At 35.3% G+C, this 288,358-nt stretch overlaps 1 protein-coding gene across 2 annotated transcripts; it reads right to left on the bottom strand.

Moving 5' to 3' along the window:
* Positions 1-65,312: 65,312 nt before the first annotated feature.
* Positions 65,313-287,741, bottom strand: LOC150099371 (uncharacterized). Of its 2 annotated transcripts, XM_090403581.1 has the most exons (14): positions 287,545-287,741; positions 271,226-271,316; positions 254,386-254,556; positions 233,681-233,793; positions 184,314-184,539; positions 170,786-172,367; positions 158,291-158,405; positions 143,665-143,814; positions 134,670-134,760; positions 107,281-108,450; positions 98,911-99,054; positions 81,256-82,268; positions 72,224-72,247; positions 65,313-66,617 (listed from the first exon to the last, which is right to left on the bottom strand). In XM_090403581.1, the coding sequence occupies exons 2-14, from the start codon at positions 271,266-271,268 to the stop codon at positions 66,555-66,557; spliced, it is 4,905 nt and encodes a 1,634-aa protein (XP_090259707.1). In that variant the 5' UTR covers positions 271,269-271,316; positions 287,545-287,741; the 3' UTR covers positions 65,313-66,554. The 2 variants fall into 2 exon arrangements, with proteins under 2 accessions (XP_090259707.1, XP_090259708.1); XM_090403582.1 differs by lacking the exons at positions 233,681-233,793; positions 254,386-254,556; positions 271,226-271,316; positions 287,545-287,741 and having other exon boundaries at positions 184,280-184,398.
* Between the last annotated feature and the right edge of the window lie 617 nt (positions 287,742-288,358).

Genomic DNA, 288,358 nt, shown 5'->3' with positions numbered 1-288,358 from the left:
CCCCGTTTCTTCTTAACTTCTGACATTTTCAGAGGCCTTTAGCAATAAAATAACTATTATGAGCAGTCACCAAAAAATAAAATCATAAAATATAGCAGTTTAATAAGGCCCATCAACAAATTTACTAGGCCTTATTAATTGCCGCGAACTAGATTACATCACATCTATTTTCACGTAAAATATGAATTTAAATCAATTAAAACATTTTTTATCAGAAAACTGAATGTTGAAAGAAAAATTTAAATATAAAAACAACGCAAAAAGAACAATATTTTTAATTAAAACTTACGAATTATTGCGGCTTAATATTATTAAACGGGAAGACACAACCACCTCCCACAAAAGTCTAGGTCAAACTGACAAATACAGTCGCTAGACTATATGCCGCCACTGATTTGCCATTGCTTATTGTCCTCTGTGTGTGTGTGTGTGTGTGTAAGAAACCAAACCGGCACAACTTAACCGTAAATGTGATTTTTTAAAAACGGGCTTTATTAGACACGGGGCCTTATTTGCCTCAGGTACCTTAGAATTCGGTACGCGGTTTATCGATATACAGTACATGCGTACCGAATAAATAAACCGTATTTATGAAAACGATTCTGAATCACTTGTATATTAATTTCCGTAGTTTTTTCCACCGTGCACATGTCGAAGATGGGAGGGGGGTTGTGCATTCGTCAGGAAGTGCAGGTCAGTATCCCAATGCGATCCGCTATGAGTAATACTACCATCCAATAAAGATTGATTGCTTTATTTCTACAAGTAGAGAAGTCATTTTTGTTACGCAAATACTGCTGGGTCAGAGTCACACTGCTTTTCATTTGTTACGCTTCGATTCGGAGAATAAAGGGGGGGGAAAGGGGGGCATGACTCGCACTTTCGAAACTGAAAACAACCAAGAGACGCTGCATTGACAGCGAACCTCCCCAAGGCTTTGCCTTCTCAACACTTCCTCTCTCTCCATCATGGTATCTTCTTTTTTTTTTTTGTTTGTAGCGCGAGCCCAACCGCAGAACGCTATGACTTAATATGTTGCCATTGCATATGGATGAGGTTCCTGTTCATGAGGACTACGGTCGTCGGCAGTGGATCGGAATACAGAGAGAAGCTGACCTTTTGCCCCGGAAGTAATGATGACTCCTCGGAGACCTCTTATGGAAATAATTTCTTGGGGAAGGGATGTGCAAGAGGGGAGAGAGAGAGAGAGAGTGGGAGAACTCTCTCGACCTATGAAATGGAACTTGTGCTGTGTGCCTGATCAGACGAACATCTGAACCGCCTCGTTGTTTGGTTTATGCCTTGATTAAGCATCATACAGGGAACGAGGAGGGGTGATTCTGCGGCCTAATACCTGTTTCGTGTATCCGATACGTTACCGCTTCTGATTAGGAAGGAGTGGGCGAGCAGATAGCCATCTATTCCTCCTCTTCCGTGGAAACTGGGATTTGATGTGTCCTGTGGGGAAAGTCGAACACGATCGCTTCGCTGGCTATTTGCTTCTGGACACTGTTATACCCGCAAACTTACACCCACATCACGTTCGGTTGACTTCTGCCTTCATTACTATTCCATCCTATTCTTTGCTCGCATTGAGCTGATAACCGTCACGCACATGGCAGATTTATCTTTGGAAACGATGCATAGTCCTCGACTTGGCTAATTGTGGCTCAACTTTTGTGACTCTCATTTATGCAGGTGATTTATGAGCGACAACTGTAGAAGCGCCAAACGCGTCTCTCTGTATCAGAATGATGACGCGATTGCTGCTCAGATTTTTCAGAATAAAAATGTTTGGGGTGGTGAATCGCTGCATAGCAGACATTCGAGTACACACGTAGGCGAATATATTGAAGCTTAGCTTTCTTAGCGTAGGATGAGGAGAGTTCTCATTATCTTAGACTGTTCTTTGATGTTAATTCTCTAACATTTCATTGAAAGGCTATTCAAGCCTATTAGTTTTCGTTTTTTATAAGAGTAACAATCAGCTCATTCTGGTGGCTTTTGAGGAAGTCCGCGCTGTCAGTTTAAAACAGCGTTTACTTCCATGGTGATTAAGTGCGTTATGCACTGATGTATTTCTGGAAGACCTCGCAAGTCAAAACAAAAACAAAGTTTTTATTTTCTTTCTTTCTTTCTTTCTTTCAGGGTACTACATTTACATTCCACATCATACGTTATCTTAATAATAAAGAGTTACTGGTGGAATGTGATAAAGGATGCGACCAAACTTTTCCCAAACCCTATCCGAATGCAATAAGTGACCACGCATTAGGATTCCGCATCGGGGATTGAGAGAAGGGGGGGGGGGGGAAACAGAAGGTGAAAGTTAATATCATGTGGGGATTCAGCATAGTGTGGTAGCAGATGTTGTTACGGCGGTCAACCGAGCCAACCCACCTGACAGCTGCAGCGGGCACATCCGACAACGGCAGTCATACACAGGATTCAATAACGCACCCTCTACCAAACGCTAACTTCTTCATTATGCGTTAGATACGCCCCCCCCCCCTCGTCCCTCCAACGAAAGGCAAGCATCATTGCGGAAGGTATATGGCAAGCCAGGCTCGTGAACAAGTGATCACCATCCACTCTACTCCAGTGCCTTCTCTTCCCCCCCCCACCCCCATCGCACAGTTCCCTTCCCTCTTGGAGGTGTCGATTGCACGCGCGGGTTCGTAAGCGTCACGTGGCCATCTGAGTCGCCGTATCCCTGTTCGGGTAACAGACGCGGAAGATGGATCGAAATTAAATTTCGGCTGCTGGCTTTCGCGCCCTCTCTCCTACTAGAAAATTCGCATTTCAAATATACCTTCTAATATGATATTAATTTCTTTCCTTTCCCAGTTCTGTACCCACTTCCTTTCCCCCTCCCCCTCTCATCCACCCTACCAAACGCGAACGTGCTACAAACCCCCGTGTTGCGGTGCTGTTCTGAATACCGAATAGAGAGGTCGCCTGCCTGTGTTAAAAAAAAAAAAAAAAAAAAAAGGAAAAAAAAAATGCCGATACGTCAATGGCCAGCGATCAGGCTCTCCAAGAATGCAAGCGATTTATCGTTTTGAAAACCGACGGAATTTTCCACATCAGACTGCTCTCTGTCAGTCACACAGACGTGGGCATCTTGGCGTGGCTCGCACAGCCCAACGAAATGCACCAAGCAAAGTTATGAAGCCGCAGAGATTGAAGGTATGCTGGAAATATGGAAGAGATAATGAGTTTTTGATTACTCCGACTTTTACGGCTCCTGCAACTTATCATTCTCTGCAGAACTTTCCGTTTGTGTTTGACAGAGACGCCATTCTCATACTAGTTTGAACTCTCCCTTTTCTTTTTTTTTTTATCCTCTTGCTTTTTCTCTTTTGGAAGAAACGTGCAGAAGTGTTGAAAAAAAAAAAGAATGAATGTAACTCCTTAAATGATTTTTTTGTATTTTTAAAACACCTCAAAGAAAGTTTGTTTTTCGAATTAGTTATTTCCTCATCTTCCCCGACATTCCTTTATTGGGAATTCCAATACAATTACGTCTTTCGTTTGATAAATAATTACCACCACTACCAAAATTTCTTTTTTTTCTTTTTTTTATTTAAAGATGGCGCTGAGTTGGAGATCTGAACATTGAAGTTCAGCAAAGCCGTGCAAATGATCATTATAAAGAGATTAGTACTTTATATAGCGAGTTTTATTTCATTCCTTTCATTCTCTGACTTGAAATAAGGAAAATGCCACATCTAGATTACTTTTTGATATTTTTATGTTCGGAAGTTGACAATTTCTTGCTGATAGCTCTCCAGTTTTAATTGGAACCACCGATTATTCGCATAGCAACTTTTGAGGATGCGCTGTGTGAATCTAATTCTTGGTATATTTTCTAATATTTCGTGGAGGGGGAAAGTAAAAAGATTAACCCGAAGCCAAGCTTTATCGTTGAACTATAGCGTAATGGGAGACGTTTTTTTTTTACAGTCAGCGTGAATGTTTTGCTGTCAATCGCTGGTTTGTTCCACTCGTTATTATCGGTATTTATTACTATTATTGGAAGATTTCGTGCTATGCAACCATTTAAATTCTTATTTTATTTAAACTAGACAAAAAACAAATCAGCATTGAACTAAAGGAGGCCCTAACAGTTATTGTACAAACTGGAAGAATAATAAACTGCTTCATCTAATTCGAAATAATTTGACTTCGGTTGTTTCTAATTAAAGAATTCCTGGTATATTACCTGTTCTCTTGGGATTTCTTAAAACATTCTCAAAACATAGGTTATTTCTTCCCCCCCCCTTCACCCTGCATAAATACCTTATAGTAGGTATTTACCTGCCTGCCTGGTTGGCCGAGTGGTTACCGTACCCGGTTCGAATCTCGTCATGGACATGGATGTTTGTGATTTTCCTTAAGTGGGAGATGCGAGACCACTGACCGACAGTACTTATTGGACGCCTGAAATGACTTGAAAAAGTTCCATGCTTGGTCTCAAAAGCAGGGGGCCGGATTATGTACATAAAAATGCGAAAAATATATTCAGATTTATAAAAATCTTTATCCCACCTATGTATGCTGATTTAGGTTTGCAACATTACGTAGGCAGGAATCACATAAAAATATACATATACAAGCTAAACACAGTTTGTATGAATTAGTACGTGACATAAGATGTATAAAAATTTCGGGACAGTATATATATATATATATATATATATATATATATATATATATTAGGATAACCAAGTAATTTTATAAACTTGATATTTTAACTCCTAATCCCAAGTATGCAAACAATTAAGTTTGCGCCTGAAACAAAGTTCAAGTCTAAAGATAGTACAACACCACGGCAACTCATTGTAAAGGTGGGTAAAGATCTGATCACTATTCTTAGTATTTTCCCATAATGTAAAGCACATCTCACTACAAGATGTATACTGCAATGCATTATGGGTGGGGTCACTACCCAGACTAGATAGACACTAGACCAGACTAAAACCTTGGTATTTAGGGTCTAGCTACTCACTGAGGAGACCTCAAAAAAAGGTTAAACCGGTCTGGGTAGTTACCCCGCCCATAATGCATTGCAGTATACATCTTCTAGTGATATGTGCTTTACATTATGGGAAAATACTAAGAATAGTGATCAGAGCTTTACCCACCTTTACAATGAGTTGCCCTGGTGTTGTAACATCTCTTTAGACTTGAACTTTGTTTCAGATGCAAACTGAATTGTTTGCATACTTGGGATTAGGAGTTAAAATAACCAAGTTTATAAAATTACTTGGTTATCCTAATATACAATATCCCCAAGTTAAAAAAATTTATTATATATATATATATATATATATATATATATATATATATATATATCATTTGCTTCTGTGTTTTTGGCTTGAAACCTATTTTGTCATCGTGGTTTGGCTACTGCCTCGATTTTATTGAGCATTTACTTCTTGTCCAGCCTCTGTATTATAATCCTAGTCAGATATTTAGGAGATTTTGTATCGCATTTACGCCAGTTATACTTGTAAGAATCTCTTTGTGAATGTTGTTTTTGTATTTACTATATTTTCTATGCATATTATCTTTACATATTTTGTATTCTTTCTGACAAGAATGTAAAAATATAGATTTGTTTATATGATTAACTAGGAGTAGTTTATATCAGCTATGAGTGATTAACCAGGTTTTACTGGTATATATTCAGTTAATCAATAAATGATCTACCAGTCAAACCTAGTTAATCATTTTATAGTTAAAAATGTAGATTATAAAAGCACATCTTCTCGGAATGAATAAAAGCATCGCTAAGCAGAAAATATTGACTATACCTGTTTATAACTGTGTCATCTATTTATTATACAACTCTCAGAACAACAGTCTTTATTGAGATAGTAGTTACCTTACTTACCTCAAGAAGCGGTCATATTATCTCATCATGCAATAGTCTACAAAATTGACATTGTGGATGGGCGTCGCCAGTGATGTTAACAAAAAGCTGCATAAATGAGCTCTTCCAAGATCGCTTACAAAATTCTCTGCCAAAACGTGTGTGGGTTCTGTGCACTCACCCACAAAAGTCGAAGTTTTATTTTATTATTATTTTTTTTTTCTATGCGATGTCTTGCCAGTCTCTTTGAGTAGACCGCAGTAACTGATTTAATAATTTCGTAAATTCTGGGATTAATTGTAGAGAGCAATGTTTTTCAGTTCAAACTGCACTGGACGTAGACAATTATAATATCCTGGTTTTAATGGATTCATTTACAGTGATTGGGAAAATTTAGACGACTTTTCTCTATCTTCAAACAAATCCTAATTCCTCCTAGGCTGCTACATCAACAATCACACCTATCGAATTAATATTACACTTTTCTTCGGTGCACATAAAACAAAAAGATTCACGTGAAATTTGTACGTTCGAGAAAGGTTGGGCGATCTTTTACTAAAAAAATAAATTGGGTTCACATTTTGGAATGAAAAATACGAGTAATGAGAAAGTAAATATTAAGGTATATCATTGTTCACTAGTTTATTTCTACGATTGATAATGATGAATAATATCGGTGCTTCCAACAGGATGGAGGGACCGTGCTCCCCCCTTCTTCGCGTTCGACAGTGGTTTTACTAACGGTTGTATTATTTTAGCCGCGGTCGTCAAGTTCGCCAGACATTTGGACCAAACCTAGATCCTAATAAATTGAAGCAAATGTCAGCAAAATAAACACACTCTTTGCAGAATAGTAAAATAATGTTATTGAATATCTGTATATTCGTTACTGTATAATGTGTGGTTTAAAACTATGCAACGTTATATAATTAATGCAGTTGCGTCACTGTGTGAGTTGCATTTTAACTGAATATCTTTGAATTTGAACCAGAAGAAATTTGGTCCACGTGATATGCAAGTAAAATACAAAAGTTGATGTGCTATGTGGAACATATCCGAAATTCATTGACATGCAGATGAACCCACACCGCATTAGTTTATTAAACTTCTTTAATAGTACCAGAGAATAAAAACATTCCTCTCCCCCAATAGCTAAGCCGTTGATCAGTCGTAACACATCTTCTACAATGCCTGATGCGTTTTTGTATTCATCTTTTGATATAACGCGAGTAGCAGGCTATTAATACGTTTTTCTTGTTGAGCGACGGTGAATATAAAAAAAGGCAAATAAGTTAAATTTGTTTACGCCAACAATAGATCATACTTGAGTCGCCTAATACAGCAGATTTTGTGACCTTGACTGTGCAGTAGATTACAAAGCCAATGCAGTTTATCACTCTTGTCAGTACGACACTACAACTTTTCACTCTTACGTAATTTAATCCAGGAGCAAGTAATGGATAAATAGGATATTGAAACGGTGTCTCTCCATCTTCCTATTACTCTTAAGTCGCAATAAAAAAAAAAAAATGCTCTGCTTCTCCGAGCAACTGGAAACCTGTTGCTCGTGTACAAGGGATCTCACGAATTCCCTGGAAGGCCAAATTAAAAGCAATTACCAAGCCATTTACATGTTTCAAGTGTCTGTTGCTTAAACAGACCTTCTTGGTATTCCTCCCGCGGTGAACAGCTCTAAATGGGCCGCACAGTGACTTAATTACTGAAGGCCTATGAATATTTCATGTATGCCTTGAAAAACCTGTGTGTGTGCGTGGCGCCACCACTGGTAGTAGTGTCTTTTGCTCTGGGTGTGTGTGTGTGCTGAGAGCATAAAGTGTTGATCCCTTAAGATGCGACATTGTCTATAACCACCAGTAACTTTCTTCATATGTATATTATGCCTGTCATTCATGTTTTTCAATGAGCTTATTGCACTTCTGACATTTTAACCGAATAAAGCTATTAATTCCCTTTTTTTTTTTTTTTTTTTCTCGCTTAGTTCGAATTCATTTCACAAAACTGTTGCGAGAAATAAGGAACTTGTTATTCAATTACAGAGCGGAATAAACATCCTATTTTCTTTGGTCGAGGAGCCAATAGGAAAATAGAGGAAAGGTGGAGTGCAGAAGAATAACGAGGTGAACGCTGTATTTGTTGCCGTCACAAAGAAGGTTTTGTTAAGTAGTAATGATAATTTTCGGGACGTAACGTTGATTGTTCTTTATAAAGATTGAAGAAAGATCAGTGCGTCGGAGTTAGAAAAGGAACATTTTTAGGTTTAGAGCTTTGTTTGTTTTATTTTATTTTCTCTTTTCACCCGACCACACGATTTTCGTGGTGAAGTGAACTGCAACGCAAAGTCAACTCAACTTTTACCGAAAACCTGGAAAGATCGATTAAAAAAGTTAGCGATGTAGTTGGACTTTAAATGATAGTCGAACTGAGAGTTTCTCCTTTGGAAAAGCTTTTCAGACTTCCCAAGGCAGCGGAAAGAAAATGCTGGTTCAGCCACCATTTTCTTTTGTAGAAGTAAAGATTTTAGGGTGAAATGTGACAGACAAAATATGTTTCATTTCTAGCAACGATTCTGCAAAAATATACAGAGTATATGCAAGAATGCGTATACTATGTATAGGGGGATTGAACCCTCCTATACATAGTTCAACCCCCCCCCCCCAACGAGAGATAGCGTATATATATATTTTATGACTGTAAATCCGTGTGTTCACGGGGCCGGTTTTCTTGTTCTGAGGGGCGTAAAATCCCTCTACCTCCGTATGAGACCGGCTACTTATCTTTAATCAAAAGAGACCAGATAAAGGTTCCTCACGTCATGGACGGGAATCGAACCCAGGTCTTCCCGATCAAAGGGCTTCGTCTATACCGACTGAGCTACGGAGCTCCTACAAAAGGCGATAGAAAATGAGTGCTCTGTTGATTTAATAGGGAGGGAAAGAATAGAAAACATAACTGAAATCAATTAATTATGTATTTAACATATGTACAGTTCAATTTTACAAGATTTTATTTATGCAATGTTGTTCAATCTATACATTAATGACCAGGCAAGGTGTAATCAGATGTGCAATTGTTTGCCGATGATGCGAAGATAGGCAGGGCAATCAGAGATGCTACTGATATCCAGCAATTCCATCTTATTCAAGAACAGTTTTTTGAATAAGATGGAAATTTTGGCATACGAAAATGGCTGTCAGTTTAATATTAGTAAGTGTGCACTTTGGCGTGATTACAGTTCCAGCGGCATATTATATTAGCAGGGTTATGCTACAAGAAACTGACGAGGCTAGGGATCTTGGCATATTGGTGGATAGGAATTTAAGGTTCAAAGGTCACATAGCAAATGTTGCAAATACAACTCAGAGGATAATTGCGATGTTGAAGCGAACATTGACATGTAAGGATAAGGAAGTCATTTTGCCTCTTTATAAGGTCTTCATAAGACCACACCTGCGTTACTGTGTGCGGATTTAGTTTCCCAGGTTCCAAACCGGGAGACCAAATAAAGAAGCTGTTAAAAGGATGCAAAGAAGAGTTACAAAGATTGTATTGGGATTATGGGATTTAAATTATGAGGACAGATTGCGAGTATGTGGATTATAGACTGGTTCTCTATCTATTTCTGTCTGGATCTAGACAGAATCCGAATCCAGGCCTTTCCAACCGGAAGGTATCGTCTTTTGCAGTGTGGAACGAAATGAAAGAACAGTTTCTATTGCACATTCAGTGCATTATGCTGCAGAATAAAATATGAAAATCAGAAAAATCATTGAATAAAATACGTTTCATGAGTTTCCTCGGTATCGCTACTTAAGAAATGATCCTGAGGCAAACCAGTATTTCCCCTTTCGTATGTGCTCTTTAAAACTTTACTGATCGATAGCCTCCGTTGTTTTAGTATCTTTTCGTTTAGACAAATGCATTCCAGAATATTTAACAGAATTTCTCTCTCTTTCTCTCTAGTAGTCGAAATATTCCTAATTATATTATTTGGGCGCCGAGTCTGAGCCATTGTAACTAAATATTTTGGAAAAGAAGGATTAAAATTTAGTTTTTTTAAGCTTCTTCTTTTTGTTTATGATGTTTGGCTTTGTGTTCATTTGCTTATTTTGAGAATCTTTTCTTTAACACACTGCCCAATTGTAAGAGCGATTCATTTATTTTTTTTTAAACAAAAACTAAAAAGTCGATCTTCAAGAAGGTTCTTTGGTATCATTTTCAAAACGGTTGAGCTGTTTCTTGAACACCGTTCATTGCATTCATATTCAAGTCGTTCACTTTTTTCTTTCCATATCTCAAGTGCTGCAATTATTTTCACTTTAGTGTCGCAGACAAAAAAAAAAAAAAAACCCTCAAGACTGTTACAAATATTTTGATAAGAAATTGATTCGCACGTATGCAGATTCGTTTTTTTTACTTGAAGAGTAGCCTTTTCAACGTTTCCTATATTAGCATTCCTGTCTTTTAGGAGAAGATCCAATGAGGATTGAAACGTCCACTGTTAATTCTCACTATATTGAAGAATTAGGTTATACATTAATCAAACGTAATTGTTTCTTGATCTCGCTATAATTATGAAACCATTCTGCAAATTCGTCCTTTAAAAATGTAATCTAAGTAGAGAACATGCGGAAACGTAAGAACAAACAATGACATCAAATATTTTGATCGTGACCCTGATTTATTAAAAACAAAACTAATGATGACGAATAACCCCTAATATTAAAACTTTTGGAATATATTTTCTTGTATTATCCTTATTTACGGGTTTATTTTTGAACTATTTCATTAAGCGAACGGTCGACCGCCACTCAAATGGCAATTAAAAATTTCAAATTCATAAATAATTATCACCACGAGACACAAAACAAATAGGTAGTTTTTTTTTTTCTCAGTGTGAAACAAAAACAAATAAATATAAATCTTGTAGCACGTTTTCGACCCCAAAGCGATCAAGTCTTTTGCAAGTCTCCATTTTCGTCATCATCTGTAGTTGAAGTTCGTTTCTACGTTTCGGTGATGAAAGTACGGCAGACAGTTGCTGGTGTCATTGTGTGTGTGTGTGTAGAACACTTCTCGAGGAAGGTAAGTTACCCTCCCACACGAAGGTGGAAGGGATTTTCCTCCCACAGAACAGAAAATCCTACCGAAGAACACAGACAATTGATAAATATAACAGATTTGTCTTGGCATTATTTTTTCCAGCTTAATCTTAACTAATCCCATAAAATACCGTATTGTGGCTAATCAATAACCAATCATTTTAGAGAGGGGGATTTTCTATTGTGTGCATTTTCTATAGATGCTTCTATGGATCCAAAACTTGCAAAACATGAGCAGTACTGGGCTGGATGTGTATACAGCCGAGCCAGCTTTCCTTCTTTTTCTTTATAACAGCTGAAAACAACCCACCTTCTTCAGTATTCTCCACGGATTACAAAACTATTCAAAGCAACTGACAATTGCTTGGCTTTATCTAATTTGTAACCCATTAACCGTACTTAATGCAGAATATATTTTATAACTTTTTTGCGTGTGAGATTCGCATAAAATAAAAATCGGAGAATTACTTAGCAGATAATGGAAACAAGGTGATCTTGAATATTCACGAATGTATTATTTTAGAATTTCTTCGTTAATATATTTTCGCGCTGTAAGTAGTGATAGATGGACATTTTCTGCCATACAATTTCTTTAAGGTCTTCAAATAATTGGTATGATCAAAAAATTTCCGGACCATCTTCTAGATGACACTACTGCAATTAGTAGCTCCTCCTTCAGTACAATATAGTGGATCATTAGCTATTTATTTCAACATTGTCGCTTAAATGACTGAGAAGCAATGCTTTATCTGTGTCCATGTGCCGTTTGTGATTTCTGTTCAGTCAACAAAATGGCATAATTAAAAAAAATTACGTGTTGAATTAGGTTCTGCTTTCACCCAAAGAAAATGCTACTAAACGTGGTTTTAATAGTCTTAATTTTGAAGAAGGCAGCCTATCAACGAAATAGTCGACTTTTTTTTTTGCATCGGGGTACTTAAGGATGATCTCTTATAATTCATTTATTCAAACAGCTTGTACTAACTTTCAGAAACTTTTGATATTGAGATTGATCGCTTCTAACGGTTAGTGGTTAGAACAAACACAAAATGTTTCATTTATTAATTTAAATCACATTTAAATTAATGTGTTTTAACGGATTTGCATTTAATCTTTCCCATTTAACTTTAGTTTATAAAGTTCAAAATTTCTCTATCATCTCGTCTGCTTACTTTATTTACTTTTTTTTTAATAATCAGCAGTAATTTTCGAATAATATCCACCTTTTGATAGGTTTATAAAGACTTTTTTAAAAGATAAAGAGATATATCTTAGCCACCACTGACACAAATACACTGTAGTCCTGTCCTCGCTGCAAATCATGAAGAGAATTAAAGCGCACAATTTTCATAGTCAAATAAATATTCCACGTGAAATTTTATTTTACTTTTTTATGGACTTTCTTTTTTTAAATGGAAACACGAAAGGTTATAGAGCCCATTTCAAGCTAGTATCATGAATGACTACGTTATGGGCCTACTTTAGCAGTCATTCCGCGTACTGAGTACGTCATCATAGTCTTTGGAAGTTTGACGCACGCTGAGAGCATTGCACGAGTCAGTATGTTGGAGCCGAAATGTAATAAATGTGAGAGAATTTGAAGGCGATTGTTATAGTAGCCAAGCATTTTAAATTTACAGTGCCATAGTGTAAGACTTTGAGCTAAATTTTCTTTTGTACTTCTTCATTCATTAGTTGGAAATTATTTCCAAGAACGCCAGCACAGCATGCGATATATGTTCTGACAAAATGGTTGTTCTATTTATTAGATAGTGCTTTGACCAACGTTTGAATTGAGAATCTCTGGGAAAGATAAACGGAGAAACGTTTCGAATTAGTTGAATTCATTGTTTGTCCGATGGATTCTACACGCTAGTGAGAAGTTAAAGCAAGGGGACAAAAAAAAAATTAGCTACAGAAATGTCTGTCTCTGTGCTTGTCCTGTGAGTCAGTTATGTTTCAAGGCCTAAAAGTTGTGCCCAGCAATTAGCTGTTTCCTCCATCTTCGGCGCTTCCCTACCAGAAGGAACGAACTCCAACAACGAAGCAAGAAAACAGGAAGGGGGGGGGGGAGGTCTTCTTTATTAGACACCACAATAAACAGACGCTATCGGAGAATTCTACCGGTGCCTGCCCGTAGAAAAAGGGCCACGTGGGAGCTAAAGAAGCGCGCGCGGCACGAGTGGAAGTAGAGCAAGTCCTCGCTATTTACATAGAGTTCCCATTTTCACAGTGGCGAGGTCATCAGCAGCCGATGATTTGCATTAGAAAAGCCTTCCTGCTCCTTCCTTGCTTCGCCCTCCGCTTGCACGCTCAAGGTCTGCTGCTTATCGGCTGCTTGCTGATTTGGAGGCTGAGCGACGGGATGCAAAATAATTTAGAGGGCGTACAGGAGTTGACACTGGAAAAGGGGACGGGAGGGGACGAGAAGAGATGAGAGAATTGGAAGGGAGTCGGTGGTCGGCAATTTGCAAACGAAAAATTTCCGTCCCTAGCGATGTGTGCCTTTGTGTGTCACTTTGAGTGCATGATTTCTCTGGAGCCCTCTGTTTCTGTCAAGAATTTTAAAAAGTGCAGAAAAGCATTAATCCAGGAGTCATTTGAAATGGAAATCAGTTGTCGCATTATCATACTAAAAAGAGCCGAGCGCCCGACGCAATTCACAGTTGCCTGTTGTTCTGGCACGAGGAGCGAGATCACGTTGACACATTTAGGTGCAATGGATGTCAGAGAACAAAAGTGCTGACGTCCAATGGGGACTTGGCCGTTATGATAGATGCACAATTCATATGCTGCAGGCTGGGAATTGCCTTCCGAAACCATTCAGGACTACTACGTCGTACTGGGGGGAGGGGAGAGGTTCACCTCCCCCCCGTTTCTCCACCCCTTCTCTTGTGCACGAGGTTGGTAATATTGAATCTTGGAGGCGTCATTTGCAGCGTACAATGCAGGCACAAGTTCGCTCTGCTGTCTTATCTTGTTCACCTTAATGAATACGATACTCTGACTAAGTGGCACCAGTGGCGCCACCACTCGTCTCTTCGGGAAGATAGATGACAGCAGTTCCCCGAGAACGTCGACATATTATTATTATAATGTGTCACATGAACGCTTCACTTCACCACACGCGCGAGCAAAAGGAACAATAAAAGCGAGAATATAACTGATGAACCAATGTTGGGGAATTTTACGAAATCATTGCCGAAAGATTGACCTAGGATTCATTTTCTAATGACACGAAAAATCCATTCGTTTCAAACTAAATTTCACTTTGAAATAATAGGGGAAAAGAACTCCACGTTGGGTTTCTTTGGACTAGGATTGACAACTTTGAAAAAAATTCGAAAGAAGACCCCGAAATTGTAATGATGGTTTTGATTGAATATTATTGTTCATAAAGCATTTTCTAATTTATGGTCTTAGCATGCTGTTGTCCATTCTAATCAAATAACGATGTTGCTTTTAAGAAAAAGTATTGATCGGGTGAGACTGATAATAAGCTGCGAAGCTCTGTATTTTTTTAAAGACAAAATCTAATCAGATATTACAGAACTGTAAAATGTATTGCGTCTTTTGCAACTACGGCACAATATGTAGCCATCGGTGCTTGCCAGCAAGCTTCACTAACAAAAATATGAAAATATTACAAGAAAAAATATTAAAATATTAATATTTACAAAGGATTAATAAAATACATTATATTATAAGTGCTCAATTATATGTATGAATTCGAAAACAGTGAGTATGAGGCATCCGGCGAATTGCTTTTCTCAAACATACTTAAATATCATAAACACGAAGATAAAGAAATTGAATTATTGTCTGTTGGATTAAATGCAATTTCTAAAAAAAAGTTTACGCATTAATAATCACATTGTCAAATGTGATTATTAATAAATCAAATGTGATTATTAATCATATTAATAATCACATTTATAATATACACAGTTTTGGTGCTAAAAATATAATAATAATCCTCAAATGTGTTTTCATTCTTCAAAGGGAAAAGGGCACTCTTTTTGTGAGAACACACACGCGCGTGCAAAAACGTACTATTAGTAGGCAGTAAATGGCATAGTGTATGGATGGTGTATTAAATAGTGTAGATCAGTGTTTCCCAACCTGTGGTCCACGAACCCCCGGGGGTCCGTGAGTAATTCAAAGGGGGTCCACGGAATAGTTTATTTTCATTAAACTTTATTTTATCATGTTGTTCACACCTGGTCTAACTGATATGTTCATATTCTTCCGAATATCTCCATTTATAACAGTATTGCATTGTCATAAATGACACGTTTAGAGTTGTAAAATTGCAATTTATTACTTCAACTTTATGATATGTAAAATATCATAAAGATGATATTTTACATAAAATCCAAAATGGAAAAAAAAATTCCATTTTGGATTTTATGGGGGTCGCGGTGAATTAATTCGCTACAGGGGGTTCGCGAAATATTAACATTCGCTGCAGGGGGTTCGCGACATATTAGCATTAGCTACAAGGGAGGTCTGCGACTTCAAAAAGGAAACACTGGTGTAGACAATGTGTGGTTTGCAGTGCCTTCTCGCGTTAAGTCCTTGGACTCCATGGAGGTAACACGTAATAATAATAAGTTGAAAAAAAGCTTCGAAAAAACTTCCTCTATTCGCTAGAATCGAACTTACCATATGACACTACATCCACTGTCGGTGCCAGGTTATTTTACGCCCTAGGCAAAGTTTACAAGTGCTCCCCTTATTTCATAAACTAAAATGTTTCTAATTGACATTAAACAAAATAAAATTGTCTTTCAGGTTAAATTAACAGGGCTTTTTTATTTTCTTTTTTTAATTAATTTGAAAATTCTCTGTTATAATTCATTTACAAAAAAAAAGTTATGAAATACCGAAATTTAATATTTAAAATGTTAACGTTGTAAAATATTTATCTTAACTGAATTTTAAATAGCGGTAAGTTCAAATCATTTAGGTAAGGAACAAAAAAGAACCAAGAGTTAAATAGTAAAATAGTGTGATGTGTGAGGGATAAGGAAAAATAATCGATACCTGATTCATATATCACTTTAATTTTGATATTTTAGTAAAGTATGAATAAAGCATAGCTTGAAGTTTTGCGCCCCTCCATGGCTTGCGCCCTAGGTGGTTGCCTAAATGGTAGCGTCGGCCCTGACTACATTACACAACATACCGTCTTACACTACGTAATTCTCCATTCCACATTCTCTCTATCCACTGTGTACACAGTACGCCATCTATCGTCCACGAATAGTATTTTTTTCTATTAACTGCATGTTTGGACCTCCATAGCTCAGCTTGTTTCTGCGATGCCCTTTGGTTGGAAAGACCTGGTTTCCAATCCAGTCTAGGATATGAACTTTTATCAGGGGCTTCTCAATTGAAGGTGACTTAGACGGTCTCATACAAAGGTGGAGGATTTTATTCGGTTTTGATTTTATCCCGTAAAACAGAAAAATTGGCCAGGAGAACACACAAAATATCGTCGTATTCCGTCGGATTTGGTTTCGAAAGCTTGCATAATAGGAAATAGGAAAGAAGGAACTACGTGTGTTCTCTGGCCAATTTGCCTATATGCTGGGTGAAAAACCAGTTTCCAGACGGGAAAAAACCCTTGCTTTTAACCTTCTTATGAAATAGGGTAACTGACCTTCAGTTGAAAGTGCTCATATAATAATGAAGATGGCTCTTCTCCTGCGTTTTTCTCTAGCATCGTGGAATGATCACGGGGTTACATACGCATGCGAAGTAAACATACGTTCGATAAAATATAAAGTACGGAATTATATGTAGCTTGCTTGCTTCCTGCACAGGTTTTGACCTTTTTAAAATTACTCTTCTGTTGAAATAAGTGTGGCCCACAAAAGCCCATGAATATGTGACCAAGTTTTTTTTTTTTTTAATGAATTCATCTCAACATGCTGTGTGTGTAATTTACATATTTATGGCAAACATTTCGAGAGTGTACTGCATTTAATGTATACGTTTCGTGTTTTCGTAAACACGTTAAATACCTTATTTAAGTTAAAGGGATATTACATCCCATATTGTTTCTTAGCCGAATAAGAAACTCAAAGTTTCATGCCGAATATAGAAACTATATAAAGTTCGGCGATTCCAAGCGTAAGCAAATACCTGGATACTGCAGCAACTGACCTTTAGGTAGTGCAAGCTGAGGCAACTCATATCAAAGGTGGAGCAAGTTCCGATCACTATTCTTGATATTTACCCATAATGTGAACTTAGCTCCTAGGAGCTGTATTATTGTTCTACGTTATGAGAGAAGGTCACTACCCAGAAGGGATGTAAGTTCTGTTCGCTACAAACTTGGTATTATTAATTAGGTCTACCTACTCACTGATGAGACCTCAATAAAGGTTGAAACCGGTCTGGGTAGTGACCTTCTCTCATAATGTAGAACAATAATACAGCTCCTAGGAGCTAAGTTCACATTATGGGTAAATATCAAGAATAGTGATCGGATCTTGCTCCACCTTTGATATGAGTTGCCTCAGCTTGCACTACCTAAAGGGTCAGTTGCTGCAGTATCCAGGTATTTGCTTACGCTTGGAATCGCCGAACTTTATATAGTTTCTACTATATTCGGCATGAAACTCTTTGAGTTTCTTATTCGGCTAAGAAACAATATGGGATGTAATATCCCTTTAACTTAAATAAGTTATGTCGCCGAATTGAAGCCTTTGGTTCTTCATATAATTAGTAATGTTAAATACCTTTTTTAAGATATTTTTACCATGCGTTTTTAACTTAGTAATCATATACATATTAAAGCATTTTAATTATAATATACTACCTAATTTAAGATATGAAAGAAATGGAATGAAGAGATAATGGTTTGTGTGCTTATATACTAAACTACTTTCGGATAATAGTATCCAATGAAGTCAATCCATAACCTGTTTCTGCCAGTAACTTATAAAGATGGCAGTTCATTATTTTAGCAGATGACTACATCACTTGCTTAAGTAAACCTCGCATGTCACATTTTTTTTTTTCATTGTAAAATTATATCAGTTAAAATTAAGTCATTGAGGAAAAATTCATTATATGATTGACACGTAGATAGAATAAAACACTGAGGTGCCAATGCAGAATCCACCAATCAGTGTTGATTCAGATGGGAATCATGATAGGAGGATGTAGTTTTTACACACGCACACACCCACACACGCACGCACACACACAGACACACACACACACACATGTGGTAACATGGAGAGTACCAAATTGTGAATTTTTTAGTGAAATTGATTATAACATGGAAATGGAATTTTGTTGTTGTCAGTCACTTTAATAGTGATCTTAGACTAGTGAGAGCAAGGATAAAAATAATCGTCAATAAGAAAGATTAGAAATGGTAATCTAAAGGTTCACAATAGAAGATGAAGATAGTAAACCCTAAAGCAAAGTCTGAAAAAATAATGGAAAGTAGAGGAAGAAGTATGAATAAATCAGTCTTATCTGAGAGAATGAAGGAAATAATTTAAACAATAATAAAAGTCACTGAGCATTTAAGAAAATCTTTAATAGCAAACAGATTATTAAGAGAAAAACTTATTGTACACGCAATTTAATAAAAAAAAAAGAGAAAATAATTAAGGAAAATTAAACAGAGAAGCAGTAGCACAGACAATTAGAATTTGTAGAAATGTGAATGCTGATTAGAAAAAAATCAGAAATTGCATCAGGAAATATAAGAACAGTACAAAATGGTAAACACAAATCACTGAAAAGGAGACCAAAAAATCACAAATGAAAAAAAAAAAAAAGCAATGGAAATATTCAGTGATTTTTATAGCGATCTGTACAAAGGCAGAGGAACAAATACAAATCCTTTACAAAAATTTAAACTTGATGGTTACTGACCCACCAATCATAATAGGAGAATTATGGGAAGTCTTCAAATCAGCCAAGGCCAATAAAAGTCCGGGGGGGGGGGAATCCGCTAACGCCTTTATTCCCCTAAAGGCCGTAAGCGACGTGGTTTATACTTTGATTTTAACTTCTTTTTTTTGCGTCAACTATCAAACGTTACTGACTGCTGGCTCAAGAATATCAATGATCCTAAGGCATACAGGAAGGAGAGTACGACAAGACCACTGCTGCCATCTCGTGATATTCAAATAAATTCGTAATAACGCTTAATCAGGAAATCATAGAAGTTAATAGTTTTAATTACCTAGGAGCATACTTGACTTCAAATTTAAATGCCATAGCAAGAACAAAACAGACTCTCCATAGCATGGTCAATGATAAATAAACTTAATAAAATTCCTACAAGTCTAAAAATAAAATTATACTACCAACAGCTTTCTACGAGGAAGGCACTTGGACGTTAAAAAAGAAGCAGAGGAAAATGTTGGCTTTTGAAATGAAATTTTTCAGCAAAATAAACAGAATTCATTGAACATAATATAAGACTAATGCACAAGTCCTGAAAGATTTGAATATCCCTAATTCAATAATTCTTAACTGTTAAAAGGCATCAACCCCGATGGTTTGGCCACAATGACAGACATCCTCGCGTGGTGTTTCAGGATACTATGGAAAGTATAACCCAGGGGAAGACCAAAATTAACATTGAAGAACAGATCAAGTTCTATGGTTGATTTTTGTTGAGAGATTAAAAAACCCCGAATTTTCCACAAGAAAAATCCTACATGCCAATCAGTTTATCACAGATAAAAAAAATAAATAAATAAAAAATCCTGCACTATTTTTAAATAGAATCGCAAGCTTTTTATGGCTTCGAGCAAGATCATATCCGCACGATTACTTCTAATAGAAAAAATAAATGAATAGCATCTTCCTGTCCTGCATAGCATAGTTACTATTTGTAGATTTTGAGAAAGTCTTTGATTCTTCATGTCAACAGAAATAGCAAACAGCTTAAACAACAGGGCGGACAGTAAACTATATACGATTATTATAAATTATATAACTATAGACGAGTATATGCGATTATTATTGGAACTCAACGGCCAGTATAAAGTTAGAACATGAGGGAAAAGAATTAATCATTGAGGGAAGAGTGACTGATATCACTGAGATTGTTTCCTGCCGCATTTGAAAAAGTCTTTAGGAATGCAATATGAGAAAACTATGGAATTAGCATAAACGAAGTCGAAATCATTCCATGGATTGCAGATGTTTTGTTAGCAAAAGATAAAAAAACAGCCTAAGAAAATGCTATGTGACCTTGACAGAGAATGCAGAAAAAAGTTTTAAGATTAACATAATTAAAACAAAATTTGCGATAAATTCAAAACAAAAACTAAAATTAGCAGATAATGCCATTGATATTGTGGAGGAGTATTTTGACTTCGTTCATTACCTCGTTTCATTCAACAAAGAAAACCAGACTTCCATAAGGAACCTTGCACTTTAAAAGAAGTTGAAGAAGCTGTAAAAACACTCAGAAAAGGGAAAGCCCAAATACCAAGCGAACTACTCGCATGTTGGACCAATAGGAATAGAAATCATCAGAAAAATGTGTAATAAAATCTGAGAGACAAAAGATTGGTTTTTTTTGCCAGCCTGGTTGGCCGAGTGGTTAGCGTATCCGCTCTACAGTCAAAAGGCTGCGGGTTCGAATCTCACCGTAGGCACGGATGTTTGTGATTGTCTGTGAAAATAATAGTGGTGATGGTGAACAGTAGATGGCGTTGGTGTAGATGAGGCGGTTTGTGGATGAAGTTGAGTGGTGGAGACGGAGAGTTGTAAAGTAGGTGCCCTCCCTCGATGAGTCTTAGGACTCCCAGGAGGTGTCAAATAATAATAAAAAAATCCATTTTTATGCCAATACACAAAAAAGGAATGCCAACGAATGCAATAATTATAGAACTATAGCCTGAATCTCACGTGCAAGCAAAATTCTTCTCTATATTATTAAAGAAAGACTTAATATGTCGAGCGAAAACTATCTGCAGAACATGCAGGTTTTAAAAAAGGACATGGAACCAGAGATCAAATTTCTAATCTAAGGCAATAAGCCTTAGATTAGAGTTCTTATTGCCTTTTCACTTGGTTGGAAAGACTCAAGAATTTAATATTCCCTTGCATGTGCTTCATTGATTATGCTCAAGTATTTGACTGCATCAGGTGGCAGGGCTTGTGGAAAATACTAAATAAAATGGGCATCCCTGAACATTTGAAAAAAAAAAAAAACTTTTAAAACAACTCTATGAGAGGAATCAGGCTGCAGTGAAGATGGATGGAAAAATATCTCATTGGTTCAACTCCAGAAAGGTGTGAAACAGGGATGCATACTCTCCCCTGATCTATACAATCTTTATGGAGAATAACATTATGAGAAAGGCACTTAACAGTCTTAGGTATGCTGTCGACATCGTTCTTATTGCCAACAGCAAAGGAGAACTGGATTCCCTCATTAAGAGTTGAATGGGAAAGCCTTAAATATGTTTTAAGAATTAATCGTCATAAAACAAATTACATGGCCATAGATGTAAATGAAAATTTCGCCCACAACATTGACTTCGAGAAGGTGGATGAGTTCATTTACCTTGGAGCTCTAATAAGCACCAAGAGCAGATGCCAACCAGAAATTAAAAGAATTACCATGGCGAGGTCAGCAATGGTGCAATTGCAGAAAATATGAAAGACAGAAACATTTCTATCACCACTAAATTAAGACTGGTCAACTGCTTGTTTTCGATTTTAATTTATGGTGTTGAATCTTGGACATTTAGCAAAAAAGATATGGTCAAGTGTCTCCGTAGCGCAATTGGAAGAACGATGGTACGTTGCGCCCTTCGATTGGACAAGGCTTAAGTTCGATTCTCGTCGTGACGGGAGGAATCTTTATATGGACTTTTTCAATCGAAGGTGAGTTAGCCGATCTCATAGAGAAGTAGCAGGTTTTTTCTCCTGGAAATTCGGGTTTTTCATCCTGCATACAGAAAAATCGGCCCTTCAGAACATATGCAATTTACAGATAGATAATACTAGTTGAATTGGTCGGTAGATGGCGTTGATGTAGATTGGTAGTAGAGGTTTGGTGTATTGGTGAAAACAGAGTTGTAGGTGTCCTCCTGCAAAGAGTCTGTGGACACTTTGGAGGTATCACGAATAATAAATAGTTTTGAGATGTGGTGCTGGAGAAGGATGTTGAGTCTCATGGATGTACAAAATCCTAATGACAGTATAAATAGTCTACTAAAAATATATAATTAAATATAAAAAGTAGCCTGTGTAACCCAGTGGATGTGGCGTTTGCACACCACAGTGCTTGATTGCATGAAGGTAGCCTTTGTTTCGAATCTAGTCAGCGACTAGAAGAAATTTTTCTAAGCCCTTTTTTCGATCGGTTCCCGAATTAGTCGATCTCTGGCATGAGCAAGTGGGTTTTTTTCCCCGAAACTCGGGTTTTTCGTCCCGTAAGCTTAAGAAAATAGACCGTAGAGCCCACATTATTTAGACATTAAATATATTGTGTTATGGACCATGAGATGGCAGCACTTGTTGAGCCATCTCTCTTCACTGTGTGCTACTTAAATAGTGATAGCCTTGGGCCAGCTATCTCTGATTGGGTACCAGTGGAGATTGAATTGCCCACTCAGTTCCAAAAGTTAGATAGGGCTGAAACGGCCTCACCTACTCCCTATACGGGAATAAAAAGGCGTTAGCTGTTTTTTTTTTTTTTTTTTTTTAATAATATATATGTAGAAAGTTTTTTTTACTTTGGGTATGTTATATATTAAAGATACCAAGCAATTTTAAATAAAACTTGGTTTTAATCCTATTTCCCAAGTAAGCAAACAGACAAGTCAAGTTTGTGCCTGCACGTAGTGCAAGTCCAGGCAACTCATGGTAAAGGTGGAATAAGCTTTGATCACTATTCTTGGTATTTACCCTTAATGCAAAGCATCAAGCATCCCTTAGCGGAGATGTATGATGCTATACATTAAAGGCAAGGGCCACTACCCAGACCAGTTTCGATCTTTATTGAGGTCTCCTCAGTGGGAGCCAGGCTTAAGAAATGCCAAGGTTTGTCATACAGAGCTTATAAAGTTTTCCTAAACAAGTTGCCACAAGGTGCTTTGACCTTATTAATTAAAAATCTCAGGATGAGCGATAGATGTAGAATCAAGTTTTATTTAAAATCTTTAATATATAACATACCCAAGGTAAAAAACTTTCTACATCTATCTCTCATCCTGAGATTTTTAATTAATAAGGTCAAAGCACCTTGTGGCAACTTGTTTAGGAAAACTTTATAAGCTCTGTATTACTTAATTAACCTTGGCATTTCTTAAGTCTGGCTCCCACTGATGAGACCTCAATAAAGGTCGAAACCAGTCTGGTAGTGGCCCTTGCCTTTAATGTATAGCATCATACATCTCCGCTAGGGGATGTGCTTTGCATTAAGGGTAAATACCAAGGATAGTGATTAAAGCTTATTCCACCTTTACCACGAGTTGCCTGGACTTGCACTATGTGCGGAGTCACCCTGACCTGCACTACGTGCAGGTGCAAACTTAACTTGTCTGTTTGCTTACTTGGGAAATAGGATTAAAACCAAATTTTATTTTATTTTATTAATGGGAAATCACTGGATATGACTAAATTTCCCCAACTATATGACTACTCTGATCGAAACCATTTATGGAGACCAGTGAATGATGCAGTGGGGAACCTTTCCCAAATAATAAGCAATACTGGAATAGCCCAAAGCACTCATAAATATAACAGTAATCCTCTTTTCCTCTATATAGGAACATTTAATTATCGAACACTTAAGGAAGAGGAAGACCTTACCATCTTATAGCAATAACTATCATCATCATCAAATTCCTGCAATGTACCCTCAAGGGGTGTACAGGATATGATAGTACTACATGAAAAATGTACATCATTACTAACTTCCTATCTACAATTTTCCTCCAAATCAGTCTGCAAGAACTAAAACATATTAAATGGGACATCATAGGTTTAAGTGAAGTTCACAGGCAGGATGAACATTTAATAAACTATAAAATGGAGACTACCTATACTATTATGGGAAAACTAAAGGACAATACGGAGTGGATTTCTAATTAAGAAAACAATTACGCACACCTTATAGAAGAATTTAATTATACAGATGAAAGAATAATTGAAATTACACTTAAAATAAACTCTAAACTTAAAATCAGGATCATCCAAATATATGCTCCCACCTCATCTCACTCTGATGAAGAGATAGATGCATTTTATGACTCACTGCAGCACACTCTAGATAAAAAAAGAAATAGCAATCAAAACTTGACTATAGTAATGGGCAATTTTAATGCCAATGTAGGTCATCCCATTCACTAAATAGATACAATAGGGCCATACATATATGGTACGAGCAGCAACTCAGGAATGGCTCTTACAGAATTCTCTATCAGTAACAAGCTTTATGTTATGAATACATTTTTTAAGAAAGCCCTCAAAAGAAAATGGACATGGAGAAGTCCAAACGAAGAAATAAAAAATGAAATAGATTATATACTGTGTAATAATAAAGAAATAGTTCAAGATACTTTAGTACTAAATCAAGTAAAAACAGGAAGTGACCACAGACTGGTCAGAGCCAAAATTAAAATAAACCCCAAATTGGAAAGAATAAAATGGCTAAACAACAAAAAATCAAGAAGTTTAAACTTAAACACTATCGAAAACAAGAAGGATTATGAAGAAAAAATCAATCAAAAACTAGACTTAATAAATATATTTGAAGAAGACATAAGTAAAATAAGCAAAAACCTAACGGAAGTAATAATCTCAACAGCCAACGAATTCAAAAACAACAAACAACAAAAAGACCATAAACTTTCAGAGGAAACCCTACAACTACTAAAAAAAAAAGACGAAATATGAAACAAGACAAAAACTTAATTTCTAAAATAGAATATGCAGAACTATGCAAAACAATAAGGAAAAAGATAAGAAATGAAATAAGATCTTATAACACTAAAAAATAAAAGAAACGATTGAAAACAATAAAAATATGAAAATATTTATCAGTTGGCAAAAGTCAAATAACTGCAATAAAAGATAGGAATGGAACTACCATAAGGAACCAAGAACAAATCCTACACAGGCTAGAAGAATTTTATAAAGAACTCTATAGTGATCCTTCAACAGATAAATCCTCTCCATCGTATATGGAATTCATCCCCTCATTCACTTCAGATGAAATAAAACAAGCATTAAAACAAATGAAAAATAGAAAATGTCCCGATGAAGACCTAATTCACATAGAATTAATTAAATGGAAACAATACAATTCACCATGTCACAAACTTACTAAATTTATGCCTAGAAGAGGGGAAGATACCAGAAAATTGGAGAAATGCTACTCTGATACTGTTGTTAAAAAAGGGGACAAAGAAGAAGTAAAGAACTATAGACCAATTAGTATTCTCTCTAATCTGTACAAAATTCTCACAAAAGTAATAACAAACAGGTTAACACCTCTTCTAGACTCAAATCAACCAGGATTCCGTAAAGGCTTCAACACAGCTGATCATATTCATGCAGTAAAACAAACAATAGAAAAAGCAGAAAAAACTAATTGCCTCTCTGTTTAGCCTTCATTGATTATGAAAAAGCATTTGATTCCATCAAAACTAATGCAATAATCAATGCACTCCAGAATCAGGGAGTTCCTGGAGAATATATGGACCTCCTCCAGGCAATATACCTCACTGTAACAGCAACAATCCAACTTCACATGAGTAGCAATAAAATATCAATTGAAAAAGGTGTCCGACAAGGAGACTCTCTATCTATCACCCAAAATCTTTACAGCAGTCCTTCAAGAAATATTTAATAATATAAACTGGACAAACCTTGGTATAAAAATTAATAACAGAAACTTAACACATCTAAGATATGCAGATGATATAATTTTTGCAAACACTCCAAAAGACCTTAATATAATGCTAGAAGACCTATATCATGAAAGCAGAAAAGTCGGTCTAAAGATAAATAGAGAAAAAACTAAAATCATGTTTAATCGTTTAGTAACACCAAAAAACATAATAATAGAAAACAATTTTTTGGAAAGAGTCTCTTCATATACATACTTAGGTCATCTCATTGACCTAAACTGTGGACTCCAAAAGGAAATAAATAGGAGAGTTCAACTTGCCTGGAGTGCATTCAGAAAATTGAAAAACATTTTTCAAATCCACAAATTATTCTCCAGCTGTGGTTGGATAATTGAGAGATTACTGTACGTACCCAATGATACATTCATTTTATTACATAATACCAATAAGTATTATGTATACAGACTTATTACTAGATTTGATTTACATTGTTATGATGTGATATCATGATTATTTGATAAACAAAAAAGATAAGTACCATGCATAACAATAAATAAGTCTAAGAATTTCAGGCAGTGCAAAGCATTTTCTTATCTTCTTCATTGCACTTTATATGTTGTTGCACTATTATGTGATATACACTACCTTACAAAAAGTCAAGGGAGATGTTTAAATATAAACAAAGCATCTTTTCATTATTGGCAAAAATTGATGTTTAAAAATGACTAAAAAAAAAGGTATATATTAAGCTATCTTTTGTGTACAGTACACAATAGAAAATTCCAATACATCACATTGAAAGTGTGCTATAAGTAATATTTATCTTATTATGTACAGTCACGAGGGTACCAGGAAATAATGATAACTACTGTTTATAGCATGTAGTTTTGTTAAATCTTGAATAGAAGGAATTTTAGTAATATAATACCTATTGTTCAGATTTAACAAGTATCAAAAATCCTGCTAAAATACTTATCTGTTAATAAGAGAAATTGAGTGTAAATGAAATAAAGTTAATATCTTTTCCTTTAAAATTTTGAATATTGTATTATCGAGTGTTTTGTATGAGAAAAATAGAAATTGTATAAGAGGATTAATTAGTGACCTGAGGCTAACACGAATGCAAAGGTCAACGTTGTGTAGGGCTTTCCCATGGAAATGCAACGACAAACAACAGTATTGGGTGCAGAGTGGACAAAGACGTAAGATCAGGAAGGTCATCGGAGCCGGATATATAGAGGTTTACGACACCAGAAAGAGGCTTTTTTCCCTGTTGTTTCCGGAGAGTCGATGTTTCAGTACAGTCTGGAGTGGAGTGTCTGAGTGCAGTTATGTGGTCAAGTAGAATTCCAACGTGAGATTTAGGACTCCGTACAGCAATGAAGTCAATGTAACCCGAGCAGATTATGCGGAAATACGAGGTCAGACAACAGCAGCTTCGCTTCGCAAGGATCATAGGCAATGAATCGTGACCATATTTCCAGACCTACATACAAGAAGCAAAGGCCAGAGGAATGTAGCAGCAAAAGAAACTCGTCTAGGAAGAAACTGATGTGAAATTACAAGCCACAGGAATTCAAAAGATGTTAGCAAGAAAATGCCAGAGAGATCCCGATTTCGCTACCAAGTAAAAATTTTCGAATTTTGTCTAATAGGAAGAAAATTAGTAAAATTTTATGACAGTGAATAAAATTTTAACTGGAATTGTACTTTATGTAATGCAGGACTTTTGGAACTATACCATTAGATGAGATCAATTACTCTGTGTTAGAGATCATAGCTAAGTCATAGAGTGTAATATCTGATGTTAATAGATAATTCCTGAACCTGAGTTATATGTGATGATAATCTAAAATTAGCTAAAGTTTTACGAGGTAAGTTTCTAGGCATGTGGTCCCTGAAAAGTTCAAGACTAGTTAAGGGACAGGAGTGTATATATTATATGGAGTTGCTTAATAGAATCTATATGTTTGACTCAGTTGAATTAATTGAATGACAATTGCATATCTCTTTTTCTTAGTAAAGAATAAATTCTTTTCTTGTCAAACAAATAACTTGCCTGATCATTAAATTCAATGCACTGCTCATAAACTGAACCTATGCGTATGTATTTTGATATAGTCACGACTGCAAAGTGGGAAATATATATGATTATAGTATAGGAATAAGATAGGGGATTAAGGATTGGGTGCCATACTGAGTGTTTTAATCTTGGATAAAGAAAATTCTCTTATCCTGTAAATTTTGGTGGCGTAGATTAAACAAATAAATTTCCAAAGTTTTTAATCAGATTGAGCACTAGTAATCTAACAAAGAATTTGGCTCTGGTCTGAGGCACTGTCTTTGTTATCAGAGGTTCACACACTCGAGGAATATATTAATAGCGGCCATAAGTTTGAAGTACTACCAAGGATTAAGATTAGACAAGGGGCAAAACATAACATATAAGTAAATAACAAAATTAGCAGATTTTTCAAAGACGAAGCCCAACAAGAATCAATTATAAGATATAATCGATAACATAAAAATAAAATAACCAACGATATATTCATATTTTACAGTTTCAATGTATTGTATTTGAATTTTCTATTTATTTATTGACCAAATAAATTTGTATGAAGACACAGACCAAAATATTTGTATGAAGAAGGTATTGTGGAGGCAGCACAAGATGAACAATAGTAACAATTAACTGCATGAGGAGTACAGGTATCCCTCGATTAACGCGGTTAATTAATCCCTCGATGTTACCACGTATATCAAAATCGCGTTAATCAAATCTAATAATCAATGGTAAAAATTAGAATTCGTCCATGATCAATTACTGTATTAATAATTCGTTTTATATGGTACTCTTTTAGGAAAGATAAAAAATGAATGCAAAGTAAATCTTTAATAAATACTTGTACCTACATTAGTTACGGCAATTTTTTTATCAAAAGAAGTTATCAAGAGTCGTTTGAACAGTTTTAATTTTTTTTTCTTATCGGCATAAATTCTACAATAACAAGCAAAATGACTCTCCAGATCTTGGCAAACAAGCAATAAAACAAAAAAAAAACACTGCAAATATAGTACATAATGGTACAAATTAAGCGGATATTGAATCCAACATTATTTCATAGCCGAATATAGAAACTACAAGAGTTTCGTGCCGAATATATAGAAACTAAAAGTTTCAGTGGATGCAAGCATAAAAGGTGGACTAAGCTCCAGATCACTTTCCTTAGTATTTTCCATAATGTAAAGCACATCTCCTAGAGGACATGTATGATAAATAAGCCTTTGGCTCTCTATTTCAGTAATACATGATGGTTTATTTATTTTCAGGTACAATCTAGAAATTATTGAATGAAGAATAAAAAAAAAAAAAAAAACTAAACCATACTATACTGACATTGGAGGTCACAGTGTCTCTCAGATACAATTTACTGTCAAATATCACAAACCTTTACATTACATTACACATGTTAAACCAAACTGACAGCAAAAAACAGTGCGGAATATCACTCGTAACATATGAATGCACAGCTACTCATGACCTCCAAGCTATACACTGAATTGTGTAAAATATTTATATTAAACATTTTGCATGTGTCTGTCAGATCAGCTGCAAGCTCCACAAGGTTAAAGGCGCATTAATCAATACTCTTGCCGTATATATCAAGGGATTGCAGCGATTAATTTTGCCACATTAATCAAATCACGCATTAAACAAGGGATACCTGTATAAAGAGCAAGTCAGAAGATGTCTCAGTTGGTCACAACAGCAAAAGGGCAGTATCAGCATGAATTAACAAATCAGGCCAAGAAAAATCCTAGTTTTCTGATATGTGGCAAGTAGAAGGAAGAATGATTATTGTAAGATGATGTGAATGGATGAAGATGGTAGAATAACTTCTGCAGAGGACATAGTTGAGGTATTCAGTGAACAATTAATAAGAGTATTTTATCCTCCCCATTGTGAAATCAGAAGCTCAAGTGTAGAGGAAATAGGAGTGAACTTAATTGTGAGCAGGAGGTCTTAAGGGAGTGGAAAGAAGGTAAAATTGTTCTACTGTCAGTATGGATTTGTTAAAGAGAATTCATGTATTTTTAATTTGCTTATGTACTATAACAAGATGATAAATTCAATGGACAAGGAAGATGCATATAAGTGGTATACTTAGATTTTGCAAAGGCTTTTGATAGACTGCCACACAACAAGCTGGTAACTAAACTGAAATGAATGGGATTGGATAACAAACACTAATGAGTTGGATAGGCAACTGGCTGTCAGATAAGTATCAGCAAGCTGTATAAAGAAGGTGCAATATTCCAAAGAGGAAAATCTCACAGGTGGTGTGCCACAAGAGTGTCATGGAGCCATTGTCGTTCAGCTTATATACGGCATAGTGAAAAGAAAAAAAAAACAGTACTGAACTTCGGCACCTTTAACATATATCATTGCAGTTATTCAGTACTGTTTTTTTTTTCTTTTTTTGTGCCATACTGTATTAATAACATTGGGATGGGTTCTACAGATATGCAACTATTTGCAGATGATGCAAAACTGAGGAGTTGAGCAGATGGAGTGGCCTTACAACCTGTCAATGGACTGTACAAGTGAGCAAGTGAGTGGAATTATCTGTTTAATGTTGCAAAGTGCAAGGTTCTGAAATTTGGTAGGCAAAGATGAAATGCAAGGTATACACTTGGTGGGGAAATTTTGAAGGAGGTAGAGGAGATGGAATATCTGAGAGTCAATCATATCACATAGAGATGTCTCTAACCTTAGCATAGAGAAATATAGAGGTTATGGTTCCACTGTATAATGCCTTGATCAAGCTTCATGTGGATTACTGTGCATTTTTTTTTCTCACCTGGTTTTCATGGTGATGAAGCTATATTAGAGTATGTTCAAATAAAACTGACTAACATTTCTGGTTTAGATGACTGTAGGTGGTGGGCACATTGTTTATATTTTGTTTAGGCCTTGGATGTTAGTGAAGTGGATGTGGAAACTTTTTTTTTTTTTGGTTAGAATTAATGTTGGTGGGTTGTTTGGATTTCTGTTGTTTTTTAAGATTTTTTTTCATTTGGATTTTAATGTTTTTTATGAGTTTTTTTAGAATTATTTTTTTTGTGGGAGAATTTGAGATCCGCAGTAAAATCGCATTTCTTTGGATTGTGGTCCATTGTATTTGGTGAGGAAGAGATAAAGAGGATGTGGGGCATGCAGTGAGAAGTGAAAGACTGGTAAACATACCACCCACACAGAGGGAACTTGGTCTCCTGTCCATACAGTTTCCCCTGAAGCAACGTTATTTAGTCTTCCTCCAGTCACAAATTGGCAAAATACGTGGCTGCAGGATTTGATGCTAGCTGATCAGGAAACCTCCAGATTCGTTACTAACTAGTTCAGTCCCATGTACTAACCAGCAGCTGGCTGCAGAACCACTTTATTTCTGTGCCCTCGAATGTAGGAGAGTTCAGGCACCTTACAGTGAGATTGGTATGTCATCACTCTCATTGCATGTAGGAAGTGTGTGTGTGTGTGGGGGGGGCTAAAACCAGAACCCTTGCTCTAGTGTAGTATAGCTACAGTATTCATCAACATGGTTACAGCCACTTCAGGTCTCTGATAAGCAACATGGTGGTGGTGGTGGTGTTTCACTAGGTAATGAAAGACATCTATCCCACTATACAACAGATATTTTGCCCATACATGGATGGCATCAGTTTGCTATAGGCACTGCAACCTCTCATGTATGGGATATGATGTGATATATAAAAAAAAGTACTGTTTATCTTAAAATATACTTTTTATGTGAAATATACCAATTATTAATACTTAATAATTGGTATATTTATTATTAGTTTTGTCTACAGCAGATATAAAATTTTCTCTTATAGTTATTTGTGTGCATGTAGAAGTCAATATATTCATGACACGTCTACTTCATGCAGCCAGCAAGATGCTGGATTGCACTGCACAAATAACAAGTCAAAGTAATTTAAGAAAAGAGGGAATAGCTACAGTATTCAACAGTAAAGATGAGGATAATATTCTTGAATGGCAGGTAATATCAAATAGAGTATCACAGAAGGTTCTAAGGAAGAAATTTTTTTGAGGCATTAGAAAAGGCAGCTGACAGGAAAAGGAAAAGAGAGTCCTTGTTGGAGATCTAAACAGCAGAGTAGGAAATGATTACCAGACAGATATGTTTTGAGAAAATTCAGAGAAAAGAACAAAGCTAATAATAATGGTAAGTGCCAGCTGGATTTCTGTTTGAGACATGGACTAGTCATTACTAATACCATGTTCCAACATAAAAATGTGCACTAATTCACACTGAGAGAAGATGCAAGAAATAAGAAAGTCTCATTGACTATGTTATAGTTGAAAGTGATGTTTTTCCACTACTTCAGGACACAAGAAAATACAGATGATTTGACATAGGAAGTGATTAATATTTAGTTTTGAACAGGATAAAATTTGTTCATATTGAAAAGAAGAGTGTGTAAGGGTTAGATCGAGGGTTTGCATTGTAGATTCAAATGCACAAACATCATCCAAACCTTGGAGATTCAATGGCAAACTCTGAAGAAAACAACTGATTGATTCGGCCAAAGAGGCATGTGGTGAGGTTGTTGTCTGTAAGGATAGAAAAATCAGACTCCATAATAGATTCATGAAGTTAACACCCCTACCGGCCTGGACATATATATATACGTCCAGATAAATCTGGATAAGAAGTGCAAGTTGGTCTCACTATTTCATCCACCTTGGCCAGTAGAGAGGTTAAAGAGGCAGTCAAGGAAAAGAATGAAGCATATCGAAAGTTCCTGGCAAGCAAGTCAGCTTGTGCACTTAGAGAAAACAGAGAAAAATGTAAGAAAGCAAAACACTGTGTAAAATTAGCTAAAGAAATATTATGGGAAAACTTGGGTAATCAGAAAGATGGCAAAATATTTTGGAGGCGATTGAAAAAGATTACAAATGGAAGTATATTGTAAAATGAATCAGAGATGATAAAGGTGACATGAAAAAGATAAAGATATTTTAGATGTGTGGAGTAATTACTTTAAAAGATTGCTAAATAAAACATAATGTTAGCACAGTAGGAAAACTCCCAACAGGAATGCAGTCAGGAATACATATCCAGACTTGAAAAAGTAGAAAAAGTCACCAAAAACCTGAAATGTGGAAAGGCAGCTGGAGTAGATGAAATTCGACCAGAAATGCTCAAACATTTTATAGTGGCTACACTGCATAATTCAGAAGCCCTAGTCAGAGGGTCGAATTCCAGATGATTGGAGGCGAGCTCTCATAGTACCCATCTATAAAAAGGGAAATAAAACAATGTGAGAATTGCAGAGGAATTTCCCCACCAAACATTCCTGATAAGATTTATGCAAGTATACTGGAGAAATTGAAAAAAAAAGTGAAGTATACTTGAAAACACATTGGTCTAATAATTTAACAGATAAATAGTTCATTATTTATCAACCCTAAACATATGTTTTCTCCTCTAAACAACATGAAATATCTGTCAGTTAGCATATTACAATATACCGAGTTTTAACGTTCAATGGATGAAAAATGAGGGATAATTTGAATCTTAATTCTATTCATTACAAATTAATGAGATTTTCCAGTTTTGATGTTTTTTATTGTAAAATGAATTTTTATCGATTTTTATTCTATAAAAAATCATAATTCTATGAATTTTTTTAATGGATCAAGTGACAAAGATGCCAACACTTACAAGACTTGTGATATAAAAAAAAAAAACTAAAACCAAAATAACTAGTAGAATTAAAGAAATTAATATTTATCCACATATTATATAAATAAATGATCAGTATTGTTTTAGGTCTCTCTGGAATCACAGGACCAAACACCATCACAGGATATTCATTCTAAGCAATATCATAGCATAACCATGATTTTTGCTTTTCTTCCACCATCACATGGCTCTGATGGACCTACTGACTCCTGCTTGGCATTCTGAGCCCCCCCCCCCCCCCCCAACTGTATGCTGTAGTTTTACCACTGTCTTCAAAATACATTCTCCTGCTTCCACGACACTCAATTAAAAAAAAAAAAAATCCTTTTCCTCTTACTCACAGCAGCCATATTAATTCCCAAGGATGTTTCCTCATTCATTTCTTGTTCCACCTGTCACAATGTGAAAATTTTCTTCTACATTTGATTGCTAAGATACTCCTGTATCTTAATCATATCCTTTCTTTTCTTTCTACAGTATCTGATTTATGATCCAATAATATAAATAAAAATTATTTATTATAAGAAAATAGAAAAAAAAAATGCCACCTTCTAGCTTCATGTGCTGCAAGGTATATGAAATAGTTGCTGTAGTGACATGCTATAGATGGCATACCTGTGATATGCCATCTTTTCCAATAGGGTTTTGTGCAGATGCTAAATGAATGCACAATTATGTTATTATTATTATTATTATCATTACAGGGATATTTCCATGGAGTCAAAAGACTTATTGTGGGAGATCCATAATAACCTTCATACACACACAATACCTATCATATGTCTCCTTAAACTCGTTCACTGTTGGGGCACTCACAACTACCTCTGGAAATACATTCTACTCATTCACCACTCTTCAAGCAAAAAAAATCAAGTCTGTACTCCCTTACTAACCAGTCTTATAGACTTTCAAGGGGTGAGCCTTAGTTTTTTTTTTTTTCTCATGTCATGTATTAAAAAATTTACTTTGTATCAATCTTATAGAACCCCCTTTAATGTCCTCTTTTATCTGCCTATCAACTTACACTTTACAATCCACACAGATTCAACCTATCCTCATGAGGTGCATGCCACAGACCTGTCCAGCTGGTCTGAGTTCTTTCCACCACCTCCTGATTACCAAGAAACCCAAATGACTAAATCTATGCATAGTAGTCAAGATGCAGCTGAATCATAGCCTTATAAAGAGGGATAATAACCTCCCTATCTTTACTGTTAGTGTGTTTTTCAGCATCTAAATAATCCTTTGAGCTATTTTACCATATTTTGCAATATGCCATCTGAATTTCAATTCTGTCCACTATTAATCCAAAGTCATCAGCCCCCATTAAAGATTACATATTGATATATCATAGTATGATAGTATATAATCTTTTCAACCAGAAGTGCATAACTTTACATTTTGCAACATTAACCTAAGAATCATTATCATTTACTCACATTGCCAATTTATTAAAACAATTCCTTTAGGATATCTACATTGGCTTTATGAACTCTTACCCTCCGAAGTTTTACACCATCAGCAAACAACTGAATATCATCCCTTAGATCATTAATATAGAGACTGGGTATGCAGTCTGATACTGCTTCTGTCAAACAATATTTGCCCACTTCCCATGCACTACTGCCATTCTTTCCTTGTAGCTTCTTATAACATGGCACTACTCCAAGCTGACTGACTCCCAAGTTTGTCATAGTCACCAGTTTTGAAGTTCCACATAAACCCTTTCTTGATTGAGAATTCCACATGTTTAGTAGCTTCCCAGATAAGACTGCATGGTCATCTAACCAATTGGAGGCATAGTGTCTACTTTGGCTATGGATACATTTTCTGATGCTACTACCAGATCTAGCATTCTTAATCCTTAGTCCCCTCCATGACATGCTGATTCAGGTAGTTATCCCTTAGCAACTATATAAATTCCACTTCCATCTTGCTATGCCTCCCCCCCCCCCACTTCCTCTCTCCAATATATGTCCTCATAGTTGAAGTCCCCTCTCATAATAATTGCTTGTCTGCACTCATTGTGCTAATTTACCAATGTATATGGCATAGACATCTTTCTCTGACTCCCTGGTCTATAGCAGCAACCAACAATATATTTTGTCCTAGTGGCCTCTATCTTGCATCACATAGCTTTAAATGAACTATTTCCCCCAGACCTAAAATCCTCTTTAACTTCTAATTTTGTTGGTCAAGTTTCTTCAGCCATCATTAACAATATCCTACCTCCTGTATCATTTATATCCTATTCCTGTAACTACAACCTTTCTGTCAACCAGATCTCATTGATGCCTATAATTTTTGCCCAAGTCAAGGTGACAAATGCAAAAATATTATTTCTGATACTTCTGCCATTTATATACATGCATTTCAACACTCTCCTTCCCCCTCGGATTCACAGGTAACCTTGTGTAATATCATTACCTAACCATTCAGAAAACTGCACCCATGAAACTGCATTCAGCATGGCATAATCATTTCTGCACACACACTTATTTATCACTGGGGTGGCTGAACCCACTCTAGACTGTCCCTGCCCCAAACACTTCCGGTTTCCCTGATTTTGCACTTCTCACTGAACAAAACTCTCACTAAACATCTAACCCCAAAACCACTTATATATTAATGCTGTCAATTATCAATTAGTGTTACTAGATCAAAGCTAACAAAATGTTTAGATCCTGCACATGCAAATGCAGATAAAAAAAAAAAATTATATGGCATATACTTACCTTGACTACTAAACAATCCTTTGTTGAGAGTTTCACATTGATATTTAATGTATGTAAAAAGATTTATAGAGTAAGCAGTTTGAAAACGAATCTGGCTTGCATTGTATAATATATCATGACTTTCAGATCAAACTGTTCAGGAGAGTCACTGGAAGTAAACTAAAGTCATTCACAAAAGCAATACATTCAAAATACCCTGTTAGGAACCTACAGAGGCCATGAAAATTCACCTAATCATAATACAAATTTCAAAATATGCATTGAATAGCAACTTAGTATGAACATCTCCAAACTGGATGTTACTAACTTTTCTGGTATATTATATTACTATGGTGTAAAAAAAAAAAAACTGCACAAATACTGAACTATTATTTACAAGTTATGTCTGAATGAAGAACACCAAACAGGGCCGAGTTTTAAATAATACTGATACCTGCTTTTCAGATTTCAAACATGGTATGATTGTGAGGATCAGAAAAGTATTATTATGCAGGTACCAGTATTATACAAACATCAATTTTGTTTTGTTCATGAATTATAGCATCAAGAATTTGCATAGCAGAGAACAAAACAATTAGGCAGAGCAGTGATGTGGCTGGAAAACAAATGATGTTTGTTTAATGCCAGAGGAGGGTGAGAATGACTGTACAACTGAACACATGACACAGTGGCCAAAATAATATTTCAGTACACTTGCAACTGACAACACAATGTACAAGACTGGAATGTATGTTGAAGAAGTCTTATTTGCTAGAACTAGGAACATAGAGAACCCAAATATGCATTACTCTTACTACAACACAGAAAACTGGTTACTTGAATATTTGTCAAAGGTCCTTGATCTGATAAATTCAGATTTCATCAATTTTCAGGGCTGATGACTGGTATGGAGAAAGTAGCAAAAGGTCATGGACATATCACATGTAATGAGTAGTACATAATCTTTTGTAAACATTATAACAGACTTTATTTGCTTATCTTGCGAGGGCTACTTTCAGCAAGATAATGTGCCATGCTACAGGAAACCAAATATTCGGTATGAATAATTTGGAATGTGAGAGTAAAGTGGAGAAAGTGCTGTTCAGTGAGAGTGAGGAAGTGCAAAGTCAGGGAAACTAGAGCTATTGATGGAGAAGGGACGCAGGATCATGAGGTGAGTGCATGCAAGATTGACCAAAAACATACTGAATGCAGTCTCTCACATTCATTAGAATGTGAATGGGATAGTCAAGATAAGTAAAGGTATTGTGGGTCCAAGGAGGATACTGCAGATTTTATATAATAATGGCAGAAGCATCAGGAATAAGAGGGAAGGAGCCTTTGATATTAGTTAGTGAAACCTGGCCATAAGTTATAAGCATTAGTAAGACGTAGTTGATGGAAGACAATGTAGTTATACATATAAAATGGGAGGATGCAGTGTTTTCAGGGAAACTAGAGCACAAAGGATGGGGCAAGGAATATTGCTGATAAATTGCAGCTCAAAAAAGTAGAGGTCATCAGGAGATAGCACATACAGAAGGCAGTGTACTTAAGGTTATCTGGTGTGAGACAGAGGCCAACAGGACAAAGTACACAGAAATATGCAGAAGTGGTACAAAAAAGGGCCCCTACTGATATGTTTCTTGAGCTACTAGAAGTTCTAATCATTGGCAAAAAGTGAGAAAAGCTGTTTTAAGTATTTTTAGGAAGGTTTTTGGAACATTTTCCCAAATATGTGAGAGCAGTAATACAAGGCTGAGTAGATTTGATGAAATTTAAGTAGAGTTATCAGTCCATAATATTTATATTATGTTATTGTCAAGTAGTATATAAATCTGAAGAGCAGAAAAAGACATCAAACTGTTTGAAAGGAAAGGCTAGAGCTCAAGAAGAGAAAGTTAATCTTGTCTGGAGATCTCATTATTATCAAAAGTAAGGGGAAGTGAGATCTTTCTTGGGAGAAATAGGACTGTGTTTTGGTAGTGTTGAGGTTCATAAAATTGTCATAATCTCACTAGAGAATAAGGGGACCAATGTTTAAAGCATTTGTTATAAAAGAACTTGAAGCTTGGTTCATTTGGGCACTACAAGGTTTGTCGAACCCATGGATATAAGGTTAGTGGAAGAAAGTTATTTATGGAAGTTTTTCTACTTGGTTTAATCCTTTATCCAAGTGTAAGCAAACAAAGTTTGCAATTGAAGTATTTTCAGAACTGAGACAACTTGTATATAGAAGCTAATGATTTCACATCACTAGCCTTAGTATTCCATAATGCAAAGCACATATCCTTGCAGACATGTATAATGCTATGCATTATGGGAAGAGTAACTACTGGGTCTGGCTCCCACTGATGAAACCTCAATAAAGGTCGAAACCAGTCTGGGTTGCAGACCTTTCCCATAATGCATAACATTATACATATCTGCAAGGATATGTGCTTTGCATTATGGGATACCAAGGCAAGTGATGTGAAGTCATTAGCTTTTATATACACGAGTTTCCCCAGTCCTGAAAATACTTCAGGTGCAAACTTCATTTGCTTACACTTGGATAAAGAATTAAACCAAGTATATAATTTCTTGGTATCTTTAATTTAAAGTTATTTATGCACAGGATGAAGAATGGGGGCTAAGTACAGAACCCTGGGAGTAAACCTGCATTGGTGAAGAGATCCGAAAAGAGGAAGCCATTCACCATAACATGTAGTAACTGACAAGTTCCCTGATGCATTATCATCAGGTTTGGCCAGCCTAAAGAAAACCACTACTTTACTATTGTACTCTTCAAGGGCATGTCCTTGAAGGATATCACTACTCATACCATGAAAAAAGAAAGAAGAGGAAGACATAAAAGCTAGAACTTCGGTCTGGAAACCCACCATGACATCAGACAATTTTAAGGTAAGAGATGTTTCTTCATAATAATAATAATGACAATACAGCCTCTGCAACTCAGTCAGTATCAATGATACCTTTTGGCTGGCAAGTCTATTCAAATTCTGTCTAGCATGCAAACTTTTTTCAGGGTTTTTTTTTCAGCTGAAGATGAGTAAGCTGGTCTTATATGGAGATAGCAAGGTTTTTTCCTGCCAGAAAATCTGATTTCATCATGTAAAACAGGTAAACTAGCTGAAGGAATATACCAAGTTGACAGACATAGCAAACAGGATTAACCTGGTCACCTTGTCATAAGCAATAATCATGTTTCTAAGATGTGAAGTTTTACTTTTAATCTGTGACAGGTCACTGAGCTTAACACAAAATGGGTTGGAATGACAAAAAAAAAAAAAAAAAAAAAAAAAAAAAAAAAAAAAAAACTTATTTTCCTTTACAGACATCCTAAAACGGTGGTGTCAGGGTGATATAGCAGGCCCTGCGGTATCGCCAGTCCATGACTGCTATAAAGAAACTCGACGCAGAAACTAATAAAAATATTATCCATATAATCAAACAATCAGATAGAATAATGGCAATTCTAGTGAAATCTAAACCTAGAGATATGCTGATCATTCAAATATATGCTCCTACAGAACAGAATGAGGGAGCATAAATAGATATCATGTATGATGAAATAGAATGGTGTATAAAGAAAGTTGGAGGCAAGAAAGATCGAGTTATTTGTGCTATGGGTGACTGGAACACAAAAGTTGGATCAGAGAGAACACCTACACATATGGGTCCATTTGGACTAGGAATGAGAGAGGGCAAAAGCTGATTGATTGATTTCTGTAACAAGCACAATCTCATCATAACTAACATTTATTTTGAGCAAACACCAACAGCAAGATACACATGGGAATCAGAATACGTAACTCAAAGGTGATGCCAAGTGCTGACTGTGGATCTGATAATAGACTGGTCTTAATGAAGATGAATATTCGTCTGAAAACAATAAAATTTAAAAGAAGTACCCCTAAAATGGGATCGGCAAATGGTATAAAATCTGATAATAAAATCAAAATTTAATGAAAATATTTCAGAACTGTTGTCTGCACAGTTGCAAAACGAAAATGAGCCCTCTCAGTGGAATAGACTACAAGCAGCTATCATAACATATGCTAAAAACCACATCAATAAACAAGAAAGAAAGAAAAAACCATGGATAACTCAAGAGGTAATCAATCTTATTGATGAAAGAAGAACATGGAAAAGAGGAACAAATGAAGACAAAAGGTTAAGATATAAAACTTTGGATAAAAGAATCAAACAGTTATGTAAAAGATTGAAAGAAAACTGGATAAATAGGCAGTGCACTGAGATAGAAGAATTACAAAATAGGAACAAAACCAGAGAAGCATTCCTGAAAGTGAAAGAACTTAATGGAAAAACAAAACGTATACGGTCTAATAACATCAAGGACAACGATGGAAACATACTCATTGATAAGGAAAAGATAAATGGAAGATGGGTGGAGTACTTATCAGATCTCTATGATGATGATAATGGTAACATGTTAGATGATTCACGACACCTTAAGTTAAACGTAACAACAGATACCACTTTACCCACAAGAAAGGAGGTAGAACATATAATTAAGAATCTTCCTAATAATAAATCCCCTGGGTGTGATAATATTCTGGCTGAGCTGCTGAAAGTTTTGACTGGCAATAATAACAACTATTTAGTGGATTGCATTCAGGACATCTATAAAACAATACAATTACCTGAAGTTTTTACATCTATCTGCATACCAATTCCAAAGAAACATAATGCACAAAATTGTGAGGATTACAGAACTGTGAGCCTAATATCCCATGCATCTAAAATTATTTTAACCATCGTTAACAAACAAATTGAAAGAGCTATAAGCGGTGAATTGAGTGAACAACAGAAAGGCTTCGGAAGAGGAATGGGAACCATTAATGCTATCCTGGAACTAAAAATACTAATAGAAAGATCACTTGAAAGAAATAGGAACATTTACATGTGCTTCATAGACTTTCAGAAGGCTTTTGACCGGGTAAAACATAATAAAATGTTCAATATATTAGATAAATTAGACATAGAAGATCATGTACTTAAGATTATAAAAATGATTTACAACAAACAGAAAATGCAGCTGTTTAACTCTGAGACTTCTGAAGTGAAAATAAAAAGAGGAGTTAGGTTGTATCCTTTCACCAAATCTATTTAATATCTATAGTGAGACAGTGATGAAAAAGATTGAGAAACAAAAAACAGGAATTAGTATCAATGGTATAAAATACAATAATCTTAGATATGCTGATGATACCATTCTAATAGCAGAAAACAGAAACAAATTAATCAAATTACTGCAGCTACTAATTGAAGACGGTCAAGAATTTGGATTAGATATTAATGCAAAAAAAAAAAATTATGAAAATCTCAAAAGAAAGCGGATCCGAGCCAGAAATATTCATAAACAATATGAAAATTGAACATACAACAGAATACTAATATTTAGGCACCTACTTTACTGCAGATGGAAAGTAAGATAAAGAAATAAAAATAAGAACAGCCATAGCTAAAGCTGCATTCTGGAAAAATAAAGATCTGCTCAGAAGTTCTGTGAGTATCGAGACAAAGAAAAGAATGATAAGAACATTAGTGTGGCCAATTTTCACATATGGAAGTGAGACCTGGATATTCAAGGAGAGAGAGAAAGGTAACAGATGATGGCATTTGAAATGTGGTACTATAGGAGAGCTTTGAAAATCCCATAGACAGAACATGTGACAAATACAGATGTCCTACAGAGAATGAGAACACAGAGATCTTTATTACAGGAAATGATCCAGAGAAAGATGAGATTGGCAGGACATGTACTGAGAGGTTCAAGCAGGACAGAGGATACTAACAGTTTTAGAAGGAAAAATTATGGGAAAAGGATCAAGAGGCAAAATACGAAGGAAATGGCTTGAAGATATAAGATCATGGACAGGATCACATGGCTATGCAGAAACAAAAAGGAAAGCCACCAACAGAGAGAACTAGAAGGACATGGTGCTGCACCCTCTCACTGAGGAAGCTACACGAAGAAGAAGAAAACTCTATGAGCTGAACTGATTCATTTTAGGAAGTCATCTGAGATAGATGCTTCATTTACCTTTTTTTTTATGCGTCTAGGAGCTCAAGACATGATACTAAGGAAAATAACACTTTTTTGAAACATTTTAAAGAACACTGATATTGGAAAAGCAAGTTGTCATGTCAAGTGAATTAGAAAATAATCCTAACAGTTGTATACAATACCAGAAGACTGGGATAAACATTACATAAATATTACATTACATTACTGCACTGTACCAAAGTCAGTACATTCACTCAATACTGTCAAGTATTGAGGAAACTGCCAACTTATCTTTAAGTAACAGATATCGCAATTGTGAGCCATATGCTTTAAACAAAACTCTTAAGTACACAATACTGATCAGACTTGGAGTTCAAAGCCGGCTCATATTGTTTAGATTTTGCAAAAGATATAGTAATGTTATTTCATTGGAAATTACTCTAATGAAATGTCATAATTAAAAATAATATTTTAAAAAGTGCTGGCCTGGTTGGCTGAATAGTTAATGTATCTGCTCTCTGGCAAAAGACTGCAGGTTTGAATTCAGCCTTAGGCATGGATGTTTGGGCTGTCCTTCCTTCATGCATTCATTCATATATATACAATACATGCATTCTCCCAAGATGGATTGTATCACTATGGGAGAGGTAGATCCAATCCCCTTCTCCCATTAGGGGTTGGGCCTTCCTCAGCAATGAGAGAGAGCAGAGGCTGAATACCAATTCTAAGCAGTTACAGTGACATTAATACTTGATTGTATTTCATATTTTCTTACTACATCTGCTAACTTTTTTCAGAGTAAAAAAAAAAATGTGCTGTAGATATATATTTCCTTCATGTGACTCAATTTGTTATGTATGAATCATAAACTTTCAAAATCAATAAAAGATGCTAGCTAAGCAATGCTTGGTTTATAGTCCAGAAATCTAAAAATACTTCTTTAATAATAAGGGGTGGGTGGATATGTGTTTGCATTTATGAATTTAATTACAGAACCATCCACTAGAAAGAAAACAGCAACAAAGAAAACTTTATGTAGTTTATTCTATAAAAATGCAAATAACCAATATGGTTTTTCACAATCAGTATATTACATTATATACAATATCATATTTAATGCAATAAATTATACAAACATGAGAAAACTAAATTCTAACCATACTCTCTCTCTTTCTCACACCTATTTGCATTCTATCCAAATCATATTTCATTGACTTTATCATCCTTATTTCTATATATGTTTCTTCAAACACAAAATGAAAATAAGAAAGCTTAATATTAATCATATTCAGTGACATTTTCCTTTTATTTAACAATGATATGCAGTAAATTATAAACTGCAAAGTGCTACCAACTTTTATAAACTGATGTTATTTTTTCATTTAAAAATTAATTTCCATATTCATTATTGCCCATTTATGTAACAAATACTGAAAACATTGTATAACTAAATTTAAACCTTGAAATTATTCTAGCTGCTGAAGGCAGATAACTTGAATGGATTTCATTTTTCAGCAAACCCAGTGTGATTTTTATAGAACAATTTAAAGAAGGTAGCAGCATGATTTCTACAATTAGCACATACTGAATGGTAAGAATTTGATTCAGCCAAACCCTCCTGAAAAACTACATGTTGACAATGGTTAACATTACTGTTTGAAGGTAGTGAAATAATAATAATAATCAGCATCTACTTTTTTTTTTTAGCATAATAATCCCATATACAGAAAGTGGAAGAATCTATAGCACATTGGCCCATGTGTGGGGTACAGAATACAGGTGAGGATTGAGGAAGAAGATTAAACATTTTTCTGGAAGAGTTGGAGGTTGTAGTTGTTTTGGAAATAATTCATGATGTAAGATGTTCCAGAGAACTGAGGCAGATGGAATAAATGAAGAAGCAGGTTCAGTGTATTTACAGTTGCACTGAAAAGGGATATTGGGCAACTGCTGCTCTTGTTTTTAACAGGCCCAGCAGAAAGCGGAGGAGTGACCATAAAAGTATTTGTTAGAAAAAAACAAAGCTGAAACATTGCATCTATGAGATAGGTTGAAAAGAGTCTGTGAAGAAGGGATCATCTATGAGCCAAATTTCTCTCCTCTGGACAGCATCAAGAATTTTTAGAGAGGTTTCAGATGCACTACCCCAAACAATGTGAATAGTATTTGAAGGATGGGCAGATTTAGGATTTGTATAGTCAGTGGCTTGGTGGCTGAAAAACAGCATTTTGAGTGGAAAATATTTTTTAGAAGCTAAGGAAGCTATTGATGTAATGTACTTATGTCAGAAGAGACTGAAGATGAATGTCAGTCCAAGGAGGGAGGGAGAGATATCTGATTCTGTTTGGTAATTTGTGCACTGCTGAGGGTAATGGAAAGGGAACTGAGAGCATTTTTTGAGAGAAAAGGCAAGCCTACATTTTGGTCGTATTGATGTCTAGTTGGTATGGAGATCAGTGTTAAAGGCACAGATGATCATGAGGTTTGGGATGTCCGAATAATATATAGTTTGTTGAATGAGTAGGATGAACAAAGTGTACTATCATCAACTGTAGATAAGATTAGTAATGACTGAAAATAGGTCATTTATATATAGGTAATAGAGTACTGAGGCACTCCTACATTAGTAGCAAAGCTCTCAAAGAGAGGAAGCCATCCATCATATGTAGTGGATGACTAGCAAAAGCTGGCTACTCAATTACAGATGAAGGATGGCAATTTGCTTAGCAGGGCTTGACATACGTGATCAAAAGCTATGGAAATGTCAAGAGTGAGAGCATGTTTCTCAGAACTTTTCCACAGCATGTGTCCAGTGGTGGGTGATGTAGGCTCTAGATCCATTCCGTGGCTGACCATGGATCTAGATTAGTCAAATTCATATTGGTGGTTGCTGATTAACTGGTAGGTCTCTAGGCAGTGGAGAGCTTCTTTATTGATGACTTTCTCCATTATTTTGGAGAGGATTAAGGTGGTGGTAGACTTTTATCTCCCCTTTTTGGAATAGGGTGAATACATATGCTTGCTTCCATGCTTTAGAATTTGCTGTTGTATGTTTTCTTGAAAAGACTAAAGGATCCTTGAGCAGATACTTACCTTTTGACTATTGGCAGGTATAGTTTCCTTGAGTTAAGGATGATTTGTGGACACTATTCTTCTTTTACCACATAGTTGTAAGTATTTGGGGTGAGAGGGAGGAAAATTCTGTTGAGTCTCATTCTTCAATTATTGTTAACAAACCTCCAACAGACTCTCATCATAGAATATCTCACCAAACAAACAAACATCTGTCCTTTGTATGTCACTTGTATGTTCAATTCATTCACCGTTCTGATTCATACAAGACATTTTTCAGCAATGCATTTCATTCACCTACCACTCTTCATATAAAAATCTACAATACAATCTTTTGCTCACCAAAGTCCTACACAATTTTCCAGGAATGGACTCTTGTTCTTCCTCTATTACAGAACCTCTCATCTTAGTTTTGTAGATATTTCCCAATGGTTCTGGTTAGCCATTTGTGAGGTGAAGAGGGAGGCTATCCAAATCTTGGAAGTTTATGGCAGCTATTCTTGTGAGTGTTAAGCTGCTTTCTGGCCACTTCCTTGAATTTATACTGAAGCCAATATTCATTCTGCAGATTATCTGGAAGCTCTTTTCTAGTCATTCATGCAGTCACTCTCTAAAACATGTGAGTCACAATCTGAAACTTAATACCATATGAGATTATATATTTTTGGTGTTCTTGTTTTCTCATGATAATTATACAGCATGTTTTATCAAATTAAAGTAATTTTTACACATAGTAATCATGCATGTAAAAACTGATTTAATTTGAAAAAACACGCTGTTATAGTTATCATTAAAAAACAAGAACATCAAAAATATATAACTTCATACAGTATACTTAAGTTTGAAATCATAAATTGCAGGCCTTGGATTACTATGCCTCTGGGTGCTCTATTGGAGAGATTCTTATTAAGAATCACTAACATGAAATATACAGTATCACATGCATGTAAAAACTGACTGACTTTAGAAAAACAGGCTGCATGGCTATCATTAACTCTCCTAAAGAAGAGTTAAGCAGCTGACATAGTTAACTTTTCTAAAGAAAGTTTAACACCATCAGCAGTTTTTTGGAAAGGATTGAAGTTATTCTGTAGGTTGTATCTTTTTAAGGTTTTGTTAATTTTTTTCAGTAATGCTTCTTCTGTGGAATTGTTTAGCTTTTTTCATAGTTAACAATTTGGTGTGGGGATGAAATAATATTGACTTGATCTTGTTTTTACTTTCTCCATTTTGGACAATTTTGAGAATGGAATATTGGACAAATAAGATTTATATATGGTATCTAAGGTCCTACAAAAGATTCTAGCAATTTTTCAACTTAAAGAGGACAATGGCATAATAAAATCTGAATTTTGTTGGAGATCCAAACAACAGAGAAGGAAATGAATCTTAGATGTATTGAAATGCTTTAATAAAATTGGGGGGGGGGGGGGGGGTAATAATTATAAATACCTGCTGGATATATGTGCAGGACATGGCTTAGATATATAGCAATTCCTCGATTAATGTGTCTCTGATCAGTGCATCGTTTTTTTTCTAAACCCAAATGCAATTATTATGCCTCTAAAATTCGATTAGTGTGCCTATATGCACTTAAAAATAAATGTTACAGATTTTAAAAATTTTCTATCCATACATATATATATATATGTAGAAAGTATTTTACTTTGGGTATAATAAATGTTAAAAATACCAAGCAATTTTAAACCTGGTTTTACTCCATTTCCCAAGTAAGCAAACAGAAAACAAGTCAAGTTTGCACCTGCAAGTGATGCAAGTCTAGCTGATCCTACAGGTAGTGCAAGACCAAGGCAACTCGTGGTAAAGGTGGCATAATATATATATATATATATTTATTATTATTACTACCCCAAAACCTCATGGAGTCAAAGACTCATCTGGGAGGTCTTTTTATCACACACACACAGCTCATCATACTGTGTCTTAAACACACTTACAGACACCACACTCTCAGGCAAGGCATTCCAATCATTTACAACTCTACACAAAAAAAACCTGCCTCTCACTCCTCTACTCACACCCTCTTTATACAGTTTCCACAGATGACCTCTGGTTCTCCCCTGATCTCCCGCTATTTTCTGTAGAACTTCTCTGGCATTGATCCTATAACAACCCCTTACCAACTTGTAGGTCTCTATCATATCTCTCCTTCTCCTCCTGTCCACCAGACTCTGCAAATTACATCTTCTCAATCTTTCCTCATACTCGACATTCCAGAGGTCAGAAACTACCTTAGTCAGTCGCCTTAGGACCCTTTCCAACATCTCTTCATCCTTCTGAAAACCAGGTGACCAAATCTGCACAGAATAGTCCATGTGTAGCCTAATCAAAGTCTTATACAATAGAACAAGAATCTCCCTACTTCTACACGTCAGTGTCCTCTGCATCATTCCCAGAAGCCTTTGAGTTGTCTTCACAATTTTGGCTATGTGTCCCCTAAATTTTAGATCTTTATCTGCTATCACCCCAAGATCTCTTATTTCCTCCACCTCCAACAATATATCCTCACCAAGCATAAATTCTGCATCCCATCTTTGTTTTCCAAATTTTAAAACCTCACATTTTGCAACATTGAATTCACAACCCCATTTCCATGCCCAATCACTCAATTTATTCAAGTCTTCTTGTAAGGCCACAACATCATCTTCACTACTCTTCATGGTTCGTCCCAACTTTGCATCATCTGCAAACAACTGAATATCTCCATCCAAATCTTCACCAATATCACTAATATACAAATGAAACAGTAATGGCCCTAAAACAGACCCCTGAGGCATTCCACTAGTGACTTTCCTTTTCCTGGATATCGCCCCCCCCCCCCCATACACAACTTGTTGATACCTATCAGATAGCCAGTCTCCAATCAAATACACTAATCTAATATCCAACCCCATCTGCTCTAGTTTGACTGTCAGCTTATCATGAGGTACTCTATCAAAAGCCTTCGCGAAATCCAAGTACATTACTGTGTATCCTTCTCTTATGGCTAACTATTTTAAAAAAATCACTCACCAGGATGAAATAATTTAGTTACTGATTTAAAACATTTTACAAAGTTATTTTTTAATGGCATATTATACTATTTCCATGTACATACTGTTCCAAATTTACAACCAAAATTTATGTCATCTGCTAATTACATAGCATTTTGCTGATCATATCTTGTGCCTCCTTTGCAATTGTTTTCCTTTCTTTTTTATTTTAAAGTATTTTCTCAACATTTAATCATGAGTAAAAGAATTAGTGAGAAAAAAAGTGAAAGTGTGAAAATTATTCGAAAGGTAATCTCACTGGAAGAAAAACTTGAAATAATAAAGAAAAATGAACAAGTCCCGAGCAAAGATAGGACAAGAATACAAAATGGGTTAATCAACTATAAGAGCAATTTTAAGCTAAGCTGCTGAAACATAGAGAAAGGTAAGACTGCTTCAAGTTCATCATGCATGCAGACCACTAGAAATTAAAGTATTATAATGATTGAATCAGAGAGGCTTCTTTCTATATGGATCAAAGATTGTAACCAAAAACGGATCCCACTAAGCACTGACTTTATTAAATCAAAAGCATTAAGTCTCTTTGCAACCTTGAAAGAAAGGGCTATCAATGATGGGAAAGAAGAAGAATTCCATCCTAGTGCTGGGTGGTTTGAGCATTTCAAAAAGAGAAATAGCCTACATAAATTAGCCTACAAATTATCCAGAGATTTTGAAGCAAATTGTGGAAGATGGGGCTATTGTGACCAATAAATATTTAATGGCGATGAAACTGGCCTTTTTTTGGAAGCAAATGCCTTCCAAGACTTTTCTGGCCAAATAAGAGAAATCTCAGCCCTAGTTATAAAGTTGCAAAGTCGAATGAAATTACTGCTAGCAATATGCAAACCATTTGGAAGCACATTCTTCTACATTGTGTAAATGATTTTAGAGGCTTTTCAATTAAATGGATAATGTTGTTAAGGAAATTACCAACACTGGGCATGAACTGGGTTTTGATGGGATTGACAATGATAACGCCCAAGAGTTAATTAAATCTCATTATGAGGAACTGAGTGATTCTGACCTGCTAAATTTAGATGTACAGTGAGAAGATCCTGAAGAAAACCCACTGACAGTCAACCAAAAGAGATTTTACAGAAACAATTTGAAAATATTTTTTGTACAATTGAAGTTTTTAAGCAAAATACTTAGAGGCTGACCCTGATGAAGAGAGAAACAGTAAAATTTGCAGAAGAGGCAACAGGGCCATACCATCAGTTATATGAAAAAAAGAAACAATGCCCACCAAATTATGTTAGCTCAATTCTTTGTTAAGAAGTAGAATAATAAATACATTCTTTATTATATGTTTTATTGTCTTTCAGCTTAATGTTCCTTTAACTAGGCCCTGAGACATACCCCCAATTCTTTTTTTAAAAAAAATTAAGGGCAAAAAAAGACATTTGAGAAACAAATTATACTTTTCCCATAGGCTATTATATTCAATTAGTGCGTTTTCAATTAATACTCCTGTTTTAAAGACCGGATTAGGCACATTAATCATGGGATCGTTGTACATAAATATACGGAGAGAACATAGAAGAAAAGTCTCACTGACTATTTTTGTTAGTGACTAAGTCCAGGATACAAGAATATACAGAGGATGTGAAATAGGAAGTCATTGCCATTAGTTTTGAGCAGGATAAGAATAACTACTACAATCAGCAACAGACTGGCAAACAAAATAGACCCAGGAATTTAGACCCATTTACAAATCAGCCCACTGGAAAATTCAGGAATGGACTGCCAAGCCAGCCCGTTCCTGACCATAATGAAAAGAAAAATATGTATGAAAGTTTTAAAAAGACTCAACGTCAAACAGTTTTTGTAGGTGAACTGCACACTCAAATACATAAATATTACTGAGAATCAAAAAGTGAAGGAGAGAGAGAGAGAGAGAGAGACAGAAAAGCAAGAGAGTTTGAAAATAAGAACCAAACTTTAGAATGCAGAATCTGAAAAAAATGTTGATTGATTTGTCCAATGAAGCATGTGGTGGAGTTGTTTGGCATGTAACTTCATGGAAGTGAAGGTACACGAGAGAGAGAGAGAGAAAAAACTCCTCCCACATTCTGTATCAGATGACTGATATCTGTATGTTAGTGTGGACATGGCAAATGCCACATTCACACTAACATACAGAAAAGATGTATTAATATTATGCATTTTTCTGCTTGTAAATTTTTAAAATTACCATTTTAGCTGGCAGATGAATTTCATCCACTCAGTGTGAGTTCACCATCTTATGTACTGAAGCCTGAACTGACTTGAAAAATACCATATTTGGTATCGAGAATTAGGTTTCCAGATGATCTAATCATTAGCCCACCGACAGTACTAACACTAATGTGTAATGGGCTAAACGGACCATAATAACAATATATTATTGTTATTATGGTCCGTACGGTTAGCCTAGTGGCTGTGCACTTCGCAACCATATGCCTGGGGAAGGAGTGTCCTAGATTCGATTCCCGTTGGAGACGTGAGGAGCTAAAGGATCTTCCTCAGCCATAGCCAAGTTAGCCGGTCTTGGGCATGGACAGTAGCGTTTTCCCCCTAGTTTATCCTGGGGTTTTTCATCCCACAAAGCAGGCAAACTGGCCTTGAGAACTCAACACTATGGACATAGGATACACCGGGGCATAGGGCTGACCACCTTATCCTGTGAATGGTTTGATGTCCGTTGATTAATAAACCCTCGACACAGCAAGGTAAAAGAAAGATGAGATGAGATTATTATTATTATTATTATCATCATTATTTGACACCTCCAGGGAGTCCAAAGACTCATCGAGGGAGAGAGTGCCAACAGCATTGAACGATTGAACCCCGGGGTTCCAACTACTAACCGTGCTCAAACTAACTTAACTTTTTGCGAGCCATTAGTAGCAGAGGCTCTACCAATTGACCAACCTTTGCTGGCATATATATATATATATATAATGAATGATTTTCAGACACTTAGTTTTAAGATGCTTGTTTATACATGAGATCAGGCACTTCATTTGTTTGTGCCTCTTGATTAATATAAGAAATCCTTTTAAGTACTTAAAAGAAATTTTAGAAAACTCAAGAAAAGTTTTTTTTTTTTTGAAAATAACTTGGGAATGAGTATGAATCTATATTTCACAGTTTTTTTTTAAATTTTGTAGAGAACAACAAACTAAATAATTAAGACTATTACACTTTTTTATAAAATCTTTATCAAGTAGCTTTATTTTTATCCTCCTACATGTTTCGCCAATCTGTTTCTATTGGCATCCTCAGGGAATACAAATCAGTAAGCACAAAATGAAGGTTACAGACTAGGTTATAACCGATGGTTCTAAATCATACAAAAAATTGGTATTGTGCGTGTCTCGTTAACGTGATTTATTCGTGATGACTCATGATGTAATTGTTATGAAAGTTCATTTCTTTGATATTTAATGATCTGATAAAAGTTTTCCAAATTTCTGGTAAAATTAGACCTTGATTCTTGTTTAGGTTTTCAGTTTTACGGGCGACTGTAGCTGCTTCTTTAAAGGTTCTTGAATGGTAGTTATCTTCTATGTATGGCATAAGGCTCTTATCCCACTCAATGTGATGGTTAGTAGAGGCAAAGTGGCATGAAAGGCCTGAAATGTCTTGTCTGTTATTTCTGACATATCCTATGTGTTCTTTCTTTCTTGTTTCGAAGCTTCTAGATGTCTGACCTACGTAACTAATACCACATGAGCAAGGAATATTATATACTCCAGAGTATTTGTAGAATGGGTGAGGATCTTTCGGTGATCTTAAAAATTTCCGAATAGTATTGATTGGTTTGAATGCCACTCTGATCTTGTATGGTTTTAAAAGGTTAGCTAATTTTTTGGAAAGGTTGTTGACAAAAGGAATTGTAATTGTACTGATGTATTGGACGTCATCACGTTGTCGATGTGGTATATCAGTAAATAGAATCTTGTTATAGAGTCTTTTAGGGTAACCATTTAAAGAAAGTTCTCTGGATATTGTGGTTAATTCCGTTAGTAGGTCATCCTTGTCTGTCGTATACTGTATAGCTCTTTTCTTGAGACTATGGATAATGCTAAGTTTCTGAGCTATGTGATGAGCTGAGTTGAAATAGAGGTAACGTCCAGTATTTGTAGGTTTTCTGTATACAGATAGGTTGATACTATTATTGGATTGTTTCTTTATTAAAATGTCAAGGAATGGCAGTTTTTTATCTTTTTCCATTTCTAAAAATTTTTTAGAAATGGAAAAATGGCATTTATTCATCACGAATAAATCACGTTAACGAGACACGCACAATACCAATTTTTTGTATGATTTAGAACCATCGGTTATAACCCAGTCTGTAACCTTCATTTTGTGCTTACTGATTTGTATTCCCTGAAGATGCCAATAGAAACAGATTGGTGAAACATGTAGGAGGATAAAAATAAAGCTACTTGATAAAGATTTTATAAAAAAGTGTAATAGTCTTATGAATAATTGTCAAGAAAAAATTCAACATTACAAAACTAAATAATTATCTTGCTTATAGTATAGTACTGTATTATATTTTAATAGAAAATGTTAAAAAAACTTGCAAAGGATTTTTCCCCCCCTGAATGAATAGGCAATAAAGCAAACAGTAAAGTGAGTGGTGTCACTTACTTAATAATATTCTCTTTATGAAAATAGTGCTCAATTATCCAAAAATCACACCAAATATCTGAAAATACTTTCATGTTTGCACTGTGTGACAGTTAAGTATAATGTACATTTTTATCTTATATCTCTTCTGTCTCTCTCTCTTTCCTCCAGTCAGCTGGTTAAAATAAATGATTTCTCAGTCCATTAGGCTGTTTACTTGTAAACAATTGGACAACCTTGTCCAAAATGCTCCACTTCAATGGCAGGGAGGTGGGGAAGTGAAACTGCTCAAATGCTGAACTTAGTCTTGGGCATGTTTTTTTTTTATTTTTTTAAATCTTATCTACCTCAGGTCATTTCCACTTGAACTGGCTATAGATTTCATACATGTGGAAAGATCATACAAAATTTATAACCATCCAATGACACCCAAAGTACACTTTATATTCTCAAAAAATAAATCAGCAATAATTCCATTTGTAATAATTAATTTTTATAGTAATAATATGATGCCAAATAACATCACAAATGCTATATTTTAAAGCACACTATAACATAATGGCAAACATATAATATGGCAAAAAATGATGACATCTTAATAGACATCATCAGTGTACTATATAATCCTCAGTTATCTCCTGGTAAGGATATAATACTAGGAAATGAATGTTTTCCATTTATTAAGAAGTAAAATTTTTCTCAATTGTTTTTTAAACAAATTTAAACTATTAATGCTATTGCATATAGTAATAAATCTAACATGCAGTTGATGACAGAAGCAAGGCACTGAAAAATTCAGTTTGGGGTAAAGGAGAGTAAATCAAAAACATTTTTCCAATATTTTTTATTCTACATACTGTAACATTATAAACATTTTTAGATACAAACCAAATATGAATTCTTAGTGTATTTTTTGTAAAGCACATTAAAGATTCATCTTTGTTCTGAAAGGAGGCAAAATTGCATAGGATGTTATTGGCATTCCAAGTGTAGTCTCTCCTACCCATTAGAGGAACAACAAAGAACTGTGCGATTTTTGTGGTCCCAGAATGGTTACATCAAGTGACAGTTATAACTCCCCTCTGGGGATAAATGTTTGTCAATACCAGAATGTTTGGTTAGCTGAGAACATTGTTGCCATGGATATTGCCACTCAAAGCAACAAGCTAATGGGAATCAAGGACACTGTGAAAGAGTCATCACATTTAACACAGAACTATTTACAACAGCATCCATGACTGCGTGCATGACAAGATGATGGCATCATGATAAGTGCTGATGACTTTATGGGCAGCTGGTGTTATATTTGCGAATTTTAGGATAGAGCCATTAAAAAACACATGATGGAAGAAATGTTTCAAAAATGTTTGAAGGTTACGTTGAAAAACAGTTTAAGGACTTTTTTTGTATATTTCAAAACTCTAATTTACTTTCATATAAAATGGATATTTATCATTAATAGAATGTTATCATTCTTTTGCATACCTTCTGAAAAATTTCCTTGTGTTGTTCTCAATGGATGAACCTTTTTAAATAAAGGTTCTTCATCTTATAAAGGCACCATTTCTTTGTTATAAAGAGTAAATTTTAACACACGTAAATAGCTAAACACTGACAATTAACACTGCTTTATAAGTCATATACACCCACGAGTGAAATTTATTTGGTTTGTTCACTAAAAGCAAATGTCTTTTAGCTGAAAAAGACTGACTTTAGTATATTAAGCATTTTCCTCAACTGTTCCACATAGCTGCATAAAGTGAAAAAGGTATTATAATCTATTTCCACATTTGAGGTAATTTGTAGTGTTAATTTTTCATATTTTTAATTATATTATTATCATATAAGATTTACAATGGACATTTTCATTTGACATCAGTGTATAAGAACTGGTCACAAATGACTAATGGAAAGCTTCTATAGAGATAAAAGAAACCATTGCATTCATTCATTTACGTGAAACTAAACATGGATGCAAAGTGTCCATTAAAATTGCAATATCACTGATATTCCATTGAAATAACATGGATACAAAGTATACAATGGCTGATATATTTCATCCATATGGATTGAGTGGTTAAAGGTGATTCTTGCTTTTCAAATTATGTTATGTCAAATCAAGGAATGTTGCTTTAGTGCTCTTGAATTATGATTACTTCAGGTGTAGAGAGTTAGGTACCTGCAAATATTCACATTAATTTTTTAGTGATACTGAACTACAACACCACAAAAACAATGTAAATATGGGAATTTATTAAGTGGTTGATATTTTGCTTCATTTCATTCAGAGTACAAAAACCACTTGTTACAGAATATAAGGTACTTAACAATCATGAAATAATTCAATATTATTGTGCTGGATTGTTAAAATTTTTGCAAACTCATGAAGCCATACTTGATGAGGCTTGCAGAAAGTGCTTCATCATGAAAAAAATTCAGACACTGTGTGATTGGTTTTAATATTACATCTCTGTTTCTTAATATAACACTAAAAGAGATCCTAGACTATATAAGTCCCACTTATCTCCCTGACATTTTTGAACTCTTCAAATTTCTTGTTCGTGCCAATTATGTTTAAATGGAAAGAAAAGATATCCAGACAACTAAATGCAACAGCAAGGCCCCCCCCCCCAATCATTTCTACATGGAGGAACAATTTAAAAATACAAGGAGTTCCTTAACATAGCTACCTTAACTTTCACTAAAAATGTATTTAACACATCTAGGTTAAATAGCATATTTAAACAGTCAGCTTGCTAAAATACACTTCAACATAGAAAATAATTGTCTTGAATTGTTTCTACATTTACTTGTTTTTTAGTGCCTTATAGCCTGTAAGAAGTGTTTTTGCCATGAGGATGCTGGTTTAAAATCCCGCAAAATATCAGTCACTAAAAATTATTGTGTTTATTTCGTTTTTATGGTATTAAGAGTCGGTATCATTAAAAAGTTAATATGGATTATTTTAGTTATGTGCCACATAGAAAATTTATTTCTTTACTCAAATATTTCATTATCACATGATTATCATTATCAAATGTACTGTAATATAATAAAAATATCTTTTTCTTTAACTGAATGTAATATTTTCTTATTATATTGAAAAGAAAACTTTGTTATGGCAAGCATATTTCATCACAAGAAATCAAAACTATGTGCATATAATACTTAATACAGAGAAAAGTTCTCACTTCCATACCATTTCTATTTTATTTACAGGTATTTTTTGCAAAAGAAAAAGCAACTGCTCATGTGACAGATGAAGTAGTATACTACTGCCAGATGGGAAGCATTTGTGTCTGAACAGCTAGTTTAATCATGCTGGATGTTGCCATTGTGTGATAAAAATAATACCCTGTGTTTACTGTGATGAAATGCTAAACAGATGTTATCACAAAACCACCCGATCAGGATATAGTGTTGAAGTGAAAGTGACTTCTTAATAGGAAAAAAAAAGTTTATCACTTCTACTTAAGGTCTTTAGGAAACTAGTAGAAAAAAATTACTGCAAATAAAAGAACCTGCCAAATTTGTTGAAAGAAACTATAAACTGAATTTATTTTAGCCTTATAAATAATGAACTTGAATAAATATGCTGGACCTTATTACTAGGGAATGTACTGTAGTATACCAACTGGGATCAGAGTACACGATAAATCCAAGATAAACTCTTGATGTAGCCGCCACCAAAAGGGGGATGAATTAGCAAATGATAGGTCTTTTAAAAATATTAAATTAGCTTGATACTCTGTATAATAACTGACTGTGTCAGTTATTATACAGAGTTGTAAAATAAATTTTACAATGGTTGTAAAATAAATGACTGTGTCACAGTTCCATATTAGAATGACAATTTGCCCACTAGATATAATTTTCTTTGTTATTTTTGCAAATCTAAGGAATAGATATAACTGTCTTTTATATGAAATACAATACAATCTCATATATATCTGCATACAGAACTTTTTCCCATACATGGAAACATATTCAATCCAAATGAAAATTCTTAAAAGCTAATTCTTGTAGATAAGCTTACATGTTGGTTATACATAGCTTTTAATTTTTCAAGAAATGACAAAGGTATCTACCTTATCTACCTTCTCAACCATATTGCTTGCAACAACATCAGACTGGATGTAGCCAATGTTCTTACAAAAGCTAAACCACCAAAAAAAAAAAAACCTATCGAAAAAAAAAAAAAGAATTTGAGACTCTGCAAGAGATAAAAAGCAACAACAGAATAATAATTACCAAAGCTGTTGGAAAGCAGATAAGGGAAATGCCACTGGTCTTAATCCAATCAGACTACTCAGGTAAGCTTGCCTCTTTACAGATCATTCTACTTACCTCCCTATAGACTATGATCCCACCACACAGATCAGAACACATAGGTTCCTTAAAAACGTTACCTCTTCGCCTGTGGATGCAAACAGATTAAAACCTATAATTCTAGACCCCCCCCCCCTCCCCCCGATATATGGACTACCAAAAATCCATAAACAGAATGTGCCATTATGTCCCATTGTGAATGGCACTGATTCACCTGCATACAAATTATCTGAACATTTAGCGAAAGTGCTCACACAGCATACTGGTACCATACCTTCACACATAAAAAAAACACTTCAAAGCCAGTATAGAAAACCTCACACTCCAACATGCTGACATAATGGTCAGTTTTGATGTATCTTCCTTATTCACCAATGTCCCACTCAAAGATACAGATATATTAGCCTCATCGAAAGCATATTTCCTCTTGACATCTCAGTTCACTATGTACTCAGGCTATTTCGTTTGGCAAGGAAAATTCTACAAACAGATAGAGGGGCTGTCATGGGTTCTCCATTCTCTCCACCCCTGGCCAACATCTTTATGGAGACCTTTGAAGAAAAAGCCTTAAATTCTGCCCCACAAAAACCCGCTGTCTGGCTATGCTAAGTGGATGATGTGTTGTCCATTTGGCTGCATGGCCTAGATACACTCCATAATTTCTTAACACACCTAAACAATCAACACCCCCAGGATCCAGTTTACCTTTGAAAAGGAAAACAAGAACAGTTTCCCATTCCTAGATACTCTGATTACACACCAGCCTGAAGGATCCCCGGCATTCTCCGTTTACAAGTATGAAAGACTATTTGATGAATAGTCTTTCATACTTGTAAAGTTTTTTAAAGCCCCAGCTTTAAAAACTTTCCAGATCTCAACAAATTTGGATGACTACCCCATATCCAGGAAACATACATTTTAAGAATGTCAGCCCAATGAAGACAACCCAATTTAGCCCACTAGGGGCACTGTTTAGGACTCTAGGCCCGACTTCTGTTGCCTTTATTCAGCCTCATTTGCTCAGTGTGCCTGCGTGCACATATCATTGTTTTTTTGTGATCCCTGATGATGGCAATGTAACATTGCCAAAGTAGTAAGAGGAAAGTATTAATTAAAGTTTTTATAATTAATATTCTAGTATACATTATCATTTCCTGAAAAATTAAAAACTAGCTTTCTTAAAAGGTAAATGTCTGAATTTCTGACTAGTATAGAAAAATAGTGAAGTAAATAATAAATCGTAATAATAAATAATAAATAGTGAGAGTATTAGAGTGCAAAAACAGAGGGTGAAAGAATTAATAATTGTGGCGGGTACGAATGAATTGAAAGGTGATAAATTTTTTATGAGAGAGGACTTGAAAGTATTGTTAAAGGTAGCGAAAGAAAAGAGTGACAGAGTTAGAATGGTGAGTCTGTTACCGCGGTATGACAGAGAGGAGTTTAGAAGGAGGGCCATAATCGCAAATGACATTATGCACAGGTTATGCGGACGGTGTGGTGTGGAATTCATGGACGTGTGGAATGAGTTTGATGGGCGAAAGGACTTATACAAGATGAATGGCCTGCATTTGAATGGACTTGGTGTGCGGAGACTGGAAAAAGTGTTGCTGAATGAAGTGAAAATGGATGTGCAGAACCAGAGAAACTAGAACTACCAAGGAGGGGGGGGAAGTGGATATCCAGACATCAGTGAGACAGTTGAGTGTAAAAATGTATATAATGTACCTGAGCCAGCACTAAAGACAAAAAATGGGAATGGGACATTTAGAATAACGCATCAAGATAGGGGTGGGACAAAGGGATCACTTCAATTCATGTATACTAATGCCAGGAGTATTAGGAACAAGAAGGAAGAATTTTTGGCCTTGATTGGCTCTTCCTGGCCACAGGTTATTGGCATTAGTGAAACATGGCTGACGGAAGATGATATAGTTAGTGGGATAGAATGTGTAGGTTATAGTATGTTTAGGAGGGACAGAGAGAATAAAATTGGGGGAGGGGTGTTATTGATGATAGCTGATGAACTGCAGCCAAGGAGAATTGAAGTATTGCAGGATAGTGAAAGGAGCTCATTTGAGGCTATTTGGTGTGAGATTGACACTGGCAGAATAAAATATACAGTTGGGTGCTGCTATAAACCAGGTGATGTAATATAGATGGTGGAGATGGTATGCATAAACAAATTGATGAAATGAGTGGAAGGAGGGTAATTATTATGGGGGATTTCAACTATGGTAACATTGATTGGAAGGAGGAGAGGACACATGTGAGGAAGGAAATGGATTTTATTCAATTATTAAGGGATAACTATCTGAAACAGCATGTAATTGAAAATACTAGGGGTGTGAGAGTGCTTGACCTGGTAATTGCATCTCAAAATTTGACTGTAATGAATATGACCATGTTGCCACCTATTGGTGAGAGTGATCATAAGGTCTTGACCTGGGAGGTGGCTAAAGGTGTGCAATTTGTGATTAAGACAGGGTATATGTGGAATTACCGTGCTGGCAAGTATGACAAGCTTAGGAGATTGCTTGGATCAGTGCCATGGCATGTACAACTGCAAGGGCTGGACGTCGATAGAGCATGGGAAGTGATCAAAGAGCATTTACAGGAGGTTATGGCTGATTGTATACCTAAGGTCCGAATAGTGAAACAAGTAGGGGTTAAATGGATGAATAACACCATTAAGCTTGAGCTGCAAAAAAAGAAACAACTATGGAGGGAATTTAAAGAAAGGGGTGACCTGCAGGCACACGAACGGTATAAAGTGCAGGCTAGAAGGGTAACGAGTGTGGTAAAAACAGCAAAAGCCGATTATGAAAGGAAACTAGCTATGCAAGCAAAAGAGAATCCCAAACAGTTCTTTCAATATGCTGTAAGCAAGAAAAAAACTGTACATGGCAAAATGATTTTAAGGAATGACGATGGTAAAGAGTTCACTGAACCAGTCGATATAGTGGAGTTACTGAGCAAGCACTTTGCAAAAGTATATCATCCAGGTGGTGACGTTGAAAAAATGAAGGAACCATTAGTTTATACGGGAATTGTGATGAATGAAGTGGAGGTGAATAGTCTATTACAGAACCTTAATGTGAATACATCTGTGGGATTGGATGGTATACCGGCACGGGTCTTGCATGAAGCGGCTAAGGAATTATCAGTGCCCTTGACCATGTTGTTTAATCTGAGTCTTGGGTTTGGCTTGGTCCCGAAGGCGTGGAAAGAGGGGAAAATAGTTTCACTGCATAAAGGAGGATCCAAGACTATGGTTGCAAATTACCGACCGATCAGCATATCAGGAGTCGTTGTCAAGGTCTTGGAGAAAGTAGTCAAGGGAAAAATACAGGAATGGATTGATGAAAATGAGATACTGTACAGAGGACAGCATGGCTTTGTGAAGGGTAGATCATGCCTCAGTAACTTGCTCAAGTTTTATAACAAAGTGACGGCTGAACTGGATAAGGGAAATGGGTTTACAGTGATACTGCTGGACCTGGCAAAGGCGTTTGACAGGATACCACATGGAATTCTAATCCGTAAACTGCAACATATGGGAATGGATATAGGGTTGGTGAGATGGATAGCTGGGTGGTTGATGGAGAGATATCAGAGTAGTTTATTCAGGAGTAGAGTCCAAAAAACGGCCTGTGACTAGTGGTGTGCTACAGGGTTCTGTTCTTGGACCACTGCTGTTTAATCTGTTCATTAACGATATAGGGAAAGGTCTAATTGGGACAGTTCATTTGTTCGCTGATGATGCAAAGTTGGGTAGGGCGATAGTGAATGCAGAAGATGTCAAAGTCTTGCAAGATGACTTAGATAGATTGGAGTTCTGGATTAAGGAGAATGGATGTCAATTTAATGTGACAAAATGTAAGGTTATGCATTTCAGAGTGAAAAGATTAGCATCAGTATACCACATTGGTGGAACTGTACTCCAAGAGATTGATGAGGCCAGGGACTTGGGAGTGTTGGTGGATAGGGAGATGAAGTTTAGGGGGCACATTGCGAAAGTAGCTAAATCAGCTCATCAACTCACTTGGTTGTTGAAAAATACCTTGATGAGCAGAGACAAGCAAGTTATTGTACCTCTGTACCGAGCCCTGATAAGACCTCATCTCGACTACTGTGCCCAGATTTGGTCACCTCGGTTCCTTCTTGATGGGGAGGAGGTGGAGAGGATCCAGAGGCGAGTGACTAAGATGATAGCAGGTCTATGGAATGAACCATATGAGAACAGGTTGAAGATTTGTGGGTTGCAGAAACTAGTTGATAGGCAGAAAAGGGGAGAAATGATTGAGACATTCAAATTGCTAAAAGGATTCTATAGGATTAATTCAGAGGATATTTTTGAGATCAGGACTGGTGGTGGTGGGAGAACTAGGGGACACCCATGGAAGCTGGGCAAGAGCATGGTTAGCAGGGGTGTTAGAGCTGGGTTCTTTACTTTTAGAGTGGTAAATGAGTGGAATAAGCTGCCAGAGTCTGTTGTGGGTGCTATGACAGTGAGTGAGTTCAAGGCAAGGTATGATAGATACTGTGAGAATGTTGAACAGTTGTGTGAACATGATGTTTAGGGCTTCCCTCGATAATGAAAGTCAATTATTTTTAACATGAAAAGTATGCGAGCAAATAAGAGGAACAAATTCCCTCCAAATAAAAATTATTAAAAGGTAAATATCTGAATTTCTGAGTAGTATAAGAAAATAATGAAATAAATCGTAAATCAATCGTTTTTAATAGTTGTAAGTTGGCACAAATGATTTGACTGGTAACAAGAAGAAGAATGGAAGGAGGGATGCCATGAGCCTGCTAAGGGGAGTGAAAGATAACAGTGTGGTAGAAAAGGTAGTCAGCATGTTCCTCTGGTATGATGATGAGTTGAGAAGGCGAGTGAAGATTATGAATGGTATGCTAGCAGAGTTGTGTAAGGAGAAAGGAGTTCATTTTGTGAATGTGTGGGATGAATTTGAGGGGTGGACAGAACTATATAGAAGAGATTGGCTACATCTGAATGGATTTGGTGTTAGTCAGTTGGTGATACAAAAGAAAATGACTGATGTGAATGTAAGATCTGAGGAAGCAAAAGGTGTTGTGGAAGATCAGGAGAGTAAGGAAGGCAAGTTTGTGAATGGAGAGATGAGTGGTATATACAGATTTGGTTGCATAGTTTTCAAAAGGATGATGAGATGTTGTAGAGGGTTCAGAGATAATTAAGTTGGTTTCTGGTCCCTGGAATGTGGAATATGAGGACAGATTGAGAGAATGCAATTACAGAGCCTAGTGGATTGAAGGAAGAGGGGGAGACATGATCAAGACATAAGTTGGTAATGGGTAATTACCAGATTAATGTGGATGAGATTTTTGATAGAATATCTGGAGAAAAAGGAGAATGAGGCCATCTCTGGAAGCTTTATAAGGTGGGTGTGAGCAAAAGGGTTGAGAAGTAGATTTTTTGCATGGAGAGTGGTGGGTGGGTGATTGGAATGCATTGCCTGAGAGTGTGACCTCCCACGATGAATCTCTTGACTCCATGGAGGTCTGTTGATAACAATGATAATAATAAAATACAATTAGGGATGACTGAACAATGGTCCTTTTGTAATATATAATCTTGTATTGAATGTTAACAACCCTCTTGCACAAAATTCACTCTAATCAAAATAAACAAGCATGGCAATGTATTGAGAATGTTGTAATTTATTATATTTAGTGGTATATCCAAAAATTTAATGGAATAAATTTTAGCACAAACTGTCACTGCTCCATCTTATTCACTACTGACTGGGCATTTTGGGTTATTTATTGAAGATCATGTATATCTGTTGTGAAACTGCCACTTTTTTCATGTTACTTATTCATTCATTGCAAGTTTCCTGCTTGTTATAAAACAAGTGACTAGTTTAATCACTAAGACTGGTTATTCTGATTTCCTTATTAGAATATTCTCTGAGAAGCAGTTCTGTATTAAAAATTACATGGGCAAAATATGTACATAATATGTATGTATGTAACTAAAATATATAAAATACAGTTTTGCATAATTTTGTGGACAGTTATAAAGTTTTATTATCGATTATTATAAAAATAAAATAATTTACAGTGGATTAATTAGGACATAAGGATATTTTGATCTCTGAGATTAAAGCTTATTAAAATTATTCATAATATCACAGCCTAAATTATTTGAACTCTATAATATTATATATAACATTAGTTAATAATATAATAATTTGAAATAGTTCAAATAATTATTTGATCAAACAATTCAGTCATGAATAATTTTTAATGAACTTTATTTTTAGATCACAACATGCTTATGTCTTAATCAATCCGCCATGAATTATTATTTTCATTTTTTATAATGATAATAAAAATATATAATGTTTTATATATATTAACTGTTTATGGGATGAATAAATATATTATCACATGTATGCATACTCCTTGCTCTTATGCATAAGAGAGAGAAGCCTTAGATTTAACTATCTGAAAGGGGAAAAAAACCATGAGGCAGAAATCCCATTAACACAGAATTCTATTAATTATATGCTATTTGAATGACTATTTCAGATGCCAAGTAAGACTAACTTGTGTACATGCAGTAAAAAAAAAAGTATGTTTGTAGCGAAAATCAGGTAGTGCCCACAAATATAATTTTTTTAAGCAGCTTTATCATCACATAATATGAAATCACTTTAGAACTTCATATTATGTGAAAACTCTAGGGGAAAAAAACTTTTCATTTGTTTACAAGATTCAATTCAACACCACTTTCTTTTAGTAAGTATAAGTTGCTACCAGGAAAAGTTAAATAAAGATACTCCATCATGTGGAGATAAAACTTGCTCACACAGAATGCATGCACAGTCAACACATTTTTACTTTAGAATTGTACAATAAAATATGTAACTGTCTTTGCAGTGTAAATTGCCATACAAAAAAATAAAAACATGAAGTTATTTTAACAATTATTACACACACTTAGCAAGAATAAAGAATAAAAAAATATTCCTTATTCTTGTGAATTAGTGTGTTTAATAATCATCACTATATTACAAGTGACATTAAAAACTCATGAAGTTATTTTTACAAATTTAAAGGTGGTGAAGATGTCACTTAAATAAATATCCTAATTAATAGAGATTATTGAAATGATCCAAGACAATAATGAAAAGATAAGTTTTGCAATACTGATATATCATTCATTATCATACTGTGGTAATGATTAACTGCCTACATTCTGAACTCATGTTATAAGTTTGCAACTTCTAGTGTGTAAGTTACACACACTTAGATCCATTTTTAATTATTATATACTGTACTGCAGACAGTTTATTTATTATCATTATGTCTTCTGTGACACATATTTTTTATATCGTTTTGCACTAAAAATGATTTACTTTAAATCAAAACTAAGATGGCAAATTTTAGCTGGAAATCCTGTATATTGCATTTCGATGAATTCATTTCATCAGCCAGAGCAGAGTTTTTTGTATCATTACAAAACATAAATGTTGTTGAAATGATGCAAAATTTTGACAAATTTTAGGAGAGACCATAAATGAGACATTCATGATATTCTGCCAGGTTAAACTGGAATAATAATATGTGCATGAATACATAGGAATGAAAGTTCACTTGCAGCACCAGTGGAAGTGGAAATATGGATAATAACAAAGAAAAGAAGCAATTTTTCTAATAATATACTTGTAATTGTTAAGAATGGAATACTGCAATTAACTGCAGTGTTGTGTCAAACTGTTCTTTTCATCACTTATTTAATTAGCTGAAGAAAAGTAAAAGTAAAGAAAAACTAAAATATTAATAACAAAAAATAACAGTAATGCATTGAGTGAAATGCGAGTTAATAATTATAATGTGCAAAGTTTATTACACACAAAGAAGTAATATAATAACTATACTCAGTAGCAAAGGCTATAACAATTCTCTTAAAAATACACAATTAAAAGTCAGAAAAATTTAGATTAATTTTTTAATGTGCAACTGCTATATGAAACTGAAATTGTTTTGAACTTCAATTAAAATGCAAATCTTATGATGAATAAAGATTTATTACATATTAATATCACGGATTAAAATGAAATATAAAGGAGAGCATAATAACCTCTCACGGAAATGTTTGGAACGATTAATTTATAAAATCACATTTAGTCACATTAACTTCATTCAGCTTTAATTTCTGTAAATATTTAAGATATAAAACCTGAAAAAAAATCTAGATAACAAGATGCTCTAATGATTAAATAATAGAAATATAAATGCAATGTAAAATATCATTTTAAGCTTTTTTTGTGTGTGTGTGTTGAGATGAAAGGAGTGGAGTTATGTAATATAGGCTAAGAATTTTTTTTCCCTACAACTGTTTCAATAACAGTGGAAAGAAATCTATTAAAAACATACAATGACAGATTCCTTTCCACTTTCCCACACATCTTGCAACTTAAAATTTGATAAAAGAAAATTTATAATAGTGGCATTTACAATGGCACATGATCTACTCATTCTTTCTTAATAAGTGTTATCAAAAACACTTATAACCAAGTTTATTCACAAGAGCAAATATGATCTATCAAAAGAAAAAGAAAAATCAAACATGCTGCATGCAAGTATTTCTGATTAGAAATAAAAAAATAAAAATAAAATCTAATCAGAAATTTGCTTATTGTTCATAACTCAAAGTAGAAAATCTGATGGAAAATGGTCTAAATGAGAACAGCTTATTATAATTAATTATTCAAGTTAATGTGATACAGAAAATAATAATACTTTATAAATGGAACACACTTTAAAACATTCAACGGTTAATAAATAATCAAATCTTATACAGTATTTAAAAGGAGTTGAACAATATATCATCTTCTCTGCTTATATATATATATATATATATATATATATTTTTTAAAATTCAAACTGCTTCACACATTTCATTTCTCTGAAATCTGTCTTCTGGTTTGTAATAAAACACTAACGGAATATGTACAAATATACATAACATGAAGTTCTTTTATATGCCAGAAAATCCAAGAGTATGTTTCTTTACTTTACAAAAAATAAATCTGTTCATATAAAACTTTTTATTCACCATAGTGTATCTTGGCAAGAAATTTGTCGACATCCATCACTTTGAGTAGTTTTGACTGTAATGAAAACAAAAGAAAATTATAATTTACAAAGTAGAGTATTGTAACAGAAAAAGAAACATCACCTCTTCATTAATTTACTCTTAAGTTTTATATTTAACAATACTGTCTAGATTTCATTCTGTAACAGGAGATGCAAATGACATATATACTACATTTGGCACGAACATTAGCAATTGCTAATACTAATATTAGTATTAGTAATTTTTTTTAATATTACACTGACAAGTGTACTTTATTTCTTGACTGGTCAATGCATTCTTTGATCAGAAAGGACTTGAGTTTGATCTCAATTCTTTATCATAATTGAGAAGTCTTGAATTTTTGTGGAATCAATTGAAGGTGAGTTAGAAAATCTTACACAGAGGTAACAGGGTTTTATGCCTACTAATGGTATTTTTGTCTGTTAAATGCATGTGTAACAAACAAAAATACCATTAGTGGACAGCAGATCATGTCATATGAATAGTGGATTAAGTAGTAGTAGTAGAGATGGAGGGTTCTGTCCCTGCACTTATCTGCTGATCAGTTTACTTACCTGTTTATATGAAAGGAAACCCAAGTTTCTGGAAAAGTCTGGAAAAGGAAAAGCTCTGCCACCTCCATATGACCCTTGCAAAATCAGCTGAATAACAAGTTTACTTCTGAGATAAAGCAGTATATGTTTGGTGTGCTGGTAAGGAGCATAGTATAATTAATTTTTTATTTATTTTATTTTTTGAAGAGCTGTAGGTTGTAGCTTTTGGGGAATATTTCATGGTAAAGACTATTCAAGAGAACAGAGATAGATGTAGATGGAATGAAAGATAAATGGAAGTAGCAGTTCAACTGTAAATGGGCATTGGGTAGCTGTGCTTGTGTTATTGTAGGTTTAGCAAAAATGGGGAAAAGGATGAATGCCAGTTCTGCTGAACAGCACCTAGAGAAATATATGTAGAAAACACATAATACAGAAACTGACCATCTTTGAAAGGTGTTTTCCTCAGGGCTCTGTTATTTCATCCATCCTCTTCTCATCTGCATACTATCCTTTAATGGTACAAAAACAACCAGTTAACTTTCATGCTTTCAAATCGTTTTTTTTTTTTCCTTTGGGGAAAAAAAATAAAAGAAAAAACAAGAGTTCTCTCCTTGCCTTTGATACCACACACTTCAAACCAGCACCAGCTTCATGAACTGACACTTCCTCTTACCCTTTCTTTGCAGGGAAGATATCACATCACTCACTTCTATATCAAGCTCAGCTTTCAAAAAAAAAAAAATTGCCATTCTTTTTACACTCAATGCAAAACTTTTCATATATCCATATCTCATTACACCAAAATTTGCAGCAGTAACTAAAAAATGTATGCATTGTTTGGGTGGATACAGAAATCATTTATCTAGCAAAACATATCTAATGCTATTTTTTGAGTTTGTAAATATTTTTGTGAATATAAAATAATGAAAAAGTGCACTATTTAATTGTCAAAATGTAACTTGCAAACATCCAAATTTTATTTCTAAATTAAGCATTTTTAAAAGTATATCTTGAAATTTAAAACTCTATTCAAAGTTAAATAAAAAAATAACATTACAAAAAAGCCGTGTACTTTTGTGAACATTCTTATTTTTGATGTGTAAATTACTTTCTAGGCAATTAAAATCACTTAGCTTTCATAAAGCTATTGGCAGGCATTTGAAGGTCATCTTCAAAGAATGGAAGCAGCATGATTTGTATTATATACAGTTTTATTCTCATAATCGAATTCCTAATATTACATTTGAATTATTAATAACTTGCTAGTGAAAATTTTCTTTCACATATTGTTTATTCATCCTGATATCAAACACCTATTCTGTAACTTTTCCTCTCCCATTCTTCTGTTTAAGTGGCCATACCCTTTAGATTAGCTATGCTCTGATATCTGTTAAGCTTAATTAATGCTCTAGACCTCTTTCTCACCAGTGATCCCTCCAAATATACTGTAAAGGATGTATCTCTCTTAGGTAACACTCAGACCACAGCCAATGTGCTCACCCCCCCCCCCAAAACCAAGCAACATCTACATAGTAATTTTCAACCAAGAGTTGTTTGGCATTATAAGAACACTAAGTGGGATAACCCCTGAGATATCTATACCTCGTTCCTTTGGTTGCGTTACTGCTTTCCAACCAGAGCATATGCACTGAATGCATCACTGAAGTAATCCTCTCTGAAATGAAAGCATATATTTCATGCTAAATTCTCATCCCCAAAGTAAGCCTTGGTTTTTCAAAAGATGCACCAAGGCTGTACACATGAAGAACCATGCATAATGCAACTGGCTATCATCAAGAACACCACCTCGACTCACTGCTTACATCAAAGCCTGAAACAACTGAAAACAGGGTGTAGGGTAATTGCCAGTAGGGACCAACTCTGAAGCACAATTTTTGGAAGAGAGTCATCAGAGCCAGATGATTTTGGTAAATGTTCCTCTCCCACCGCCAACTGTTTCGAACATCCAACACTCAATGCCCACACTGACCTTTCACCAGGAAGTGATCAGAAAAATCCTTTCCAAATTAGATACCAAAAATTCCTCTGGCTCTGATGACTCTCTTCCAAAAATTGTGCTTCAGAGTTGGTCCCTACTGGCAATTACCCTACACCCTGGAAATAAGCTTATGTCCAACCTATTCCCAAGAAGGGTGACAGATCCTCACCATCAAATATTGCCCAGTCACTCTCATTTCAGTCCTCTCCAGAGTAATGGAGAAAACCATTAATCAACACCCAATTATTACACTGCCTTGAAGGTATTCAACTCATAAGCAACCACCAATATGGATTCTGCCAATGGCATTCGATAGGGGGATCTGCTCACCTGTGCCACACACCTCTGGATAACTCTCATTGTAAAGTTTGGCAAATCACAAGTGGTTGCAGTTGACCACTAATCCAATACACAGCTTTGCCAATGACAGTACACTACAGTTCTTCTCATTTGACAAACCTTGCACCAAAACAACCACAGCTCACAGAGCAACAACTTCTGCAAACTTAAATTTTGATCTCCAAACCATTCTTTGATGGGGCTCGGATAACCATGTCAATTTAAATACCTGCAAAATACAGTTCTGTCCTATTTCCCACAAAAAAAGAACCATATTCTCTCAGCCTTACCTTTGAAAACACCCAAATCTCTAGGCAACATAAGATTTCTCTCCTTGGGATTACCTTAACATCAAGGCATAAGCACATTACACTTATTGCCTCTTTGGCATCCAAAATTAGGATTCTTCCTTCACTCAAGGCATTATTTTATCTCCAAACAGCTATTAACTATGCACACATCTGCCCATCCTTTGAGTACTGCTTGCACATCTGGAGAGGTGTCCCCAAATGTGTAAAAATATGTGACACAATACAGAAGAGAGCAATGAGATTGATTAATGACTCATTTCTTATTGACTCACTCCAACCACTCTCACACACACAGAGATAGAGTCAATAATTTCCCTACCAAGTCCATTGAAATGTGCAGCTACCACCAAACATCCCTTCACATCCCAATTCCTACTTCTTGAACAAGTTTACCTTCTTCTTCCCCATTCGTTCTTACTGCTGCTATATTCTGGAACAGCCACCCTTCCCATGTGTTTACCAAGAAATAGAATGCAGAGGTGTTCAAATCTAATGTGAACATGTTCCTTCTTTCCCAAATCTATTCCCATACATGGTGTTATAGGCCATTTACTACTATTTATTCAGTTAGGCCCATACATGAGAGTGTATGGGCCCAATGAATAAATTTATGTGGAATAAGAGAGAAATTAGTCAAAACACTAAATGAGCTGTATACAAGACAGTGTTCAAACCAATTTTAATTTATGGATCTGAGAGCTGGGCGAGAAATAAAATACTTGATCAAATACTGGAGACCACAGATATGAAAGTTCTGAGAAAGGTTAGGTGAATGAACAGATGGCATCAATGGCAGTATCATGCTAAAAATGAGGATATCAGGAAAGAGCTTGACATTGTTAGTATTCAGAAACGTGGTAGCAGAGCTAATCTCAGGTCTGTCTTATGGCCACTTAAACAGAATGAGAAAGGAAGGGTTAGCAAAACAAGTGTTCTTTGCCAGGATGGCAGGAAAAAGATCTAGAGGAAGTTTAAGATCTAGGTGGATTGATACAGTAAGAAGCCTTAGAAGACAGAAATACAAGATCTAATAACAGATTAATTTGGAGGAAAACTGTCGATAGGAAGCTAGCAATGATGTAACTTTTTCATGTAGTAGTAGTATCATAATATCCAGGATCCCTGAGGATACATCAGGAATCTGATGATGATGAATTTTCATCAGTTCTTCAGGGTACACTTAAACAGAATATAATTAAACTTTTTTTCTTTTTAAATTTCAAGAACAGAACATCAAACAAATATTAGAAACATTTCATGTTAAAAATTGAATACACACTATTAAAGAATAATTTTTTTAAACAAGCTCTAAAGCAGAATGCAACCTTGATCAACATGTTTCAAGTACCTATGTGCGTACCATGTAATCTGATTAAAGGCTATCAATATTGTTGTCTGTTATGCAATAAGTAAACCACTGATTTTGATGGCCATAAAGAAGAAAATAAAATTAATCAAATATAATTTTGTGTTTAAACAATTAAACTTTTGTGTTTAAACACCTAATATATCAACATCCTTCCTGTTACAGAATTAGTAGAATAAACCCTGTTGAAAAAAGTCTCATCTGACTGCTAAATAACATAGATAAATGTTTGTTTAGTAACATGTGAACCATAGGTTTCTTTTCAAATCACTCAATATGCTCTGATGATTACAAACGTTCATAAAGTGAATTGCTCGTAAACTGAGATAAAATTATAATGTATTTAAATGAGATTTCCCAAATGACTATTTTCCACCAGCTTCTTCATTTATTTCATTAAATGAAGTAAATGAAGAAGCTGGTTTACTGCTTCTTCATTTACTTGTCAATGTTTACTGCTTGAGTTATAGGAATGTTTTGATTCATCTTGTCAATCCACAGTATTAATAATTTTTTCCTTCTCCCCATTAATTCACTCCTTGAATATGATATTCTCAACACTTTCATATTAATAATTTCTGCATGTGAACGTTTATCTTATCTGTATTGGTTAATATTGTTGAAACTAGAGAGCATTAACTTTAATGCTTTACACACATCATAACATCACACACCTCACCTGATTTGATGCATTGAATCACTTCAATTTTTTCTTCAACGGACTTTTTTAGCTGAGGAAGACATTAGTAAAATTCTCACTTTTTAGCAGCCTTTGCATGATTCACGGTGGGCCAAAATATAAACAGTTTTATAATCTTTACCTGCACCATAGAATATAAAACAAAAGACAATCGCAAATGCTGCATTTATGTTTTTGTCTTTTTTCGCTTTGCTTATGTTTTTGTTTTTTGGAATTTTTGTTGTTGATTTTGAAATTTTCATTGATTTGAATCTTTTCAAATAGAGGAAAAGCAAAATTGAGGCCTTGCTGTATTTTATTATTATCTACAACAAAAGTACTGGTGGGAGAAAAACAATGTATTAAAAAAAACACTTGATAAAACTCACCTGTGATTTTTTCTTTTTCCTTGTCTGAAAAGAAATACAATATTAAATAGTTTAGCAGCAAGTTATTTATTTATTTATTTTTATTAATTATTATTCAACTAATTAAAAATTAGTCTGGAAGAACAATTGCAAATTATGGCTTATACATTCAATGCAAGACATGTTTGTATAATCTGAAAACTGTATAATATTATACAATACTCAAAAAATGTTTCTATTAGAAACTAAATGCAAAAGATTCTCCAATAAAATTACTTTTAGAGTAATCTCACTAATATATATATAATATATAATATTATTATTATTGATTAAATACATGCAAACCATCCATTACTGAACTAGAATGCACACACACTTTTCTTTCTTTCTTCTCTCCCCCCCTTTTTTTTTGAAAGCAAAGTTTCTCATTTAGCTCAAGAAATAATAAAACAAAAAAACAAAAAAAACCCTGAGATATATTAATTAAAAATATTCTGAATATAAGTTGCTTTCTATCAAAGAGAAAAAAAAACAGTCCTAACATAGAGTCAAGAAGTAACTTCATATTTCAGATAGCATTTTGAAGGTGTGAATTTACTAACAATATTGTGAAATCAATACCTGCTGATTTCCAGGGTGCAGTTTACTATGAGAATTCTAGGACTCATTGCAGGAATATGCATGTTTATGCACATTTGTAGCTGTGTCCATCAGAATCAAAGAAACCATTTTGTAAAAGCATTCTTGTATGTTGACATTACTCCTTTTTATAACAATTGAACCTGGAGTTTTTTTTTTTTTTAAATGTATGTACTATATGTACTAATTTATGTTCATTTTAACATAACAATAATTTTAATCATTTTGCTATAAATAAATAAAATAAAATAAAATACTGTTTAAACCAAAACTGAGATAACAAATTTTAGTGTAGATAGTCACTAAATTTTATCCAGCAAGAAAGGAGCTATTACGTTGGTATCATTTACTGTTTTACCACAAAAATCATCTGATGAAACCAAAACTAAGATAATAAACTTTTAGTAATGAACCAAAATTTCATTCAAATCTATCCAATAAATGGAGCTGTTATATATGCTTATTTACATTGTGAAATGCATCTAAAAATGAGTAGCTGTTTGATTAAATTTTTTATAAACAACCTTTACTACCCTTTCTTTGCTAAAAACCTTTCATTCCATTTTTTTTTTTTTTACTAGTCTCAATGGCCTACAATAAAAAAAAATTAAGCATATGTGTTTTACCAATTCACAACATGTTTTGGATTTGAGACATCACTAAGACATCTATGGTGATCTCAGTGCACACATCTTCCCTTTTGTATTAGACTCAATGGCCTGTCATGGGTAACTTAGCTTCTTATAAACCTAGGTACTGCTATGATAGGAAAAGTAATCCTGTATACATTGTTTGCTGCAGCTGGAAACTGCATGTATTCTTTAGGTTGAAGTAACCTAAAGTAACCTAAAGATGAGACTAGCTAACTTGCCTTCAGTGAGAAGCCGCCTGATAAATGTTCCTCACATCCTACATTGGATCTGAAACTGAATCTTTTCCAACCAAAGGGATTCGTCTATACTGACTGAACTACAGAGACTACTCTGTCAAGGGTTGCTTCTCAGATGGAAGTTATTTTGGGCAACTAAATTTTTTTAAACATATACATATGCTATTGATACATTTTGCAATGACCTAAGTAAACACAAAACAGCACTGAAGAAAGTTGATAATTGTTTAAAGTTCCAATTCTTATTTGACAAAAAAACTTTCAAAATCAGAACAAAAAAAAAATTATGATTTCAATTTTAATATATTTACAAAGATTTCCTTCAATTGAAGAGAGTGAGGCATAAAAAACTTTTACATTTTTATATATTAGCAAATAGAACATAATGACATTGATACCTCGGTTGTTTATGCTAAGGGTATGATAAGCTAGCAACATTTTGTTGCTTATCATACTCAGAAACATTAATATTCCAACCAGTTTAGAGATCATTTTGGTTTACTAGTATACTGTGTGCATCTGGAACAGATTAGAAATCCTCAAGTTCAAAAATAGAAGTTTCAGTCAAATAAAACAATTTGCTTAAAAAAAAATATATATATATATATATATATGAAATATATATATTTCAATGATAAATCTTTAACTCATAAAATGGTTGGCAAAGAACTGAACATTCTTCAGTTATCTTGCTAAAAATATGTTCATGAAATCTTTCAAGGTGTCATCCTTACAAAATGCAACAATAAAATCAGAAATTTGGCTCTAGCATGTTGACAAGAGTTTTACAGTTGATGGAGAGATATAGGTTACTCATCACCCATCATCACTCAGCTGTCATAGGATCTACAGCTGAGGTAATGTAATTCAAGAGATCAGAAATAAAACATATTAACTAGTTCAAGGTTAGTCTATTAATATAAGTCTTATTTTGGATCTCTGGAATTATATTATCTCAACTCTAGACCCTCAACTTTCCAATATAGTTCTCATGTGGCTAAACACTATGCAACATTCATCTAATAAACAACTGACATTTCGATAGTAAATTCAATGGCCTTGTCACTAAGCCAAAAGCACCTCATAACTATTTCAGAAAATTGGGTAGTAAATATCACTGGATGCCCTTTAACTGAAAGTGAAATCCTTTCTTTCAAAAGGACATAATTTCTCCATAGCTTCTAAAAGGATAGCTTATTTAGATTTCCTTTTCATTAAATGAACTTATTCACTTTATCTAGTGAATAAGTGAGAATGCTAATAAACTTTATTTGGAAATTTCATCCATTCTATTGAAATTCAAGATTCCACCTACAAGCATCTCTTTAGATAAAATGAAAGCATTACAATCCTTAAGATGCAGTAGTAATCTCATTATTACTAAGTGTGACAGGGGGGAAGCTATAGTTGTCATGGATTCTGTCAATTATAAAAGAAAAATTGCTCTTTTATAACATGATTGATCAATGTACCAAGAACTAGATTACAATCTCACTAACAGACAACTCAGAAAACTGAACTCATTACCAGATGAAGTTGTAAGCCTCAATGGAGACACCATAGAAAAGCTAATTTCTAAAACCCCTAGGTGCTATGATTTACCAAAAATTTGTCCAATTGTTGACTGCATAGATTCACCTACTTACTGAATAGCCAAATTTTTAGCATACCTATTGAAAGCTCAGATTGCTAATTCTTACTCATTCATAAAAAATTCTTCTGGTTTTCTAGATAAAGCAAAAAATGTTTGTCTACAGCCTATTGATATAATGGTTAACTCTGATAAAGAATCTCTCTTCACAAATATTCCTCTTGAGGATAAACTACATATACTTTCAGAAGCATTTAATTAGAATATAGCAAAATTATTTGACTTTGTTATGCACTCCAGATATTTTATTTGTTCAAAATAAGTTTTTCAGTCAAGTTGAAGAACCTGCAATGGGAAGTTCACTCTCATTTGCTATCCTTTATTCAGAACATTTAGAAGACAACCTTTTCTCGTTCATACACCCCAGCCTTCATTTTGAGTTTGTTATATAGAAAATTTGCTATCTTGTCTTTTTGCTATCTGGCCCCATAATGAAGAAACATGCCTACTTTTTTCTTTTTTTTTTTTATCTCATATAAACAATCTACATCCACGAATTAAATTTATTATAGAAATGGAAAAATACAACAACAAATTATCCTTTTTAGATATTCTACTCCTTCACTCATCATTAGTTTAAAAAAAAAAAAAAAAAAAATCAGCTAACGCCTTTTTATTCCTGTATACGGGAGTAGGCGAGGCCATTTAGCCCTATCTAACTTTTGGAGACTGAGTGGGCAGTTCAATCTCCACTGGTACCCAATCAGAGATAGATGGCCCAAGGCTATCACTAATTAAGTGGTGCGCAGTGAAGAGAGACGGCTCAAATGTGCCGCCATCTCATGGTCCCTAACACAATATATTTAATGTCTGAAAAAATAATGTGGATTCCACGGTCGATTTTCTTGAGTTTACAGGATGAAAAACCCGAGTTTCAGGGAGGAAAAACCCGCTTGTCCATGCCAGAGGTCGACTAACTTGGGAACTGGTCGAAAAAAGGCTTAGAAAAATTTCCTCTAGTCGCCGACCAGACTCGAAACCAAGTCTTCCTTCGTGCAGCCAAGCGCCGTGGTGTGCAAACTCCACATCCACTGAGCTACACAGGCTCATCATTAATTGAATTAATTATTCAGTTTATCAAAAACCTACTTTCACTGGACATTACATTCAACAGCAATCAGATCAGCATTTATCACAGACGACTGGAATTATAAAAACTTATGGCGACGTGCTCATACTATTACAGTAGGAACTCTTAAACATCAAATAACATATGCAACTCAATGGCTACTCAGAAGAACCAACCAATAGCTTTTTTAATTACTATAATCCTAGCTCAAATAACAAGGAAATGATACATAGAGATCCAATACTATACATTTCTGACATATCAGAACCCATTTCCAGAATTCTTAAGAAATACAATTTATTGGCTCCTTTTCTTTCTATCAACAAATTATCAGTATAGTTTCCATCTTTCAAAGATAAATGGCCCCTTCTAGTTTTCTATTTTCATTGTCTTTGTCTTGTTATTGCTGACCTTCATACCATATCTATTACAACAGTTATTCAATTTAGTCAGGAAATCCCGCATACTTCTACCAGATTTATTTAGAAGGATAACGACATCTGCATAAAGTAAAGAGCTGAGATTAACATCTCCAATTTTGATATCAGGCTTAATACCACTTTCCTTCATAATGTGATCCATATAGATAACGAATAACAGAGGAGATAATGTACATCCTTGTCTGACACTAGATTTAACATTAAAAAATCTTCCTGTACTTTCTTCAATTCTAATTGCTGACTTACAACTCAAATAAAGACTAAGCATTGCTTGATATAATGCCCCACTGACACTATATAACTGTAGCGTATTGAATAGCTTCTCTCTTGGCACCTTGTCATATGCCTTTTCCAGATCTACAAAACTTAAATACAGATCTTTGTTATATTTTCACGATTTCTTAACTATCTGTCTTAAAGTGAAAATCTGATCGTGACCTTCTATTTGCCCATAATCCAGTTGTTCTTCACCAGGCTGCCCTTCCACATTCCTTAACCATTTCTCAAGTATACTTGCATAAATCTTACCAGGAACACTCAGTAGGGAAATACCTCTGTAATTCTCACAATCAGTTTTATTTCCCTTTTATATATGGGTACTATGAGAGCTCTACTCCAATCATCTGGAATTCATCTCTCTGTCCAGGCCTTCTGAACTATGCAGTGCAGCCACTGTAAGACTTTTACACTTCCACACTTGAGCATTTGTGGTCAAATATCATCTACTCCAGCTGCCTTTCCACACTTCAGACTTTTGATGACCTTTTTCCACCTCAAGTATGGATATGTATTTCCTGTCTACATCCTGTTGAGCATTTTTTGCCACTGTGCTGTCACTGATTGTTTCATTTAGCACTTTTTTAAAGTAATTACTAAATACATCAAGAATATCTTTTTCAGTTTTCATGTCACCTTTATCATCTCTAACTCCTTTTACAGCACTCTTTCCTCCATTCCTAAGCTTCTTCAACAACCTCCAAGATATCTTGCTACCTTCTTGATATTATTTTCTATGTTTTTACCAAAAGTCTTCCCATGACTTTTGTTTAGCTAGTTTTACACAGTGTTTAGCTATCTTACATTTGTTTCTGTATTCTCTAAGAGCACAAGCTGACTTATTTGCCAGGAACTTTTGATATGCTTTCTTCTTTTCCTTCACTGCCTCTTTAACTTCCTATGGAACACCATGGAGTTCTAATTTTTCTATTCTTGCAGACAACCTCACCACATGCCTCTCTGATTGAATCAATGAACATTTTTTTTAAATAACTTTCCATGGTTTGGTCCTTGTTTTCAAACTCTTTTATGTTTTCTCTAATAATATTTCTATATGAGTTGACAGTTCACCCATCTAAAAGCTGCTCTCCTTTGATTCTTTTTAAAAACTTCTTTCATATTTTTGTTTTCAATATAATATTTCATTTTATTCTACTCAAAACTAAATGGTGGTCACACTTCCTATTTCAAATCTCCTGTATTTTGTTCTCTCCATGTAAATTTGTGCACATTTGTATGCTGGTGCTTGTTATTAGTAATGATGGGTGCATGTCCTGGGAGAAATCCAATAGGAACTTTCCATTATTATTAGCTTTGTTCTTTTCTCCATATTTTACCAAACCATGTCTGATATTCATTTCCTACTTTGATGTTTAGATCGCCAACAAGGACCAACTTTCCCATTTTCTTTACATTAGATGCCTTCTCTAGTGACTCAAAAAATTCTTCCACTTTTTCCTTAGTAGAACCTTCTATGGAACAAATAATTCTTGTTGTCTAATTCTCCATTTTTTTAAAATTTTTTTATATTTGCCATAACACTCTACTTGATATTGTCTGCCACAATGAAGAACAGTATCCTCTTGTCTAGTATTGAATGCTACAGCTACTCCTTTTCTCTGACCATTATTGCCTGAATATATTATACAGTTTATTATTGTTAGTATGTTAACAGTGGAACAAAATAAATTGCAATAAAAGAATTAATTTTAAAAGCAAAAACACTACAGTGCAAATAGGACAGCAGATAGCCAGTAAATTCCTAATTTAAAATAATGATTAAAATAAAATAAAAAATAAATTAATATAATAGGGTAATAATAAGGACTTTACATAGACTGATACAGTAATATTTTATTTAAAGAGGATAACCGAAGGCCATCAGATCTGTTTAAAGTTTGGTTGATGTGGAAAGGCCTCACAGCACTCCTTGTATAACCATTCTGTAAGGAATCTATTTTTATGTAAGAGTTTAATTTTCTTTCAAAGATGGCATGTTCTGCTAGACTAGACTGCTCAAGTTCAAAATATTAGATATATGATTTATGCTCCTCATGATGGATGGCTGCAGATCTGCCAGACTACCCAAAGAGCAGGAGATCTTGTAGAAACTTAGAAAGTTGAGTGGAGAAAGCTTGTTGTTAGGTAAGGAAAGGAAGGTAGAAATCTTCCTGACAGGACAAAAAGATACTGCAATATTAAGAGGTTACTTCAATAATATGTTCAGAAATTCCTTTCATATACAGGGGTAGAATCCAAGACATATTTTCAGGAGATCTTGAGACTGGTGACATAAAGGATAGCTGTGAGGCCTTTCTGCACTGACCAAACTGAAAAAGATCTGATGGCTTTTGGCTATCTCCTTTATGGGAAATATTATTGTATCACTCTTATGTAAATTCCTGATTATTATCTTATTATGTTAATTTATTTTTATTTAACTTTAATTTTTTTTTTTTTAAATTAAGAATTTAAAAAAGCTTTAAAAATTTAAAGCCCTACCGGTCTTAATGTATGGAAGCGAAATCTGGACAATAAAACAAAAAGACAAACAAAGATTAACAACAGCAGAAATGAAGTTTATGAGAAAAACTGCAAAGTATACCCTGTTTGATCACAAAAGAAACGAAGATATTATGAAAGAATTAAACCAAGAACCAGTAATTGAAAAAATTAAAAAATATAAACATAAATGGATGGAACACATTCAAAGAATGAAAACAGAAAGATTACCAAAACAAGCCTTAAAGTACAAGCCATTAGGAAAAAGAAAACCAGGACGTCCTCTTAAATGATTCAACGATGACTTCTAAGGCCGGAACAGGCCATACTAGGCCTAAATCCTTGATACGTATGATGATGATGATGATATCTCCTTTATGGGAAATATTATTGTATCACTCTTATGTAAATTCCTGATTATTATCTTATTATGTTAATTTATTTTTATTTAACTTTAATTTTTTTTTTTTAAATTAAGAATTTACTGACCATCTGCTGTCATACTTGAGCTGGAGTGGCACTTTTAAAATTAATTCTTTTATTGTATTTTATTTTGTGTTCCATTGTTCATCATCATCATCATCATACGTATCAAGGATTTAGGCCTAGTATGGCCTGTTCCGGCCTTAGAAGTCATCGTTGAATCATTTAAGAGGACGTCCTGGTTTTCTTTTTCCTAATGGCTTGTACTTTAAGGCTTGTTTTGGTAATCTTTCTGTTTTCATTCTTTGAATGTGTTCCATCCATTTATGTTTATATTTTTTAATTTTTTCAATTACTGGTTCTTGGTTTAATTCTTTCATAATATCTTCGTTTCTTTTGTGATCAAACAGGGTATACTTTGCAGTTTTTCTCATAAACTTCATTTCTGCTGTTGTTAATCTTTGTTTGTCTTTTTGTTTTATTGTCCAGATTTCGCTTCCATACATTAAGATCGGTAGGGCTAATGTATTGTATACTTTTAGCCTGGTTTGTTTTTGAACTAGGTTTGGTTTAAATATAGAGTTCATTACTCCTGTTATTTTTAAATATTTTGCAATTTTTATGTTTATATCTTTTTCATTTTCATAAGTGATCATACATCCTAGGTAGTTAAATGAATTCACCTGTTCTAAGATCTTGTTATCTAATACTATTTTAGTTCTTGCTGGGTCTTGTCCTTTAAAGGCCATAGTTTTTGATTTTTCCATTGTTCCATTGTTAACATACTGAAAATGCTTTGATACTTGGGTCAAAATTTACATCTAATAAATTTACTTTCACTTGAGTTTCTGTTTATTATTATCATCAATTATTCCTTACTATTACCCATAAAGGTCCATATGGATGAAATTATATCAATTAATTTATACTTTCTATTCATATTATTTAGATGGTATTTAAATGTTCTTTCAATTAGCATTTTGCATCCACTTAATTGCTGACATGTAAAATATATCAAGGTTAATAAGAGGATCAATACTGGTAATATTCTAGTACATTTAAGTAAAAAATAAATTTAGATAATAAGAAATTTCACTTATAAATAAAAAGTACTTACTTTATATTTAAATATCACTCTGCCTGGTGACAAATAAAATAACTCACCTGAATATCACCTTCTGCTTTCCTTTTCCTACTACTGTCATTTGACGAAGAATCTTTTGAACTTTCTTGTACATCACTAATTTCTTGAACTGGTGCACAAGGAGACTGTCCATCAACTACAGTTTCACTTTCCTTCTGATTACAAACATTTTCATTTTCTATTTTTTCATTATCACAAACACTTGGAATGCTACTGGCCAGAGAAACCAATGTTTCTGCTATTTCATTGTCATTTGCAATACCAGGTGAGGATTTCCTACCAATAATAGAAACTTTTGTCGTTGATAATGTTATCGCACAAGAATTACCAAGAGTAGAGGAATTATAACATATCGCGTGATCTGATGTTGAGGTAGATTCAACTGTCTGAGAAATCTCACCATTCACTTTTGGCATAATGGGACCATTTTTAATTGCTATATGTGAAGTGCTATTATTTGTAGCTTTATTACAACACTGAAAACACTGTGGTTTACACTTTCTATTTCTATTTCCTTTCTTAATTTCTATGTTCTGCTTTAAAGTGGTGCCAACTTTTTCTCGTCCATCATCATTTTCTTGACTTTCACATGAAGATGGATTTTGATTATCTGATGATACTACTTTCTTTTTTGTTTCTATAACATCAATATGTGCATCTTGCCCAAAGTCTAAAACACGAACATGACTCCTTTCTACTCTATTTTTGCCAACTAACAGGTGTGCAGTATTAATTAAGGATTTAAGCTGAGGACTATGACTACTATTTGATTCTTTGAATGTAATTAACTGTACTGTAGAAGCATTACTGTGTTCACTACTAACGGATTTCACCATCTCATGTAAACGAACTTCATTAGGCACTGAAGAAGAGACATGATTCTGGGCTGAAAGTGGTACATGAAGATTTCTCTCTCTTATATTTCTTATTGCAGCTCTTCTTGATCGTCGTTTTGGTCTGGGAACTTTCATTGCTTGTGCGTTTCTTCCCTTTGTCGATGTTGTTTGATTTGTCATCTGGAGTGCCTTGTCAACTTAAAAAAAAGAATGCAAATCAGTAACAGTGTAAGCTAAAGGTATACTACTTTAAAGAAAGTAACTAGCATTTCACAATTTTGTCTGTATTAAAAAAAAAAAAAAAGGATGATGTGAGGAGTAAAACTAGAATATGAACCACTAATTTAGGACTTATTGCTTAATGTCCAGTTACTGTTCTTCTTACAGGGTGTCATTAATAAAATATTTGGATGCTGAATAAATGGAATAAGCCTTATCTGGAAATGATGACCAAATATTTTATGCTGATTAAAATCTGATTATTAACTATTGGCACAATATAATTAAAAATCATCTATCATTTATTTTAATTAAAAATTACATTGTACTAATGCTAAATGTATGTGATTATATGTAATTATACAACCAGATGGCCTGGTTGGCCAAGTGGTTAGCATATCCACTCTCCAGCCAAAAGGCTGCAGGCTCAAATCCTGCCATGGGCATGGATGTTTATGATTGTGTGTGAAAATACTAGTGGAAGTGGTGGGCAGTAAATGGCGTTGGTATAGATGACGCGGTGGAGATGGAGAGTTGTAGAGCAAGTGCCCTCCCTTGACAAGTCTTTGGACTCCCCTGGAGGTGTAACGTGATAATATTATTCAATATGTTTCTTTCTCTCATACTACATTCATAAACAGCTGCACCATAGTGGCATTCAATCTCACAGCCTATATGTTGGAAATCTTTCTTATTGAACGTGTTTCCTGATTGGATGAAAAATGTTGCTACTTTCAAGACCAGTTATTTCCCTTTTACTTAAAAAGCAATTATAAATGTTTTTTTTTTTCATAATACAAAGGCAACTGAAAACACAGCCCCCCCCCAAAAAAAGTGAGATACTGTCGAAAGAATATTGGTGTTGATACCAAGAGCCCTATACTATACTCAAGCAGAGCAATTATTATTACTATCATCATTATTTTTGTTCCTGGAGAAAGGCACTAAGTTAATAATAACACTCAATGGTCAAAATATTAGAGATAACCCTGTTCCAAATAAAATCTGGTAGTAACTAACTGCCTTAAAGTGATTTTACATGGCAGGTGTTTTTTGTCGCTCAATAATGGAAGCCAGCAGTGGTTTGAAAAAATAGTTTCATGTTTGATCTCCAGAAGAGAGTTTCTAGATTTCAATTGTCTGAAGAGTGCAACCAGACAGGATTGCAAATGAGTGTATCTGAATGCTGTATATTATTAGACCAGTGCTGAATGCTATATATTATTAGAGGCAGTGGAATGATAATCAAGCATATTTTTTCTGACACGCTTAGGTCCCTTCAATAGTAGTATAGCAGAGGAAGATAAAGTTGTGTTATATCATAACTGCATGACCATTACCTTAATGGACCGTCTCTCTTTCCCCAGTTTGAGCATCACTAGGATGTTGTGGAACAAGATATTAATGACAGGGACTCACTGATGGAACCGCAAGACTTCATCATGTTTGTGGAATGTTTCTGAAACCTCATAGGAATGAGGGTCTAGTGTATCAGCACTTCTGAAGGATCCATCCATATGTTCACTGGGCAACCACAGATGCTATATGGTCACTCTGATGCTTAATGATGTGCCACACCAGGTCTCGCCATGTAGTCCTGTTGTATGCTTTTCTGGAGGCTTCAGCTCTCTGAAGATCAGTCATTCCACACACCACCCATCCATCTCATTGACAGTCTACCTCTTCCTCTTTTTCCAGAAACTTTACTTTCTATTACTGTTCTGAGAAGTCCCCCCCTTCCATTCTTTCAATGTGTCCAAATATTTTGACTTTCTTTTGTCAACATCCTTAAGGAGCCTTAAAGTTCTACTGATCTTTTCTAACACCCATTCATTTGTATGCCTTTCAGTATATGATATCCTCAACAGCCTTCGGTAACACCACATCTCAAAAGCAGCTATCCTTTTCTCATCTGACTTCTTTAGGTTCCAAGTCTCACATCCATAAGTCGCTGTCGGAAAAACAACTGCATCCAAAATCCTCAACTTTGTTCCATTGGAAACAGATCCATCCTTCCAGATTTTAGACAAGTCTCTGACTGCTGTTTTAGCCATTCCTAATATTCTTCTGAACAGCAATGCTTCACATTAATAATGTATCCCAGGTACTCAAACTTGCTGACTTCCTCAATTCTTTCTCCATTAAGGTAGTACACTTGTTTCTCAAAAGCTTCCCTGTTTGTATTTCCTTTGAGAACCATAATCTTTGTCTTGCTTGGATTGAGTTGAAGTCCTCTGTTATTACTAATCTTGTTAACATTGTCAAGAATTTGTCCTAGTTCTTCCCTGTCATTACAAAGGAGTACTGTATCATCAGTATACCTCAGATTACTGATCAATCTACCTCCTATCCTAATTCCTGTCTTGAGCTTATCCAATGCTTCACACACAATGTCCTCTGCATATATACTAAACAAGTGAGGAGACAGTAAACATCCTTGCCTAACTCCTTTTCCAATGAAAGCCAATCAGTCAATCTAACACCTGTTCTCACCGTGGCTTCTTGCTCCCTATACAAGTTGGCTATCAACCTTATAATGTATTGAGGAAAACCCATTCTTTTCATTACTTTCCACAGTTTCACATGCTGAACACAGTCAAAAGCTTTAGAGTAGTCTAAGAAACACATTACTCCAGAGAGAGTCAGAATTCTTTATATTTTCTATGATCTGTCTAAGGCAAAGGATCTGATCTCTGGGGCCCTTATCTTTCCTAAAACCTGCTTGTTCCTCGGGCATCTCTGTCTCAACTTTAGCCTCAGTCCTATTTAGCATGATCTTCAATAAAATTTTGTTTGCATGAGATATTAAACTAATAGTTCTATAGTTCTTGCAAGCCTTCATATCTCACCTCTTATGTAGTAGTGGTATGAAAATCGGTTTCTTCCGATCTCTAAGCCATGATCCTATTTCCCATATCCTTGTAATCAATCTATGAAACACTCTTATCCCTCTATCCCCTGTGGCCGTAATTAACTCTGCTGGGATTCCATCTGCACCTGGGGCCTTATTACTGCTAAGCTGCTTAACTGCTCTTTCAACTTCATGCCTAAGTGGAGGAGGTTATAAATCAGAATCTTCCTGGTGAGAGGGCTCCTCCAAATTTTCTTTATCCACTGTACTGTACAGTTCCTCACAGTATTCTTTCCATCCATATTTGATTTCCAATTCTTCTGTTAGTAATGCTCCATTCCCATCTGTGATAACGTTTAATCTGTGCTTAAACTAGTGCTTTAGGTCACAAACTAAATAAAACATCCTTTTATAATTGTGTCTTCTCATCTGGAACTCTATCTCTTCACATTTATTAGTATAGAACTTTTCATTGTCCTGACTGATGGCTCTTCTGACTTCTCTATGTAATCTCTTATATTCTTCAGTCCCTGTGTCTCTTTGTTTTTCCAATTAGTTCCCATGTTGAATCTGATATACATGGGTCTCTTGGTCTTCTTATTGGGCTGAAATACTTCTTGGCTGTAGCCTGTATTATCACCTTGACTCCTTCCCAAAGCATTTCTGGTGAGTTCTCCTCACTGGTCTCCAAAAAATCATACAATTGAGTTGATGTTTCTTCTGTGAATCCACTAGGAATCTCTCTAATATCCAATCTAGTGGGATGTGCCTGACCTGGAAGCTTTCGGAGCTTTAGTCTTACTTTGGCTCTTACTAGCTGATGGTCTGTACCACAATCTGCTCCAGGACAAGTATTCACATCAGAGATGCTTGTCGTCCACCTCTGGAGAGACTGGATGTAATCAATGGTGCCTTGACCAATCAATGTTAGATATCCAAGTCTGTCATGGGTGTTTCTGAAAGCAGGTAATGGTAATAATCTGTTAGCATGGGCAAATTCCAAGTCTTTCACCATGGGTGTTACGTTCACCCAGACCAAACATGCCACACTGTGGCCTTACTTTCATACTGTTTCCCACTTTTGCATTTAGTAGACAGTCCAAAGCAGTCTGTAAGTTTTCATAGAATTCCTCACTCTCTTCTTCAGGCCTGTCCATGTGAGGTGCATAAACTATCATGATTGACGCATTGGTAGGGCTGAGCCTTAAGTCTAAAGAAAGTATCCTATCATTAATGGGGTTATAACCAAGAAAGCTTTTCATCCATTTCATCTGGTCTCTGTAATTCCCAGGATGTCAAATTTATACCTATCCATCTCTTTACAGACAATCTCAAGAGTACCCATCTGTAGACCCTGAACATTCCATGTGTCTATGTAAAATCCCCTTCTAAGATTAATCTACCTTACTGTGTTGCTTATTCACAATATCACTGACTTCTGTTGGAGACTGTAATATACTTCTTGAACAGGACCCTCTGCCTAAGCTCTGCAGCATTATAATATCATAATATTACGATGCTGCATAATATTAACATCATAATATCATCACTTTACCAGTGATGATAATGTCATCACTGGCAAAGCTGTACACTGCACAAGATTATTATTATTACATGGATATTTTCATGACACCTGAAGACTAATCATGGAAAGCCTACACTAACCATTACTCATACAATGCTGATCATACTTCTCTTAAAACTATTGGGTTGGCAAATAAGTTCGTTCGGTTTTTCAGATTGGAATGAAACACATTTAATATATATAATGCATACTAGTCAGTTATATACTGACCCTCTTTATCAATGACCTCTTGCCATTTGTCCACCAACTTCATTATGCCGTGTTCATAAAACTCCCAAGGTTTACTGGCAAAAAACTGATCCAGGTGTCTTTTGACAGCCTCCTCATTAGCGAAGGTTTTCCAGTTCAGAGAATTCTGCAATGATCGGAATAAGTGGTAATCGGAAGTTCTGGTAAATATGGAGGATGCTGCAAAACATCCCAGCCAAGACATAACAATTTACTCCGAGTTGTTAACAATGTGTGGGGTCTGGCATTGTCGTGGTGAAAGACAACTCCTTTCCAATTTGCCAATTCAAGAAGTTTTGTGCTAATTGCACGGGCCAGTCGTGTTAACTGTGAGCAATAGACAGTCGAATCAATCGCTCTGCCTGACGGTAACACCTCGTAGTGGACAACACCTTTATAATCCCACCACACACAGAGAGCATGATCTTCTTTGGGTGCAATCCCGCTTTTGAGGTTGTTTGCTGAGGTTCGCTCTTGTGCCCCCCATGATCTTTTACATACCACATTATCATACACGACCCATTTTTCATCTCCCGTAATCATCCGCTTCAAAAATGGGTCGTTTTCTTGGCGACATTGCAGCGAATCACAGATGGATATGTGAGCAGTCATATTGGCCTCAGTCAATTCATGCGGCACCCAAACATTGAGTTTTGAAACATATCCCAACTTGTGCAAATGGTTTTCAATAATTGTATGGGATGTGTTCAGTACTGCAGCAATCTTCCGCACTGTTTGTGATGGATTTTTGTCAACAATATCCTTCACAACACTCGAATCAACCTCGGTCGAGCGACCGGCACATCACTGACGTCAAAATCTCCAGAACAGGAATTTGGCAAACCACTTTTGCCATACGCATTCTGTTAAGGCACCATCCCCATATATACACTGCATATTTTTTATGGGCCTCTGCAGCTCGTTTGCCTTTTTTGAAATAAAAAAGCAAAATATGCTGGTAATGTACGTTATTTCCTTCCATTCCTAATATGTTACACACACGCAACTGAAGTAGGCCGAACGAAAATTCACTGAGAGGTTACGTGAAATGTCGCCTTTCAACTGCGCAATAGTGTTGCGTGGTAGTGCAACAATAGTGACAGGCGAAGCGGCGTAAACTTGTACTGACACATAAACCGAACAAACTTATTTGCCAACCCAATAGTTCACTAACAACAAGGCACTGTCACCATTCCATTCATTTACCACTCTCTTAGCAAAAAATTTAGTCCTTATGTCCTTGCTAATCACCATACTCATACACAACTTCCAAAGTTTTTTCCCTCTCTCATCCAGTCATGAAATATTTCTTTGGCATTTCCTCCTCTCGGTACTTGATTTGTCCACCCTTCATCTGGCAGTCTACCAACGTGGCCAACCCATCTCTACTTACATGCTTTACAACACTTCACAATATCATCTACTCCAGTCATCTCTCCAATTCTAGTATTTTTTTATTATTATTATTTTGGTAACACTCATCATAAGAGGCCCACTCAACCAGCAACGTGTCTATTATAATGAGCCTTGAAGTTATGCACACTACCTGCATTCACAATATACACTCCAGCCATGCATCAAATTCCACTCACTAAGAACTCTCCATGTAAAAAGTCTACTCCTCACACACCCTTCTTCCCCACATTTTTATTGGAGCATTCTTTTCTCCAAGGCTTTTTGGCCACGTGCAACCTGTCTTCCTGTTTTTTAGTTGTCACCTATGTCTTACTTCCATACATAAACACTGGAATAATGCATATATTAAAGAATTTTCTTTTTAGACATATAGATAAATCTCCTAACAAGTAATTTTTATATAATCAAAACGCTTTTTTTTTGTATGATTCTTCTACTTATTTCTTTATCTTGTTTTTCCTTAAAACTAACTAGCTGACCAAGGTAAATATCATCCTCCACAATTTCAATATGATTATCTGTTAATTTTAGTTTGGTATGGTCTGAATATGTCATTAGCTTGGTTTCAGTTAGAATAATCTTTAAACCCCCCCCCCCTGCTTTCTCTATCAAGGTCATTTATCATTTTCCAAGCTTCTTTAGTTTTTGCTAAAAGAACAATGTTATTTCCAAAATGTAAGTGATTGAGATTTTTTCCACTGATGCTAATTCCATAGTTTTCCCACGAGACATTTTTAAAGACTTCTAATGTAGCAGAAAACAATTTGGGTGATACAAAATCTCCTTGCCTTATTCCTCTTCCAGTTCCCCTGATATTCTAGTTTTATACTGGCTGTTGAGTTTTGATATACAGTTTTTAATAATCAGATATACTTTGTTGGGATGGCTTATTGTTTCAAGCTACTTATTATTTCTGAATGATATAAAGAATAAGGCTCTTTCAAAATCTACGAACACTAAATATGCAGGAAGATTATATTCATTTGCTTTTTCTATTACTTGGTTAATAGTGTGGCTATGATCAATTGTAAAGAATCTTGCGTGTTCATAATCACCATATAAAAACTATTAATGCTAAAGAAATCTAAGAAGAGACATTACAAACACAGAAACATCTAGATGACACTTCCTACTTGGGTTCATGAAGATCTGGTATTACTATTATCACTAACAATCTTCTACAGTATTCTATGTATGCAAGTTATTACTTTAGAAATCACTCTATTACAAGCTTTTTTGCATATATCTCGAAAATGTATGTGATAGGTTATAGGAAACTTGCTGATTTCTTTGATGTTTCTTATTCATGACTCATAATAGATCAATCACACTAAGGAAATCCCAAGTCAATGTTTGATGCTATCTCGAAGAGTGAGTGCACTTAATGTATGTTCTGTCTTTTACAGACTCATGGCACTCACTTTCTTACAGGCATTCTGTTTCTGCATTAGGCCGTTTTTATAGGTTTTTCATAAGTGCTGGTCCATCATCAAACTAGCCACCATCACATCTCAACTTCCCTGTAAACATATGCAAACACAAACAGCTGCTAGTCAACATTCATACATAGTCTGAACCTCTAACCTTGGTTGTAAACTACTCAAATCAAAATTTCTCTTCCTCTACCTCTTTCTTTCTATCTTTGCTGTCTGCATGGTCACAAGGAGTGATTTCCAGCTGTTCAAGAAACACATCGACATACACCTTTTTCTTCTAACCAGTTGCCCAGTTAACCATTTGCAACCTCTAACTTTGGCAATTTGGGGATGAGAGGAAATGGAAAAGGGAAACCAGTTTGAAATGCATATATTAAAATTTTCAAGGATATCTGGATAGTTGGACTGCAGAAAAATCAAATTTTACAGATAAATTCAAAGAGGTTGGAGTGATGATCATAATTTGCATAGTCATAAGCACGCTAAATGAAAGAACAAAATGGACAAAAAAATTTTGAACAAGAAATCAAAAAATAAAGAGGAAATGTACTTTTGATATTCTCTGGCACTGAACATGAAATTTCAAATGCAAAAGTACCACCCTTCTGATGGGAGGAATCATGCCAAGTCCACCTCAGATATCTGAACTACAAGTGTAGTTCAGATATCTGAGGTGGACAGTGGCTGGTAGATGAGGTTCTGTTAGAAACTAGATGTTGGTAAGTATTGGTGCAGTGGAAGTGTTTACTTTCTAATGAATTTTTTTCTCCCCTGTTTTTTGGTATTGTGAGTAAGTGAGTTTCTGATCAGCAATGATACTGTAATGTGGAGTACTTGGTGACTTTCATTCGGATACATCACATTTTATTATTATAAGTTGGCTTATATGGCTTATGTATTAAACAATTAAAAAAAAAACAGGAAAGAAATTGGGATAATTAAATGTATTATATTTCTTACTCCTCCCACATTTCATATTCTGATGTGAAATTTAATTTATCACTAAAATTAAAATCATGTCTTTATCACCACAAAGAGAATAAAGAATTATGTTAATAAATCATTTTGTAAAATGTTATTATTATTAAGCCAGTTTATAACTTTAGTTTATGTTACAAAGTATCACTAAACTTTGGCAATACTTCATAATAATTAATTAAACAGCAGAAGTATGGAGAAAGAAGACATCCTAACTTCCAAACAAAGTATGTGCAAAATTTCTTCCTCTATTAATCTGCATATATTTACTTTTAAAATACACTTATAATACCCTAAGAATTCTTGAGTAAAGAGCCAATGTATTTAAAATAAGGGACACTCCTAAACTAAGACAGGCAAAAAATAGCCATAAAAATAATAATTAATTAAACAATTAATTAGCTAGTTAATTAAATAATGTTTCTTTTGTATTATATTTCTCTTGTTATTTTTTTTAAAATAAATCTAAGATAAGTGAATGCAATACATGAGATTTTAAAAGTCTAGAGAAACCAGAATTGTTTTCAAATAGATAAATATATTGGAAAGGAATTAGAAATATTTAAATAATACTCATGATATGAGTCTTTCTTGTAGATAAGCTTATGTTGGATGGACATATGTTGGATAGACATAGCTTCTAATTTTTTTTTAGGAAATGATAACATAAACTAGATTATTAATTATAAACAGTTTAATTAATAACTACCTATATTTTGTCAATGTTACATTGCCATCATCAGGGATCACAAAACAATGATACAATGCATGCAGAAACTCATACTAAGTAAATGAGGCTGAAGAAAGGCAACAGAAGTCGGTCCTAGAGTCCTAAATGGTGTTCCTAATGGGTTAAATTGGGTTGTCTTGGCTGTTGGACTGATGATCTTAGAATGCATGTTTCCCAAACTTGGGGCAGTCTCATGCACCCAAATTTGTTGAGGTTTGGAAAGTTTTTCAGAGCTGAGGAAGATTCAAGGAATGGTCTTTCGTACTTGTTGCATTGTAATAAAGTGGCATTCTTCCAGCATATCCTGTGGAGGTTATGCAAATCATGGTCAGCAAGTCTTTGGAGCAAGTGGGTGGCTGTATTGGTAGAACCGGATGTAGTCCTTGTTCGAATATTCTGATATTGGCTGTTCTTCCTGTTTGACCTTAGTAGGGCAGTTTGCACCAGCAAGGGACCTGGTATACTCCAAGTAGGTCAATGGGAAGTCATCATCATCAAATTCCTGCCATGTACCCTCAAGGGGTGTACAGGATATGATAGTACTACATGAAAAAAATTACATCATTACTAACTTCCTATCTACAATTTTCCTCCAAATCAGTCTGTTACTTGTCAAGACTCCAACATTATCAGATCTTATATTTCTATTGTCTAAGGCACTTTGTACCGTATCAATCCACCTATATCTTGGTCTTCCTCTGGGTCGTTTTGCTGCCAACCTGGCAGAGAACACTTGTTTTGCTAATCTTTCTTCGCCCATTCTGTTTAAGTGACCATACCACCTGAGATTAGCTCTGCTAACGCATTCTTGGATGCTGACAATGTCAAGTTCTTTCCTAATATCCTCGTTTTTAATAAGATACTGCCATTGATGCCATCTGTTCACGCCTATAATCTTTCTCAGGACTCTCATATCTGCGGTCTTTAGTCTTTGGTCAAGTGTTTTACTTCTGACCCAGTTCTCAGATCCATAAGTTAAAATTGGTTTGAACACCGTGTTGTATACAGTTAATTTAATGTTCCGACTAATTTTTCTCTGATTCCATATGAATTTATTCAATTGACTTCCCACCATAATAGCTTTGCTGATTCTGTTGTCTATTTCTATATTTAATTTACCATCTTTAGTAAAAATCGTGCCTAAGTAGTTGAAATGTTTTACTTGTTCCACAGGTTCTCCATTCACAACACAGTTGACATTTTCAACGATTCTACCTATTTTCATTGTCTTTGTCTTTTTATTGCTGACCTTCATACCAAATCTAATACAACAGCTATTTGATTTAGTCAGAGAATCTTGCAGACTTGTAGCGCATTTATTTAGAAGTATAACATCATCTGCATAAAGCAGAGCTGACATTAACTTCTCCAATTTTGATATCATGTTTAATACCACTTTCCTTCATAATGTGATCCATATAGATAATGAATAACAGAGGGGATAATGTACATCCTTGTCTCACACCAGATTTAACATTAAACCATCTTCCTTCAATTCTAACTGCTGACTTACAACTCAAATACAGACTAAGTATTGCTTGATATATGCCCCATTGACACCATATAACTGTAGCGTATTGAATAGCTTCTCTCTTGGCACCTCGTCATATGCCTTTTCTAGATCGACAAAACTTAAATACAGATCTTTGTTATATTCCCATGCTTTCTTGACTATTTGTTGTAAAGTGAAGATCTGATCCTGACAGCCTCTATTTGGCCTGAATCCAGCTTGTTCTTCACCAAGCTTTTCTTCCACAATTCTTCTCAACTGTTTCTCAAGTATACTTGCATAGATCTTGCCAGGAACATTCAGTAGGGAAATACCTCTGTAATTCTCACATTCAGTTTTATTTCCCTTTTTATATATGGGTACTATGAGAGCTCTACTCCAATCATCGGGAATTCATCCCTCTGTCAAGGCTTTCTGAACTATGCAGTGCAGCCACTGTAAGACTCTTATACCACCATACTTCAGCATTTATGGTCGAATATCATCTACTCCTGCTGCCTTTCCACATTTCAAGCCTTTGATGGCTTTTTCTACTTCAAGTATGGATATGTATTCCTGACTGCATGCCTGGTCAGTGTTTTTTTTACCACTGTGCTGTCATTACTGCTTGTTTCATTTAGCAGTTTTTCAAAGTAATTACTCCATACTTCAAGGATATCTTTTTCTCCTGTTTTCATGTCACCTTTATCATCTCTAACTCCTTTTACAGCACTCTTTCCTCCATTCCTAAGCTTCTTCAACAACCTCCAGAATATTATGTGACGTTCTTGATATTCATTTTCTATATTCTTGCCAAAGTCTTCCCATGACTTTTGTTTAGCTAGTTTTACACAGTGTTTAGCATTCTTGCATTTGTTTCTATATTCTCTAAGAGCAAAAGCTGACTTATTTGACAGGAACTTTTGATATGCTTTCTTCTTTTCCTTCACTGCTTCTTTAACTTCCTGTGTCCACCAGGGAGGTCTGATTTTTTTATCCTTGCAGACAACCTCACCACATGCCTCTCTGGCAGAATCAATCAATGTTTTTTTCAGAGTTTGCCACTGAATCTCCAAGGTTTGATTCCTGTTCTCAAACTCTCTCATTTTTTCTTCAATAATCTTTATGTATTTTAGTCTACAGTTCACATCGGAGAGCTGCTCAACTTTTATTCGCTTTAAAACTTTCTTACATGTTATTCTTTTCAATATGAAATTCAATTTTATCCTGCTCAAGACTAAATAGTGATCACTTCCAATTTCAAATCCTCTGTACCCTCTGGTGTCTCCTGCACCAGGGAGAAAACATCACTATCAACAATAACATAGTCAATGAGACTTTTCTTATTCCTAGCCTCTTCTCTCCATGTGAATTTGTGCACATTTTTATGTTGGAACATGGTGTTAGTAATAACCAGTCCATGTCATGAGCAGAAATCCAACAGATACTTGCCATTATTATTAGCTTTGCTCTTTTCTCCAAATTTTCCCAAAATATTTTTGTATGTCTCACAATCATTTCCTACTCTGCTATTTAGATCCCCAACAAGGACCAACTTTTCCTTTTTCATTGTGTCAGTTACTTTTTCTAAAGCCTCAAAAAATTCCTCCACTTCTACCTTAGTAGAACCTTCTGTGGGACCATAGGCACAAATAAGGCTCATTGTCCAGTTCCCCATTCTCATATTTGCCCACATTACTCTACTTGAGACTGACTGCCATTCAAGAAGATTAACCTCATATTTTGTGTTGAATACTATGGCTACTCCTTCTTTTCCTTGATTGTCATTGCCTGAATATAACATTTTGTATTTATTGCTCAGAAAGATCTCACCAGTTTTGGTCTTTTTTTGTTTCAGTCACCCCTATTATGTTGATCTGGTACTTATCTAATTCCTCAGTCTAATCTGTGTTTTTAGGTGTGGGAAACATATACACACTGTATATAAGTATATATTTTTTTATATTCTTCACATTCTTTCACAGTAAGCATGTAATATTTCTTATTATTACTTTGACAGCTGGTGATGGAGAAATGCTAGTTAAAAAGTGAAGGATGTACCAGGCACTTTTGACAAGATCAAGATAAGATAAGGAATCGTGACGTGATTGGTTGATGACGTCATTGTGTGTGACGTCATGGGTCTGGAATGTTTGGAATTTCCCTGTGGGCATATGTGTCAATGGCTTCAGTTCTTGTGTTTTGGTTTGCGTATGGCATTATAGGTGATGATAGAGATAAGGATTCGTGTTGTGATTGGTGGGACACTTTGAACCAGATGAAGATCAAGATAAGATAAGGAATTGTGACGTGAATGTTTGTTGTTATAGAGAATGGAACATTCGGAATTTTCCTGGGGGTATATGTGTCAATGGCTTCAGTTCTTGTGTTTTGGTTCGCATAAGGAATTATGGGTGATAGTTGAGATAAGGAATCGTGTCGTGATTGGTGGGACACTTCTGACAAGATCAAGATCAAGATAAGATAAGGAATCGTGACGTGAATGTTTGTTGTTATGAGATGTAGATAAGTGACGTCATTTGTTAGATGTAAATAAGTGATGTTATTGTTTTGAAGACATCGCCGACACAATAAACAAAGCTCTCGACAAAAACAAGTACGCCATCCTTATACTGCTGGACCTAACCAAAGCATTTGACACACTTGAACATGACATACTACTAACCAAACTATACTCAATAGGTATAAGAGGAATACTGCATAGATGGTTCAAGAACTACCTCTCAAACAGAACACAAGTAACAAAAATAGGTACATGTCACAGTTGGAGTATACAAGTAAAACACGGTGTACCTCAAGGTGCCATATTATCACCCACTCTATTCAACATATACATTAACGATGTTCATAACATATCCATAAAAAGTCAAATATTTCAATATGCAGATGACACTGCACTACTAGCAATCTACACAGACTTAACACAGCTCTCTGCAAAGCACAAAAAGACCTAAAAGAAATCACAACATACTTCCACCAAAACGCAATTCTAATCAACGGCACCAAAACACAGATGTTGATAATACACAACCCAAGAATCATACGTCCCGCATCACTATCGATACATTGTCACACATACTGCTGCATTAACAACCTGCCAATGTTCCGAAATCAAACCTGTAACACACGCAAAATACCTCGGTCTCTATATAGATTCCCACATTAAATGGACAAAACATATAGAATACCTACACACCCAACTCCGGATCATCGCAGCAAAACTCTTCCAAGTTAAAGACATTATTCCACCCAACATAAAAAAACTCCTATATCACAGTATCTGCGGATCCCTACTCAGATACGTAATAACAGTCTATGCAAATACATCAAACAGCCACCTAACAAAATTAGAAACACTACACAGGAAAATCGTATCAACAGTGATCTGGACACCTTACACACAGCAACCAATATCCGACAAGCACATGGCGATACACAGAATTCTGAGCATTAAAAAAATTGAAACACTACATGACATTAACAAAGAATTACTTCGACATCACCTATCGAAACAACAGAGAAACATATTGTATAACACGACCTACAACAACTCTCTACATTCCCACACCCTTCAACAACTCATACGGTTCTTTTGTGAGATCACATCAGATACCCACGCAACTCAAAAACCTACCAAGAAATTTAAAACACGTAGATAACTACAGAACATTAAAAAACCATTAACACTAATATACACATCGCAAATCACCGGCATCCAATGCCTACATCCCATACATAAACAGTAGCAACAACACAAATAGTGAAGGCTAAATCCCACTCTCTTCATAAAATCTAACCCACACTTCGAAGTAGGTGGGATTAACTTGCCTCACTCATCTACAAGTAATCCTTATAAGCAAATGCAGAAATTTGTATGTATAATCACTCTTTCTCAAACTTAAAAAAAAATAATAATAAATAAAAATAAAATTAAAATTAAACCAAAAATTCTGTATAATCTTCATTGTTAATATTAGAAGAACATGTGTTGTAAATACATAATATAAAGGCAAAAAATTATTATTAAAAAGTTTAATTGAAATCCAATGTAGGAATTGCAGCACTTGGTGCTGCAATTCCTCTGTAAAATTATAAGGTGCAATGTCACACAAGATGTTTATTGTATGTATAAATATTTTAGCAATAAAAAAATTATTATTATGCAATTAAAACACAGTGTCCCACAAGGCGTTATATTATCACCTACTCTATTCAAGCTATACATTAACAACATTCATAACCTGGCCGCACGAAGTCAAATATTTCAGTACGCAGATGACATCGCGCTACTAGCAGTTTACACAGGCATTAACGTGGCTCGACGTGAACATGTTTCCCTGTACATGAGAATACCTAGTTGTCTGCTCATAGTTTGACTTCAACAGTGTTTCCTCACCCACTGTATATCATTAATTACAGTGATATATTAAGCTACAAAAGGAATAAATGAATGAGAAAGATGAATATGAAAGTTGGAAATAGCAAGAGAATATTTTAAAAAAGAGAGAGAGAGAAGTTCGAGTTGGGGGCTGGTGAAAGCTAGGATACAGAAGTGGGTTGATAGCGACAGTATTCTCTGTGTTGGTCAGTATGGATATGTAAAAGGGAGGTCATGTTTTATCAATTTACTTATGTACTACAAAAAGGTGATGAATGTAATGAACAAGGGTGATGCATATACAGTGGTGTAATTAGATTTTGCAAAGGCTTTTGATATATTGCCACATGACAAGTTGATAACTAAATTGAAACAAATTGGATCAGATACAAGAATAGATGGTAAGTGATTGTTAGATAAATATCAGCAAGCTGTGTATGGGATATGATATCCTGAAAGAAAAAAATCACTAGTGGTGCACCACAGGGGTCTGCTTTGGGCCACTGTTGTTTAACTTGTATATTAATGATATTAGGATGGGTTTAATTGGAGATATGCAATTATTTATTGATGAGCAAAACTGGGGAGAATGATGTCAAATAGATGCTGTGGGCTTACAGGCTGTGAATAGATGGTATGAGTGGGCAAGTAAGTGTAATTATCAGTTCAATGTTGCAAAGTATAAGGTTCTTAAATTTGGTAGGTAAGGATGGGATGCAAAGTCACTTGGTAGGGAAATTTTGAAGGAGGTAGAAGAGATGAGAGAGAGAGAAATCTGGGAGTGGTTAACAGGAGTCTGCACAAGTTGGGAGATCATCACATCAGATTATGGCAATGATACAGAAGACCCTGATGTACAGCAATAGAGGTTACAGTTGTTCTATTCATTGTATAAGCCTTTGATCAAATCTCAAATGAATTACTGTTATAGATTTGGTTACCTTATTTCATAGTGATGAAGATATATTAGAAAGGAACCAAAGAAGATTGATTAAGCTGGTAACTGGGCTTTGGAATGTAAGACACGAAGAGAGTTTTGAGAGAATGCAATTTGGAGCCTCATGAATGGAGGAGGAGAGGGATATGATTGAGACATATAAATTGGAAAGAAACAATGACAATGTGAAATATATGTTTTTATAGAATGGGAGATCAATGGAACAAGAAGCCACCCCCTGGGGACTGTACAAGGAGGGTGTGATCATGAGGGTAAAGAGCAGATTCTCTAAATGGAAAGTAGTTGTGAGGAATGCATCATCTGAGTAAAGTGAATGCATTTAAAGCATGGTTTGATGAGCTTTGTGTGCGTGTGTGTGTGTTAATAATAAAGCTTAGCTAGAGCCTTTGTATAATTTAGTTTTCCTATCTTAGAAATCTTCTTAGCAAAACATGTACTAATTAAATCAAAACCTGATAAATTTATGGACATATAATGTAATTTTAATAGTAACACAATCTTGCATTTTTTATTTTTCATGAATACAGAATGTTACTTGCTGCATACTTACCAGTAACACTGTTCACGGTAGTAGCAGTAGCAGCAGTAGTGATGATAGTGCTACAAGCTGAGTTCAATGGTTTCGGAAGAATAGGAGGAAAACCAAACGTTTTTGGCTCAAGGGTTATCATTGTTGGAACTCCATATGCCTGGCCTATAATGATTATCATTAAAATGTATTACTTGGGTATTAAATGATAAACTTAAAATATTCCTAGTATATTTCCTAATTTACATTTTGTGCTATACATGCTAGATCTTATGTAAAAATATAGCAGAAGTCTCCAGACTGTGGAAATAAAACTTTGCCGATGAATTTCTAAAATCTAAATGATGGTGGGTACTCATCTCTGTTTCTGAAATACTGTCAAACTTTCCATAGCAAACTCACTCATTATAACAGAGTACTGAAAAGTAATTAAAAACTTGACAACAACCATAGCATCAATATTATGTTAAAGAATATTCACTATGGCAAAACTTCCACTATAGCACCTATTCCTTTTCATAGAATAGGTGGTTATGTGTAATATATGAAATTTTATAATAAGTGCTAAGTAACATTAGTTAAACGTGTGGACAGACTTATGTGTTCGTCGAACATGTTGTTTATTATTTTAACGGTATAATAGAACACAGAAACTAAGTAAATAATTAATTTATTAACTTGATGCTGATATTTCGCTGGTATTATAACCAGCATCTTCAGAGCACAAAAACACCGTTTGTCACAATACGCGAGACTAAAACAACATGGTGTACTTAAACAAAATTGTAGCAGCAACACAAAGACTAAAGTCCTGATTTTGGCACCCTCTATCTGGAAAAAAAAAAAAAAAAAAAAACTATCATATATTACTATAGTCCTAGAAAAGTGCTAGTTTTTTCTTAATATGACTGTCTCCCAGATCTTCGGCAAGTTAATACAGCCATATTTGTTGAGATTTGGAGTGTGTTTTAGGGCTTCTGTCGCCTCTAAGAACAATCTCTCTGATTTATACGGTTTCTGTGTAGTACTTTTGTGTTTTTCCAGTTGATCCTGTGTGCAGGGGTATCCAGAGCATGGTCTGCTAGGCCCGACTTCCCATAATGATAATTCCGGGCATATCGTTTATGTTCGCTGATGCGGATATTCACAGTTCTTCCTGTTTGACCGTAGTAGGCTTGATTGCATGAGCAGGGTACTTGGTAGACTCCTGGATGTGATAAAGGAGGAATGCTGTCCTTGGGTGAGCGGATGAGGGTGGCTAATTTGCTACATGGTCTGAATGTAGTGCGTAGTTTATGTTTATTGAGAATTCTTGAGATCTTTTCGGATGTGCCTTTAATGTAAGGGATGGTGACTGTTTTGTTGTAGTTCTCTGTAGTGGATGGTGGGAGGGGTTTCTTAGGAGTGTTTAGTATTTTGTTTATTTTATGTGGATTGTAGCCGTTGGCCAAGAAGGTGTGGCGTCAGTGAGTCAGTTCAGCAGTAAGAGCCTTGTCATTGGAACAGATTGCTCTCGCTCTATGGGTTAGCATTTTTAATATGCCATATTGTTGAGAAGGATGATGGTGTGATTGTTTGTGTAAGTATCTGCCTGTATGTGTGGGTTTTCTAAAAACTGAAAATGATAAGGAACCATCTGGGAGACGTGTGATGAGTGTATCCAGGAAGGGCAGACAGTTGTTGGCTTCCAGTTCCATAGTAAAGTGGATTTTTGGATGTTGGTTATTTAAATGTGCTAAGAATGTTTTCAATGTCTCAGGGCCATGTGGCCAAATAGCAAGCACATCATCAACCTAATAAACAAAAATAAACAAAATACTAAACACTCCTAAATACGAAATACGAAACCCCTCCCACCATCCACCACAGAGAACTACAACAAAACAGTCACCATCCCTTACATTAAAGGCACATCCGAAAAGATCTCAAGAATTCTCAATAAACATAAACTATGCACTACATTCAGACCATGTAGCAAATTAGCCACCTTCATCCGCTCACCCAAGGACAGCATTCCTCCTTTATCACATCCAGGAGTCTACCAAGTACCCTGCTCATGCAATCAAGCCTACTACGGTCAAACAGGAAGAACTGTGAATATCCGCATCAGCGAACATAAACGATACGTCCGGAATTATCATTATGGGAAGTCGGGCCTAGCAGACCATGCTCTGGATACCCCCCGCACACAGGATCAACTGGAAAAACACAAAAGTACTACACAGAAACCCGTATAAATCAGAGAGATTGTTCTTAGAGGCGACAGAAGCCCTAAAACACACTCCAAATCTCAACAAATATGGCTGTATTAACTTGCCGAAGATCTGGGAGACAGTCATATTAAGAAAAAATTAGCACTTTTCTAGGACTCTAGTAATATATGATAGCTTTTTTTTTTTTTTTTTCAGATAGAGGGCGCCAAAATCAGGACTCTAGTCTTTGTGTTGCTGCTACAATTTTGTTTAAGTACACCATGTTGTTTTAGTCTCGCGTATTGTGACAAACAGTGTTTTTGTGCTCTGAAGATGCTGGTTATAACACCAGCGAAATATCAGCATCAAGTTAATAAATTAATTATTTACTTAGTTTCTGTGTTCTATTATACCGTTAAAATAATAAACAACAATAACATTAGTTACTTAACACTTACTGGTTTATCAACTGAACCATACCTTTCTCATTATTCAGAAATCATGCATTATACTTGTATTTAAAATAACATGTGTAAATAATATATTTATTACACACACACACATATATATATGTATTCCTAAGCTTCTATTCGGTTGTAATGGTACATTTTAAAGAATAAATATTTAATGACTTAACCCAAGATAAAATATGAAGTTTTAATGAAAATGATACAACTAGTTTCAGCCTTTTACTGCCTTCTTCAGGTATCCACTAAAGGTAGAACACAGTAATAAAAATTGAAGTTACAAAAAACTGAGAATTACAGGCAAAAAATGCAATACATAATTGACACAAAAACATTGTATTTTTCAAGTTGTTCTATCTAATGCGCTATTGTTTGCTGCATGCGAGCTTGCAAGTTCTCATGAACGCTGGTATTGAACAATTGCAGCATGGCAATCAGGGATGTTATAACTCAAATTGTTGTTCAAATGTTCAGGATTAAGGAGGATTCCCCTGGACTCCATGATTTTCCTTTCAAACTCATCACTGCAGCGAAAAATGTTTTCGGATTTATCCCAGCAAACTGAGTGACTCTGTAGATCATTATGAGGATTGTTTGAGAAAAGAACATGACTGGAGAGGGCAGATGCATGTGATCTTTTATAGGAGATGTCTCTCTTATGCTCCTCTATACGAAGTTCAACAGATTTGTTAGTCTGTCCAAAATAAGGAATATTACAATCGCTCCACAACTTGTAAACACCTGGATATTTCAGGTTGTGATGAATAGGCTCGGATGGCTTATAAGAGAATGGACTTTAGGGAGTGTAGTGAAAAACGTCCCGATGTCGTATTTTTTAATGACTTAAGCCAATTTATTGGAGACTGAACTAATGTAAGGTATTGAGATGCTACCTTTAAAATCAGTAGTTTCCGTAGTACACTGACTAGGAGGATCCAGAAGAAATTTCTTAATCGTTTTTTCAGAATATCCATTTTGCTTAAAGATAAGAGAAAGGTGATTAATTTCTTTTTTGAGCTCATCTGGTACATTTAAAAGAGAGCATGCTCTGTGTCCTAAGGTAGAAATAGTTCCGAGCTTTTGTGGTGGAAATTGATGAGATTGACAGTGCAGATATCTGTTGGTATGAGTGGGTTTTCTGTATATAGAGATTTTAAATCTATCAGAGCATCATGTAAGAAATACATCCAGGAATGGAAGGCAGTTATTTCGTTCTAGTTCGGCAGTGAATTTTATATTAGAATGCTGGTTATTAAGATGATGAAGAAAATCGATGAGAGATGTGTGTCTGTCACTCCATATAATGAAAATGTTGTCAACATAACGTCTCCAAAGTTTCGGCTTAAGTGAGTCACGGACATACATCTCTCATGGATCTCTAAAATATTTTGCAATATTTTATGCAACAGGACCCCTATATGCCCAATCAAAAAATCTAGTGAAGAATCATAGAAAAAGAGGCGAGCAATTGATCTTGAAACAAAGTTGCAAGTTATAAAGCAACATGAAGCTGGTAAGCCCATCAATGTGATCGCACATGACTGTGGATGGTCTCATTCTACAGTGACAACTATTTTGAAAAATAAGGATAAAATTGTAGAGGCTGTGAAAGGATCTGCTTTCATTAAATCAATAATAGACAAGGTCCTATTGGTGATATGGAAAAGCTACTTGCATCATGGATAGAGGACCTGAACCAAAAGCACATACCCCTTAGCACTATGATCATAAGCACTAAGTCTCTTCAACATATTGGAGGAGAAAGCAGGACCCGATTATGACTATAAATTCAATGCTTCTTCCGGTTGATTCATGAGGCTCAAGCAGCATTTTGCACTACAGAATGTGAAAATATATGGTGAATCTGCAAGTGCCAATGAGAAGGCTGCCAAGGAGTTTGTGGAGAAATTGGATAAAAATTATAAACCAAATTAAATATTTGCCACAGCAAATATTTAATATGGATGAGACCTCCTTGTTAAAAAAAAAAAAAAAAGCACAAGCAGACGTTCATCCATAAAAAGCTAAAATCTATGCCTGGTTTCAAAGCTCTTAAAGTCTGTATTACGATTCTGTTAGATAGCAATGTGGCTGGATATAACCTGAAACCATTTGTGATATGGTACAGTGAGAATCCATGAGCTGGATTCTCACTGTACTCTAAAGGTTCTCTCTTGAGAATGCAGCTGAAGATTTTGTGTTCCTGCTTATTTTTATAATTTTGGTCTTTTTACTGCTGGTTTTCATTACAAATTTGTTAAAGCTGTCATTCAATTTAATTAGGCAATTCTGGAGACACATTGGATGTGTTTAGAAGTACAACATCTTCTGCATAAAGCAAGGAGTTTTAATGCCAGTTTCTTTCATCATTCAATCTATATAGATGACGAATAAGAGTAGAGATTGTATGCACTCATTTTATACCTGATTTTACATTTTCCTGTATTTCTTTCAATTCTAACTACTGACTTACAACTTAAATATAAGTTGTAAGTCAGTAGTTACTCTCTGGGCACTTTGTCATATACCTTTTCCAGATCTACAAAACTTAAGTACAAATCCTTGTTATATTCCCATGATTTCTTGATATTTATCACAAGTGAAAACCTGAATAAAATGGGTAAAAGGAAATGGATGTCAGTTCAATGCATTTTGGGATTAAAAGATTGCCAGCTGTGTACTACATTGATGGAGCGGTCTCCAAGAGATTGATGAGGCTAGGGACTTAGGGGTGGTTGGTGGATAGGTAGATGAAATTCAGGGGACACATTGCTAAGGTGTCCAAGATTGCACATAGGATTACTTGGCTATTGAGGGACACACTAACATCCAGAGATAAATAGGTTATTATTTCCCTTTATAAAGCGTTGATACTTCCACATTTGGATTACTGTGCTCAGTAATTACTGTGGTCACTTGGATTCCTTGGATATGAGGAAGTTGTGGAAAGGGTTCAGACGAGAGTGACTAAGTTGGTGAGTGATGTAAAAAATGCTCCCTACATTGATAGATTGAGAGCTTGTGGATTGCAAAGGTTGGTTGATAGTCGGAGAAGAGGGGATATGATAGAAACATTTAAATTACTAAAAGGCTTTTATAAGATTGATGCAGGGGAAATGTTTCAGCTGTGTGATAGTGATGGAAGAACAAGAGGTCATTCCTGTAAATTAAGGAAAAGTGTGGTTAACAAGGGTGTGAGAACGAGGTTTTTCACCTGGAGGGTGGTGAATGGGTGAAATGCACTGCCTGACTCAGTTGTGAGTTCTTCGTCTGTAAATGAATTCAAGAACAGATATGATAGATATTGTTTTGATAGTTTGGGTCTCCTGCAATGAGTCTACTGACACCAAGGAGATACCAGTAATAATAATCTTGACAACCTTTATTTGGCCTGAACCCAGCTTGTTCTTCTCCAAATTTCTCTTCCACAATCATTCTCAACCTCTTTTCAAGTATGCTTGCATAAATCTTACCTGAAACACTTAGTAGAGAAATTCTTCTGTAATTCTCACATTCAGCTTTATTCCCTTTTTAAAAGATGGGAACTATGAAAGCTCTATTCCAATCATCTGGAATTTGACCTTCTGATCAGGCCCTCTGATTATGCAGTGTAGCCACTGCAGATCATTTATAATTCTATATTTAAGCATTTGTGGTTGAATAACATCTACTCCAGTTGCCTTTCCACATTTCAAGCTTCTGATAGCTCTTGCTCCTAAAGCATTGATATGTACTCCTGTCTTCACTCCTCTTTCAGTCACCTTTATAATCTTTGATTATAAAGGTGACTGAAATCTGAAGATAAAGACATCCAAGACATCTGGAGTAATTACTTTGAAAGACTGTTAAACAAAACAAGCAATGACAGAACAGTCTTTCAAAGAAATTACTCCAGATGTCTTTATCTTCAGATTTCAGTCACCTTTATAATCTTTGATTCCTTTTATAGTACTCTTTCTTCTATTTCTACACTTTTCAATACCCTACAGAACATTTCCCATGACTTTTATTTATTTACTTCTATACATAACTTAGCTCTTGTGCATTTTTCTCTGTATTCTTTTAGGGCATTTGCCAACTTATTTGCTAGGAATTCTTGGTATGCTTTCTTCTTTTCTTGGACTGTTTCTTTAACTTATGTCCACCATGGTGTTTTTATTTTTCTATCCTTGCACACAATTCATCACCTACCTCTGAAGGTGAAAATCAATTAGTATTGTCTTCAGAGTTCGTCACTGAGACTCGAAGGTTTGGTTCTTGTTTTTGAAATGTTTCCTTAACCTTTAGGTAAAAATCCTTTCATAGGTTTCCTCCCACATGACCAAGTAGGCCAAAGTATGATCTGGCAAGATTCTAAGCTTCTTATGAAAATTTCTCCATTTTATTCTCCATGATGAGAAAAAAGAAGAATCAAATGGAGAAATTTTCATAAGAAGCTTAGAATCTTGCCAGATCATACTTTGGCCTACTTGGTCATGGGGGAAATATATTTTATAATGATTATTTTCTATTTTCTATACATTCCAAAAAATGATATCTGCACAAGCTGTATCCTGAGTCTATTCTAATCCTCTACCTTGTAGACTTATTTTTTCATGAGACTTCTATTTGTCTACATTTCCCAATTCAAAAACATGTTATTTTCTCCACTGGCAGCAAACTTAACTATTTACAATCACGTCCTCATTTTCTATTGCCAATTCAAAAAATTCCAGACCAACATGTTTTCTCCTCCACATGCTGTTTCAGGTAAGTTATATCCGAGTAATTCTAAAGGCTTACTCTCCTTTTTTTCTGCATATTGATTCCTCCATACAGTCTATTCTGCTATATTTGTAATCTTTCATAGTGATTATCTTCCTAGTTTAACAAGTAGTTTACCAACTTGCTAAACCAATCTGCTCAATCACTGTCATTTTCTTATATATTTCCACTCTGTAGCAAACTCTATTAAATATCTCATCGTGCTTACCATTACTTCATACCATATGTTCTCGAACTAAATACTACCATCCTCTCTACTGCTAAAGAGCCATAACTCTTCTGTCATTTACAACCCCCCCCCATCCCATCCTTCATATTCTCTTGGAATATGCACTATCCATCCATTTCTATTTCAGCCAGCCAACAAACTTTGGACTAAGTGACTTTGTCAATGGCACAGCTTTTTCTCCTTATTCCTAATACTTAAGTATTAGTATAACAAGACAGCATATCCCCAGACTGAAATAGTCCTACTCCATTACTGCACCCAATCAACAATTTTCACTTCTACTCTACAATGTTCTATTCAACTTTCTGCCTCATAGCTACACAATCCTTCATCTGGGTTCATCCTATCTTTCATTTATCCTAGTTATCCTAGTTTTTCACATGGTGGCAGGTTATCAAATATCATTATACTACAAACTTGACTTGTTAATCATGCTACCCATGAATCGCTAGGAATGATATTATAAAACACTGTTTTCTTTAAACAATCCTCAAACATCATGGGGTATTTTTGAGCATTTTTGTACCTGCTCTGAGTATTAGTTCACGAAACATTATGCATATTTCAATTTAAATAAAAATAAATACAAACTAACCTACCTGATGATAATATCAAAAATAATTTGCATATTTTAATTTAAATAAAAATTATTATGAATACAAATTAACCTATTTGGTGATAATGTCAAAACTAATTTGAACATTTTAATATAAATAAAACTGAATGCAAGTTAACCTACTTGGTGATAATGTCAAAAACTGGAGGTCAGGAATTGCTATTTTTACAGGAGTATATGAAGTTACATAAAAAGAATTGCTGGAAGGAGGTATTTCTTCAGCTACAGAAATAGCCACATCTTCAGAATTATGTGCTACTGGTTGCAAGGACTGCAACAGAGCATGTCCAGGACCAAGGCTATTAAGTAGTGAATAAACATCATTGTTCAAAGAAAGATCAGGAAGAATCTCTGATATGGTCTCAGCAGGCAATGTTGAAGTTACATTGGAAGTATTGATTTGTTCTGATGTATCTGTTCTGAGAAAAAATACTGTAGATGAAATACTATTATTAGACTCATTAGCAATGTTAGATTCAGATGATGCAGGAATTATCATGACTGTTGAAGAATTTTTATCTTCCCCATGAACAGGATTTAATGACTGTGGGTTATGAGAATGTATATTATCTTTTAATGCAGAAGTACCATGGGAATGATTATCACTACCATTGGTTTCTTGATTTTTCTGAATAACTACATCTGATTTGACACTGTTCTGATCCATTATGTTAGAATTTAAGCAGACATTTGTTTCAATATGAACAATTTTGGCTGAATTTTCAGTTACAGCATTAGCCCTGACTGTTACCTGATTCTCATCAGAATGCTGTTCATTTTTTTTATCGTGCATATGTATATTTGATTTACATATTAAATTAGCATCATTAGTCTGAATAAGATGCTCATGTGTTGCAGAAAGTTTGGGCATAATACAAGAATTTGTTTTTACTTTATTTCCTTTCACTGAATGTTTGGTTTCTAATGGAACACTTTCAGTAATTGTCTTCTTCTTGAAAACTGACTGTTGACACCCACTTAATTTTAAAGATGTGACACTTTCAGTTGCTGGCATATTGTTTGCTGCTGGTTCTTTTCTACTTGCCATTACTACTTCAACTTCCTCAGAGGTGGTTGAGGTGTACCTTGTGGTACTTTTAACTAACGTAGCATTAGACCCTATACCAACACCAGATGATTCACAAGAAATTGAAGTAAACTGCTCTTCTGCCATATGAGGTTCTGCTTCCATAAAATCTTGATCAGTGCCTTTAAACTGTTGACTAGAAGGACTAAAGCTGGTCTCATGACATAAACTAGGTTCTGTTCCATCATGACTAGAATCATATTTATCTGCAAGAAAGCAATGATGAAAGCTATACATTTAGATTTGCTTTTTTTTGTTTCTTTCTTAAACAGTAATCAAATATTCTTTATGCAGAATGACTTAAATATATTTACATAAAACATGAAATTTCTGTGAATGTTTAATAAAAGCAGCACTGTAAACATATAACCAAAATTAAAACCATATAATAAGAATGAAGAAACCCTATTATATATTCTATTTTGATTTGTTATTAAAATTCTCAAAAGAAATGAGTTATCAAAATAAATTACTTATTAGTTTAATCATGCATATTCAAGGTGATAAAGATTTATGGATATCAGCAGACACATTAGAAAATTACATCATTTTCTTTAACAGTATTTTCAATATTTTCTTCTAATGAAAATTGTATCATCATGGAGTTATTACTTTTGATGTTTTCATAACTTTCCTAATACAACACAACATAAGTAGAAAGAAAATGCAAAATGTGTGTTGCACTTGCACATTTTGCTGAAAATATGGCAGTCAATTACAACATAACAATTGTTATATACAGATACTGATTACATATATGTGAATTATATTACTGTTTTCTGAACATGATTTATTAAGGGGGATGTTAACAGTCAAAGAGCCACACTCCAGTACAAAACCTATTTGTTCAATCATTGAATTCTTTGACCCAGAACTCAGATATCCTCACCATACATTTTTGGTCAATGCTACAGCTCCTACAAAATAGATAAAATAGTACATGCACTCCTACCTCCCACTCTCCAAACACATAAGAATAAAGCACTATTATTCCTATCTCATATATATATCTAGGATACATCTAAAAAGACAGCTGAGGTACTAAAAAAATACAAACTTCACACCACATTCAAATTAGCAACCCTAATCTTCTCACCTAATCATGAACTCTATTCTCTGACACATTATGGAGTGTATGAAGTGGCCTGTGATTGTAACATGACCTACTATCAACAGACAGGAAGATCTGTTAACATCCACCTAGGGAACCATAAGAAATACATTTGTTACCATTATTACAAGTCAGGACTGGCACACACTCCATGCTTTCATCATCCTTTCACACAGGATTAGATGGAATAAAACCAATGTGCTGTATGGAAGTTACAAGTCAGAGAGACTATTTTTCATGTCGGCAATGGCTATGATGCACTCTCTCTAAACCTTAACAATTATGGCTGTATTAATCTGCCAAAAAAATGAAAGATGACGATTTTAAGATAAACTTCAACCCAACAACTGTAAAAACTTCTAATACATTAGAGAGAACCAAATTAGGATTTTAGATCTTTTGTCTATTATAATTTGAAATGCTTTACTCATTTTGCATGTGTGTGTTATAACAAGTTCTTGTGCTCTGAAGATGCTATTTGAAATTGAGTGAAATACAAACCAGTTAATAAATTTCCTTGTATGATTTGTTGTTTTTGTGTTGTAATTCCATGAAATAAGATGATGGATAATGTCCAATGCCTAAGCCTACCTGCAAAGATTTCTGGAAGCTATTAAAAATGTGTAGAAATGGAGAAAAGAGAACTGTAAAAGGAATCAAAGATGATAAAGAGGACATGAAAACTGAAGATATTCTAGATATCTGGGATAATTATTTCAAATGATTGCTAAATGAAACAAGCAATGACAGCACAGTGGTAGAAAACATTCATAAGGAATGCAACCAGAAGTACATATCAATACTTGAGGTAGAAAAAGCCATCAAAATGTGGAAAGGTAGGCTAGAGTAGATGACAAACAAATAGAAATGCTCAAATAAGGAGGTATAAAAGTATTACAGTGACTGTACTGCATAATTAAGAAGGCCTAATCACAGGGTAGAATTCCAAATGATTGGAGTTGGGAAATAAAAATGAATGTGAGAATTACAGAGGAATTTCCCTACTGAGTGTTCCTGGTAAGATTTTATGCAAGCATATTTGAGAAATGGCTAAGAAAATTGTAAAGGGAAACCCAGCTAGGTTATGGTCAAATAAGGGTTGTCAGGATAAGATTTTCACTTTATGACAAACAACTGAGAAATCATGAGAATATAACAAGGATCTGTATTTAAGTTTGGTAGATCCAGAAAAGGCACATGACAAGGTGCAAAAAGAAAAGTTGTTCAAAATACTACAATTATATGGTGTAAATTAAACATCATTTCAAGATACATCTTTGTTTGAGTTGTAAGTCAGCAATTAGAATCGAAGGAGGTACGGAAAAATGTTAATTCAGGTGTGAGACAAGGGTGCACATTATCTCTACTGTTATTCTCATCTATATGGATCAGATTATGAAGGAGAGTGGCATTAATTATTATTTTTTTTAAATGTAGCCCTGAGAGATTTATTTATCTCATTCCCAAAAGGTTTATTTGTGAACATATAGAACATTTGTACCATGGGTAGGTGTTAAGGATTTTTTCTATTTTTATTGATTTATATATATATACTAGGGGCTCTTCCCCCTGGCACCCCCCCCGTGGATTCTGATGACTCGAATTTTGAAAACTCGAAAAGGGGGGGTTCCACCCCCTTTGCACCTACGCCACCCATCCCCCCGAGTTCCGGACTGGTAGGCCGGTTCTCCCCCCCTGAGTTTCAAAACGTTTCAAATAACTCTAAAAAAAAAACGTGACACAAAAAGGCTTATCATTTTATATATACAGGGTAGATATAGTCTTTTTTTTAAATTTATTTTTTTACCTGGTCTGGAAAGCCTACTCAAGATACTAAACATGGAACAAACCAAAATTGGAGATGCAATCTTGGCTTTTAACTTTATGCAGATGATATTATACTTCTAACTGTTGTAATTACTTTGATATGAAAATCAGCAATTAAAAGACTATGACAATAGGCAGGAACACTGAAAACATAAACTGCATTTTGAATGGTGAACCAATACAACAAGTAAACATGTCAATTATTTAGGCACAATTTTCAGCTATTTTTAGTGAAGATTAAACCAAATATGGAAATAGACAATAAAAAACAGAGGTTTTTAGAATATCTCTGAAGGTTGATTTTCTACAGTTTAATTATACAAACAGCAAGATATCCTCCTCTGAGATATTGTTCATATATCAAACTGATTTCCTTCTCCAATTTCAAGATCATTCTACAAAGGATGCTGAAGTATTTGCTGTTATTAATGGCCTAACAAAAAGTATCCATTTACCAACCAGTACAGTGGATAATTCTCACCATCTTCTCCATACACTGGTCCTTTTATTAACTAGTTCTTCCTCCAAATATATCATAGATCTCAGTTTTCCTATAATAACTCCAACCACATTGACCTCATCCACATTTCTCTTTCTATAATGAGTATTCACCTTAATCTCCGTTTCATATCATCTACCATATCTAAACCAATGAGATGATATCTCTAATTTCTGTCTCTTTTGCATGGGCAGATTACATGTTTCTGCAGTCCTGCTCCAACACATAATAACTGAAATAATTCTTGCTCAAATAACAACTTTAATTTCCCACTCCACACAAAATCCCTGCCCACAATCCAAATCTTAGTTCTCCAACAAGTGTCAAAACTCAATGAAAAAAAAAAAAAAATCTGCATATTACTTATGACTAAGTTTAAAACCACCAATTCATACTCACCCTACTAGATCTGGAAAAAACAGACTCAGAAAGATCCAAATGCAACCCCTTCCCCTGTTCATTACATTTTGGTTCTTTGTTAATGGTACTGGGTGCAACCGTCTACTTTTCCTTCCATTTCGTCTTAATCACTGAAAGATAAGGCTGACCTCTTGGCTTCTCTTCCAACTGTTGTATAGATAATCAAGGACACTCACCTCCCACCATATCACAAACATACCACATGCATGCCATTTTTGATCTTTCATGAGAAATATTATAAATATCCTCATTAGTCTGGATACTAATAAGTCTCATGATCCACATGGTATATGGAATTAATACTGCTCCTATATCCACTATACAGGTTGCATTTTTCTGGCATCTACCAAATAACACAGAAGCAAATACAACATATAGCACATACAGCCCACTGCTAAAAAGAGATAAAATCAGTCATATAACTATCGCCCCATTGCTCTCACCTCAATCCACTCCAAAATAATGGAGATGGTCATCAACAGTGAACTTCTTCAATATCTGGAGGCCCACCAATTAATTAATTATCATCAATATGGATTTCATTATTATCATTCCATAGTATATCTCTTAGTTCAACTTACTCAGCCTTGAAAAAAAAAAAAAAAAAGTCACTTTTTGGAGAAACTCATGCAATTGCTCTTAACATTTCCAGGATATCTGATTGGGTTTGGCATAAGCACTCCTCACCAAACTACCATCTTATGGTCTGTTTTTTGCCCATTGTGATTGGATCATCAGTTTCCTCTCTTGTCATTCAAACTACTTAGAATATCCAATGTCTTAAATAATGATCTTCATACCATTCTCCAGTATGAGGAGCCCTGTTGTAGTGAATTTCAATGTTATCAAAACAAAATTGTCTTATTTCTTGCAAAAAAATCTTACTTCACCCCCTGCTCCCCACTGCTTTCATTAATAATTTTCAGAACTCCATTCAAGATCAGATTTCTCTTCTTGACTTACACCTCTATACTTTTTTTTTTTTTTTTGGCAAAACCACATCACCAGCATTTTCTTGAACAGAATCTTCTTCTGTTTCAAGAAAATGAAATTTCAAGAAAATGCCAAATAATTCTGTTCTGTATGACTTCTGACACTATATAAAACCCAAATCTGCTCTCTCTTAGAATAGTGATTTCATTTTTTTGCTGGGGGGGGGGGGAACAAAAAATTCCCTAAGGATGCTTGATATTATCCAGAAGGGGATAAATTCATTTAGTATTTGCCCCCCCCCTCACAGACTTCCTACAATCAAATTCTCATAGATGCTCTGTTTCTGCATCATGCCTTTTCTATAGAAATTTTCATAGGTGCTACTCCATTGAAATGACTACTTCTACGATCCATTCCACCTACCTCTGTTCACACATCAACTAATTCTTCTCCCCCCCCTCCCTCACTAATCACCTGCACACACACACACACATGGTACTGTTTTGATATAGGTTTTGTGATCTTTCACTTTCATGTGTATGGGGTGACACACACACACACACACACACACACACACACACACACACACACACACACACACACACACACACACACACACTGGGGGGGGCTGTTCTCCCCCTGGCACCTACAGTGCCAAACCCCCATGTTCCAGACTGGTAGGCCAGTTCTCCTTGAATTCTGATGACTGATGACTGGAAAGGGGAGTCCGCCCCCTGGCACCACTGAGTTCTGGACTGGGAGGTCAGTTCTCCTTGAATTCTAATGATTCGAATTTTGAAGACTCGACGCTCAGGGTAGCCCCTGACTTTCAAAACATTTCAAAAAATGTGACATAAAAAGGCTTATCATTATATATATATATATATTGGGTAGATGTATCCCTCAATTTATGCGATTAATTAATCCCATGATGTTATCAAGTATATCAAAATTGCGTTAATCAAATATGATAATCAATGGTAAAAATTCGTTTTATATGGTACTCTTTTAGGAAAGATAAAAAAATGAATGCAAAGTAAATGTTTAATAAATGCTTGTACCTACATTAGTTACTGCAATTTTTTTATCAAAAAAAAGTTATCAAGAGTCATTTGAACAGTTTTATTCTTTCTTATCAGCATAAATTCTATGATAAAAAGCAAACAGACTCTATACCTTGGTAAACAAGCATTCTTTGATTAACATCTGGATCCATATCCATTACTTGCTGCTTAAGCAATTCTAAACTGTGAAATATTCCATCCAGTTTTTTGAATGTTATCTCCTTTGGAACTTCATCTTCACATTTCATTTGTTTGTTGTCATCATATGCACGTTGTCGTTCAATTTCAAGATCGTTGTCACTGAAATCTTTTGAATTTGAATCCAATAATTCTTTAACATCTTCTGCATCAACACCATCAAAACCAACGTCTTCGCCAATTGCAACAATTTCTTCGACCACGTTGTTCACAGAATTTTGAAAACCACCTAACTCATTAGCACATTCTGACAAAGGGTTTTTCCAAACAGCTCTCATGTAGCTAGAAGACACTTGCTCCCATGAGTCATGAATGTTTTCAACTGCATGTTTAATGTTAAAATTTTTCCAAAATTCTTGGAGCGTAATCAAATTTCTGCCATTATTGTTTCTACTGCCTTTGCGAATGTTTTTTAAGAAAATAGGCTTTGAAAGTTGCAATGAGCCTGTGTTCATGGGTTGTAGCAATAATGTCGTATTTGGTGGAAAAAATAAAACTTTCCCATTCTCACACAGAGCATTAAGAGAATTTGGATGACCAGGTCAGTATTTAAAAGCAAAAGAGCTTTGAAAGCTGTTATTTCTCTTGCAATAAGCTTCAACTGCTGGACAAAAACCAATCTTCGAATAGGCTTCGGGTAACCCAAGCCTTCTGATTCGCCCACCAAATTACAGGTAAAGAGTTCTTGTTACATCCTTTTAAAGCCCTTGGGTTCTGAGTTCAATAGACAAGCAGTGGCTTCAATTTGAATTCCAAGTATAACAGTTAAGCGATCTTTTGAAACTTTATAGCCAGGCTGCATCACTTCTTTTTTTGATATAAAAGTTCCCGATGGCATTTTTTTCCAATAGAGGCTAGTTTCATCTACATTGAAAATTTGGTGGTAATCATAATAATTTCCTTTGATAATTTTCTGCACCTGAGCAGAAATGTAGATGCAGCACCTTTACCTGCTATTTTCACATTCCTTAATCCAGCTGTAGATTTAAAATTTTCAAGCCAGACTTTGATACCTGTGAATTTTGAATTGTCGTCTTTATATTTAGTCTCTTTAAGTCTTGAAAAGAGGCTTGGAGCTTTGGCCGTGATATTATAGGCGCTAATTGGAATTCTCTTTTGGTTGCAGTCTTCCAGCCAAATAATCAACAGATATCCATTTCAACCATTATAGCACTTTGGTTATGTGTGTATTGCATACTTGTAGATGAAGATGCAACTTTACCTTGCTTGCAATACTCATCAGCTTTGGATAAAATAATTATTGTAGACTCGTTAAAACCAAATTCACTTGCAATCTTACTTTTACTTTCACCATGTTTAATTCTTTTAATTATACAAGGGATGTCCAGAAAGTAAGTTCTGTTTTTAAATATTTTCACTGCAGCGCTGCACATGCGTGCTGAGTTTGTTGACTCCTTAGCAAGGCATTGGTGCCATTTTCAGACATTCTCGCAGTGTGCACGCTTCTTGGACACATGTTTATAATGTCTAAGAAAATCGAATCGCCTGCCGCATTTGAAATCAGGTCAGTTATCCGCTTCTTGAATGCGAGGAACGTTAAAGCAGTTGAAATTCATCGGCAAATTATTGAGATTTATGGAGAACATGCAATGAGTGATTCAATGGTACGAAGATGGGTAAGACTTTTTAATGAAGGAAGGACATGTGTGCACGATGATGAACGAAGTGGGAGACCATCTTTAGTGACTATACAAATAAATAACGGAAAAACTCACGTAGAAATATTATTTAATAGTATAATTTTCACCTGTGTGTCACAGGCATCTTCAGTACAATTAGGCACAAAAATTAAACACTAACTGACAATTCCAAAAAGCGCCACCTAAGTAGCTGGTGTAAGATAACTAAAAAGGTCAATAACTTTCCTAAAAAAAAAAAAAAAAAAAAAAAAAAATTTAATACAATAAAAAGTTAGGAAAGATTAGCTGATTTGTAAAGTACTATCTCCCATAAAGGGGATAGACGTAAGCCGTCGGATCTGTTTAAGTTAGGAGAATGAAGTAGAGTTTCACATGCTTCTTTATAAAGGCGTTCCATGAGAAACTGACTTTTGTGAAGAACTCTTGTCTTTCTCCAATGAGAAAGAGTTCTTCACAAAAGTCAGTTTCTCATGGAACGCCTTTATAAAGAAGCATGTGAAACTCTACTTCATTCTCCTAACTTAAACAGATCCGACGGCTTACGTCTATCCCCTTTATGGGAGATAGTACTTTACAAATCAGCTAATCTTTCCTAACTTTTTATTGTATTAAATTTTTTTTTTTTTTTTTTTTTTTTTTTTTTTTTTTTTTTTTTAGGAAAGTTATTGACCTTTTTAGTTATCTTACACCAACTACTTAGGTGGCGCTTTTTGGAATTGTCAGTTAGTGTTTAATTTTTGTGCCTAATTGTACTGAAGATGCCTGTGACACACAGGCGAAAATTATACTATTAAATAATATTTCTACGTGAGTTTTTCCGTTATTTATTTGTATAGTTATGTCTACTCATGGTTTACCTCTTTTAAAACTTATCTTTAGTGACTGATGATTTGGTGTGTTCAGTTGAAGAGATCTGACAGAATAGGGGATTCACTATGACACCACTCTCGCTGCAATTTCCAGAAGTTTCACATTCATGCATTCATGAAATTGTGTCAGAGAAACTGAATTATCGGAAATTGTGTGCATGCTGGGTGCCAAATTTGCTTACAGAACAATACAAAGTGAATCAGCTGGGCAGTACATTGGAATTCTTTACACGCTGCCTTGAGGATGGCAATGCTTTCTTGAGCAGACTTGTCACAGGGAACGAGACTTGGGTGTCGCATGCAACCCTGAATCCAAACAACAGTCCATGGAGTGGAGGCACACCTCATCACCAGTCAAGACAAAATCAAAGACAATGGTTTCCACTCGGAAAATCATGTGTACTGTGTTTTAGGACAGACAAGTAATTTTGCCTGGATGGGTCAAGGCTCCACAATCAACATGAGCATGTACTGTCAAACCATCATGCTCATGACTTTTTTTCTCTCAGCCAGGAAACACTCCTCAAAGCTTGCATGTTTTTGCACAGTAAATTTAAAGGCGCATTAATTAAAACTCCTGCTGCATATATAAAGGGATTGTCACAATTAATTTTGCTGCGTTAATTAAATCCCACATTAAGCAAGGGATACTTATATGTATGTATGCATATATATATATATATATATGTAGAAAGTTTTTTACCTTGGGTATATACTATGTTAAAGATACCAAGCAATTTTATAAGCTAGGTTTTAATCCTTTTCCCAAAGTAAGCAAACAGACAAGTAAGTCAAGTTTGCGCCTGCATGTAGTGCAAGTTGAGGCAACTCGTGGTAAAGGTGGAGTAAGCTCTGATCACTTTCCTTAGTATTTTCCCTTAATGCAAAGCACATCCCCTTGTGGAGATGTATGATTCTATGCATTAAAGGCAAGGGCCACTACCCAGACCAGTTTCAACCTTTATTGAGGTCCGTCAGTGGGAGCCAGACCTACAAATGCCAAGGTTGAAGTAATGCAGAGCTTATAAATTTTAGCTAAACAAGTTGCCACAAGGTGCTTTGACCTTATTAAATAAAAATCTCAGAAATCACTGACGAGACCTCAATAAAGGTCGAAATCGGTCTGGGTAGTGGCCCTTGCCTTTAATGCATAGCATCATACATCTCCGTAAGGGGATGTGCTTTGCATTAAGGGAAAATACTAAGGAAAGTGATCGGAACTTATTCCACCTTTACAACGAGTTGCCTCAGACTTGCACTACGTGCAGGCACAAACTTGACTTACTTGTCTGTTTGCTTACTTGGGAAAAAGGATTAAAACCTAGCTTATAAAATTGCTTGGTATCTTTAACATATATATATAAAATCTTCTAGCTGTTTTTATTTTTTTAGTGTGAATTCCGTTTATGAAAGGTTGGAAATCTATAGCATATTAGTTCCATGGGTGGATGGATCAAGGACTAGATAATTCTCTCCTTTTCTTCTTCTAGAGATCTAGAAGAGGAAAATAGTCTAGTTTTTAGCTACTTCAGGACTCCAAAAGGTAGGGATGATATACAGAGTGAAGCAATTCACCTACCACATAAAGACGTTCACAAACATTCGGAGTGGGATTCAAATCTACAGCCTGTTGATTGGAGTATAGGATATCTGCTATTTAGAAATATCAGATTATCTTATATATATATATATATATATATATATAATGATAAATGCATTATTTCCTGTAATTAGAAACTTTTATTAATGATTTACATAAAAGAAATCTTTGTATAGTTATGGCCTGTTGCAAATTTATTAGTTTTAATTATATAACATAAAAAAACTTGAGAGAAGATCATGTTTAACTTTTTGGTGAGCTAGTAAAAAACTATAGATCTGTGCCAAGCAGTAGTGTACTTGTGCAAAGTTTGTATTTCCAAATAGGAAATTGATATAGTGAGAGATGTTTATAATAAGACATGAATATTTCTTAAGTGAAAAAAGCTGGGAAAAAAAAGAATATTATGAGAGAAACAAACAGTTCTCCCAAAATTAACAGATCAATTTCTTTCAAAGGAAACTAAGCTGGAGCGTAGATAAAAATAATAAGAATTATAAGTTTCTCCTGAAGTAACGAGCAGTTCCTTTTGATACAATGAGCAACAAACTTGTTCTAGTTAATGCTTTAAACATGAAACAGATTAATGTTTTCTTGTGCTCAAGGTTAAGGAAAATGTTTCTAGAAGGAAAAAAGAGAACCTTAAAATTATCTTTGTACTTCAAAGAAAGAAACAGAAAAAAGGAAATGATATGTTAAAGATATTATCTTACTCAAGAAAGGTCATGCATAAATTATATTTTTGTTCTCAAAGAAAAACAGGTATATGATTCATTATATTTTAACATGTTCATTGCCAAGCTGAAAATTGGAATTTCGTGTGGTGGCCAAATTTTTTTTACTTGATAGCGACGTCCACACGATAACACGTGATCAGCCGTTTGGTGAGAACTTGCATCACACGATATCCCGTGACTGGCAATGAACGTGTTAATGCCCACTTCTGAGAGAGTAAGAAAATGCTTGTTAAGTTTCAAGTAACTGCTTTTGTTTGTTTGTTCTCAACAAATATTGTGTGATGTTTATGTTCTTGTCAAATGTTAAGTTTGCGAACTCTTCCCTCATTATAATGCAGTTTTATATACATAGCTTACAAAACACAATTTACATCCAGTTACACCCATGCAATACCATACTTTATACTAATATTGTTTGCTTTCGTAAATAAAGACATTAATTTTGAATTTCCTATGTCTCTCACTCAATCTTTTTAATTCTTAAGTTAGCTTATTTTTAAAATAATATCCTTGATCCAAATCTGTGTTATTAACTGAAAACCACTTTAGTATATCACAGGGAGGAGAACTGATATGCCATCCACTGAGTCAATTAACACTGCCTGTTTGCAGGATGACAAACCCGAGTTTCTGAAAGGGGAAGAAACAAGCAACTTTCACATAAGATTGTCTAGCACTTCTTTAACTACAAGGATCTTATTAAGGAAGAATTCTTTGCATCCTAGAAAGGGTAGTAGATTGTATGAGTTAGTAATGGCCTAGTCACATTGTTGGAATTCAAACCTGATTTTCACCATCTAAACAAATATACAAGGTATTATCAGAAAGCTCTTGTGGCTGTTTAATACTTGAAGTAAATATTCAGTAAATCCACATGCATAAAAATATTTTTTTTCGTTAATTCAATTCAGCTAGTCAAAAGCAAACTTCTTCTTCTTCTACAGCTTCTCCCACTTAAGTGGGGTCACTGTTTGTTATGAGTCTCCTCCACACCTTCCTGTCTTGGGCTGTCACCACATCCAAGTTCTTCATCTTCAAGTCCTCTTCTACCAGCTCCCTCCATCTCTTCTTTGGCCGCCCACGCTTCCGCCTTCCTTGCACATCCATCTGCATGACACTTCTTCCCACATATTTGTCCTCCCTCCTCATCACATGACCAAACCATCTCAACCTTGCCTCCTGTATTTTCGCTCCTAAGTTCATAACTTTCACTGTTCCCCTGACATAGTCATTTCTCAGATGATCCTTTCTGGTCACACCGCACATCCACCTAAGCATTCTCATCTCTGCTACTTCCATCCTGCTGATGTTATTTTTCCTCAGGGCCACAGTTTCTATAGCATATGTCAAAGCTGGCCTCACTACTGTCCTATAAATTTTGCCTTTCAGATTGATCGGCACCCTCTTATTGCATAACACTCCAGCCATCTCCCTCCAGTTCCTCCAACCTGCTTGTATCCTGCATCCCACTTCCTTCTCAGCTCCTCCATCTTCTTCCACTGTTGAACCTAAGTATCTAAAGTCTCTCACCTTCCTGATGACATTTCCTTCCAGCTCCAGATCTGTCTCCTGGCCACCGCCCACTGCGCAACACATATACTCTGTCTTACTTCTGCTCAGTCTCATACCTCTCTCTTCCAGTACTTTTCTCCATCTTTCCAGTTTAGTTTCCGCTTCTTCTCTTGAATCTACACACAGCAAGATGTCATCTGTATACAACATTGTCCAAGGTGCATCTTCTCTCACCTCCTCTGTTACCACCTCCATCACAATATTAAACAGAAACAGACTTAATGCTGACCCTTGATGCAAGCCAACTGTTACTTGAAAACTTTCTGTCTGTCCCAAACAGGTCCGAACACTTGTCTTCACATTTCTGTACATTTCCCGCACCAACCTAACATATTTCTCTGGCACCTTCTTCTCCCTCAGACACCTCCAGACTTCTTGCCTTGGCACTCTATCGTATGCTTTCTCCAGATCAATAAATACCAGATGTAGCTCCCTTTGTTTCTCTCGATATTTTTCCATCATCTGTCGTAACCCAAAGATAGCATCTGTTGTTGATCTACCAGGCATTAAGCCAAATTGTTCCTTTGCAATCTCCACCTCCTCCCTCAATCTACCATCAAGAACCCTTTCTAGGATCTTCATTGTGAGGACATCAACTTTATTCCTCTGTAATTTTTACAGTCTTGTGCATCCCCTTTACCCTTGTAGATGGGAACAAGAGTACTCTCCCTCCATTCCTCGGGTATATTTTCCTGTTGGCAAACTTTCATGAACAGGTCCCACAGCAGGTCAATTCCCTCTTCCCCCAGTGCCTTCCATGCCTCCACTGGAATTCTGTCGGGGCCCACCGCTTTTTCATTCCTCATCCTCTTCATAGCCTCCGTCACTTCCATTCTACTGATGTTCTGCACCATCCCCTCAGAAGGCTGCCCATCTCCTCTGTGAGTCCTTGCATTTTCCTCATTCAAAAGTCCCTCAAAGTATATTTTCCATCTGTTTCTTATGTCCACATCCCTCCATAATACTCTTCCTTCAGCATCTTTGATCTGCCTCACATGTAAGATGTCCTTAGCTGCTTTATTTCTACATTTCGCTAGTTGGTAAATTTTTCTCTGTCCTTCCTTTGTTTCTAATTGATCATACAGATCTTGATATGCCATGGCCTTCGCCTGTGCCACAACTCTCTTGGCTTCTTGCTTTCTCTCTTTGTACACCTCTCTGTCCTCTTCCACTCTTGACTCATCCCACTTCTGCTTTGCCTTCCTCTTAGCTGTCACTGCCACTTGTACATCATTATTCCACCACCAACCCTCCTTCTGCTCTCTAATCTTTTCAGATGTCTCACCAAGCACCTCGATTGCACAGCTCAGGATTACTTTTGAATTATGTTTCCACCAATCTTGTACACTTTCCAGTCCATCCGAAATCCTCTCTAACACTCTCTCCCTAAAACGATTCCTCACACTCTCCTCTTTTAAGTGAAACCACTTAATTGTCTTCATCCCATGGCAACCAGAAGTTCTTATCTTCGATCTTATTTTATTAAAGTATGCGCACAGCAGTCGGTGTTGTTGTGCTACTTGATCTGTTGGAATTACTTTACAATTTCAAACTTAGGATGTTTTCTTCTAGTCAAAATGTAGTCAATTTGTGAGCTGTTGTTACCACTTCTAAATGTTATCAAATGTTCTTCCCTCTTGAAGAAAAACGAGTTCACAATTGCCAGATCAAACGCTACTGCAAAGTCCACAACCCTCTCTCCTTCCTGGTTCATCATTCCTACTCCGTGGCCACCATGCACCCTTTCACAGTCTCTATTCTGTCTTCCTATGTGCCCGTTCAAGTCTCCTCCAACAATCACCATCTCATTTTCTTCCAACTCCCTCATTTCTTCATCTAACACGTTCCAGAACTCATCTTTTTCCTCTGCTGTACAACCAACTTGCGGGGCATATACACATAATACGACCACCCGCTCTTCTCCAAGACCCAATTTCATTCGCATGATCCTGTCGTTCTTTCTACCCACGTCCAGTACTTCACCCTTCATTCTGCCACACACCACAATTCCTACACCATTTCTTCCCTCGTTATTCGTTCCAGAGTAGAACAATTTATATCCATCTCCCAGTTCCTTTGCCTTTCCCCCTTTCCACCTTGTCTCCTGCACACATAAAATGTCCAACTTCCTCATCATGTCTGCCACCTCTCTTCCCCTTCCAGTCATGCTTCCAATATTCAGTGTTCCCACTCGCAACATCCTCTCCACCTGCTGGGCTTGCTTCTTTAACCGCACCCGCCCTTGATGCGGTAGCCCTCGTCCACTTCTCACAGCTGTAGGGCGATGTGGCTGCGCGTCGCTTAAGGGGTACGCCCTAGCCCTTATATCATTTTCTCTTCGACTCATAATCATAGTTTGAGTTGGCACTGAAGTTTTCCGACCGGATGCCCTTCCTGACATCAACCCTTGCATTTATCCGGGCTTGGGACCGGCACCTATTGAGGCTAGCTTGCCTCCTTCGGTGGCTGCATAAGACGAAATGACTTAGCAAGATAGGAAAGACTCACCCCTAGCCCTCGAATACTCTAATAGCATCAGGGGGAAGGAGCAAGGAGAGGAGAAAGAAGCAAAGAAAGAAGAGGAGGGACCAGTCTACAGAATAATATAACAGATATATATTACATGAAGTAAGACATGGTCCAGCATCATTCAAAAGCAAACTAAATCTCACAAAGGTAAAAAAAAAAAAAAAAAAAAAAAAAAAAAAAAAAAAAAAAATCAGCAGTAGACATCATGGATCATCTCTGAGGTTTTCTTAAATTAATGAGTGTAACCATTAATTCAATGTATGGTCATTTTTGTTTACTGCTACACAACTTCAAATACTTCATTTGTGCAGAAAACATGTATGCTACCCCCCCCCATTATGTCTTTTATATGTTCTCTCATGCAGATCTACCTATGCAACTCATCTGTAATTGTAAAAATGGACATATCAGATAGGCAGTATACCGTAAAAGGAATCAAAGATGATAAAGAGGATATGTAAACTGAAAATGTTCTATGAACATTTTCAATGAATATGTGGAATAATTACTTTGAAAGATTGCTAAATGTGATAGCCAATAAAGGTGATGTAGATATCTTACAGGAAGATTTAAATAAATTCACAGTGTGGGTGAAGGAAAATGGTTATCAAATATAAGGTTATGCACACTGGATTGAAAAGGTTACATACTGTGCATCACATTGATGGTATTGGATTGGAAATTGATGAGAGATGAAGTTCAGAGGGCATTTTGAAAAAAGTTGATAAAGTAGCTCAAAGGATTACTTTGTTGAAAAACACACAAGTAAAGATTAGGAAGCTTATTATCTCTCTTTTTCAAGGCATGATTTGGTTGCATCTTGACTACTGTGCACAGATTTGATCACTTGGGTTTCTCGGAAATTAGGTGGTGGTGGAGAGGATCCAGAGACCAGTGATGAAGCTAGTGACAGGTCTGTGGAATGCTCCCTATGAAGACAGCTTGTTAGTGTTGGCTATACTGAAAAACACTGAACATTCAGCATTGAATGTTCTTGTTTTGTTTATACTCTGCAGTTCTCATGCAAGTGCATTAGTGATTGTACTGAATGATAATTTGTGTAAAAAAAATCTGAAAGTGGAAGACTTGCCTGACTTTGAAAGAGGGCAAATCATTGGTGAGCATTTAGCTGGACCATCAGCAACAAAAGCTGCTATATTATTAGTTGTATCATAATCAACAGTTTCAAAGGTTATGTTTGGCATAGAGAGATCATGGCAGGACATCATCATCAAAGAGTGGGCCAAAATCAAATACGACAAAAGAGATTGTCAGACATTTAGAAGGAATTGTTTCAAAAATTCACAGAACTACTGCAGCACAGGTAGCAGCAGAACTGAATATTCATCTTGCAGAACCTATTTCCACAAAAACTGTCTGACGTGAGCTTCATAAATCTCATATTCACAGTAGAGTTGCAATTGCTAAACCTCTGATTACTGAAAAGAATGCTCAGATGCATAAACGATGGTGTTATGACCATCGAACCTGGACATTAGAAAAATGGAAATGTGATATGGCCAGACGAGTTTATGTTTGTAGACCAATGAAGAAAGTATTTAAAACATTTTATTATTTGTAAAAAGTTTAATTTATTATTTATTTATTTAATCCTGTACTGGATTGCATCATTGTGAGTAAGTTTTAAAACTATTAAATATTGTCTATTGTGCCTATCATAAAAATAGTTTGCAAGTGGTATTAGATTTCTATACTGAAATCTAAGCACACAAGTAAGATCCTAGATATATGTAATTTTGCTATGATAATTGTCTATTATTCTCAAAATTCAATTTTAACTTCAACAATAATTAAGTAAATTGAGTTTTCACTACTCTACATATATTTAAAAAAAAAAAAAAGAATAGTTTAATAATATTAAGATACATTAAAAAAAATATATATATACAATATTTTGTACTTTACTTCAATAACAGAAACCTGTTTTAAAATCTAAAAAGACAAACAAACAAATCACATCTTATCTGGTTTTTGGGCCCAAAATATACCAGCTAAAAAGAACATTGTCTCTTAACTGCATTTGGACTTCTCTTGAAAGAAATGAATTCTTTATTTCTTTGGCAGAAACAGTTCTTCTGTTGAAAACCACTTTATCTTGGAAATAACTATAATTTCCTATTCTTACAGATACAAAAAAGTTCAGACTTGTCAATAAAAGCTTCAAATTCAAACACTGTCTATTGTTCCTCCTTTAATGGCTTCTAAAAAATTGCACATAAGCATTGATTCTTTCCTCTTTATTCTTCACAGTCACAATCTTTTTCCTTTTTCTGCATGAACCATTCCCAAGGAAAAATGACTGAACATTTAAAAATCAATTCACTGTATCCTCTAAAACAGTTGTCCAAACATTACTGCACTAATGGAACCTTTAATAATCCAATAATCATTTCTCTTCCTATATGAGAAAAAACTTACTTTATCAAGTTCCAATAACTATCTTCAACAACTGTTATTCCAGTTACTTTTGTAACGTAATAGCTAAATAACTTTTAAAACACCATTTTTTCTTTCTGAAAGACTGCTACTAACAGAACTTTTTCTCAGTTCTATGTAGCTGTTTACTTGGTACTGTGTTTCACCCATGCTCCAGCGATACTTCCAAATCTGCTTCAGTTGTGAAGTAAGGGGTCACCATCACACATTATCTTCACAGTGCTTTGCTTTGCTTGAAAGTGGTAAAAACTCCCATTTTCAGTCAACTTAAGTCTTTTCAATTTATATATATGTGGTATGGCACACATACACAAAAAAACAGTACTGAACTTTATTCACAGCATATATCGTTGCAGTTATTCATTATTTATTATTTATTTTTTTTTTGCACCATACTGTATTTTAAACATTAGTATTAGTATTATAGTTTAATGTACACAAACATTAAACTATAATACTAATTTTAGCCAGACTAAAATTATCAATTTTAGTCTGGCTAAATTAAACTTATCTAAACTACTGTGTGCAGATCTGGTCTCCTGGTTTCTGTGGTGATGCAGATACATTCGAGAGGGTGCAAAGGAGAGGGTTAAAGATTATATATTGGGACTGTGGAATATAGATTATGAGGACAGATTGAGAATTTGTGGATCAGACATTGGCAGATAAGAGATAGAGGAGTGGTATAATAGAGACCTACAAACTCATGAAAAGGTCATACAGGATATCAGCAGATAGAATTTTTTCATTTTATGAAGGATCAGTAGAGGATGTTCATAAAAGTTGAGAATGAATGCAGTCAAGAAAGGGGTAAGAGCTAGATTTTTCTTCCATAAAGCAGTGAATGACCGGAATAGCTTGCCTCTGGAAGTTGTGAGTGTAGATAGTATGAAAGAATTCCAGAGAAGGTATGACATGAGGTGTGAGTGATATGGGCTTCCCTAGATGACTCCCTGAAGTTCTATTGTAATAATATTAATAATAATAATATTTAAAAAAATATGACAAGGTGACAAGAGAAAATTGTTCAAAACACTATAATTATATGGATAAATAGGAAGTTATATTGAGCAATATGTAGTCTATGTCCAAGCTTAAGTCAGCAGTTAGAATTGATAGAAATACAGAAAGATAGCTTGATACAAAATCAGGTGCATGACAGTTGTTCACTTTTATTCATCATCCATACAGACCACATTATGAAGGAAAGTGGCATTAAACCTGATATTAAAATTGAGGATGCTAATCTCAGCCATTTAATTTATGCAGATGATGTTATACTACTAAATAAATCCAGCACAAGTCTGCAGGATTCTGTAACTAAATTGAATAATTGCTGTGATAAATTTAGTATGAAAATCATCAATAAAAACAAGACAAAGACAATGAAAATAGGCAGAAATATTGAAAACATCAGTTATATCTTGAATGCCAATCCATCCTATAGAACAAGTAAAACATTTCAGCTATTTAGACACAATATTTAGCAAAGATAGAAAATTAAATATGGAAATAAACAATAGAATAAGCAAAGCTGGTATGCTGGGAAGCCAACTGAATAAATTTATGTGGAATAAGAGAGAAAAATGCCAAATACCAAAGTACCAGTTTAAAGACACTGTGAAATCCAATTTTAACTTATGATCTGAAAGATGAATCAGAAATAAAGCAATTGGTCAAAGAATGAAGACTAGAGATATGAGCATTCTGAAAACAATTAGGGGATTGAACAGATGATAACAATAGCAGAATAATATTAAAAGTGAAGATATTAAATATTAAATAATATAATAAATAATATTAAAAGTGAAGAAACTTGATGTTGTTCTCAAGTGGAATGGTCACATTTAAACAGAATGGGAAAGGAAAGGTTAGCAAAATGGGTGTTTGATGCCAGGAAAAATATCCAGACTGAGGTGGAATGATGTACTTAGAAGACCAAATTATAAAATCTATAAAACTTACTGATGGAAGTTTTTTCACTTGGCTATGCTACCAATTATATATTTTTGGCTTAATCCTTTATCCAAGTATAAGTAAACAAAGTTTGTACCTTAAGTATTTTCAGGACTAGAGCAACTCATAGTAAAGGTGGTATAATGCATTATGGGATACTAAGGCAAGTGATGAGAAGTTATACCACCTTTACCACGAGTTACCCCAGTTCTGAAAATACTTCAGGTGCAAACTTTGTTTGCTTACTTGGATAAAAGGATTAAACCAAAAATATATAATTGCTATATAATTTACCTTAAACAGCCAACAAATCACTAAAATCACTTCACATTAGAAAAATAATCAAATAACTGTTTGCCTTTTACTGACATATTAGTCACCTGCCTTTCAGATGGTTCACTATCTTTTTTCCATTTATAGAAAGTACATGCATACACACACACACAGGAAGATATCTACATAAACAATCACATCATCATCTAGCCTAATAGTATGGTATTCTAAAAATACTTATACAGAGAGCTAGGGCTATTTCTTCTAATGATTTAGCCCTTTCCACAGAACTCAACTATCTTTGCATAATATTCTCTTGGCAATGGCTATAGCTCTCACAACAGATAAAATACTACAAGTCCCTCCAAATGCACAAGAATAAAACACAACTATTCCTATTCCATATATCTGAAAAGATAGCCAAAATGCTAATAAAATATACCCTTAATACTATAATCAAACCACTTGTCAAATTGGTAACTTGGATCCACTCCCTTAAGGACAAACTCCATCTTCCAGGAAATCCTGGAGTGTATGAAGTTCCCTGAGACTGTGATTTAGCCTACTTATGAACAAACAGGAAGATCTGTTAACATTTGCCTTGGAGAATATGAGAAAGGCATTTACTACCATTATTATGGGAAATCAGGACTGGCAGATCACACTTTGGACATCCCCTTCATACAGGATTAGATGCAAGAAAACCAATGTGTTATATAGAAATCTTTATAGGTCAGAAAGCCTACTTTTAGTCATTAATGAGCTATGAAGCATTCTCACTGGAACAAGAATGGCTACATTAATCTGCCAAAAATTTTGGATATTCATCATAAGATCAACTCCTACACAACTGTAGTACTACTTTTATGCAACATTAGAGGGTATCAAATTAGATCTTGAAATCTTTTGCTGATTGCAATCTGAATTATGATCGAGCAAAATATAAGCCATTTAATAAACATCCTTTTATAATTTAATTTTGTTTGGTGCTGTAATACTGTTAAAATAAGTAATGAATATCATTCAACACCTAGAATGCCTCTCATCTAGATAAGTTAGCAAGTCTTTATTAATTTGACAACTTAATGAGGAGAAAAAAGTCTACAGCCTTTATAAACAGAGATATCTGGTCTATTCATGACAAATTGGTCTTAAAATTGTCTTCAGAGTTGTTTAATGTTAGAACATGCATTCCTGCAGATTCTTCCAGAAAAAGTTTTTGCTGCTATTCATGATAATATGCTGAAATTTAAACATTTTTCTTAGCCACTGCTAGTCATCCTTTATCCAAATAATATTCTTTTTAGGAATAAACCTTCACTGTCAGATTTGTCTTATTCAGAACTTCAAGTGTTACTTTCTGTGAAGAAGAATATTAGCTTCACATTACCTGCAAATATTTGAATATCTCCCTACAATCCAGTGACAGTATCACTGACTTAAAGGCAGAATAGTAATGGCCAGAGTTCTCCCTAATATTTCTTATTCATACACAATGTTTTGGTATCTATTATTATTATTATTATTATTCGTGACACCTCCAAGGAGTCCGAAGACGCATTGCGAGAGGACACCTAAAACTTCTCAACCACTACACCGAACCTCTACTACAATCATCTCCATCAACGCCACTACCGCCCACCTCCACCACTATCACACTAGTATTTTTGTCTGTAAATTGCGTGTGTTCTAAAAGTCTATGGAACAGCTAATTCTCAATCCTCTATACTAACCTGACAACTAACTCATTGCAACTTAAACATTCACTTGTCATGTAACAACCTGTCAAATACTATTTGCAAAATACAAAAAAATTACAGCATTGGCATTTCACTCATCATTACTTATTTCATAAGATGACCTAATTTTGTTAAACGAGCTCCCTGACAACCACCTTAGTAAAGGAAATTATATTCTATATTGTTTGGAAAAAAATTTGAAATCAGAGGAAATACACCTAATCATGCTAGTAGCTGAAGCAATAGATTCTTTTTAGGTCTAAACCTCCACCTTCAGATTTGTCTTATCCAGAACCAATGTTATTTTCCATGAAGACTACAAACTTTATTATTACAAAGGCTGAAGCTATTGTAATTCCAGACAGGAAACACTATAGAAACTTACCTCAATCATGCATGACTACACTACTTATCATCCCTTTTCTGATAATCCTACCTCTAGTCAAATAAACACATTGAATTTGCTCATCGATAGTGTCTCCTGTTGGAATGACAAAATAAAAAAGGGCTAAAAACCTGTTAATGCTACCCTCCTATCTTGTATGGACTTCCTCTGGAAGTCCACATAAGTAAGGAGTGAAATCCTTTCCTTCCTCAGTTATCTTCCTTTGAAAGATGACTGAGGTCCTACACAAAAGTTGTTTTCTCATAGAGCATTTCTATGAAAGTTCACAAGGCAAATGTTGCATTATGAACTGTCATCGACTGTATACTGGTTCACCTTGCTATAAATAACTGCAAAACGCTTTTCTAACTTCAGAACACACGCAATTTACAGACAAAAAATACTAGTTGTGGTGGCCGGTAGATGGCATTGATGGAGATTATTCGTAGTAGAGGTTCGGTGTAGTGGTTGAGACAGCTGTAGGTGTTCTCCCGCGATGAGTCTTCAGACTCCTTGGAGGTGTCAGGAATAATAATAATAATAATAATTTAGTCTCAGCCTTTTCAGATAAATCCACATTCATCATTAAAAATAGTTGGCACTTCAAAGAAAAAAATTCACACTGGTGATGTCTTATCAGCCAGGATATTGTATCTCTTTCTTCACAAATATTCTAGAGGAATATTTGTGAAAATGAAACATCAGAATTGCTTTGATAAATCTTTTCTACAAATATTCATTTCCTCAATTTTGTCATCCATTTGTATATTTCACTTGTATATGTTTATTTACAAGCAAGCAGAAGGTGTCACCATAAGTAGCTCTCCTTCTTCTACCCTCAGGAACTGCTTTGTGGAACAATGTGAAGCAACTGATTGATAGCTTCTATCCTAGGCTTCTCTTATGGTACATGTGGATGAATAGATTCCATGAGCTAAACAATCTGGACTTGAGGAACATGCATCTCAACTAAACACTGGATCCTTTGGCTGAGGTTCTACACAAAAGCTGTTTTCTCATGGAGCATTTCTATATATAAAAAATCTGCAAGATCTTTCTTTATCATCTCAGTTTGAATAGAAATGATGGACTTAAGTTATTTCCCTTATGGGAAGAATTGTTCTTTTTCATATGACAGCTGTAGTAGAAAATGCAGAAAATTGCCAAGACAGACAACTAAGCCTAACACAAAAGGAATGAGGGAATGGAATGTATAACATGTTCAAAAAATTGTTGCTAGGACCTATATGTACTACAGAACATGCTTCTCTATGTCATTTACACGTAGCTCTCACATTCTCATTGCTAAATCTTAATTTTGTGTTTAATCCAAATTTCATACCAAAGATGCCTTTGACATGTGGACAAAAATTTTATGGAAAGAAAATTCTCATGTAAGTTAACCAACTGTAATTATTATATCTAATTCACGTATACCTATGTCCCTATTTCTCAATCAGATTTATATGATAGGAACTTTCAATATGCTTTCTTCTTTTCCAGGAAAAGAAGTACTTAAGTCCACCATGATGTTCACATTATATATATATATATACATTAGCAAACTATATATATATATAGTTTGCTAATGGGTCTCTAAGGTGTTATTCTTTTTTTAAAACTCTTTAATTGTTTTCGTGAATAATGTTTGTATATTTGAGTCTACAGTTGACTTCTGCAAGCTACTTAACTTTGATTCTTTTTAAACTTTTGTATGTGTTTTCTTTTTTTTTCCTTCACAATTAAATATTCATATCCATCCCGATCAAAACAAAATGGTGATTACTTCCTATGTAATCCCTGTATAGTTTTGTATCCTAGATCAGCATGAAAATTTCACTATCAACAATAGCATAGTCAATTAGACATTTCTTATTTCTTACATCTTTTCTCTCTCTCTCCCTCCACATACATTATTATTAGACACCTCCAGGGAGTCCAAAGACTCATCGAGGGAGGACACCTGCTCTACAACTCTGCCTCCATTCTCAATCCACCAACATTTCTGCATATCTTTGTGTTAGAACATTAGTATTAATAATAACTAGCCCCTCCTAACAGAAATCCAGCAGGTACTTACATTATTAACAGCTTTACTCTTTTCTCCAAAATTTACCAACTATTTCTGATTATATCTGTTATTCATTTCCTATTCAGCTATAAGATCTTCAACAAGGATCAGATTTTCCTTTTATGTGATTTCTCTGACTCAAAAAAATTCCTTCCTTCTTTATTGAATCTTATGTAGGACAATAAGAACAAATAAGTCTCACTGTCAAATTCCCCAGTTTGCTGCTTTCCTATACCACTCTATTTGAAATTGTCTTTAATTGAATAGTGATCAAGAAAATAGTAGTACAGTCATACCCCGAAGTTACGTGGTAGGTGGGACCTACAAAAAGCGCGCAAATCGAATTCGCGTAACTTGGGGTATAATTTTGCATGTAATTTATATATACAAACATACAAAATATTAGTTAATTGGGACCAAAGGTTTACAAAAACACCTATTTTTTTTTTTAAGAAATATAATCATAATTGTAGTTTTCCATACATAAAAAAAAGAAAGTTATTTCTATGTCGATCGTTTCATAAAATCTAATAGATTTTCTGATGGCATAATGTCTTTTTCTTGTCATGCAAAATTTCTTCATAGCAAGACAATTTTTTTATTCCTTGCCTTGTGACTACAATTCATTCCCCATCAGAATCTATGTCCTCCAAAATCTGTAAACCTTTCTTTTATGATTGTTCTTACTGTGGATTTGTGTAGACCGAACTTCTTTGCTAGCTCACAAATTTTCATTCCGCCTTCAAAATCCTTAATAATGTTGAGTTTTGTTTCCAAAGTCGATGTTTTTCTTTTCTTGTTAGTTATATCAGAATTGGGCTTGCTTCTTTTGGACGACATTATTATTTTTTATGTGATAAAATTTGTATCAAGAACATGACATTAAACAATCGCAAGGTTTGTAGACTATAAAAATTGTGTATGAATGGAGAACACACGAAACACGTCAGTGCTTGTTCACAGCATGTGCAACACTGGCGAATGCGGCCGGTGCCAGAAACATACAACTAGTGGTGAAGCGGAACGGGAATACGTACATATAAGAAACCGCGTAACTCCGGATTCGCGTAAGTCGGGGTATATCTGTATTCAATCAGTTATCTTCATATTTAGTCTTGAATGCTATATCTGCTTTTCCTTTCATTGATCACTATTGCCAGAATGTAACATATAGTTATTATTTAACAGAATCTTACCTGTTTTTGCCTTCTTTCTTCTGGTAACACCAATTATGTTGATGGGTACTTCCCTAATTTTTCTGCCAGTTCCACTTCTTTTCTATTGATACTTTGTACATCTATGATACCTATCTTCAATTTTGCTGATGTTGACTATGTCCAGGAGCTGACTTTTCACTGTTGCCCTTCATGACAATTCACCACATTACACCATAATTTTCTTTTGGCTTAAGCCAATACAGAATACATTTTGATCAGCTAAGTTTAGTGCATACATACTAATGCAGTTATTAAAGGGTTAGGGACCATGAAATGGCGGCACATTTGAGCCGTCTCTCTTCACTGTGTACCACTTAATTAGTGATATATACATCTTGGGCCATCTATCTCTGATTGGTACCAGTGGAGATTGAACTGCTCACTCAGTCTCCAAAAGTTAGATAGGGCTAAATGGCCTCGCCTACTCCCGTATACGGGAATAAAAAGCGTTAGCTGATACTAATGCAGTACACCACAAGAAGGCGAGTTTGGATAAACATCTTCTACAATTTGCAGCAGTGTGATGTATGCACTGTGCTTGGACAAGTTACCGTTTGTATAGACAAGACCATATCTCACTGTACTGCTTTAGTTATGCATGGTTAACACTGAAAATCAGTGTAATTAGTATACAATATATTTTGTGATCTTTCAAAGCAAAAATAATGTATGTTCATTAAGTTTTGTTAAAAATCAGTAAGGTGGAAATGAAAACACTAAACAGCATTCAGTCATGAAACAATGCATCATGCAAAAATTATTAAGCTGGTTCTGTTATAAACAAGCACCTATCATCAATCAAAAGTGATGAGTAATATTATGGATCGCTCACTTTTTTTTTCAAATATTAATCCGATCCAGAAAAGACCAGAAACTTATAACACATCAGTACCATAAGTGGATTAGGCTTATATTATAATCAGGGACCAAACACAGAACCTTTTCAAGCATTTTTCAAAGCCTTCAATAAACTGAGTTCATAAACACCTGTGCTACAGGTGAATTTAAAACCATGGCCTATAGGCTGAGAAGATCAGAGATATATCCATTCAACTAACTAGGCAGGCAAGTTAAGATTTTTAAGAAATACTGAAAACCATGTTCTGAAAAACACCACTAGTAGTGGCAGAAATAATGGAACAAGTGCATATGCATAAGGAACATACTCGGGATTAAGACATTAACCCCTAATAGCCTCTGTAAGCACAATATTTTGGTTTGTAGCCTCACTATCTAATTTTATTATTCTTTGTATACTATGCATTCTAAATGATAAAAAAAATATAAAACACATTACATAAACTTACCACACAGCAAATTGAACACCTCATCGAATATAGGATCAGATGCAGTTCTGATAAGAATATCTTTGATAAGATTATCTGGTATATGCATTTCCTGGAAAAATTATGTCAATGCAAATAAAAATGTAATAATATCAACAATTTTTGATTTACAAAAATGCTTCATATTCTTATAGTGAGTAAGCCTTCAAAAGTTAACATAAAGAACAGAGCCCACTAATTGTGGTGGTGGTCTGTGAAAGACTATATCATGTTTTGGATATTTGGGTCAAAAGGTTAATAAAAAATGGACCAAATAACCACAGAGGCTAACTGATAAGGCTGACGCTTTCGTTATACTGTTGAATTGTAAATGTTCTGCTTAAAGTTAGCAATTTCTTATATCAGCTATATCAAATGAACTCCCTATACTTTCTAGTATATTAGCAGTAAGAACTGCAAGTGGTAGAGGATCATGGTATGATGTAAAATCAGGTGTAAGACAAGGGCATATACCATCTTTACTTCATCATCTATATGGATCACATTATGAAGGAAAATGACATTTGAATAACTTGATATATAAATTGGAGATATTAAACTCAATTCTTTATACTATATATAGATGATGTTATCCTCCTCAATAATTAAATTACAATTCTATAAGACTCCAGAACTAAATTGAATAACTGCTGTAACAAATTCTGTATACAAAATTCAGTAATAAAAAAAAAATAATAATAAAATAATAAAAAGAGGCAGGACATGGCAAATATCAATTGTATCCTCAATGGAGAACCTGCAGAACAAATAAAACTTATCAGCATTTAGTGAAGATGGTATATTATGAAAATATATAACAGAATAAATACAGCTAATATAGTGGGGGAGTCATTTGGATAAATTTACATGGAATAAGAGGAAGGTTAGTTCAAACTACTAAGCAAGTGGTAAACAAGACAGAGTTCAAATAAATTTTAATCTACAAATCTGAGAGCTGGGTTAGAAATCAATTAGTCATTCAAAAACAAGAGGCCACATGTCTCAGATTCCCATACAGAAAAATCCTCACTTCATTCTTCTGTTTGAATTATTATAGTAATAACAGCAAAAGTATGAACGCGTGGATAGCAAAAGTATGAGTTTTATAGCAAAGTTCAATCTCTCTCTTTCTTCCTTCACTTCTAACCCATTCTGCATTTTCTCCTGTTTTACAAAATTATCACCATTTCCTAATCTGAGTTGGGAATTAGTAAAAGATGCACAAATCAATTATCCAATATATCATTGAATTTATATCTCTTTCCTTGCTTCTGAAGGGTATTAATTTAAATATGCACAGGTTTTAACATTTTTTTGCAAGCTGAGATACATATACTTTCCATGTCAGCAATAGCCTTCTATAAAAATTAAAACTAACTTTTCATTACTAGAGTATTTCCACCATCATACAGGTGCTTTATTAATTTTATCAAAGTACATTTAAATCAAAACGAGTAAGGAAATAACTGCAGTGATATCACTATACAATAGCATTCTTTGCATGGTAATAACATTTAATATAACAACAACTGAACCTAGAGATGTTTGAGGAATATAGGTATAATTCTGTGGTGCCTAATTCTGCAATTAAAATGGTTCAAATGAAACAACAAATTTTACTAGTGGAATGCCAAGTTTTGAAACTCCATTAAGCCAGGAAAGAATTCCAATAAAACTGTCCAATCACAGCAAAAAAAGATATGTGATTGTCATTATAAAAGATATACAATCATCATCATCATCATCATCAAATTCCTGCCATGTACCCTCAAGGGGTGTACAGGATATGACAGTACTACATGAAAAAATTACATCATTACTAACTTCCTATCTACAATTTTCCTCCAAATCAGTCTGTTACTTGTCAAGACTCCAACATTATCAGATCTTATATTTCTATCGTCTAAGGCACTTTGTACCATATCAATCCACCTATATCTTGGTCTTCCTCTGGGTCGTTTTCCTGCCAACCTGGCAGAGAACACTTGTTTTGCTAATCTTTCCTCTCCCATTCTATTTAAGTGACCATACCATCTGAGATTAGCTCTGCTAACGCATTCCTGGATGCTGACAATGTCAAGTTCTTTCCTAATATCCTCATTTTTAATATGATATTGCCATTGATGCCATCTGTTCACGCCTCTAATCTTTCTCAGGACTCTCATATCTGCGGTCTCTAGTCTTTGGTCAAGTGTTTTACTTCTGACCCAGCTCTCAGATCCATAAGTTAAAATTGGTTTGAACACAGTCTTGTATACAGCTAATTTAGTGTTCCGACTAATTTCTTTCTTATTCCATATGAATTTATTCAATTGACTTCCCACGATACCAGCTTTGCTGATTCTGTTGTCTATTTTTATATTTAGTTTACCATCTTCAGTAAAAATTGTGCCTAAGTAGCTGAAATGTTTTACTTGTTCCACAGGTTCTCCATTCACAACACAGTTGACATTTTCAATGATTCTGCCTATTTTATTGTCTTTGTCTTTTTATTGCTGACCTTCATACCGTATCTATTACACCAGCTATTCAATTTAGTCAGAGAATCTTGCAGACTTGTAGCGGATTTATTTAGAAGTATAACATCATCCGCATAAAGCAAAGAGCTGACATTAACATCTCCAATTTTGATATCAGGTTTAATACCACATTCCTTCATAATGTGATCCATATAGATAATGAATAACAGAGGGGATAATGTACATCCTTGTCTCACACCAGATTTAACATTAAACCATCTTCCTGTACTTCCTTCAATTCTAACTGCTGACTCACAACTCAAATAAAGACTAAGTATTGCTTGATATAATGCCCCATTGACACCATATAACTGCAGCGTATTGAATAGCTTCTCTCTTGGCACCTTGTCATATGCCTTTTCCAAATCGACAAAACTTAAATACAGATCTTTGTTATATTCCCATGCTTTCTCGACTATTTGTCGTAAAGTGAAGATCTGATCCTGACAGCCTCTATTTGGCCTGAATCCAGCTTGTTCTTCACCAAGCTTTTCTTTCACAATTCTTCTCAACCGTTTCTCAAGTATACTTGCATAGATCTTGCCAGGAACACTCAGTAGGGAAATACCTCTGTAATTCTCACATTCAGTTTTATTTCCCTTTTTATATATGGGTACTATGAGAGCTCTACTCCAATCATCGGGAATTCGTCCCTCTGTCCAGGCTTCCTGAACTATGCAGTGCAGCCACTGTAAGACTCTTATACCACCATACTTCAGCATTTCTGGTCGAATATCATCTACTCCGGCTGCCTTTCCACATTTCAAGCCTTTGATGGCTTTTTCTACTTCAAGTATGGATATGTATTCCTGACTGCATGCCTGGTCAGTGTTTTTTATCACTGTGCTGTCATCACTGCTTGTTTCATTTAGCAGTTTTTCAAAGTAATTACTCCATACTTCAAGGATATCTTTTTCTCCTGTTTTCATTTCACCTTTATCATCTCTAATTCCTTTTACAGCACTCTTTCCTCCATTCCTAAGCTTCTTCAACAACCTCCAGAATATTTTGCCACCTTCTTGATATTTATTTTCTATATTCTTGCTAAAGTCCTCCCATGACTTTTGTTTAGCTAGTTTTACACACTGTTTAGCTTTCTTACATTTGTCTCTGTATTCTGTAAGAGTAAAAGCTGACTTATTTGCCAGGAACTTTTGATATGCTTTCTTCTTTTCCTTCACTGCCTCTTTAACTTCCTGTGTCCACCAGGGAGTTCTGATTTTTTTATCTTTGCACACAACCTCACCACATGCCTCTCTGGCAGAATCAATCAATGTTTCCTTCAGAGTTTGCCACTGAATCTCCAAGGTTTGATTCCTGTTCTCAAACTCTTTCATTTTCTTTTCAATAATATTTCTGTATTTTAGTCTACAGTTTACATCTGAGAGCTGCTCAACTTTTATTTGCTTTAAAACTTTCTTACATGTTATTCTTTTCAATATGAAATTCAATTTTATCCTGCTCAAGACTAAATAGTGATCACTTCCAATTTCAAATCCTCTGTACACTCTGGTGTCCTGCACCAGGGAGAAAACATCACTATCAACAATAACATAGTCAATGAGACTTTTCTTATTCCTAGCCTCTTCTCTCCATGTGAATTTGTGCACATTTTTATGTTGGAACATGGTGTTAATAATAACCAGTCCATGTCCTGAGCAGAAATCCAACAGATATTTGCCATTATTATTAGCTTTGCTCTTTTCTCCAAATTTTCCCAAAATATTTTTGTATGTCTCCCAATCATTTCCTACTCTACTATTTAGATCCCGAACAAGGACCAACTTTTCCTTTTTCATTGTGTCAGTTGCTTTTTCTAAAGCCTCAAAAAATTCCTCCACTTCTACCTTAGTAGAACCTTCTGTGGGACCATAGGCACAAATAAGTCTCATTGTCCAGTTCCCCATTCTCATATTTGCCCACATTACTCTACTTGAGACTGACTGCCATTCAAGATTAGCCTCGTATTTTGTGTTGAATACTATGGCTACTCCTTCTTTTCCTTGATTGTTATTGCCTGAATATAACATTTTGTATTTATTGCTCAGAAAAATCTCACCAGTTTTGGTCTTTTTTGTTTCAGTCACCCCTATTATGTCGATCTGGTACTTATCTAATTCCTCAGCTAGCTCCATTTCTTTGCCATTCAGGCTTCTTACGTTGATAGTACCGATCTTTAACTCTGGTGATGTTGAGTTGGGGTTTGTTTTCAGATTTGTTCCAGTAGCTGACTTTTCGCTGTTCGCCCTGGTTCCCTGGCGAAAACAACGGGGGCCTTGTTTAACCGGGCGACGCCCCAGCCGGCATGAAATTTTGTCATGTTGTACCATCATTTTTTATTTTGGTTTAACCAATAAGAATACAATTTGGTCGGCTAAATCCCAAATTGCCAGCCCATCCTCGTTCGTTCAGTATCAAAGTAGATACCCAACAGGGTGCACCACGAGAATGTGAGGATTGGACATTAGGTCAGAAGCCCTGGTCGGTTCTCCGCATTCCTTTAAAGGCTATGTGGAGGTCTCCTCTCAGTTATACAGCTTTGACCCTTAAGCACCCCTTGATATATAAAAGATATACAAAGATTTTTTAACTGGCATGGAGCTGCCTTTATTTATTCAAAGGTAAGCTACATGTTAAAAGGTTTACAGAATATAACATATCTGAATTTTTTGAAGAAAGGATGATGCTACATTTCATACTGAATTTGAAAACTACACTGAAAATAGAATCAGAGGGGAAATGATCCATAAGGATTCTTGTATTGATTGGATGCACAATTCTACCTCTGTGATATATCTAGTGCATAAACTTCTATTATCCTAAGTTCAATTTGATTCTTGATTTAACATTTATAACAGCTTGCAGAATTCTAACATACTCCAAATTATTGCTGGAAACGATACAGAAATCACATTGATTACAATCAATGCCATCTTTATTTCAAGATGCTGTTAATTGATCATCCCTTGTTTTTAACCATTCGCATATACGCTGAATCAAATAATTAGCATAATATAGAATAAAACATACTTCACATATACATGCTGCATAAAGTAAAACTGTCTATAAATATATGCTTTGTATAAATATTTAAACATATTTCTTTGAAAATAAGCAAAATTCTATAGTTTGATTTTCAGAGGTTATGAAAATGCAAGCCATTATATCTAATCTCTCTCTTCTCATTAATCATAATAAATGAGAAGAGACTGATGTGAAATCATATCTTCCAAATCAGTGGCTTTCATATGCAACCTCTCTCTTTCTTGCTTTGCTACTCGAACTCTATGCTTTCCTTTACCTTTTCTAAATCTTTCACTGAAAACATTAATATGCCAACCAAGAAGATAATTACATTTTGCAATTGCTTCAGAATGGACTACTGAAAAGCTATAATCCATTTTCGTATAGATGCTCAATTGGAGTGAGATATAGTGACTGAACAGATGAATGAAGTGTCGCAGGTTCTTCACATGTTCATGAAACCATTCCAAATAATCTGTGATTAGTGACATGCATGACTGTGCAACAAGGAAGTGATATTAATTTTTTTTAGAATTTTGATGGATAAAGTATAGTATGAAAGAATGTATTATGTCAGCAACTATGTTCAAGCAGACTGTAGTATTCAGACATTGCTTTAGTGTGATAAGAAAACCTAACGTTTTCCAAGAAAACACGCTCCACATCATTATATCATCACCTGTCACCAACTTACAGTGATACCATGTGCCACAATGGATCCATTGATTTATGCTGCTATATGCTGCTGTTTCAGCATGGGATAACTGAAACAACTAGGATTTGTTGCATGGAAAGATTAACCCCCCCACACACACACACTCCTCGAATACTCAGTGTTCCTTCCCAACATACCTATAACTGCTTGTTTTTAAATGGAAAGAATGGGAACTCAGTAAGGCTGTTTGTTACTATACTCCATTCTGTGAGGTCTGATTCACTGTGTTGCTATTCCATTAATTATAGTGTTCAATTTGTTAGACTCAATTTGTGTCTAGCTGGGGACTATTGTAGGCTGGTTGTGTTTTGAGCATGTTTTGCACTGGCTATCATACAATGCTCAAAAGTCAATAAGATTGTGCAGCCAATAGTGACTTTGAACATGCTGCAAGCTGTCATGGTTATAGAAATTCAAATGGAAACTCAAATTTACTTGGAAGTAATTTTAATCAATGTAAAATTTTTGCCTATGTATTAAAAGCATCCTCAGTATGATAACAATGGAACACCAAATAAAATGCAATAAAAGAATTTGCAATAAAGAGAGGAAGACCGGCTACAAGATGGAAAGACCAGTGAAGCCAGATCAGACAAATGCCTAATCCTTGACAGGGCAGATGGTCAGTAAATCCCTAATTTAAATACAATAAAATAAATTTAAAATAATAAATATATTAAGATAATAATAACCAAAGGCTATCAAATCTGTTTAAATTTTGGTTGGTGTAGAAAGGCCTCACAGCTCTCTTTGTATAACTGTTCTACAAGGAATCTACTTTTACATAAAAGCTAAGTTTTCTTTCAAAGAATCCTATATTCCTCATGATGGACAGCTGCACATCTACCAGACTGACCTGTATAACTTAGATACAGGTTCTCCGTTATCACAGCTTTACGGAGAACCTGTATAACTTAGATACAGGTTCTCCGTAAAGCTGTGATAACTGTTTTAAATAGGTATGCAAGCTATTGCATCTATAGAAACTAAAGATGGAAATCCAAACTTATGTGAAAGTAATTTTAAGAGTCACAAATTTCTAATTTAAAAAAAATATATATTAATATAATACTTAGGAATTTATAGAAGACTGATGAAGAAGATGTTCCAATGAAGACCTTTTACAGCAGGAATTGAATCATATCAAATCTGCCTTTATAAAAAATAGCTTTAATGAGTCCTTTATCAAGAAAGCCTTGAACAATTTCAGGCCACCAATCTCTAGATCTCTTGAAGATATTTCTCAGATTCTACTTAAGTATATTAAAGAAATTTCTGAATGTATGCTAAAATTTGTCTATTAGATCCTTTGCTCCTGTATTTGTCTTACTTTGGGCAGTCTAGCCGATCTGAAGCCATCTGTGTGAGGAACATAAATCATATATCCAGATCTTGAATCTGAGCAGTCTGGCCTAACAGAACATGCCATCGTAACTAAACACAACATTCTTTGTAAGAAAACTAAACTCTTATATAAAAGTGGATTCCTTATATAGTGGCCATACAAAAGTTGTGAGGTATTTCTACAATGCCTGAATTTAATCAGATCTGATGGCCTCTGGTTATCTCCTTTATGGGAAATATCATCACCATCATCAAATTCCTGATATGTGCTTTGGGGGAAAAGACGTAATTACAATAGTGCTACATGAAAAAAAAATAGTTCATTACTAACTTCCTATCAACAATTTTCCTCCAAATTAATCTGTTATCTGTCAAGACTCCAATATTATCACATCTTATATTTCTGTCTTCTAAGGTTCTTTTGATTTATCAATCCACTTAGACCTTAGTCTTCCCTTAGGTCTTTTCCCTGCCAACTTGGCAAAGAACACCCCTTTTATTAATCTTTCCTCTCCCATTCTGTTTAAGGGACCATAATGCCTGAGATTAGCTGTTAACACATTTCTGAATGCTAACCAAGTCAAGTTATTTTCTCATTTTTAATATGATACTGCCAGTGATTTTTCCTATTGATGTCCTAACCTTTCTCAGCATTGTCATATCTGTATACTCAACTATTAATTATAGAAACTTTAATTAATAATTTACTATATTTTGGCAATGTTAAATTGCCATCATTAGGATCAAAAAACAATGATATATGGACGCAGCACTAACACTGGGCAAATAAGGTTGAAGAAAGGCAACCAAAGTCAGGCCTAGAGTCCTAAATGGTGCACACTAGTGGGCTGAATTGGATAGTACTGACTGTTGGGCTGAAGATCTCAGGATGTATGCTTCCCAAGTTTGTTGAGGTTTGGAAAGTTTTTCAGGGCTGAGGTAGATTCGAGGAATAGCCTTTCATACTTGTATTTGCTGCAGTGTAATACAGTGGTCTTCTTCCAATGTATCCTGTGGTGAGTGTCCAAAGCATGGTCAGCAAGTCCTGAGTGGCTGTACTGGTGGAACCAGGTGCAGTCCTTGTGTTCAGAAATTCTGATATTGGCTGTCTTGCCTGTTTGGCCATAATAGGACAGTTTGCAACTGCAAGGGACCCGGTAGGTCTAGGGAATTATCGATAAACTCACCATTCAAAGTTGATGTGGGCATAATAAGACTGTATACCACTGTAGAATTGATAGCATTGCATATAAGTTGCAATTCTGGTATTTGCTTATACTCCATGCTTACAGTTTTGAGTATAAGCAAAATAATCTAAAATTGGGGAAAATGTTTATATCATTTATGCACATCATTTTTATTATATTATAGTTACCTGTAATGAGGCTGCATTTTCAGCAGCAGTTCCAGGTACATCAAGAAGCTGGATATCTTCCACAGGATATTCAGTGTTGACCACTTTATTAATATTTTCAGCTATCTTTTCATGTAATTGTGGATAATTAATTAATTCTTCCAGAAAAACCTAGTATTACAAAATTTATGCTATAAGCTACATTTCTAAAAAAACAAGTATAGTTTTGTTTAGAAATTATTACTTACAATGAATAAAAGAGCAAGTTTAAAGTAAATCTAAAAGGATAATTTTGTTTTGTTTTTTTAATTACTGACTTCTGGTTTGCTTAAGAAGACAGCCTAGTACTGCATGATTAAGATTAAGTTTACTGCTAATTACTAACAATTAAATGAAAAGTGACATATGTTGCTAGTACCTTTCATAAAACATTCAAGAAAAAAAAAAATTATACTGTATGCCCTGGTGGCTCTGAATAATATTATTTCAATAATATTATTTGAATAATATTATTGAAAGGCATTATAATATTTATAATGCCTTTCAATGATTAGAATATTGAACCAGAATATGAAGTTGAAAAAAGAGTTTTGGACCAGAAATACTGGATGAATATGGTAGGAACAAATGAAATAAATACTGTCTGAAATTTTAAAAAATCTTGGAGATGCAACATTTAATGTGATTAGGTTGATCCATCAAGAGAGACAGAAAGTATATGATTTTTCTATGAAAGTTTGATGCTAATAATACCCAAGAAAGAGAATGCAACAGGCTGTAAAAATTATCAAGCATTAATTGTATGCAATTATGCCTCAAAGATTATATTAAATATAGTGAAATATAGAATAAAACAAAAACTGAATGTTATTTAAATGAAGATCAGTTTGGATTCCAGAATGGTAAGGGAACAATGGAAGCAATATTATTATTATTATTAAGAGAGAGATCTCCAGGGAGTCAGAGACGCATCGAGGGAGGCCATATACTACACGTCAGCTGTCATACTTATTCTTGAAGTCATTCACACTGCTTGCACTCACAACATCCAAAGGCAATCCATTCCAATTATGCACCAGCATCTGAGAGAAAAATCTAGCCCTCACACCTTTCTTGGCAGCCTTCATTCTCAGCTTCCAAGGATACCCTCTTGTCCTTTCTCCACCCTCCATAAATTGAAATCCTGTATGACCCTTTCAGAAGTTTGTAAATCTCATCATATCACCCCTCTTTCTCCTGTTTGCTAGTGTCTGCAGTCTACAAATTCTCAATCTATCTTTATAATCAGTATTCCACAATCCTGATATCATTTTTAACACTCTCCTTTGTACTCTCTCCAATATATCAGAATCACAATGGAAACCAGGAGACCAGACCTGCACACAATAGTATCAAGTGAGGTCTTATTATATTAGCTTTAAGAACAATAATAGATTGAAGAAGAACTGAAGTAAATAAAACTACATACATAAATACATACATTGCCTTTATAAATTTGGAAAATGCATTTTGATAATGTACGGTGGAGCAAGCTTTTTTCCGAATAATAAAGAAAATTGGAATTGACTGGAGAGATAGAAGGCTAATTAAGAAATGTATGCAAATCAGAAAATAAAGATATGAATACAGGAAAATGAAGCAACTGTAGAAGTAAGGTAATGTGTAACGCAAGGATGTGCATTATCACCCTTACTTTTCAACTTGTATACAGAAAAAAGCAATGAAAGTAATAAAGGAAGGAATGAAGGAGTTAACATGGAATGCAGATACATATGATATGCTTTCACTGTTTAGAATTAATACAGATAAAAACATAAGAAAGCAGCACTTGACGTTTTGGCCCCTATATCAATGTCATTATCAGGAAAACATACATATGAACAAGACACTACACAAAAGTGAAATAAATCTAACTGAATTGTTAATCATTTATGCTAGCCTGGCTTCTGATGAAAAAAAAAATTTTTTTTATACATAATAACTATAATAACACAGATTAATTAAAAAAATGACAATGGAATTACATCAAGTGCATCTTTATGTTTGTTTGCATGTTTTATTTGCCTGCCATCATGTTCCCATCTTTGTTCATCATATAGGATCCAAACCTTAAGAACAATAGGACTGTAAAGATGCACTTGATGTAGTTACACTGTAATTTTTTAAAATCATCTGTATGTTATTATACTTATATTTATTTATTGATTATTGATTTTTATTAATGTATTTAGTGATTTTTATTAATTTATTTTGTATTTTTTTTTTGTTTCCCCAAAGATCAGGTGGCATAAGTGATTAAAAAAGCAGTTAAATTTAACTTACTTTTGTGCAGTGTTATGTAACTTGTGTCTTGTTCATATGTATGGTTTCCTGATGGTGATCTTGATATAGAGGCTGATGTATCGAGTGCTAATTTCTTAATTATAAGTAAAGTAATTGCTCTAACACGAGTGTTCTTGTCTCCATAAATTCTACACAATGAATGCTGACTACCATCTAACCTTGAAAGAAAGAATATGATATGCTTTACTGATAATATAACTGTATTAGCTGAGAATGAACAGTATTTAAAACAGATCTAAGATGGATTATGTACTCAAGATAAATGTGCATAGCAAAAACTAAAATAATGGTAACAGGTTCAAAAGAACAAAACAAGAATAGATAAAATAATGATTAGAAATAAAAATATTGAACAAGAACATTCAAAAAGATGGCAAAGGTACATTGGAAATATGAAGTATTGCCATGGCAAAAGAAGTATTAAAGGAAAAAAAAAGATTAATATGCATAAGATAAGTAAAGACACTCAGAAAAGATTTATGAAAACAATTGTTTGGAGTGTATTCTTATAAGGTTGTGTGACTTGAACTATTACAGCAGAGGACTGGAAAAGGATCGAAACTTTGAAATGTACTATTGAAGAGTATTACTAAGAGCAAACTGCCAAAAAAGAAAAACCAATGAAGTCTTGCATGAAATTAAAGACAACAATCATAGGAAGAAAGACGAAATTCTTGGGACACATATGGAGACATAACAAATGGATTATAAAGATAATAAAACTGAGGATACCAGGGAAAGGGAGAAGAGGATGTCAGAAATATACATTTACAGGTGGTTCAGATTAACAGAAAGAGGTTATGAACTACTAAAGAAGAAAGCTGAAACCAGGTATGGGTGTCATGTCCAAGAGTCTACTCCTCTCACTACACATCCTCCTTGCTCTATTCTTTAATCTAACCCAGAACCAAATCAGATTTCAGGGATATGGACATTCCAGGTTTCTTAATAACATAAAAATCAGTGTACAGATATTAGGAAGCAGTATTTTATCGTAGCAGTTGAATACAGGTGGTATGGTAACATGACGTGAACTCAGTGACTTTGAGAGGTGTCATCGTGGGCTGTCATTGGTAACATGTCCATACATCCCTACATTGCCGCTCAACCTCAACTGGAGCATCCAAAATCAACGGTTGGTGATGTAATCAACAAATGGAGACGTTTTGGCATCACTTGTGCAGGAAAACATCCAGGGTGGCTGCTGAAAATGACTGACAGGAGGGTATTAAAACAGGTGGTGTGCAAAAACCAGCTATAATCAGCACAGACCATCCATGATGAGTTACAGACCACCAGTAACGCCATGGTGATAACTAATACTGTAGAAAAAGAACTCCATTTACTGGGTTTCCATGGAAGAGCAGCGGCACACAAGCCGAACATCACAACAACGAATAAGGTGGCTGGTCTGGCCTGATGAAAAGAGCATGTGAACCAGACAATTGACATTGACCAGTGGAAAACATTACTCTGGAGCGACAAATCAAGGTTCACCTGTTTCCAGTCTGATGGCAGGGTGTGGAGGCAGCCTGGTAAATGCTTGTTACCACAGTGTGTTGTACCCACAGTAAAGTTTGGTGGTGGAGGAGTAATGGTGTGGGGTGCATTCAGCTGGTTTGGAGGGGGGGGGACCACTGGTCATTGTCTGTGGTTCCATGAAGGCAGCTCAGTACTTTGATATTATGGATAATCAGGCGCTGCCTACACTGTGGAGTTTTTATGGAATGGATCCGTGTTACTATCAAGATGACAAGCCCCCATGCCCAGGGCCGGTTTTATCATTAGGCGAACCTAGGCCTAGGGGTGCTAAGACTTTGGGGCACCAGATTTTGCTACATAGTTCGGGGAAAAATGACAACCTTCGAAAAAATTAGTAAAACCTTGATTAATAATAAAAAACTGAAATAAGTCAAACCGTCCTGGTGCTCTCTGTTGATCCTACATTATTTTGGCCTTTCTCTATTTCTTCTACTCCCCTGCTCTTTGTATACTTAACCTCAAGTGCAGAGATTTTTCCTCCTTCTGGCATCTGTCCCAAGATGAGCGGGGAAGTACTGGGGTATCCCTCAAACTAGCAATTAGTGACCATGACTAACCAACTGTTCTCACTTCTTATCTTCATTCCCTATAGACTTAATTCTGTTGATTTTTAGATTAAACCAACCCTGTTTTTGCAAGCTTTCTGAGGTCTGAGAAGTTGGGATTACATTATTCATTTTCTCACAGAATCATCTTGTTAATTCAGTTCAGCTTATTCTAAATCAGTATAAGAATGCTGTGGGAATTTTCATAGAATTGTAGTGGCAGGGATTCTGATTGTTAATATTCATGAAATAAGACCGCCGATTGGTCTTTTTCTTTGCTCCCTTTACTTGTCATCATCCCCATTCTGACATTCTTCTACTGATTTCAGATTAGTTCGGTCAAGCTTTTTCGTAGGTGACAGTTGAGTCCAATCAGGGCCAAGCGCCAACCCAAGGGTGCAAGGGGTGCACCGCACCCAGGTGGCAACATTGATAGGGCAGCATTTTATGTAGCTAATATCCAAATTGGGTTATACAATGCAGTATTAGGGGTGGCTGATAACAGTTTGCACCCGGGTGGCAAATACCCTTGGCATGTCCCTGAGTCCGATAGCTAATAGTTTTGGTACTGTGTATCTAACATTCTTACAGTGGCTGAAGAACATTTGTGGCCAAAATAGCCAGTGTTCTCCATAGAGCAGTATTTCTGTAAGTAATATCTGTGTAGGTGTACGTGTGCTTGTATGAGTATGACAAAATATATATAGAGAGAGACAATGTATAGGGGTGCCTAAATTTTCTTTGCCTAGGGGCTTCAGATAATCTCTGACCGGCCAGGCCCTGCCCTTGCCACAAAGCTGCAGCTGTTATGGAATGCTATGAAGAGATGGGTGTTAAACGACTTCCCTGGCCTGTGCAGAGTTCTGACCTCAGCACCATCGAACACCTGTGGGACGAATTGGAGCAGTGACTGAGGTCCAGAACAGCATGTCCTCGATCTGTCGCAGAACTCAGTGCTGCATTGATGGAGGAATAGGGACAAATTCCACCTGATGCCTGCCACACATTGGTGGGAAGCCTCCCACCAAAGAGTGCAGGAGTTGATCAAAGCCAAAGCTAGATATACCTGATATTAGGGTTTACGTGCTGGTATCAATTATAAATTGCTAAAGTGTCCAAACAATTATTGGTATATAGTGTATAAGCCAAAGTACAATATACAAAATATGCCAAAATCCCTACAAAAATAAAAACACATTCACATCTGTTTTATCAATATCCATGGCATAAATGCCAAGATACATAGTGTGCTCATTAAATAATGGGATCGATTTTTTTTTACAAAGATAATGGTAAATAGAATTGAACAAAACAGTACATCATTTTAACTGACAGAGTGCACTCTTTGCAATGAGCATATGTGTATTATAATAGCATCATTAGTTCTCTGTCATCACTCTCATGCTGTTTGAGTGGGACACTGTTAGCGCCATGTGTTAAAAATTTGAAAATGAAACAATAGGAACAACCAAGATCATACCATTTTAGAAAGAATCATGACTAGTGATGAATCATGCTTCCAATACAATTTGGAAACAAAATGGCAATGCATGGAATGGTAATTACCAATGTCTCCAAGACCACAAAAGGTTCAACTACAGAAGTCTCGAGTCAAAACAATGCTGATTGTTTTCTTCAACACTTGTGGAACTGTTCATAAGGAATTTGTCTAGAGGACCAAACAGTTAACAGCCAGTATTCTCTCAGTGTTATAGAATGTCTGAATCAGTGCACGAGATGAGTGTGAGGAAGAGCTAGGACTATTGCATTCAGCATGCATCTTCCACTTAAAGCAACATAACAGTTACATTAAGTTACAGAATTTATCAAACAACATGAGTTTTGGAATACCAGTATGTCATCTAAGTGAAGTAGTTTTTCTGAAAAAAATCCTACAAGACACATCCAGAACCAAAGTTCTGATTATCTGTAAATGAATAAAATTACAACATTTTTAATATTACTTTATTAGTTTACACGTATTGTCAGCTACATTGAGACATTTGTCATATCAGGTCAGGGCACAAGTTATTTTACCCAAAGTTTTAATCCAATCCTTCTCAGCTGTTTTCATGTCATCATCAGCATTTAATTGTTGAGCTGCTAAAAATTGCTTCAGGTGGAGAAAAGATGAAAGTCACCAGGTGCAAGATTGGGTTATAGGGTGGGTGTTGGAAGACGTCACAACAAACAGTTGGCATGTTTGACAGCAGTATGGGACTGTGTGTTGTCCAAAATCCAAACAGACCTCATCTTTTGTTTTGAATAGACTGCCACAATTTTTTTTAGTTTCATGGCAAACATCTGCATTTACTGTTGTTCCTTGAGTGATAGTCCCAAAACATGGTACACATGATCTTCTTGGAGAAAAGCATCTGCTTGAATTTCTTTGCCTTTGAAGATCCACTATGCTGCCATTGCTACCTACTCTATGGCACTGTGTAAGAAATGCAGGTTTCATTTCCTATCATGTGGTTCAAAAATATCATATCAAAAAAGTTCAATGTCATATCAAAAAAGTTCAGTGCTGTCAACTATGCCTTTTGTGTTGTGATCATCAGTGACAATTTTTGGAACCCATCTTGCACACAATTTGCAACACTGTAAGTGCTTCATGACAATTTTGTGAAATAATGAATGACAAATGCATAATAAAATGTGTACTCAACTCAAAAATGATGAATCTTCTGTTTTTTTAAACATCTCATTCACCTGGTCAAGTAGATGAGCAGTGATCAGTGACAGGCAGCCAGTTCAGTCTTCACTATGCACATTTGTCCTCTCTTCACTGAACATCCTACACAATCTTCTCACCATACCACTCACTCATGGCATTTCACTAACTTGTTGATAAATTTCAATCAGGTGAAAATTTGCAACATTCAAAAATATTACCACTGACTATGTAAAAATTCATCTGAAGGTTTTCAATTATCAACAGCAGAATTCTTACAAACGCATTCTTTAGCATACAAAATTATGCACTAAGAAATGGATGAAAATATTAAACACGTGACTTCATTTTACCTTCAGCCTCTGTCTTCACATAAGATACACTGAATGTTGTGTTGGATGAAACCAAGTTTAAGTCATTTGAAATTGAATAATAGTTCTAAAGGGCTGTGTAGCTCAGTGGAAGTGGCACTTATATCCTCTGTGCTAGGCTGGTTCAAATCTAGTTGTCGGCTGGAGGAATTTATTCTAAACCTTTCTTTGACTGGTTCTTGAGTTAGTTGATCTCTGGCACAGGCAAGTAGTTTTTTGTCCTGTAAACTCAAGAAAATCGACCACAGAACCCACATTATTTCAGACAAAAACATATCCAGTTAGGGTTAGGTACCAAGAGATGGCAGCATTTGTTTGCCTCTCTCTTTATTGGCTGCCACTTATAATTAGTGATAGTCTTCAGCCAGCTATCTTTGATTGGCTACTAGTGGAGAATGAACTGCCCTTGGTCTCCAAATGTTAGATAGGGTTAAAAGGCCTCACCTACTCTCTATAAGGGAATAAAAAAGTCATTCTGTTAAGCATTTTGAAACTCTGGTAACTGTTAATTTATGTATTGCATATATAAGGTGTTAATATTAAATTATGTTATTGTTTAGCAGAACTGAGTCTTTTTTGAAGTCTGACCAATAAGTTACACTCTCATCATACTATTTGTCTTTAAAGAAAATCTCTTTTTTTTTATCAACCAGAAGACAAATCTTTTTAACTACTCAGCTCAAACCAAGTTTATAACTCCCACGACCAGGTTGAAACACCATACCTCACAACTGTTGGGATTTTTAATTTTCTTACTAATTTTATGACATGATGGCAAACCTATAAAAGCAGACTGAGAACTGTTAATATTGCTGCCAAGAGAAAATGGATTGTTGTATGAGAGTGGCAGTGGAGAGAAAGTGTGTTGTAGATGTTTTACAATCCAGAAATGCAGGACTTGTTAGAAGTGAGAGAATCACGTAGCTGAAGTTAGCACTGAAAGCCATGAAACCAAAAGTACTGGAATGAATGGAGTTCTGAGTTTAAACGCTGGTGAAAGGAATGTGAAAGAGAGTATAAATGAGGTCTAAAAGTAGCAGTAAAACTGCGTATGCTAAAGTTGCAGTTGCAGAAGATCAGGAGAAAAAAGAAAACCTGAATAAATAAATAAATAGCTTGCTTGCATATAGGTTTCAAAGGGCAGTGCAAGACTGAAAGGCTGCAGAAACAGCAAGAGGAGATACGTCTTGTTTCCCCTATGTAGGAAAGATTGCAAGTGCACTGAATTTTGAAACCCCTGGATGGGCAAGGTTGGGAAACGATCTTTGGATGGCCTTAGTATTATTTTTAATTTTTAAGGAGGTTTGCAAGTTGCCTTAATGTTATACTTATGTAGTGTTCTATCTATTTTTTTCTAATATTGCCCTAATATATGGTATGGTTATGGCATTCTTGTAATTTCTTTTTGCTTTTCCTATTATTATTTAGGAGGATCTTGTGAACAGCTCTCAGATGTGAACTGTAGACTAAAATACACACAGATTATTGAAAAAAAAATGAAAGAGTTTGAGAACAGGAATCAAACCTTGGAGATTCAGTGGCAAACTCGGAAGAAAACATTGATTGATTCTGCCAGAGAGGCATGTGGTGAAGTTGTCTGCAAGGATAAAAAAATCAGAACTCCCTGGTGGACACAGGAAATTAAAGAGGCAGTGAAGGAAAAGAAGAAAGCATATCAAAAGTTGCTGTCAAATAAGTCAGCTTGTGCTCTTAGAGAATATAGAGACAAATGCAAGAATGCTAAACACTGTGTAAAACTAGCTAAACAAAAGTCATGGGAGGACTTTGGCAAGAATATAGAAAATAAATATCAAGAACGTGACAAAATATTCTGGAGGTAGTTGAAGAAACTTAGGAATGGAGGAAAGAGTGCTGTAAAAGGAGTTAGAGATGATAAAGGTGACATGAAAACAGGAGAAAAAGATATCCTTGAAGTATGGAGTAATTACTTTGAAAAACTGCTAAATGAAACAAGCAGTAATGACAGCACATTGGTAAAAAAAACACTGACCAGGCATGCAGTCAGGAATACATATCCATACTTGAAGTAGAAAAAGCCATCAAAGGCTTGAAATGTGTGGAAAGGCAGCAGGAGTAGCTGATATTCGACCAGAAATGCTGAAGTATGGTGGTATAAGAGTCTTACAGTGGCTGCACTGCATAGTTCAGAAAGCCTGGACAGAGGGACGAATTCCCGATGATTGGAGTAGAGCTCTCATAGTACCCATATATAAAAAGGGAAATAAAACTGCATGTGAGAATTACAGAGGTATTTCCCTACTGAGTGTTCCTGGCAAGATCTATGCAAGTATACTTGAGAAACAGTTGAGAAGAATTGTGGAAGAAAAGCTTGGTGAAGAACAAGCTGGATTCAGGCCAAATAGAGGCTGTCAGAATAAGATCTTCACTTTACGACAAATAGTTGAGAAAGCATGGGAATATAACAAAGATCTGTATTTAAGTTTTGTCGATTTGGAAAAGGCATATGACAAGGTGCCAAGAGAGAAGCTATTCAATACACTGCAGTTATATGGTGTCAAAGGGGCATTATATCAAGCAATACTTAGTCTTTATTTGAGTTGTAAGTCAGCAGTCAGAATTGAAGGAAGTACAGGAAGATGGTTTAATGTTAAATCTGGTGTGAGACAAGGATGTACATTATCCCCCTCTGTTATTCATTATGTATATGGATCACATCATGAAGGAAAGTGGTATTAAACATGATATCAGAATTGGAGATGTTAATGTCAGCTCTTTACTTTATGCAGACGATGTTATACTTCTAAAGAAATCTGCTACAAGTTTGCAGGATTCCCTGATTAAATTGAATAACTGTTGTAATAGATATGGTGTGAAGGTCAGCATTAAAAAGACAAAGACAATGAAAATAGGTAGAATCATTGAAAATGTCAACTGTGTTGTGAATGAAGAACCTGTGGAACAAGTAAAACATTACAGCTATTTAGGCACGATTTTTACTGAATCATGCCTAAATATTTTACTGAAGATGGTAAATTAAATATAGAAATAGACAACAGAATTAGCAAAGCTGATAAGGTGGGAAGTCAATTGAATAAATTCATATGGAATAAGAGAGAAATTAGTTGGAACACTAAATTAGCTGTATACAAGACAGTGTTCAAACCAGTTTTAACTTATGGATCTAAGAGCTGGGTCAGAAGTAAAACACTTGACCAAAGACTAGAGACCACAGATATGAGAGTCCTGAGAAAGATTATAGGCGTGAACAGATGGCATCAAGCAATATCATATTAAAAATGAGGATATCAGGAAAGAACTTGACATTGTCAGCATCCAGGAATGCGTTAGCAGAGCTAATCTCAGGTGGTATGGTCACTTAAACAGAATGGGCGAGGAAAGATTAGCAAAACAAGTGTTCTCTGCCAGGTTGGCAGCAAAACGACCCAGAGGAAGACCAAGATATAGGTGGATTGATATGGTACAAAGTGCCTTAGACGATAGAAATATAAGATCTGATAATGTTGGAGTCTTGACAAGTAACAGACTGATTTGGAGGAAAATTGTAGATGGGAAATTAATAATGATGTAATTTTTTTTCATGTAGTACTATCATATCCTGTACACCCCTTGAGGGTACATGGCAGGAATTTGATGATGATGATGATCTTGTGAACTGTTTTTTGTTATAGCCATTTTTTATGTGTTTGGCTAATAATTTCAAATCTCTTCTTCAGTGCCTGGTCAATTGAGCAAATTGTTAGGTCTCTATGTTTAAGGGTGCTGATGATGCCTTAATTTTTATGTTGGATGGTGATATGAATTTTTGTGTATGTATTGCCCTGCATTCATGTGTAGGTATGCACTAGACCGTGAAGGAAAGGCGGGCTGAGGGAAGATGTGTGACAAGTGTGTCTAGAACAGAGTTATTGTTTTCAATCTTGATGGTATATTGGATATGTTTGTGTTCTTTGTTCAGGTTTTGCAGGTAGATATTATTTTGCGACACAAAACACCTGAAGCAAAGTGCATAGGCAAAGAGGGCATTGATATTGGGTGGAAATATGTTCTGTCTAAGAAGAATAGTATCACTGATCAAGACATTAGTGAAAAGGGCAGTTACATCAAAGCTGACTAATAGATCTTCATTGGTGAGTGTAAAAAAATTATTTTATTTGTTAATTAAATAAGCCTCAGGAGCTCACTTTAGGGAGTATGGGCGTGGCAAACCCGAGGTACCTGATGCTGGACCATGCCTTACCTCATGTAATATACATCTGTTATATTATCTGTAGACTGGTCCCTCCTCTTCCTCCCTTGCTGCTTTCTTTCTTCTCTTCTTGCTCCTTCCCCCGAATGCTATTAGAAAAATGTTCATACTGCATTGTCCTTCGCACGGGTTACCAAGGGACGCTTTCGGGTTTTAGGCAGAGGGACCCATTCGAAAAATATGTTACAGTCTCCCTTAGACACCACTCTGCTAGAGGAAACTCCATCAATGGGCCCGCTACCCGTTTGGGGAGGTGTTTAGGGGCAGCACAAAGAAATGGTTCTACAAAAGGACGGAAATGGCAACGACACGGCCCCACATTATGGCTTTAGGCAACTGGAACATCTTCTCTCTGACAGAGAAGGAGTTCGAACTGGTCGAGGAAGCCAAGCGCTACTGGATAGACTTAGTCGGGCTTTCTTTGACCAAGAGGAGAGGCTCTGGAACTGTCGACCTGGATAAGAGGTGGAAGCTCTACTACTCTGGTGTGAGCCCGACAATGTCTGCTCAGGCGGGTGTGGGGATACTCACAAGCCCCCAGCTGTCAGACTGTGTTGCTGAGTGGATCCTATTGGGGGGGACGGGTATGTGTGTTAAGGCTTCAGATGAAAAACCATGATTTGGCTGTGGTGCAAGCCTATGCACCTAATCTGGAGTCAGAATACTCTGCCTTCCTAGAGGAAGTGGATGCTGCTTTTACAGGGTGGCAGACATGGAATCAGTCCTGCTAATGGGTGACTTCAATGCACATGTTGGAACAGATGACCAGACATGGAAGGGTGTGGCTGGGAGGAACAGCACCCCTGACATTAACGCGAATGGGTTGAAATTATTGGACTTCTGCTGTACTAACAGCTTGTCCATAATGAATACCTTCTTCCAGCACTGAGAAGTCTATAAGGTACAGTGATACACTAGAACAAAGGTCTCTCAGTGACTTCTTTATAGTCTCAGCAGACCTATTTTCCTCAATCAATTGACCACCACCTTGTTATGTGAACTCTACGGCTTCAGAAACCAGATGCTACCATCAACGCTGGTAGGCCTAAGCAGCTATACCGCGTGAAATGGGAGGCATTGGAAAATGAGGTTGTGAGGAAGAATTTCACAGATGACATGTCCTCCAGGTTCAAAGAGATTCCCAAGCATAGTGCAGATGTTGAGGAGGAGTGGAAGCTGTTCAGAACAGCTGTCACTACCTCTGCACTCTCATGCTGTGGCAGAAAACGGCTTGGCGTGGCAATAGGCAGTGAGAAAAGGACACCTTGGTGGAACCAAGAAGTCCAAAAAACTGTCCGGGCAAAAAAGGAGTCCTACCTAACATGGTTAAGGATCAAGTCACCTGAGATTCGTTTGCGGTATGCTGAGGCAGTAAAGACAGCAAAGCAGAAGGCTTGGGAATCCTTTGGAGAAAGATTAGACTCATCCTATGCAAATGCAAACAAAGTATTCTGGCAGACCATCCACTGCCTTCGAGGGAGGAAATCGTGCACAGCAAGGGCAATTAAGGCCTCTGATTGTGCACTTTTAATAACCGAGAAGGATATCCTCCACAGATGGAGGGAATACTTTGAGAACCTTCTTAACCCAGGTGGCCCAGCAGTTGTGGATATCCAAGAGGTGTAGATTTAAATACCTTGGGTCCATATTCACGAATGATGGAAAATTGGACATAGAGCTATATACTCGAATTGGTGTAGCAAGCTCAATATTGCGGGAGCTTGGCCATTTGGTAGTATTGAAGCAGGAGTTAAGCCAGAAGGCAAAACTGGCTGTCTTCAATACTACCTAACATGAGAGTTGGGTAATGACCGAAAGAATGCGGACACAAATCCAAGCGGCTGAAATGAGGTTCCTTCGAGGGGTTGCGGGGCTGACAAGACTCGACAGAGTCAGAAGCTTTGCAATTCAGGAAATCCTCAATACTCAACTGCTGCTTCTCTGTGTTGAGAGATCACAGTTACGTTGGTACAGCCACTTGTTGGTACATTCAGCAGGCCCTCTTTTCCAAGCCAGAGGGTGGGAGGCCACGTGGAAGGCCAAGGACTCGCTGGATAGATTATATCCAAAACCTTGGGTGAACACGTTTGGGAATCCCACCAGAACACTTGAGCTTGGTGGCAGAGGATCGTGACCATTGGAAGTTCCTCTTGCAGCTGTTGCCCCCACAACCCAATTCGAAAAGGTGGATCTTGAAAATGTATGTATGTATTAATTAAATAAGTAATTATATATATATATATTTATTTTATTTTATTTTTTCACCAGAGGTCAGACTAGTGTAAATGATTAACAAAGCATTTAGATTTAGCTTACTTTTGTGTAGTGTCATATAGTTTGTGTCCTGTGCATATGCATGTTTTCTTGATGATGACCTCGATATAGAGGTTGAAACGTTGAGTGTTATTTTATTCTTAATTATTATCTTCTTAATTGTAAGTAAAGTAATCACTCCAACGTGAGTGTTTTTGTCTTCATAAATTTGAGACAATGAATGTTTATCACATAGTTATAACCAAGCATTTTCATACAAAATTGCATATATTTTTCTGATATTTGAATCCAAAAATGTCTGTCATAACTGAGATCCATTATGATAAAAAATGTACAGTGTATATTAACGTTATACTATAAAACATCAATTTTATATTCTGGAGACCAAGATTTGTCACATATACGAAACAGATAACTGTTAAAGCATATGTCTAAAACCTCTGTGATTATAGAAGGTACACCACATAAAATCAGAAGCAGTACAGATTACTATGTGAATCAAAGAAGTCAGTATGCTGAATGCGGCAAACCACAGGTTTCTATTGCTTCTTGTTTTGCTGTAATTAACTGATAAGCTGTGTTTATTTTAAGGAACTGGAAGCATTTAAGGCTTCCAAAAAATATAATATATAAAGTAACAAATACTTACGCCATAATCAACTGATTCCTCTGAATGTAGTGGTACTTCACTTTCAATTGCTGATGAGCCGGGCTGTTTTACAATTGGTGAGATATATGAAAGCAATCTACGCTTTGGCAACTGACTATGGAAGTAACAAAGTTTAAAAATGTATTAAAATGTTAACAAAGTTTTATCAAGGCATTTTATTTTCATTAGAAATTAAAAGAATATTAAGGGTAACGAAGGTAAAAAAAAAAATAGAAATGATATAGAAAAAACTTGGTCTCAATCTGTTTTCTAACACTGTTTTAAGCAAAGATCAAATATTATTATAATAGCTAAAAAAGGTATGTTGAATCAAATGGTACAAATAATTTCTCATTTCACAAATGGTTCCCATTAGGATATTCTCCTATTCTAATCATTAGAATAACCTCCTGTAAATGCTCCTTGACCACTTCCCATGCTCTATCCACATCCAGCCCTTGCAGTTGTACGTGCCATAGCACAGATCCAAGCAATATCCTAAGCTTGTCATACTTGCCAGCACAGTAATTCCGCATATACCCTGTCTTAATTGAAAATTCCACACCTTTAGCACCTCTCAGGTGCTATTCTCAGATGCTATTACCAGGTCAAGCACTCTCTGACCCCTAGTATTTTTCATTACATGCTGTCGCAGATAGTTATCCCTTAATAACCGCATAAAATCCAAGTCCTTCCTCCCATGTGTCCTATCCTCCTTCCAATCAATGTTACCATAGTTGAAATCTCCCATAATAATTACCCTCCTTCCACTGATTTCTTCTATTTGCTTATGCATACTATCTCCATCATCTATTCCATCACCTAGTCTATTTCAGCACCCAACTGTATATTTTGTTCTGCTAGCCTCAATCTCACACCAAATAGCCTCAAATATGCTCTTTTCTTTATCCTGCAGTTCCACTTCTATTCTCCTTGGCCGTAGCTCATCAGCTATCATCAATAACACTCTTCCCCCCATTTTATTCTCCCTGTCACTCCTGAACACACCATACCCCTCACAATCAATCCCACCAGCTATATCATTTTCTGTCAGCCATGTTTCACTAATGTCAATAACCTGTGGCCTGGAAGTGGCAACCAAGGCCAAAAATTCTTTCTTCTTGTTCCTAATACTTCTGGCATTAGTATACATGAATTGCAGAAGCCGATTTGTCCCATCCCTATTTTGATGCCTTATACTAACTATCCCATTGGCACACCCAGGGAGGGGGCCAAGGGGCCCTGGTCCCCTCCAAAAGAAAAAGGAAAAAACACTAGAAAAATAAATACAAGCTAAAATACTAACAATAGATCGCTAAAAATAGAACACGCCATGTGATGTTATATCACTAAGTATGAAACAGAATATTATGAAGTAGAGACATGATTGAAAAAAAAAAAGATTAATGAGTAATCTTGATTAGACTTGCCCAGATTTTTGATATAGAAATACAGTCATAATGATTCAGGTTGGGACGATGGAGCAAGGCCTCTATGCTTTCCTTGAAAAATGTTCAAACCTATAATGGGATCTACGCAAGAGGCGAGTCCTGGACCAAAAGATGCTGTGGTGAGTTTCAATCCCGTGTTGAGCCAATCCAGACTTTTCAGGTTTGTTGTGAAGAATGGAAGATAGATGTTCTTGGATTCTCTTGAAATTGACGTTCTCTTGAAAAAAGAATCCAAGAACATCAATCTTCCATTCTTCACAACAAACCTGAAAAGTCTGGATCAGCTCAACATGGGATTGAAACTCACCACAGCATCTTTTGGTTCAGGACTCGCCTCTTGCATAGATCCTGTTATAGGTTTGAACGTTTGTTCAAGGAAAGCGTAGAGGCCTTGCTCCATCGTCCCAACCTGAATCGTAATGACTGTATTTCTATATCAAAAATCTGGGAAAGTCTAATCAAGATTACTCATTAATTTTTATTTATTTATTTATTTTTTTTTTTCAATCATGTCTCTACTTCATAATATTCCGTTTCATACTTAGTGATATAACATCACGTGGCATGTTCTATTTTTAATGATCTACTGTTAGTATTCTAGCTTGTATTTATTTTTTAAAACTGTTCTTGTAGTACCACTGAGGATGGTCTACTATTTCCAGACCAAAATATTTGGTTAATTAAATATCTTTCTTGTGTTTATGTGCATATATCATTCAGTTCTAATTTTTATAATATTCTCATACTTATGCAAGCACACTTTTTCGTATAAAATTGTACATATTTAAATTCAACAACAAATCAAATGATAATCTTTACGGTATATCAAAAGCTGGTGCATCATCTGTATGATAACAATATCCTGGAAGAGGAGATTCACCTAGTGAGTGCCCAAGGGTATGTTTTGGTGTTATTGCTATTTAATCAGCATTTTAATAATACTAGCAAAGAATTGAATGGGAACATTCAGTTGTTTGAATATGATACAAATTTGGGAAGAATTATAAAAAGCAGTGTGGATGTTGTAGTTTAAGAGGATTTCAATAAGATTGAATGAGCAAGAGAGTTAGTTGCCAAGCCAACGTGGCAAAGTGCAAAGATTTGATATTTGGGAAGCAAAGATGGGATGCAGTATACAATTGGTGGGGATATCTTAGGTGAGGTGAAGGAGATAAGGGAACTAGGGTGATAGCAGACAAGGACCAAAAATTTACGAGACAACTAAAATTGTGAGGACAGTTTTTAGTGAAGATCACAAATTAAGTTTGGAAAGAGACAATAGAATTAGTAATGCTGGTATTGTGGAAAGTGAACTAAATAAATTTATATGGAATAAGAAAGAAATTAGAATTAAACTAGTAGTGTAAAAGATAGTGCTCAAGCCAGTTCAAACTTTTGGATATGAGAGATGAGTTAAAATAAAAACAGTTGATCAGTGACTGGAGACCACAGATATATGAGCACTAAGAAAAATTTGGGGAGTGAACAGATGGGGTCAATGGCAGAATGATATTTAAAATGAAAAGATATTAGGAAGGAACTTGACATTGTTAGCATTCAGGAATGTGTGAGTTGAACTAATATTAGGTCATATGGTTATGTAAAGAGAATGTGAGAGGAAGATTAGTAAAATAAATGTGTGATGCCAAGATGACAGGGGAAATACCCTGAGGAAAACCAAGATGTAGACGGATCGATGCAGTTAGATCTGCTTTAGAAGACTGAAATATAAGAGCTGTCCGTGCAGTTAGTCTAGTGGCTTTGCGCTTCACAACTATATGCCTGGGTTCGATTCCCATCAACGACATGAGAAGCTTAAGGATCTTCCTCAGCCATAGCCAAGTTGGCCGATCTTGGGCGTGGACAGTAGGGTTTCCCCCTCAGTTTATCTGGGGTTTTTCATCCCGCAAGCAGGAAAACCGGCCCCGTGAACGCACACGGATTGCAGTCAGGAATACTTAAGAACCAGCCATGGGCCTGATTTATCAGCTATGCCAGTCCCCAGCCTGGATAAAATTTGGGGGATTGAGATGGTGCTGTACCTTCCCATAAAGGGACTCGCAGCAGTTGTATCATCATATGAAACAAAAAAATATATAAGAGCTGACAATATTGCACTCCTAGCCAATGGAGAATAATTTGGAGGAAAGTTGTCAATGGGAAGTTAGTAATAATGTACACTTTTCATGTAGTACTATCATGGTATCCTGAAAAATACCTCTTGAGAGTACATGTCATAAATTTAATGATGATGATTATAGTTACTCCTTCCTTTCTCCTAATTATTAGTGCTTAAATAATCATCTTATACTATTGCTCATCTTGGTTCCTTGACAGAACAGAGCATTAATTTTTATATTAGCATATATACTGGAATTTCTAACCCTTTAATAATGAATAAAAATGAACAAAATTTGTTCTGTGAATTTGGAGTTGAACAGTGAAAATACAAGTGGTGTAACAGATTTAGAGAAGAGTGAAAGGATTATTAATACCAATTCTGATGAATAACCAAGGAAAACTGAATATCTATGTGAAAGATAGTGTCATAAAGTGGTTTGAAATAGGTCATTAATCAACTTAACTGCTCTCTCTCTCTCTCTCTCTCTCTCTCCTGAACTGGAACCTGAAAGATGAGCTGTGTACTCAACAATGAGTTGTATGGATTTGTGATCTGTATTGAGTTAATTCACTGGATTCCATAAATTAAGCAACAAAATAACTCAAAAAGCAATAGCATGAATTTTTATGCAATTCGATAAAAAGCAGTATGACATGAGATGTGAAAACATTCACAAAAATTATAAATTAATACTTTAATTCAGTATCAAATGGGCACATGAAAGCAATGGTCAAAAACAAAAGGTAAAAATGAGATTGCAAAGTGCTTCAGTAAGAATGTGGTCACCACTCACAGCAATACGAGGGCTGTTTGAAAAGTTTGGTAAAAAATCCCTAACCCTAAAACACATTTTTAGGGTTAGGGACCGCGAGATGGCGACACATTTGAGCTGTCTCTCTTCACTGTGTACCGCTTAATTAGTGATAGCTTTGGGCCATCTATCTCTGATTGGTACCAGTGGAGATTGAACTGCCACTCAGTCTCCAAAAGTTAGATAGGACTAAATGGCCTCGCCTACTCCCCGTATACGGGAATAAAAAGGCGTTAGCTGATTTTTTTTTCTTTTTCATTTTTTTTGGAAAAAAATCACCTTTATTTCTCAACATAGTCTTCATCGAGGTCTACACATTTGGTCCAGTGAGTTTCCAATTTTTTCATTCCATCTAAAAAGTAGGATTTGTCAAATTGTGCAAAACAGTCATTGACAGCCTTGATGACATCCTCGTTCGAAGAAAATGTTTTCCCACCGAGCAAAATTTTTAAGTTTGGGAAGAAGAAGTAGTCACATGGGGCCAAGTCTGGAGAATATGGTGGATGTGGAACCAATTCAAACCTCAATTCGTGCAATTTTGCCATTGCGACAGCCGATGTGTGGAACAGTGCATTATCTTGATGAAAGAGCACTTTTGTGTACCAATCTTGGCTGTTTTTTTCTTCACTTCTTCTTTTAAACTGTCCAACAATGACACATAATAGACTCCTGTTATTGTCTTACCCTTTTCCAAATAGCCTATCATGATAATTCCTTGGCAATTCCAAAAAACAGTGGCCATCACCTTCCCAGCTGACAAAACGGTCTTTGCTTTTTTCAGTGCTCATTCACTGGGCATTGTCCACTGTGTTGACTGCTGCTCGGACTTGCAGTGGTAGATCCAAGTTTTGTCTATAGTCACGAATCGATGCAAAAAATCCTGCAAATTGCAATTAAACATTGCCAAACACTGTGTTGAAATGGCTTTTCTAATGCGTTTTTGATCGACAGTAAATAATCACGGCAAAAACAGCTTTTTCATGTGCAATTTTTCGTGCTGGATATTATACACCCATTCAGTTGAGATGCCTACAATCTCAGCAATCTCACGCACTTTCACTCAGCAGTCTTCCATAATGATGTCATGGATTTTGTGAATAATTTCCTTCATAGTGACCTCAGTCAGGTGTCCGGAGCATGCTTCATCTTCGATGGACTTACGACCACGTTTAAACTCACTTATCCAAAAATAAAGTCTTTAATGCTGGTGCAGAATCCTCATGAACTGCATTTAACTCGGCTTTGATCTGCGTGGCTGTCCACTTCTTCAAATAAAAGTGTTTTATCACTGCCATTAAATGTTTGCCAACCAAGAACTACGATTTATACATGGCTAAAATTTTGCCAGGGGTCATGAAAAAGATGATACATACCGACACTGGTATGAACGAATGAATTGCTTTGCCCTCTACTGGAAACTTACAAAACGTTTCAAATAACCATCGTATAGTGCTCATAATGATGCTTTATATTTGTTTATATTTATATTTATGGCATCCAGAGGCTCAGTTGGAAATAACAATCACTGCTCTTTCAAAGCTCTACTAATTCCCTCAAGGTTTTGGGGAGAGGTTGAGAGCAGCAACACACACACATCTACATACATCTACCTGAAGCATCCCAGACATCCTCAATAGGATTAATGTCTGGGGACCTGGCTGGCCAGTTTATACATACGATAATCTCTTCTTGAAGAAATTGGTCACAAGTTTCGCTAGATGAGGATAAGCATTATTGTCTTGTAGGCTAAATGTTTCCCTTATTGCACTTACAAATGAACAATTATAGGGGTCCAAGACCCTATCTCTATAAGTTGCAGCATTAATGGCAATTTGGTTGGTGTGTCAACCTAACAAGATGTCTCTCCAAACCATCACACTACCTTCAACCAATTTCCATTGGTCTTGGATCCAATTGATGTGGAGCCTGAACACATTTCAAACATTCCCTTCTGTGGCATCAGGATGGAGCATGCAGACTATCACGTGCGTAGCCTACACACGACATTCATGAAGCTTTCTGCACACAATGGAAGCAGATATTAATGTTCCTGTAGCCAACACAAGTTCAAATCATAGCTGATTTGGAATGGCACTCCTGTTTCAGTGAGCAGATAATCAGAGATACTCATCACCCAGTGTGGTTATAACTTGTGGCTTTTCTTCTGTATCTCAGGAATGCTGTTTGTGACTGTTGGAATTAGTTCCACAGTCTGTGAACTGCAAAACAACTCACATGAACCATCTGGTTACCTCCATCTGACTTTGACCAGCTTCTAGTCTTGAGATGGCTTGAAACTTGAATTCATTGATTAAATTGTGTCTTGCAGCCACCATATCCAAGAACTTTGCTATCCTGGTCTTGTTCTCACTCAAAATGAAATGGAAAGATATTAAAAAAAAAAAAAAAAAATCAGGTACTTTGTACCTGATTTTCATGTCCTCTAGCTATTGCAATTTTTCTCTTTGTTCTTTTATTTATGAAATCCAGTGTGTTGTTCAGAAATTTCAAAGTAATGCCTGCAGTGAAAGGGAATAAAATATCCTGAATTCTTGAATATTTAAGAGGCTATAGTTATAATATGTTCATGCCAAGAAAACTGGCAATCTGAATTACCTCAAGAAAATATATCTTTTTTAAATAATTACAAGTAATTTATATCAATTAGAATGATTAACCAGGTTTGACTCGTAGACCTTCACAATTAATCTATCCAAGGTCTACAAAACTCAAGCTTGGTTAATCATTCATAGTTGATATCTTATCTTGTTGTCTAGAAATTTGGGCTGTCAAAACCAACATAGGTAGAAAAGGGGTCAAGTTGGGTTGTCAAAAATCTAGTGAAGAATGGTTTAGAGATCAATATTTTGGACTGCAGAAATACATAATCTAGAAGTTTTGGTGTTGTGGAACAGGATTTCTCATATGAGAAAGAGCAATGCACTTTCATCAGCAAAACACAGAAAAGGAATTAACATTTGGTATGCAGTGTTAATAAGACTTTTCTGATCTTTTTTGAGTGAAAAATCAAAGGAGGTATTGAATGTGAAAATATTCTATAAGAGAAGATATGAAAGTTATTGAAAATAATAATAAAAAAAAAACGAGAGCATTATAATAATTGTGAATATATCAGCTCACTATTATAAAATGATTAAAAGAACTCGACTGTTTAACACAAGTCACAACACAATTTTGCCCTCAGCTGTGGTAAAGTCCTAAGGGACTTTATACCACAGCTGAGGGCAAAATACTTTCTTTGCATAAAGGCGGTGCGAAGAGTGCAGTAGCAAATTATAGCCCAATCTTTATCGCAGAAGTGGTAATAAAGTATTGGAAAAGTTGGTCAAACAGTTCCAGGAAGGAGTGCATAAGAATAGGATACTATATGGTGAGGGAGGAGGTGAGCAGCATGGCTTTGTGAAAGGTTGTTCTTGACTTAGTAAAAAGGAAATGGCTACATGATGATACTGCTGGATTTTGCAAAGGTGTTTGACAGAATACCACATGGAACCGTAATTATGCAAATTAGAATATATGGTAATGTAAAACAATTTTTTTTTTTTTGTTATTTTATTTCCTTCAAAATCTATGTCGGCCCTTTTGTATTATTCTTACTCTTTTGTCTTTATCCTCCCTATGTCTACTTTACTTCTACTCTGTTAAATCTTTCTGTTCAGTACTCTTTGCCTTGTTCTAATTTAAGCCGATTAATTTAGTCCCTGCTTGTACTTATATACTTCCTACAAGTGTTAGTGAAAGGTCTTTGAATTAGGCATTTCACAGTTAACTATCTTCCACACTATGTAATTCAGGGAAAATTTATATTGTTTTTGACTGCGCCACCCTGAATTAATTTTATAGCATGAGAAGATTTAGTTATAACACTTATAGAAAATATCAGTTTCTAAAATAATTCCTTAAAAAGTCAGTCATGGCAATTTCTCTCATTTCAGCACACAGATTCAGTTATTTGTGAGACAGTGCATTGGTCAAAAATCAGGCAATATTTTTAAGCAACAAAACATGTTTATTTTACTGTAGGCAACTTTACAAAATGATACACAATTAAACAATTTCTCTCTAATGCCTAATTTAAGCTCAATTCACAACCTTACAATATAGACCAGCTATTCATAATACTTGATTAACTTGCTCTACAAAATCTATCAATTACTGGCTGTTACAAGCTATATCTTTGGCTAACATTCTTCTCAATATATATACTAGCTAATTCTCAGCCTCAATTATTTTTTATAGCGACTTATACAACTATTTTAACAAAGCTATGTTCAGCGGACATGAAATTCTTAATCGCTACCTCAGCGTTAATACAATAGGATTTACTCACAAATTTGTAGAAACATATACAGTCCTACCAGCTTTGAAGATTTGTGGCAGTCCTGTTGACTGCTGTCCTATATGCTATCCTTCGCTGAACAGCTTTTCTTCTTGGTCGTCCTGGCGTAGTCCTCTTCCGAAAATTGCGGTATAGCTCACCATCGGTTTTGAATCTACTGTAGATGTTATGTATCTGGTTGCACGTGGCGTGTTCTGTTACTAAAAATACATCTCTGTAGAATGATCTGTCTCTCCTGGTTTTCCCTGTGCCTAATAGTCACGATCTCACGAAATACGCAAGTCTGAGCGGGCCAACGAACTGCAGCAAGACAAAAAACTCCCTTTTTGAGGTTCTCAAGACCTCCGAATCTTCTGTAAATAACTGACCTCCCTGTTGTCTTGACCTTCAGTTTTGGGGGCAAAATCTTCACATCTGAATGACTTTCAATATCTTTGTTCACTATCAAGTCGTCAACATAATCTTGTCTAATCCTCTTAACTTGGGGAAGAAATACTTTTACATTCTGTTACCCTTACAGCTCCACATCAGAACTTTATCAAACCAACTTAATGTATAATTCTAACCTTTACAATATTGTATAATTTATGAACAATTCTTTTTCATTCTTTAGTCAGTTACCTTTACAAGTTTACAATCAGTATTTCACAGTTAATATAAAGTAATGTGCAATTTTGTTCCTTTCACATGATTTGTCATCATCATCATCATACGTATCAAGGATTTAGGCCTAGAATGGCCTGTTCCGGCCTTAGAAGTCATCGTTGAATCGTTTAAGAGGACGTCCTGGTTTTCTTTTTCCTAATGGCTTGTACTTTAAGGCTTGTTTTGGTAATCTTTCTGTTTTCATTCTTTGAATGTGTTCCATCCATTTATGTTTATATTTTTTAATTTTTTCTATTACTGGTTCTTGGTTTAATTCTTTCATAATATCTTCGTTTCATTTGTGATCAAATAGGGTATACTTTGCAGTTTTTTCTCATAAACTTCATTTCTGCTGTTGTTAATCTTTGTTTGTCTTTTTGTTTTATTGTCCAGATTTCGCTTCCATACATTAAGACCAGTAGGGCTAATGTATTGTATACTTTTAGCCTGGTTTGTTTTTGAACTAGGTTTGGTTTAAATATAGAGTTAATTACACCTGTTATTTTTAAATATTTTGCAATTTTTATGTTTATATCTTTTTCATTTTCATATGTGATCATACATCCTAGGTAGTTAAATGAATTCACCTGTTCTAAGATCTTGTTATCTATTACTATTTTAGTTCTTGCTGGATCTTGTCCTTTAAAGGACATAGTTTTTGATTTTTCCATTGATATTATCATACCATAATCTTTGGATATCTCATTTAGATTTAAAATAGCTTTCTGTAAGTTATCTTCAGAATTTGTAAGTATTATTTGGTCGTTGGCAAAGAGGAGAGTGTTTAAGTTAACTGTAGGTGAAAGTTTAATTCCTTGATTAAATTTTTACTCCATTTTATTATTATTTCATTTAAGTAGATATTAAAAAGAGATGCTGAGAGGGGACATCCCTGTCGGACCCCTTGGTTTATCTCGCTTGTATATGATAGCTCGTGATTTAATCTTATTTGTATTTGATTATTTTCATATATACTTGTGATAGCTTTTAGGATATTATTTGGTATTTGTCTTTCTTTTAATATGTTAAATAATATGTTTCTTTTAACTTTGTCAAATGCTTTTTCAAAGTCAATAAATGCAATCTGTGTTTCTAAATTATATTCTCTTCTTTTCTCTATTATTAATTTTAGGCAAAAGGCTGGGTCTATACATGATCATCCTTTTCTAAATCCATTCTGTACTTCTAGAATAAAGTTTTCGGAATATTTCATTAGTTTGTTATTTAAGATTCTGCTATATATTTTGTAACAGGAATTCAGTATACTGATACCTCTATAGTTTTTAGGGTCATCTCTATTACCTTTCTTAAAGATAGGAATCACAATTGCTTTTTTCCATTCTATTGGGGGGGATACCAGTTGAGTAAATTTTATTTAAAAATAATAAGAGTCTTTCTTTGAATCTTGTTCCTGTGTATTTATATAGTTCTGAACCTAGCTTATCTTCTCCAGGTGATTTTCCGTTTCTTGTTTCTTTCAGGCTGATTTCTAATTCTTCTTCAGTTATTTCCTTTTCATTTTTGTTAATTGTTTGCCTATTATCATTTGAAAAATATTTGTCTGTCCACAGTTCTGTGTAGTAATTTAGAAATTCTTCTAATTTCAATTCAGTGTTTAATTTTATGTTTTCTTTGGTATCTGCATTTAAGTGATTCAAAATCTTATATACATTGGGTCTTATTTTATATAAATTATGTTCTAAATTAGAAACAAATTTATTCCATGATTCTCTATGTCTTTTTCTGACTTCTCTTTTAGCTATGGCTCTTATTCTTTTATATTCTATTTCATCTTCTAATCTTTTACTGCTTAACCATTTGTGATAGGCTTCTTTTTTCTTTTTGATTATTTCTTTGATTGTATCATCCCAGATCTTCAGTTTTTTTCTTTTATTGAATTTTTTGGTCTTTCCTAAGCTTTCATTTGCTGCTGCATTTAGTATCATTTTTATATTAAGCCATTCTATTTCTTCATTTTGTTTTATTTTATCTAGATATTGGTTAATTCTTTGTTCATATAGCCATTGTACATTTGTGTCATTCAATAGTCTAGTTTTATAAACAAATGTTTCAATTTTTCTTTCTGTTCTTGTTACTTGTAGCCATTTAGGTGGTAATCTTAATTTTATTTTAACAAGGAAGTGGTCACTGCTTATTTCACATCCTCTGTGAACTCTAACATCTAGTGAAAATTTTGATGTCTTTTCATTTAATATGAAGTAATCTAATATTGATTTCCATCCTCTTGCTGCCCAAGTATATTTATGTATGTCTTTATGTTTATAGAAGGAATTCATTATTTTTAGGTTATTATAAACTACAAAGTCAATCAATTTTTTACCATTTCTGTTTAGAGTGTGTTCTCCATGTATTCCTATATTGTTATTAATTTTTGTGTTTTCAATTCTTGCATTTAAGTCTCCTGCTAAAATTATGTAATCATTTTTATTTATTTTATTATATATGTTTTGTAGCTGATTATAAAAATCAATATTATCCTGTTCTCTTCCTTCTTCTGGGGCATATAAACCAATTATTGTTAAATAGCCTCTATCTATTTTTATTCTAGCTTCTATTATTCTTTCATTCCATAATTTATAATGTTTTAACTGTTTTGAAAGGGAGTTATGAATCCAAATCATGACTTCTGCTTGTGCTCTTTGGTCTCTGCCAACTCCACTGTATATCACATTAAAATTTTCAGTTCTTATAGTTCCTTTTAATTTCTTTTTTGTTTCAGTGATTACGTTGATATTTTAAAATTTCTTTCATTTAATAACTGGTCTAATTCTATTTCTTTATATGCTATTCCTCTTACATTCCAGTTTGCTATGTGTATTATATTTTGTCGTTTCCATTTTTGTTTTACCTTTTCCATTCTAGGGTCGTTTCCCATAGATTCAACATGATTTCTGACCTCTGTAAAATCGATGTCGGAAATTTTAAATAAAATTTCACTGCATTTCACTATATAAAAGCTTTGCTACTGCTGAGATAACATTAAATCTCAACAAACTCAATTACAAAATATCTATTTGGTAAATTGCATTTAAAAGTCAAAAGTACATCAAAATTTAATTTCTTCTTACAAGTTATCTAAACTTACCTTTTTCGCTTGGGAGATCGAAAATCATCATCCAGGCCAAAATCTTTTACAGGTGTTGTAAGAGATGGAAGAAGTGCTCTTTGTTGTGCTAAGATGAAACGAGGGGAGGAAACATCAGGACGCCGTGAAGGCAGTGGAGGACAGTCACGTTTTGGTGGTGTAACCAAGAAAGAGCTAAGATCATAATGTGCAATACCATGCCCTTGAAGTTCATGTGCATTATCATTACCCACTGGCAGCATTGCTGGTTTATATAAATCAGAATTACTTGATGCAGGTACTGAAATAGGAGAAGCCATTATATCAGAAAAGGAAATAGACACAGGTAGACTATGAAAGGGTCTTTCTTCTTGGCATTCACTATGCCCAAAAATTACTTTTTCCACAGATGATGAACTAATAACTTCAAGCGTAACTGAAGGTTTAATTATATCTAAATCACACCTTTCACTGATTAAAGAAGAAGAAGAAGAGCAAGAGGAATGCAAAATATTATTAGGATTGCTATTAACTCGATTCTGAATAGCAGTAGCATCAGCAATAACTGTAGGAGATGTTGTAACAGTAGTAGCAGCAGCAGAAGAGGTCACAACAGCAACACAAGAGGCATTAGTAGAAACAGCTGGAGTAACTTCAATATTGTTTCTAACATTATTCCCATGGCATTTATTACTTGAATCTGGAGAGGAAGATAAATTTGCATACTGTGAAGACACTTTATTTTCTTGATATACAGCTGTCTTTTTTGTGCATTTGTCTAATTCAGCTGAGTTCTTTGGTGCTACAGATGAACTCATAACAAAAGAATTTAAAATCTGTTTATTTTTAGGAACAACAGAGCTACAAGAAGTACTGGTCGGTAATGAGAAATGGGTGGACCTTGAAGTTTCAACTATTGAATCTGATGAATTTGAATGATACACTGATGAAGTGGAAGAATTACATTCATATGGTACTAAACTAGAAGTAGCAGCTATAAAATTATCAGATGAAGTCATTTCTAAAATATCAGATTCAGTAGAGGGGATGGATGGTATAGGATGTCGAAAAACAGAAGTCACACTTGTTGAACATGCTTTCTGAGGGGACACATTAACACATCTAGGCGATGTGCTAGTAGTAACTGTTTGCACTGTAGATACTGGGAACTGAGATAAATGAGCATTTGTTTGTGAAGTATGTGATAAGTGGCACTGACTAAAAGCAATCTGTGATTTATTTAATTTACAGGTTTGCTTTACATTGAAGGGAAGAATGGTAGTAGGACATTTATTTTTCTTTTGTTCAATGTCATGATTCAAATCTCGTAACAAATAAGTAAACTGTGAAGGAGTGCTTAGAGGCATTTCTGTACAAGTGTAAGGGATGTTCTTTTCAGCTTGAAAAGTACAGTTCTGGAAGACTCGGCTGCTTATTTTAGAGCAATCACTTGTACTTGAATGGTGATGTAGATTTTTCTCAGAAGACTGCTCAGAAACAGTCATGGACACACAGTTCTGAGAATACACATTATTGGAAAGTTTTGAGATGTTACTGCTAGCAGTAGGAATTGCAGTATGCTTTTCAGCTACAGACTGTGCTCCTAAGGAATTTTAAAAAAACAAGCAATAAACAAATGAAGTACTAAATGTTTGGTATAAATCTTTATCTAAAAATAAATCTAAATAAATGTAGAGGTGATAAATAAAAATAAAGGAATAGCATAACCATAACAATGAATTTATAAGACATAACTTATATTTATGTCATATGCTAAGCACAGTGATCTCAGAATACAATAAATGATTAATTACACTATATTTTTTATTGTACACTATCAACAATGATGGTAAGTGACACAATTTTTAGTAAACAGCATTGTTTTGTTTACAATTATATCCAAACAGAAATGCTACCTCTCTGACATAGTACTCGTGCTTATTTGTATTTGCTATGAAGAGTGTACTACCTTCTTTCCTTCCACCCCCCCCCCATTGTCTGTCTGTAAAATACATGTTGGAAAACATGAATTGTTTTCATGTTTGCCAACATGTATTTCAAAAAATCAATTGTTTGGCCTTAATCTTGGAAAAAATCCATGCTCCCTGAATTAGACAAAGCTGCTACTATGGAATCTACCATTATAATGAATAATTAATCATGACTATATTATATGTTTTGACCTTCCCCACTTCCTGAGCATGGCAGATGTTACAAGGACATTGCAACATACCTACTTTAATTGGAAGAACTTGGGTTTGAATCTTGTCTAGCATGTGGGGAACCTTTATAAGATCTATTACAGCTGAAGATGAGTTAGCCAGTGTTATATGGGGGAGGGAGGGAATAGCAGGGTTTTCCACTCAGAAACTTGAGTGGTCTTTCTACAAAACCAGTCAAAGGGCATATGCAAGTAATAGACATAAAATAATGGCCTCACAGATTTTTTGACTTGGTCATAATTCAAACTAAATAGATCCCACTCTTCTCAGTAAACTTTCAAATAAATGTATATAAATCAATACAGATATGCCAATATATTCTTCCACGAAAATAACAATCAAATTCTGAAGTAAAGTTAGACATCCTGATCCTGATGTCAGCTGTGGAGACATTCTAACTCTCCTCAAAGGTGTTAACACATTATTTCGGTCAGAACTCTAAGCTAGCTAATCTAACCTCTACATTTTATTTCCTAAAAATATGTTATCATAGCCCTTGCAGCTCAATGTGATTATTTCTATATATAGAAGTAACCCAGTGTAGACAACACAAAACTGTACAGAATGTTGACATGCTATTCAGTGTCTATTTTTTTTTTTTTCAGGAACTATAAACAAGGGGACTTAGTCCAATCAAGAGAGGCATTTACACCATAAAACCACATCACCACATTTGACATAATAATATTGCCATGTATTACTACTACTACTACTACACTACAGGGTGTTTCAAAAAAGAATGTCCCAATTTGAAAATTGTATATCTCTGCAACCATGGACCACAAATGAATGCAACTTGTACCATGTGAATGGCCTTGGTCCAGAGTTTGATATGACGACCGCTAGACGCCACTACTAGCGCCCAAATAGCTGCTACACTAATGAGAAGATGGCATCTAGTCAACAGAAGGCGTTTTGTGTTCTTGAATTTAGCAAGACTGAGTCCGTGATTATGGTGCAGCGTGCGTTTAGACGATGTTACGGAATTGATCCACCACTGGATAAAAACATTCGTCGTTGGCATTGACAATTTCAAGAAACAGGGTGTTTATGTAAGGGAAAGAGTCCTGGACGCACCTCAGAGGGGAATGTGCAACGAATTCAAGAGGCTTTTCAGTGAAGCAGTGCAAGTCCACTCGTCGTGCTAGCTGAGAACTTACCACCCCTCATGTGACTGTTTGGTGTGTTATGATGACGTTTGCTTATGAAGCCATACAGATCGCAACTGGTGAAGCTCTTCGTGTAGGTGACAAAAAAAAAAAAAAACGAACAGATTTTTGTGCTAATCTGTTAGAGGACATGGAGGACGACACCTCCTTCCTACAAAGGCTGATTTTAGTGATGAAGCAACCTTTCATCTAAGCCGTAAAGTTTCGTGCCACAATGTTTGCATATGGGGACTTGAGAATCCACATGAAATTGTAAAACATGAACGTGATTCACCAAAACTTAATGTTTTTTGTGCGGTTTCTGTTAGAAAGGTTTATGGTCCTTTCATTTTTGAGGAAAACACTGTTACAGGAAACTCCTATCTTGAAATGCTGCAGGACTGGCTACTTCACAGCTGAATGAAGAATCTGAAGATTATATTTTTCAGCAAGACGGAGCACCGCCACATTGGAACCTTCAAGTTCGTTGGTTTCTAAATGAAACATTGCCTCAGCGTTGGATTGGACGCATGGGATCCCACTACTTGGCACTACACTCTTGGCCTCCAAGATCTCCAGACATACGTAAAAGACTGTGTTTATGTTCCTCCATTACCCGCTGACTTGGATGAGCTCAGAACCAGAATCACAGGTGGGTAAATTCTGTGACAGAAGACACTCTGAGACGCATTTGGGATGAATTCAGCTATCGGCTTGATGTTGTCTGTGCAGCAGGTGGAGGGCACATTGCGCATTTGTAATGGTGGTGAGTGAAACTTTAGGCCTTACTTCATACTTGGCAATTTATTTTGTAACTGTACCACATTTTCATTATTAAATATAATTATTTGAAATTGGGTCATTCTTTTTGAAACACCCTGCATACTCCACAGACCAGTCACCATTTTAATCAATCATCTGATAATCTCCCCCCCCCAAGAAACCCAGGTGACCAAATCTGTGCACAGTAGTCCAGATGTGGCTATATATCAAAGCTTTAAAAAGTGGAACGGTACCCTTCTTTCCTTGTATTTTCTTCCACAACCAATCCTTTGAGCTATTTTGCTTACTTTTGTAATATGTCATCTGAACTTTAACTTCCTGTTCACCACTCCCAAATCCCTGGCGTCATTAATTTCTTGCAATCTCACCAACATAATACAGCTTGCAATCTGCTCAGCAAAAAGATCAGTACACTTTTAGCCATTGTCCTCTGCCCACACTCAGTCTATTTAAATCATCCTGAAGGATCTCTATCACCACCTTTACTAATTATTGCTCTTCACAGTTTAGCATTATTGCCAAACAACTGAATAATCCCGCAAAAAATTATTCTTTTATCATTAATGTACTAAACAGCAATCTACAGTGTAGAATTCTGTGGCATACCATTTATCACCTATTCACGTGGATTATACACTGCTATGACTCACTGAAGCCTGTCGATCAGCTACTCTCTTATCCATGTCACTAGCTTCATACCATCATCATTTGCACTAATTTGTGTATGTAATTTGTACAATTTCCATGCAGTGGCCTGTCAAATGCTTTTGCAAAGATTCAGAGTACCATATTATACAGCAATTCCTTTATCCAACCAAAATGTCCCTTTATTATAGAAAGTCAATAATAATTTTGTATTGTATTTCTTTCCACCCATTCCTGAACAATCTGCTCAACAAACTTTTCTAATGGCTTAACAACCTCATATGAATGTGGCAGGCTTTTTCCTTCAGGAAACTCTGGCTTTTCACCCTGCAAAACAGATAAACGAGCCAGAACAACACATTCCATTTACAGATATAATATATTGGCCTCATAGCCAATTTGAGCAGGTTGTGGATAGAGGGGTACTATCTCGAAAGAGAAAAGTCACTAATGGTGTGCCACAGGTCACTTTTGGGACCATTATTATTTAATTTGTATATTAATGATACTGGGATAGGGTTAACTGGTGATACATAACTGTTTGCTGATGATGCAAAAATGAGGAGAGTGATGAGGAATCAAGCAGATGTTGTGGCCTTACAGGAAGACTTGAATAGATTGTTTGAGTGGGCATCAGTATGGAATTGTCAACAAATTTCAGTTTCTGAAATTTGTTGAGGAGATAACAGACCTTGGAGTGGTGGTGGAAAAGGATTGAAGTTCAGAGGTTACATTGGACAAGTTGTGAAGACATCACATCAGATCATGGCAATGACACAGAGGACCTTAACTTGTAGAAATAAAAAGGTTCTAATACCATTGTATAAGGCCTTGATCAGGCCTCACATGGATTACTGTGCACAGATTTGGTTCTCTGGTTTTCATGGTGATGAGGTTATGTTGGAATGGGTCCAGAGAAGACTAAGGTTGTAACTGGTCTTTGGGATGTGGGATATGAGGACAGTTTGAGGGAATGTAGTTTGCAAAGACTTTTTTAAAATTTTTTTTGTAGAATTAATGGGGTAGAACAAGGGGACATACTTGGAAGTTGTATAAGGAGGGTATGAGCAGGGGCACAAAGAATAGGTTCTTTGCATGGAGAGTGGTTGGTCAGTGGAATGCTTTGTCTGACATTGTGGTGAATGCAAATACATTGAATGAGTTTAAAGCATTTTATGTATGTAATAATGTTTGCCTCCTGTGATGAGTCTTTAGACTCCATGGAGATCTGGTGATGATGATAATAATAACTTTGCCATATTTACATGCTTTGTATCTTTTTCCATCTGCACTTTCTATAAAGTGCAGATGGAAAAAACAAAAAGGTGAAAGTGAAGAAATTATATTCCTATTTAAATCTTTATCCCAAGTGAAAGCAAACAAAGTTTGCATGTAAAGTATCTTCATGATTAGGCTACTCATATATAGAAGCAGTGATATACTATGTCTATATACATACAAGTTCTGCAAACCTCGGTATCTTACTAGATCTGGATCCCACTGATGACACCTTGGAATTTTGGAAAGATTAGTAGTTAGATTTTTTTTTTTCCTTTGATATTCTAATGTTATTTTGCTAATGCTAATGGTGTATTTCCCACTAGTACGGTATTATTTAAATAAATACAAGTAATTCTTGATATATGTGTTTTGGTTATCTGCATTTTTGCATATATGCAGTTTCATTTCACACATCATTCAAAAATTTTTACATTTTACATAAAGGACTCGCTAACCATGAACTATGCAGAGAGCAGCCCAAGAATGAAATAGATGAGATCCATAGTAGCCAACCTCCTAGATTGAGATGATACTTGACAGGACAGGTTTCATTTCAGTACATAATTACTATTGCTGTTTCCTATCCAAGATCATGGAAGCTTCCAGAAATGCATGTATGGGAATGTAATAACATCTACTATCCCATTTTACATGTTTTGATATACATGCTGATTCTCAAGAACTCAACCCTATAAATCTTGTTATAGGGTTGTGTTCTCAAAATATTATGAGATTTATCTGTATTAATAAGATTGCTGGTAGTGAAGTTAATATCAGAACTAAGGATTACTTTTGGCTGACATGCAATAAGGCTATCATAATATTACAGTACCTCAGCTAAAGCATTTATTAGTGGTGTAGAAGTGCTTCTATATCATGAGATTATTTTATTTTCAGCCTTACAACTGAAAGGTTTTCCTTATAATTAAATGCAGAGTTTTTGTTGTTTTTTCTGAGATACCAATTCCTCCAAAGGTGTTAACTCTAGCAATGGAAATTATATTATGTAAAAAGATGAGACAAGTGACTAAGGTTTTAAAAGCAATAGTAGGGACTAGTAAGATTTAATCTTTCATGCCAGTGGAGGGAAGTATTTAGGTGTAGTTAAAGATATGGAAACAATAATTCCGGTAATGGTAGGAAGCCAGGTTAGAACAGTAAAATTTGATATATAAAAAACAGTGATGACCAAACTTTCTCAAAATGAGGTAAAATCAGTAACATGAAAAAGTTATATCTCAAGTGAAGATCTCAACTGGTTTTCTGGTGAGGTCACCTTCACAATGGACATGATGCCGGTACCAAATTTTGTCAACATTGGTACAACTTGAGTTGTACCAATGTTGATAAAAAAGTAACATTGGTACAACTTGAGTTATGATAAACTATCCTGGGGTGCAGAGACAGTGCCTGCATTGCAGTTCATACTATCTCTTGGGTGGTAACTGTCCTAAGGGTAAATGCTTTAACTGTCTAGAGCAGGAGTCGGGAACCGACAGCTCCGGAGCCACATGCGGCTCTTGGCTAAACAAAGTGCAGCTCTTTTATATTAAATTAAAAGATACATAATTAATGCAAACAATTAAATATTTTTTTTTATAGCGCCACGAACAGGCGCTAGATACTATGCATGTGATGTGTGTTACGCATGAAATTTTATGACATGAACAACTGACAACTACATTACATTTGAAATACCGCTAAATGTTAACTCTGCCTAAGGTAACTAGCGCCATGATGAAAATTTGAACTAACTGATCAGATGTACTGTCAAACACCACGTTTTTAGATACATACGGATTTTAACTAGCAAAATAAATATTCTGTTAGTTAACTTATTTATTGTAGTACTAAACTGGTGTTTAATTTAGTATCAGGTAATGTTATGCACAAATTAATTTTTATTATGTTATTATGTTGAATTTGTGTTTTTACTTGCACGTAAATTTGTGATAATAACCCTCCTAATATGAGTTCAAGAAAAAGAAAAATAATCGAAGAAAACAGAGGATTCAATAAAATGTGGATAGAGAAATTTGCATTTATAGAAGTAAATGGAAATCCCCATGTTTAATTTGCCATCTTACTTCGAAATAACAAATCAAGTAATTGCAGGCATAGACTTCTGTGGCTAATTGGTTCAAAAGATATATTTCGGTGATTACACCACATTTTTTTATTCAGTTATTCAGTTATATAAAACACTGAAATAATAGTTCCCGACAAGTTTCGTAAATCGTAGGATTTACATCTTCAGGGGATAAATAGTATAATATAAAGTTGAAACAAGAGAATTAATAAATACAAATCATAACCGTCTGACTATTCATAAAACTCAAATAACAGAATGCAGATATATAACGTTATTGACGTTGAACAATACTGGACGATGTCACGTGTTCTTGTTCATATGTTCATACAGTCCGAGCTCAGATTGAGGTAGATTTTTTATTAGAGCTGACTGCACTTGATGGAGAATTAAACCTTGATTTTTATTGCATTGGGTTGGGTTTTTTAGCATATTAGCAGCTTCTTTAAATTTTCTTATATAACTGTTGTTTTCTATGTATGACATCATCGTTTTTTGCCAGAGTACATCATGTCCAGTGGAAGTGGTATGGAAAGCAAGACCCGTTTTTTGTTCTCTTTTGTATTGTACGTCTTTTTGGTGTTCAGCCATGCGTATTTCTCCAGATCTTCCTGTCTGTCCTACGTAGCAAATCCCGCAAGAGCAAGGGATTTTATAGACTCCTGGTTTTTTAAGAGGATTTGGTGGATGTAGGAATCTTGAGATTTTTTCCATAGGAAGGAAGGCTACTTTTATGTTGTGTTTGTTCATTAATTTGGCTAGCTTATCTGTAACATTTTTGATATAAGGAAGCGAGATTGCGTTTTTGTAATCCTGTTTTATTATGTTGTTAGCTGGAGGCATTTTAAGGATTCTCTTGATGGTTTTTGTTTCATATCCATTTTGTTGGAGGATTTGTGTTAAGTATTTTAGTTCTTCATTACATCTTTCTTGTGTGCTGGAGATATTGTATGCTCTGTCTCGAAGAGTTTTAATTAAGCTTATTTTTTGTGAAGGATGGTGGTGTGAGGTTGCATTTAGAAATCTTCCAGTGTTTGTTGGCTTCCTATATACTGAGAAGGAGAGTTTACTTTCTTCATTAACTTCTAATAGAATATCCAGAAAAGGAAGTTTTTTATTTTTTTCTTGTTCTAAAGTGAATTTTATGGTGTTATGCAAATTGTTGAGATAATTTTTGAAATTGATGTTCATCTGTTGTTCCACAGAATATGATGAAAATATCGTCCACATAGCGTAGCCATATTTTTGATTTTTTATGGTAATTCTTAAGAGCATTGTTTTCAAATTTTTCCATAAATAGGTTTGCTAATACCGGTGATAATGATGAACCCATGGCCAGTCCTTCTTTTTTGTTCCCAGATTCTATCTTCATAGGTGAAAAAAGTATTGTTTATACAATGTTTAAAAAGATTCAAGATGTCTGGAGGGAAGAGGTCTTCTAGGAGATTCAAAATTTCGTCTCGGGATGTTTGTAAACAAGCTGATAATGTCGAAACTTGCTAAGATGTCTGTTGGACCAATATGTATATCTTTCACTTTTTCTATGAAATTTTATTATTTTTTATAAAGGAAGATGTTTTTCCTATATGTTGTGAGATCATGTTGGTGAGGTATTTCGCCAAGTTGGAAGTCGGTTAATCTCTTCCATCTACTATTGGTCTTAAAGGTATATCTGTTTTATGGATCTTTGGAACACCATATATTCTTGGTATCAAAGGATGTTTTGATTGTAAGTAATTTTTAAGTTCTTCCATCTAGAGAGGCACTTTTTTTTATTAGATCATTTGTTTTTTTGTGTGTAGGCCAAGTCGGGTCTCTGTCTATGGGTTTATAGGTGTTGGTATCTTCCAGGAGACTTTTCATTTTGTTATCATATTCTGTAGCATTTAAAACGACAGTTGCGTTGCCTTTATCAAGGCAAACGTATTCATTGTAAGGTAGGTTCCTACGAGGTAATCTGCTTTTTAATAGTAAAGCTGTACTTTCTATAATACGTTTTTATGTAGATAAAAAAAAATCTTTTGGATGTTAGGATGAATGCAGTGAGAATGAAGATAAGATCTGCCATGTTGCCCGGTAGATTTCTAATTCCTTTTTCTATTTGCACTATGATATCAATTTTTGGAATCTAGTTGTTTTTTATGTATTTCCTTCTTCTGAAGGAATACGCTGAACTTATGAATTAATGTATGTTTCTTCTGTTCTGAGATCGCTATTGCTTTGTTAAATGTAACACTATCGATGTTGTTCCATAGGTAGGATGGAAGAGATGTGGCCAGTTCATTATGAAGAGAAAAAGTGTTATTACTAATTAATGCTAATTCAGCTCTAGTGACTGTAATTCTTTCTCTTAGAAAAGCTAGTTCCATTTTATGATAAATTCTGGAGGCCTTGTTTGTGTGGAATATGCGTTTGATTTTGATGAATTTCAGGATGACTTCGTTATCTCTGCATCGGATGAGGAAAATTAGACGATTAATGAAGTTGAGATGTTTAACGCGTAGTTTCTCTAGTTGTATAACTTTATGCCAAAGGCACTCACCGTAAGTTTGTAATTGCAGGCGTAGACTTCTGTGGCTAATTGGTTCAAAAGATATATTTCGGTGATTACACAACATTTTTTTATTCAGTTATATAAAACACTGAAATAATAGTTCCCGACAAGTTTCGTAAATCGTAGGATTTACATCTTCAGGGGGTAAATAGTATAACTTAAACAAGAGAATTAATGGTTAAATATATCACATCTTCTGGTATTCGAGAAGAACTTCTTGATCTGCTAACACTTAAAGGACACACTACAGGTCAAGATATTTCAGAAACCTTCTAACAAGTTTACAGAATATAAATATTAATAATATAGTATGTATTGTCACTGATGGTGTGCCTTCTATGATTGCAAAAAATAAGGGGTTTGTTAAATTATTCTCCACTCATATTCCACATGGAGTTATTTCATTTCATTGCATTTTGCATCAAGAAGCTTTAGTTGCAAATTCTTTGGGATTATTACCATAACTAAAAAGAGTGATGGATGTTGTTGTGCCAATGATCAATTTCATCGATTTCAGGCGTTGAATCACAGACTTTTTGACACATTTTTAGAGGAACTAGGTAGTCAACATAAAGATTTAGTGATATTTACATCTGTATGATGGTTATCAAGAGGAAAAGCATTAAAATATATTTTTTTCAGTGATTAAAATATATTTTTTTTCAGTGCTTAAAAAGAAGTAATAGTTTTCTTAACCATGAAAAATTATAACGTAAATCATGTGGAACTTCTCAGTAATCCCGAATTACAGCAACAGTTGTTGATAATTGTGTATTTGAATAAGAATCAAGTTTGACTGTTTAAGAGGCAACATTCCATTTAATAATGAAACTGATAGAAATACATCGTAAATGACACATAAAAGCTTAATTCTTTGTTTTATTCCATACATTTAAAATTTTTAATCTTCAAAATAACCACCATTTTTCATAACATCATGCAAACCAGCTTTCTAAGTACTCATTGAAACATTTCTCGATTGCTGCTCAGTGATTTCATGAATTGCTTCTGTGATCCTGACCTCAAGTTAATTTAAAGAATGAGATTTTGACGTGACCCTACAAAAAATAGTCTCCTGTGGCTGGCATCAGATCAAGTAAATCAAACGGCCAATCAGTCAGCTCAGCTCAGCTGACTGACCTACTTGTCTAGAAAGACATCATTCAAGAACTGTTACATACATATAAAGCATAGTGGGAGGGTACTGCATCTTGCTGAAAGATGCTATATACTGTATTTAACTATCATAGTAATTCAGAGAGGAAGAAATCAACTATTCACCATTGATTGTTGCTTCTTCAAAAAAGAAGAGACTGATAATGCTTGACTTTCTAAGGTTGCACCAAACTTCTTGAGTTTTCAGTTGCACCAAACTTCACTGAAATTAGCAGTTTTTGACATCATCTGTTAGCAGAAATCCAGTCTTGCACAGTAGTCTTCTTCCTGTAACATTTAAACCATCTTAGTCTTGGCAGTTCATGCAGTTCCACTTTCAGAAATATGTGTACTGTTGATGGCAGAATGTTTAGTTTAGACGATGCATGCCATGTTGATTTTCATGGACTCATTTCATATGCCATCTGGACTACAGCCACAGCCCTCTCACTGATTGGTGGCATCCCAAATCATAGTTTATCAATCACCAACCTAGAATTCTCTATACTTTTTTATGCATTTGATTATTGAGTGTCCCTATATGGTGTGTCTTTTGTGTAATTAGAAGTGAATCTAACGTCCTCATAGCTGCATGAACTTCAGTTCTGCTAGTAGCAGTTAACTTTTTTCCCACTGTTGCCATTTTCAATTAGTTAAAAAATCTGAAAATAAATTAAAATTAATTAAAAACTGACAACACTAATCTCTCCATCCAACAACCCATTGCTTGTTGGATGGAGAGTGGATACGCTATCAACTTAACCAACCAAACAAGCAATTATGATCCTTTTATCCAAGTTCAATATTTCCAACTAGAGGTTAGGTTTTTTAATATTCGTAAGCCTTATAATTACAGGTCACATGTGGGCAACTCCCCCTGAGCTGATTTAAGGCCCCTAACCTTTAGACTATTCTTTAGGCCATTTAATGCAGGGCCATCATATGCCCCAGTGTTCATGGTTCACTGTGTGTGTTCATTCATTCATTCGTTCTGCCTGGCATTATATTAATGTAGATGAAATGTATGCAGATGAAAAACTATATAGTTATCTGGTAGAGAAAACTTACTACTTTTGGTATGAGACTGGCTAACTCCGTTTCAGTTGAAAAAAGCTTTTATTTCAAAGGAATGCTCTTTGTGTCATTAATGAAAATCAAAACGAGGTCATTATCAACCAAGGTATGCTATGTGATCTATCCAAATGTGATAGAGGTCTCCTTATATAGTCCTATAATTAAAATGACTGGCAATTAGGAATCCCTTGCTGCTAAACAGTGCTATTTTTCCTTACTGAAGTAAAATATGTTCCTGTAGTTGAAATAATCCATAGTAACTTCAAGATGGCAGGGTGACTAAATTTTATTTTTTGTTGTTCACTTATCAATGAACAACAACAATTTCTAGTAAATACAATATGATATTTAAATAAAATAATCCTTATTATTATATTCAAATATTCCAATGGAAGATGAAATCTAAAGATTCATAATTACACATGCCATATTACAACTTCTTTTATTTATATTAAGAAGCAATTAAGGAAAAAAAAATTAACCAAACCATTTGCACAACAAAAATAAAATTTGATTACTGTTTTGGTTATGCAGGAAAGGTTAATTATGTGTCATAGTACACACCATGTTAATCACTAAAAGTTTTCCAAGTTGCTACCTGAAGAATGGTTAATATCGTTCACAGGAACTTCAAGCACGGGTGAACTAGATGGTAGAGAGGAGGAAGCAGTAGAGAAAACATTAGCTGGCTGAGTAGAAACACCAGAAATTCTTGCAGAATTTAAGCACCGTCCGCCTGTTGTGTAGCAGTTTAACATTGCTACAAGTGATCTTGCATGAGAATAGTGAGGCTTTAACTGCATGTTAGTGCAACTGGAATTAAGCTGTAAAATATTTTAATATGCAAACTTGAAACAATATTGAGAAAAGCAGCATTACACTATAAATAATAGAACAATCCTCAATTTAATGCATGGTTATATATTATACAGTGGAACCTCGGTTGTCATTGTTCGAAAACTGAAATCATTTTCCCATAAGAACTAATGTAAAATGGATTAATCCGTTCCGATGATTATTTATTTAAACCTTTACAACAGTACTTCATGCATAAGATCGTATACAAACATAATGAAAATGCATAAAATCTTACATAAAAAGAATAAACTCAATAAACAGATAAAATAAAAACGAAAATTTAACTTCACTTTAACTATACATACGGAGGAGAGTTGATGGCATAAGTGGAAGGAGGTGAGTAAGGGGAGTCCCCTTCCATAAAATCATTATTTATTTTTTATTTTATTTTATTTTTTTAAAATTTATTTTTGAGTATTGTACATATCGTTGATTTTGCCATACCGAACTGCATAGCAAGATTCGAGACACGAACGCCATTTTCATGTTTGGATATGATTTCTTTTTTCATCTCTATCGTGGTTCTAACAACCTTTCTTTTTGCTTTGCTGCTATCCCTATTCTTCTGCAGTCCCATGGTGGCTTAATTAATAATAATTTATGAAAAAAAAAAAAAAAAAACACAAAGAAAACTCATTGCAAATTCAAGCAGGTGTCTGCACTGAACGAAGGTTGCCACATAACTGACGCTTTCCTGCCTTACAGCTCAGCACGCAGTTGCCGTTTGCCTGTTCAGGAACTGAAACTCTGGTCGGAAACCGGGGAGTTTTTTGTTCGGAAAATATGTTTGAGAACAGAGGGGTTCGACAACCGAGGTTCCACTGTATATTGTATTATAAAATTATAAAATGTAAGTAAATCATAGGATTTGCTTATATTTTGTCCATGTAGGAGGCAGCACAAACTTCCATATATGAGGAGTGACAATTTAATTCCCAGAATGCACCTTTAAAAAACCAACATTCAGAACTATACATTAGTGGCTACTGCCACCTTCGAAGTTGTCCCCTTGTGCATTTATACTGGTTCAGACAGTGTTCCCATTTTTGGAAATAGGCCTGAAACTCTTTTTCCAGAATACTCTTGAGTTCCTTTATCACATTATGCTGGATCAGCGATATCAAAAAATCTTCATCCTTTTAGTGCAGTCTTTAATTTTGGAAACAGCCAGAAATTACAGGGAGCTAAGTTAGGTGAATAAGCAGGATGACTTAATTCGGTAATCGAGTTATTGGCCAGAAACTCTCTCAAGATGAGAACACTATGATTTGCCGCATTGTTGTGATGGATGATCCATCTGTCAGGCCACAATTCAGGTCTTTTTCTCCAAACAGAATATCGTAATCTTTTCAACACCTCTAAATAGCATTGTTGGTTGACTGTTTATCCCTGTTCAATGAATTCATAGTGGACTATGCCCTTGTGATCAAAGAAACACACCAGCATGGTCTTGAACTGCATACATGACATACATGCATGCAAACTCAGGGTTTTCCACTGCATGCTCTGGCGTTTTGTTTCGGGATCAAAACCTGCTGCTTCCAGTATGACTGGAAGCAGCAGGTTTTGTCACCCATAATTACTCTCAGAAACGTGTTATTTGCAGAAAGATCAGTTGCAACTTGAACCCGCCACTGCTTCTGTTCGTCTGTCAAGATCCTAGTCATAAACTTCACAGAAATCTTTCGCGTATCCAATTCTTCGGTTAAAATTACCGACTATTTCTTGATTCATATGCAATTCATCAGCCATTAATCGCACACTTAACTGTCTGTCAGACCATACCAAATCTTGCACTCTGCTCACATTTGCATCCATCCATTTTGTTTTTAGCCACCCACTTCTGGGGTTGTTGTTCACATCTTCTTGCCCACCTTTGAATCTCTTATGCCACTCAAAGACACTTGACTTTTTCAGAGCATCCACACTATATGCCACTTTCAACAGCTCCAACATTTCAGTAGCAGTTTTGCCATTCACACAAAATTTGATGTTAACACCCTACTCCAAATTTCGATCACAAATTTTTATGCCAAAGTTTACATGCAGATCTCTATTGTTTTTGCAATACCAACTAGCAAATGGCTCTATCAGCTTGATGTTTACACATGCATTAATTAAAAGATGTACAAACACGATTACTTATGTTACTCCAACCAAATCACCACATGGGCGATACTACACGGCCATTCCGGGAATTAAATTGTTACACCTTGTATAAACAAGCTTTCTTCAAACAGATCATTGCAGATGAAATTCCCATGGTTCTTAATAGGAAGGATTTACAAAATGCTAGAAGACAATCATTTGGTTATGTACCAGGATATAATATTTTTATATAAAAATCATTAAGATAGAAATTACATGGTTATATGAATCTAATCCTGAAACCAAGCAACAGTCATCAACATAGTGTCAGTGCAATCGAATAAGGTGCACAGCAAAAATCCAAAGTGAAGTATGAATGAAAAATTCAAAGATGTATATTTCCAAGGATCCAACAATTACTAACACTGAATTTGGAAGTGACAGTGGTTCTTAGATGCAGTAATTTGGTAAATGAAGAAGAAAGACGTTCAAAAAATGGAGCCTCGTGTCCTGAATATGCAAGGCTTACTTATACATGTGTCTCAGTGTAATTTTTTCTTTTCTTTTTTTTTTTTTCAAATTAAGGAAAGCTTTGAAAGGAAAGGCAAAACACTTGATGATATTTATAAAATTAAACAAAATGTAAAGAGTAAGTTTTAGTAAAATACTAAAAGGATTTCAAGGATGTCCAACAAAGTAGGAATCAGTACAGATATAGTTCATGCAGCAAAACATTATGACCACTTACCTGGTAGCATGCTTGGGCCTCTGATGGCTGAGACAACTATCTGCCATTCAACACTAGACCATGGAAGTTATCCTGAGGTGTTCTGGACGAAACAGGCAGAATAGCCTCCCAGAGGCCAAAGACTGAGTGAGGCTTTGACATCAGCAGATGCTGCATTCCACATGATCCCATAAATGTTCAATGGGATTCATATCGGTATCAGGTGGTCAGGAGAGCATGCAGAATGTTCAGATATGCTCTTCGAACTATCATTGTACAAGAGCCTTGTAACAAGGATCACTGTCTTGCTGAAAGAGACCAGATCCACTGGGCCAGATTGTCACCATATAGGGCATACCTAGTTAAAACAATCCCCAGGTAAGAAATGGTGGTCAAGGTGAGTTCAATGGGGATGAGAGGATCCAGTGGTGTCTGTGAGAACAATCCTCATACCAAGATACTGCTACCAACTATGGAGTATGGGTGATTGGAAATAGGCTGGATGGTCACAATGTTTTGCCTCATGAGCATATAGGAGCCTACTTTTAAGGGAGATGATCCTTTCATACTCCATGAGAACGTTTGGTTTCACAGTTTTAGTCTTGATACTTTTTTTTTAATACAAGATCTGATTAAAAAAAGTATCAAAGTATGTGCAGAAAATTCAATTCTTATTTTTCTTTATTTTATCCAAGTGGGAGCAAACGAAAATTTGTTTGTGAAATATATTTGTACACTTGTATATGCCATGAAGCACCATATACTCATGAGGTTTTTCTGCAAAATTACATCAAAAGAATACTAAACAATTCTGATACTAAGTCTTAAAAAACTATAATTGGCATCTCTCCAATTATACTCAACATTATGCTCACTCACTAACACCTTTCCTTTATTGTTCTCTACTGTCTTTTGTACTCAGTCAGCACTTATCCAGCTGAGTACAAAGCAAGCATATATTGATTCTATTTCAAAAGAGAAAAAAGTTTTTCAAGAGAAAAGTCTGCCATCCAACCACCACCAACTGTTCACCATCACCTCAATCCTCTTCAAAATAATGGAGAAAGTTATCAACTTCTCCATTACCTAGTGGATCACCAGTTAATCAGCAACCACTGGTATGGATTCTGCCATCTAGATCTGTGGTTGATCTCTTAGCCTACATTATTCATCACTGGACATATGCTATGGAAAGGTTTGGAGAAACATGCTATCACTCTTGATATATATTTTCAGGGCTTTTAATCACATTTTGCATTGAGGCATAGTAATCAAACTGCCTTCCTTCAGTATACCTACCATTAAAAGAATACTACCTACCATCTTGTGTAACTGGGTAACCAGCTTTTTCTTTGGCATTCACTTTGGCAGTTAGAGATCAAAAAAGAAGCATTGAACAGAGTCAGATGGAAGTCAATGGTTGAGGCCCTATGCTCCGCAGGGAGCAAAGAGGATAGGTAAGGTATGTCACAGTGGATGGCATTCTCGTCGAGCTCTGTTAACAATGTATACCATCTCAGGGCTCTGTTCTATCACCTACTCTCTTATATAAATAAATAAATAAATACTCTCAACTGCCACTAATATTGTCCACAGCTTTGCTGATGACAGTATACTCCATTCATCCTACTCTTTTAATAAACCATGTGATCTTAAACTTGGGAGCTTACATTCCCAAGCTGAAGATCATCTTCAACCAATGCTTTAAACACTAATTTCCATAACATCCTTCAATGGAGCAAGGATAACCTACTCACCTTCAATGCCACCAAAATGCAGTCTTGCCTTTTCTCTTGCAAAGGGATTTGTGTATCACTGAGGAAAAAGGAAGGAGAGTTGAGACTCACCTTTCTTACCTTTGGCAATACACAAATTAGCAGACAGAATCAGATCTCTCTCTCTTTTCCTTCAACTGATATTTACCTCCAGCTTCTCCTGGCATGGACACATCACATCAACAGCTTCCTAGGCCTCTGAAAAACTTGACATTCTTTTTGATCATATTTTTCACCCATCTATCTGCTAACACTACACAAATCTCAAATGCACCGATCCTTAGACTGCTCACATGTTTGGGGATGGTGTACCTAAAACTTCCATATAAATTCCCAAATACTATCCTGAGAAAAGCAATTTGGCTCATGGATGATCCCTCCCTCCATCACAGTCTCACTTTAACTCTATCTACTGTTTCAACCCTGCCTCTCTTCTATAGGTACTTTGGTCACTGCTCCAGTGAACTGGCAACCATCATTCCTCCATTTTCTGTTGGGCCTGTTAAAACAAGAGGAGAAGCTTTTCTTCTCTTTTTTTCTTCAAACATCTTTTCTTCTTCAGTATAACTGAAAACAAAGCAAACTGCTTCTCCTCATCATTTATTCTATCTCTGTCCTCTGGAACAGACGTCCTTATAGTATTTCCCAATAACTACCACCTCACCTCCAAATCTTCAAGAAAAATGTCAACAGATTTCTTCTTTCTGAATCCTCACCCACAGAAATGATGTGGTATGTGTTCTTCTACTGCTTGTGTATAGGATAAATTATATATAGTGGTCCTCCCTTTCTCTCTCTCTCTATATATATGCATGCATGCATGCACACACACAGATCTAATTACTTTGAAAGATTACTAAATGAAACAAGCAGTAAAATAATTGTAGAAAACTCCCAACAGTAATGCAGTCAGAAATACACATCCATACTTGAAGTAGAAATGGTTATCAAAAACCTGAAATGTTGAAAGACAGTTGGAAATGATATTTGACCAGAAATGCTCAAATTTGGAGGTATAAAAGTTTTACAGTGGCTGCACTGAATAATTCAGAAAGCCTGATCAGAGGATCAAATTCCAGATAACTGGAGTAGAGCTCTCACAGTACCATCTATAAAAAGGACAATAAAACTGAATGTGAGAATTACAGAGGTAATTTCTGGTAAGATTAATGTAAGCGTACTTGGGAAATGGATAATTGCAATTGTGGAAGAGAAGCTTGCAAAGAACAAGCTAGATTTAGGACAAATAGAGGTTGTCAGAAAGATTTTCAATTTAAGAAAAATAGTTGAGAAATCTTGAGAATATAACAAGGATTTGTATTTAAGTTTTGTAGATCTGGAAAAGGAATATGACAAGTGGAAAGCTATTCAAAACATTACAAGTTATATAGTGTCAGTGGGACATTACATCAAGCAACATTTAGTCTTTTTGAAGATGGTTTGATGTTAAATCAGGTATATGACAAGGATGTACATGATACCCTCTGTTATGGATCACATTATGAAGAAAAGTGGTATTAAACCTGATATCAAAATTGGCAATGTTAATCTCAGCTCCTTATTTTATGCAGGTGATATTATACTCCTAAATAAATCCAGTACAAGTCTGCAAGATTCCTCAACTAAATTCAATAACTGTTATAATAAATTTGGTATGAAAATCAGCAATAAAAAGACAAAGACAATGAAAACAGGCAGAAAGACTGAAAATATCAACTACATTCTGAATGGAGAACCTATAGAACAAATAAAACATTTCACCTATTTAGGCACAATTTTTAGTGAAGATGGTAAATTAAATATGGAAATAGACAACAAAATTAGTAAAGCTGACATGGTAGGAAGTCAGCTGAATATATTTTTATGGAATAAGAAAGAAATTTGTCAAAACACGAAATTACCTATATACAAGATATGTTCAAACCAATTTTTACTTTTGGATCTGAGAGCTGGGTTAGAAATAAAACACTTGATCAAAGACTGGAGACCTCTGAGAAAGATTAGAACAGATAGCATCAGTGGCAGCATCATGTTAAAAAATGAGGATATTAGGAAAGAACTTGCCATTGGTAGCATTCAGGAACGTTTTAGTAAGAGTTAATCTTAGGTTGTATGGTCACTTAAACAGAATGGGAGTGGAAAGATTAGTAAAAACAAATGTTCTTTGCCAGTTTGGCAGGAAAAAGAAAGACCCAGGGGAAGAAAGATATAGATAGATTCAATATAGATATAGATAGATATAGATAGTAAAAAGTGCCTTAAAAGACAGAAATATAAGATCTGATAATGTTGGAGTCTTGATAGATAATAAATTAATTTGGAGGAAAATTGATGATTGGAAGTTAGTAATGGTGTAACTTTTTCATGTAATACTTTCATAATTATTCTGTACACGCTCTGAGGATATATATATAAGGAATTTGATGATGAAATATAGATAAGGCAACTTATATAAGTTCTGTATATCTGCACCTGTAACTTACCTTATATTGGTGAAACTAGACGTACAATCCCTATATGTAAAAAAGAACACAAACGACACATTAAATATAACAATTTTGGTGTGCAAGCCTCTCAGATCACTCTCAACACCTTACACCAAATTGATTGGAAAAGTACCCGCTCTTTACACCATACAAAAACCTGGTATGAACCAAAATCTAAAGAGGCCTGTGAAATTCTGATTAACCACCCTAATATCAACAATAATGGTGGCATGAAAATTCCAAGAATCTGGATGGCACATATTCAGCCTACTTAATACTGAGTATCCATACTTTAGGACTTTCAGCAACCTTCAACTAGTATTGGAAACTATTCCATACCAACTGGTTGGAATCTATATTTATAATCATGTTTTTAATATATATATATCAACATGTTGCTCTCCAGCCCAATGTAATTTTGGAACCAATAGATAATAATAATAATAGGACTCTATCATTGATGGAGTAAAAGTTTTTTTTTTTTTTTTTTTTCACCAGAGGTCAGGCTAATAATTGTTGTAATGGTTGGACAGTAACTTTAGCAAACCACGTAGATTGTAGTGCAGCTTGTTTCTCTGTATACAGTGTATGCTCCAGAAGACGACCTTGATATGAAGGTCGAAATGTCGAGTGTTGATTTTGGTTTATATTAAACTAAAGTTTTACTCAAACACAGTAGTTGTCTCCATAATTTTCCAAAATGTATTCTGATTACCATGTAAGCCTGAAAGAAAGGATTATACAAGTTCTCCTAGCATCTGCAATGCATAGCACTTCATGTTAAGCATGAATGTCATGTATCATGCAGAGTTATGACCCAGATCAGTTTCAACTTTTATTGAAGTCTCATTAATGGATAGATCAAAAGATGGAGCTACTGTACGCCCACAGATGAGACCCCTTCAACACTTCTGCACATGTCAGAAGAAGAAGAATCCATTCCGATATTAGGGTAATCAATGCGTTTCATGAAATGGGTGTTTATTATTATACAACGGAAAATTAGCTTATCTTTTATGAAAATTCTAGTTCTTAAAGTGGTAACTATTTTGCTTGTGCAACAGTTGGAAAATTTACGTATAAAGCACGTGATTTAGGGTGTTGGTGACCAATTTGTACATCCTTTATTTCTTTCTTCCCTTCAGCATGAATTGACTATTCTTGGCCCATTGCCAGGCTAGGTTCTATGAAGTGTGGGCGTACAATAACTGAATGAAAGAAGACCTATTTCCATATATAAGTAGCAAAGTAATGCACTGTCATATTATTATAATACTCTGATTAGATTTTTTTTTTTTTTTTTCATTTAAAGAGACTTATGCTATGAAACCGAAATATGCAACACAAACAAAAGTTTTATTACTGATGTATGTAAACAAATATTTTGTTCTACAACTTATTGATTGTCTTCAGTGTAATCGATAATCTAAAAAACGATAGAATAACAAAAAATGCATTTCACATAAGAGTTATTAACATGGTTTTAGTGGTATATGACAGTTGATATAAAGTTGTCACATAAGTCCCAAATTAAAAAGTGAATTCCACCCCTAATAACACATATTTCCTGTTACATACCCACAAAGGGATTTAAAATGTGAATAATTTTTTTATTCTTAATTTTTTCGCTTTCTTTGTTTCAGGTATTTGGGTAATTTTTTGAGGAAATTAATCATGGAAAAGTTCATTCACAACCCAATAACAATCAAAATTAAATGAACCAGCAGATCTTCACAAATAATTTCATGAAGATCAGCAATTAATTGGTTATTACATTCTCCAGATCTGATGGCTCCTGACTTCTTCCTATGTGGTTACCTGAAGGGAAAAGGTGTATGTGAACAAGCCCTAGATAATTCAACAGCTGACGGAGAACATTTGTGCAGAAATTAGGATGCTTCAGCCAGAAACATTAACAGCTCTAATGAAACATGCCAGGCAAAATACCAGCACTCCTTTCTTGTAAAACACCTATTGCTATGTATTCTCAAAAGAAAATGAGGATAGACTGTGGGATTGTAAATGACACTGATAAACAGGTGAAGGGATGATGTGATAGAGACATCAAGTTATGGAGAATGGTAAATAATTGGAATGCACTGCCAGAGAGTGTCCATGAGTGCAAGGACAAAAATGCAGTATGACTGTGGAATTCTGGGTAACTTCCCATGGTCAGTCTTTTAACTCTACAGAGGTGTGTCATTATAGTAATAATCTCCCTGCTTGTTCTGAAAGTTTGTGCTTCAGAGCTGATTCCTGTTTTGTATCCTTTTTATCAGGACACTACACTTAGAGAACATAAATATGAAAAGTTCATGACTTCCATTGTATTAAATTAGGTAATTTTTTACAAAGCAAATGCGCAGGGTATTTTTAAATTCAGATATATGTGCAGTGGCAGTTACAATCATCAGGGTTGGAGTGATACAACAATGAGGATATAATAAGAGCTCTTGGGCTGGCATCAGCATCACTAGCCATTTGTCTAGATCAGCGCTTCCCAAACTGTGGGCTGTGAAATCATGAAAACAAAATTTTAAATGTTTTAAGACTAAGTAGATTTTTCTTATCTTAAAAAAGTATTTAACTTTTATTATTTTTTATTTTTGTTATTTTTTATATTTAAATGGAAAAATTCACACATTGGTGTTGGTTCACAAACTTTGCTTCCTGCGTATTTCAGCAATTAATGAATATTAGTAAATGTATGCTTATTCATATAAGTTTCATTTCAAAGCAGTGGTTAATTGTATTTACTTTGAATGCTCTCCGGGGAAGCTCCAAATCTTCCTGTCCCTTTCATCACGCGTTCGTAATCAGGGACATTTGATATTGACTTTATATACATATCAAAACTTGTTTTATATTATCACTGTCATCCGAGCTAGTTTTCTGTTACCAATAAAAGTTTCGCATATACTTCATACATGAAATAAAAGCTTAAACAAGTTCAAGTAACTCGCTTGCAGTGGTAAACAACACGCCCTCCCTAACAGGCACTATACTGCAGAGGCAATAAAAACAAGTACTTTTATTATGCCAGTGAATAAGGTATGAGCAGTCTGTGTAATACATTTCTCAACAAATAGTGTAATTAGAGACAACTGGGATAAAAACACACTAATTAATGAATCACATGTCCCCTCATACAGAAACTATGCTATATAGCCTGAAACAAAACCATATGTTGCATGGGTAAACACAGTATCTAACTAAAAAATATTGTTATTAATTAGATGTGTGTGAGTTCGATTTCGCAAGGCAGCAATAAAATTCAACCAAACGTGTTAAAATTTGTAAACATGTTAAAACTAAGAAATATATATATAGTGAATGTTATGGCAGTTTCACATATGGAATTCGGTTGAAGAGAGTTAGCATTTCAACTTAATTGTCAGTACTTTTATCTTTCAGTCGCGCGATCTTTTGTTAATACCACACCAATCATACCCACGTTTTAATAACCTGCCTTTGCACGATTAGGCTTAATTACTGTAAAGGGAGAAAAGTCACAAAAGAGAAAAATGTTCCTGGTCCAGGGATTCCCTTATTCAGGTAATATTCACTAATTTCATGTTGTTAGCCTGTGGTGTACCAGTATCGGTAAGTGGTGCTATTATTTGATCTATTCTACGTTAAAAATTTAACCCTGAGATGGATAAGTGGCTGATAAAAAAAAATCCAGCAAACAATCAGAAGCAGAAACAGACTCAAAAAAAAAAAGGACAGTATTTCATATTTTACCAGAACAGTCCATGTCGTCTTCAGCACCAAACGGTACGCATGAAAAAATTCGAAAATACGATCCTTCTTATTTGAAATATGGGTTTGTACCATCATATAATAATCCAAACAAACCCATGTGTGTAATCTGCTGTAAATAGTTATCAAATGATTGCATGCAACCCAGAAAACTTTGTCGCCATTTAGATACTATTCATGGGGAATATAAGAGTAAGACAATTGAGTTTTTTCAAAGAAAGGCTGAAGAATTAAAACGACAAACTAAATTCAAAGCATGCTAAACTGAATGACAAATTAGTAAAAGTATCTTTCAAAATTGATTTGTTAATTGCAAAAACAAAGAAACCTCATACAATTGGTGAAGACCTCGTCTTACCAGCAGCAATAAAAATTTGCAAAACTATCTATGGTTCCAAAATATCAGAACCTTTAAAAAAAAATTCCGGTGTCTAATAACACAATTAAAGGAAGAATAGATTGCATTGTCAATAATATCATGTCTACATTAATTTTACGAATCAAACAAAGTAATGCATTTGCCATTCAGCTTGATGAATCTACGGATAATACAAAGGACGCTAATTTAATGGTTTTTGTTAGATACCTCTATAATTTTAAAATTCATAAAGATCTACTGTTTTGCAAAAATCTTTCCGGTACAACCAAAGGAAAAGATATATTTGAAAAAGTGAATAATTTTTTTAAAGAATATGAACTTGATTGGCAAAAGTGCATCGGGATTTGCATTGATGGTGCTGCAGCCATGAGGGGGAGAATTTCAGGTTTTGTAGCAAAAGTAAAAAAAGTTTATCTGAATGCAAGACATGTTCATTGCCTTATCCATAGAGAAAACTTAGTATTTCGACAAATGGAAGAATCGCTGAGTAAAGTGTTATCAGAAGTTTCTACTGTAGTTAATTATATAAAAAGTAATGCTACTAATTCAAGACTGTTTTGTATTTTATGCCAAGAGATGGATTCCAAATACGACACTCTTTTATATCATATAGAAGTAAGGTGGTTGTCCCGCGGAAAAGTTCTAAAACGAGTTTTCATATTGAAAGATGAACTACAAATTGTTCTTCTTGATAAGAATCCCATGTTAGCATCTCATTTTTGTGATCAAAATTGGTTGTATTTCATTTCTTATCTGTCGGATTTTTTCGAAAAAGTTAATGAATTGAATCTTTCTCTGCAAGGAAAAAGCACTATTAACACTAAACATTAAATTGCAAGCATTTCAAAGTAAACTTTCTGCATGGTTAAAAAGTTTTAAGGATAATAAAACGGAAATGTTTACTTCTCTTCATAAATATGTTAAAGAAAATAATATTTTACTATCAACAGAAAATAAAAGGATAATAATTAACCACCTCACAAATTCTATGTTTTTTTTTTTCGAAAAATATTTTCCTAATTTGAATGAAGATAAAGAATATGATTGGATAAGAACACCATTTGCTCCTTCTCTACAATTTAGCAATCTTCCATGGTCATCCCAAGAAGAATTAATTGATGAGAGCAGATTCAACCCTCGAATCAGAATTTCTTAACAGTGATTTATCCAAATTTTGGATTCAACGACAAAAAGAATGTTCTTCATTAGCAAAAGCAGCCTTAAATATGTAAATTCATTTCGCATCTACATACCCTTGTGAAACAGCATTTTCATCATTATTGATAATTAAAAATAAACATAGGTCCTGCTTATCAATGGAAGAATTGGAAAGAAATCTAAGAATAGCCATTTCAAATATTTCACCTGATATTGACTATTTGTGTAGCAGTATTGAAACACATCCATCACATTAAATTGTTATTAAACTTCTTTTATGTTTTTAATTCTTTCTTTATTACTAATCGTCTTAAGTTTCATGTGCTTGTGTACAATATGCAAATGTACAATAACAATATATCTATCTATATAAAAATTTGAGATAATGTGCCATGTCAAATGTGTATGTAAGATGCTAAAAATGTAATATTTGCATTTGATTTTTGCAATATTCGCTGCATATGTTTTTGGATATAAATTATAAATTAGTATTGAATATAAATACAATAACTATTATAATAATATATGTCTCAATTACGATTTTTTTTTTGAGGAGGGGCCATGAAATATTTTAATTTTTATAAAGGGGGCCCTGACATCCAGAAGTTTGGGAAGCACTGGTCTAGATGACCACTACTTTATATGCATTTTCTTCTTGCGAAAAATTATTTACTATCTTGCATTTGTCAAGGATGTTTGTCACCACTTGCAATTATGTTGACTGAAAATGAAATGCCTAAAAATTTAAATCTTGAGGACATAACTGAAATCTGCCAAAAAAAACTAGTAAGACTAAATACATATTTTTGCATCTATGAATTATGTTTATTTTCTATTCAAAATGATTTATGAATGTATGCATACTGTGAAGAAAATAGTTTTCTGGCCCACACAAATTCTATGAAATTTATTTTTCTCTCCAAGAAATTTGGAATCCTGCACAAGGCACTGTAAAATATGGAGCTGGTCCTGCTTTTTATACTCCTGTATTCCATTGGTATTATTATTATTACCCAAGACCTCATGGAGTCAAAGACTCATCTGGGAGGTCCTTTTATTACACACACATCTCATCATACCATGCCTTAAACACACTCAAACTCCTTGCAGACACCACAATCTCAGGCAAGGCATTCCAATCATTCACAACTCTGCACGAAAAAAACCTGCCTCTCACTCTCCTACTCACACCGTCTTTATACAGTTTCCAGGGATGACCTCTGATTCTCCCACTATTCTCTGTAGAACTTCTCCACCATTGATCTTATAAAAACCCCTTACCAACTTGTACGTCTCTATCATATCTCCCCTCTTCCTTCTCTCCACCAGACTCTGCAAATTACATCTTCTCAATCTTTCCTCATACTCGACATTCCAGAGGTCAGAAACTACCTTAGTCAGTCGCCTTTGGACCCTTTCCAACATCTCTTCATCCTTCTGAAAACCCGGTGACCAAATCTGGGCACAATAGTCCATGTGTGGCCTAATTAAAGCCTTATACAATGGAACAAGAATCTCTCTACTTCTACACATCAGTGTCCTCTGCATCATTCCCAGAAGTCTTTGTGTTGTCTTCACAATTTTGGCAATGTGTCCCCTAAATTTTAGATCCTTATCTACTATCATCCCCAGATCTCTTATTTCCTTTACCTCCAACAATATATTCTCACCAAGCATAAATTTTGCATCCCATCTTTGTTTTCCAAATTTTAAAACCTTATATTTTGCAACATTGAACTCACATTCCCTATTTGCTTGCCCAATCACTCAATTTATTCAAGTCTTCTTGCAAGGCCACAACATCTTCACTACTCTTCATGGTTTGTCCCAACTTTGCATCATCTGCAAACAACTGAATATCTCCATCCAAATCTTCACCAATATCATTAATATACAAATTAAACAGTAATGGCCCTAAAACAGACCCCTGAGGCATTCCACTAGTAACTTTCCTTTTCCTGGATATCGCACCCCCATACACAACTTGTTGATACCTATCAGATAGCCAGTCTCCAATCCAATGCACTAATCTAATATCCGACCCCATCTGCTCTAGTTTGACTGTCAGCTTATCATGAGGTACTCTATCAAAAGCTTTTGCGAAATCCAAGTATATTACTGTGTATCCTTCTCCTCTGCATTTATCCAGTAGAATGAAAATTACCCATATTCAATCTATTCCTAAGAAGAATAATAAATGATTACCATTTCTAAAGTAACGTGGGAAGTCCAATAACATTTAATTTCTATACTACAAGAAAACCTCTCAACTAATAAATGACACACTCAATCCATGGTTTTACTGATAACAGCAAACTGTTGTACTCTACTCATCTTTCTTATCTGACAAACTTAAAAATCTTATGAACTAAAAAAAAAAACTATACAAGGTCCAGAGCAGGCTTTTACAAACATCTATGCCCATGGTGAGATCGGAACCCACAGCCTGTTGGTTGGAGAGTGAGTATGCTATTTACTCGAGAATTAGGCTCACAAGTTTACTATAAATACTGTACTAGAATATCTACTTTTAAAACCAAAAATTCAAACTTCAAATCATGCTTCAACAGGGTTCAATCTTGTTAACTTCAACTGCCAAAACTGAATCCTGTTTCATCTGTTTTATTTCATGTAGAGAGAAAGAGACTAAATCTTACTTCTGAACATCTTTCCTGACATAAAACATATCATAGCATCCAAGAAAAATTTTCTCCCCTTTTATTCCGGATGTGTTTCTATCACAATCTCCTCTCCTCCTTCTATTTCCCAAATTCTGCAGACTACATTGCTTTATCTATCTTCACATGCAAATTTCTACAATCAATATATATATATAGTTAACCAGTGTTGGACCTTTTCTAATCTTTCATCTCCATGGAATCCAAGGGAACACATCTTAGTCCATATTGATCTTGAGACCTTGTAAAATGGGAGAATAATTTCCTTATCCCTACAATTAGTGTTATTTTCAACACTGCAGTTATCTGATGCGAATTGTAGCTTCTGATCTCTATCTTACTGTCCACTATTACTTCTAAGTTTCTGGCTTCATCACACACTTGCCACAAATTCCTCTTATAATACTCAATCTGCAATGCCTTTACACTCCAAAATGCAAAACCTTGCACTTAGCAACATTAAACATACTGGCATTCATTAACATTTGCCTGCAGAATCAGTCTTTTCAAGTCAGCCTGCAAGGATTCTTATCCGAATGTCCCTTATCACCAAACCCAACTTATGAACATCCACATATAACTGAATGTTTCCTCCAGACTATCCCCAATGGCATTAATATACAAGTTGAACAGGAGTGGTCTAAGCACAGAATCCTGTAGTGCTGCATTTGTTACTCTCATTCTCTTAGATTTAGCACTTCCATACATTACTCTTTAAACATTTAAACAGATAACCACACTCCAATCTATGCTATAAACCTATTTTCCATACACATTTCCCTGAGTCTGTACAATTACCTATCATAAGAAATTCTGCCAAATGTCTTGGCAAAATCTAAAAAAAAAATATTGCATATCCATTCCCCTTATCAAACTTCACTGTAACTGTACTATAAAATATGAGTAGATTGGTAAAACAAGACCTACCACAAAACCATGCTGTCCGCTATAAAAGATCAAAATATTATTTTCCCACCTCTAGTTGTGATCCCACACCAGCTTCTCTAATAGATTAATGACTATTCCAGGGGTGGCAGACTGGTCAGTTGTAGATAAGGGTAATAGCTAATTTTCTAGCACATTCCTTTAACATGCATGCTGATATTCCAAATGCACTGTTAACATTAAGCTCTCTTGCAATATTTTTAGCATCTCTATCTCTTCTACTTCTATCATTTTATCCAAATCATCTCTGCTAACACAGAACTATTGGATTTGTCAGGATGGTATCTCTTGCCAATTCACTCTATTTTCTTTCTTGCAGATGCTCTCTTTCTGCTACACATTTTCCAGAGATACGTTCATGGTTGGAATTCGTATTGGTAATTCCTTTACACTTTAACTCTGTAAAAACACATACAGCAGCTAGTCACCACCTTTACACATTTAAACTTGAAACTCAAAGAAATTTTTCTTTTCCTTTGTTAATTTCCTCTACTGTTTACCATTGAAATAGCCTCTGTTATTTCTTTAAAAGTGAAATTTGAGGCCTTCAAATATTGTAAGTTTCTTCTTTCTCCTTAATTTCTATCTATCCTTGATACTACAGGTTGAACAACTGTGTGCGTGTAGGATGTCATTACAAAAGTCTGAACTGAGTGATTTTTGTTATACAGGCATATCCCACTCGATACAACACATTACATTCCAAATTACCATAGCATATTATCATATAGTGAATCCCCCCCCCCCCATTTGTAGATGCACATAATGAAATATACATCTGTTATATTATCTGTAGACTGGTCCCTACTCTTCTTTCCTTTCCTTCTTCCTCCTCACCCCTCCACCAATCTTTCCTATTTTATTTCATCTCTTGCAGATTGTTTAGTCTTACCTAACAAGCATAAAGCAAACAAACACAGAAGGCAGCAATGGCAAACCACTTCTGTATATATTTTGCCAAGAAAATCTTATGAACGAGGCTTAAGTTATCGTGACATAGTTCTGGAAGATGGGACATCCATTTCGGAAAGCACGGAAATGGCTTTACTGATTTACATAAAACAGGAACATGGAATGTAAATAGCATGTATCAAGGAAAACAGAAACTAGTGAAGAAAGAAAGAAATTAGGAGAACTCGTGTTAAGATGTTAGGAATCAGTGAACTGAGATGGACAGGAATGGGTCAATTTGATACCAATGATTTTATGATGTTTTACTCTGGACATGACACCTTCGAAGAAATGAAGTAGCATTCATAGAAGAGAATACAGAAAATGCATTTTGGGTTACAACCCAGTGTCTGATAGAATAATTCTAATCAGAATAAAGGCATATCCAGTGAATGTTACATTCATACAGGTGTATACACCCACTATAGATTCTAGTGAAGATGAAGTAGAAGAATTTTACAGCAGCTTGCAGCAAGTAGCATACAGTACTGATAAAACAGACTTTCTTTTGATATTAGGTGACTGGAATGCAAAATTGGGTGAAAATAAAGAATGAGGCATCAATAGAAAAGTTGGTTTAGGAGTGAGGAATGAAGCAGGAGAAAGGATGTTGAGTTTTGTGTTGAGAACAGTTACTTTATTGCAAACACTTGCTTCCAACAACATAAAAGAAGATTGTACACATGGATTTCACCTAATGGAGAATACAGAAATCACATAGATTACTGTTGGCAGTAGAAGGTGGAGGAGTGCTATCCAAGCACTCCTCTACAAATATTTACAAAGACAGGTTAGGAAATATAAAGAAAAATATCGAAACAAATGGTGCAAGGAAATTGAAGAAGCAATATTATTATGGGTAGAACGAGAGATCTGTTTAAAAATAAATAAATGATGTTAAAGGGAAGTTTATCCCTAGATTAGGAGTTGTAAAAAGTAATTTGGTTAAATGTCTGATCGAAGAAGCAGTGAAAAAAAAGTTGGAAAGAATATGTAGCGGATTTGCACAAAAAAGATACAGGAAAACCTCACTTAATATGATTAATTAAGAATAAAATTAGAGAATAAAATCATCAAAGTTAATAAAGATCAATTGTTTAAATTTTTATTTAATGTCTAAATATTTCATTGAGCTACTTTTTTTACAAAAAAATTAAGTAACGATGTCTGAATAGCGCTAGACGTTTTTCATCTTGTCATGCAATTTGTGATCTGGCAATTGCTTTATCAAGAATTCAGGGCTTTGAAGATTCGTTCCGTATCAGGATCAGCATCAAACAAAATTTCCTTAGAACTCAATGTGACTGAAAACTAGCGCTAGTTCTTTTGCAGTTAGCTTCTTAGTCATAACATTCTCTTCTTGTTTGCACTTTTATCTTCTTCTTCATATGGCACTTGTATTACTAGCTGCACTTTCATGTCTCTTAATGACTTCCAGCTTCTCCTCTAATGTAATTACAATTCTTCTCTTTTTAATACTGCCACTTTCTTTTATCAGCCTTTCTCTTTTCCATATCAGGTTGAATATAATAAAGCCTTATAGGTATCTAAATTAAAGCAAAATGAAGGAAAAGTGATTGAGCAAAAGAAAAGAGTTTGCACATGTGCTTGTGATGATAGCTTTGAGTAACTGCCGAGTGTTGCCCCGGCAACTGCCCGCTACATTGACAAGTGCTGCTGCACGGTGCAGAAATGATACTATTTCCTACTTTGAATGAGTGATTAATCAAAGCAGGAAATAGTATAATTTTACTCAATCGTGCTAAGTGATTATTGCACATATCGAATTTAAACAAGGTTTTCCTGTAATAATATTGAAGAAGAAAATTTGTTGAGGAATCCATGATAATGAAAAGTGAAGTGATATCAGCAATGGAACAGCTGCCAAAAGGAAAAGCTCCCGAAGCTGGTGTATCAGTGGAATTATTGAGAGCAGCTGGGGATGGAGTAGTGAATATAATGACTGAAACAGGTTTGGAAGAAAATATACTGGCCTAGAGATTGGAAGATATCAGTATTCATCTTAATTCCAGAAAAAAAAAAAATCAAATCACAGAGACTGTGAGAATTATGGAACTATCATTTTAATTTTGTTTTAAAATCATTACAATCCACATTGGATGGATCACAACAGAATGTGGATTGTAATGAGAATAATGGGAATACCTGAATGTCTAATTCTCTTGATAAGAGAGCTGTATGACATCAAAGAAGTCTCATTAAAACAGTCTTTGGAGAAATACAGTGTTCGAGTGGAAAAAAGGGTGCGGCAGAGTTGTATACCGTCTCCCTACCTTTTTAATATTTATAGTGAATATACTATGAGAAATAGCTGATTTAGACAAAGATCAAGGTGGAATTAAGATTGGTGGCAGAAGAAAAATAAATAATTTAAGATATGTAGATGATACAACCCTCATAGCAGAAACTAAGGAAGATCTGGAGCGGTTGATTCTATTGGTTAAGACTGAAAGTAACAAAGCCAGGCTTAATTTAAACATCAGAAAAACAAAAGTGATCGCTTCTGGTAATTTAAATGAATTTATAATAGAGGGAGATAAAATAGAAATCATTGAAAGTTGTGATTTACTGGGGTCCAGAATAAGAAATGATGGTAAATATGAAGATGAAATTAAAAGAAAGATAGTCATCGGAAAAAAAAGTGATGTTAAATCTGACAAAAATTATGAAAGATAGAGGTGTAAGGCCACTAAAGTTAAGATTGTCAAAGCATTGCTATTTCCAGTAATGATGCATGGATGTGAAAGCTGGATTATTAAGAAAAAAGACAGAAAACAAACTGATTCATCTGAATTATGGGTATGGAGGAGACTATTAAGAATCCCATGGACTGCAAGAATGACCAATAAGGTTTTAGAGAATACAAAGACAGAATGTTCCTTGGAAATGATGATGACTGCTAAACAGAAGTTGATGTACTTTAGTCATATTATGCAAGCTGATGAATTATTGAAAAAGGCAGTTATGTTGGGGAAGATTGAAGGAATGAGAAGAGGAAGACCACAAAAGAGTTGGATGGACAATGTAAAAGAACTTACCAATTTGAACTTACAATTAATGAAAGAAAGGACAAGAGAATGAGTGGGATGGAGAGAGCCTTTGTTCACAGGATCACCAAGAGTCGAAAACGACTGATGGCACATAACAACACAGATGCACATAATGGGTTAATAACATTTTTAACCAGTCATGTGCATAAATGATGTAAATAAAGCATTTATGTCAGTTATGCATACAAAAAAATTCAGAATAATTTTTATTGAAATGAAAATTTTTCCCATTATCTACCCATATACGGTACTAACGTACTATAGGTTGACCATGTTGTTTATTATTTTAACGGTATAATAGAACACAGAAACTAAGTAAATAATTTATTAACTTAATGCTGATATTTCACTGGTGTTATAACCAGCATCTTCAGAGCACAAAAACACTGTTTGTCACAATACGCGAGACTAAAACAACATGGTGTACTTAAACAAAATTGTAGCAGCAACACAAAGACTAGAGTCCTGATTTTGGCGCCCTCTATCTGAAAAAAAAAAAAAAAAAGGTATCATATATTACTAGAGTCCTAGAAAAGTGCTAGTTTTTTCTTAATATGACTGTCTCCCAGATCTTCGGCAAGTTAATACAGCCATATTTGTTGAGATTTGGAGTGTGTTTTAGGGCTTCTGTCGCCTCTAAGAACAATCTCTCTGATTTATACCGGTTTCTGTGTAGTACTTTTGTGTTTTTCCAGTTGATCCTGTGTGCAGGGGTATCCAGAGCATGATCTGCTAGGCCTGACTTCCCATAATGATAATTCCGGACGTATCTTTTATGTTTGCTGATGCGGATGTTCACAGTTCTTCCTGTTTGACCGTAGTAGGCTTGATTGCATGAGCAGGGTACTTGGTAGACTCCTGGATGTGATAAAGGAGGAATGCTGTCCTTGGGTGAGCGGATGAGGGTGGCTAATTTGCTACATGGTCTGAATGTAGTGCGTAGTTTATGTTTATTGAGAATTCTTGAGATCTTTTCGGATGTGCCTTTAATGTAAGGGATGGTGACTGTTTTGTTGTAGTTCTCTGTGGTGGATGGTGGGAGGGGTTTCTTAGGAGTGTTTAGTATTTTGTTTATTTTATGTAGATTGTAGCCGTTGGCCAAGAAGGTGTGGCGTGAGTGAGTCAGTTCAGCAGTAAGAGCCTTGTCATTGGAACAGATTGCTCTCGCTCTATGGGTTAGTGTTTTTAATATGCCATATTGTTGAGAAGGATGATGGTGTGATTGTTTGTGTAAGTATCTACCTGTATGTGTGGGTTTCTAAAAACTGAAAATGATAAGGAACCATCTGGGAGACGTGTGATGAGTGTATCCAGGAAGGGCAGACAGTTGTTGGCTTCCAGTTCCATAGTAAAGTGGATTTTTGGATGTTGGTTATTTAAATGTGCTAAGAATGTTTTCAATGTCTCAGGGCCATGTGGCCAAATAGCAAGCACATCGTCAACATAGCGTAGCCAAAGTGTTGGTTTGAGAGTGGCTGTATTGATTGCTTGTTTTTCCAGGTGTTCTATGTAAAAGTTGGCTAGGGGGGAGCCCATGGCTGTCCCATCAATTTGTTTGTATATTTTCCCTTTCCATGTGAAATATCCTGCATGTATTGTGAATTTGAATAGTTCAAATATATCAGGGGGGAAGTGTGACTTCAGTAGATTGAGGGTTTCTATTAGTGGTACATTTGTGAATAGTGAAGTGATGTCAAAGCTTACTATTAAGTCTGAGCTTTTTAGGGTAAGGTGTTGTAAGATGCTTTTTAGGTGTGTTGAATTTTTGACAAAGGAGGGAGAATTGTTTGTGAGAGTGGCTAGTAGCTTCGCTAAATGTCTAGCCAGTTTGTATGTGGGACTATTTATACTGTCCACTTAGTTTCTGTGTTCTATTATACCGTTAAAATAATAAACAACATGTTCGACGAACACATAAGTCTATCCACACGTTTATAGGTTGACCAGTCAACCTCTGATATATGGGCCCAACATTAAAAAAAAAAAAATCTATTAATGCAGATGGCACTATTCCCCTGCAGACAACAGTGCACATAATATCATGCACTTTCAATTGAATTGTTCTCTTTTTTGTGTTTTCCTATAATTGTAATGACAATGACTGTGAAACTTAGCTGAAAATTTTACAAATAAAGACATTTAAATTAACCTAAGTGATTCTGTTACTAATATGTTACGAATTCTTCCTCTTATGATTTTTAGAACAAGTTGAATTCCTTATTGTTGGCATTTCCATTGTTTTTGTGAGAACCATCAAACCAACTGTGAAAAATATGAGGTATTTATAGAGCTTTAAAGAATAGTAATATAAACATCCATAGCATCTTAAGTTATACATAGATTATGAAAAAACATATTTGGCCTGTATGTAGACTTGTAGATATAATTTTATTACTACAAATGGTTTAATTGAAATGTGAAATGACTCAACATAATTACTTCAAACTGAAGTAATTATATTCTAAGTGCATAATGTTATTAAATATTATTTAATATTATCTAATATTAAATTATGCATTATGCACTTTTACAACCTCAATCTATACAGAATAATAACATCCCTCCATATAAATGAAATGAATATCAAAGAGAATACTAACCTATGATATGAAAAGAAACAGCTCACTTAGTGTGCTACTATCAAGCAGAAATCATTTAAAGAGCTATTTTTTACATGATTTTACATGATTTACAGTAAAAAAAAAACTGACTATCTCAGAACAAATGAGACTATAGCCAGTATTTAGTTGGCTCACAAATTAAAGTAATGAAAGACCTTATATAGATACTGCCAGTGAATATCAAACTAAAATACTATATATTATACATACTTTGTTTCTTGTCTTGTGCTATTTTGAATTTTAGTATACATTCTAAATAGCAAATTTAGAAATTTGAATTCCATTAAATTCCATCTAACCAGTATAGAATTATTACTTTCAAATATTTTCCAAATTCGATTAAAAAAAAAAAACTTAGATATATGCTAAATTTCAAACAAACCATAAATAGCCAAATTTTATTACATTATATTCAGATACAGTCGAGTTATTGCTATACATATTATTTAGAAATATTCTGCTCTGTAAAAAGTCTGATATTATGCCCACACAAATTGAAATTTTGAAAAATTTTGCAAGGATTCCAAATACCTAATTTCTATAAAATCCAATGGGCCAAGTCCAAGAATAACTAGGGTATGGACAAAGGAAATGTGATAGGTGCTCATACCACATATTTTTAAAACACATTTAAAAATATAATGGATAGGATAGCAAGAACAAGAATCTTAACAGAATATCAAGTGAATGCAGCAATTTATCCTACTAATATGCCATCAGTGTTTCTATACTCATCAAAAATAACAAGATACCAGTCTATAAAATCCAATTCTCCCAAGATAATATATATACACAATATATATATATACACACACACACACACATATACACATACACAATATAATATATATTCACTAGTCCTGCTTTTACCATTCACTTGGTTAGATCCATTAGGGATCTAACCAAGTGAATGGTAAAAGCAGGACTAGTGAACAATGCAAAAATCTTGTGAAGTGGGGAGAAATACATGGATATGTAATTTGTTGCATAAAATCATTATGAATGCCAATTTAAATACATGACAGAGGTGACAAAACTCAGAATTCACCTAAACTAGAATATGGGCTCAATCATACCACAACCCTGGAATGCCTCGAATAAACAGTGTAAAGCTGATGAAGTGTGTTACAAACACCAATTTCTTAAAATGTTAGGGAAGTTACAATATGTAATATTTTTGCATGACCAAACCTGCACAAACAGGAAGAGCTGGTTGTAGAACAACATTCAGTTAAATAACAATTTAATGTATCTATTTTTGGCTTGGTGTAACTGAACTTATGTAATATATATTTTTGTATATAGTGTGTCACATCATTGAATCACCATTCTAAAAAACACTTCATTATTAATTATATATATTACTAGGATGCTGTCATCATACTCTTTGTACAATATTCTTTATCTCAGAGCATAACCCCCCTCCCCCGAGAAAAAAATAAAATAAAAATGAAAATTCTATGTACAATTTCAACTACTGATGTTTCAAATGCAAAAACTTTCATTCATAACTCTTTATACTCTAGTATTACTGAAAAGAATATAGCACAGAAGAACAATAAAATAAGTTTATTAGATCCCATATTTCATCCCTGTCAGAGACTTCATCAGGGACACAATCTAAAAATTGTATAAGCACACACAAAAGAACTCAAAACAATGTGGAATAGACCACAAAGTTAAAGTCCTATGAGGGGAACCCTCTGTGGGTGCCATTGGCTAGCTTTAGCTGTTTGGTGAAAGACCCTAAGGATTCAAGTTTCCTAAATCTTGGAGAGTTTAACACATCCATATTTATTATGATTAGGCTGGTTAAACAAATCTGCTGCTGATTCTAAGAAAAGTCTTTCAAGTTTATATTTGTTGCAGTAAAACATAGTAGCTTTCACGATTCTACCAAGGTATCCACAGTCAGCTAGACCAGACTGACCATAGTCATTATGGCAGATGTATTTCTTGTATTCCTCTAGGCAATGTTAGCAGATCTCTCAGTCTGACCATAATAAAACAATATGCAATAACAAGAAATCTTATATAAACACCTGGAACAGAGAGAGGAAGTAATGGATCTTTAGGAGAGCAGATAAGGGCAACCAGCTTCAGATGAGGTCTGAAAGCAATATAGAGATTAAAAGTCCTGGGTATTTTTTCTGAGTTGCTCTACATATAGGAAATAGTAATAGCATCACTATAGTCTGTTTGATGAGAAGGGAGGAAAAACTAATTTGTTAATCTTCTTAGCACTTAAGGAATTGACAGTGTACACTAGAAATATAAATTAAACCAACTTTAATATATACTTTCCAATATTTCGGCAACATCACGTTGTCATCTTCATGGGAACTTAAGATAAAGACACGTGCACGCAAGTACTACATAACAGCAAATGAGAAACGGAGCAAGGAAGCTACCGTTTTCCTAAAGTCCTGATGGTGTCCCCTGGCGAGTTTTCTAATTTGTGAGTTGGTGGGATTGTATTCAATGGGGAGGTAAGTAGCTCGATCTAACAGTAAAGCCTTAAGCTTACCTGTGTAGTCAGTATGATTGAGTACCACAATAGCGGTCCCCTTATCCACTTTGGTGATAACTATTTCTTTGTTTTTCTTCATTTCCTGTAGAAACTTGTAATCCCTAATGGATATGTTGGTTTTTGGTCATGTTTAACCAGCGTATAAGTCTTTCTACAAGAATTACTATCATCCACAAAAATTCCATGGCATGCAAGGCCTGCCATTACGGCAAGCTGAAGCTGAAGTTATCTAGACAACTGAATCGTCTGACCTTCCTAAAATTCTGCCGGGATAATCAGATAATCTGAAATTGTGTAAAATTTAAGCATTGTTTCTGTTCACAGAAAGCTTTCCGTATCTATAACCGGGCGAGCCAGGCTTTGCTACGGCAGCAAATTAACGCTACAAACGGTTCCCTAGCCGACGTAAACAGAGCTATTTTAGCACGAGAGAAAGAGCTTTCAAATATGCTAAATCACGAATTTTGGTCAATTCTACATGACATCTCGTGCACTGCAGCAAATAAAGAATTCAAAAGAATACGGAGTCGACATATCAACAAGTTTGATAAATTAAAAAAGAACTCGACGTCCAAACCAAAACCAACACTGTAGTTAACCTTTCTTCAGTTATCTTGAAGCCTGAAGCACTCAACGCTCTGTCATGTGGTCACAACTTCGCCATTGCTTGTAAGAATTACCGGCCGAGGAATTAATGATCCAGATTGAACGTGGGATTCGCCACCTTCCAAACCACATCACCAATGATATTAGATTGGATGTAGCTTGTGTTCTCACAAAAGCAAAACCACCAAAAACCAACATATCCATTAGTGAATACAATTCTCTACAGGAAATGAAGAAAAACAAAGAAATAGTTATCACCAAAGCGGATAAGCAAAGTTATCACCAAAGGGGAACGCCAGTGTGGTACTCAATCATACTGACTACACAGGTAAGCTTAAGGCTTTACTATTAGATCAAGCTACTTACCTCCCCATTGAATACAATCCCACCAACTCACAAATTAGAAAACTCGAAAACTCCATAGGCCTCCTTAAGAAGGTCACTTCTTGGCCTGTGGAGATTACTAACAGACTAAAACCATATAACTCTAGACCCCCCCATATATATGGGCTCCCAAAAATACATAAAGAAAATGTGCCATTACATCCCATAGTGGATGGAATTGATTCCCCCACTTACAAACTAGCTAAATATTTAGCCAAAACGCTCTCACACTATACTGGCAACACACCATCACAAATAAAAAACTCAGTCCACTTCAAAGCCAGTATAGAAAACCTTACACTCCAACATAATGGTCAGTTTTGAACGTCTCCTCCTTAATCACAAATGTCCCTCTCAAAGAAACTTTAGAGTTAATCCAAGCTAAATTTCCTCCCGATATCTCAGCCCTATTTCAGTTCCCAATGAACTCAGGCTATTTCGTTTGGCAGGAAAAATTCTACAAACAGATAGAGGGGACAGCCATGGGTTCACCACTTTCCCCACCCTTGGCCAACTTCTTTATGGAAACTTTTGAAGAGAAAGCCTTGAACTCTGCCCCACAAAAAATCTACCATATGGCTTCGCTACGTTGATGATGTGTTTGCTATTTGGCCACATGGCCTGGATACACTCCTCTCCTTCTTAACACACTTAAACAACCAACAACCTAGAATCAAGTTCACCCTGGAAAAATAGGAAAACAATAGCCTCCCCTTCCTAGACACACTAGTCACTCGCCAACCTGATGGTACCTTGGTTTTCTCAGTTTATAGAAAACCAACCCATACAGGCAGATACATTCACCAACAATTCCCCCACCCCTCCACCACAACAAAATGGCATTATTAAGACACTAATCTGTTCAAATGACCAAGCCCTAACCACTGAACTAAATCACATTCTTAACACTTTCTCAGCCGATAGCTACCCCCACCCCCAAAAAAATACTAAAACCAGTTATCCACAACCCATCCCCCTTCCCAAACAAGATTACTCTAAATCCATCACCATTCCCTACATCAGAGGCACCTCAGAAAAAAATCAACAAAAATCTAAAAAAACATGACTTGACCTCTTGTTACAGACCATATAGAAAATTGGCATCCCTTATCTACTCCACTAAAGACCAACCACTTCCCCTAGACCTACCTGGTGTATACCAGGTCCCTTGCAGCTGTAAATTGTCCTACTTTGGCCATACAGGCAGGACAGCAAATATCAGAATCTCAGAACACAAGGACAACATCCAATTTCACCAGTACAGCCACTCTGGGCTTGCAAATATGCTCTGGATACTCGCCACAGAATAAGGTGGAAGAAAGCCACAGTAATACACCGCAGCAAGTTCAAATATGAAAGACTATTCATGGAATCAGCCCCAGCCCTTAGGAACATGCCAAATCTCAACAAATTTGGATGCATGAGACTGCCTCAAATTTGGGAAACATACATCAGAAGAACTTCAGCCCAAAGGCCAAGAACATCTAATATAACCTGCCAGGGGACATCATCAGTACTTTAGGAAAACAGTAGCTACCTCGCTTCGGTTCTCATTTGCTGTTATGTAGTACTTGCGTGCACCTGTCTTTATCTTAAGTTCCCATGAAGATGGCAACGTGACGTTGCTGAAATATTGGAAAGTATATATTAAAGTTGATTTAATTTATATTTCTAGTGTACGCTGTCAATTCCTTAAGTGTTAATTATCATGTTTAACCAGCATATAAGCCTTTCTACAAGAATCTTCTTAGCATTGTACCAATGGCTAAGAAGGTCTGATGAATAAAGGAGAGTTCAACTGACAGGGAAGTCTGGGTGAACAGAGGTTGGAGGCTCTTTTGACAAGGATTTTGATTACACCATACTGTTGAGAGACGAAATGATGGGAAAGTTCGTGTATCTACTTGTGTAGGTGAAGGTTTCTATAAACTGAGAAAGAAAGGGTGCCATTGGGAAGATGCATGCTTAGAGATAAGCCAAACTGCATTTTTTTTTTTTTTTAATTTTCTGAGGTAGAATTAATATTTTTTATTGACACATTCAAATTAACTTACAAACATGCTTTTAAGTACAATTTACAGTCAAAATACTGAATACGTTTTCTGGAATAATGCATAACTCTTTTTAGGAAATGAACTTGTAGTTAATTTTTGTTGCACCTTTACTGGTGTATATATATACCTTAGGATTAAGTTCCTCTGTGGTTTCATTCTGGAATATTCCTTCAATCCAGAAAGGTGACCTGCAGGCACACGAACAGTATAAAGCGCAGGCTAGAAGGGTAACGAGTGTGGTAAAAAAAAGCAAAATCGGATTATGAAAGGAAACTAGCTATGCAAACTAAAGAGAATCCCAAACAGTTCTTTCAATATGCTGCAAGCAAAAAAAAAAAAAAAAAAAAAAAAAAAAAAAAAAAAAAACTGTACACAGCAGAATGATTTTAAGGAATGACAATGGTAAGGAGGTAACTGAATCAGTTGATATAGTGGAATTACTGAGCGAGCACTTTGCAAGAGTATATCATCGAGGTGGTGACATTGAAAAAAATGAAGGAACCATTAGTTTATACGGGAATTGTGATGAATGAAGTGGAGGTGAATAGTCTATTACAGAACCTTAACGTGAATACATTTGTGGGATTGGATGGTATACCGTCATGGGTCTTATGTGAATTATCAGTGTCCTTAACCATGTTGTTTAATCTGAGTCTCTGGTCTGGTTTAGTCCCGAAGGTGTGGAAAGAGGGGGGGGGGGAATAGTTCCACTGCATAAAGGAGGATCCAAGACTACTGTTGCAAATTACCGACCGATCAGCATATCAGGAGTCGTTGTCAAGGTCTTGGAGAAAGTAATCAAGGGAAAAATACAGGCATGGATTGATGAAAATGAGATACTGTACGGGAGCCAGCATGTCTTTGTGAAGGGTAGTTCATGCCTCAGTAACTTGCTCAAGTTTTATAACACAGTGACGGCTGAACTGGATAAGGGTAATGGGTTTACAGTGATACTGCTGGACCTGGCTAAGGCATTTGGCAGGATACCACACGGAATTCTAATCCGTAAACTACAACATATGGGAATGGATATAGGGTTGGTGAGATGGATAGGTCGGTGGTTGATGGAGAGATATCAGAGAGTAGTTTATACAGGATAGAGTCCAAAAGATGACCTGTGACTAGTGGTGTGCTGCAGGGCTCTGTTCTTGGACCACTGCTGTTTAATTTGTTCATTAACGATATAGGGAAGGATCTAAGAGGAACAGTTCATTTGTTCGCTGATGATGCAAAGTTGGGTAGGGCAATAGTGAATGCAGAAGATGTCAAAATCTTGCAGGACGACTTGGATAGATTGGAGTTCTGGGCTAAGGAGAATAAATGTCAATTTAATGTGACAAAATGTAAGTTATGCATTTTGGGGTGAAAAGATTAGCAGCAGTATACCACATTGGTGGAACTGTACTCCAAGAGATTGATGAGGCCAGGGACTTGGGAGTGTTGGTGGATAGGGAGATGAAGTTTAGGGGGCACATTGCGAAAGTAGCTAAATCAGCTCATCAACTCACTTGGTTGTTGAAAAATACTTTGACGAGCAGAAACAAGCAAGTTATTGTACCTCTGTACCGAGTCTTGATAAGACCTCATCTCGACTACTGTGCCCAGATTTGGTCACCTAGGTTCTTCTTGATGGGGAGGAGGTGGAGAGGATTCAGAGGTGAGTGACCAAGATGATAGCAGGTCTATGGAATGAACCTTATGAAAACAGGTTGAAAATTTGTTGGTTGCAGAAATTAGTTGATAGGCGGAAAATGGGGAGATATGATTGAGCCATATTGCTAAAGGGTTTCTATAGGATTAATTCAGAGGATATTTTTGAGATCAGGACTGATGGTGGAGGGAGAACTAGGGGACACCTATGGAAGCTGGGCAAGAGTGTGGTTAGCAAGGGTGTTAGAGCTGGGTTCTTTTAGAATGGTAAATGAGTGGAATAAGCTGCCAGAGTCTGTTGTGGGTGCTACGGTGAGTGAGTTCAAGGTAAGGTATGATAGATACTGTGAGAATGTCGTATAGTTGTGTGGACATGATGTTTAGGGCCGCCCTCGATGAGTCTAAGGACTCCCTGGAGTCGCCCGTAATAATAATAAAACCACCATGAAACTGCAATAAATGTAAATTCGCAGATGTTCTTTTTAACAAAATTTGTCAAAACAAAACATCTGTAGCTAACAATTCAGTTTTAGGAATGTCCATAGATGGCCTGTGTCATTTTAAATCTTATAGGGGTGTACTATGTACTTGAAACAAAGAAAAAAAAAAAAAAAATGCACGAAATTTTTTAAATCAAGTATCATAAAAAAATTTAGTGGTCTGAAGAACAGTCATAACTGCTGAATTTGAAATAAGTTTCTTAAATTTTAAATGCTATGTTTCCAAAAAGTTATATGCCTCAAAATAATACTTTCTTCAGCTGTTCTAAGTTGCACGTATAAAATCACATTTTTCATTTGATTTTCATTACATTTTAGGAAATAATTATTGGCTAATTACTATTTAACAAAAGAAATGGAAATATCTGAAACAAGTGTAGGAAATTCCTTAACCTTTGTCTATTAAACAAGATACAGATGTGAAATCGGTATGAAATTTTGATGTGGACAACAAAATACTCTTAACATACTATGCCCACACATGCATAACACGTTAGCAAAACCTACAACACGTTTATGTGCTACAAGTTTCATCCTCTTGTCTGTATGTGTGGGATTGATACACACAATATTAAAAAAGACGATGATCATCATTCTTTGTTACAGAAATTTTATCTATAGAATAGTGGCATGATTTGATAGGATTGATTTTTCTTCTTTGAATTAATTCCTGAAGTGTTACATATGAGTAGTCAGAATGACAAATCCAGCTTCTTTTGTGTGTGTGTGTGGGATAGAATTTCTACTTTTTTCTTTTATTCTCTTCATAGAGAAAGTGGGAATTTTTTTGTTAATCTACCGCCTTATTTGCATATACAAGTGCTTATTCCTTTCCATAATGTCCAGGAATAGATCAGGAATGGATTTTTTTGAAATTTTTCTTTTTCTTAATACAGTTTCCACTGTATCTATTATATTCTCTTCAATATACACAAGAGAATATAATATGCAATATAATCAAATACGCAATACCTCTAATAAGAAGTACTGCATATCTCTTTGGTACTCCTTTTGTCACATCCAGGGAAGGATTTTTTTTTTTTTTTTAATGATTTTCTCCATCCAATACACACACGCTGGGTTTGAAATTTAACATTATATTAATATTATGAATAAGCCAAGAATTAGATAATCTAGCAACTCTAGACATCAAATGATTTTTTATTATACTTCATGGTTCTAATATACAAGGTGGTGGTATCAAAATGAACCACCAAGATAAGTTTATTGTCCTTTTCTGAATCTAGTATTTTATACACACACGGGTGTCCAAAGCCTAAGGACAAACACTATTTCTGAAGATTACAACCACAAATTCAGACAAACTTGTGGCAATTTGTATAACTGACGATTTTGAGTAGAAAGCAGATACATATTCAAATTTTCAAATTGCACGCAAAGGGGTAACATAATAGTACTCAACAAGCTGTACTAAGCAAATTGTGTTTGAAAGAAGCTCTTTTCATTGAGGAATAAAGTTGCAAACTTGGATGTCTTATAATGTATCAAAGACTTCATTTGGACGATTTCATACAAGGAAGGATTACTGGAAAGCTTGAAGAAGGCGGCAGAATTACTGATATTGCCAGAGAGTTCGAAATCTCACATAGCATTGTATACAGGCTCTGAGCAACATTTCAAACCAAAGGAATGCATTCCAGATGTTTGCTAAGAGGTCGTCCTCACTCTACCCACAGACCATGAAGGCAGATTTTTGGTTATAACAGCAAAAACATACTGCAGCAGGTTAGTTTGCAAGTTGGATCCATTCAAGCATAGGTAAGCAGATATCTTGACAAATTGTAATAAGATGTCTAAGACAAGTAGGCCTATATGCCCAAAGGCCTGTAGTCTGTGTCCCTTTATCCACATCTCATCATAGACCATATTTTCAATGGTGTTGTATCCATAAAAATTGGACAAGACACCAATGAGCTAATGTACTCTTTAAAGATTAGAGTCATTTTAGTCATTCTTCTGATTCTAGACAACACTTGATCTGGCTTGAAAGTGGTACTGCTTACCATTGTGAGAATGTTCTTGAAAGAGATAGATACAGCAGTGCTGGGATCATGGTGTGAGGAGGCATTATGTTTAATGGATGCACCAAGCTACAAGTGCTAGAAAAAAGGGACTATGACTGGTGAAAGATATTACAATGAAGTTCCCCAATGTCATGCTCGATTGTTTCATGGTTATTTATTTCATATTCAAACACAAGTGGTACAGTAAGAAATGATTGGCACAACATTATTTACAACTAATTAGGATATATTATAAATGAGAACAACTTAAATTTAATACGCAAATTATAAAAGGAATAATAGGTAAAATATAAAAGGAATGGAAACTATATATAAGTTATATACAGTAAATATAGTCAAATGTTCCTCCAGTATCTTGCACAATCAAATGCTCTTTCTGTGCAAGAAAGAAGGTGTTCCATGGACTGGGTTGTCCCACACTCAGAGTTATCAGGTCCAGTGAGGAAGTGCTATAGGCAAAGAATTCATTTTTATGGATAACAATGCCACACCACATTGTACACGAGCAGTGGAGATACTTCTGGAGAATGAAGATATTAATCCAATTGAGTGGCCAGCGCACTCTCCAGATCTCAACTCCATGCTTGGGACCAATAGGGAGTAAAATGCTGCTCGAAATTCCTTTTCAGAAAATAAACAAGGCCTTATCTTGGGTAGTGTAGGCCAGTTTGTTTGCCTCAAGAACTGAATCACTTGATGCTAACAACATTGTGAGCATTACAGTTTGGGGTGAACATATTCCATACTGAAATGTCTCTCCGCATAGTTTTCTGTAAGCAGTAGACATTAATTCCTTAACAACATCCTTAGGAAATTTGTAACTTTTGCTAAAAACATATTGCAATTTAATTTGTACAAAATTTTATTCAAATTTCAAATTATATTCTTAATTTAATCAACTATCCATAATGATTATTCTCTATTTTCTTGCTTCCCTCAAATAGTATCTAAATCAGAAAATTCAGTTTGCTATAGAACACAGCTGTAAACACTTCTCTTCCTGGATGCAGTAGTCCATAGAAATAACAAAGATCACTTACTGTTCTCAATATCCTAGAAAGTCTTCACGGAATCATAATGAACCTCAAACACATGGTTACCCTTATTCTGCACAAATGAAAAGCTGTTTTTATTTATTTTCTAAAAAATAATTTTGTCACATAGAGAACAGTGACGGAATATGTCAAAAGTGTTATAAAAGTGAGATATTGGTTTAGTGAATGTATGTGTGACAAAAGGCATGAAAATGAGAATGTCATAAAGAGGAATGCAGGAGTAAGTGATAGTGAATATAATATAAATGATTGGAATATGAAGAAGAAAAAAAAAAAAAAAAAGATGAGAATAGCAAAGTGGCTGCAATGGGAGAAATAACATGCTTATGTGGAGTCTTTCATATTATTTTACAACATATATGTCCCACCAGGTCTGAGACCTAAGGCAGAAAGTGAGTAGCAGTGAATTGGGCCAGAAAAAGGATAACATGAAAGCAGTAGAAGAGGAGTGGAATGACTAAGTGGCTGTAGGAGTCTTTCACATTCTCAAGTTCACAACATAAGCTTGAACAATGGAGAAGTATTGAGTGGGTGGTACAGAAGAGAAGAGTAAGAAAGAAGATGTGAGACAGGAAGAGAAATGAGATTGTGAAAGAGAGAGAGAAAGAAAGAAGATAATACCATATGATGATTCCATGAATAAGGGCAGGCTTGAGTGCAAAGCATTAGTGATGCTTTTAGAAAGAGGGAGAGTTGTTGTTATGGCAACTATGAATGAGTTAAGATTAAAATCTATTGTCAAGGTATGATAGGAGTGAATTATGAAGGACCATGATTGAAATGAGTCAACGAAGTGATTGTACAGGAGGTTGAATTTTTTTTTTTTTTTTCAATTTTACAAATTAAACTATAGTGGCCAAGAAATTATAACCATGTTCAAATCCTTGTACATGAAGTATCTTTATGACTAGATTACTTGTATATAGAAGAAAATGACATAAGCTCCTTGAAAAGGAGCTTATGTCAAGAAATTGGCATATCAATATTAGTTAGAAAAAAAAAAAGAAGAAATTTCTATCTATAAAATAATAATGGAAATGATTATGCTGAATTATTTTTCTAAATTTGGCTTTGAAACATTGTTTGATTGAAATCAAAATAGAAACAACTTCGTAAATTTTTGTAGATATCCTAAATAAGAAATTTCAGTAAAATTCATCTGGTCAAAAGTGAAAAATCAATTTGCATTTTTCAAAATACTGAAAAAATTGCATCTGAAACAAAATCAAGTTGACTTGACAAATTTTTGTGAGTTCTTGAATACTAAAGAAATTCCATCCAACTAAAGTAAAACTGTTACCATAAATTAAAATAATTTTGCCAATGTTTTATCATTATTATTATTAAAAATGATCCAATTTAAAATTCAAAAGATGTCTCAAGCAATTTTGGTAACAGACCAAAATATCAAAATCTGTATGGCCAGAGTGGTATTATCCCTTCTATAAAGGCAAAATGAATTTGACAGGTATTATGCATTTTACAATTACTTAAAATCGTAATATATGTCAAAATCAAGTTTATAAATAAAAAAAAAAAAAAATACTATTATTAAATATTGATTTTCACACGCATAATAAATAATTCAGCATAATCATTAAAACAGGGATTTTTAATGTGATGCCTGCTATATCAGTGAAGTAGTACTTTTGGGAATAGACATAAAAGAGGTATTTCAAATTAATAAAAAATATCAACAATTTCACAATATCCAAATGAGTTAAAAATCGTTCCAAAAACAGATGTTATCAAAAATTATTTTCTTTTTCTCTTTGTGTGAGTCACTTCACCTTAAATAAACAGCAAATCTGCATATTGTGCTATGATAAGTTTAGTCTTAATAATAATATGTAAACTTCTAAGGGTTCATTGCAGAGGATCAAGAAATAGATAATTTCCAGTTTTATAAAAGATATCTGATTTCAATATATATATATATTTTTTTAAAAAAAGAAACTTTTAATTTTTAATTATAAGGAAATTTTCCAAAAAAGTATTTTAAAAATGCAAATAACTTATGCTTGATCATATTCGAATCGGGAATGCTTTCTTATAACTGTGATTAAATCATACTAATGAGATGTATAATTAACTGCAGACTTGTATCTCTTAGTAAAAATTGTTTAATACATTTCTCTTATATACAGCTCAATGAAGCATTTTCAATAAAGTTTTAAAAAGTAAAATAAATTAATTTTTTGATAAATTGTACAGAACAATAAAGTAATCTATAATATGATGTGGATATTGAGTTATTTTATACAAATGATAAAAAATACTAAATTTATTCGTCCTCGGTTCACTTCTATCTTCATTATAAAAATTGCTAGTCTTTACAAATGCCAGCATAAAAATGAGATATTTTGTTTGCCAGTTCTGTAGGACAGCTGTTGGTTACATGTGAGATCTTGTACATCATCTGTCTTGTATCTTCTATTTCGGTTTTTATATGGCATCCATTCACTTCATCTTGTATATGGATCTTCTTCTTCTCTTTATCACAGCTCCCTTATAAACCATTCTATTAATGAAAAATATAAATTAACTTTTAATTTTTTTTTATAGTTCTCAAAATTTGGAACTGTTCTGCCTAAATCCCATTTTAAATTATAGCTAAGCAATCTTTCAAATTCTTTTTTTTTTCAAATGATAAGTTATTTAAATTTTACTTCACCAAACTGTGGTTAAATAAAAAGAGAAGAGAAGATTCATTATGCTCTCAAAGAGCTAAGTGAATGAATAACAATATAATTCCTCTCCAATAACATTGGTACTGGCAGTTGTAATTTTCCACTGCACAAATCACTTACTTTGTAACTAGTTCCAAAGAAAATGATTTTTTTTCACCCCACAACAGTGAAAAAGAAATCAATTAAATGCCAAAGTGGATATATTAAAAACAGCTGGCTGCTCTAGTTGCAATAATCAGTTAATAGTACAAGTTTTAGTCCCAAAAAAAAAATGAATGCTTATTATTACTCTTCTTATGATAACTGTCTAAAATACCATAAATCAGACTGCAATATGAATTATAATTATTTGTATCATAACAATGTCTTCATGGATACAATAAAAAAACTGGATCTTTAACTGTATTAAAACAGCCTGACATATCAGAGGCTTATCTTCTATAACTTGTTTGTACAATGGTAGTTTGGCATTAATAAAATGTACAATCTAAATTCCTAATTCAGTATGATTCTACATAATCTAAATTTCTAATTCAGTATGACTATGACTTTGTACACTGATGTCCAAAAATCTAAGGAAAAATACTATTTCTGAAGATTACGGCCACAAATTTGGATGAATCACCTTGTGACAATTTGTATAACTGACGATTTTGAGTAGAAAGTGGGTACACATTCAAATTTTCAAATTGCGCACAAAGGGCATAATAGTACTCAACAGGCCACACTAAGCAAATTGTATCTGAAGGAAGTTCTTTTCATGAAGGAATAAAGTTGTTGTAAACTAAGATGACATTTCTCAAAGACATTATCTAGATCAGTGATGAACAACCTTTGTGCTTCAGTGGGCCACAATTGAAAACCTAATATTCCATATGGGCTGCAATGAACACAATATTAAATAATATATTAATCAAAAAATTTTAATTTATGGGATGGAATTTGTTATTTTTGACATAGATTGACAATGAAAAGTTTTTTTGTTTTTTTTTAATTTGATTTAGTTTTTATTGGTAATACTTTCAATATATATACACAGATATACGTACATAATTTTTTTAATCAAAAGAAATTAAATAGCTGATTAACGAGATATTTGGCTCTGTTTCTCATCAACAAGCGCTTTTCAATATTGGGAGGCATGTTTTCAAATTACGACTCTAATACAATTTTTTAGTTTTTCATCATCAAGGCGATTTCGACGATAATTTTTTACTTTAATTTTCGAAAAGAGTTGTTCCCACAGATAAGTACTACCAAATAAACTCATAGCAATGGAAATTTATCAGCTGGAAAGTAATTCTTATAAAAGTCAATAAGACCAACATTTTGAAACTTATTTCTTAGTTTTCAGTGTTACTTTGCAAATCAATTATTTCCATTTGAAATTCTTTGGGAACCCTTGCAACGTCTATATTAAAGAGTGATGAGAAAATATCAAAATTGATTTCATTTACATGTAAGTTTTTGAACCACAAACTGAATTCTTCTTGTAGTCTCTGTATTTCCTCTGCATAATTTTTCATTTCAGACGGATTTTCTTTTCTTAAAATTGGAAAATAAGCCATATTATTAGATTCCATTTGCTGATTCCAAATATTTAGTTTATTTTCAAAGGCTTTTATTTTATCAAATATTTCATTAATAAGTTTGTTCTGAACTTGAAGATTTACATTTAATTTGTTCAAATGTTGAGTAATGTCAATTTAAAATGCAAAGTTCCTTGTCATTAAATTCTGGAAATGGATTTTCTTTCACCTCCAAGAATAAATGAATTTCGCTCTTCAAATCATACACATGCATAAGCATTGTGCCACGACTTAACTATCAAACCAACAAAAAGGATATCGCCATATTTGCTTTCCATATCTCTTAAAAATTTCTTAAACTCGCGATGATTCAGTCTCAAGATCTAATAAAATTTACAATTTTAATGATCAGTGGAACAACACTGCCCATTTTCAAAGCTTTTGCACTCAAATTTTCTTGGTGCAAAATGAAGTGAGAATAATTATTTTTATGTCTCCGGATAATAATCCTGACAGACCAACATTCATACTAGACATGGCTTGAGCTCCATCTGTTGTTATAGTGACAATCTTTTCTATTGGGATATTTAATTGATTAAGAACAGTTTTCAGTTCCCTGTATATATTTTTTCTGGTAGTCGTTCCTTTCTAAAGATGCAAATTCTTCAGTGATTTAAAATTAGAATTTGTTTCTCTCAAAAAGACAGCAAGTTGTGCCATAGCACTAATATCGCAACTTTCATCCAAAGCCAAAGAAATCCATTCTAACTTAGAAATATATTCTTGCAAACTTTCCTCAATACTTGGTGAAAGATCGCCAATCCTTCTTTCGATTGCAAATTGTGACGAGCTAATTTTCGAAATTATATCTTTTTTTTATCAGGGAAGTGACATCTACTAATGCTAGTAAGCATTCTTTTACTTTTTTTCTTTTACATTATTTCTCCATCAGAGAATGATTTCATTCGTTTCCCCAAAATTTGAACAATGTGGCTTGCACGAACTGCAGTATCTGCAGTTAATGAAGCAGCTCTAAATACATTTTGCTGTTGTTTAAGATCTTTTTTGCAGTTGATTCACTTAGTCTTTGTGCAACTGTCCTTGTAAATTGTCAAATTTTGAATATTTAGTTTTATAATACCTCTTGATATTATATTCCTTGAAAACAGATATCTTTTCACAACATATCGAGCAAAGAGCATTGTCTTTTATGCAAGTAAAAAAATAGTCACATGTCCATCTTTCATTAAACTGATGATTTTCATCCTCAACTTTGCATTTTCTAAATTTTGAGCCCATTGATTCAACACAGGGTTGTTTGTAAAAAAAAAAAGAAAAAAATTTGCAAAGACGCAATTTTTTTTTATATAAAAGTTATATTACTGTTATACATTTAGGTTTTGAAAGAACTTATATCAATAAGTTTATTCAAATATAATGCAACTACTTTCATATATCGTTAAAGTACGACTGCTTGTGTGTGAATGAAAATGTAAAGGCGAATGGCACAATCATGGGAACTATCATCACAAGCAAATATTTTTCACATGACCTCTTAATGCATGCTTCATATTGATAACACATTGTGCCTTTTGCTAAAATTTTTACACTTCAGCTAAATTAAGTGCAATGTTTCAGCAGGCCACAGGTTAGTAGTTGGAGGGCCACATGTGGCCTGCTCATCACTGATCAAGATGATTTCACACGAGGAAGAATTATTGGAATACAGTTCATATTAATAATTCTGCACAATTATTAATATTGCCAGAGAGTTTGGAACTCACATAGCATTGTATACAGACTCTGGGTAACGTTTCAAACCAAAGGAATGTGTTCCATATGTTTGCTAAGAGGTCGCCCTGACTCTACCACAAGTATGAAGACAGATTTTTGGTTATAACATCAAAAACGCACCACAGCAGATTAATTTGCAAGTTGGTTCCATCCAAGAACAGATATGCAGATATCTATATTATATAACTGTAATAAGATGTCTATAACAAGTAAGCCTACATGCCCGAAGTCTACGTCCCTTAATCTGCAGCTCATCACAGACCATGTTTTCAATGGTATTGTACCCATAAAAATTGGTCAAGACACCAATGAGCTAATGTACTCTTTAAAGATGAGAATCATTTTAGTTGTTCCTCCGATTCTAGACACTTGATCTGGCTTGAAAGTGGTACTGCTTACTATCGTGAGAATGTTCTTGAAAGGGACAGATACAGTGCTGAGGTCACGGTGTGGGAAGGCATTATGCTTAATGAATGCATTGAGCTACAAGTGCTGGAAAAAGGGACTGACTGGTGAACAATATTGCAATAAAGTGTTTCAACGTCATGTTCGATTTTGCATGGTGCTATAGGTGAAGAATTCAATTTTTATGGATGACAATGCCATTATACCGCATTATACATGAGCAGTGGAGATACTTCTGGAGACCAATGATATTAATCGAATTGAGTGGTCAGCATGCTTCCCAGATCTCAACCCCATATAACACGTTGGGAAGCAATAGGGAGATGCACTGCTGCTTGAAATTCCCCTCCAGAAAACAAACAAGGCCTTATCCTTGCTGTGAAGGAAGAGTGGGACAGTCTGCCTCAAGAACTCCTGAATTGCTTGGTGCTAAGCATGGTATAACATTGTAAGAGCTGAATTGCTGTTTGGAGTGGACATATTCCACACTGAAATGTCTCTCCACATAGTTTTCTATATGCAGTGTATATTAATTCCTTATTACATCCTTAAGAAATTTGAACTTTTGCCGAAAACATATTACAATTTAATATGCATGAAATTTATAACAAATTTTTTGTGTAATATAATTTATTAGTATGTTGGCAATAAATTTATATCAACATATGGCAGTAGTGATGAAATTTTTTCATATACAGGTAAAAAGTAGTTCATCCTTAGCTTTTGGACTCTGGTGTATAATCTAAATTCCTAATGCAGTATGATTTCTTGTAATCTAAATTCCTAATTCAGTATGACATTGTATAAACTAAATTTCTAATATGATTAGATCATAATCCATTTGATGGCAATTACTACATGCATATAATTCAATACAAATTATAAAGATATTAATGTAATCTAGCCCTATCTAATTTTTTTGGAAATCTTCAAAATCTAGCAAGCAACCTATGGAAGATGGATGCTGTCATTTCATTTATCATTCAACCATCCACAGGCAATAAAGACGGGGGAAAAAAAAACAAAAAAAAAAACTGCTTACAGTTGCTGATCGTGTATTACCTGTACTGGTAATTAATATGATTCAAAAAATAATAATCAGATATGTTGAATATAAACCTAACTGCAGCAAAAAAGGAACATCCAGCTGAACCCAGTACATATGCATTACTGGAGAGGGAGAGAGAGAGATCAAGCAAAAAAGTGTGTGCGCACGCTTTAGTAATATATTTAAAAATAATAATAACAATAAAATCAGACTCAATGATATTTATGCTCAAAACTGCAAGGTAATTGGGTAATTGTGTGTTGTTTTACCTTGCCAATTTGCTTAATTGTACAGGCTTTTCCTCAACCCAATGGTTTGTGGAGTACTTTAGTAGGAAATTTTTATAGAACAAGGTGGTTTCCCCTTGTCCTCCTTGTCCAATAGTATTCTGTCTGTAGATGTGTGTGTGTTCTTGGGGACAGTTTATCTATTTTAAGGGATGAAAAACTCAAGTTTCCAGAGAAAAATCCTCCACCTCCATATGAGACTAACTCACTTTTGAATAAAAACCTCTAATAAGGTTCCTAGCATCATAGACAGGATCTGAACCCAGGTCTTTCCAACTAAAGAGTTCCATCAAAATCAACTGAGCTATGGAGGCTATAATGTATAATTAATCTTTCTTCTTATTGACCTGGATTTTAGGCCAGATGTTCTGGTCTCATGCCAACTCTTTCTTGGTCTTCTGATTCTTTTTTTTTTCCACTTATTTTTATCTGTATAATATTTTTGGTAGTCTGCTGTTGTCCATTTTTGCTTAATTAATAATTTTATAATTTAATACTTAATGTTAATTAATAATTTACTAAATCTATAAATATTCTACCAAAACAAATTCAACATCAACATAAGAAGCATCAATAGAAAAGTAAAATTCACAAAAGGACTCCATACAGAAGTATATGGACATAACTGATGTTACTGAGATAAACAAAACTAAAACAGGTGACATCCTCTATGTTATAGATATAGGATGTTATACATGGACAATAGCAATCAAGAAAAAAGGAAGAATAGAGATAGCATTAAACACCAAACATGAACTTCTTGTTTTGCAGATATTTTCAAAGAGAATCATGTGGGCAAATTTCAAAATGGAGAATAATTGGACAATGAAATCTATCTGTGTCTATGGTATCACAGAAGCTACTAAGGAAGAATTGGAGGAATTTTTCCAATATACAGATGTGCACAAATTCACATGAGGAGAAAACACAAGAAAATTCTAATTTATGTTACTGTTGAGAGCAATATGTTCATGTTGGTTCAGGATTAAAGGAAAGTACACAGAATTTCAAGATGTAAGACATTTATCATATTATGACAGAAAGTAGCAAAACCAGGAGATTTGAAATAGGAAGTGGTCATTGTTAGTTTTAAGAGAATAGAAATTAGTATCATATTGGAAAGAAAAATAGGTAAGAAAGTTTTAAAAGAATTAAAGCCAAGCAGCTCTTCTGAGATGAACTGAAGACTCAACTATACAAATATTATTGGGGAAAAAAAAAGTTTGAAAACTGGAACCAAACCTTGGTTCTGGTTTTGAAACTCATTCTTGGTTCTGGTAGCTAAAAAGAAAACTGATTGATTCAATTAGGGTAGAATGTGGTGAGGTTGTCTGAAAGAAGTTAGAGGTGGTCCTGAAAAAGAAAAAGGCATATTCAAGTTTGTAGCAAGTAAGATGGCAGATGCCTTGAGAGAATACAGAGAAAAACAAGAGAGCTAAGCTGTCTAAAAAGTCATGGACATCATAATGGTGATATAGAGTGATTACTTTGAAAGATTATTACAGTCACAGAACTGTGGTGGAAAATATTCAAGAGGAATGCAATCAGGAGTACATATCAAACCTTGACAGACAGAACAAAATCTGAAATGTGGATGGTCAGATGGAGTACATGGCAAACAAAGCAGAAATATTCAATCCCTAAGCAGAATGGATGATTGTATTTCACAGTTATCTATGAAAAGAGAATACTGAATGTGGGAATAGAGAGGAATTTTCATACCGTTTCAGGAAACATTTATGCAAGCATACTTGAGAAGAGATTAAGAAAAATGGTGAAAAGAAATTTGTGGAAGACAAGCTGGATTTGGTCAACAGGGATTAAGTAACAGATTTTCACTTTGTGAGAAACAGTTGACAAATCATGGGAATATAAGAAGGATCTGTATATTTAAGTTTTGTAAATCTGGAAAAGCATATGACAAAATGTCAAGAGAAAAGCTTTTCAAGATGCAACATTTATATGAGGTAATATCTGAAAAGCTTTTCAATACATTAATTGCACAGAACAACACAATCTATATTTAAATCAGCAGTTAAAAGTAAAGGAAGTACAGAAAAATTATTTGATGTAAAATTAGGTGTAAATGAAAGTGCGCATTATCTCTGCTCTTATTTAACATCTATATGGATCATATTATGAAAGAAAGTAGCATTAAACATGATATCAAAATTGGAAATAACAAATTCAGATGACATTACATTTCTAAACAAATCCAGTGTAAGTTACCAGGATTCTTTAACTAACCTGAATAACTTGGAAGAAATTTAGTAAACAAACAAGCAATACAAAGACCAAACAATCACAACAGGCAGAAACATAGAAAAGTTTAACTGCATTCTCAATGGAGAACATATACAAGTAAAATATTTCAGTTATTTAGATACATTTTTTTATAAGTGAAGATGGCAAATTAAATATGGAAACAGACAAAAAATAAATAACCAAAGCTGGTATAATGGGCAGCCAATTGAATAAGATTTCAAATCAATTTAACTTACTCATCTGAGAGTTGGGTTAGAAATACAACACTTGATCAAAGACCAAAGAACAGATATGAGAAATCAGAGAAAAATTAAGGGAGTGTCCAGAGATGTCAAATGGCACAATCATGTGCAAAATGAAGACAACATTAGAAAGAAACTTGATACTGTTAAGATTCAAGAATGTGTGTGTGGAGATTTAATCTAAGGTTAATCACTTAAACAGAATAGGAGAGGAAAGGCTAGAAAAAGAGGCTTAATGACAGGAAAAAGACCCAGAGGAAGACGAAGATCTAGGCTGACTGATGCAATCTGAAGTTCTTTAGAAGGCAGAAATATCCATCATGCTAATGTTGGAATGCTGACAAATGATAGACTATTGAAAGTTTATTTTTCACTTGGTTAGAGTATGATAAATTTAGTTTAATCCTTTATCCAAGTGTGAGCAAACAAAGTTTGCACCTGAAAGTATCTTCAGGACTGGGGTAAGGTGGTACAACACCAGGGAAACTCGTTGCAAAGGTGGAGCAAGCTACCAACACTCCTGTCTCAGTATCTCCTATAATGCAAAACACATCTCCTTGCGAATATGTCCAATGTTATGCATTAAGGGAAGGGCCACTACCCAGACTAGTTTCGACCTTTATTGAGGTCTCTTCAGTGGGAGCCAGGCCCAAGATGAGATACCAGGCAGAAGCATTTGCAGGTCATCTCTACCTATAGGAGTTGCCAAATGGTGTGCCACCCTTTTTTAATAAATTACTCTGGATTTAGAGAAAGATGTTGAAAGTTTATTTTTCACTTGGTTAGAGTATAATAAATTTAGTTTAATCCTTCATCCAAATGTGAGACAGGAGTGTTGATAGCTTGCTCCACCTTTGCAACGAGTTTCCCTGGTGTTGTACCACCTTACCCCAGTCCTGAAGATACTTTCAGGTGCAAACTTTGTTTGCTCACACTTGGATAAATGATAGACTAATTTGAAGGGAAATCATTGATAGAAGGTTAGTAATAACAAATTCAATCATATAGTGCTGTTGTAGAATCCTGTATAGCTCTTGAGGGAACATATCAAGAATTTGACATCAAATATGAGCAAACACAATCTAGCTTTCCATATTTTAATTATATTTTGATAACATACTATGGAGATGATTTTCATCTCCAACTTTCTCATATCAACAATGGCAATAGTTATCTTAGGGATAAAGTATCTTTCAAACACAAAATGAGCTGTTATGCTCAAAAACTGTACAAATTAAAGAAATACTGTATATTATACCATATTTCTTTAATTTAGTTCTAAGAGAAAAGTATCAATTTATGCTAGCTGTTCATCATTAGGTTTTTGCTCAGTTGAGAAAACGATCACTTATTATTTTTTTTTTGGGGGGGGGGGGGTTTCTTTGAAAAAAATTATTTTTTTTCAAAGAAAAAAACCCTTGTTTATGATCTTTGCATGCAAAGTGTTTGTAGAAGTCAGTTAAGGAGTAAATTGGAGTGAAATAAAGTAAAATACATAACTCAAAAATTCATCTGCTTGTTACATCTGAAGTTTCTGCAGTTTGTTTCTTGAAATTTTGTGGTAGTAGCCAGAATGTTCTGACATCTCAGAAGAATGTATAATTTTTAATATTGTTCTTTCTTTATACACAAAGTTATGAAAATCATCAAACTTAATTCCTTTGAAACAGGTTTTTAATGTAGCATTATGTAATCAATTTTTCTCCTTGCTCTATAATAAACTAATTAAAACTCTTTGTATGAAACAATAGAATCAGCCAGTATTAAAATAAATTCAACAATGGTTTTCATATTATCATCAACAGGTGACAATTTAACTTCATTTAAGTCAGTAATTACATGTTTTACTGTCGGTGGAGAGAGAACATTCAGAATTATGGCTTGCATTCTGGTTTGGAAGCAGCCACCTGTTATTTTCAACACTCTAAAAAACACTTGGGATCAGTAGGATGTTTGTGTATTGGACTATAACCATTACAACAATACAGAAGACATATCTGACCGCCAAAGAACAGGTCTATCATGCTGCATAAGGACGAAACAGCTTTTAAAGGCTGTGAAGACGCACCTCTGATATCAAAATTCAATCCTGTGAAAATGCAGAAAGTGATGTTGCAAGAGATGAGCATTTCTCAGAGAACGATGTCACGTGTACTAACTGATGACCTGAGGCGAGTCTATCGTCGTCCTAATGGACACTTCCTAACACTACAACTTATGCGGTAGAGGGTAATAAAATTGAAGGCATTTCTCTGGCAGCATACAAACAACAGACACAGAGATATTCTCTTCACAGATAAGATTTTCATTATTGAAGAGTCATTTAATTGCAAAACAATTGGCAAAATGTGCTGTGTGACCAACCCGTATGGTCACACAGCACGTGCCATAGCACCTAGGATTCAGAGAGAGAGATCATCACCCCACATCAGTGATGGTTTGGTGGGAATGACATATCAAGGAGGAGTATTCAAGTTGTATTTCTGCAAGAAAGGGGTCAAAACATTTACCAAAGTCTATCCAAGACACCATGCTGGAACCTGTGGTACAGTCCCTGAACACCTTGTTTCATGGTAGGCAGTGGACCTTATAAAAGGATTCAGCCCCTGCACGCGAGGTGAGGACTACGCAGAGTGTTGAAGGTTTTCCCACTTGGTTATACTATAAATTAAAGATGTCAAGAAATTATATTCTTGGTTTAATCCTTTATCCAAATGTAAGCAAACAAAGTTTGAATGTGAAGTTACTTCACAACTGGGCTACTACTTGTATATAGAGGCTAAATTATGGACATGTATAATGCTATGCATTATGAGAAGGGTCACTACCCAGACCGGTTTCGACCTTTATTGAGGTCTCATCAGTGGGAGCCAGACCTCAATGTAGGTCGAAACCAATCAGGGTAATGACCCTTCCCATAATGCATAGCATTATACATGTCTGTAAGGATATTACATTATGGGATACTAAAGCTATGGGATACTGATCTTAAAACTTGAGATGTTTGAGCATTGCAAGGCTTATCATATGAGTAGGACAAGCGGAGTGTGCTATCATCAGCAAAACTATGAATAGGGTTTGCAGTCACACTAGCATTGACATGTCTGAGGAGAGGACACCATCCACCATTACATATAAGGATCAATCTGAGAGAAAACTGGCAATCCATTTACACAAGGACAAAGGCAGTCCAAATGATGGTGATTTGTTGAGAATCCCTCCTTGGAGATGTCAAGAGCAATAGTACATCTCCAAACCATTCCATGGAATGGATCCAAAGGTGTGTAATGTAGGCCAGGAGATCTGTGGATCTAGGGTGGCAAAATCTGGTGGTCACTAATTAGACAAAAATTCACAAAGTATTGAAGAAACTGACTGTTGATAACCTTCTCCATTACTTTATACAAAATTGATGTGAGAACAATAGATTATGGAAAATTATGGAGACAGCTACCATGTTAGAGCAAAACTTTAGTTTAATATAAACCAAAATGAACACTCAACATTTCAACCTTCATATCAAGGTCATGATCATCTGGATCATACACATATACAGAGAAACAAGCTACACTACAATCTACGTGGCTTGCTAAAGTTACTGACCAACCGTTACAACAATTAATGGCCTGACCTCTGGTGAAAAAAAAAAAAAAAAACCTTTACTGCATCAAAGCTAGAGTCCTATTATTATTATTATCTATTAGGTTACAAAATTAAATTGGACTGGAGAGCAACATGTTTATATAAATAAAAATAAAAAAAAAATAAATAAAAAACTGTGATTATACATATAAATTTCAACCAATTGGTATGGAATAGTTTCCAATAAAAGCTGAAAATTGCTTAAAGTCCTAAAGTATGCTTAGGCTGAATATGTGCCATCCAAATTCTTGGAATTTTTATGCCACCATTATTGTTGAGATTAGAGTGATTAACTCCTTAACATACAAAGACGTCTGTGACACGTCTTTTGTTTATTGCACCAAAATTGATTTTAAATTTTGGTTTCACATATAAATACAACTGAATATAGACGCTAGACAATCTTGTGCATATTTCCTTTCAGCCGAGAAAAGTTGCCAACAGCGTGTATCGGCTATTTCGTTTGCGTTTGCACAAATTCATCATTATTTTTCAACTAATGATGAATTTGATTAAGCAAATCACTCTCGCCCAAAAAATTGGCAGAAAAACGACTGCTTTCTGATTTTTAATTGGTACATTAAGGGGTTAATCAGAATTTTACAGGATTTTTTAAATTTTCTTTCATACCAGGTTTTTGTATGATGTAAAGAGCAGGTACTTTTCCAATCAATTTGGTGTAGGGTGTTGAGAGCATGATCTGAGAGGCTTGCTTCACCAAAATTGTTATATTTAATGTGTCTTTTGTGTTCTTTTTTAGTACAGAGATTGAGGTATAGGGATTGTATGTCCAGTTTCACCAATATAAGGTAAGTTACAGGTACAGTAGATGCAATAAACTCCAGGATGTGCCACTGGGAGGAGAGGATCCTTAAAGGATTTGAATATGTTTTTTAATTTTATAGGTGGTTTAAAAGTGGCATTGAGATAATGGTGTAGGATTCTATTGATTTTTTCTGATAACCCTTTAATGTATGGGATGGCTATGGTTTTACTGTAATCTATATTCTTTTCTTCATTCTTTTTTGATGAAGTTTTATGAAGAGCTTTTATCTCAATGCCACTTTTAAACCACCTATAAAATTAAAAAACATATTCAACTCCTCTAAGCATCCTCTCTTCCCATTAGCACATCCTGGAATTTATTGCATCTACTGCACCTGTAACTTACCATATATTGTTGGAGGCTTAATGGATTTTTTACAATACTCAAAAAGAACTCTTTTTGAGTGTTGTAAAAAATCCATTAAGCCTCCAACATGATGTCCTCATAGCACTTAAGCCTCTACACATGAATTACCTTATATTGGTGAAACTGGAAGTACAATCCCTATATGTAAAAAAGAACACAAAAGACATATTTATTAACATATTAACTTCTCTGCCTCCTTTTTCATTCCATATACCTCTGTTCTTTGGAAACAGCCTCTCCTCCCACAAAGAATACAATCTTCATCTGTTCAAAAGAGGTCAATAGGTTATTCCTTTTTTCGTACCCTCTTGTCCCACATAACACTAATATGCTATAGTTCTTGCAACCTTTCCTGTGTGGACCAGATATAAATATATATATATAAAAACTGCATCCTTGTTCCTGTTCCATTCTGAAGTGTTGGAGATAACTGTTGATGAAATATTATTATGTTTAATTATACTTCTTTTCATAGATGAATTAAACCACTCACTAAAGATAATACTAATTAACACAACACTCTAAAAATGAAATTCCAGAAAATTTACCTGTTCCTGCTGCCGTGATAGATTTTCTGGAGTTAAAAAGTGGCGTAAATGGCTTAAGATGGTTTCCAATTCCATAACTGTATGCTGAACATTTGGATATTCTTCACTATTTCCTGTGTGTGTATATATATATAAATCAAGTTATCAACAATACCTCTACAAGCATGCTAAACATGATATACTATGATGTGTAATAAATAAAAAAGTGGAGTGGACCGTATAGAATAAATGCCTGAGGTTAATGCAACTAGACAAGTGTATTATTATTATAATTATTATACAGGTATTTCCATGGAGTCAGAAGATCCATTATTCACCATCAAAAGAAACACAAAACATATAAAAATGGAGGAAAACTCATGTAAAAAACTTTGTTAACATAGAATTTTATCCTACTGTTGTCAACTTCTTCATGGAACACTTGGAACAATGCATTTTTGATAACATTTCACTTAGATCTACACATTAGTACAGAATTTGTGGATTATATTCTTTTCAAATGAAGTGCACTTTATCATAGGATACAATTCACCTTAAAAGAAGAAATAAACTGGTCTTTTTACAACATATTCATTTCACCTTTTTTTTTTTTTTTTTATCTGATGGTTTTAGGATTCTTTCACCAAAAAAGTTTTTAACAGTTATGCTTTCCCTATCTCTTCCAATACAGAAGAAATAACTAACATTCCTATCCCTTATGTGCAAGGTATTTCTGAATGCATAGCAAAAGTTTTAAAGTCACTGAATATTTTTGTTGCCTTTTGCCTCATCAGAAAAACTTCAACCTTTCTCACTTCTCCAAAGGACAAACTTCCATCTCTAAGTTTTCCAGGCATTTACCAGATTCCTTGTTTTTGTGGGTTGTCTTATTTAGGACAAACCAGAAGATTTGCTTTTATATGTTTAGAAGAACACAAGCCTTATATTAAATACCATGAGCCTGGACTTCCATAGCATACTATCAACACTATAAAAACACTAACTAGTTTACTGGAAAAAGACAAGGTACATAAAAGTAATTTTCTCATAGAACATCTTTATAAAGAAACATGTGAAACTTTACTTCACTGTGCCAATGTAAACAGATCTGATTGTCTTTGTCTATTCCCTTTATAGGAGACAGTACTTTTTAAATCTGCTAATTTTTCATAACTTTATTTTGTGTGTGTGTGTGTGTGTTATCTTACATTAGCTACTCAGGTGGCACTTTTTTTTTTTTTAATAGAATTGTCTGTTACTGTTTAATTGCCATTCTATAATCCTGTACTGATAATGCCTATGACACTTAGGTGAAAATTCTACATAAAGTTTTTCACGTGAGTTTTTTTTTCCTCCATTTATATTTCTTTTGATTATGCCAACTCATGGTATTTTATTACTGAAACAAATCCATTATTCACATAAGACCTATCAATATTTCTCCTTAAACTCAATCACAGACAACCACTTCTGGCAACTCATCTAGCCTTAGTACCATTGCTAACCACACCCTTACACACTTAAATGCTTTTATCATGTATTCTCTTTTCCACTTATCAGCTAGTTTTTGAAGCCCACAGATCTTCAACCTTATAGGGAGAATTCGTTAACCTGCCACAATCTTTGTCATTCATGGATCTGCACTATTTCTTCATCCCCCCCCCCCTCATAGAATTCAGGTGACAAGACTTGCATGCAGTAGCCCAGATGTAGCTTTATAAAGGGAAACAATAACTTCTCAATCCCTGCTTGTCAGTGTGTTCTTCAACAACCGTGTAATCTAATATGATGTGGATACCTTTGCAAGATGCCTTTGAAACTTCAACTCCCTGTCCACAATCACTTCTCAGTCCCTAGTCTCATGGAACTGAACTGCAGTTCAGTTCCATCAATATAGTACATTACCTGATCTCTTCTTCCCAAAATACATCACTTACACTTGATTACATTAAACAGGCAGCTATTTACTTTGCCCACACTGCTAGCCTATTTAAGTCATTGTGCAAGATTTCTACATCACCTTCATATTTGTCAATTCTGTGTGTTCACTGGTCAGTTAGCATTTGTTTAAGAAAAATTCATGCTACCTCTTATCTGAGACCAGCTAACTTCAGTTGGAAAGGAATGGAAAATTTTCTTTGAGTCCTCATTTGCATGTTACATATATCAGCAAACACACACACACACACACACACACACACACACACACACACACACACTCTGAGCTAGCTTTGGATTAGGAACACCAATCTAATAATGCGTTGTTCCACCTCTCTGTGCAATCACAGTTTGCAGATGCCTAGGAACAGATTCCACAAGGTGCTGAACATCCTCCAAGCATAACTTGACCCATGTCCACTGCAGCAACTCTATCAGTTCATGCTCATTCCATGGAGGAGGATCAGCAGATCCCAGATATCTAGCATATCCCAAACGTGTTCAATTGGGTTAGTCAGGGGAGTTTGGGGGCCAAGGCAATATGCTGAATTCATTGACATGTTCCTCCAACCACTCAGTAATTGTATGAGCCCAATACAAGGTGTGTTGTCCTGTTGAAAGATAGCACTGTGGTCGGGATAGACCTCCTGCAGATATGGAGGGCAAAGTCTCTGTAGTGTTCACTATTCAGTGTTTGTGGGATGATAAGCAACGGACCTAGGGCGTGCCAGGAACAAGCTCCCCCAGACCATAACACCACCTCTGCCAGCCTGTTCAACCCCAACTGTGCAACCAGGGGATAGGGCTTCATGCTGTTTACACCAAGTGTGAACCTGGCCATCAGCATGGTGCAGCAGGAAACTGGACTCATCACTCTAGACGACCTTCTTCCATCTGCCAAGGGTCCACTGCAAATGTTCCTTGGCCCATACAAGGTGTTGTTTGCGATACACCTGGCTGTCATTATGGGTATTCTGGTTGAATATCCATAATCTTTCCTTCACCTGGGGTCTCCGACTACAGAACCCCAGGTGAAGCAAGGTACAGTGCATATGGAAATGGATCAAGCTGCCCTGCTCTTGTACTGGTGGGTGAACTATGTGACTGTTGCACATCGTTGCTCAGATACCAATTGTGACACCTGACACTCACCTATAGGATCAACCAAGTATGGCTGACCAATATAAGCCCTTCTGCTGGGTGTATGCTCATGATTAATCCAGTCTTGGTACACCTTTGATACATTAGTATGGGAGCAACCAACAAGGTGTGACTGTTTCCGAAATGTTGGCACCTACCCTCCTATCTGCCCACAAACTGGCTTGCATCACCATGTTGTCTATGCTGTCTACTAATGGGCAAAGAGACATATCTGGGATGGTTTTGGTAATCTCTTTGGAACAAGATGTAACTTTTTTTTAAAAAATAATTTCTACACTTTTTTCTTTTAGGATTTTATAGGATGCTAAAAAGAGGTCCTTAAAGAGATGGCTCAGTTTTCTGTTGTAATCTGCTTGGATACATGTGAGATACATTTTATAGTGCATCTTCACAGCCAACTTCTTACAGTAAACTTCACCATACAAAAAGTAATAACTATCTCCCTTTTCTAGACACACCAGTGACAACTTCCTAGTGGTGCATTATCCTTTTCAATTTACAGAAACCCCATTACACAGGAAGGTATTTACATAAGAAATTACACCACCACTGTTCTCAACAACCCTTCCAAAGACATCCTCAAAATACTTACTCACCGAGTCAGAGCTATTGGTTCAAATGACACAGCCCTTGAAAATGAGCTCAGAGACCTTGAACACCTTTCTAGCTAATGGCTACAGCCTGTATAAATTAGATAAAATACTGCATGCACCTCCATCCCTTCTGCAACCAACACAAGATCACAGCAAAACAATTCCTATCCCATATATTAAAGGTACATCAAGGGAAAAAATAGTCAGTCTCTGCAACTATGATATCCATGCCATTTTCAAACCTTTAATTCAACTAGCTACTGTCATCTTGTTCTTCTAAAGATCAACTTCATCCTCTTGCACATCCTGGAATGTATAAAGTTCTTGTGCCTGTAGTTTAGCCTACTTTAGTAGATTAGTTATCTGCCTTGAAGAATGCAAAAATTATATTTGCAATCATCTGTATGGCAAGTAGGGATTGGCAGACCATGCTCTCTGGATACCTCTTCAAATAAGAATTAGATCGAAGAAAAACATCAATATTATAAAAAAAAAAGGTCTAATAGACTATTTCTAGAGTCAGCATTAGCTATGAAGTACTCTCCCAACTTCAACAAGTATGGTTGCATTAATTTGCCAAAGATCTGGGAGACTGTCATTTTGACACCTGATAGCGTGACTTCTCCGAATTAATTTTAGGTTATCTGGTCCACAGAAAGAGTAGAGCACATTGTAAGGACATTAGTTCAGTTACAATTTGAATTGTTTTCCACATTTATTTGGTTCAGTGTTGTGCTTGTCACAGTTATAGTTGTGCTCTGAAGATGTGAATACAAAATATTAGGAACTTTAATACATGTATGATTTCCTTTTTTGATGGTGCTTATACCATGAAGCTCTCTTCTGAATAATCTACAGCACTTAAGCTTTTCTATATGTAAAGCAGATCTTCAAAGGCTCTAACATTTCTAAAATCCAACTGATGATGAGCAACAAAAATAGAAAGTGTATCCTGTGCTGAAATGTTTTCTTGAATTCAACAACAGCTTTATCACAAAAATTTGTAGTAGTTACTGTGTGTGTGTGTGTGTGTGTATATATATATATATATATATATATATATATCTGTAAATTTTGACAACTTCTAGCTCAACTGGGTAGAATATCACAGCTTGTATAGATTAAAGATACCAAGAAATTATATATTTGGTTTAATCCTTTATATAAATGCAAGCAAACAAAGTTTGCCTCTTTATTTTCAGGACTGGGACATTTTAATAATAAGATGACACCTTTTGGCTACTCATATATGAAAATATGACTTCTATATTACTTCAACCTTATTATCACCTCTGAGTCTGGCTCCCACTGATGAGACCTCAATAAAGGTCGAAACCGGTCTGGGTTTGACCTTTATCCTTTATATTGATCATGAAGTCAATGCACTATCATGGATACGAATGTGAAACATTCTAACCATCAAAAAAATAAAATTAAATATTTCCTAAAATAAAGAGCCAAAAGAGCCACTTCGGTGATGCAAAATTTATAAAAATCAAGTGGATATTTAAATCCAGCATTATTTCAAAGTGGAATATAGAAACTATAAACGTTTTTCGAATGAAATTTGAGCAGAGAGCTTACGGGAATACACTTCTGGTATTTACGAGTTGTCCTAGCCAGACCTTATAGGAGACATGCCCGCTATGACAGCGTCCATATATTTGTCTCCTGGTCCATTTTGATAAAGTTTCACTGGCGTGACAGCTGTTTAAATTGTTGGTTTTCATCAGAGACCAGGCAGAAACCTTAAGAGAACAAAAACTCTCAGTACTAAGGAACTTCAAACATCAGAGAGATGTATTTTTTGTAAGTGAACTCTTGGTCAGTGCGTAAAAGTATTTACGCACTGACCTTTGGCTCTTTAAAATAAAGAGCCAAAAGGCTTCACTTCAGCGATTTAAACTACGCTTCGCTTACGAAAAATACACCTCTCCAATGTTTCAAGTTACTTAGTACTGAGAGGTTTTGCTCTCTTAAGGTTTCTGCCTGGTCTCTGATGAAAACCAACCAGTTTGAAACAGTTGTCAGGCCAGTGAAACTTTATCAAAATGGAACAGGAGGCGAATATATGGACATTGTCATAGCGGGCATGTCTCCTATAAGGTCTGGCTTGGGAAACTCATAAATACCGAAGTGTATTCCAGTAAGCTCTCTGGTCAAATTTCATATGAACCCTTTATAGTTTCTATATTCGGCTTTAAAATAATGTTGGATTTAATATCCACTTGATTTTTATAAAATTAAATACATTGTTATTTTACTCCACGAGTGTCTTTAAATATAGGTTGGACATAGGTGGGGAATAATGTGGAGTAGATTAAGCTTACAAACACATTAAAGTATAACAGTCTCACACATTAATAATATAAGAAACTGGCACAGAAGGTAGGATGTGAGAATGAAGTCTTTAATATAATACATGGCACAATCGATAGGATTGGTAAAACTACAAATTTAATATAACAGTATCTTGCAGGTTTGCAGGTTGCAACACAAGGTGCACTTTAAGAGACAGCAACTGATTTATACACCAAGCAGCCAACACGGCAGCAAAGTCAAATACTTCTCTCACCACCCTTACTGAAGGACTAAGCTGTTCCTAGTCACTTGTGTCTGAGCATGCTTTGTTTTATCTGCAAATACTATCTTTAAAAAGAAATGTTAGTTACACTGAACAGGGAAAAATGTCGGGAAAAAGAAGATAGCGCTAAAAATTAAACTTGAACACATGCTAAAGCTAGATGAGTTGCCAGGACAACAGGTGTAAACCAGTATGTATGGTCACCATATATAGTACCCATCTATAAAAAAGGGAAATAAAACTGAATGCAAAGGAATTTCACTATTGAGTGTTCCTGGTTAGATTTATGCAAGCATACTTGAGAAAAGACGAAGAAAAATCATGGGAAGGAAAATTGGAGAGAAACACGCTGAATTTAGTTCAAATAGAAGTTGTCACTTCTATTTAAGAAACTAGATGAGAAACCATGGGAATATAACAAGGATATCTAAAAGGCATAAGACAAGACATCGAGAGAAAAGTTGTTCAAAATGCTAAAGTTATATGGAATAATTGGATATTATATCAAGCAACAGTCTATATTTGAGTTTTAAGTTAGTAGTTAGATTATTGCTAGTATGAAGGAAAGTGGCTTTAAACGTAATATCTAAATTGGAGATGTTAATCTCAGCTCTACTTTTTGCTGGAGATGTTATAATCCTAAATAAAACCAGTATAAGTCTGCAGGATTCCCAAACTAAATTGATTAACTGCTGTAATAAATTTGGTGTGGAAATCAGCAATAAAAAGACAATGAAAACAGGAAGGAACAGTGAGAACATCAACTGCATTCTGAATGGTGAACCTATAGAACAAGTAAAACATTTCAGCTATTTACGCACAATTATTTTATTTATTTTTTTTTTTATGTTGGGTCCATACACAGGAGGTTGATTGGTAAACCTATAGTACATTAGTACCATGTATGGGTGGTGGGTTGGGAAAGGAGGAATTTGTTTACATTTGATTTGAATGACTTTAAATTGTATTCGTTGGGAAACACAACAGGTTGGAGACTGTTCCACAGTGCAGCAGTTGCAGGGATGAAGGAAGAGGAAAAGAAATTTGTTCTATTTGTTTCTAGGTGTACTGTGAAGGGATGTTGTGCAGTAGCTGCACGTGTTCCAATGAGCTTAGTACTGAGAGGAGGAATTATTGATATTATTTCGGATGAGCATTTCCCATAGAAATATTTGTAGAATATACTTACTGCAGAGACCAAATGTCTGTGTGAAAGTAGGGGGAGAGTTGATAAGGGATGGCTCATTGATAAGTTTAATTGCCCTCCTCTGTATTGAGTCAAGAATTTTGAGAGAGCTTTTAGGGGCTCCACCCCCATATGTGGGAGTAGTATTCAATAGTTGGGTGGATTTGTGACTTGTATAATGTTAATAGCTGTTCGGGGGTGAAGTAACGTCTTGAGCGGAAGAGAAATCATAGTTTTTTTGAGGATGCAATGTTTGAGATGTGTTTGTGCCAGGAGAGGTTTGATGTGACGGTGATTCCGAGGAGCGAGATCTCAGGCTGTCTGGAAATTTGGGTATCGTAAAAAAGGATACTGGGAAAAAGTTGTTCTTTTTTATGGGAAATAGTACAGAACTGGGTTTTGCTGGCGTTGAAATTTAAGAGGTTATCCAAACCCCATTGTAGGATGGCTTGGAGATCGGAGTTGAGGGTGGTGGTGGTTGATGGTCTGTAGGATGAGGTGAGTTGTGTAGGGTAAGGCTTATCGAACACAAGCGAGGAGTGTAGTGTGCTGTCATCTGCAAAACTGTGCATTGGGTTGGAGGTCAATTGCAGTAGGTCACTGATGTACAGCAGGAACAGGATTGGTGAAAGGACAGAACCTTGTGGGACCCCAGCATTAATTGAGTGGTGCAAGGATAGGGAGCCATCCATCATCACACACAGTGTGTGTCCTGGCAGAAAACTGGCAATCCACCTACAGAAATCCTGGGTCAAACTGAATGATGGTAGTTTGCCTAGTAGGCCTTTGTGCCAGACCTGGTCAAAGGCTTTGGAGATATCTAGTGCAACCACTTGAGATTCGCCAAACCTCTCCATAGCATTTGTCTAGAGATGGGTGACGTATGTGAGTAGATCTCCTGTAGATCGGCAGTGGCGGAATCCATACTGGCGGTCATTTATTTGGCGAGTGTCTTCAAGATAGTGTAAGAGGTGGGAATTGATGATTTTTTACATTACCTTTGACAGGACTGAGGTAAGCGAGATAGGGCGGTACTTGGATGGCAGTGACGTCACCCTTCTTGGGAATGGGCTGAATATAGGCCAATTTCCAGTTTGTGGGATAGATTCCAGTGGAGTAGGAGAGTACATATATAGGTGACATAGGATATGGGTCAGTTCTGGAGCACAATTTTTCAGAACAACTGGGGGAATGCCAATTGGCTTTTTCTGTGGGTGATGAGGCAGTAGAGCCATCAGGGTGTGATCGAGGTGGGAATAGTGTTGGACAGAAGTTAGGGCCAAATGCTTTGGCAAGAGACCAAAAGGCTCGGCTGCCGTATGGCTACTAGTTTCCTGCTTTTTGCTCTTTCGAACTCTGTTTTGGAAGCGTTGATTGTTTTTTTGCATCTATTACGGGCTTCGGTGTAAGCTTTGAAGGAGGATGAGGTTCTTGATTTCAGCCAGTTGTGGTATGTCTGGTGTTTCATCTCTACAGCCTTGGCAGATCTTTTGGAAAACCAGGGTTTCATTAGGGAATGGCAGTTCAGAGTGTTGTGTGGAATGTACGTATTCATGCCAGTGAGGATTACTCTGGTAATAAGCTTGGTGCATATGTTTGGGTTGGAAGGCCGGACACAATACTCCAACCACGGGAATGCGGCATAGAAGTTGCGGAGGCTGTTCCACTTGGCACTGTTATAATGCCAAACTACTCTTGTATGGGAGTGTCTGTGTAAACGTTGTTGCATGGGGGAAGAGATGAGCACTAGGTTGTGGTCAGAATTGCTCAGGGGACTCACTACTTTCACTGTGTATTTGGAGGGGGTCATTGGTGAGGAAGAAATCTAGGGTGTTTTGGGAGTGGTTTGGGTTATCTGGTATTCTGGTTGACATCTGGACAAGTTGTGTAAGGTCGTTGTTGATGGCAAATGTTTCTGCATCTCTGCCTGCAAGATCTGTACAACTGGAGGAGGAAAGCTAGCTAGTGTTGTGGATGTTAAAATCTCCTAGAAGGATGATTTTGCTGTTGGGAAAGTGGGATTGGAGAAAGTCGACTTTTAGGGAGAGGAAATTAAAGAGCTCAGGGTGGTTGGTTGCATTGGGGGAGCGATAGAGGCAGCAGATGAATTGAACTGAGTGGGAGAAGGGATATTTTCAGCCAAAGGAGGTCAAAGTTGGGGTGATTCTAGGTTAGATGCTCTCTGGCAAGGTACGTCTGAGCGGATATATGCGCAGACACCACCCTTGGGGTGAAAGTTGTTGAAGAGTTGGGAGGTTGAGATAAGTGGTGCTGGGGGGACGGGGTGAGATTTGGGTTTCTGTCAGGAAGAGTAGGTGGGGTTTGGTAGACTGTAGGTAGTAGGGGACACTATTCAGGTTGGAGTTTAGGCCACGGATGTTGGTGAAGTGCATGTGTAGGGTTTTGTGGGACGTTTGTTGGACCGCATGGGTCTTACACATTTCCTATGCCGTTTTAGTGAAGATGCAAATTAAATATGCAAATAGACAACAGAATTAGTAGAACTGGAATGGTATTATGTCAGCTGAATAAATTTATATGAAATAAGAAAGAAATTAGTAAAAGCACTAAATTAGCTGTATACAAGACAGGTTCAAACCAATTTTAACTTATGGATCTGAGAGCTGGATTAGAGATAAAACACTCAATCAAAGACTTATGAAAAAGATTACAGGAGTGAACAGATGGCAGCATAATATTAAAAATGAGGATATTAGAAAAACATTTGGCACACTGCTGGCATTCATGATCAGAGCTAATCTCAGGTGGTATGGTTGCTCAAACAGAATGGTAGAGAAAAGATAACCAAAACAAGTGTATTTTGCCAGGAAAAGTCCTAGAGGAAGACCGAGATCGAGGTGGTCTGATACAGTAAGAAATGCCTTAGAAGACAGAAATATAAGATCTGATAATACTGACAGATTAATTTGAGGAAAACTGTTGATAGAAGTAATGATGGACCTTTTTCATTTCATACTACAATAATATCCTGTGCAAATCTCTCTCCCTCAAGGATACACATCAGGAATTTGATAATGATCATGATGAGCAAGTTCTTGTTTGATGTAAGAGATGTGTGCCTTTCCAATAAATTCTATGAAATGTTCCATATGAGAATTTATATCATGATTGGTAAAGCATGTTTTCACATGGTGTAGAGCCAGCCTGGTTGGCTGAGTGGTTAGCGTATCAGCTCTCACGACAAAGGGTTGTGGGTTTCAAATTCTGCCATGGGCATGGATGTTTGTGATTATATGTGAAAATACTAGTGGTGGTGATGGGCAGTAGATGCCGTTGGTGTAGATTATGCAGCTCACTGTAGTTGGTGGATTGAGTGGTGGAGACGGAGAACTGTGGAATAGGTGCCCTTCCTTTGATGAGTCTTTGGACTCCTTGGAGGTGTCATGCAATAATAATAATTTACCAGATATGGTTTGTGTTTTTTTCTAACATCCACTTTAAATCCAGTTCCACCCAGTATGTCCAAGGACCTCCCTTCCTCCAACATCCAGATTATATATACCAGAATATAAAAGCATATCTAATCTGGTATATACATTGGTATATATAATCTGGATGTTAGAGGTCCTTGGACATACTGAATAAACGTTTTAATTATACAGGAAGTTTAAAGGTAACATTAATTTTATACTTGAATAAATTTCTACCAATTTTTTTCAAATAGACTTAATTTTGAGAGAGATACAGCTTTCCTGAAATTGTGCTTTGTTTTAGTGTTATCTGTTTAACATATTAATTTTTTTTTATTATATCAATTATTTTAATACAGTGGATCTAATCTATTGTAGTTCTGAGTTTTTGACTGGAGCAAACTGTCACTACTCTCTTTTTGATGGTATTTATTATCTCTAGTTTCTATGTTGTGAGTGGTGATAGGAGTCTATATATTTTCTTCTTCTTCCCTCTTTTACCTTGTGGTGTTGAGAGTTTTCTATTCATTTAACTGCAACCATACACAAGGACAGGGTAGTTAGCCATATGCTTCTCAATGTATCCTATGTCTGTAGAAGCAGCGAGTTCTCAAGGCCGGTTTGCCTGCTTGCAGGATGAAAAACCCCAGATAAACTGGGAAGAAAAATCCTGCAGTCCACACCCAAGACCAGCTAACTTGGCTATGTCTCAGAAAGATCCTAAGCTCCTCACATCAGACAGGAATCGAACCCAGGACACTCCTTTCCCAGGCATATGGTGGTTGTGAAGCACAAAGCCACTTGGCTAACCGTGCAGATGAATATGTATATATATATATATATACATACGTAGGCTGTTCAATAAGTTATGACTATATTTATTTATACAGAAAACAGATTACCTTTAATCGTCATCATTTCTTTTTCGAAGTAACTACCGTGAGACGCGATGCATTTGTCCCAACGTTGCGTCCACTTCTTAAACACATGTGAAAGTCCGTTTTTTGAGAGTTCTTTCAAAACCACCTCTGCAGCTTTTACACATGCTTTGTTGCTTTCGAAATGGCAGCCTCTTAGCGGTTTCTTGAGCTGAGGAAACAGCCAGAAATCGCACGGTGCGAGATCAGGACTGTATGGAGGGTGTGGTAGGATATCTATGTTGTTCCTCTGCAAAACGTCCACTACACCACCAGCAATATGTGGCCTTGCATTATCGTGGTGCAATAAGAAGCCATTCTTCAGCAATGGACGCTTCCTTTTGATGTGCTGTACCACTGTCCGTAAAACATCCACATAGTATGAGCCGTTTACAGTATTCCCGGGTTCTACAGCGTGTTGGTAAACAATGCCTTCGTAGTCAAAAAACATTATGGTCATAACTTTACTAGCCAATTTTACAGTTTTTGTTTTCTTGGGGGTAGGCGAAGATGGATGCTTCCATTCACTGCTTTGTTGTTTCATTGTAGGGTCATAATGATACAACCAAGCTTCATCTGCTGTAATGATGCGTTTCAAGAAGGTGTTGCCTTCTTGTTCCAGTCTTTCTTTCCATTCTGTGCACACATCCACTCGATGCTGCATTTGCTCCAGTGTCAAGAGTTTGGGAATCCATCAGGAGCAAACACATTTCAGTCCCAAATGTTCAGCCATGATTGAGTGAACACTTCCCACAGAAATATTCAGGACAACATGCAACTGGCGTACTGTAATTCTGCGATCCTCCTTGATGATAATTGCTGCTGTGTTGATCATTGTCTCTGTGATGGACGTTGAAGGTCTTCCCTCACATTCAAGATCTTCCACATTTTGCCTTCCTTCCTTAAAAGTTTTATGACAGCAAAAAACACTTGCCCTCGACATTGCTTCATCGTGGAAAGCTTCGCGTATCATGTTAAAAGTGTCCGATGCCTATTTTTGCAAACGCACACAAAATTGCATAACACTGTTCCAAGGACGCTTCCATTTCGACGACTGGTCACGGCTCGTAGGCGTGCCGAAACAAGCTTGTGTTTAGTCACGTGACACTCTGGCATATCAGCCCGTATACGCTACACCGTCTATCAACCTCTTTTGTTAATACAGACAGCAACATTTCTTTATTCCACAGAAATTAATATTGTGATTAGTGGTTTTGCGACAGTAAAATTAGTCTTATTACTTATTGAACCGCCCTCTTTTTTATATGATTAAAGTTTACATGGTGGAACACTGGAATAACTTAATAACAATCTAATTTTCATACCAATTTTGTTGCTGCAGTCATCATTCAATTTAATTAAAAAATCCTGAAGACTTGTACCGGATTTATTTAAGAGTATAACATTATTTACATAAAGAGGTCAGATTAGCATCTCTGATTCTGATGTATCAGGTTCAATGTCAATTTCCTTCATTAACGTGACCCATACAGATTGCGAATAGTGGAGAGATAACATGCACCCTTGTCTTAAACCTGTCATCTTCAAGTAACTTGATTTAGATGTAAATGTATTTCACTTCTTTAGTGAAATACATTTACAGTACTGTATTTATTGATACCATAAGTTGATGTTGTCTGTTTACAAGATGAATCGTCTGTCTGTCTGTCAGTAACTATATCAATATTGTCTTATTTGTTACAAAACACTGTATATATGTTATGTGCATTACTAACTAGACTTGAAAAGTGAAAAGATAATGTGAAAAAAAAATTCATATTTATTTACAGGTATGACGATTCATGCACTGATAACAAAGAAGCAGCAAAAGGAATACAAAGCAGCTAAAGGTCAATATTCAGTCCAGAAAGCCAATCCAGGGACAAAGCCATAAGTTACCTCGTGGATGTTCTGGAGGCCGCCACCAATGAAATTGGCACCTTGGGCAGTCATTCACAGTAAGGGTGGTCTGACAGCCATTTATGTAGTAGAGAGCCACATCTGCCCTGGTTAGTTCTGATCCTGTTGACAGATGACCAAATCTTACTAGGAAAAGCAAAACCAGGCTGCAGAGCATGGGGATCTTCAACCAGGAAGCCATTTGTTGGAAGACTGTTGGACCAGTGTTCTCTCCATGTCCTTTGTTGATGGTAAGGCAGCTGAAGAGAGTTCGTACATGGACCAGAAAGGGTTTCTTGATTTTTGGCGAAGACTTGGTGAATTTATGACAGTCTGGTGCAGGGGAAGGAGCAGGTTGCTCACTACTTTATTAAATTGTTTAATCGAGGCTTGTCTTCTCCATATATTTGGTGGAGCAATGTTGGATAGGACAGGCAGCCAGGGGAGAGGGGTGCTTCTCAGTATCCCACTAATTGTGTGCATGGTAGAGTTTAGCTGGGTGCCTATAATGTTAGTGTGCACACTTCTTTTCCAGACGGGACACAGCATTTTGCAGCAGAGAATGTGAGGGCTAGTGCAGATGACCTTAGGACTTCTGCACCACAACCCCAGGTTGTTCCAGGCATCCAAAGGTACAAGCGCCCTGGACCACTTGCAGCAACCATGATAAATTTATATAATGGAACCATAACATTCCTGTTTCTAGATGCCAGTGTCCTCTGTATCATTGACATAATCTGCTGTGCTGTCTTCACAATATATATTATCCTGCTCAAAACTAAAGGCAATGGCCATCATCATCATCATCAAATTCCTGATATGTACCCTGAGGGAGTGTATAGGATAATTCTGATAGTACTACATGAAAAAATTCACACCATTACTAAGTTACTATCAACAATTTTCCTCCAAAATTAATCTGTTATCTGTTAAGACTTCATTATCAGCTCTTATATTTCTATCTTTTAAGGCATGTTTTACTGTATCAGTCCATCTACATTTTGATCTTCCTCTGGGGTCTTTTTCCTGACAGTTCCTTCCCTGGCAAAGACACTTGTTTTGCTAATCTTTCCTCTCCCATTCTATTTAAGTGATCATACCACCTGAAATTAACTCTACTAACGCATTCCTGAATGCTAACACATGGCAAATTCTTTCCTAATACATTCATTTTTAATATGCTACAACCATTGATGCCATAAGTTTACTCCACTAATCTTTCTCAGAACTCTCACATCAAAGGTCTCTAGTCTTTGATCAAGTGTTTTATTTCCAACCCAGCTCATCATCATCATCAAATTCCTGCCATGTACCCTCAAGGGGTGTACAGGATATGATAGTACTACATGAAAAAAATTACATCATTATTAATTTCCTATCTACAATTTTCCTCCAAATCAGTCTGTTACTTGTCAACACTCCAACATTATCAGATCTTATATTTCTATCATCTAAAGCACTTTGTACCGTATCAATCCACCTATATCTTGGTCTCCAACTGGGTCGTTTTGCTGCCAACCTGGCAGAGAACACTTGTTTTGCTAATCTTTCTTCGCCCATTCTGTTTAAGTGACCATACCACCTGAGATTAGCTCTGCTAACGCATTCTTGGATGCTGACAATGTCAAGTTCTTTCCTAATATCCTCGTTTTTAATAAGATACTGCCATTGATGCCATCTGTTCACGCCTATAATCTTTCTCAGGACTCTCATATCTGTGGTCTCTAGTCTTTGGTCAAGTGTTTTACTTCTGACCCAGCTCTCAGATCCATAAGTTAAAACTGGTTTGAACACCGTCTTGTATACAGCTAATTTAGTGTTCCGACTAATTTCTCTCTTATTCCATATGAATTTATTCAATTGACTTCCCACCATACCAGCTTTGCTGATTCTGTTGTCTATTTCTATATTTAATTTACCATCTTCAGTAAAAATCGTGCCTAAATAGCTGAAATGTTTTACTTGTTCCACAGGTTCTCCATTCACAACACAGTTGACATTTTCAATGATTCTGCCTATTTTCATTGTCTTTGTCTTTTTATTGCTGACCTTCATACCATATCTATTACAACAGCTATTCAATTTAGTCAGAGAATCTTGCAGACTTGTAGCGAATTTATTTAGAAGTATAACATCATCCACATAAAGCAAAGAGCTGACATTAACATCTCCAATTTTGATATCATGTTTAATACCACTTTCCTTCATAATGTGATCCATATAGATAATGAATAACAGAGGGGATAATGTACATCCTTGTCTCACACCAGATTTAACATTAAACAATCTTCCTGTACTTCCTTCAATTCTGACTGCTGACTTACAACTCAAATAAAGACTAAGTATTGCTTGATATAATGCCCCACTGACACCATATAACTGCAGCATATTGAATAGCTTCTCTATTGGCACCTTGTCATATGCCTTTTCCAGATCGACAAAACTTAAATACAGATCTTTGTTATATTCCCATGCTTTCTCGACTATTTGTCGTAAAGTGAAGATCTGATCCTGACAGCATCTATTTGGCCTGAATCCAGCTTGTTCTTCACCAAGCTTTTCTTCCACAATTCTTCTCAACCGTTTCTCAAGTATACTTGCATAGATCTTGCCAGGAACACTCAGTAGGAAAACACCTCTGTAATTCTCACATGCAGTTTTATTTCCCTTTTTATATATGGGTACTATGAGAGCTCTACTCCAATCATCGGGAATTCGTCCCTCTGTCCAGGCTTTCTGAACTATGCAGTGCAGCCACTGTAAGACTCTTATACCACCATACTTCAGCATTTCTGGTCGAATATCATTTACTCCTGGTGCCTTTCCACATTTCAAGCCTTTGATGGCTTTTTCTACTTCAAGTATGGATATGTATTCCTGACTGCATGCCTGGTCAGTGTTTTTTACCACTGTGATGTCATCACTGCTTGTTTCATTTAGCAGTTTTTCAAAGTAATTACTCCATACTTCAAGGATATCTTTTTCTCCAGTTTTCATGTCACCTTTATCATCTCTAATTCCTTTTATAACACTCTTTCCTCCATTCTTAAGCTTCTTCAACAATCTCCAGAATATTTTGCCACCTTCTTGATCTTTATTTTCTATATTCTTGCCAAAGTCCTCCCATGACTTTTGTTTAGCTAGTTTTACACAGTGTTTAGCATTCTTGCATTTGTCTCTATATTCTCTAAGAGCACAAGCTGACTTATTTGACAAGAACTTTTGATACGCTTTCTTCTTTTCTTTCACTGCCTCTTTAACTTCCTGTGTCCACCAGGGAGTTCTGATTTTTTTATCCTTACAGACAACCTCACCACATGCCTCTCTGGCAGAATCAATCAATGTTTTCTTCAGAGTTTGCCACTGAATTTCCAAGGTTTGATTCCTGTTCTCAAAATCTTTCATTTTTTCTTCAATCATGTTTGTGCATTTTAGTCTACAGCTCATATCTGAGAGCTGCTCAACTTTTATTCGCTTTAAAACTTTCTTTTCAATATGAAATTCAATTTTATCCTGCTCAAGACTAAATAGTGATCACTTCCAATTTCAAATCCTCTGTACACTCTGGTATCCTGCACCAGGGAGAAAACATCACTATCAACAATAACATTGTCAATGAGACTTTTCTTATTCCTAGCCTCTTCTCTCCATGTGAATTTGTGCACATTTTTATGTTGGAACATGGTGTTAGTAATAACCAGTCCATGTCCTGAGCAGAAATCCAACAGATATTTGCCATTATTATTAGCTTTGCTCTTTTCTCCAAATTTTCCCAAAATATTTTTGTATGTCTCACAATCATTTCCTACTCTACTATTTAGATCCCCAACAAGGACCAACTTTTCATTTTTCATTGTATCAGTTGCTTTTTCTAAAGCCTCAAAAAATTCCTTCACTTGTATCTTAGTAGAACCTTCTGTGGGACCATAGGCACAAATAAGTCTCATTGTCCAGTTCCACATTCTCATATTTGCCCACATTACTCTACTTGAGACTGACTGCCATTCAAGAAGATTAGCCTCGTATTTTGTGTTGAATACTATGGCTATTCCTTCTTTTCCTTGATTATCATTGCCTGAATGTAACATTTTGTATTTATTGCTCAGAAAAATCTCGCCAGTTTTGGTCTTTTTTGTTTCAGTCACCCCTATTATGTCGATCTGGTACTTATCTAATTCCTCAGCTAGCTCCATTTCTTTGCCATTCAGGCTTCTTACGTTGATAGTACCGATCTTTAAATCTGGTGATGTTGAGTTGGGGTTTATTTTCAGATTTGTTCCAGTAGCTGACTTTTCGCTGTTTGCCCTGGTTCCCTGGTGAAAACAACGGGGGCCTTGTTTAACCGGGCGACGCCCCAGCCGGCATGAAATTTTGTCATATTGTACCATCATTCTATATTTTGATTACCAACTATTTTGATACCAACCCAGCTCTCAGATCCATAATTTAAAAGTGGTTTGAACACTGTGTTGTATACAGGTAATTTAGTGTTTTGACTAATTTCTTTCTTATTTCATATAAATTTATTCAGCTGACTTAATACCATACCATACCAGCTTTACTAATTCTATGTCTATCAGCACATTTAATTTGCCATCTTTACTAAAAATTTGTGCCTAATAGCCGAAATGTTTTACTTATTCTATAAGTTCACCATTCAGGATACAGTTGAGGTTTTCAATGTTTCTGCCTATTTTCATTGTCTTTGTATTGCTGATTTTCATACCAAATTTATTACAACAGTTATTAAATTTAGTCAGGGAATCTTGCAGACTTGTGTAGGATTTATTCTGAAGTATAATATTATCTGTATGAAGTAAACAGCTAAGATTAACATCACCAATTTTGATATCGGATTTAATACCACTTACCATCATAATGTGAATCATATAGACAATGAATAACAATGGAGATAATGTGCACGCCCCCTTGTAGCACACCTGATTTAACATCAAACCATCTTCATGTATCTCCTTATTCTAACTGCTGACTTACAGCTTAAATAGACTATGTATTGCTTGATATAATGTTCCATTTACACCACATAACTGTAGCATTTTGAAGAGCTTTCCTCTTAGCACCTTGTCATATGCCTTTTCCCAAGCGACAAAACTTAAATACAAATCCTTGTTATATTCCCAAGATTTCTCAACGATGTGTCAAAGTGAAAATCTAATACTGACAACCTCTATTTGGTCTGAATCCAGCTTGTTCTTCACCTAACTTTCCTTTCACAAATGTTCTTAGCCATTTCAAGTATACTTGCATAAATCTTACCAAGAACACTCAATAGGGAAATACCTCTATAATTCTCACATTCAGTTTTATTTCTCTTTTTATAAATGGCACTGTGAGAACTCTGCTTCAATCATCCAGAATTCGACCCTCTGACCACAGCTTCTGAATTATGCAGTGCAGTCACTGTAAAATATTTGAGTATTTCTGGTCAAATTTTATATACTCCAGCTGCCTTTCCACATTTCAGGTTTTTTCTACTTCAAGTATGGATATGTATTCCTGACTGCATTCCTGTTGGGAACTTTCAACCACTGTGCTGACACTGCTCGTTTCATTTAATGATCTTTCAGAGTAATTACTGCAGACATCTAGAATATCTTTATCTTCAATTTTCATGGTGCCTTTATCATCTCTGCTACCTTTCACAGTACTTTTCCTCCATTTCTAAGCTTTTTCAATAGCCACCAGATTATTTTTCCACCTTCCTGATATTTAATTTCTATGTTCTTACCAAAGTCCCATGACTTTTGTTTAGCTAGTTTTCACAGTGCTTTGCTTTCTTGCATTTTTTTCTGTATTCTTTAAGAGCACAAGTTGACTTACTTGCCAGGAACTTTCAAAAGGCTTTCTTCTTTTCCTTGACTGCCTTTTTAACTTCTGAGTCGAACATGGAGTTCCGATTTTTTATCCTTGAAAATTATCTCCTCACATGCCTCCCTGGCTGAATCAATTAAAATTTTCTTTAGGGTTTGCCATTGAACCTCCAAGTCTTGGTTCTTGTTTTCAAATTCTTTCATTTTTTCTTGAATAACATTTGTGTGTTTGAATCTGCAGTTCACATCTGATAGCTATTCAACTTTGATTCATTTCAAAACTTTCTTACACACCCTTCTTTTCAATATGAAATTCATTTTTATCCCGCTCAACACTAAATGATGATAACTTATTTCAAATCCGCTGTATGCTTGTGTCCTGAACCAGTGGGAAAATATCACTATTGACAATAACATAGTCAATGAGACTTTTCTTATTCTTTACATCTTCTCTCCATGTGAAATTTGTGGACATTTTTATGGTTAAATACGGCATTAGTAATAACTAGTCCATGTCCTGAGTAGAAATCTAGAAGGTATTTGCCATTATTATTAGCTTTGCTCTTTTCTCCAAATTTTCCCAAAATATTCTTATGTCTGGAAATCTTTCCTATTCTGCTGTTGTGATCTCCAACAAGGACCATCTTTTCATTTTTCATTGAGCCAGCTGCCTTCTCTAATGCCTCAAAAAATTCCTCCAGTTCTTTCTTGGTAGAACCTTCTGTGGAACCATAAGCACAAATAAGTCTCATTGTCCAGATATCCCCCATTGATATCTACCCACACCACATCAAGTGTGATGGCAGTTACTTCCTATTTTAAAACCTCTGCATACTGTTGTATACTGAACTAGTGTGAAGATATCACTATTAACAATAACACATTTTATTTCTTGTATATATTCCTTCTATGTGAATTTATGAACCTTTATGTTGGAACTTCTTAGCAAGAATACTGAATAAAAGAAGCCATGGCTGAAGGTTATAATGTCACTCCTCAAGCATTAGCTGAGATCAAGATGAAACCTGAACTTTTAAATATAGAGAGAAAACAGATTTATAAATTTTATATGAAATCTTTCTTTTTCTCTAGATTTTCACATAATTTTGAAAGTAAAGCTGGCTGTTATTAAAAGTGATATCACTAAATTAAAAATCACTCTGAACAAAGTATTAAAAATTCTCACCTTGTAATACAAGCCTATAATATTCTTGTAGAATCTGCTTCATGTTTTTTCCAGCTATATTGGTAGGATATTCCTTACCTTCCTGCAGACAGTGAGAATATTCTCTCAAATGTGGACTCTCTTCTAAAAATATTTCCCATGTTCTGCTACATCCAGTCTCTTTCAGGTAGCCTAATAAACAAGTTTAGATGTTAATTTTTAGATATAAGAAATAATGAAAATGATGAAATTAAACCTTCAAATTACAGATATTGAAAATAAGATATTCAAACAAGTTAAAGAGATTCACTCTTGAATTATTTCAGAGAAATCACCTGAAACAAGAATATTTTGTTTCAGATCTAAATAAGAGTTCATTAGCAGAGTATAGAATAGGAGGTGTCTCCCATAACAAGTCCTGGAAATAGGGTACTGTGTAATAATAAGAAACAGTGGAATAATAAAACAATAATAACAATAAATAAATAATAATAAAAAAACTATATTCAAAATAGAAGCTTATTTAAATGTTATAATTACAGTTCAGCCTAAGTTGAAAAACAAAGCCAGGACCTCCATTATGATCTATGATTTATAAAGCGAAAGACCAGTTCTCTGAATACATCAGGAATTCTCATGTACAGCATATTTTTATGCATTCACTGGCCAGTGAATCTGCACTCTGAATGAAACCATGGATAATAAATAACAGTAACATATGAAGTTAATGCTCATTTACATTCAAATTCAATTTGAATGTAAATGAGTTTTTTTTTTTTTTTTTGTTTACTAATCAAAGCTACTACCATTTACCACCTCAAAGTATTATGCACCATAAAGGTAGCATGTTTGTGCAGCCATGAATGCACATGCATACACAGTCTATGTCAGCAAATGCTTAAGCTATAATCATTTCTATATAATCTTCTTCAGCTCAAAATTTATGATAAATCTGATATCTCTGCTGCACCCCAAGTTTGCTTTACAAATCACTGAATGTTTCAACTTTCTATCCTTGAAAATGGAATTTCTTCAGTCTAACTTCACTTATAATCACTTGTTGGTGTAACATCCATTATATCAACCTGCTGTTCATTTTAGTTTTACAACCCAAGGTTGAGAGCTGTCAAAATAATCGACAAGAGCAATAATAATCCAACCTATAAATTGATTTACCCAACAAAATGCCTGACAATATAAGCCAACATTTGTAACTTGAGACCACAACTTGGGTAGAGATTTTTTCTAATGCAGAGTTCCTTCCTCCTTTTTGTGATTCAATCTTAAAATTTGCATTTGCCGAGGGAGTCACCACTTCTAGTTTCCCAGGAATGAAAATTAAAGATATGACAAATGTACAGTATTTGCCGGCGTATGAGACGCACTTTTTTCTTTGAAAATAGGTCTGAAAAACGGAGTTCATCTTATACGCCGATATTCAGTTTTTTATTACTTTCATTTCTGGAAATTTTTTCTGTTTTGAGTTACGCGATTTCTTCCTTGCAGTGTGTGAGAGCATTCCAGTTACGTTAGTTATGTATTCCAGTTACTGGAATACACTCTAGTATTCCAGTTATGGATAGATAACATTTGGTCTAGGGGTTTTGGCAGACTGTTGAAGACACCTGCTAGTATGGGATCAGTTTCGTTCTCGCAGAACAGAAGATGTTAAAAATTAACTCAACGAATTCAAAACTCAGTTAGCTGTAATTCCAGGTGGTCTAACTAGTCAGCTTCAACCTTTAGATGTCTGTATTAAAAAACCATTTAAGACATTTATGAAGGAGAAGTGGAACACTGCATCCAGAAGACATAATCTCAAAGTCTTCAGATTTTGAGGTTATGCCATCAGGAAGAAGGAAAAAACCTAGCATTTTGCAAGTTTGTGAGTGGGTCAAAGCTTCATGGGATGCTGTGAAAACTGAGACAGTGGTTAAATCATTTCAGAAGTGTGGCATTAGTAATGCACTGAATAGTACAGAGGACAATTTGTTGTATGAGGACTCAGATTCTGATTCAGAAGAGAGATTTCAAGTGTCTCTTCATTAGCTCTGGAGATGAATTTCTGGGTTTTGATGAAGAATATTAATATTAGTAAATTCATTATAATATTCAGTGATAAAGTTTTTTTTCCTAAAGAATGTGTACAAAAAAGGGGGTGAGTCTTATACACTGGCAAATACGGTAATTGAAAAACAAAAAAAGAAAAGTAAAAGAGATGGTAGTTCTGGTAAGTACTAATAATTTAAAGTAACGACAAATATAGTATGAGAGAAGATATGAAAGGTTTGTTGGAAGAAGCAAGAAAGAAATGTGAGAGAGTAAAAATTATAGGTTTGCTACCCAGATATGATAGTACCGAGTTGAGGAAGGTGATGATAGCAAATGATTTCACATGTAGGCTGTGCAGAAGAAATGGATGTGAGTTTTTAGATGTGTGGAGTGAATTTGATGGTAGAAAAAGACTTGGATAAGACTTCTGAATTCATTTGGCATCAAAAGCTTGGAAAAATTACTTCTTAAAAATTACTGCATTGGTATGAGACCTAATGCAGAGAGTCAGGGAAACTAAATCATCAAGGGAGGAATGGGAAAAATATGTGTGAAAATTCAGCTATGGTATGTAAATGTGATAAAGGTATGAATGTCTTCGAACATGGTTATGTATGTAGCAAAGGGATGAAAAAATATGCAACGCGTTCAGTCCTTTTAAGTATCTCAGAGGGAAAAGAGAAAGTTCTACAAGGCCAAATAGATTGCATATCTAATTATAAGAATAGGCTAGTTGGTAATTTATTATGTCTATACACAAATGCCAGGAGATTCAGAAACAAAGGGGTTGTGTTTGTTGCTTTATTGAATATGATGTGGCCTAAGATTGTTGGTATTAGTGAAACCTGGCTATCAGAATCAGATATAGTAACTGGGAGCGAGTGTAATGGGCATACTACTTTTTAGGAATGACAGAAGAGATAGGATAGGAGAGGAGGAGTATTTCTAATGATGTCAGATGACTTAAATCCAATTAGGATAGAAACACAAGAAAAATGATGGTAACAATGCCCCATATAGTGGTGAGTTTGAGTATCTGGTGTAAAGTGGAGTCTAACAAAATGAAATATATGGTGGGGTATTGCTAGAGATCTGGCGGTGCAATTGCAGGGGATGAAGAAATGTATCGCCAATTTAGCCTTATGGGTACCAAATGAGTCATCATTATGGGTGACTTTAAATTTCCAACCATTCATTGGGTAGATGAGAAATCGCATGATAAGAAAGAAGAGGAATTTATTAAATTATTGTGAGACAACTTTCTCAAATAGAATGTGAAAAAAAGAAACTCATGTTTGGATGTCAAAGAGTAAAATGGTCACTGTCTTCTTGATTGTGATTTCTGAATACATTTAAATATTCAGTTTTATCCTGGTTGATTTGTAATCCTAGTTTTTCAACAGCAATTTTAAGTTTTCTAAATGTTCTAATGTTCAGCATTTTCTCCAACCAGGCATATTATCTGCTTATTGTAATATTACTGTTCTGTTTGTGTTATCTTTTAAAATTTCTTGAATACACTTTTTCAATGCTAAATTAAAAAAGATGGGCAAAAGGGCATCTTCTTGCCCATCCTGTCTTAATACCAAAAGGTTTCAATAATTCCATTAGCTAATACCATGACTGATTAAACATACTATATTATATAATAAAATATGAACCTGCAGATTATATTCCCCCCCCTTTTTTTTCCCAGTATCTGTCAAGTGTAAAAATTTGGTCAACTGTTGATTTATTTCTTCAGAAATCCTGTTTGATATTTGCCTATATTTTCTTCAGCATGTAAGATTATTTTTAGTATAATATTAGATAAGATTTTGTAGCCTGCTGACAGGCAATATCCCCTTCTCATTTTCACATTCATTTTTTGTTTCCTTTTTTATATATTGGAATGATTAGTGATCTCTTCACTATTCTTCTTAAACGGGTTTAGGATGAACTTCAATATTAGCAAAAAACAATCCTGTATAATTGCTTGTTTTCCCCTTACTTTTGACAGCACTCTGATATCAAAACACAATCAGATATCTCTTCTTGGGCTAACCTGCATCTCAAGCCTTTCCTGGCACAAACACATTACTCTGCCAAAACATCTGCAGCTATCAAAAAACTGTCTATTTTCTGCACAAAGCCCTACTTTTCACCTATACAACTACTAATACTGCATAAATCTCAAATCCACCCAAACAGTATGCTGCTCATACATTTGGGTGGGGGGGGGGGGTGCACCCAAAGTTTCAGTAGCACTACTTGGTGTTATTCAGAAGACGGCAATCGGATTAACTGATAACCCTCACACAAATAATCAATCCAGTCCCTCTCTTACACAGATGTTTAGATTCTGCCTTATGTCTTTTCTACAAGTATTTTCATGGTCAATGCTCTGCTGGAGTTGGAGTGATCACTATCACTCCAACTTTCTCCCAAAACTGCAAGAATGGGCAAAGTAACACCTGTGGTGTTACTGGTTATAAACATCCATTTACCATATACCTCCAAACTTATCAAATCAGCTTCTCCTCTTTCATTTCATCTATCTCTTGGAACAAATTTCTTCTTTTTCTTTTACTCATACTCGGAACTGATGTGTGCTATAGATTTTGCTAACTTGTTTCTGGGTCACATATAATTAATATAATTAATGTGAAGTCAATAGCCTGTATATACAAGTAGGCTAGTCTTGAAGATACTTTCCTCATAAGCTCTGTTTGCTTACACTTGGGTAGAGGATTAAAACAAGAATCAGAAAAAACATCTATCAAGTGGCATTCAAATTTAATATGAACAAATCTGCAAGAATATGCAATTTGGTAAAATGTAGTGGTGTATAATATGGATATAAGTACTGCATTGATTTGCAAGTATTTGTTCTAAAGAACCATATTGGTGAGATAACAAGTCAATAGTTTAATTATAAGCAATTTCATTTTGTAGAGGGGAGGGAAAAAGTTATACATTTTTTCAAATTTTCATTTGAAAAAGTTCATTTTTTTTACTATCAGGAAGAAAGTATGTGAATGGTCTTTGGCAACATGTTATAGAAATGGACTATTTCTGTTCTTATTGTTGGAAAATAGGTAAATTAAAATTTAATCTTTGCTCTAATGTATAAATGATATTTTAGCACTGTTGAGATTGGTGTTGTACTGCAAATGGCCACATAAAATTCAAGCATTGCCACTTCACAATATCACTTACAGTTGATCAGGAAAGCTGCATCACAGAAGAAATTTTCCAAACTGAGTTGTTGCAAACTGGCATTCTACGATAGTGCTATGTTGAAAATTATTGACCTCTTCAGTACAGCCAATTTTATAATTAATGTTTGTCTATGAAGACAGCAAGGCTGTGTTTCTTTTAAACTAGTATGAGCTATGGTTGTTATGTATACAGCCATATCTACTATTATAAAGGAGTGTTTGGATATTATTGAACAGACAGTGTATGTGAAATGGCAAAAAACTTTATCAGTTGAGTGAATTTGCTAAAAGATGCGAGTGTAGCCAGCAAAGGCTGATTTAAAAAAAAAAAAAAAAAATCACATCTTCACACTTAATTAATATGAAGTATTTATCACATTTTACCTTACATTTACATTAGTATGAATCTGCTATCAATCAACAATTCTCAAAATCAATCTAATACTTCTCAGCACTCCAATACTGTTGTATCTAATAGTTTGTTCTTCTAAAGCACTTCTGAGTCAATCTACCTAGATCTTGGCTTCCTCTGGATCTTTTTCCTGCCATTTTGGAAGCAAAGACCTGTTTTGCTAACCTCAGATTAACTCTTTCACACATTCTTCAATACCAACGATGTCAAGTCCCTTCCTGATATCTTGGTTCTTAATATGATTCTGCCACTGATACCACCTGTTCAGGATCCTAATTTTTCTCAAAATCATAATATCAGTAGTCTCTAATCTTTCGTTGTGATTTATTTCTAACACAACTCTCAAATCTGTAACGTAAAACTGGTTTGAAAAGCATCTTGTACCACTAGTTTAGTGTTTTATCTAATTTCTCTCTTATTACATTACATTTATTCAACTGGCTTCCCATCATACCAGCTTTCCATTTCTGTTGTCCATTTGTAATTTCCATGTGTAATTTGCCATCTTCACTAAAAACTGGCCTAAATAGCTAAAATATTGTTTGTTTTATAGGCTCTCCATTGAGAATGCATCTGAAGTTTTCTATGTTCCTATTTTCATAGTTTTGGTCTTATTATTACAGATTTCATTTCAAATTTGTTAGAAATGTTAAATATAGTCAGAGAATGCTTGAAACTTGCACCAAATGTGTTTAGGAGTACAAAAATTAGATAAAACATCTGTATAAAGAAAATAACTAAATCTGATATCTCCAATTCTAATATCAGGTTTAACATCACTTTTTTTTTTTTTCATAATGTGATCCATACAGATGAGGAATACGAGTGGGGAGAGTTTACATGCACCATTGTCTCACACAGGAATTTGCATCAAACCAACTTTCTCTATTTCCTTCTATTCTAACTACTGGCTCACAACTTAAACACAGAAAATGTATTACTCTGTATAACATTGCATTTACCCCTTTTAATTGTACTGTTTTGAAAACGTTTCTCTGTGCACCTTGTGATACGTGTTTTCAATATCTAAAATCTTTGAGTACGGATGCTTGTTATATTTTCAGGATTTCTCAACTTTTTCTCATCATCAAATTCCTGATATGTATCTTCAGGGGTGTACAGGATATTATGATGGCACTACATGAAAAAGTTACACAATGACTAACTTCCGATCAACAATTTTTCTCCAAATTAATTTGTTATCTGTCAAGACTCCAACATTATCAGATAATATATTTCTATTTTCTAAGGCACTTTTTATTGTATCAATCCACCTATATCTTGGTCTTCCTCTGGGTCTTTTTCCTGCCTGCTTAGCAGAGAACACTTGTTTTGTTAATCTTTCCTCTCCCATTCTTTTTAAGTGACCATACCATCTGAGATTAGTTCTGCTAACACATTCCTGGATGCTGACAATGTCAAGTTCTTTCCTAATATCCTCGTTTTTAATATGATATTGCCATTGATGCCATCTGTTCATGCCCCTAATCTTTCTCAGGACTCTCATATCTGCAGTCTCTAGTCTTTGGTCAAGTGTTTTACTTCTGACCCAGCTCTCAGATCCGTAAGTTAAAATTGGTTTGAACATTGTATTGTATACACTTAATTTAGTGTTTTGATTAATTTCTCTCTTATTCTATATAAATTTCTTCAGTTGACTTCTCACCATACCAGCTTTGTTGATTCTGTTGTCTATTTCCATATTTAATTTACCATCTTCACTAAAATTCGTGCCTAAGTAGCTGAAATGTTTTACTTGTTCTATAGGTTCTCCATTCACAATGCAGTTGATATTTTCAATGTTTCTGCCTATTTTCATTGTCTTTGTCTTTTTAGTGCTGACCCTCATGCATTTTATCACTTACAACAGTTATTCAATTTAGTCAGGGACTCTTCCAGACTTGTAGCGGATTTATTTAGAAGTATAACATCATCCGCATAAAGCAAAGAGCTGACATTAACATCTCCAATTTGGATATCAGGTTTCATACCACTTTCCTTCATAATGTGATCCATATAGATAATGAATAACAGAGGGGGATAATGTACATCCTTGTCTCACACCAGATTTAACATTAAACCATCTTCCTGTACTTCCTTCAATTCTGACTGCTGACTTACAACTCAAATAAAGACTAAGTATTTCTTGATATATTGCCCCATTGATACCATATAACTGTAGCATTTTGAATAGCTTCTCTCTTGGCACCTTGTCATATGCCTTTTCCAAATCGACAAAACTTAAATACATCTCTTTGTTATATTCCCATGCTTTCTCGACAATTTGTCGTAAAGTGAAGATCTGATTCTCACAGCCTCTATTTGGCCTGAATCCAGCTTGTTCTTCCACAATTCTTCTCAACCGTTTCTCAAGTATACTTGCATAGATCTTGCCAGGAACACTCAGTAGGGAAACACCTCTGTAATTCTCACATGCAGTTTTATTTCCCTTTTTATATATGGGTACTATGAGAGCTCTACTCCAATCATTGGGAATTCGTCCCTCTGTCCAGGCTTTCTGAACTATGCAGTGCAGCCACTGTAAGACTGTTATACCACCATACTTCAGCATTTCTGGTCGAATATCATCTACTCCTGCTGCTGCCTTTTCACATTTCAAGCCTTTGATGGCTTTTTCTGCTTCAAGTATGGATATGTATTCCTGACTGCATGCCTGGTCAGTGTTTTTTACCACTGTGCTGTCATCACTGCTTGTTTCATTTAGCAGTTTTTCAAAGTAATTACTCCATACTTCAAGGATATCATTTTCTCCCGTTTTCATGTCACCTTTATCATCTCTAATTCCTTTTACAGCACTCTTTCCTCCATTTCTGAGCTTCTTCAACAACTTCCAGAATATCCTGCCACCTTCTTGATATTTATTTTCTATGTTCTTACCTAAGTCCACCATGACTTTTGTTTAGCTAGTTTTACAGTGTTTAGCTTTCTTACATTTGTCTCTGTATTCTCTAAGAACACAAGCTGAATTATTTGCCAGGAACTTTTGATACGCTTTCTTCTTTTCTTTCACTGCCTCTTTAACTTCCTGTGTCCACCATGGAGTTCTGATTTTTCTATCCTTACAGACAACCTCACCACATGCCTCTCTGGCTGAATCAATCACCGTTTTCTTCAGTGCTTGCCACTGAATCTCCAAGGTTTGCTTCCTATTCTCAAACTCTTTCATTTTTTTTCAATCTTGTTTGTGTACTTTAGTCTACAGTTCACATCTGAGAGCTGCTGAACTTTTATTTGCTTTAACACTTTCTTACATGTTCTTATCAATATGAAATTCAATTTTATCCTGCTCAAGACTAAATGGTGATCACTTCCAATTTCAAATCCTCTGTATACGCTGGTGTCCTGCACCAGGGAAAAGACATCACTATCAACAATAACCTAGTCAATGAGACTTTTCTTATCCCTTGCCTCTTCTCTCCATGTGAATTTGTGTACAATTTTATGTTGGAACATTGTTATTAATAACCAGTCCATGTCCTGAGCAGAAATCCAACAGGTATTTGCCATTATTATTAGGTCTGCTCTATTCTCCAAATTTTCCCAATACATTTTTGTATGTGTGACAATCATTTCCTACTTTGCTATTTAGATCCCCAACAAGGACCAACTTTTCCTTTTTCATTGTGTCCAGTTGCTTTCTCTAAAGCCTCAAAAAAATTCCTCCACTTCTACCTTAGTAGAACCTTCTGTGGGACCATAGGTACAAATAAGTCTGCATTGTCCAGTTCCCCATTCTCATATTTGCCCACATCACTCTACTTGAGACTTCTTCTTTCACTACGCATTATTCCCGCTTCCTATGCAGGGTCTGCGTGTTACTTAGATGCGAATTTTTGTTAGTACTACTCCCAACCGACCTGTTGCCTGGTCTGCTGCTGGGGGGGGGGGGGGTATATTTTTGACTGTATCACTCTACTTGAGACTACCTGCCATTAAAGAAGATTAGAATCATATTTAGTGTAGCTACTCCTTCTTTTCCTTGATTGTCATTGCCTGATTTTAACTGCAGTGTTTGTTAATTTTTTGATAAGCAGCCTCTAATTTTGCTTTTATTTTTGAACTCTGGGTCACATTCTAATCTGCGTCTGTCTAAATAAAGTAATTTTTTTAATTAGATTGGACGATAATTTTTTACATCTTCCTTGTTCCCTTTTTTGAATAGAAGTATGGTTTTTGAGGTCTTCCAATTCGCTGGAATCTTTCTCTCTTTCTTTACCTTTACTCATTTTCTTAAGGGCATGTTCTATTTCTTCTGAAAGTACATCTGGTATATTGCTTGGTTTTGGAATGATAGGTTCTGAGACTTGGCACTGAAGTATGTTTTGGCACTTAGCTGCATAAAGATCATTATAAAAATTCTGTGCGATTTCTTCTATCCTTTTTCTATTGGAATGTTTTTCTCCATTTTGATCCTGTAAAAGCAGATGGAATTGACTGTTTAAAATTTAAGTCTTTCTCTATTTTTTTCAGGCTGGTTTTTGCCTGCATTGCTTCTCTTAGTTTTTGTATCCTGAAAGCTTTGTGGTCTTCTGGAATTCTTTTCCTTAGTAACTTACAGATAATTTTGTATTCTAGAAAATTTCCTTCAGATTTCTTCAGTTTTTTTCTCTTTTTCAGTAGTTTTATAGTTTGAGGTGAAAGTCATTCTCTTTTCTTTTGTTTCACTGGAATTTCTGATTTTTTCTTGCACTCGTTGACTTTATTAATAAATTTAATATCGTCATCATTTATGTAACATTTCTTAATAGTCCATTCAGTCTCTTCTATGTACTTGTGGTAGTCTATTTGTTTGGGTTGTCTTTTGTGGTTTGATGTTGCTCTGAGGAATTTGTGGTCAGAATCTATGTTGAAGTATGTTTTACCTATTGTACTGACATTTTGCACCAGTCTTTTACAGTCTGTTAAAATGTAGTCAATTTCATTTTTTGTGTCTCCATTCGGTAATTGCCAGGTCCATCTTCTTCCTGGGCTTTTGTTGAAAAAAGTGTTCATGATAAAGAGTTGTTCGGCTGCAGCAAATTCAACTAATCTTTCCTCTTCTATTTCTTTCTCCCAGGCCATTTGGACCTATAAACTTTGTTTTCTTTTCCACATACACCAACATACACCAACGAATGTGTATGTTGACTTTTAATTTAATGCCTGTTCAAATTTCATGTAAAAATTTTCTATTTCTTGATTATCAGCTACAGATGTTGAAGCATAGCAGGATATTAATGTTATTGTTATATTGTTCTCTATTCCAATTAGGAGTACACCTATTCTTTCAGTATCATGTTACAAAAAAGGATAGACTTAGTGAGATTAGATTTAATAATGAAGCCCACTCCGCCTTGTTTGCCATTGTTTGAGGATGCTCCGAGGAGTATCTGTGAGCCATCATACCATCTTGCTGTCAGTTCTTTCAATCTTTTTGTTTCATTCACTAGCAGGATATCTAAGTTGATATTGGTTAGTTCTTTGATTAATAAATCTATTCTGTAGTCTCTTGCCAAAGTTCAAGTATTGAGAATACCGATTGCCATTTTCATAGATTTAAGAGGCGGCCTGTTTTCATCTGTGAGATTTTTAGCATCCCCTGGCCTCACTCGGTGCCTTACCACTGCTGTACAAAATCTGTGGGCTGCGCAGAACTCGGGACCATTTCTGTTGTTGCAGCAATGGCATCTTTGCTGTAGTCGCATACTTCTCCCGACTAGGGTACTGAAGTGTTCGCCAGAGCTCTGTTAGTGGTGTTGGGTCCATGTCTGATAATGGTTAGGATGCCCAACACCCCAGGGTGCACCATGGGGAGGGAGAGTTGGACTTTGCACCCGTCATATCATTTTTTATATCAGTAATATACAAATTAAACAACAGAGAACCAAGTACTGAGCTCTATGGTATACCATTGAGCAATTTCCTGTATTCATTTCCTCCATAAACCACTCTGTGGTGTGTGTGTGTGTGTGTGTGTGTGTGTGTGTGTGTGTGTGTGTGTGTGTGTGTGTATATCTTTCCGTTAGCCACCATTTAAGTAAAATCACCAGATTCATATTTATATTTGCTCCAATTTGCCTCATTTGCTCCAATTTATGCAACAGAATTCTATGTGGAATAATGTCAAATGCCTTCAGTCTAGCAGTATTGCTGAATAGCCATTTCTCTTATCCAACTTCACTGTTACTTTATTATAGAAGTAAACAAATTACTAAGGTAAGATCTACCCTTTAAAAAATCATGTTGTCTAATATATATAGTATCATATTCCTGTTCACCCAGTCCTGAATTTTGCCTTTCACCAACACCTTAACTACTACTTCTGAGATGTTGATTGGCCTCCAATTTGCTACTTCTGTCTTGAATCCTCCTTTTCAAGTGGGACTATTTTGCTCACTTTTCACTCTACTGGCACTTTCCCAATATCGAGGTTTAAACAGCTTGGTCAGAAGAGCTGATAATTCCTTTGCACATTGTCATAATACACAGGCTGATATGCCATCCAATACCATGGCTGTGTTTGCACTGAGGTTCTGCAATATTTTAAGCACCTCCATTTCTTCAACCTCTATTCTCCTATCAGTCAATGTCACATCTGGCATTGGAATGTCACCACCTAGATGGTACGTCCTGAAAATGCTTCCTGAGTAATTCAACTATTTGGATTGGTTCTGTTACCTCCTACCATCAGCACTTTTAAAGTCAACCTTCCATAGTCATTCCTTGTTTCACTTGGCACATTGCAGAATAACTCTTTAAAATTCTTTTGGCTTCATGAGCTACATTCTGCATGTCAGGCAATCCCCCAGGTAATGATTACATCATTACTTTCTCTAAGCAGAGGCAGCATAGCTAAATTGGTTAGTATTAAGTTCTCTGATGCAATGATCAGATCCAGCACTCTCGAGCCTCAGATCCAGCAGTCCCCTCCATTACATGCAGCCTTGGGTAATTACGACTCAGCAGCTTCATAAGTTCCATTCTTCCTCTATATTCCTCTATGACATTCCTCCTCCCAATCTATGTTCCAATAGATGAAATCATCGTCATCAAATTCCTGACATGTACCCTCAATGGGGGTACAGGATATGATAGTACTACATGAAAAATTTACATCATTACTAACTTCCTATCTACAATTTAACTCCAAATAAGTCTTTACTTGTCATAACTCCAACATTATCAGATCTTATTTCTATCGTCTAAGGCACTTTGTACCGTATCAATCCACCTATATCTTGGTCTTCCTCTGGGTCGTTTTCCTGCCAACCTGGCAGAGAACACTTGTTTTGCTAATCTTTCCTCGCCCATTCTGTTTAAGTGACCATACAACCTGAGATTAGCTCTGCTAACACATTCCTGGATACTGACAATGTCAAGTTCTTTTCTAATATCCTCGTTTTTAATATGATATTGCCTTTGATGCCATCTGTTCACGCCTCTAATCTTTCTCAGGACTCTCATATCTGCAGTCTCTAATCTTTGGTCAAGTGTTTTACTTCTGACCCAGCTCTCTGATCCATAAGTTAAAACTGGTTTGAACGCTGTCTTGTACACAGCTAATTTAGTGTTCCAACTAATTTCTCTCTTATTCCATATGAATTTATTCAATTGATTTCCTACCATACCAGCTTTCTTGATTCTGTTGTCTATTTCCATATTTAATTTACCATCTTCACTAAAAATCGTGCCTAAGTAGTTGAAATGTTTTTCAATGTACACAGATTTCAATGAACACAGGTTTTCAACGAGTCTACCTATTTTCATTGTCTTTGTCTTTTTATTGCTGACCTTCATACCATATCTATTACAACAGTTTTTCAATTTAGTCAAGGAATCTTGCAAACTTGTAGCAGATTTATTTAGAACTATAAAATCACCTGCCTAAAGCAAAGAGCTGACATTAACTTCTCCAATTTTGATATCATGTTTAATACCAATTTCCTTCATAATGTGATTCATATAGATTATGAATAACAGAGGGGATAATGTACATCCTTGTCTCACACCAGATTTAACATTAAACCATCTTCCTGTACTTCCTTCAATTCTAACTGCTGACTTAAACTCAAATAAAGACTAAGTATTGCTTCATTATAATGTCCCATTGACACCATATAACTGTAGCGTATTGAATAGCTTCTGTCTTGGCATTTTGTCATATGCCTTTTCCAGATCTTTCTTATATTCCCATGATTTCTGAACTATTTGTCGTAAAGTGAAGATCTGATCCTGATAGCCTCTATTTGGCCTGAATCCAGCTTGTTCTTCACCAAGCTTTTCTTCCACAATTCTTCTCAACCGTTTCTCAAGTAAACTTGCATAAATTTTACCAGGAACACTCAGTAGGGAAATACTTGTGCATTTCTCACATTCAGTTTTATTTCCCTTTTTTTATATATGGGTACTATAGCTCTACTCCAATCATCTGGACTTCGTCCATCTGTCCAGGCCTTTTGAACTATGCAGTGCAGCCAATGTAAGACTCTTATACCACCATACTTCAGCATTTCTGGTCGAATATCATCTACTTCAGCTGCCTTTCCACATTTCAAGTCTTTCATGGCTTTTTCTACTTCAAGTATGGATATGTATTCCTGACTGCATGCCTGGTTAGTGTTTTTTACCACTGTACTGTCATCATTGCTTGTTTCATTTAGCAATTTTTCGAAGTAATTATTCCATACTTCAAGGATATCTTTTTCTCCTGTTTTCATGTCACCTTTATCATCTCTAACTCCTTTTACAGCACTCTTTCCTCATTCTTGAGCTTCTTCAAAAACCTCCAGAATATCCTACCACCTTCTTGATATTTATTTTCTATGTTCTTACCTAAGTCCTCCCATGACTTTTTGTTTAGCTAGTTTTACACAGTGTTTAGCTTTCTTACATCTGTCTCTGTATTCTCTAAGAACACAAGCTGAATTATTTGCCAGGAACTTTTGATACGCTTTCTTCTTTTCTTTCACTGCCTCTTTAACTTCCTGTGTCCACCATGGAGTTCTGATTTTTCTATCCTTACAGATAACCTCACCACATGACTCTCTGGCTGAATCAATCAGTGTTTTCTTCAGTGCTTGCCAGTGAATCTCCAAGATTTGGTTCGTATTCTCAAACTCTTTCATTTATTTTTCAATCTTTTTTGTGTACTTTAGTCTGCAGTTCACATATGAGAGCTGCTGAACTTTTATTTGCTTTAACACTTTCTTAAATGTTCTTATCAATATGAAATTCAATTTTATCCTGCTCAAGACTAAATGGTGATCACTTCCAATTTCAAATCCTCTGTATACGCTGGTGTCCTGCACCAGGGAAAAGACTATCAACAATAACCTAGTTAATGAGACTTTTCTTATTCCTTGCCTCTTCTCTCCATGTGAATTTGTGTACAATTTTATGTTGGAACATTGTTATTAATAACCAGTCCATGTGCTGAGAAGAAATCCAACAGGTATTTGCCATTATTATTAGCTCTGCTCTATTCTCCAAATTTTCCCAATACATTTTTGTATGTGTGACAATCATTTCCTACTCTGCTATTTAGATCCCCAATAAGACCAACTTTTCCTTTTTTCATTGTGTCCAGTTGCTTTCTCTAAAGCCTCAAAAAATTCCTCCACTTCTACCTTAGTAGAACCTTCTGTGGGACCATAGGTACAAATAAGTCTCATTGTCCAGTTCCCCATTCTCATATTTGCCCACATCACTCTACTCAAGACTACCTGCTCTTAAAGAAGATTACAATTTAGTGTTGAATACTATGGCTACTCCTTCTTTTCCTTGATTGTCATTGCCTGATTTTAACTGCAGTGTTTGTTAATTTTTTGATAAGCAGCCTCTAATTTTGCTTTTATTTTTGAACTCCGGGTCACATTCTAATCTGTGTCTGTCTAAATGGAGCAATTTTTATTTGATTTGATTTTTTTGATAGACAGAAAGTCTCCACCCTGAGTCATCATCAGGTATACAATTTCAACTGAAAATTCTACATTATTCACCAGATAAACATTAGTATTATTATTTTGGTGACCTCCATGAGTCAACAGACTCATGGGAGGTTACCAAAATGTGGAGACCCACTTAACCAGCAACATATCTATCATAATGAGCTTTGCAGTTATTACACTACATGGATTCACAATGCATTCCACTCATCACCAATTCTCCATGCAAAAAATCTACTCCTCGTACACTTCTTCACCATGTCTTTATATAACCTCCTGGGATGGACTCTCATTCTTCCCATCTTAACATCCACTCTTTTTATAATTCCTTCTGTGTTAATCTGATAAAATCCCTTAACTTGAAGGTCTCTATCATATCTCCACTTTTCCTCCTATCCACCAACCTCTGTAATCCACAGTCCCTCAACTGCTCTTTATAACCAACACCCCAGAATCCTGATATCGCTTTGGTCATTCATCTTTGGATCCTCTCTAGTGTTTCCACATTACAATGAAAACCAAGTTACAATAGTCCATATATGGTCTGATTGATGCCTTATAGAGAGTCACCACTACCTCTTTTTCTCTACATATCAATGTGTTTTTTATCATCGCAGCAATACGAGTGCGGTCTACACATTATTGGAGAAATGTATGATTACAAGTTTTATGAATGTTACAGTAATGAAGTTTTGAAGTGTATCTTTTTTTCCAATTCCTTGGAGTACTTGAATGAAGCATATTTGAAACATGAAGATATATGTCACAAAAATATTACAAAATGCATACATAATTCTGCTTCTTTCTATTATATTTTAGCTTTTACTCAAGACTGTGAAATAAAATTTATGATGTGCTGGCTGCTTTGGAACTTTAAGCCCACAAAATTTCATTTGTATATCTTAAGTACATTGTGAGATATAACAATCTGCAAACTGCAGTTGGCATGAATAGTGATAATTGCACATATATCAAGAATGGTAATGCTTGCCATTTGTGTTTCTATTTTTTAACTTAATGTCAGAATGACACTTGATTATTCATTTATGTGAGGAATAGTACATATTTATACAACAAACCATATATAATTAGTACATGCATTTCTTAAGGCATGTACTCATTTCAGAATATGTTAAATATCCCAATTTTGGATATTGAAGAAAAAGAGGAAAATTAGGGTATGACTACTTATGGATAACTATAACATATTTCTTGCATAATGCTAATTACATTACTAATGGTAATGTACTTACCAAGAACCAAACGAGCAATTTCTGATGGCATAAATCCATCCATTCTTATTCAGTATTACCCTTCCATTCATTAAAACTTCTTTCAGTGCTTCTACATAAAGAAAAGTATAATTCTACATAATTTGGAAACTGATTTAAATTCAAACTACACTATAAGAACATTATTTTTCTACAAGAAAGCATTTTCTATCTGAATTATTTTTTTTGTGTGAATGTCTACCCACAAAAAAGATGTAAAACCTATACTGCATTTAGGTACTAAATAAATAATGACAATAAGGGATTTATTACTTATGTGAGATTTTATTTCACATATATAATAGACAAGCTTAGGTGTTGAACATTATTCATAACTTATGTTAACAGTATTAACAACACCAAACTATTTTATATAAAAAGATTTTATTAACTGGCTTATATTTTGCTAGTTCCAAATCACTATCTTCAAAGCACAAAACAGCATGTTACAGTTTGCACATGACAATGAGTAAGTGAAACAATCAAATTGTAATAGACAAAAGATCTAAAGTCCTAATTTGGCATTCTCTAATGTAAAAAAAAAAAAAAAAAGAAGTATTACAGCTATGCAGAGTTGATCTCAAGATAACAGTGTCCCAATTTTTTTGCAAATTAATGAAACCATACTTGTTCATGTTAGGAGAATTCTTCATAGCCATGACTGAATCTAAAAATAATCTTTCTGATCTGTAATGACTTCTAAATAGCACGCTGGTTTTCTTCCATCCAATCCTGTGTGAAAGGGTGTCCAAAGCATGGTCTACCAGTCCTGAATTGCCATAATGATGGCAGCAAATGCATTTTTTATGTTGTCCAAGGATGTTAATAGATCTTCCTGTCTGGCTGTAGTAAACCAACTCACAGTCACAAGAAACATTAACACCCTAGGATATGCTAGAGCAGAGGTCTCCAAACTACGGCCTGCGGGTCAGATCCGGCCCGCCAATTGGACTAATTTTTCAATAAAAATCCGAAAAAAAAAAAAAAAAAAAATACAGGGTGTTGATAGATTTCAAATGCATTGATTAAAGTTGTGTTCAAAATATATTCCCGAATAGCAAAAAGTAACCGTAATCCAAGTTACGGTCTTTCTGACTGTAAAAGGTCTGTTAAAATGGACTAACGAAGAAAAAAAATTTGAATTTTTAACAAAATTTTACAAGCAAATTTGAAGAAATTTGCTTGTAAATTTATCTCTATTTTTGGGACAACGTATCTTTGCGAACAAACTTTTTCCCGAATGAAATATATCAAGTCAAAATACAGGGCAAATTTATCTGATGAACATTTGAAATCGCTACTTGTAATTAGCACTTCAAACTTTGAACCCGAGTTTAATAAGATTTTAAAAACACAAACACAGTTACATCATTCACATTAATGGTTTTATTATAATTTGTGATAAAAATGAGAATTTGCTTATAGTGTTCGCTGTCATTAATATACAATAATTTAATCTCACATACTCTGTAATCAGTTTTTATCTGCTTTCGATTAAACTCATATATCTAGTTCTAGAGTTTTTTTTTATACTGCGGTCTGCTGAACAGTGCTGAAGTATCCAATGTGGCCTTCATTGGGTACATTGCCGAAAATTTTGAAGACCACTGTGCTAGAGGATGAAGTTTATCTTCAGGAGAGCAGATCAGAGTTGTTAATTTAATATGCAGTTTGAATGTGGTGCAAAGGCCATGATTTATTAGTACTTTGGCTATCTTTTCTGATTACCTCTGACAAAGGGAACAGGAATAGTAATGTTTTGTTCTTGTATATTAGAGGAGAGAGAAGTAATGGGGATATGTAGTATTTTATCTAATTTGTAGGAATTGTAGCCACTGGACAAGAAAGTATAGTGCATATATTTAAGTTTTGTGGAAATAGCCGTATCAAATAGCTGTACATGTAGTAATAACTAATGTGAGAATTGAAGTTAATAAATCAGAGGTACTTAGTATATTGCAGAATTTAAATGGTTAACCAACACTGCTATAGGTTTAGATGGAATATCAGCTCAGGTATTGCATGAATGTGCAAAGGAAATGTCGGCGCCTCTTACTTGGTTATTTAACTTAAATTTGAACTCTGGTATGGTCCCTAGGGAGTGGAAGGAAGGCAAAGTAGTTCCTTTGCATAAAGATGGCTCTAAAACTACGGTAGTTAATTACAGACCAATCACCATCTCGGGAGTGGTGGTAAAAGTATTGGAAAAGTTGATTAAAGACAGAATTCACGAATGGGTGGATCAGAATATGATACTCTATAGGAGGCAACATGGTTTTGTTAAAGGTCAATCCTGCCTTAGCAATTTATTAACTTTTTATAATAGAATGACATCTGAGTTGGGCAAAGGAAATGGCTACACAGTGGTACTTCTGGATTTTGCTAGGACTTTTGACAGGATACCCCATGGAATACTGTTGCGCAAATTGAAGCAGATGGGGATGGATACTAAACTGGTGATATGGATAAGAGAATGGCTCAGGGAGATACCAGAAAGTGGTGTATGAAGGATCTGAGTCCAGGATGAGGCAGGTGACCAGTGGTGTGCCTCAGGGCTCTGTGGTTGAGCTGTTATTGTTTAATTTGTACATAAATGATATAGGAAATGGCTTAAAGGGAGATATTCAATTCTTTGCTGATGATGCAAAGTTGGGTAGTGCAATAAAAAAATCAAGCTGATGTTGACAGTTTGCAGGATGATTTAAATAAGCTGGCAAAATGGGAAAAAGGTAATGGATGTCAGTTCAATGTGGAAAAGTGTAAAGTTATGCATTATTGGGATTAAAAGATTACCAGCTGTGTACTACATTAATGGAATGGTACTCCAAGAGATTGATGATGCTAGGGACTTGGGAGTGTTGGTGGATAGGTAGATGAAGTTCAGAGGACACATTGCCAAGGTGTCAGAGACTGCACATAGGATTACTTGGTTATTGAAGAACATACTAACATCCAGAGATTAGAGGTTATTATTCCACTTTATAAGGCATTGATACTTCCACATTTGGATTACTGTGCTCAAGTCTGGTCTCCTGGATTCCTTGGAGATGATGAGGTTGTGGAGAGGATTCAGAGGAGAGTAACTAAGTTGGTGAGTGATGTAAAAAATGCTCCCTACATTGAAAGACTGAGAGCTTGTGAATTGCAGAGGTTGGTCGATAGCCAGAGAAGAGGGGGATATGATAGAAACATTTAAATTACTAAAAGGTTTTTATAAGATTGAGGCAGGGGAAATATTTCAGCTGTGTGATAGTGATGGAAGAACAAGAGGTCATCCCTGGAAATTAAGGAAAAGTGTGGTTAAGTGTGAGGACGAGGTTTTTCACCCGGAGGGTGGTGAATGAGTGGAATGCATTGCCTGACTCAGTTGCGAGTTCTTTATCTGTAAATGAATTCAAGAAAAGATATGATAGATAATGTTTTGATAGTTTGGGTCTCCCGCAATGAGTCTACTAACTCCATGGAGATACCCGTAATAATAATAATTAGGACAAATGGCTCTGGCTCTGTGCGCAAGTGTTTTTAGAATACCATACTGCTGGCTAGATGATGATGTGATTGTTTATGTAGATATCGTCCTGTGTGGATTGGCTTTCTGTAAATGGAAAAAGACAGTGATCCATCTGAAAGGCAGTGACTAATGTGTCAAGAAAAGGCAAACAATTATTAGATTCTTTTTCTACTGTGAAGTGAATTTTGGGTATTTGGCTGTTTAGGTAGGTGACAAAAGCATTAAAAGTGTCTTGCCCAAATGGCAAACACATCTTCAACATAGTATAACCACACTAGCGGCTTGTATGTAACTATGATAAGTATTTTGTTTTCGAAGTGTTTTATGTGAAAGTTTGCTAAAGGGGGGGAAGGCGGGGTAACCCATAGCAGTACCATTAATCTGTTTGTAGATTTTTCCTCCCTAAGTAACCTAGATGCATAGTAAATTTGAATATCAGGGGGAAATTTAGATTTTATTAAATCAAGAGTGTTTATTAGTGATACATTAGTAAATAAAGAAGTGACATTATGTCTGAATTTTTAGGCATATGATTTTTAACTAATGATTTAAAATGGATTTTCTTACAAAAGTATAGGCAGTAATGGGTGTAAGAGACTAGCTGTTGGGCAAGTTTATAAGTAGGACTATCTATGCTATCAACTATAGGGTGTAGGGAACTATTAGATTTGTGATTTTATGTGCTCCATAAATGCAGAGTGGTTTAACACAGACAGGTTTTATTTGCCACAAATTAATTTTTTAATAATTTGTGGACTTTTTCCTTTTGAGACATAGTGGGGTCTCGATATATAATTTGGTAAGTAGAAATGTCACATAAGAGATCTTGCATTTTTTTGTTGTAATCCTCTTGATCCATGATAACTGTTGCAGCATTATTCTTATCAGCTTTAGTAATAACAATAGTTTCATTCTTATATAACATTTTTAAGGCAGCTATTTCATTCTGCGGTGTATTAGTTTTTCATGGTTTAGCCTTGGTTAGGATGCTTGCTGTGTCTAAACACACATTATTAGCCATTGAAGGTGAAAGATCATAGATTCTAATGATACAGCTCTTTCCAATATCTGCACCATACTTTCTTGGCCAATAGCTACAATTCCTGCAAAATAAATAAAATACTACATAGCTCAATTACTTCTCCCTACTTTACACAATAACAAAACATACTATCCCAATTCCCTATGTCAGAGGTACATCAGAAAAGTACTTATAAAAACACATTAAACATTACACATTAAAACAGCATGTTAAATTAGCAACTCTGATCCACTTTCCTAAGGATAAACTTCATCCTCTAGCATATCCTGGAGTGTATAATGTTCCTTGTGACTGTGACTTGGCATACTATGGGCAGACAAGTAGACCTGTTAACATCTACCTTGGAGAGGCTACCATTATTATGGTAAGTCAGGAATGGCAGACTACACTTTGGACACCTCTATACACCCATCTTTCTGATCTGTAACAAGAAGTTGTTACAGATCAGAAAGATTATTTTTAGAGTCAGCCATGGCTATGAAGAATTCTCCTAACCTGAACAAGTATGGTTGCATTAATTTGTGAGCAATCTGTGTCTGTTATCTTAAGATCAACTCTACACAGCTGTAATACTTATTTTTTTACAACATTAGAGGGCACTAAATTAGGACTTTAGATCTTCTGTCTGTTACAATTTGAATTGTTTCACTTACTCAGTGTTGCATATAAACTATAACATGCTGCTTTGTGCTTTGAAGATGGTGATTTGAAATTCAGTGAAATATATGTCAGTTAATAAACATTTTTTCTTTTTAATATAAAATAGTTTGTTTGGTGCTGTTAATACCGTTAAAATAAGTTATGATTTCACATAGTATTTTAAGCCTAAGTGTCTAAAGCACATATGGGCAACCCTCGGCCCTCTACTTCTTTTGATCCAGCCCTAATCTATTTCAGCGAAGTTTGTCTGATTCATGGTAGGAGAAAACATGGTGTGTTCTACTAACTCACATTAAGCTGATGTCATATGACTTGTGCAAAACACACTATGTTTTCTCCAACCAAGGTCTCTTTCTCACTTTGACTAGTGGCGTGTGTGAACGTGTCAGTTCGGTACTTGCATTGGTGTTGTGCTTTGTTCAGTGCCTGCATTGATGTTATGGTCTGTTCGGTGCCTGCATTGATGTTGTGTTCTGTTCGGTGCCTGCGGCGTAGAAGACAGTTTTGTTTGACAGTTCTGAATATCGCTCATAAATTTGGGACAATGTCAGGAGTTATTGCAAAAAAAAGAAAAGTAGATGCAGACAATTGGATGGAGGATTATTATTTTATTCTGAATAAAGGTTTGCCTGTATGTTTGCTGTGCAATGAATCCGTATCCATCAACAAAGAATACAACTTAAAGAGACACTTTACTTCGAGACATGCGGATCACCCAAAAATTGATGGACAACTACAAAAAGATGAAATACAGAAGTTGAAGAAGAACTTGGATACCCAGCAGCAAATGTTCAACAAGCAAAGAACGCAACACCACAGCACTGTCAAATCCAACTTTGTGGTAAGCGAAAAAATCGCTAAGCATTCTAAGTCATTTGGTGAAGGAGAATTTATCAAAGAATGTCTGCTGGATGTTGCAAGTATAATATGTCCTGAAAAGAAAAAAAGACTTAGAGAATATTCCTTTGTCGAGATGAACTGTTGTCCGACGGATAGAAATTATGGCTGATGATATCAAAAAAAGTTTAAAAGAGAAAATTGCTAGATTGGAAGCATTTTCAGTTGCTTTGGATGACAGCACCAACTAGCAATATTATATCAGGAGTCGATGCGGATTTCAACATCAGAGAAGAATTATTGGCGCTTCAGCCGTTAAAAGGAACAACTACCGGTGAAGATATATTTGAAAAACAGTCAACACAGTCTTCGAGAGATTTGGGCTTAAATGGAGTTCACTATCTGGCATATGCACTGATGGAGCCTCTGTAATGGTTGGTGCACAGAAGGGATTTATTGGAATAGTTTATGAAAGAGCAATAGAACTACAGATCCATCCAGAAAATTTAACAAATTTTCACTGCATTATCCACCAACAAAATCTATGTGCAAAATCGATTAAATTCACAAATGTTATGGAAGTTGTAGTAGCCAGTATTAACTTTATTAAGTCACATGCACTTAATCACTGCCAATTTAAGGAGTATTTGGCAGACCTATTTTCAGATTATGAAGATGTGTCTTATTATTGTGAAGTGAGGTGGTTGAGTAAAGGTAAAATGTTAAAACGATTTTATTATCTGAGACAAGACATTGCAGATTTTATGGACATAAAAGGAAACACAATTAACCATTCCTTGTAGATGTCACCGGCACCTAATCGAACTGAATCTCAAATTGCAAAAACAAGGATAATTAGGAAGGATGCTTCAGATTCATGCCAAATGGCAAAAACATCATCCACATAACATATCCAAAAAGGAAGGCTGTGGATGTATTGAATTGTACTAAGTTTATTCTCCATTAGTTCATGAACTGCATGGACATGTCAAAGCTTTTTGTAATAAACTAAGATTGTTGGAAAGTCAGATAAGATCTAAAAATTGTTATCATTTTCCTACTCTAGCAACTCATAAAAATATCCCTTATAATTGTTATGGAGATGAACTGAAGGCACTAATAGAGCAACTTGATACAAGGTTTGCCGACTTCAAAAACAAAGACTCCACATTTGCTATATTTGCTCGTCCAATGGATGATGATGTAAATAACGTGCCAGAAAACTTACAGATGGAACTTATTGAGCTTCAGGCAGATTTAGTGCTAAAACCACAATTAACAACACTGCTTTGACAGATTTTTATAAATTTTATTTGGTGGAAGAAAAATATACAAATTTATGTGCCTTTTCAAGAAAAATCATTTGTCTTTTTGGCAGCACATATATGTGTGAACATTTTTTTTCGAGGATGAAATACAATAAATCAAAAATTCAAACAAGAATAATGGACAAAAACCTCGAAAACTCTATGCAATTATCCTTAAGTAATATTAACATCAATATTGATAGTCTCGTAGTAGAAGTACAAGGCCAATCTTCACATTAATTCTCGTAGACAGGCTTATACATTGGTTATGCATTTCTAAATCACTTAGGGAATTGAACAACGTAGATTAGAATATAAATTAAATTAAACTTTAATAAATATTTCCGATATTTCGGCAACGTCACGTTGCCATTTTCAAAAGAAACTTATAAAAAAGGTACGTGCATGCAGGCACTACAACACAGTAACTAAGAATGAAGATATGAAGCTATCATTCTCCTAGAAGTCCTGATGGTGCCCTCTAGCAGGCTAAGTAGGTGTTCTTGGCCATTGGGCTGAAGGTCTGCTGATGTATGCTTCCCAAATTTGGGGCGGTCGCATACAACCAAATTTGTTGAGGTTAGGAGAGTTTCTTAGGGCTGAGGCTGATTCCATAAACAGTCTTTCGAATTTATATTTGCTACAGTGTATTACTGTAGCTTTCTTCCACCGTATTCTGTGGCGTGTATCCAGAGCATGGTCTGCAAGACCAGAATGGCTGTACTTGTGAAACCGGATGTAGTCCTTATGTTCAGAGATTCTGATATTTGCTGTCCTGCCTGTTTGGCCAAAGTATGACAGTTTACAACTGCAAGGGACCTGGTATACACCAGGTAGGTCTAGGGGAAGTGGTTGGTCTTTGGCAGAGCAGATAAGGGATGCCAATTTTTTGTAAGGCCTGTAACAGGAGGTGAGGTCATGTTTTTTTAAAATTTTGGTAATTTTTTCCGAGGTGCCTCGGATATAGGGAATGGTGATGGATTTAGAGTAATCTTTGTTGTGGAGGGGGGAGGGGGGCTGTGGTTTGTAGGTTTTAATATTTTTTGGATTTTGGGGGGGGGGGTAGCCACTGGCTGAGAAAGTGTTGAGGATGTGATTTAATTCAGTGTTTAGGGCCATGTCGTTAGAACAGATTAATTTAGCCCTGTTGTATAGTGTTTTTACCACTCCATATTGTTGTGAGGCGGGGGGTGAGATTGTTGGTGAATGTATCTGCCTGTATGGGTGGGTTTTCTATAAACTGAGAAAAAACCAAGGTTCCATCAGGCTGGCAGGTGACTAGTGTGTCTAGGAAAGGGAGGCTGTTGTTTTCCTCTTTTTCCAGGGTGAACTTTATTCTGGAGTGTTGGTTTAAGTGTGTAAGGAAAGAGAGGAGTGTTTCAGAGCCATGTGGCCAAATAGCAAACACATCATCAACGTAGCGAAGCATTAAATTATGTCGTTCATTATATTATAAAATTTATGTAGAGCTTTATACCAAAGCATTATATTATAAATAAATGAAATATGAAGTAGCAACTTGTTTTAATTCATTTAATATTATTTTATTTAATAATTTGGTTCGTCCCTTGACTCAGAGACAGAATGATAATTTGGTCCCCCAAACTAGGAAAGGTTGCCCATGCCTGGTCTAAAGTATTTTAAGTAAGACTTTCAAATTAAACACGAAGAAGAGAAAACTGGAAGACTCAACAATGAAAACGCGTGAGCTACTCATATAAGCGTTTAAAATACATTAAGATCCTAACTACATAAATTAAAAAAAAAAAAGAAAAAAAAGAGGCAAATGATTAATTAATTAAAAAAACTATTGACTATGGAATGTGTGAAGAACTATTTCCCATAATAAGGATAATTTCATACCATAATTTTAAATTAAAATTTGGACAATAAAACAATCATAACTTTCTTTGCATAACTAAATAATTCTCTTTGTCACTAAATAGCATAATCTTGTACAAAAATTTAATCATCATGTTAACAACTATTAGTCATCTTTTTCATCTGTGAAATGCCTAATAATATTTTGGGTTGACCTCTTACTAGGAAAAATAAATGCTCTGTCTAAAGGCGCAGGTTTTCCAGAAATGCAAAAGTCATTCCTGTAATGGATTTTTTTTTTTTTTTCCTGGGTGCAGATAAAGCATTACATGATGTCTGCTCAAGATATGGCTAACCATCTTTGTTTTCAAACTGCACAAATTCTTTTAAGTCCAAACATCCAATTCTAAATTTGTCTTAGCCAGAAGTGAAGGCTTCTCTCTCTCTCTCTAAAGAAACACACTAATTTTGTTGTTTCTAAAGCTGATAAAGGAAAAGCATTAGTAATTCAAGACCAGAATAAATATTGCAGAAAACTAACATTTTGCTACACAACTACTCCACTTTCTAATGATTCTACTACTAACCAAATACCTAATTAATAGTGTTTCTTGGTGGGATGAAGAAACAAAAAAAAAAAAGAAAGAAAGAAATTGAAAACCTATCATAGGTATCATCCTCAACTGTACAGACTTTCTAAAGTCCACAAAGCAAATATTCCATTATATCCTGCCACAGATTGCACTGGCTCTCCTCTACAAAAACTGAAATTGCAAAAATTTTAATTTATTAAGAGCAGTACTTATTTCAGATATTATTTTAGAATGTATTATAGGGTTTGTAACCTTTTGTAACCAACTTTCTATTAAAATTTTTCTTCTGAATGAGTTTTTTTTATTAGCAATTAACAGAAACATGTAGACACAAAAAATTACTAATTTAATAATGCAGGTATTTCAATCTGAATCTAAAACATCATCAATGGACAAGCAATTTAAAAGGTGGAGCAACAACAATGGAATCAATTCCCTTTCACAGATGACATATGACAAAGGAAAAAAATTTTTTTTTTTAATTTAAATGAAATAAAAGCAGAAATAAAGATAAATCCATGCTACAGAATGGTATCAAGTTGTAGTCTAAGATCCCAGGGGTTAGAGCAGATAATATGTGCTTTATTAAATAAGGATTTGATGCTGCCCATTTTTTGAGAATGATGGGCTGAGTCTTGTTGTATAGATAATGGCTTTTGAAGATCAGTTTCTGAAGAAGTTATAAATACATAAGTGGAGTAGTCGAAGAAAGCAAATTTTCCATCCTTTTCATTTTCTATACTGAAGTTGAAGTTGATGTAGGCTGTTAATTTTGGTTAAGAACGCAGGTAGAGATGCTTCAGATTCATGCCAAATGGCAAAAACATCATCCACATAACATATCCAAAAAGGAAGGCTGTGAATGTATTGAATTGTATTTTGTATTAAGTTTATTCTCCATTGTGTACTACCATTACTAGTAGTAATGACCACTATTACTCTTCTTCTGAATTATTCTTTATTTGTTTTTAGGTTTAATGGTACAAAGACAGCTACGCTCATGCTGCACGTCATATACTATGTGAAATAGGCAACATGCATCTCACCAATTGTCATATTCTGGTGGAGTGCCAGGACATCACATGAGAAAGGAATGAAAATTTTATCAATCTAGCCAAGCTGTATACACTCAGGCAAATCTTATCAAATGAACAAACTGCACTGCACTGCTTAATTTTTTAAAATCTGCTTTTGATTCATAACATTATTTACTATTACCTTTGCTTTGCTTGCATCCATAAACCAAAAACCAACCAACCATCTAAGTATTATTGTATCACTTCTGAATTGTACTATCATTCCATAAATTATAACATCTGTTTACTAAAATAAAGAACCAAAAGGCTTCAGTTTGACAATGCACAATTATATAAGTAAAGTGGATATTAGATCCTGCAATATTTCAAAGCTGAATGCAGAAACTATGAATGTTTTGTAAAAAATAAGTTGACCAGAGAGCTTACAAGAATACACTCACAGGTATTCATGAGTTGCCTTAGGGTGGACCACTTAGAAAACATAGGCATTGCCCAAAAAATGTCTATATATTCGCCTCTGTTGGTCCATTTTGATAAGGTTTCAGTAGTACTGACAGCTGTCAGTAGTATAGTATAACCAAGTGGAAAAACTTCCAACAACTACCTCTAATCCAGAGTATTTTAATAATAAGGTGTGACATCTTTTGGCTACTCGTATATGAAAATATGACTTCTGTATTACTTCAACATTAGTATCACCTCTGAGTCTGGCTCCCCGAGACTTCAATAAAGGTCGAAACCGGTCTGGGTAGTGACCCTTCCTATAATGTAGTGTTTCTCAAAGTGTGGTACATGTACCTCCAGGGGTATGTGAAAGGTCTTCAGGGGGTATGTGGCAATTTTCGGCTATGCATCATTAACTCATGGAATCATCATTAAGAAAAAAAAAATTATTTTAAATGTATGTATTTCTCAATAATATATATTATATATAAATTCTCCTACTCAAATTGTGATAACTGCTTCAAAGTTTGCAAAAATTCGTGGGTAATCACTCATGAATCTTCGTTCAGCTTCGTATATCAATGTACATTGCAAGCTTGCAACAACGCGAAGAGCGTACGATAGCGACTGATAAAAAAGTAATTATATGAATCAATTTTGTTCTATTAAAAATAAAGCATATTTTTTTTTGTTTACACGTACATCTAAATTCAAATAAGATAGACATTTACAACGAAATATAATTTTTATTTTATTTATTTCTTTATTAATTATTATTATTATTTTGATAAGGGGGTACTTGGCAATAATGAAAATTTAGGAAAGGATACACGATATCTGAAGTTTGAGAAACACCGAAGTTTGAGAAAAAGCATTATAGATGTTCTTAAGGATATGTGCTTTCATTACGGGATACTAAGGCATGTGATGTGAAGTCATTAGCTTCTATATACGAGTTGCCCCAGTTATGAAAATACTTCAGGCACAAACTTTGTTTGCTTATTACACTTGGATAAAGGATTAAACCAAGTATATAATTTCTTGGTATCTTTAATTTATGAACAAGTAGAAAGTTGAGAAAGAATCACATTTCTTTTATTTTTCCAAAATATTAAATTTATACTGATTCTAAAAATGTAACCGAAATGTTTTTCAACTGTTTTCTCATTTGCTGCCACTAACACACATCACTGATCATGTACGTCTGCCAATGTTAGTGGCAGACATATATGATCAATGACATACATACATAAATTCAAAAAACCCACTCATGTAGTTAATATCCGAGGGTGATCTGAAAAGTTCTTTGCCTAACAATGAAAAAACGAATTTATAATTTCAAAATCATTTTTAATTTTCAACATAATCCCCTTGAAATAAATGTATTAAGGGAAGGGCCTCTACTTAGACTGGTTTCGTAACCGGTCTGAGTAGTGGCCCTTCCCTTAATGCAGGGGTGTCAAACTGGCAGCCTGTGTGCATCCCCCCAACACCTCAGGGAAAGATTAAAAAAAAAAGGATAATTGCTTTTTTATAATAAAACAGAAATACCGTATTTACTCGAATATAACTCGCCCTTGCATATGACTCACACCCCTGTATCCTGATTTTACTTTATGAAAAAAGAAATTAAAAAGTTTTGCATGTACTGTACATCGCACACGAAAATAAAGTTTAACCACTTTCACGTCGGAACAATAACTCGCTCCCCCAACTGTAATTAGAGACAACTAACATAAAAACAGCACTAACTAATGAATCACATGTCCCCTCCCAGATTAACCATGCTGTTTAGACTTAAGCAAAACCACATGTTTCACCAGCAAACACAGTATCTAACTAAAATCTATTGTTTTTAGTTAGATGTGTGCGAGTGCCCCACTAACTCAAACACAAAGCTGCAATAAAATTCTTAAACATGTTAAAACTAAGACATATAGAGTGAATGTTGTTAAGACAGTTTCAGATATTATGGAATTTGGTTGAAGAGAATTAGTGTTTCAGCTCAAAAATGTCAGCTTGACTTTGCGTTTTGGTAACATAGCTATGTCCAACCAGAAATAACAGAAATCAATAATGGAGTAATGACAAGAGGCCATCCCTGGAAGTTACGAAAGGAAACTGTGAGCAAGAGGGTGAGGAGTGGTTTCTTTGCATGGAGGGTGGTTGAACCATGGAATGCATTGACTGATAGAGTGGTGAGAGCGAGAATGGTCAATGAGTCGTATGATAGACTTTTTGTTTCTTGGGGGGGGGGGACCTCCCCTCGATGAGTCTTGATAGACTGTGTTTCTTAGGAAGGACCTCCCATGATGAGTCTTTTGACTCCATGGAGGCCTGAATAATAATAATAATAATGAAATTAAACAAGTAGATCATTACATATAATTAGGACAACATAAATCAATGGAACAAAATATCATGGACGAAATTAAAGGATGCATGGTGCTTGGGTGGAAAGCATTTTGAAAATTACAATGTCAATGTTTAAATGCCAACTACCATTATGCCTGAAGGGAAAAGTTTTCAACCAATGTATTCTTCCTATACTGACATATGGCTGTACACGGGTTTTGGTTTGATTTCTTCCACATAAAATTATATATATATATATATATGTATGTATGTATGTACATGGACACTAATGCAAAGGAAATTCAAAAATTAAGAACACGATTCAGTACGGAAAGAAGTATGCTTGGTATCACAAGCCCGGATCACAAAAGAAATAAGTGGATAAGAAATCAAAAGAAAGTCTCTGATTTCATAGGAAGAAGTGAAACAACTGAAGTGGCAGTAGGCTGAGCATACTGCTCGAAGACAAGATCAACCATGGACAAAAAAAGTGAAGGATTGGATTTAAGTAGAGGAAAAACTACCACAAGGATGACCTAAATCATGGTGGGTTGGTGATATCATCAGATTTGCAGGAGTGACATGGGAAAGGAAAGCCATGGACAGACAATTTTGGAGTAATCTTGGAAAGCCCTTCATCCAGCAGTGGATTGACTATGGCTGATCTGATTTTACCATGAGTTGCCTCAGACTTGCGCTACATGCAGGCACAAACTTGACTTACTTGTCTGTTTGCTTACTTGTGAAAAAAGGATTAAAACCTAGCTTATAAAATTGCTGGGTATCTTAAACATAGTATATACCCAAGGTAAAAAAACTTCCTACACACACACACACACACATATATATATATATATATACACACACACACACACATAGTTTATGGACTGCAATGAAATGCCTGACTATTTTTTGGCAACCTTCTCTGTTGATTCTTAGAAAACAAAGAGAAAATTATTAATGAAGTTGTTTCTCTTGTCCAATGCTTTCCAAAACACTGGAAAAGAGAAACAAGCTGTTTCCAAAACAGCTTGGTACTGGGAGGCTGTGAGCAATGAGTAGGATGTGGATGATGAGGGCATAATGTATTAAACAGATACATCATATGATCAAAATATCCAAACACTACAACCATGTCTCATACAAGTATAAAAGGAAAGGAAGTGAACGATATTGCAATCTGCAGAGATAAACCTTATCATTATTAACATCAAGCCTCCATGGAGGTCTGATCAGAGACTCATCGTGGGACATACACAAACAATTCTCATCCAGCTGTGCTTTAAACTGATTCCATGTGTCTGCATTCACTATACTCTCAGGCAATGCATTCCACTCACCAACGACTCTCCATGCAAAGAACCTGCTTCTCACTCCTTTGGTCACACCTTGCTTATAAAGTTTCCAGGGATAGTCTCATTCTATCTCCTCCCCCATTCTGTAAAAAATTCTTTCATTTTAACCTGTTGCTAATGAGGAAAAAATTTAGTTCCTTACCAACTTATGGTTCAATCACATCCACCTTCTTCTCCATTTCACGAGGCTTTGCAAATTATATTCTTTCAATCTATCTTCACACTCCACATTTCAAAGACCAGTTACCACCACTTTGAATCTTTTCTGGATCCTCGTCACCATGAAGCCCCGTGACCAAAGCTGTACACAATAATCCATATGAGATCTGATCAAGGCCTTATATACAAAGAAATCATGACCTCTATTTCAGCACATCAAGGATGCTGCAACTGCAACAACTCAGTTTAGAAAATTTATGCCCTGCTGCTGCTCCAATCAACTGTAAGTGATGTTATTGTGAAGTGGATATATCTAGGAGCAACTGTACAATCACAACCTAGTAGGCCAAATAAAATCATAGGGCAAGACTGTTGAGTGCTAAAGTGTGTGGCATGAAAAACTCGCTTGTCCTTGGATGATACACTCACTACTGAGTTCCAAAATGGCTATGCTAGCTATGCCAGCACCAGACGTTTCATCAGGAGCTGAAAAACATGACTTTCATGCAGCTATGCAACCGCACACATGCCTAACATCAGTAATGCAATGCCAAGAATTAAGTGGAATGGTGTAAATCTCATCACTATTGAACTCTGGAGCAGTGGAAGTGTGTGTTCTTTGGATAAATTCTCTGGATCTGTAATAAAGATGGTCAATACAAGGAAAAGACGAGATGCGATAGAAACATTTCAGTGGCTAAAAGGCTTTTATACGATTAATGCTGGGAAAATGTGTAGCGAGTTGAGTAGAGTAAAGTGCTCTTGCAACAAGTCTTTGGACTCCTTGGAGGTGTCACGTAACAGTAATAAATGTTTCAGAACTCGGCTGGAGGGGCCAGAACAAGAGGTCATCCCTGGAAGTTGAATAAAGGTGTGGTTAGTAGGGGTGTGATGACTAGATTTTTTGCTTGGAGAGTTGTGAATGAGTGGAATAGGCTGCCAAAGTCAGTTGTGAGTGTTTTTGTGTGATGAGTCTTTGGACGTCTGTACAAGAAAAACAATAATATATATAAACCATGAATTATTTGTCAAGCTGACACATGCTTCATGTTTCACAGCTAAATGATTACTCGACTTGGCGTAACACTGAATATACGATTTATTACTATTCATTACAGTAGATTTTAATTTATGTTTTACAAATATTACTTATATATAAACACTTCGCAGCATAACTTACCTCCATAATTCTGATATATGAGTTCCTAATTACTTCCTTACTCTATGTATGCATACGATCACAACTTCGGCGATCATTTTGCATTAATTGTCATTTTTGCCTTATAACTACGACATTAAATATGATGCACAATATGTACACAAACCACATTTAATATCCGAACTACAGCATAGAAACCCGCTCTACAACAGAACGCAGCGACAACATAGTAGTTTATCTAACGATATGATACAGAGGGACACACACACACAATAAAAAAGTATTGGTAAAAAAAAAAAAAAGAGAGAGCGACAGAGAGAAGGTTCAAAGTAGCCCAAACGTCTGGCAATTAACTGTAAAGTGAAGATAAATGTGGCTTTAGTGTTACCTAATTGGGAAGGTCGTCCTAAGTTCAATTTAGTATATTCACTTCGTGGTGGGAGGAACAACACAAGTATAGGATTGCCATTTGAGAGTAGTGTATGGTGGAGACTTCCTGGGCCTATAGCTGGTACTTTAGCCCTGAAGGCCAATAACGAAAGGCAGCATTGGTGTCTAACAAGTTCCTCAGAAGAACAAAACATAGTGAAGGCAATGCAGCAAGAAATTAGGATTAGCTAAGAGTTTTATGAGATAAAAGCTTTTAATCATATATGCGCGTCCTTCATGGAAGAACTTGGATACTCACCACATATTATTCCAAGAGCACTATGGCATACACGTAAAGGAAAAGGAAGTACAGATCAAGTTAGGACTATTGTGATTTGATATGTCTTAGAAAAGAGGCCAGGAAAACCTCAAGAAATAAAAGCACAAGAATGACAAGATTGATGTG

The sequence above is a fragment of the Typopeltis vanoorti genome, chromosome 14, assembly GCF_054136105.1.
Source record: "Typopeltis vanoorti isolate ZY-2024b chromosome 14, IOZ_Tvanoo_1.0, whole genome shotgun sequence".
Classification (NCBI taxonomy): Eukaryota; Metazoa; Arthropoda; class Arachnida; order Uropygi; family Thelyphonidae; genus Typopeltis; species Typopeltis vanoorti.
The sequence above is the reverse complement of the archived record's forward strand: the minus strand, read 5'-3'. Positions and strand labels throughout refer to the sequence as shown.

Bases quoted from the DNA above. Each gene is read 5' to 3' on its own strand.
- LOC150099371 (XM_090403581.1), bottom strand. From the start codon at position 271,268: ATGGATGGATTTATGCCATCAGAAATTGCTCGTTTGGTTCTTG. The intron at 172,368-184,313 runs GTAGCAACTTGG...AAAATTCCTTAG, and splicing joins CGATATTAACCATTCTTCAG to GAGCACAGTCTGTAGCTGAA. The intron at 66,618-72,223 runs GTGAGTTTTATC...TTTTCATTACAG, and splicing joins GGAAAAAGAAAAAATCACAG to TCAAAACTACTCAAAGTGAT.